This window comes from Corvus hawaiiensis, chromosome 4, assembly GCF_020740725.1.
Source record: "Corvus hawaiiensis isolate bCorHaw1 chromosome 4, bCorHaw1.pri.cur, whole genome shotgun sequence".
Classification (NCBI taxonomy): Eukaryota; Metazoa; Chordata; class Aves; order Passeriformes; family Corvidae; genus Corvus; species Corvus hawaiiensis.
Genome location: NC_063216.1, coordinates 46019051 through 46258641, shown reverse-complemented (window position 1 = coordinate 46258641; position 239591 = coordinate 46019051). Strand labels below are relative to the sequence as shown.

Genomic DNA, 239591 nt, shown 5'->3' with positions numbered 1-239591 from the left:
TGTGGACACTTACAGTCCTGCAAGTGGAAACAGGTCCATAGCTATTCAGAGATTATTTGAAATTGTCTATGCTTTGAGAGTAAAAATAGCAGATGGTAGAGATAAGTTTTTCAGAATTGCTGTAAGCAAAAATTGATTTCATTCGCATCTGCAACTATAGTGCAAATTCAATTTTGTGTACTTAACAAAATCCTACGTCCATTCAAAACAACCTAAGTGGTTGCTAGAAAGGCAACAAAATGTTATTTCATGCAAAAGTAAAATGCAGCCCTTTACTCTGGTATTTCCAATTCAGGTAAAAGCTCATTTTCAAAATTCAAGACTTAAAATCTGTATCAAGCTTTCACAACATCTATTTTAAACCATGTGAATTTTTTCATACAGAAATAAGGTGATTGGTTTCACTGTACTGTAGTTTTCCTTGACCTTCTTTGCAAGGAGTTACCTCATGCCTATCCATGGGCAGTAGTAGCATCTGGCTGAGTGGCAGGCAGCCACTATCATCTGACAGCAGCTCCACTGAAGTATGAAGAGATAGGAAACTCATCCAAATGCATCCCTATCCTAGTCAATGCTTTGCTCCAGTTTTACTTGCTTTTTATTGGTGAAAGTTTCATTCAAAGTTGTTGTAGAGGCCTGCCAGTGCTTTGAGATGTGCTGTCAGGCCAGAAAAACACCCTCAGCCCATGTGCCATTAGCCAGCAGGGACTGGAGAGGTGACTGGTTTCTCAGGCAGCCAGAAGCTGCTCAGGCACCTTTGAACACCTCTGTGTTAACAGCATCCTTGGGAAGGTGTGCTCCTTTGTGGGAGGGGTGAATCCAGTGTACTGCAGGAAAATGCACATGTGAAGGGGTCTCTTCTGCACACCCTTTTCCCGCTGAAGAGCCTTCAGGGTTTGCACCAGCTGACAGGCTGATACAAGATATTTGACATGATTTAGGACATAGAAGTGGTTTACAGTGTCAGACCATGCTCAGGCCCAGCCTCCCCCAGCCTGCAGAGTGCCATTTCAGCTCTGCTTCGTCCTGTCAGCAGCACACAGCTCTTACTGGCTCACCGCAGGTTTAAAAAGAACCACAAAGGTTTCCGCGTCTTTTTCTGATAAAACTCTATCAAACCACATTGGCTTACCACAAATATGCAGGCAGGCATGGTGGTGGCACTGGAGGTGATACATGTGGATGGAGAGGTTAGGAGGAGGGAAGGAGCAACTCATCCAGGTCAAAGGTACAAGAAGTTTTGAGGGAAAGCAAACTCCTTGGTGCCTGTGTGGCTTTTTAGGTTTTTTAGTTGTAAACAACAAATCCGTGACATGTTGCTTCCTGCCCATCCTTCCTGTGTTCAAAGCGCTCATGGACTTGCCTGATGCCAGCCAGGTGCCACATCCTGCGATGGTGTTGTCCACCCACTTGGTAGCCCAGTGGTTGCTCCTGCCCTGTCAGGAGCCAGCCTTGGCAGGAGGGAGATGCCTGTGGAGAGCCCTCTGATGAGGTTCACTGTGGCTCCCTTCACACTGAGCCATCTAAAAGGGTCTCCTCTTGTGGATGTGTATGGTTTTTTGTTCTCACTTGTTGATTTTCTGATGTTTTGTATTTGTTGGTGACATGGGGAAGTTTTTTGATCCTTTCCTCATTTTTTGAATACTGCATCAGAAAAGACAGGTGCTTCCTGCATCTCAGGACTCAATAGTTTTCCAGCTATTCCTCTCTGTTTGGCTCGTATTTTGCCTTTGTGATCTCACAACCCTTGCTTGTATTCGTTGCCTGGGTGTTTGATGAGAGTTTTCAGGAAGATAAGGACAGCCATGCTGGTTGGCTTAGCCATTGTCTTTTGTCTGACAACTAATGGTTGGAAATGACCAAGAATGGAGTCCTGTAGGAATGCAGCACATCCAGAGACAGCCTTCCCTTGGGGCAGTCATCCAATTTCGTCTGGTTTGAGCACATCACACGGAGGTGAGATGGATGCCTGGGCCAGCGGCTCATCCGCAGCAAACCATGCTGATCTGGGCGGCTGCATGCACAGCAGGGACCACAAACAGAGATTCATAAGCAAAATTTCCTCCTTCCCAGAGGAACAATAGTAACAGACACATGGCCAAGAGTGAAAAGAATAATAAACACCAGAAAATGTGAGCCTGATGCAGCAGCTGCCATGATGGTTCCTGCTGGGTTCTGGATTGCCTCTGTGGGCTTCACTTGAGCTTCCAGCCTTGTGGTGATTCCTCCCTTCCAGGCTGACTGGCCTCCCCTTGCAGGGGAGCTGCCATGGGACGTAGCTGGAGAGATGCTCCAAAGAGGCAGAAGGTGGGAATGGACTGGAAAGCCTCACAGACCCTCCGAGGGTCAGACATGGCTAAAAACCAAGATCCAGTGCATCACACCGTGTGCAGTGATGAAGGACTCATGGGCAGTAGTTCTCAGCCAGGTTTCAGCCCTTTTTGGGCACAGAGGTGTTGCTCTGCTCCTGCTGCTCACTGTCCATGATGGTTCCTCCACCTTGATTTCCCTTCCTAACAGCTCCAGTGGCTTCTCTAAGTGATACATGGGCACAAACCCAGAGAGAAGGGCAAGCACCAGTCTGTGCAGACCCACCACAAGGACAGTTGTGCAAGGAAGGCGTTTGGCCAGCAAGAAGGAAGTAACTCTGTTCTCAGGAAAAGTAGGAAAGGTCTCTAGCAACCACCCAGTATAAGCATAGGAGTCCAGTATTAAGACTTTGAGAGGCCAAAGATTTACAGCTCACCAGCAACCAGCACAGGTGCTCAGGAAGAGGAGAGCTGAGTGCAACCTTACGAGGTACAAACTTGTAGTTTCAGGCACCAAAAAGAGTGTCAGAAATTGTACAATTTTTTTCACAACTGTGACTTATAATTGCAGCTTCTCTTACTCTTCTAATGACATCTCTTAATGAAACTGGGGTTTTTTTCTTTTTTTTTAAATAAATGTATGTCTATTTCTCTATCTGCACCAAAGTACAGACCTGATCATCTTCTTGTTCCACACTACTAGTCACATTAGACAAACCTAGTGCCCTTTTGAACTCCAAATTACTGTGTATGACAATTTTTATACTGTTTCTGCTGCACTAGTAAACTTTTCACTCAGCTGCAACAGTACTGTTCAGTGTCTGGCCTCCAGTGCTCTTGGAGAAAAGGTCTTTCTCCAGAGGGAACAAAAGGACTATTGTCTGCTTGGCAGAGGGCCAGGTGACTTGGTGTTGCTGGACACGTTCTCCATCCCCACTAGCTAGTGCTGAGTCACTGATTTCCATCCAGACTGGAAAGTGTTTCTTGCTGAAGAGGCACTTCTTCTTCTATCGTGTGAGAGGCAAGTTGTGCTACACTGCTGCTGAACCTCCAGGCTGGTGTGACAGAGAGAGTTGGGGAGGATTTCACTATTGCAGTTGGCAAGACACGATAGCATCTTCTGTAAAAGTGGCACAGTGTCTGGCCACAGAGAAGCAATTCTGCTTCTAGAGATTGCACCAGGTTTGCAGCCATCATCCACCAGCAGGTCAGTGATGTGTGTGCCCTGGCTCAGTCTGCACGGTGGCTTTCTGTGCTCATACCCATTCGAGGTGCTCTTCTAGGTATGGTCACTAGATGCCACTGGTGCTCCACGCAAACACAACTGCTGCAATTCCTGTGAAACGAAATACAGCCACAGCTTAATGTTCCCTATTTTTATTCATTTTCAACCAGATGTGAAGCAGTTTCCTGTCTGTTCACCTTTGATTTCACATTGCAACCTCTCTGCTCTATTTGAGTCCTCATGGTAAGCTTGCTAACCTTGTGCAGTGATCCCACAGCATGGAGACATCCTAACAGTGTGTCTTTGCAAACAGTGCCCATAGCAGGACTCTAAAATGCTCTAAAAGCTCTTTCTCAGTCAGAGGTATAATAAATTTTCTCTTTGGTGAATGAGCTATCAAACAGAACCCCAGTTGCAGGCAGATGAAGAAAGCTTGCTGGATTCACCGAGTGCCTTGTTGAAACTCGTTTTATGAGTGCACCAGCAATGACAACCAGTTCCTGCCAGTCATGAATCAGCTGAGGTATTTTATCATAAATACTGGAGCTGAGCTGTTCCATGCTGAAGGCAGAAAGAAAAAACCCCACCTTTTTGTCAAACTTTAGTAAAAAATAACCTCAACAAAATATAGCTGAACTGATAAACTCCTCTCAGATACTTACCAGCTTGCTGCGCTGCCCTGGAGACCTGAGTACTCAACACATGAATGTCTTAAACTTCTGGAGCTTGACAAAACCACATTCAGGTCTCCAGATGTGAGTCTTGTGCCTTGAAGAATTGCTTGCCTTCGCTGAGAACTGAAATTTGAAGTCCACATGCCAGTCATCAGCAATCAGTACTGACTCCATATGGGCCTATGGGAATCTCATGAGGTTTAACAAGGCCAAGTGCAAGGTGCTGCACCTGGGTCAGGGCAACCCCTGGTATCAACACAGGCTGGGGATGAACAGATCAGAGCAGCCCTGCTGAGAAGGACTCGGGGGTGCTGGTGGAGGAGAGGCTGGACATGACCCAGCCATGGGCACTCACAGCCCACAGAGCCAAACGTGTCCTGGGCTGCATCCAAAGCAGCGTGGGCAGCAGGGCCAGGGAGGGGATTCCACCCCTCTGCTCTGCTGAGACCCCACCTGGAGAGCTGCACCCAGCTCTGGGCTCCCCAGGAAAGATGAGGACCTGTTGGAGCAAATCTAGAGCAGGGCCACAAAGATGGGCTGGAGCACCTCTCCTATGAAGACAGATGGAGAGATCTGGGGTTGCTCAGCCTGCAAAGGACGTGGGGAGGCCTTATAGAAGCCTCCTAGTACCTAAAGGGGTGTTATAAGAAAAATGGGAACAAAATTTTTAGCAGAGCCTGTCGTGATAGGACAAGGGGGATGGTTTTAAACTAAAAGAGGATAGTGAAACACTGGCAGAGGTTGCCCAGAGAGGTGTGGATGGCCAACCCTGGAAACATTCAAGGTTAGGCTGGACAGGGCCCTGAGCAACCTGATCCATTTGAAGTTTTTCCTGCTCGTTGCAGGGGGATGGCCTTCAAAATTCCCTTCCAAACCAAACCACTGTATGATTACATGGTGACTTCTCAGGTACAGGCATGATCCAGACACAGTCATTGCCAGCATCCCAGCAAAATGAGATGAGCCTTAGATTTGCAGTTCAATTTTTCAGCAGCTTGCTCTGCAAATTACTGTGACCAAACACATGCAGCAAACACACAGGCTAGAGACAGCCTCACTGAATGTGCTCCAGACAGTTTACTGCCAGGAAAAAGCACCAGCTGAATGCAGGTCACTTGAAAAACAAGCATCCTATATCCATTTGAGGACTTAGGCTCTTAAAGCAGGACCAAAATATTATTAAGATGCCTAAAAAGAAACACAACCCTTGCCTAGCTGCAGCACAGCAACAGTGGCCTTTGGTGCTCTGTAAAATTTCCCTGTTTGGCTTCAGCACTCCCAGAGCACCTAGAATTCTGCCTTTGCTTATGTCATCTCTGTGTCCCTTGGCTAATCCACATGTGAGCAAAAATCTAGTCAAATTAATCTTAAAATCAGACTCTGATTAACTCTGAGATTGGTCTGGCACACCTAGAGCTCCTACTTGCCTTTGGATAATGAAATTCAGCACAGGACAAATCTTGATGTGCCTGTGCAGAGCCAGAAACAGACTGATTTGGGGCATTAAATCAGGATGTGCCTAAAGAGAGTGTGGTTGTTTCTAGACCAGACCAAGTGTGATTAGTTCAGTAATGCCTGGAGAAATTCAGCAGTTAGTTGCTTTTAGTCTCCATTTCAAGATATACTTCAAAGAAAGGTATTACTTTTACCTCAGAATTTGTTTTTCACTTGTACAGCCAATGATGTTGATGACCAGAATCCTTAAGCCTGAACAGTTCCAACCAGTGGCTCTCCTCCTGATGAGCAAGTGTCTTTACTGTTGAGTATACCATGTTTTAGGGTACATGGGGGCAAGTCCTGTGGCTCCTGTTGAGGCGGCAGCACCACAGATGCAAAGTTGAGTTCCAGATGCAAGAACATGGCTCTGTGCCATCTACACAGGATGGATGGGTTTAATCCTGTGGGCTGTGGCTTGAAAAGGGTGAAAGGGAAGGCATTGACCTCTCTAATGTTGCAGACAATAGCCTTGTTTAAAAAATAGCTGTAGATGGGTCTGTGCATCCACTGAAAAGGCTGTAAATCATGAGATGTGTAAAAGCTCTGTCCTCGAGTTCTGACCTCTCATGTGGATGAAGGAGGTCTGGACCCCACCACCTGTGTGTGGTTAGATTTTTCATTATACAGTAATTATGTAAAAAGAGGATAGAGCCCTCTGCAGGCAATTGTCTCAACCTGAGGCTTATTTCTTTAGATTAATGAAAAAAGGATGAAAGATACCAGTGATGTAATTTAAATATAAATTCTATATTAAAGGTAACCCATAATAAATCTCTTTTGTCAATTCTCAACTTGCTTTTGTCCTTCTGTTTGCCAATGAGTACAGAAATGAGATCTGAGGACCCTTGGCTCAGATACCATCTGAGCTGAAGTGGATCTGGGTTTCGAACATACAAATTTTTGTATATCTTTTTCCTTCAAGGACACACAGTTCATCAGGCATTTAGCTGTTACATTTGTTAAGCTACAGGTATTACCAGTCTGCACAGTGAGCACTGACTGCAATTTAAATTGAAGTAATGATAAGTTTGCTCTAACCATTGCCCTCTCTGTTACGAAGTGACAACACCTGAGGCAGCAGCTTGTGGAGAAGGTGATGGTCTCTGGCCTCTGAAGCCATGTGCAGCCCTTGATGATGTGTTAGAGGGGCCAGAGCACTACAAACACCTGAAAGGTTGGTATTTGCGGGAGTTCAGTATCAGGAAAAAGTGAGCTGGAAGCATCCTCACTGTAATGAAGCTGCAGCAGCTCAGTTTGTGCAGGCAGGTGATTGAGTTTTACCATGTTCACCTGCCAGCAGGTTACCCTGCAGTGCCACTGGTGCTGGTACTGACTGTGGAGCCCAGAAGCTGTTGCTGGTCTCCAGGAAAAGACTTACATCCTAAACAAATGTTCTGGGTTTCGCTTGTGCCTTCCTGCAGTGTCTCCATGGCACCAGGTTGGTGCCACCACTGTTAAAGCTGGCAGACTGAAGGATTTTTATTCCTCTGTCCATCCGTCCATCCTTCCGTCCCTTCCTCATGTCTACCTGTCTGTCCCATCTAGTCTCCCTTCCTGCCTGCCTTTTTCCATCCTTCTTTCATCCCTGAAAAGATCAAAAGCATTTTCTAGAGATGATAAAAAAAAAAAAGAAAAAACCCACAGTGGTACCTGACCCGCATGTAATACTTCATTTATCCAGCTTTCTGTTTCATGTTTATTTCTTCTTATACAAGACCTGTGATGTGTCTCTACACTTCCAGGAAAAAAGAACGGGATGGTTTATCTCTGTTCCAGTACACTGCAAGGACCTAAGTGCAGTATCTGGTGATCAAGGCCATTTTTGACACATACACTTGTATTATGAACCAGCCACAAGTTTCATTTTTTTTCTTCATGTCTACTTTTCTCCTCAACAAGTTTTGTGGGGTGGGGGGCTTTTTTTTTGTTGTTTGTTGTTGTTGTTGTTTGTTTGGGGTTTTTTGTTTTTTGGGGTTTTTTTGTCTTTCCCCTCTATTACAAGCCCGGCCCATTAGATATTGAAACTGTGGGGTTTTTCTTAGTGGGTTTGGGTTTTTTTTGAGCCTTAGCTGCTAACATCAGACTGCACCAACAAAAACACCCCCCACTCCAAACTGCAAACCAGAAGAGGACATTGTTTCTGGCTCGCTTCGGTTCGAGAAGCTTTTTGCCGAAAATTTAAGCATCAGAAGGGAAAAAATTACATATCTGAGACTATATTTTGGCCTTGTTGGAATAGCTCCAGTAAAATACAAGTCATATGAGTTAATTACTACACAGCTGACGCTGCTACAGAACTACCTGCAGGTTAAAATTTCTCACTGCGTATCTCACTGCTGCTCAGAGAAGATGGAAGCACTGGCAATTTGCTGCAGTCAAAACTGACTGTGGATGGTGAGAGAAATACAGTAATTTTTTCTTCCAGAGGTGTGCTCCACTCTGAGCCATCACATGTGTGTAGAAGAAAAAAAGGAACTCCTTGTTTTATCTTGTCCTTTTCTCGCACAATGGACTGACTAATAGGAAAAAAGATTGATAAGTTGCATCTTGATTATTCACCAGCTTTTGAACTCTTTCCAGAACAGAGAATAAGTCCCGCTTGCGTTTCTGTCAGGCGGAACGTGCCCACACAATTTTCAAGCTCTGCCATTCACATATGCAGATCGTTACAGATGAAATGTATTCTTCATGGTGTTTCGCTCACTACTCCCGTGCAGAGAAGGACTGGGGTGGAGAATGCCTCATAGGCACTAATCCTGAAGTTATTGCTCTCAGAATAATTGTTGTAATATAACTCTGTTGTCTGGGAGGTATTGCCAGGCTCTCTTTTTGGCTCTTGAAATAGTTTGCAATGTTGCCGTGATGCAGATTTTTAGTTTCCTTGAACCACGGGGTCTTGCTTGAAGTTAAGGCACCTCAGGATGGGAGAAGGACATCAGTTTAGGTCCTTAGCTGCCTTCAAATGGTGGTCTCAGCTGAGTGAGGATGGACTCCATCTTCCCTTAGGTGTTTGTGAAGTCCTTGGGCCTATTGAAGAAGCCATATGTCAGTCAGGTGCTGCGTGCCTGTCCTCCCTGGGCATAGTGTCCCTCTAAATCCAGCTAAGTTTCTAGCCTGAGCTGCAGGTTTGGTGCAGCTCTTCACCTATGTCTACTGGTCTGTGGGATGCTTCCATCTACACTGTTGCTGTTTTCTTTGGAGGAAAAGGGGAACTGCTCTTGTGGCTGACAATGCTGCCCTAGCAGGCAAGCACCTCCTTTTCCTGCATTTTCTGTATATTGTCACAAGAGTATGATTTTAAGGCTGAACTTCAGGAAATCTGCCTCCCTGGCTTTAGCCTCACAACATCCTGCAGTGGTGTAGACCCATCACCAAGACAACACAGCAGTGGCTGCAAGAGGCTGGACAGGACAATGGGGAAAGCAAGAGGATTTGTCGGGAAGGAGCATTCTATTGGCATCTGTCCAGCCAGGAGCTGCCACCGTCAAGAATAAAGCCTGCGGAGAGTTGGTGTCCCAAACCAGCCCCCCAAGAAGCTACCCTGGGGCCAGTCTGATTTACTGTGTCAGGTTTTAGTCTGAGACCAAAGTCCGGCCTGCTGAACAGCAGAAGGTCTAGAAGAAGTTGGTCTGTGGTTTGTGGTCTGTATGGTTTGCTGTTGTTCAGAGCTAAATGGAACACCAGAACCAAGCTGATGAGCAAAATCCCTTTATCTGGAAGTCACAGAACTCCCTGCAGGGAAGCTTTACTTGGGGAAGGTCTCTGTAGGGCTGCACAGAGCTTTAACACTTGAAAAAAAGAAGGGCAGCTGGCGGTATGATTTTGAGCACTGCCTACTGCTATATTAATCAGTAACAGATTACATATGTATAAAAGTGTAACACTGAGTGAAACAAGGCTGATTTGGTCGCACAGAGTGGAGTATAGAGCTGAGAGGAAAAGTGGACTTATATTTTGTAAGAAAAGGGGTTGAAACATTCTGGGTAGATTTTCCTAGGTTTAGTTGAAGTAAAATAAAGCAAAAAGAAAAATCTCACAGTGTTGACAATACGTCATACTCACATTTTTAATGAAACATTGTAATTTCCAGTTTCTATTTTTGCAGTGTTTACATTATGTGATCTAACTCCAATCATATGTCCTATATCATTGAAAAAACCCTCCTCAACTGGCTTGGAACACCCCAATCATCTGGAATTTTACTTTTGAGAGAAGAGTGGGGGTGTTTTTTCTCACCCTAAACTTGACTGTTAGAGAAGGGAAGGGGAGTTTGTCCTTCCCTCCTTTCGGTGCACAGCATGTGTTTGAGCACTAAGCTGCCCAGAGAACAGGCAGGCTGTTCTGGAGGAAAAGGTCTCAATGCAACAAAAACTTGAGTTGCTTGCAGAATAGGTACTCAGATTCATCCGAAACCTAAGGCAGATGTTAGTCTTTTCAGAAAATACTAGTGCTTTTCTGGTGTTTGCTGGTTTTCTAACAAAGAATTGCAATGATCTCCCAGGTTATGATGCTCTGAGAAGTGTAAAATGAAACTACAGTCCACAGATTAAGTAGATAAGAAAGTCATTAAAGGATAGAGAAGGCCTGAAGAGATGGAGGAGAGGCTTTTTGTTTGAGAAGAATCAGGATATACCTCTCATTTTGCATTAGATTTTACCCTTCCTTTCTGCAATAATCCCTAGGTCAATTAACAGTTTGCTGTGACAAGCAAAAAACAATGTCTCCTTTTTCTTTTTTTTTGTCACTCACAGGCATCTTGGTTCAACAGAAGACTTTCTGACTTTGATCCAACTATTTTCTCAGTTCAGCAGAAGTTTCTGATGCTATTCAGTATTTCACAATGGCACCAACAGGGAATTCGTCAGCACAGAGCTTCTACTTAATTAACCGGCTGTTAGGAGCACCCCTGGGACAGGAGAGGAGAAAGGCCACCGGAAGGTTTGTCTGAGATGTGAGTAGGGGAGGTAAGGAAAGATTGCTGCAACATGGCAGTAGAAGAAATGGAGAGGAAAGAAAAGAAACCTGAATACTAATAGGAAAAAAGCAAGACCAAAATCAAATTATTCATTTTTTTTCACACACAGGCCTAAAAATGAAGGGTGTTTTGAGGGATTTATAGATTGTGTCCTATTTCCTAGGAAGGCATTATGGTTTTTGACATTCACATAAAACTGTGCCAAAACTATGAGCAGAAAGACTATAGGACAAAGCATCAAGGAAGTGGGTTTTTATTAATTGCATTTCCTTGGGACTTTTCTTATCAGTGAGGTATTTATAGTTGACTGTTTTGAGTATTACTAAGGACTTCTACGTCTCTCAGGAGAGAAGGATCAACACTTTAACCAACAGCATAACATTTGTAAATTTTTGGTTAGATGAATCTTCTACGGCACCAAAGGCTCTGTTAACTTTGCACCAAAGGGGCTCATGCTGCATACAGTGAAGAAGCTGATACAGAGCAGTCAATTTAGCAGCTATTTTTTCCTGATGCTCAGAAGAGGAGCTCCTGATGTGTTTTGCAGCATTCACATGCTGCACTGCTCACGGGAGTCACACCAGGTGGACAGCTGCAAGAGGCTTGTAAGCTCAAAGAGCATCATTTGAGGATCAGCCTTAAAGGCATTTCGTCTAGTTACAAGGATGGGAAAATACTGTTCTGTGTAGAAATTTTCCTACTGAATTTCAGTGTTGCACCTTCTGATTGTACCTTCTGAATTCAGGTCCTCTCTTTGCTATGCCTTTTTCAGAATGCTTGCCTCCATAATATTTGTCCCCAAAAGACACCTCTACCACTCACTCCCTCACAGTTATTAAGGCACAAATATTCATGTGGGAAAGTGGAGGAGTGGTTTTTTCTCTGTGGTTCTTTAAACAACAAGTGGGTGTGCTGGGCACTGGGGAAATGCCTTCCCACCCCCACATCTATAGATAGAATAGTCTTAGTGTTTACCACTCTCCAAAGTCACACTGGTGCCAGCCAGGATAAGAGGAGGATAAGACACAGAAATGCCAAGTACAAACAGCACAGACAGAGGAAAATAAAACAATGCATATCTGACTATTGCTTGGGTTGGATACAAAGGGGCTCTACTCTGCATGATGTAACTCATCGGTATTCACACCTGCTTGCCCGTAGAGTTGAGCACCCCTGTAGGTTTTCTCTGATGAAGGAGGCTGGGCTCACTTAATTTCAAATTTCAGATATCCTTGATTGCTTAATCCTCCCCTTTGCAGATATCTAGATCCTTACCTTAGACATGAAGGAGCTTGAACCTTCCTCCAGCCTGCCTTGCACATGCAGGCACAGAGCATGGCTGCCCTGCTGCTGGGTTGGTGGGATTGCCCGTCCACCCACAGAAGCAGAGTGCCAAGGGGCCGTGGGGTGAATGACTATGCTCCTCATGTATCCTGCTTCTAAGGATAAAGTGAGATTTTTTTCCCAAATCAGGCCCCACTAATATTCCAGAAGACTGTCTAGTTAATGGAAGCAATCATCTACTGAACCATTTCTACAGGTAATAAATACACTGTGCAGAGAATAGTTTTGCACTTTTAAAGTATAGGCGTGTATGAAAATGGATTTTTTTTTGGCAGAAAAATGGCACTATCTGAAGCATGGATATTGCTTGGCAGTATGTGTGTTCCCTCACCCTGTGCAGTCTGTCCCTTTGTTTTCTGAAAACTAATCCTTGAGGGTTTTCTTCAGTTTCTATGTTTTTATGTTTCTATGAATCTGTGGTTTGCTGGTTCAGTGCACTGTGCCATTCTCTGGTTTCCTCTCCAAATTTTTAAGCTGGACTTAACCTCCAAGAATGGCAACTGCAAATGGCTTTTTTTTTTTTTTGGGGGGGGGGGGGGGGAGGGATAGAGGGAGTGGCATGGTTCTTCATGATTCTTAGGTTTCCATTGTAATTCCCATCATGAAATTTGATTCAAAAGCTCAGATTCAGAGAAAAATTTCAGGTTTCTATCTCTTACAAAACACTCATCTTCTGAACGTTTTATTTTTTCTGGGAGTACAAAACTATTGAAATCTCTGTAGCAGAGCCTGTAGGTAGGCTCACATTCTCTAGCTAACTTATTCGGAAGGCATCATCTTTGTCTCCAGGGCTGCTGGTCACTTGGAGAATACATCAGGAAGATATCACTGCATTTACCCTATTCTTAAACTCCTTCCTTGGCATTGCTGGTCAGTGTCAAAGATAGGGCTGGGGAACCCCTGGGTTGATCAGTTAGGACTGTGCTAACTAATTTATACTCTGTCATTAAATTTGTTCCCCCCGACACAGAATTGTTTAAAAATTAGCTGTATTCCACTCTCTTCTCTTCTTGCTTCTCCTTGTGCCTCCTGGCAATGGTGGAGCTGCCATTTTTGGTTGAACAGCTAAAGGTATCCACTGCCTTTGCAGCAAACTCCCCTTTCTCTGGAACTCTCTCTTGCCTGTTTTCTATCCATGAGCTTTTCTCCCAGTTCTCTGTTTCTAGCTCTTGTCTTTTGTGTCCATCTTGACTCCTCTACCACTTTCTGTCATTCCTTGCACTATCATTAATGGTAGCTGTGGGTAGAAACCTATAATTAAATACCTAATCAAATGCTGCATAGTGTGAGTATAATAGAACAATAGATAGGACGAAAACACTGAAGAAAAGATGAAGGAATGAAGGAAGGTCACTCATACTGTTAACACCATTGCCTGATCAGCCATTTCATTAATCAGTGGCTGTAACTCTGCCTTACCAGAACGGTTTATGGCCTGTTCTATTTTAGCCCATGTCTCTTGTAGAGACAGATACTCCTGGAGAGCTGTCTGCTAGAGAGGTTGTTTCAGGGTCTTTTTAATCACTGCCAGTCATCACTGAGTGGGTTACTCACGGTTATTAGTATTACCTCAGCTACTCTAAAGGTAAACAACAACAACAACAGTACCAACAAAACTGACTGGTCATTTTTTCATTTGTTTTGTGAAAGAATGAATTGGACAGATGGAGAGTCTACGGACCTCTGTATACCATGATTGCTGTCCTTACTGTTATTGCTCTAGGTACAAGTTGTATGGCATCAAGAAGGATAAAAAATGGGGCGTTTCATAAAGGCCAGCCTGATACTGATAGTAAATTACAACCCAAGGATTTGCAGTACAGTCTGAAGTTTACACAGATAGAAGTTACTGATGATTATCATTTAAAAGACACTGGCAGAGTAAAGTTAAATTATTTGCTCAGTACAGCACAGTGAGCCAAAGCCAACAAAAAGTTGAATCCAATCACTGTCATCTCCAGGCTTAAATACAACCATAAAAATTGCTTCTTTTCTTCAAAAAACCAATTCAAAACAAAAAGAAAATTCCTCTTGGGTTACAAGCTGGTAACCTCTAGTGTCCATAAATGGCACTGTCTTTTAGAGACTTTTACAATTTTGTAATAACTGTGGGGTTTTTTGTAATAACTGTTCCTTCCAGTGTCTGATGAACTACACATTTGTTGCTTGGGTACTAAAGCTGAACCTATCGGTTTTATATACATTTATTTACTTTTGAAAAACACATAGTTGTTTAATGGTAATATGTGCCCTATCTCTGAGAGCTCTACATTCAGTCATGCTTCTGGCATGTTACTTATAATCTTCCCCTGTTTCACAGCATCTGGATGGTCCCATATCTTATGAAAATAAACTTCTCCAGAGCATATCCCAGTACAAATCTGCTGTTCAAACCTCTGCCCTTTGACATGTACATTTTGTACAATGGTCTAAAAATTGAATGTTTCAGGTTTATTTATTTTCTAGCTTTAAGTAATTTCCCTCAACTTAGTTTCTCATCTGCTAGTGCTTTTCTTTGTAATCTTTCCTGTTTTTCTTTAAAATTAATTTGAAAGTTTTTCATTGGAAGAAATGAAGATCCTTCCTTTTCATAAAACTGTTGTAGACGTAGAAAGCCAGGATATTTGAGGACTTAAGGGCAAAATTACCTCTGGTGAATTATTCACCAGAGGATATAGATTTTGGCTTGAGATTTCGACTATGCCTTTTATGAGGTAGGTATTCCCTGTTGATTTCAAGGGGAGTTGGAGGCACAGTAGAAAAGGAGGGTACTTGAGTAGGCATCATCATATGAAATTAATAAGAGAATTTTGCTTTGTACTTTCAGTGTCCTTGAGAGTATGGAAATTATGCCAATGGCATAAAGTATTCTTTACTCTTTGTTAAATGTTAATGAACATTGGGGCTGTCACGTAGTTGTGACATTTCCACATTAATAAGTCCGTCTCTGAAAAGGGGGAAGTCAGGCTTAGCTATGTGGCTTCTTGACCAACTTGTGTTACACAGCATCCCTGAGGTTTTAAAACACAGACAAATTTTTCATTTCAGAGGAGAGCAAACTTCGCTGGAGTGAACAATGGAGTGAACAAAAGAGTAGGATGCCATTAAAAATCATTCTCCCCCACCAAAATAACCCCCTAGTGACTGTCAGTCCAAGAAGACCCTTTTCAAAGAAGGGTCTTTCCCAGGCCCCTGCTACATGTCAGCAGAGTTTATATAGTCCATGTATTTCTGGGATGGTGCCTACCATTCTCTGAGGCTTTGCCACTCTGTTCACAGCACAGCTGATTTGGACTTCACCCATGGGTTGTGTTTTTGTGAGTTTAGAGCAATATTCCTTTTGGGTGTTTAATTCCGGTTAGCTGCTTTGAACACATTTGCTGTTGTGAAAGTGTAAAAAATTGGCTAGTTTTTATAGTTCTCTTTTCCTTCTTCCCTCCAAAATTTCAGAAATGCTTTCATTATCATGTAGTGATTTATAAATCCAACTTAGACAACTGAAAAGGAGACAGCCAGACACGTTATTTACCTTCCTTGGCACCCTGAGCCTCCAGCTAAGTAATCTGTTCAAATTGTCCAATATTTCTGGCAGGACTCTACTCAGTTTTCTCTTCGGTTTAGTCCAAACCCAAGGCAATTTTTTCTTTTATCTGCTCTTTCCAAATTTCAAAGCCTTAACAAAGAAATGCGTGAACAGCATTGTCCTTGGAAGAGCAAGTGAAGAGGCCAGACAGAGGAAGGAAGGGAGCTTGCCTGGGAAAGCTGAAAATAGCTGGGAATATTTCTGAGTGTAAACTAGGTAGGATCCTGCAAATCTAAAAATCTACAAAACGTTAAAAAAACTGCAGGGAGTTACTTGAGTGAAAGGCACCACTAGGTGAATTGCTTGTTATCCTCCACCATATGTGATAAGACTAGAATAGACCACTGTGATATTCTTGTTTCTGATTCTCTGTTTGACATCCTTATAAGGCCTCCCACCACAGCAGAACACAGTGGGAAATAAACCCACCCCTGTCCTTCTGCAAAGCCTGGTTTCCAGGCATGGTCAATCCCTTCAGATGATGTCTGTCATGTTTAATAGGATTGTGGGCCTTATTTTCTGGACTTCTTTAAATGGCAATTCCTAACATTATCTTGGAGGAGAAACACCTTCCAATAGCAGATGTGCCTAGGGAGGTGTGCACATGCAATTTCAGCTTTCTCTGCCTTAATCTAACTGCAAATTGCCTTTATTCTCATGGCTCATCTCTGAATCTCCACATTTTTAGTCCTGCCCAGAAAAGTACTTAATTAATTTAAGCAAATAGAACCTGTTTCAGCAGGAGAGCCTGAGAGAAGCCCACAATCTTATGAGGTGCAAGGATCTGAGCTCAAACCTCTGCTCTCTACCAAGGGAGCATGAGAAATCCTATGGCTGGGCTCTGTGTGAGGTCCAGCCCTGAACATGTGTCCTGGGGAGGTCCTGTCTCATCAGCCAAATAGGCTTTTTCCCCCTTATCTGTTCTGTGAATTGTGCTGTGCCACAGAAATAAGAAGCTTGGGGTTTAGGAGATTTGGAAGATTCCAGCAGGATTTTGTGGGAAGGAGCAGTACCCACAACACTGACTCACAGAGGAGATAACATCCAGCTACTGCCCATGGGACTCAGAGGTGCCCCTTGGTCAGTGCGGTTGCTGAGGCTCTCCATCTCCTATTTTCTTTCTTTTGGTTATCACTGAAAAAACTTTAACTAGAGCAGGGTTGCGTACAGGACCTTGCAGTACTGGACAGTCATTTGAAAGTGATGTTTCCACCTTCATTTCTACCTTATTTATCCAGTTTCCAGTTCACGTATGCACTTCCATGTTCTCTTGGCAGTGGTATGACACCTTAACCAATCATGAGTAATACAGAGCAGCATAGTGGTCTTGCAGCCTTGGGGTCTAAACAATCGTGTCTGTATCTGTTTTCTGCTGGCCTGTCTGGGTCAGTATTAATTCCAGTACCTTCTCCAAAGCAAGGTATACATCCCAGGGTGTACACCCTCAGGGAAATCACAAACGGATCTGTGGAGCTCTAGTGGCTCTCCTCGCATAACTTGAAGCTGGGCAAGAAATGGTGTTAGCAGACACTTGCTAAGGGCTTAGTTTTCTTTCAAAAGGATGCTGGCTGAACCCAGCTGAGCCTTCTAAAGGCAAGAAAGTTATATGAAGGCTGCATGAGTAGGGCATGGAGTTAGTCTTGTGTTTGGCTTTCCTGTCAGCAACCTATGACATGAGATTGAGGTAGAAAATGGAGAAGTACCAAGCATGACTGGTTAAATGTAGAAAGGGAAAGCAAAGACAAGAAAAGATAAAGGAAGATTAAAGTCTAGATATGGGAGGATTTCGGTCTACAAGCTCAAAAGTGTTTGTGAAAGGGTTGGGAAAAAATTGCTCTCCATGGGCGCTCTTCTCAAATACTCTCTTGTCAAATAAATCACTGTCCTCTGTGACAGCAGCACCACTATTTCCCTTCAGTAAAAGCAGCACCATTATCAGGCTTCTTTGTTTTGGTCTATTAAAGAAAGTCCTTTTATTGTTCTTACACATGCCACCCATAATATTCGAGCTGTATGTCGTTGTTTCTCTTATTAGCTTTTTATTCCTAAGCTTTATTAATTGTTATCAATTCATCCTTTCATTCATGTCTTCTTTCTTTCTCTTTTTTGTAATGCTTTTAGCTTATTTTGCACTCCTACTAAGTCATATTATTTTGTAACCATCACAGCCTTCTTTTCCAATTGTGGTATTGTGGCTTTCTTAGCATCTAGAGAAATATTCTTAAATATCTCCTAATTAACATTTTTCTTGTTAGAGTCATCTCCCAACTGACTTTAGTCTATCGTTTTCAGCTTGGCCAAAAGCTGGCCCTTTTCAAGCCCCAAGGAGGTGTATAGCTTGAACTCTGTTCTAGTTACACAGAACAAAGGTAGTGAAATCATGACTGCTGGCTCCTAAGCTATCACTACCTTCTACTTCTGTTAATGGTTTCTGTGTAAACAGGAGGGCTAAATTTAAACTCTCCCCATGTTGGATGTAATGCTTGAACTCAGATATTGTCTATGGTTCTCAGAAACAAAAGAAAAACTTGTATTTGCAGTTTGAGATCCTTGAAATTCTGATTTTCTCCTTCCTGAATATTGCTGCAGCCTGAAATACTTTTGTAGGTATCTGGATTGACTTGTATGAAGCAAAACATGCTCGATACAAAGAGACTGACTTTCAGAATCTCTAATTGGCAGAAATCCTCTAAAATTATTGAAAGAGGCAGAACCTTAGCACTATTGGGAGCTTAAACCCTCTGCAGATAAAGTGTTGACCCAAGAACTGTAAGTCTGCTGTCTTCATCCTTAAGAGAAACTTTGAATAAATTTTCGTTTTTATGCAGTCACCATCCCTTCATGTGAAGAAAGTATCTAGCGAGGTATCTGGGACAGTTTTTTAACATTTTATCTGAAAATTACGAGCCCTCCCACTATTCCTCTTGACCATACCTCTTGTTGGGCCACCTTGGGTTGCTGTCTTACAGACCCCAGGCACCAGTATGTGCTGGGGGCTGGCCAGATGGAAAAGAGCTTTACAGAGTAGGAGCTGGTGGCCACCAAGCTGAGCAGGAGGCAGCAATGTGCCCTGGTGGCCAGGAAGGCCAACAGCCTCCTGGGCTGCATCAGGCACAGCCCTGCCAGCCGGGCGAGGGGGGTGATCCTTCCCCTCTGCCCATCCTGGTGAGACACACCTGGAGGGCCGGATCCAGTCCCGGGCTCCCCAGTGCAAGGGAGCCGTGGACAGACTGGAGCAGGTCCAGGGAAGGGCCATGAAGATGTTTGGAGCATCTCTCCTATGAGAATAGGATGAGAGAGTTCAAACTGTTTAGCTGTACTGGATATAGCTTAGATGGAGTTAATTTTCTTCATAGCAGCCTGTATGGTGCTGTGTTTTGGATTTGTGACTAAATCAGTGTTGGTAACACAGCAGTGTTTTGGCTACTGCTGTGCCGAGCTTGGCAGTGTCAAGGCTTTTCTTTTTTTCTGGCTCTGCATCCACAGCCATTGGGCATGGGGATGGGCAAGACATGTGAGCAGGACTGGGATGGGACAGCAAGGACAGATTCCCAATGTCCCTGGCCACAGGGATATTTCCTACAGTATATTATCAAGCTCAGCAGTAAGAGGTCAAGAAAGGAGGAGGAAGTAGGGGTGGGCATGGTTATGGTGTTTGTCTTCCCAGGTAACCATCACACTGAAACCCAGTGTACTGGGAGAAGGCTGATGGAACATAATGAATAAAGTCTGTATTTTGCTCTGCTGGCACATGCATCCTGTGCTTCACTTACTGGACTGTCTTTTTCTCCATCTGTGAGTCTTCTTGTCTTCCTTTGATTTTCTCCCCATCCCCTGGGAGAGGGGAGTGAGCAAGTGGCTATGTGGCTACTGGCTGGAGTCAACCCTACACTGCCTAAAGAAGACAAGGCTCACAGCCATGTATATAAATACATGAAGGGAGAGCCCTTTACCTGGAGGTGAAATCTGAACTGCAACCAGTGGACCTCCTCATCTCATAGCAAAAAGTAGAGAACAAAGAATTTATAACCTTCTTAACATTAAACACTGAAGTTAAAAACATTAAATCCCAAAAAAGAAAGGACTGTTACATCTCAGTGAGCAAGAGAGCACTAAAGAATTGATGTGCGACTGATGCCAGTGTTCGCGTTTCACCTGCAGCATCTCGCCTCAACCATGCTCAAGTGCATTTTCCCTGTCACAGTTTCCATGCAGGTATGGCTGATTGCTCCTGCTGCAGGCACTCCACTGCTTCACAGGATCCTGGCTAATTAACCCAAACAATGTTTATTCCCCCTTTAATTTTGAATTTTTACTATCTTGTCTTTTACAGAACATCAAATAATGTGGTCCCTCTTTTTACTGTTACTTGTATATATCTGTGTTTTTAGCAGCAGTGGGAACTAGAGAACTTGCTGAAGGACTTGTTTTTCTGGAAATTTTTTGTTTTCAGCAAGACAATTTCTGAACAGTCAAATGAATGCCACTAGTGCATATAGATTTTCTATTTAAAACCAGAAAGAATCCTGCAGTATTGGAGGCACTTTAAAGCAACAAGAGGGGTTTTTAAAATTCAGTCTGCTGCTGAAGTATGTTTGGGATCTCTGTGAAAGTCTATGTGGATTTATAGTATGATTTCTGATGAGGAAGGTATCCGTTTTCTAGGAATGTGTGGGGTTGATACAGTCTTCTGGGTTTCTAAAATTATTTCTTCCTAGGCAATGAAACACTGCTCAGCACACACAGGTTATTGTGGGCTTCAGTTATGATAGGAATATATGTACTTTAGTTTCTCCCGGAGACATGAACGGATTTTTTTTACTTTGCTTTGCTTTATGAACTCTTTCAAAATGTGGTCTCCACTTCAAGACACTGTTACAATAAAGTATTTTTTAACATCCCATGCAAATATCAGCCTATATATACTGAGGCCAAAGTAAATACAGACTAAAGACTGCATTTTCACTCTCCTCAGGAACAGGCTGGAGGCCTGTATTTTGGGGCCTATTCTGCTGCCCACACTGTCATGATACTTCTGTGTTCTGCGGTTTTGGAGCACAATTTTGGATTCAGCATCAGCCATGTACCACCATCAGCAAGCACTGTGGTAAATCTCATAGGCACAGGCTGAACAGATACAGACCATGCTACAGCATTTCTGGCCATGATCCAGGCAAATGCCAGCCTGGGTTATCTCTAAAAGACACATGTGGTGGGTGGAGGGGGTGTGTCTCACATCCAGGCCGCAAGAAAGAGGGGTACATTTTAGGGCAAACGTAGACGCGTTCACATATAGTTATAGAAGTACCTAAGATCTCTCTTAGATTTGGGGTGTCTCAGTAGCTAGATGAAAAGACAAACACTCTTGAAAATCCCTTTGCCATCCTTCAGCAGTTCATCAGGAACAGCCAACTCCTCCCTTCTACCCAAGACTTCTGTGAACTGTCCTGCTCCTTCCCCAAAACTAAAAATGCCCCCTGGAATACATTCTGTTTCTAGGGGGAATACCCCTGTTTCCAAGGGGTGCATCTTTCTGAAAGCAGAGTTCAAGATGCAGTTTGAGATACTCAGCTCTCCTAAAGGATACAGCTGAAGCCACTTCAGAATTTTGTTACATGTACTACATTAAGCATCCCTTTGCCAACCCTGTTTTGAAAGCTGAGGTAGAGGAGGAGCACAGTGTTCCTTCGTGACATGTTGGATGTTTGTTTGAAGTACATGGCTCTCTGTAATTGCAGTTTTGACTTTAGGATTAAAGATGCATATTTATTTACTTTAAATTTCTAATCCTGTTCATTCTGTCATGGATTTGCACATATTATTCCAATCATGGCAGGGCAATCCATAGCTTTCTTACTTACTATGTAGCCAGACTAGTTTCTCTGAAATCAAAGTGCTGGGATTTATTTTGTTTCTTTTGCTTCTTTTAAATAAAGAGACTTTCCAAACAAAGAGCCAAACAAATTTTCCTGTGGGCTTCCTAGATTTGTTCTGCTTCAGTTAAAGAAAGATGTAGGACAAGTCAAAGTATATTATGGAACAATGGAAAAACAGAGATTAATATACTGCTTTTTCTTTTTTCTTTCTTTTTTTCTTGCTTTTTTTCTTTCTTTTTTTTTTTTTCCCCTGTGTTGAAGAGCTCCCTAAACAAAAGCAGCAACATTTCAGGGTCCAAATCTGGGTGTCCTTGAAGCATGTGTCTGATCTCACCTCTCTGAACAATGAGCCTCCTTACAAAGAAAGTGCCAACTGTTCTCCCAGAGTTCATTTGAACTTCCTCCAGCTTCAGAAGAAAGAGAAGCAAGAAATTCCACTTAGGATGCCAGCAGGTCTCGTTTGTGTAGCTGGCAGCTCTGAGGGATTCCAGATGGCTTCAGCCCTTCTTTTGAACATATCTTTTGATCTCATTTGAGTTTCCTCCTGATTTCACCTGCTCTGTGTTTACAGACTGAAGGATACGCAGGTGGACATATTAACTTCACCATAGGACACAAATGGATTAAATGGACTTTGTGTGCAGGAGGGAAGTTGTGTAGTACAGCTAATGCAGCTCCAGCTCCATTCCATGATTTATGATTCAGAAACCACAGAAAAATTTTAAGAGACAGAACAAACAAATGGAAAACCTTGTCTGTCCCCAGCGTGTGTTTTCTAAATGTTACAACATGTACTCTTCAATCTAGTGGTCATCTAAGAAGTCAAGCTAGAAATATTTTTAGAATTAACTTTTGTGATCACATATTTTATCCCATTCTTTGTTTACATATTTATGGATCTCTTTATTCACAAACAAGTTGTTTGTCAACCTTTTGAGCTATGTTTAGCTATTGGACATTTCCATAACAAGTAGCAACAAATGATTTGTTTTAACAAAGACAGCAGTCTAATTACATTTAACATTGCACTTGAACCTGCATGTTGTGGGAAGAGGGAGAGCAGTCGGAATCGCGCACTGGTAGAGTGCAACCACAAGAAGACATCAGAATGCAGCAGAAAAATAAGACTGATGAACTGGAGTCTCATGGAGGAGGACATGAAATGGGTTGGTCTGCAGAGACACAGGACTTTGCTGGTTGGATTAATATGTGCCTTCATCTGAAAAGGGATCTTCTTAGTCCATTTAAACTGCTGAGTGTAGTTCACTTCTTAGCTTCAGTTTAGGTAGATACCCCCTGTGCATGTTGGCTGTGTCAAGATGAGACTCAGGTGTAAAATTTTCTCCACAGTGTGGTTTCTGTGGGGTGCATGAGTTAGAAGAAATCTGTTTCACGTTTTACCAGGTGTGCTGCCGTGGACATCAGATGTCAATTTTTTTGACTATGTGTTTGCACATACTTAACAGAATTTCAGTCTCAGCCAGGGCACTACAGGTTTTTAATTGTCAACCTACAATGATCCCCTTGGGTGGGCCCAGACACTGGTTTGTCAAGACTGCACAAGATTTAGGCACAAGTATACTAATGTTAATGGCAGGGTCAGAGTGACATTTCAGTTTAATCACAACATCTGCTTAGCATTGTCTAGTCTCACTGACAGACACCGACTTTCACTGATACTAGTGGGAATTGTCACTAGATTAAGAATATCCAGTCAGTACTCAAGTTTGTATACATTTGGTTATCACTTAGTCTTTAAAAAATATGTGTGAGTGGGTAAGAGTTGGAGTTTTTCTACCAAGAATAAGAAAATTTCAAGGTTAATGCCACCAAAAAACATCAGAAAGCAAGACCACAGCTGACATTATCCAGAGAAAATATATCTGAAAAACCTGTGCAGATGAGGTCTGCATCTCCTGTGCCCCTGGTAGATTTCTCTGTTAGGCAATGTTAGAGCTAAGAGAAATTGAACCCCCTGAGAAACAGCTCTGGAAATGTCTTGGGTTTTCGTCCCGTGCAGCTTTAGTGAACACTGTCAATTTACATTCGTATTGCTCTGGGGGAGGTTCTCTCTAGAAAGCAGAAATGACTGAGATCAAGTGGAAGCCCCCTGCTCCAGGGTACTGTGCCTTCTCAGCCAGCACACACACCAGCAGCTCCCAGGCCTGGCTTCCCATTAGTCCCTTTGCCTGAATTTTGCACTTCTTCCACTGCTTGTGCCATTCCGTGTCTCCATGTATTGTGTCTGCATGGCAAGGTTTTGGAAGCCAGGGGGCTACAGGGGTGGCGTCTGTGAACAGCTGCCAGAAGCTTCCCCGGTGTCCAACAGGGCCAATGCCAGGTGGCTCCAGGACAGACCTGCCACTGGCCAAGGCTGAGGTCGTCCGTGATGGTGGAAGAATCTCTGGGATAACATATTTAGGAAGAGGGAAAGGTCTCTGCTCAGGAGTAACTGCGGACAGGGAAGCATAGAATGAGAATATGGGAGAGCAACAGATCTGCAGACACCAAGGTCAGTGAGGAGGCAGGGGGAGGAGGTGCTCCAGGTGCCAGAGCTGTGCTCCATCTGCAGCCCATGGTGATACAGGCTGTCCCACTGCAGCCCATGGAAGGCCACAGTGGGGCAGAGATCCACCTGCTGCCCATGGAAGACCCCAGGCCAGAGTAGGTGGATGCCTAAAGAAGGCTGTGACCCCAGGAGAAGCCCATGCTAGAGCAGAGCCCTAACAGTACCCGTGGAGACAGGAGTTCACACTGGAACAGGTTTGCTGGCAGGAATTGTGACCCTGCAGGGGACCTATGCTGGAATAGCCTGTTCCTGAAGGACTGCAGTCTGTGAAAGGGATACATGCTGTAGCAATTTGTGAAGAACTGCAGCCTACAGGAAGGACTCATGTTGGAGAAGCTCGTGGGGACTGTCTCATGTTGGAGGGACCCCACAGTGGAGCAGGGAAGAATGTGAGGAGTCTTGCCCCTGAAGAGGAAGGAGTGGCAGGGACAATGTGTGATGAGCAGACTGCAGTCCCCCATTCCCCATCCCCCTGTGCTGCCTGGGAGGAGGTAGACAATTGGGAAGTGAGGTTAAGGCCAGGAAGAAGAGAAGGATGGGGGGGAAGGTGTTTTTAAGCTTTGGTTTTATTTCTCATTATCCTACTCCAATCTGGTTGGTAATAAATTAATCTGATTTCCCCCAGTTGAGTCTGTGTTGCCTGTGATCGTAACAGGTGAGTGGTCTCTCCCTGTCCTTATCTTGACCCACCACTTTTCCTTATATTTTCTCTCCCTTACCCAGCTGAAGAAGGGGAGTTATAGAGCAGCTTTGGGGGGCACCTGGCATCCAGCTAGCATCAGTGTTGAAGAATGGTTAGAGGATCAGGGACATGGATCATTGATAAAGCCAAAAAGCCAGATCAATAACAGAGCTGTACAAGCAAAGGCCTGCATGAGCAAAGGCCTGCATGAGAAAATGCCTGCATGAGAATATGCCTGCGTGAGAAACAGGCCTGAGAACCAAAAGGGAGTTTTAAGGAGGTACAGTGCTCTGCTGATAAGATGTATTGACCATGAGAAGGGAGGGAGAACTTTGATTTTTCAAGTTAAAACATAAATAGTAGAAGCTTGCCAAATGTAGTCTTTTATCTAACCCAAATATGTAGAAACAAGAATGCGCTTTTGTAAGTTTAAACCAATTAAAGAACTGATAAGCATGTATACTCACACTATATAAGTGCCTCTGTATTGCTAATAAACGAAGCTTGCTTTATCAATCACATTGATTGTCTGCATGTCTTCTCCCGCCAAAGTCAGCAAGTCATCAGTCCACTGGACTCCAGTAGAAAATGGCATTGTCAGGGTGAATGACATAATACACACTACTGATGATGCAGACCAGAGAATAAACATTGCTTAGTGACTTTTGTGTTAAATAAAATCCAAACCATGTTGTTTCCCAGAAATGTTTAAGCCCTCCCCAGCCCCATGATTCATACCTGCTGGTAAGATCTGATTAGGTTCCTTGCCAAGTCACCCAAATACCCTGAGCTTGCCCATTTGCTTCAAAAGGATCTCATCTGACCAGTGCAGATGTCTGTAGCTCAGAGAATGTTCTAGACACTATCTCTAACTAAAGGAGAGAAACAGGCACTTCCACAGCATGATTCTCCCCATCCTAAACAAACAGAAAAACAACAACCAAACAGAGCAGTCGCTCCAACTGCAGGCTCCACTGATGAGAAAGGGAACATGTGGCAGCTCATTGCCTAACAAGTGAGTTGACACTTACTATGTCTTGATGGCAGCCACACTTGTTCCTTTCCTTTCCCTGGGGAAAAGTCAGTAGGGATGCAGCTATTTTCTTATTACGGTGGGGTGCCCAAACTGACCTGGCACAGGACACCGAGCTGCAGAGAGCCCTGCCTGCAGCCATTCCTGTGGCTGGGGGTTGGAAGGGCCTCCCCTGACTGTGGCATCTACTCATCCTTTCACATGGCTTTTGCATAACATGAGGCACCTCCTCCTCCCTTGAGGACTAAACACGTTGCTTTTCTTATGTTCCCAGCTGCCACTGCTGCTGACAACCTGTTGCAGGTTTCTCTTCTTCACAGCACAGTATCCCAGTTATTATATCCTAATTAGTGTATTAATCCTAATGCAGCCTGAATACATCCCACTGAAATCAGGAATGAAGGGATGGAGTAAAATTTGCAAAGGGTAATTTCCCTACAATTTGTATTTTGTTTGCTTGATTCATTTTAATTTAAAGGTACCACAGTTATACCCACCAGATGGGTAGCTCCAGGTTCTTGACCTAATTATGGGAAGGAAGAGCCCTACTCAGGCTTTGGTCTATTTTCCAGGTTTCAGTGGAGCTTGTCAGATTAATTATAGTTTGGAACCTACCATCAGCATCATAGAAGGTGACATGAGCATTTACTATTACGGACATTTAAACCTTTGGTCTTCAGATATGCAACTCAGTGACAATCCTTCCAGTACACGTGCTGGATAGTCACTTGCTGGCAATCAATGTTGATTCTCAGCCTAGAGAGACAGGTCTAGAAGCAAATGTTTCTCATAATTTTTCTAGACAATGTTCCAAAAGTTACAGACAACTTGGAAATTTTATAGAATAGCCTTTTGAAATACAGACATGAAAATGAAGCTCTGTTTACCTATGCTGTGTGGCAGACATCTCTCTCAGCTCTGGGGTAGATTGTTGGTCGTAAAACCACATGAATTTTCATGCAATGTCCCTGGAAAATGCTCGCACATTGACTTTGTGTGCGTGTAGATTGAACACGGCATGGAGACACTTTTGTTCCCCAGTATTCAAAGCATTTTGTTAGAAGAAAAGTGGGAAAATAAATGTCTGGGAGGAATAAGCAGATGTTTGCTGTTAAAGATCAGCATGTTATACAATTGAGTTTACAATAACTGCTTTTAAATATAAACTAACTTCTGACCAGTCTTTTTCAATGTACTGTGAAATCTGCATGTCATTCCTTTTGTCATTTGCAAGTAAACACCCACTGGAGTGTTTTATAGTTTGTAAAATATGAAAAGGGCTTTGTTCATAGAGACTCCTTTGATTTACTGTAAGATGAAAACCTATGTGCCAGAAGCTTTTCGTACTCTTAATCAGAACTGAGCAAACTTTTCTTCGTCTTGACCGCTCTGATCTCATTGCCTAAACACACTAGCAAACAGCTAACAATTGTGGTGGCTTTTTTTTCTCCTTTTAACATAGCTTTCTTTCCCTCTGGATAGGGCAGATGTTAGAGACTGGCTTCAGCAGCCAGGAAAGGCATCTTTGTCTCCTGACGAGCCTACAGAGCTTGAACCCACAAAAACAATGATAATGAGGAAGCTTTTAAAAATAAACAGACCAAATGGGTGCATCTTCCTTTTCCCAGAGCCTCTGTGCCAGATACGAACGCTTAGCTACTGTGTTGAGTCAGCAGTTGCAGCTATAAAAAGCTATGTTAGGTTTGCTAAGGTGGACAAAACCCCCCCCACAATTGCTGTCCAAAAGTTTAAACAAGTTTGAAGGACAGGTGTCCCTTCAAGGAAGAATTTGCATATTCCTGAAGCAAATGGACCAACATTGAGGGAAGTATCCAGTATCTGAGGGATTTAACAGTGTTGAAGTTGATTTATAATAACCTGCATGATGACCAGCATCCAGAGACCCAAACAAAATCTGGGGCACATGGTCCGCATGGTGGAAGTTGTACAAAATGCAGCAATGCCATCACGCACACTCTGGTGATAACGTCTGGACAGACACGGTGGCACTGACTACTAACTGGTCAGACAACTTTGAGAGTATGAAGATTATCTCACTTCCCATGTGGGCCTGCATCTCGGCCATGGACAGACTGACCAAAAAATTGTCTGAGCAAGCTGAGGAGGGTGGGTCATCCTCTCACACTCCTACCGAGGCCTCAGCTATGAAGAGTCAGCCTTGCTCTGTTCAAGAGAAAGAGTACCAGTGTTGTACACCAAGTATGATCCTGTGGTTCTTCCTGTGTGACCATGAGGAAGTAGCATGGTGAACCTACCTGGAGGCTAGAAACTTGGATACAGGAACTGAAAAGAAAACAGTCTAAAATACCCACTCAGGAAAATTACTGCTCCAGTGTCTGTCGAGTAGAGTAGAAGGGCTGATTTTAGTTTTGACCCTGACAAAGAGGCTTCTGTTTTGCAGTTACAAATATTATACAAATAATGAAGACTCCAACCAGGAATAGAGGGGCCCTGCCTTTGGCCAGTGGAGGAAAGGGACAACTGGATCTACTGGACTGTGGGGATCAGATGGACTGGCTCATCAGCCCCACAGGAGTATAAAGCTCTAGCAAACACCTGCACACAGTGTACCCTAGTGCCATCAGACCATAAAGGGGCAGAATCCATCTTCATTTCTTGAGTGACAGGAGGGTCCCAAAAACTGTCTGGTTTGTAGGCTGAGGTCAGTTTAACTGGGAATGAGCGGCAAAAGCATCCTACTCTGACTGGTCTAGAGTCTTTGTGCCTCATTGGCATAGACTGTTTCAGGAGAGAGTACTTCAAAGACCCAAGAGGGCACTGGTGGGTGCACAGTATGATGCCTTCAGTACAAAGAAGATTAAAGAGCTGCCTAGCTTGCTCGGTCTCTCAGGTGGTCTGTCTGTGGTTTGGTTGCTGTGTTTAAAGAAAAGCAGATTCCAACTGCTACCATGACAATGCACCGGCGACAATATGGCACCAGTTGAGACTCCCTAGTTTCCAGGGAGTTACATGTTGATCTGGTGACTGGACAGCCCAGAAGTGATCAGAAGGACCTGCTCACCATATGGCCAGTGAGAAAGTCTAACAGAGAATGGAGACTAACAGTGGACTGTGGTGGCCTGAATGAAGTCATGTTGTGGTGAGTGCTGCTGTACCAGGCATGCTGGAGCTCCAAAATGAGCTAGAGTCAAAGGCTGCCAAGTGGCACACAACCATTTATACAGCCAGTGAATTCTTCTTGATCCCCCTGGCTGCAGTCTGCAGTCTGCTTTCAGTTGTAGGGGTATCGAGTACACCTGGAATCGACCGCCCCAGGGCGGAAACACGGCCCTACCATTTGTAACTGGGTCTGTTGTAGGGCAAAGCAGCCACAAACAATTTTCATCAAGCTGCAGGAACTCCTTTGGTTGGTTATTAACTGTGCGTTAGCCACAGCTGGGCGAGGTGGCCCTTTGCAAGGCAATTGTCAGGAAACAGCTGACAGGGCCTGTATAAAGCAGGGGTCAGGGACAATCAAGTAAAAGTTTTAGTATTTTCTGGGGATGAATAACTGGTATAGATTGGAAGGGGTAGGGAAGATGCAGAATAAAAACACCATGTGCAAGTCTTTCTTCTTCACAGACTCTTTTCACCCAGTTTTTTAGCAAAGCTGCATTTTGGGTGATGTCCTACTGGATTTGAGTATAAAAAGGAGAGATAAAAATAATCTTCTTTGTGTTCTGTAACAAGATCACTGAAAAAGTGATTTAAGAGGATATGATAAACATATGTTTATCATATGTACATATGAGCAAAGGAGAATTCTCACCCTAGAGGAAGAAGTAAGTTACAGGAGAAATTCCCAGGGACCTGGAGGAAATTTGGAGCTTCTGTTCTTTTTTAAGTGTTATTCTCAGGAGTCCCAAGATAGACACAAAAAGGAGTGGTAAAAGATGAATTATGTGCTGGAACAATAGCTGGATTTTAAAAGGAGTTTATGTGTGGCTCAGCAGGACTTTGCATTAGATCATTCCCTGAGAAACTGCTGGGTGTTACAGCCTGGCACCAGGCAGTTCTGGGTATATGACTACAGCCATGAACAAAGCTAAGCTTTGATCTAAACATCTAAGAAGATGCCCAGGACCCTCAGAAGAAGAGCTACAGTAGTTAGGATGCTGGCTAGCAAACATAAGACTCCTCATTACTTAGGGTTTGGAGATGTAATTTCATTCTTATAGGGTAAAAAGCCTTTTCTTTCAGTTGAGATGCCAGATCTGCTTAACCCCATGGTTTCCTTATAAATGCTTGCTGCTGTCTTTCCTCATTATTATAAAATTTGATGGTTAGAAATCTGCAAAGAGAGGCAGTTTCAGTAATACCAGTAATTTAATGAAACAATGATATAGCAAAAATGTGTGTGGGCTGATGACCCAGGCCTTCACTGGGAGGAGACAATCCCAGGACTTGCTTACCTTTCCTAATCCAAGTCCTGTATTTTCTGTGAAACATTCATTGGATAGGAGTCCTTAGAAAACGCACTTGAAAAGGTATGCACAGGTGTCTGTGTTAAGCATTGAGCTGGAGACCAGCTGCCCCACAGAAAGCATGAACACCTGGGGCAGCCTGCTGAACTCTGCAGCTGGGGTGGCTGCAAGCCTCAGAGCTGGCTACATACAGGCGAAGTCCATAAAAACAACCCAAGTGCTTATAATTTACCTGGGGATCAGTAAAACATCTCCCGTCATCTTTCTGATGTCCTGAGATAATCACTTTTAGGCTCAGGAAGGAATACATAAAGTTCCATGAATCCTGCTCAGTTGGGAATAGGCCAAGCACCTTGGCACTCTTGAGTGCCAAGCTCTACATTCACATCACAGATCATGTTCTAATTCTGTGATCCATCTAGCTTTTAATGCCACATTTAGGTGCTTGGTTCACTCCCTCCTAAGCAGCTGAAATGGAGAGTCTTGTCCTGTAATCTCTGGTCCCACAACTGCTTTTATGGCACTGAGCAGCCACCAGCCCCTGCTCCATGTGCTGTGGCACCCCTGCACTGCCTGGGCACCCACCACCCTCCTCTGCCCCTTTCAGACTTTCTGTGCTTTGGCTGAATCTGAGTGTTCTGTGCAGCTGCGAAGCTGCAGCTGATGACAAGAACTTGACTGCTTTGCCAGTGCTGATGAGAGGAAATCTGAATGCTCCAGGAGATTTACAGGCATAGGAATAAAGTGGCACACCAATCTGAAGCTGACAATGACTGTGTTTGTGAAGCCACTTAAAAAGCCTACCCAAATAATTTGAGAGCTAAAAATGAATGTTTCTGAGCACTTTCATAGCCACAGAACAGTTTTAGAATCTTGTTAATTGCATATTTTGCAGAAACATTTGCTTTTGGCTCAGGGAAATGCAACCACAGAATGCAGTGCTCATTATTGACATTGCAGTCCTGCTGTCTTGAGTGCCTTATTTCAGGAGAGAGATGCCTCTCAAAACAGTTTTCCATCAAACCCTGACCTTCCAGCTACCTAGCGTCTTCATGACTGTCTGCACACAGGGTGTCACAGTCTTTGAAGATTTGCTCTTTCAAGAACTGAAAGGACAAATCTAGTCAATAGTTACCTTCATTTTACACGTGGAGGTCTATTAATTTCCTTACCCAAGCTCACTATCCCAGTTTTCATGACAGAAGAGAGCTCAATCCAGTGCTCTTCAGTTCAGTGCCATCACCACCATCATCCTGTTCTTATTAAAATTTCAGTGCGTGGCACAGTCAACATGTTTATGTCAACATTGCTTGATTTTGCACGAATGCATCCAGTTCAGTTCATTACCTCCTATGGTGAATCTTCCCTTATTTAGGGGGAAAAGTGAGCTTAAAGCCTATGCTGCTTCTTTTTAGCAAGGTTTTTAGAACAGCAAGGGAAGGGGAAGGAGTTATATAGGTTAGACCCATCTGGCGAAGTTAGATGTACACATGTCTGTCTGTGAAGGATGCCTTAAAACTAGTTAATACAAGCATAAACTGTGCTTATAAGGTGTCCTATAAGATTATAGCTTAAAGATATAAATTTCTTTGATCTTAGAAATTCTACCTAAGTTTATGTAAGGACACCTTTGACTTCAGGAATTCTGCTATTAAGGTATTATTTCCTGTTTGTTGTTTTGGATTGTTTGTAGGGTGGTTTTTTAAATTATTATAAGAAAAGGATGTTCTGAGTGAGGACTGGAATAGCTAGAAATCTTCCTTACTGCTCCTAAGCACTCAGAGGAGACAGATTATTGTGCAGTCAGACCTGCTCTGTGAGCTTGACTTGACTGATTTAACTTGAAAACAATAATGCACACAAACAAGAATCAGAACTCCTTCCCTTAGGGTTTCCTGCCCTGGTCTCTTGCTTGAAGAGACAATTCACATTTTTCTTCTCTCTTAAAACAAATTAGTCCCACATGCCAGCATGACTTAGTGATTATGTAGTAATTATCATGACTATTTATGCAGGTTTTCTATAGGTAAGCCTGGGATGAGTCATCAGAAGGATTTTATGCTTCTGTGAAGTTTTGTCCAACCTCCTGCTTAAAAATGTCATTTAGTTGCTACTGAAATGGTTTCTGCTCAGCTTGAATTTAACCAAGATTTTTGTGCTATCTGCATTATTTTTCTTACTGCAAATGAGAATTTTCTGTGCCTTTTAAATTAATGTTTGATGAACCTATCTATTTGCATGGGTTAAGACTGCATTTTGTTTGAAAGTCACAGACTTTATCTTTGTGTGTCTAAATGTGGGTGTTAAGTCATAGATATGAGATTTGAATTAAAAGAGAGAGTAAATCAGAGCTAAAGAGTAAGGTGCTGCCTCTGCAGCACTCTCCATGCTAAAACAAAAAGAATTTATCTGCCTATTTTGTTCACTTCAGTCTTTCTGACATAACCACTGCTTATTTTGCTGGTTTTGTTTATTTGTTTGTTTTTCTTTTTAAAAAAGCAAGACCACTCTTTCATCTTCTAAATCCGATTCTGATGTCTCTTCAAATGAGCAAACTTTTGTAAATGGCTCCAGATTACTTTGCTTTTTTTTGCAATTAAATATCAGTTTTTCTTATCCAGCTCAGCTCTATTTTGATATATCAACCAAAGGTCTGGGATGACTTGCTTTCTTCACTGACAATAAAAAGAAACCTTTTGTTTCAGCTTGTGATTCCTTTTTAACTCTGTAGTGTGTAGAAAACCTTATCTCTGGTTTCGTGCAGTGGAGAACTTCCTTTACTATTTTTTTTAACCCTTAACAGACTTTGTCTGCTACATACCTGTTAATCAAATGTGTATGCCTGTCTTGCTCTCTAGTGTTGTCACTGGGTATTGCTAAAGTACCGGCCCTGCCTTTCTTTTTTTCTTAAACAAAGTCTTTTTTCAGTCAGGTTTTTGTGGCAGAGCTTACACACAAAGCATCTAGGACTAGGTGCAGCGTGGCTAGCACTTTCTCTTTTAGCTGTGCTGAGGAGAGCCCTGCACTTGAACTCATGCCTGTAGCAATTTAATATGAGAAATGAAGATTTCACGTGCTTGATTGCAGCACAAGGAGCCTAAACCCACTCCTTCCAAAAGCTGAAAGCATGTGGTCCAGCTCTTGCCCTAGTGAACTACTCTGTGGCAAGTTTTAGAGAGAACTATCTTTGGCTAGTCCTTCTATTTTATTTTTTGACTTGTCTACTCTGCTTTCTTTCTCGATTTCCTTTATTTTCTCACATCTGCTTTTTACTTTCCCATGCTTGCTTTCTGTGTCCTCATATTCCTTCTACCTCCCTTATTTTCTCCTTTTCCCTTGTCCCATTCAATTATTTTCTCTCTCCCCTCTCTCATTCTTTCCTTCCTTGTTCCTTGCCATTCCCCCATATTATTTTGGTTTTCATATCCCCACACCAACTCTCTTCAGCCTGCTCTGCTGCTGTAGTTGGCAGCTGATCTTTGTCAGGCAGATCAGCCAAAATTGAAGCTAAAGATGGATTTTTTTCGTTGTGTTGTTTTTTCTTTTCCTTTTTTTCTTTTAAACCAACTGGACTAGTAATAATTGCAGTTTGTCGCACACTCTCAGTGGGAAATGTTTTGTGAGTAAATCTCGGTCAATCATAATCTGGCACTGTAATAAGGACCTTGTTTAGTCTAGAGGCACTAAATAAATTGGCCTTACATCTTTGCTTTCAAGCTGTATTTGAGCCGTGTTTTGTAATTGCCATTTGCATGCCAGAGGGATTGCGTAGGGGTGCTACTCAGATCAAAGTTGCATTCGTCTGGGCTTGGGTGTATTAGCTGCAATTAGTAATGTAATTTTAGGAGACAATGCCACATTTGTGGGATGAACTGAAACTACAGCAGCACTTTAGCAAAAAAAGCAATGTTGATGCAGTCTGTTTCTCTACCAGTAGCAGAGACTAATTGCAGTGGGAGGTGTTTGTATTATATACATGAAATCCCCTGATGTATTTCCAAACTAGCATGAAATACTAACTGAAACTTTAGGTACTTCAGAGCTGTGCCTCTCACCAGGTGGAAAGAAAGAACTGCAAGGAGAAGACATTTGCTTTGTGTGTTACATGGGGACATGAGAGATAAATGTCCATGAGTCAGAGAGAGAGGTAGGAGGGTTTGGGTTTTATTTCAGGTTCCTATCTGTTTTCTCATTAATTGGTTGCTGCTTTTCCTCTTCCAAGGAGAGTCCTGCTTGGACATTGGTTTTGATTCTGAGGAGAAAAAAAGCTAATCAGCAACCTTTCATTTCACCTGTCCCTTTAAAAAAAATTACGCATTTTGGTAAGTGACTGTTTTGGCTCTACTCTGTCATCTTGTCTTGTGCCTATCCACTGTAATTCGTTCTGGCTCTGACCCAGTGTACAGCAGGGAAGATGGTAACAGACCCTGAGGAAACTACAGATCCAATGGTTACAGCCTTTGCAAAGTATGGCTGTGTGTGAGGAAGGTCATTAATGAGGTTGCTAAAGGTAAGATTTTGAGTACTGCAGAGCGTGGCAAATTGCAGTCAAATTGTGCCTTAAACTTGCAATTCTCTTAATCAATGCAAAGGTATCCAACAGAACATGTCTTTTGGATGCGCACAGTCCAGGGGCTACATTGTTTCCAATTCTAGACATCCTCATAAAAAAGCATTTTGGGTTGAGCACTATAGGTCATGCTTGTCCATCCCAAGAATTGAGCTCAAGTGTAAAGTGTCTTTAAAAAACCAAAACAGGTCCAAGGGAATTGTTCCTGTTGGACTTGTCTGACATGGATGGTTTTTTCTGTTGTCTCAAACCCATCTCCACATAATATGTGGAACTAGCACATAGACAGTAGGCACCTGTCTGTGATCTTATTACAGATCCCAGACATACGTATCTGTATGTGGTCTCAATAAGTGCCATTACAGAATCTTAATTCAGGTTGGGAGTCACCTCAGATCACCTGGTCCAAACCCCTGCTCAGAGCAGGGCCAGCTGGGAATTGTACCAGGCAACAGATGTTGTGTCTGGGCAAACGTGAATGCCTGCAAGGATCAAGACTCCATACTTTCCTTCAACATTTGGTCCAGTGTTCCGCCATACCCATGATAAATCCCTTTTCCTCCCTTTTTACTGTATTGGAATATCTCCTGTTGTGCTTTATGTCTGCTGCTTCTTTTTTGTATTTCTGTGCACCTGCTGGAAGAGTATGGCCCCATCTTCTCTGAACCTTGCCTTTAGGTGCACCTGTTGTAATGGCAGCAAAGAAGGAAGAATAAAAGCAAGCAAGGGAAACATCTGGATGTTTCTTAAACCTGGTAATGGGTACACACTGCTAAAGCAGGGACAGTACTGATGACTGTGGAAAGCCCTATGGAGGGGCTCAGATCACCTCTAAAGTGATCTGAGTGGCTCCTCTCCTTCTAAAAGACCAGCATGAGAAGGCAATGCGAATGACCAGTTTAAAGAGATATAAGTGGGGTTTAGATAGGAAGAGGGAAGGGAAAGCTCCGCTGCAAACTAATTCTTAAATTGGGTAGATTTGGTTAGTGCAAATGTGCTTCTGGACTGGGCTTCTGCTCTCTTTGAATGCACTAAACATAACATAAATATGAAAATATATTGAACTGATGTTCTTCCCTACATCTGGAATAAAATACGGAAAGAAGAAGAGGAACTAAGGAAAATGATTGTTACTAATAATCAGCTTCCCTGGGCAGAAAAAGCTACAATTTATTATCTTTTGTACACAGATGCATTACTCTTACAGTGTTAATTACAGTACTGTTCTAGTCTACTTGCTGGTTTGGGATTTATATTTCTAGTTGCAGGTTTTCAATTCAAAAATCTGACACCACTTTCAAAAAATGTATTGTATCTCATGATTGTCAATTACTTCTCAATAATGAACATTTTCCTTCTGCAAAGGTCTACTGGTGGTAGAAGTATTTGTGTAAGCCAAGCAATTTGGAACTAGCTCAGGGTCTGCAGTAAAATGCTCAGCCAAATGATAGTAAACGGAATATTTCTTTTTTTTTTTTTTTAATATATTTTTAAATGAGTAGATCACAATGGTGGCTGAGAAATCTTTGTTGTTCCCTTCTCTCCCATCAGCAGCACTCATATCCAGGCTGAATAAATCCTTTAACAGCATTCTTTGCTCTGGGCTGTTTGATGTGGTTCTAACAGCTTCAAACACAGGAGGCATCCAAACTGCTGGAAGTTGAAAAGGCTGAAACTCCACCATCATGGGAGTCCAGAGTGGCAGTGGGGCAGCTTGGCAGTGCCTTGCAGGACCAAAGATGCACACACAGAGTGCTTCTGCCCTGCCACTCTCCAACACTCTTAGAGCGTCTTTCCTAGGAGTCATGGCTGCTGGAGAGGCCAGCAGGGTGGTGGCAGGGTGCAGTGAGCATTGGGAGTGCAAAGGGACAGAGTATCTGCTTGTTGGAGGGTGCAGCTGGAGGGAATGGCAGCGACACATGTACCCTGGCTCTGCTGAAATGAGTATTTGTGTGGATCCACAGTCCCTGCTCACTGCGCTGTACTAACGAGTCCATCTGCGAGAAGGTGGAGAAGGTGAAGGTGACACCTGAGACTCAGGGAGCAGGGCCGTGTTGTCACTGTTGTGTCCATGAGACTCTTTCCTCAGGTGGTGGCCTGGGGATGTATGGTTCCTGTGTGTTTTGTTATAATTTGGGAGTTGGTTCCTAATGTCACTAACCCCAGGGTTTGGTAGCCTGGTGGCTGTGAGTGGGCCGTGCCTATTCAGAAGCTGCAGCTGAGAAATGGACAGATGACTGGAGCGGGAAAAGCCAGAGGAAAGGCAGCCTGGTGACCATGAGCACCTTTCCTGGACAGAAAGTGATTCCTCTGCATAGCACAGGTCATTTGTGAGTGCGGCATCTCCCCCTGCAGCAGGAGGTCCTGGGGAATCCAGCTCGAGGGGCAAACAGATGGCTGGATTCTTCAGCCTCAATCCATCATCTCTTTCCAAGACCTAGGCTGGCTGCAGCAGACCAATATTCCCTCAAAACAAGACATTCTCTCTGATGGCTGTGCAAATGAAAAAGTTCATTTTAACAACAAAATTCCCAAGTAAGAAACCTCAAATAATTAGAGGAAACCACCACAGAGGTATACAATATCTGGTTAAAGACCTTGCTGAAAACTGAACAGATTATTCTTGTTATATGTGGTTAAACTGGGCCACTAATATTAAGACTGTTCAAAACACAAAATAAATTTTCTTCCATCAGAGCTTGTGGTTCAGTGTTCACACATTCTAGGCTCCAGTTAAATGATTTACTGTACTATTTAATGCCTTTCAGCTGTCACTTGCACAAAATGATCCCTTGAATGATCTGCCAGCAAATAAAGGCAACACTTGTCCAAGGTGGAGTTGGGCCAGGACTACAAAACCCGATGTGCCAAGATACACAGGAGCAATCATGTAATACCCTGTGACCCACACTTGGTACTCAGAAAAGTGAAGGCCACACAGCTGTGACTATATCTGTGAAAACACGTCATTTGAAATATACTGAGACATTCATTCTGCTGTTGGGCTTTTGTGAGTAGTTGCCTTTACAAAGGCTTGTATCACAAGCGTGCTGCAGTTCTGTGCCCTTATGAACTCTTCTCTGTTCCTGTTCTTTAAATGATGTGAATTTTTGAAGTGTTTCTCAAAACTCCTTCATAATAACTTTTTAAATTTCTAATTTTCACATAGCAACAGGCTGAGGAGAAACAGTTGCCGTGGGACAGTGAAAAATACATTCAGGAGCAAGGAAGGAAATAAAAAAGCCACTGCTCTTCTCAAATGCTACATTTTAGGGTTTGACAAGGCCTTGAGTTCCTTGCCTTGTCTTTGGCAAGCTGAAGGCATGGCATATGACCAAAAGCAGTGTATGAACAGCACCTCGCTGTCATTACTCAGCTTCCTCCAGCTCTGGAGTGAAATTGTAGATGCACGCAGAAATGAGATACCTGAATTAGGATTTGGCTTCAGTTTTGGGGTTATTCACCACTTTATATTTTTAAGACCAAACCAAGCTTTTAAACCAAATCTAAGGTGACCACAGTGTGGAAGGAACCAAAACCTTGCCTTGCCACTTCTGTACGAAGCCTCTAACTTATTTTTTAGCTAATACTGTATCTTTTAGAAGGTCCTGCTTCTAAGACCAGATGATGCAGTCCCAGGTAAAACCTAACACTTACTTAATCCACTGTTAATAACATACAGCCTTGTTCCAGTCTGAAAGTTCTCTAGATTCAATTTTTCAGCCCCAGCAGGCATTTTTGTGAAAGGGAGTTGGTTTTGAAAGTAGTGGGATACCTTTTGAAGATCACCTCCCTTCTGCTGATCTGTCAGAGAGCTGGACAAGCTCAGTTACTCAGCAGAAAACTACTTGTTTTTTCTGGTGAGGACAGTGTATGGGATGAAGAAAACATTTCTCTTCTAGCAGCAGGGAGTGTTTTGGGCAGCCCAAACAGTACTCCTGAAACATGTTTGAAGTCTCTCACTGTGTCACAAACTTTTCTACGATTCTGAATAGCTCTTGCAACTTTCTTCTGAATTCTCATGAATTTTCTGTGATCTCTTGAAATACGCATACTGGAAGCAGATTGGTTTTTTCCTGGAACTAGTGCTACACATCTTTAATAACAGGGTCTTTAATTCGGTCACAGAAAATTACATCAGCTTCACTGCGAGGTCCTCTCTTGCCCTTTCCTGTAAGCTATGATTGAATACTGTCTGAAAAGGAAGAGAGCCACTGTCAGCTTCTCATCATTGCTCCCCTCTGTACTTTGATGAGTAACTCAGCTGGGAGAGTTCTGCTAAACTGGGAAAAGCGGTCAGGATCAAACTGCTTGAGATGGCTCTGAATCTGGGACAGCCTCCAGGACTTGGCTAACTCTGCTGGCCCAGAACAGCCTGAAAATCAAATAAACCTCCACACATTGAGCAGAAGTTACTTCTAGGCTCCAAATACATCCTGTAAAAGAGCCAAGCTATGTTTGTGCCATGTATCTATGTTTTCAGATCCGAAGCAGGAGGGCAGCAGCTTTATAGCTGCACTCCAGTTTCACAGCAAAGTCATTTATCTCTAGTAACTTCACAGATATGAAACAGCAGAGCTGTATCAGAGTCTGTTTATAAGAGGACGAAACCTCCTGAGTGGAGTGTTACAAAACAGATAGGAAGGTGGCAGCAATCATGAAGTTATAATTGCTGTTAATTGCTTGCCAGGTTTTTAGAAGATTCTCCCCCTGCCCTGCCAATTTCAAAGGGACATTCACCGTCTTGTCTTTTTGAGACCTTGATTGTTCTGCTGAGGACAGACATGCTTTGCTACCTCCCAGTTAGTCACTTTTTTTCCATATAATTATTCCCCTTAAATTTTCTGGAATGCAGAGGGGGACACATACAAAAGGGATGCATTTTGCTAGGAGGGGAAGCAGAATTAGAAAGAAACACAGGATTTTGCACTTCTCTTTCAATCAAGAGTTGTTCAGCAGATTTTTCTTTTATCTTAAACTCTTCCAGAACAACCTTTGCCATGGATATTAGAGCACTGCAGCGCAGCCAGAGCTGTTGCATAATAATAATACGTTGAATAATGAACTTAAAAAATGATCAGGAATCTAAATACCTAACTACCCTCATGGCACTTATTGGGTACTTTCTGTACTTAACAGATCACTTTTTTTTTCCTAAGGGTTCATGCCACCCATTTTCTTCAGAGAAAACTGCTCTGTCTCAAGCAGAATACACTCATCCGAGTGATCAAAACCTATTTCAGTCAAAATACCAACCAACAAACTATTTTCTTATTGTCCTCTAAATCCCCAAGGAAATATTACATCCAAGGCATTTTGCTGGCCGCATCATTGCAGCTCCTCTTGCTTGTGGGTGGTCCACGAGGTGCTCAAAAACGTTGTAGTACTGTTGTACTTCCAGGGACAAGTGCAGAGTTAAACATGGTGTTACCACAGTATTTATTGAATTTCTCCTCTAAAAAGACCAGAAGTGGTGTATCCTAAACAAATGCAAAATGTGGGGATTTCAGTAACTTGGGGTCTATTTGATTATTTGTTTGTTCATTTGTTTATTTGACGTTACTATGTTTTAAGACAAACAAAAAAAAAGGAAGCGTAGTAGAGAGGAAAAACCTAAATCAAATATTTGATGAAAGGCTGGGAGCTTTGGGATTATTCAGCTTGGACAAGACTCTGAGAAGACCTTATTGCAGCCTTTCCATATATAAAGGGGGCTTATAAGAAAGACAGAAATACTTTTTACCAGGTCCTGTAGTGACAGGGGCAATGGTTTTAAAATTAAAGAGGGTAGGTTTAGATTGCACATAAAGTAGAAATTCTTGACTGTGAGGGTGGTGAGACACTGGAACAGGTTGCCCAGAGAAGCTGTAGATGCCCCATCCCTGGAAGTGCTCCAGGTCAGGTTGGATGCGGCTCTGAGCAATCTGGTCTAGTGAAAGGTGTCTCTACCCATGGCAGGGGGAGTTGGAACTAGATGATCTTTAAGGTCCTTTCCAACCCAACCATTCTATGGTTCTATATTACTAAATCATATATTGTAAAGATGTTCAGGAACGACTACAAAAACCCTCAGTGACCCCTGTTTCAGCTCCCCGGTGGCCACTATGCACAGTTCACCTGGTGTTGCTGCCCATTCTCAAACACCAACTAGTGGGGTCCTCTGGTGCTGGGGAAGTTCCTGCTCTCACTGATCACAAAGGCACATGGAAAGGAATAGAAACTCCAAATTCACCTCTGCCTAGAAATCCCTTACATCTCATTTTTAAGTGGATTGCTGTAAGTTGTGACATCTAAACCACTCAGGACCCCTCAAGTGTCAAACTAGGTTAGCATTTCAGCTGCATTTCAAACATGGTTGATTCCTTTTAGGAATAAGCCTTGGAGGTGGAACTATCTCTACTGAGTCAGTCTTACTCATGATAAATACAGTGAAGCAGTACAGTCAATTCCAAGTGTCTGCTTCAGAGAATACTCTCTTTATTGTGGCTGTAGCTGTAAAAGGGGAGAAATCTTTATGCCTTTACACAAAAAAGTGGTTTAAAAAACACGGAGTGAATTGTGCTGAACATTCATTTAACTTTTTTGAGAGTGACACCATCTGGGAGATGTACATATTTGGCAATCACTCTCCAGACAGACCAAGGGAGAGGTGGTACACACAGTGGCCACTGAAGGGTGGAGTTGTGCATGCTGAGAACAGCCATGACCTTAATTAAATGCTCAGGCTTTCAGCTGGATTACCCTAATTTGAAGCAAGCCAGAGCCCGGCACACAAGCAGCTCCCCTAGCAGCTAAGTTTGTCCAAAAAAGTCAGGCAACTTGTAGTAGGAGGACTGGGGAAAATGCCAGCCCAGGATCATGGCAGGCTCCATTTGGGCAAGGCTCCTGCAAGTTGGGATGATGGATAGCACAGAAACTTGATGCACAAGGTACAAACACTGTGGGGTAGCCTTTCCAAATACTGCCTGCTGGAGAATTTGTGGAGTCCCATTGGTCATTGCCTAGGAGTGAGGCTCACTGGGATGTCTGGGCAGGTAGGATGCAGTACAAGTGGAGCATGCTGATTAAGGAATATATATAATTAAGGGTGGTAAAGTCAAACACTCAGAGCAGCCAGAGCCAGCTAGCTCTGTAAACCCTGCGCAGTGCCCCAGTGCCAGCTCCTCAGCTGTAAAATCCCCCAAGCATACTCCAGGAAACAAAGTGTTAGAAAGCACTTGTGAGGATGTCCCTCATAAGCATCTGAACTACTTTTGAGCTGTGGTTTGGCCAGACACGGTATGTGTGTTAAATCCTCTGAAAAAAATCACATTTCCATGGAAAGATTTCTTCAACAAGGCTGCTCCTGATGGGCTATGTGGAAAGGGATTAAAATGCAACTTTTGTAACTAATACGAATAATAGAATATGTTGTTCTAAGTCAAAAGTAGAGAGTGGGGCTTTTTTAAACTTAAAATTGTGAGGGTTCATTTTAATTGAACTTCAGAAAGCCACAGAGATAAGAAATAAATCTTCTCAGATCTGCAGGCATGCCTTTTCCAAACTTTGCTGTTCTCCCAACCCATTTGTTTTGTGCCCAGTTCAGCTTTGCACTGTTGCTGAGGGTGGGTGAACTTGCATGGCTGGACTGTGCTGCTGCCCCCAAGGAGTGTGCAGTCAACTGTGCTCCAGCAGAAGCTGGGTGCTGGGAGCCACTGGAGGGACAGGTTTGTGGCTCAGCCATCCTGTCAGAGATGCAAGAAAAAATTAACAGCAACTGGGACACATTTCCCTTGAGATTTTTTTTAACTAGATGCTTTTCTGTTCAAAGAGTCATGTGGGCAAATCTTGCTGGCACATTTTAGAGCTGGAGAGGGTGTCACTGGTTTAATCAGGGTCTTAAGGTTTGGCTATGTCCTGGCTAATCATAGCACCTTGTCACCTCGCTGAACACAAAGCTGTATTCACACTGCAAGATTTGTGGGATTCAGTAGGATTTAATCCCTGTAATGGATGAGAGAACTTTCAACCGATGCAGTTTCTCTAGGTTTGAGCTGATTTGACTGCAAGACCTAGAACTGCCATGAAGCCATGTCTCTGAGCGATGCCTCAACACCCACTCACACATTCCCCCTGCCACAATGCAGCGCTGTGGGCAGTGCAGGCACTGGGGAAATCCTGGCATAACTTCAGGCCATTTCAGGCAGCTCCCTCTCTGCTGCTGCCAGATCTCCTCTTAGTGTCTGCCAGTAGGATTTTTTCTCCACAGTAGGCAATCCCAGTAGAACAAGTGATGTACAGAAGTGAGAGGAAAGGAGAGGTAACAAATCTGTCCAGCAGAAACAAAGCTGACATTTTTGAATTAATAGCAGTAAGTCTGGCCAAAGCTTTGAGTCTGGCTTTTGGAGTTTGAATCTTATAGGCAGTGAGTCATCTGGAACAATTTTGAATTTTTCTCTTTATACTTTTTTTCCTTAATATTCCTTGAAATGCAGCTGAAGCTGGAAGAAGAACAACTGGACCCTTCAGTCACACCACATGGGGAAAGCGTGCTGAGTCCCAGCAGCCAGTGCTGCCTCCTGGTCAGAAAGATCCCGTGAGCAGCACCTGGTGTATGTGGTGGTGCTGGGCCCTGCTGCCCCCTGATACCTCTGCTTTGCACAGGCTGCCAATTCATGCATAGCATGAACAAGAAAATCCACAAGTCTCTCCAGCTCCCCAGTGAGGTGAAGGTGGGTGTGAAGAGGTACTGAAAGAGATACGTTTGAAATCCAGCAGCATAGACAGAGCCAACCTAAAACGAAAATACAAAAAAAAAACCCCAACCAAACCAAAAAAGCATGTGCATCAGCTCAGTAATGGCAGCAGCACAAAAAAGGCAGTTTGCCCTTAGGGTGTCTGTTTCTGCTTTCTTTGTGTGCTTTGTGTGTTTGTCCTTTGAACTGTTGTGCACACCTGGACATAGCAGGATGCCAATATTAGATACCCAAATTATCAAGTACCATTAGAAGCCCTTTGTAAAGCTATAATTTTGTCAGTTGCACAAATTGAGATTTCTTGGGTAGAGCTACAGTGATTTAACATTTTATGTTCTACTCGATTTGATCACCTTACAGCTGCTGCTCACAAGTGCAGTGTTTGGCATCTTGCTCTGGCTTACTACAGACTTTCCAAATATCATTGAAAAGACAGTTCCTGTCTGATGTATTGTAGTGGATTGGTATTTTGAGGAGTTGTTTCATTATTTTTAAATAATTTTCATCTCTTACACATTTTTTTTTCTTCATATGTATGTCCTCTGACAGAGTGATATATTCTGTAGTTTATTTTCAAATGGCAAAATTGCTTCCAACTTCCAACTGGACTTTTTCTGGAAAATTCATGTCTTCTTTTAGCATTCTCACTTGTCACAGACTTTTAACTTAGAACTCTGACATCAAGGACTGTCTCTACACAGGAAACTTTGTGCTCACACTGGCAAAGCCCTGGATATTTTGTGTATAGATGTTATTTAAGAAACAGGGTTGTGTTACAGTATGCACTTTGAGGATTATTTTTCCCTTTCGTAACCTTTCTAATGATACTCTTCTCATGATTAATGATATTTTCAAAAATCAGTGGCGAAACTGAAAACAAAACAGTAGCATTAAGTGTCTTTAGGGCAAGTAGCAAAAAATTTACTCCATAAGAAAGAATACACCTGCTATTTTTAAGGAAGCACTTTCTAAGAAATTGAGAGGAGTAGAAGAAGTTCAGCCAAAATATCTGAGGAATTTTGAGTAAGAAATTTCTGTGCTTTTTATTGTATCACGTGACAAACCACTTAATCTTTGCTACAGGAAGAACAAAAAGCATGCAAATGTGACATTCATGTTTTTACACAGCTCCTGAGGCATCCCCAGACATACAGAGCAGCTACATATTTCATCTCAACCTAATATTAATGTCCTCCTTTCATGACTTTTAAGAAAAATATAAAAAAATGTTTCCTTCATCAAGAGCTCACCCCAGGTTTTCATCACCCAAGTGTTTTCTCCTCTGCCTCAGGCTGCCTCTTTTCTATCTTTTTTTAATCTGAAGAGAGTGCTTTTGGGACAGCACTGACTGTGGGCAGAGGTTGAGCACCTTTCCTGCCCATATCTCCTCTTGCTGCCCTCAGTGAAGGGAAAAGCCCAGGTCTTATGCTTCCAACTACATGTTATTTATTTTTTTATTTGTCTCCCAGATAATAAGATTGCCAGAACTACAGTATAGCAAGGGTCAGTAATAATTCATTGGATATTTACTGTTCTTCAGTGCAGACAGACACCATGTTTCCTGCTTCCAAGCCACATCAAATTACAAATCATGTAGCCCTTGACTGTTGCAAGAGGCAGCACCCAAACCTTCTACAGTCTGATCACAACAAAACACAGGACCATCACCCTTGAACAGGAAACATGGCCAGGGCTGGACTGTTACCTGCTGGGACAGAAGCTCAGAGAAGAATACTCTGAGTACCTGGGGTGCCACAAACTGGGCACACCAACATGGGTGACTGGTGGTGCTGGGGGGAAGGGAGGACCTGGTAGAGGACAAGTACAGGGAGCGAAACATGTGGCCTTCCATGTTATCCCCTCCTTGGCAAAGCCACAAGAAGAAGTTGCTTTTCTGAAATATTTTTAGGAACTGTGGGGCTAAAAGCAGACACAGGGAAAACAACCCCACAGTGCCACTGTTTTATGAGGGTGCTCTAGAAAAGCCATTGTCCCAACCCAGCGCTGATGAGACCGCAGGAGGCCACACAGAGCAGTACTCAAAAAACTAAAGCAGGATCTTTATTTTATACATAACCGTCAGTATAAAAAGTTTATTACATAAGAGCTGTTCTGTTTACAATATATTATACTGCTTCAAGCTGATGCAGAAACTTCATACCTTATAGCTCTACTTTGTTTACAATATATTATGTCGGTTAAATGGCGTCACTGAAGTTTCTTTTTCATACACAAAACTGTAAAGCCAAAAATAACATTGAATTGAGTTATTCAGTTTTTAAATTAGGCAACTTATTTATTTAGTTTTCTTAGGGAAAAGTCCAAGTACACAATTTGTAAAAATTTGTAAAATGCACCTTTCTTTTGTCTTAGGCAAATTACATCTGTAGTTACTGAAATAATTCAGGGTTAGCATCTACAAGGTTTTTTGATTGAATATTATTGCTTAATTTTTGGAAAATATTTGCAGCTATATAACCAAAAAAGGAAGTTTAAATGTAAATGAAATACAGTACAAAACACCATCCAAAGCACTGAAAGAAGAAGCCTATATAATCATGCTACAGAAGTATTTATAAAACTTAAAAGGGATAGTAAGTGTCAGCTCAGTGGTTTATAATGAAGCTAATAAAATTCCAGACGGTAATTTCAACTGTAATGAACAGCATTTTAACATTCAATCCATGAGAGGTTAATGAAGGCTGTGAACTTAGTGTAACACGAACCATTTCAGATGTTGGAGTTCACCAGATATAATTAGATTCGGGTGGAACGTGCCTCTCCTCGGCCCTTTTCGGTGAAGGTGTGTGCTGCCTGTGCTTGCTGCCTGCCGGCCTCAGGGCGCTCAGACCGCTGGCTCTGTACCCTGGAAAATTATCCATTTCAAGAAAAAGAATCTGCAGAAGTGGGCTCGTGATCCACAGCTAATATTTCAAGTGGAAACCGTCTCACCCATTTGAAAAATGATTTTACTTTGCCTTACAAAAGTGCTCATGCCTCTCTGTTACCCCTCAGGAAGAACGAAATCTTGCCAGACAGAAAGATCTTGACCTGGCCAGGAAGCCCAGGGACCTCAGCACACCCAGGCTGTCACTCAGCCCTGGGTTCACGTGTGTATCCCCCACACCAGGTAGGTGACAGTCATGATGATCTGCCAGCAAAAGGCTCTAGAATGGCGTGTAAGCAACCCCCTGGGGAGAATCTGCACCAGCTACCTGAGCTGGGCTTTGGTTTATGGCTGAATGCAAAGAAAAAGAACAGCAGTGATCGTAAACACCTGGGGAGGGGGAAAAAGCAGCCTGAAACAGGCTTAGTAGAGTTGCTTTGTTGTAGAAAATGAAAGTGAACAATAAAAATGGAATTCAAAGCATTATGTTGTAATTCTTTATAGGTTAATTTGCCCATCTCATTACTTAAAGCTCATGGAAATTACTTTCAAAAACAGAGTCCCCTGTTCAATTTTTTACCACTTCTTTTTAAGAAAACAGCTTTACCAAGGAGCCATTCATTTGATTGAATATGAAACAAATCTCTCAAGCCAACTATAAATCTCCTCTCAAGATCTAGTAATGTTTGGTTTCAGTTGAAAAGAGTGAATTGCAGTGCATGCACATGTATGGACACTTAAAATGGGGGTGAATTTTGCCCAAATGTCCATTTCATGGTTTTTTTGCTGAATACAAAGAGAGTTTTGCTGTACTAAACACAGCAGGACTGTACCCAAACTCCAAGTAATGAAGGATGAAAAACCTTGGAGTTGACAATAATGTGAGACTATTGACTTCTCATCACAAGGCAGGTATGAGCTTTGGTTTTGTTGTACAGGTAATTACTTCTTTGGTGATGGTCACCTAAAGTATGCATTTGTTTTCATTTGCTATCTGAGTTCTTTCTAAGAAGAGTATGACAGGACGAAAAAGTTCATACTGAACTTACGAACTGTAGTTCATATTGGTTCGTTTTCATACATCTTTTTTCTAACCATAGCTTATATTAATTGTATTTCTCCTTCAGAGAATAGCATGAATACTTAAATACAAATCCACTAGGTAACAGCCGAAAAGCGGACTCCCAATTTTCACAGCAAGCCTAATTTTCACAGCAAAATCCATCTTAGTTGTATAATACTCACTTTTTAATGAAAATACTATATTTATTCCAATACATTTTGGTGTGACAAAAATCATATGCATCAACAGGTTTTAATAAAAGTGAACGTTCAGTTGATGCTGCAACGTGAGTTTCACATTTCTTATGGCTGATTAGTTTTGTAGCTGCAAAATTTTTCAACATTTTTATTATTGGCACATAAAACACAGCATATGAGTTGGCAGCCAATAGTGATAAAGGTAGGTATCTTATGGGAATATATAAAAGTTGTATATTGAAGATCTGATGTTACAGTACTGTTGCACATGAAACATAAAATTAAATCTGAAGTTCTTACTGGATATATCCAGTTGTATTTCAAATAATTATACAGTACCATTTTAAGCCCAGTGAAATGACCAATTGCTACAAAAGATGGCAAATGCACCAATAAGCACAACAGAAATTGTTTTGAGAACTTTAACTTTGCTTTGGGGCAATGCATTTTGTATGCTGTGGAATATGGGTGGGAAAGAGGAGGAGAAAACTGTGAAGTTGCTAAGCACTTGTTTCATATTCAATCAAATGAATGGCTCCTTGGTAAAGCTGTTTTCTTAAAAAGAAGTGGTAAAAAATTGAACAGGGGACTCTGTTTTTGAAAGTAATTTCCATGAGCTTTAAGTAATGAGATGGGTAAATGAACCTATAAAGAATTACAACTTCTTGCATAATTCTTCAAGTTTTCCCCTAAATTTCTAAAGGACATTCTATTTTTTTCTGAGTTTTAATCAGTTTTAAAACACATCAGAGTTTTACTTTTCAAAATGCCTATGCAACACTTCAAAGCTATCTGATTTACTGAGGAGTATTGAAGGGCTTGGATCCCTCCCATACTATGGGTGGAAGACATGCAAGGTCCTCCTCTGATGGATACCAGATTCTGGAATTTCTAATACAAAAATGATCTTGGTAAAATACTTTCAAATTATAATGAGTTTTTTTAAGGTAGGTAAAATTATGGAGTATTGAAAACCTTTTTGTTTTTTTGATTAGATTAAAGAAAAAAAGGAGTGCATTATCATAAATGATGCTGGAAAGGCTCTTGAAGCAGTCATTTCTGTATAGCATCGGGTGTGTAACACCTCAGATACAACGACCCTCAGGGTTTGTTTCTCACTTACTTTTATTGCAGTGTCTCCCATGCCAGCCTTCTTTGCACTGGCATTTGTTGGGCTCCACGCAGGTGCCGTACAGGCCACAGCTGGGTTCACAGACAGCTGTAAAAAAGTGAGCACATACACCTGACCTCTTGACATTTCATCCAAAGACAGTCACACATTTGCTTTCCCTGCTGTTTCACTCAATAGGTTGGTCCTGGCACAGGCTAGGTCTCTCAAGTTAAATCTATGCCTTTGCACAGAGTGCAGTCAGAGCCCTGACACAGTCCACACCCATCTCTTTACCTGCAAGGTCTGGCTCAGCCTCTGACAGAGAGAATCAGGTTGTATAGCAGAGCTGGGCGTCCTCCAGAACCAGTGGGAGAAGGAGAGTAGTCCCCAGGATCCCTCTCACAAAGTGTTCTCATTGTATTTAAACATGGCGAAGTAGTGACATTTTATTAAGCATTTCTCTATTACTAAACTGCTATTGCTGAGCTGACACACTGCTGTTTTATAGAAACTCAAGAGGACAGAAGAGACTGTGAGGAGACTTCTATAAAAAAGTATTTCTGGTTTCATAATTTCCTTAAGTCTGGTGTAAGCTGTATGTCCAGAAAGTTAAATAACTTGAATTACTTTGACAACAAACAATTAGTACTGACATGAGCTTGATGTTCCCACAAGGACTGATGGAGTGGCTTTGGTACTTACGCTTTGAACACAGGTCTCCCTGGTAGCCTTTGGAGCACTTGCATTTATTCTTACCGGTACATTTGCCTCCATTTCGACAGGGTTGATGGCATTTACCTAGAAATCGAAAACATAGACATAAACAACAGTCTTAGTCCCCTGTGTCTACTGGAGACAAGTGTCTGACGAGCTTGCCTTGCACCAGATGTTAGAGTGTGCACTATGGATCCACCAGGAAGACTCTGCTACAAGTCTGTGCTTCCAATTTATAAGCCTTCTTCTCTGAAACTATGGTAATAATCTGGCATGGCCAAAGCCTGTGTGACCTTGCAGCTTTTGCCCAGATTTGTGCCACTCTGACTCTGCACAATCCCCCATGTGTCCGGTCAGTACTGAGTCCTGCTCTCCTCCCCCTTTATGGGGCAGGCAGCACTGCCCAGACTATGCGGTTCCAAAGAGAGGGATCCAAACCTGAGGGGCCCTAGCACAAAAAAAATCTAGTGACATCTGAGAACAATAAGATACTCAGGAACTGCCAGGTATGGCTGCTACTTGCAGACAATAAGTAGATTGGCTGGGCCTGTCAGCTTGTAGCACAGGCTGGGGAGCACCGCGGTGCTGTGGACGGTGCAATGAGGGATGTTCCACACGGCAGCTCAGAAACTAAAGGCACATTAAATATACATGCCCTTCTTTCCTGTTTACAAAGAACAGAGCAACTTTGCTAACAGTAATTGGAACTGGCAGACATTTTTCCAGGCTCTTGGTCTGGAAATTACTTTCCCTCACAAACAGGCTTTGCCAAAGGCGTAGGCTGGGTCTGGTGTTGTTGTTGTAGGAAGTCTTGTTTGGCCCTGATAGCCTGGGACTGAGGAGGTCCCCGCTGGTGGGGGAGATCCACACTCAATTTCTTGCTGGGCATGACACACCAAGGACCTTCTTCAAACCTAACGTCAAATGTCCCATCATCAGACTGCCTATACCTTGTTAGAATTTGTCTGCAATACTGAACTAATTAAATCTTCACTCATCTCTAGGAGGGGAAGCACAGCACCCATGAGCTCAGTCACTCCCAGGCTGAGGGAGGCTCACTTGTCACCTCCCTGGGCACTCTCAGGCTACCAGGAACTGCACCCTCACTTCCCTGCCACCTTGGTGTCAGTATATACCAATGCAGCTTTTCTCATTATTGTCCAAAACCATTTTTATCTTTTCTAATGCCACTACACTTTCTAGATTCTTCAGAAAAGAGAAAAAAAGGCACCCTTCCTAGATTCAGCACTTATATTTACCTGAATCTGTGAGCAAAAAAACTCTGGAACCTGGGGCAGCAAACTGCTTCCTTTCCCCTTTTTCCCTTTCCTTTTCCTTTTCCCTTTCCTTTTCCCTTTCCTTTTCCTTTCCCCTTTCCTTTTCCCTTTTCTTTTTTTTTTTTAAGAAAGGTATTAACTGAGACCTGCACATGATAATTTAAGCGTCAACACTGGCTGGCTGTGCTGAAAGCCTCATTTCATGATCACAGACTGCCCTCTTGGGAGCTCAACATCACAGGCAGCACCTGCTCAGGCCTCAGCCCCTGCAGACCTCTGTGATGCACATGTGTATTGTCAATATAAAGGAAACACTCGTTCCTATTGTACATAATTATTTTAATAGCCCTGAAACAAGTTTCATAAGCAGGTGATGGAACAAACTGTGCTAAGGAGAATTTCTGTAAAAGCTCAATTTCTCTGCAGGAGCCTCTGGGGAGGGAAAATTTAGGCATTCTAATTTGCAAACATTTGCATTCCAAGTAATTAACAACTGGAAAGAGCAAAAAAAATCCATGAATTTTCGTAATTCTTTAAGTAAATTGGGACGATATGGGTCAAGAGATGTGACACCAACTTCCACCAAGTTGCAACAGGCAAGCATTTGGCTCAGCATAGCTCAATTAACTTTGGACTAAGATATTGTCACAGAATGAAGGAAAGAGTAATAACTCTCTCTGTTATTGACTGAGAAATGGAAAAAGCAGCAAAACAGCTGGTGACAAATAGGGGAGGAATCCAAAGCCAAATAAAACTCTCTGGATTCAAAGTGAAACACTAATTAGAGACAATGCAAACCTATAACTAGAAAAAAATCTGGAAGAATGCTTGTTAGTGTTGTAGACTGGGTTCAGCAGACTTCCCAGGAGTCTTACAGAGGGATTCAATTATTATGCAAGCACTGAAAACCTACACACAATGTTAAAAAAAAAAACCAACAAAAGCTTGCAATTTTCAGAAGATGGCTTTCTGCCTGTTGAAAGGTTTTCTCCCCTCATTATTTTAAGAATCCCATGACTGAATGTAGCTGGCCGTGGATCTAAGAAAATGGACTGAGTTGTGTTTCTGCTCTGGTGTTTCTAAGCCTCTTCTAGATTTTTTTGCAGTCTTCCACTGCTGTGCTGGTGCTGGTGCAGTGCCCAGAGGTGATGACAGCTGTCAATCACAGTCTAACAATTGCAGTCCTGGCTTTACTAGAGCCAAAGTAAGTGCATAGCTTTCCTTGCTCTCACTGACATGGTCCCAGTTTAGGTCTTAGCATACCATCATCCTGAATTTGTTTTTCTTTCTTTTGTACAGGAACTAGCCTACCGCCTGTATTTTAGTTAATTTAATTTGAGTTTCACAGGTAAGCCTTTCCTGGAAGTCAAAGCAGTTGCACTTATCCCAAGCAGCAGTAAGCAAATATGAGCTTTAGCTCCTCAGACAGATCAATTAAATGGCCTGCCCTTAATTATACATGCTGTAATAACAGTTCTAAGAATTCTCCTCAAAAAACCACCACCAACATAAAATACATGCTTTTCTCTTTAAATCAAACTTTAATCTTCATCTAAAAAATGTCAACAAAGTTGACTGTTTGGGGACTGAAGAAATAAAAGGGGTTCTGCCAAATAGTCAAATTTGAACTTGATGTAAGCAAAAGTAAATCCAGTGAAAACCCACACTGCTGATCTCGTGGCATATGATCTGAATCATATGGGCAATATTTAATATCATTGGGCAATCTTTTTAAACTTAAAAACAATAAAGCTTTGCTGCTTCTTTTTCCCTAAATTTTTAATGATGTAAAAAGGAGTTGCAAAATACCTTAGTAATGCATAGAGATAAGGTGAAACATTTACATACACCTATTGTTAACCTACACGTGAATACTGAGCAAAATGTAGGTCTTACAGTATCTGTGTACTTCCTTTGCATAGTAATTCACTTATTATTGTGTATTGGCTGACAGCAAGTTAAGAGTTTATTTCCACGTGTTTCCAAAGTGATAAACTGTTCCTAATTGCGAGAAGAGCTTGTTTCTATTCATGCATATTAAAAAATCAGCATTTACATATCCTAGGCCAAATACTGCTCTTCATGCTCCTGTGAAGGTGCTGGGGAATATCAGTGGGATTATTTACAGCAGGGAAAGCTTTCTTGCACAGTGTCCTGTTAGAAGTTCTAAGTCCAGGAAGAGTGAGATCTGGTTAGGCACTCTCAAGTTACCTTATGAATGTAACTTTGTATGTTACATGAAAGCTCTCAGCTCTTAGAGTTCAGTCCTCCTTTTGCCCCAAACCTTTTCATTCCCAAATTTCAGTAGCCCATTCAGAGGTGTTGGCTCAAACCTAATCTGCTGTGCCGAAGTGTGATTTGCCATAATGTTTGAAAATAGATGCCCCCCACGGGCTTGGCATGGCAGCACATCTGTCTGCCACAGGGTATGGCTTGCATACTTACGGCTTGAGGATTGTTACCAAGCCTGGTTACTATGAAAACAGAACAGGGCAGGGGGTGAGATGGTGCAGCAATGAATCAAACTTCTAAGTAGGAAACCTGTCTGGAGGCATGTGGCGTCTGACTCGGAGGGTCCCAAACTGCTGTGTGAGACCCTCGCTCTGAGCCCAGCAGAGGCAGGTCACATGTCATCACTCAGGCACTGACACTAGAAAAAGCTGATGTAAATGAAAGCAAGCACACAGAGATGCTACTCACTAATTTCACATTGGTCTCCTTCATAGCCTGAAGGACAAATGCATTTTCCCAGATAGAAACACGTGCCTCCATTGAAACAGGTTGTTGTACAGTTTGCTGAAACAAATAAAAGAGGAACAAACTAAGTCATTAATATGAACTAGGTCTAACTTGGACAATGTTCTCTGCTGCTCATCATAAATAAACATTGAGTAGCTTGTAAAAGCAGGATTAACCTCTTTTCATCTGGTTTACAAAGTAAGACTGAAATGCAGTTGTTCCCACATAATGCTTTACACGGGCACACACACAAGGCAGTATAGAATGAGACAAGCGAACAATACCGCAGTGAGTTCTCTGAGGACAGACTGTGCTACATCTTTATCAACCCCCCCACATCAAGCTCTTTGAAGGATTAAGGCACTATTGCTATTGAAACTGTCAGCGTCTGATAAAAGGAGCACAACCTAGGACTGGAAGCTACTTCTACAAGAGGATACTTCACTACAGTTCTTAAGTAACGCTTTGACTAAAAAGAAACCTTTATGAGTTTTTCTGTGTGGTGACATAGATGCAAATGCTCTGTCTTTCAGCTGCCAAATCACATTGTGTTGGATGTGACTTTTCACCAAACAGCTGGGATTCACATTAATCCTTCAAGACATTGGGAGCATTTAATTTAATTGTGCATTTGAAGCGCTCTCTAAATGTGGTAAAAGTCTGTTCAAATACTAGATACAAGACATGAGGGCATTGACACCAACAGTTTGTGCAAAATAATAGGAAGGTTCCCATTATTTTGTTAAAAAGTCCTCTAGGACCTTTTGCATTCAGTCTTTACTTCATACAGACCTGCAACAACAAATGCAGCACAATGTTCTGCTCTGCCATGAGCAGGTCAGTTATATTTCTGCAGGAAACTACTTGGTTTTTGTCTACATGGTAGCTTAGACTGATCCAAATTACTGTTCTGAACAACTGATTGTTTATTTTTACCCATCATGAGCCCCAATGCAGCAATAAAAAATGAATAGCCGGCGTATTTTTTCATGAGTCTAGATGCAGCACATTAACATACTAAATAATTAGTAAAATTAATTTTACTACAGGAAACTAGAGCTCAAATAGAGATTTTTTTTTTTGTAATTCTATCCCCCCCCCCACCCCCTGCTAGAAATATAAGTGATTTTTGTGGTAAGATCCACAGTGAATCATCTGAAGGGATTATGCAAACTACCCCTCACAGTGTATGGATGCCTGCAAATTCCTGTATTCTTCCAGGAGCTGCCAGGCTGTGCTACAGCATCTATTTTAAGAATCACAATATTTTTAAAACTTATTTACTTATTGCTTGCCTGACTTTCCCAAATGCACTCCTAGAGGGAAGCTGCCACAAGAGAATAAAGAGAGGCTGCTGGGTGCAGAGCCCGGGGCGGGGTTTAGCTGGCGTTTACCTTTGTCACAGTTGATGCCGTAGAACCCCGGGGGGCAGATGCAGAGACCGGGTGTAATGCACAGCCCGCCGTTCATGCAGCGAGGAACACACAGTGCTGAGGAAGGGGAAGAGCAGAAAAAGCATCGCTGGTGGGACAGCAACTGGTATTTAAATACACAGCACATTGACTCGTTAAGCTGCTTTTCCTTCTGCTTATTGTTCTACATCACCTTTGCAAAGTGCCTCTGATAGGGGGTAAAATCTATTGCATCTTTGGTTTGTAACTGGCAATTTCTGTGTAGTGCTACTAAAAAGCGAAGGCTAATTTAAGTTCAAATCTGATTCCATATGTAAGCAGAAATTGCCTCTTGTAGAGTTTAATACCAGACAGGGGAGAGGAAAGTACACATATACACCTACACACTCTGGATATTTAAAATCCCGTCAGACAAGTCCTCTCTATAACTGTATTCTGGTCCCTCAGCTGTACAGGCAGCACTGTCTCAGAGGGGCCAGTAACTCAGTGGGGTTACCAGGCAGGCTTTACAATGAACCTTCCCTACTCCTGCATACCTGAGCATAAGCATGGTTACCTAATTTTGGCTAGGAAAGCCTGCTGCACAGCCAAACTGTCCTGCATGCTCCCAGTGAATCTTCTTTGGAGCCCCTGTGCTCTTCCAAGACATCTCTGCCTTGTGGCCATCCCCAAAAAGCTCTTCAGGGAGGCATGTTAGGGGGCAATGCTTCACTTTGTGGTTGCCCAAAATTGGTACATGCAGCGAGGTTGGGTCCATGCTAGTGTGTTAAACAGTACCCAGCGTGAGGCCAAACGGCCTCGTGAAATCATCTTGTGAAATTGTTGGTGGCTCAGCTTTGTCTCCCCTGACCAGCAAACCCTCCTGGCCGTGGTCCTGGGATGAGTAGTGACCACAGGTTCCTCCCAGGAGTGAGTTTGTAATGGTTTGTTGGAAGGTAAGAGTTTGTTAAACATATGAATGTAAGCGCTGCCAGTTGCCCTCCAGGCTAGAGAACAGTCCTTGATCCTTTGTACTTAATATTTTTGATGTAGCCAGAGCATCAGGGAGTGAATTATTGTATTGGAGTCATGCTGCGGAGGGACTGCCACTGGGAAGAGGAAGGGAGGGATAGGAAGAAGATCTAGTTTCCTTGCCAAGTCACACCAATTTTCTGGTCCTTCACTCCTGGAAGTGTTGGTTTGAGATATTATTCACTAATGGAAAAGAAAGAGAATCTTCCCTTCATCTTCCCATCTTTGTTTTCAGCCTGCTTACAAATCTGATCTTATCTCCAAATAAACAAACGCAGAGCAACTAAAGCACTGTGCTTTGTTTCCCAGCTAGTCCTCATTAGCAGAAGAATTTTATTTAATCTTCTTGCCAGACGGATTCCCTGTGATTAAGGATCACTTAACTATTGCATCAGTTTTTGTTAAATGCAATCTGTGAGAGAGAAAATATTTTTCATGTAAGCAACTCGTATTTCCATTAGAACATGGATGATAATAACAATTCACTTACATGTTTGAACTCAAAATATACGAAGTCTTCAGAACAGTCCATTCTTAATTTTAGGAGAGTCTACAGTGCAGGAGATACAGTTTTCTTGTGATTGATGTAAAGAAGAGAGTTGAGATTTTTTATTAAATTACCTTTCTCACAGTGAGGCCCATAAAACCCATCAGGACATTCACAGACGTGTCTTTCGTTGCAAACCCCTCCATTTCTGCATCCTCCTGGACATTCCGCTTCATAAAATATAACAACAATCTAAATTAAAACGTTATATAATTCAGCTGCCAGCCAGCTCTCAGTAGGTTCAATATATGTCTTCGACACAACAGTTAAAACATTTGCTGGCAGACAAACACTGAAGAAATGGAAATTCAGCTAAGATTTCTTTAAGATAAATTAGTTTCTCTCTTAGCAGTCTACAAATAGAGGTTCCATCATGTGTTCACGTGTGTGATGTACTTGTTGACGGACTGTGCGTTTTGATTGCTCTGCTGCTCTACAAGCACATGAGCAATGTGGACGCTCTGCTTGATCCAGTACGTTCTTTTCTGCGTGGAAATGAGCAGGCAGCTTAGTGCAGAACTGAGCAGACAACCCAGTGCAGAACTTGCATGGCTGGTTAGACCTGCCCTTAGTGTGCAGGACCAGTTTCAATTTCTGCAGCCTGAAGTAGACGTCACTGCAACTTGCATTGCATTAATTACCGCATCTGTTAGTACTGAGGTGACAGTGATGAAATCTCTGTTCATATGAAAGCGTGAGCATCAAGACTAAATGAAAGAAGGCCAAAAAGAAAGATGAAAGCACTCCTGCACAATAGTCCTGTATCACCATCAACACTCATTCATATCTCAATTATTGATCAAATACGTAAAAGCATTTGGCAACACTCGCAGGATTATACAAGGATGAGAAATACCTCTGGGTGCCACCACCATCCTCAAAACATGAGAGTCCATCAAACAAGAAGACAAACTAAATCAAACCCAAAAAGGACTTCTAGGTAGAAAAACAATTACTCAAAAATACCTTCCCAGATCCCTCACAGAGAATAAGGCAGGCAGGAGAGGCTGCCTCCTCCCATTAGAAGAACTTAACATCACTAGGGATCAGTTGTAGGCACAACCTCCTCATCCTGATGCTCTGTCGTGTGACATTCCAAGTGAGAAGGTTCAAAACCTCTGAGGTAAAATGATATGCCTTAAAAGTAAAGCTGTTTGCAGCTGTAGTTATAGTAGTAAAGAGTTTTTTGATCCTCCTGTGTTCTAACACTGTACTCTAGGACTCTTTCTGGAAGTGCTTCTCTCTTTGTACCCAAATGCAGAGCTGCTATTCATTACCAAAAAAATGCATGCCTAAATGCATACCATTTCAAGCAGAAAAATAGGAAAACATAATTTTTTTCTTTGTGACCACCTCTTAGCCACAACAAATCCTCTCTTATCCACAAAATTGCTCCCTTGCTCCCCTCACTTCCTCTGCCAAGGCCTTTCTGTATGGCCAAGAATAACTGGAAACAGTGACTAGGGCCCTGACAGGAGAAACTGGAGCTCTTCACCATGTATGATGTCTTTCAGAGGAAGGAAACTCACCCCTACTCTAACACCAACCAAAAGAAGAAATAAGAAAGACATTTTTATCCTTCTCATCATCTGTCCCAAAACACTGCAGTGTCCACCTTACCAGACACTGGGCAGAAATGGGAATTATTCCAGTATGGGCTGGAAAAGATGATGTGAGAAACTCCTCCTCTGCACGTCTGTAGAGTTTGGAAAATCTTCCTTGTGTGTCTCAGCTGGCTCCAGAAACAAAGGACTGGGACAATAACCAACCCCAGGTTTATTGAGAGGTCATATGATGTAATTCTGCTAAATTGTTAGAGATTACAACTCATATAAAAATGGTAACAACAAACAATAACACAGAAACGATAACTTGGATGAATGCTACTACTAAACTGAGCCCTTCCTCTTTAACACACTGTTTTCCACAATACAGACCTGTAACTCTTCTGTCCCTGTTAGAATACCCCAATGCTATTTCCAAAGTTTATTAAGTTCAATATCTTTGAGCTGAACTGAAAATAAGAAGATAGGAAAAATTTTGTGTTGTATTTACACCAGGCACACAACTTCATACATGAGATCTGGCTGATTTTGCATCCTTTAAGCCTCCATTTTTCTTCCTGTTTCTCTGCCCACTTCTTCTCCCCCTCCTCCACTTTCCCTGGGCTAATTGGCAGCCTCAAGGCTTCAAAGGAGACAAGCAGCTTTTCTATTTAGGCGTAGTGAGGTTTCAAAGAATAAACAGCTCTTGCTCCTGCTGTTCGCCCTTCAAAGCCACACTACAGCCAATTATCTCAGAGAAAATAGTGCAGAGAAGAAAATGAGAGACTGTGAAAGAAGATTTAATAGGAGAAGAATAAAAATCTTTTTCTTTGTACATCAGCCCTGTCATGGGTTAATCCGATACAATTGCACATGATATGGGATAACTATCTTATTTTTCTGATTTTTTCTGATACTGATTTTTCGATTTCCATAGCCTCAGCTTAAAGTGATAATTATAGTTGTTTGTGGTTTATCAAATTCAAATTAATCCAAAAAGTCTTATTACATAGTGTTTATGGTTCATAAATTGGTTGATTAAACAAGTGCTCTCCTCTCCAAGCCAACTCTGCAGTAACTTCATGCTGCTCTTCTTCTGTGTGCTTGCTGCTTGATGACTGGAAGTATTGAACACCAACTTCCACCATTTTACTGGTATCGAAAGCCAAGAGGTTGCACCTGAGCTACAGAGAAGGTAAAGCCAAGTTTTGCAGAAATTTTCTAATTTAAAATTTTTGTATTCAGTTTGGATGCACAAGTTTGAGATGTAAGTAACTAAAGGCACCAAGTTGGAACTAAGGCACTGATAGCATTAATTGATAGCAATGTCCCCACTACAGCCCCCAGAAGATCAGTTCCCCAGATGACGTGCCATTTCTGGAAATATTAACCTCAGCCTGCTTTCACAGAACTAACTCTCCTCCAAGCACCTCAAATCATTTGCTAACAGGGGGTTTTCATATGATACATCTCTATCAATGTCCTTAATGTGATGAGCAGTGAACAGGAGGAGGGAGAAATGTCTCCAAACCAGTCTGTTAAGGGAACTCAGTAAGAAAAGGGTCACTAAACACATAGTAAATGACCAGCAAATGCACACAGAGCCAGAAAGCCTGGAAATCACCAAGATTGCTACACATTGTGTGGCTGCTTTATTTCCAACCTCTCTAGCTCTTATCCTAAATGAGACATAGGACAGTTAGGTGACCTGGTCTAACAGTATTCCAGCATGTTGTCTTCAGTGTTACCTTGCTGACAGGTTTTAAAGAAGATGGCATTCTGAGGTGTCTGGAGAATAATATTGCCTTCTGAATTCATTATGATCACGTTCACTTCAAATGCTGCAACCCCATCTTGTTTTCCAAGGCAAGGAAATCCAACCTGAACAACTAAAAGGATAATAATAACAGTAGTATTTATACTTACATGCACATATATATATACATATAAAAGCATACACTGAAATACTAAAAAAAATAGATCATAAATGTATTTAAGCTTTGGAGGAATGCCATTGGTGAAAACTTGTAACACAGAGACACAGATCACTTTATTTAGAGATGGCTCCAGGGTTAGAAGTACAGCAGCACAGAAGAGCTTGTGCTCATTTGCTGATATAACCCCAACAGTCTACAGCACAGACAGCGGTCTTAACACAACCATACTTTTCTTGCAGATGAGGAAATTACTCATGTGGAAGTATCTAAGGATACATCAAAACAAGCTGGAAGCCTACTTCTAATTTTCTGAGTTGAACTGCTCATTTCTGAGTCTAAATTTTCCATGCTGTCATATGACTTCTGTATAAACATATATTTTGGGAAAAAAAAGTTACTTTAGATAAGTTTTATGGCTTGGATATCACAACTAATACCTAAATAAGATGCTTATCTAACCAAAACTTACTCCATGAAGTGTTGGCAAAATGGTACACTGGATAAGTATGATCATAGGTGCAGTTTTTAAAAAGAAAGCATAGACACCTCACTCTGACAGAACTAGTTAAGTATAGTGATATTTGGACATTGCCTTTCCAGGAAAAGTATACAAACACTTTTGAAATACAAAGAGTTTAAGCAAATAATTAAGGCCAGTAAATCTGGAGTATTTTAATGATGAAGTAAGCCAAATACCTCAGAGCTATGGAATTCTCCGCTGTTATTGTCACAAATGATCTTAAATAATCTTCAGATGAAATGATTTTATCTCTTTTCTTCAAAATTGGCTCTTCTTAGCTGCTTTATAAGTCAAATCCAACTAAGAGAAATTGTTTATTCCTTTCTTTTGAAGCTGGCCTGAGATTTCAGAACTAAATACTGAGCTAACAGCCTTACATTTGGGTTTAGATTGCTTGTTATAAAAGACTTTGCAAGCCATAATTTGGCCATTTTTTGATTTGCTGCCTTGGTAAAATACCAAATAATTTATTGCTGAAACACATTCTGCTTCTGGTAAGTCCTACAAACTGAAAGGTCCCTTGAAGTTCTCATTCTAAAGAAATTACATAGCTGAAGGGTTTTACACCAACCTTTTCAAAGACCAAAACCATGCAACCACGTGGCAAGAAGGAAACTCTTACAGTGGATTAAATACATTTTAAATGCAGTGAACTTCTTAAGCTGTAGTAACCTTCTTACAGGATAAGTGCAGAAAATCAGTGCTTGGATTGGGATGTGTTTTAGTTGAGTAAATTGCAACGGGGAGGAAGACGTGGCAGACTTTTAATGACAGCGCTATAGCTGTATCTAGATTTCACTGATTGGTAGCAACCCCTCTGAGATCTGGCTGTGGTTTAAATGCCTAGGGAAAAATCCAGCAATGCATCTCTAGAGACCAAGGCCACAGGTTATAAACCTTTTATTCCAGCACTGCCCACCTTGGAAGGGCCAAAATTTTTTGACTTACAATATGTCTGAACAGTTAGGCACACAAAAATGCAGTACAGGACCCACCTGTGAGCAAAAACCACCTGGATCCTGGCCAAACTCTGTGGTGGTTCAGAGCTGAAATAAAGCCCCTAAACTCTGCCTCAATCCTTGCATTTTTATGCCTGTTTGAATAATGCTAAGTACACACCAATAGCACTACAGTCAAACCAAAGCACAGAGAGAAGTCCCTTGCATCAAAAAACACAGCCACAAGCTCCCGTGGCCTAATACAGTGCTGACCAGGGCTGGGGTAGGGCAAACCTCACCTCTGGTCCCTGCTTCCCAAATTCAGGGTGCAGTTTACATTTGTCCATCACTGGCTAAAAACAAGGAGAGGGAATCACAGATCTGTACTTCTTTCTGTTAACCATCTTCCTACCACCAGGCCAGAGAACAGCCTTTCCTGCACATATAAATTTCTGCATCCTCTGGAGCACTTGTATCCAGGGCTGCAGAGCAGATGGCTCTAGCAGGAACAAGGAAAGTTTAACTAATTTGAAAAGGAACCTCAGGAAACCTAGTGACTTAAACCTAGCTTAATTTTAGGTAGTAATTACAATGCTCTCCTAGGATGCAGATGATGCAGGTTTAATATATTTTGTCTGGGAGGTCATGGCTTTTCCCATTGTTCAGGAAACCAAGGTTCCCTAAATTGTCTTCAGCAGAAGCAGTCTGAGAGTAACTCCTGTGTGTCTGCACAGCCCTTCAAGTTTGCAAGAAATTGCTTTACCCACTAGACAAATATGCCAAGGCCACCATCAAAAACAGCCTTTAGTCCTGGGTGGGACTTCCTAAGGGACATCTCTGAATGACCAATTTCAACAGAAGCAGGCATGAAAGTTCTGGAGAATATACATACACAGCCCACTGTCACTCTCTACCAGCATGGTGGAGAGAGCAGAGATGGTGCTGCACTCAGAGAAGACACTGATTTCTGCCACTGAGCTTGGAGAGATTTTCGGCATCTTTGGATGCTCAGTGCTTATATTTTACTATCTCAAAACCAGCAGTGGGCAGGGAAAGAAGGTCTCCTGAGCCTGGCTGGTGGGCTGGTGGGGCTGCATGAAATGCACGAAGTAGCACTGTGCCAGCAGCCTGGCCATGCCAGCCTGCACCAGCACTGCACTGCCTGGGTCAGACAGGGACAGGAGGGGCTGACTCGGGCCACTTAGGTGGCCAGCTCTTTCTCAGTCACACACCACTACATTGCTTCTGGGCACAGACCTAGAGCTGCGTTTACCTCTCTGAGTGTGGTGTTCAAGATGTTAATCATTGCCGCAAAAATGACTCACTTTGTTTTGGACTTGCTAAACCTCAGACTGAACCACTAGACCTTATAGACTTTCCCCTGCAGCCAGAAATGAGCAGCCAGCTGCTTCTCATTGGGCAGATATCCACACTCCTCTCAAACATCTTCATTTAGACAAGCTGAGTAGTCTTAGCTCTTTAAGCTTCCAGTGGAAAGCATCTTCTACAGCCTTCTTAACGTCTTACCATGTGTTTAGGTGCAACAATATCCACGTTGTGAGCACTGAATCAGGTACCAATCCTGGGATTTGGAATGGGATTTCCAATAAGTCTAAGGAATCTAGGTGGTTTAAATCTCACTTAAATCCAAGGAGAATTTGGTACCTCATCTCAGGATATACTGAATTAGGGAAAGGTAAGAGAAGGACAAGGTTGCATCCAATGAGGAACAATTGGGTAGGTTGTGACTCTTCAGTCTGGCAAAGAGAAAAAAAAATTCAGGGGGTACATAATTGATGAGTACAAAATCATGGATCGGACCAACAGTATGGATTGGCTACTGTCTCTACCAGTGCATGGACTAGTGCCCATCAGATGAAGCTGCTGCAGCCAGACTTGAAGCAACAGGAGGGGGATCTTCGTGCAATGGGTGGCAGTGAACTCCTTGCCAAGGTGATTGGAGATAACAGAAGATGATATGGACTCAAGGAGAGCCTGAAGAAGTACTAGAAAGAGAGATCTGTAACCCATGTGGGTTTATAAAGTAGACAAATCATTTAAGACACAGGAAATCCTCCAAGCTGAAGGTAGTAAAAGCTGAGAGTGTAAACAGAAGTATCATGTATGCTTGTCCTCCTTTTGCCCTTCCACAGGTCTTCTTACGGCCACCATTGGCCATAAGGCAAAATAGAGGCTAGAGAGGCCCTACAGCACTAAAGCCGTTCATATGCCTCATTTGGAGGTAGACAAATATCCTCAAAGAAGTTACAAAAGTCCACTGATTTTTATAAAACCATTGGTTTCAATTACCTCTGAATAAGGTGTCTGTCAATCCTCATACTTGTTTCCCACAATCATGTTTACTATAGCTACCTTTCCTCTTTTATTTCTCCTTAATTGTCTTTAAGGGCAATTAATTGTCTTTGGGCTAAAACACTTTTTCAAAAAGCACCAACTGTTGATTTGTTACTAAACACAAGCTTGTGGTTGAATTTCTTCTGACATCTGTATGTGTAGAAAAATGCTTTGGTAATGCAGTAGATCCAGGCAAACTAGACTAGATTTGCCAACTCTGTTTTGCCAACACATTAATTACAGCAATAACTACAAAGTAGCAAACAACCACTACCTTTATAGCATGTATTTACTTAGGACTACTAAGTTAGTTTTGGCCAGCTAACAGGCAGTGTAAAAAACCCACCATCATAGTAGTGTCTCACCATTAACAGTGTACATGCTCCAAGTACTGTACAGGTACTGATTATCAATTGCTACTAAACACTGGAGCACTGGAACGCCAAACAGGACTTAAATACTGCTTATATGTACATTCAGTGCAGAGATGCCCTGCACATGATCCATGGAAGGGAACACCATGGACATGCCCCTGTTAGTCCTGGAACTGAGGTGCTGATGCTGCCAACAGGTAAGTCCTTTCGGCTTTAATAAGGCCTCCCATCATGATGGTTAACAGACCTTCTGCTGCAACTGTGAGATCTCATCTCTGGCCTCCCTGCACTTGTAGATTAAGTTTTCCTAAACACGGTCAGAAGGGGTAATTTTGGTCTAGCCTTTCTAGATAGTTAAAAATTAAAGGAGTAGCTAGCTTATATCAGAGTGCTGAGTGCAGCAGAGAGTGCTTCTCACATATCTCACCTGCTTTATATCGAGATGGAAATAATGCTTAAAAAGAATTTGGCCTTTATGACTTTTAAGTTGCTTTTAAGTGTCTTTATTTGACATTTATTGGGCTTGCAACCAATTCAATTGCAGCAGTTGTGGTGCAAATATCATAGCATCTTTCACCCAAATCTATTTTCAATACTACTCCTTCAATCCACACTGAATGTAGAGACCAATCACTCATGCTAAATTCCAGGTGTCACAGCAAAAAGCTGTATTGAAACATTACTTCAATGACAATCTAATGGCAAGGTGAAAATGGAGAATATTATAAAAAAACTTCCAGAATTTATCCACTGAAAAAGAGAGAAGGAAGAAAGACTCATCTAAGATGAAAACCTGTGTGACAGTGCTTCCTTCATAGTCCAATCCTCCTGTTTCATTACTCATTTCTTTCCCACATTTATCCCACAGACAGGCTAAGGCAATTTAGGAAACCATGAACACTAAGGCACTACTGTCATCAAGAGATGTATTTCTGCCTCCCTACCAGAGGCTACCACCTATGAATCCTGAAACAGTTCACATAAACTGTTATTCATCCACTTCAGAGCTAACCAGATTCAATAATCTTTCATGGAAAGCTTTTTTACTCCGATCAGCTCACTACGCAGCATGGTGCTTCTGAAAGACTTGCATTGGCTTGGGCTCAGCCTCTGCTGTGGAGCTGTAAATTCCAGTGAAGGACTAAGAATGCACAACTAAGGGATAAATGATAATATCCTAAACTAGAACTTGTGTCTTTGAGCTGAATGCCTGGTGACCCCAAATGAAAGCAAAACATTTTCGAACTGCAACCCCTGAGAAACAGAATAATTTGATAACTTTTCCCATAGTGATCAAAGAATTTGTTTTCCAAAAGTTGCACAACTTAAGTAATAGCATTCATGAATTTTATGCAACACTTCTGCACAAGTTTCTGCTGATTTATCTACACATAAAAGCTTCATGTGACTTGGCTCAGACAAAATATGCTGCTGTACTCAGGCAAGGCATTTACAAACTCTTCAGTGCCAAGTACTGTGGCAAGCATTTCTTTAGGCAATAAACTTCAGAACTACAATTCATAATAAGATATTTAGACTTTACTGGCTGTAGAATATTTTTCACAGGAACAAAATTTATAATATCAACAGTACAAACCTGATGCTTTATGAGGAACTGTTCCAAGCAGGGGGATATTTATAGTTGGATCAGCCATTATGCCTTTATCCAAAGACTGCAAAGACAGGAACTCATAGTAGTACTCAGCCTATGACAAAATAAATGAAAAACCTATATTTATTTTAGTTGTATTCACAGAAGGAAACTATTGAGCACACAAACTACAGCAGAGAAAAATACTACATTTTTCATTATGCAATTCACTGGATTAATTTCTATAATTTCCCTGAGTGCTTCTTGACCTAAACATAATTTCCAGATCATTTCCTCTTATTTCAGAGATTGCAAGTGACCATACATTAATCAGGATGCAGTATATCAGTAAGGAAAATGGCATGCCTATAGAAAACAAATGTTATAGAGGGAAAATGTTTTTTACAACCCACACTGCTCATCAGGCAGACAACAAAAATACATGGACACTAAGCTAATCCTTAAAGCTGTTTTTGGGGCAGAATCCTCCTGGAACTGACTGGTGAGCCTGGATGACCTGCCTGTACCACGAGTGCAGTTTAAAGGGCATAGGCACATACAGCTGTGGCATGAGATTATCCAGGCTTGCTCTTGGTTGATCTGCACAGCACAGCGCACTGCCTTGGGCACACAGGGCTGGGCAGTGAGTAGCCACATTGCTGGAGTGCCACGCCAGGACACGTACCTTGTTTACAGCTCTGACCCTGCCTTGTTCTTCCCCACTTTGTTACAGTCCCAAGGGTGGAGCTGAGAGCTCTCCTACCAAGCTGGCTTCGTGTCACTCATTAACTGCAACATAAATGATTTCAAGGAGCCCTAGAAAGTGTTGGCATGATTTAAAAACTACTTTCCACTACCTTAATCCTACCCCCAATAAGCACCTGCGTTGTGGCACAGATTGTAGGCTTTGGTACTTTTGTCCATGGGAGTCTCGCCTCTCTGTTGAGGCATCTGTTCAAGATTTCTTCACGTTTGACGCAAAGTGCCATCATGTGTTTGCAGTGTGGCTGTACACACCATGTACACACACCTGAGATGTATGCATCTCAGCCAGGCACTAGAGGCTTCCACGGCTGTCAACAGCACAACTGCTGGTGTGCAGAGTGAGTGGGAATGAAACTTTTATGCTAAATTGTGCCATCGCATTTACCATGAAGCATATAAGGGATTACAGGTAATTCTATCTGCTGCTCTCAGATAAGGGCTTGAGACCTTAGCATGGGCATTCACAAAAATGTGTTTCCATCTACTCACTGACAGTAGATAGTACTGTTCTGTCTATATTTTAGGTAAAACAGTGCAGCAAAGAGAGATTAAAACCAAAATTTGGGCTGATAAATGGTAGCTAGTTTATGTCAACACGAGGTCTGCCCATGTCCTTAGCCAGAACACTGTCCTTTTTCTCCTATAATATCCTGGCTCCCTAGTAAAAGAAGGACATGGACTTAAGTGGAGTGAGGCCAGTGAAGGGCCACAAAGATGATCAAGGACTGGAGTGTCCGCTGTACAGGGAGAGACTGAGAGAGCTGGGAGTATTCAGCCTGAAGAAGGCTGATGGGGGATCTAATCAGTGTGTATAAATAGCTGATAGGGGGGTGTAAAGAAGATGGACCCAGGCTCTGCTCAGTGGTGACCAGTGACAGGACAGGAGGTAATAGGCACAATACAGAAAACTCTGTTGGAAACTGAGAACACACCTTTTTACTGTGTGTGTGACTGCACACTGGCACAGGTTGTCCAAAGAGGTAGGTAGAGCCTCCCTCTGTGAAGATGTTCAAAATCCAACTCAACACAGCCCTGGGCAAGTGGCTCTAGGTGACCCTGCTTGAACAGAGGGGTGGACTAGCTCATCTTGAGGTCAGACTGTCCAGTCTCTGATCAGCCTCAGCCCTTCTGTGATTCTGTGCTCTGCTATGTTGAGCAGAAGCCCTGCAGGGTGTGAGAGACCATCTCCCTTTAGCTCCTGGTAACACCAGAAGAACACTCATGGTCTGGGTAGAGAGCTTGTTATGAAATTCCTGATCAGCCCTGGCAGCACATCCACTTGCTCTGTAGGGACAGTAAGGAGACCCCATAACAGAGAGGAGACAGCATGAGGTGCTACACTCTACATGGACAATCTTCAGAGGGTGTTGTGTAGGCACAGAGACCTCAGAGGAGGACTTACAAAACAATAGGGCAGGAAACAATGAAAGGTTTTAAGTGGGGGTTAAACACATGGAGTAAATATGTGAGGGAGAGAGGACATGGAGAGAAGCAGTAAAACCAGAGATGAAAAGTGAAATCTGGAGTAATGTTCAAAATGCTGCTTTTAATTAAAGACTTTTTTTTCCAATACAATATACCATGCCAAAATATGAAAACAAGCCATAAAGTCAGATTGTGAACACTTTTGTTTTCAAATAAAACTTTGGTTCAGAAAAATAATTATATGTCTCCACACATCTATAGAATAGTGCAGTGAGTGAGTCAATCCTCCACTGTCTGTTTCTCATTGGTTAGCTTTGATCTTTGGTTGTATCTAAACCAGGTCATAATGAGTTATGACCTGGGATATTAAAAATTATGTTCTTACTATTCTAGTAAACAACAACTGGTAACTAGACCAAACAGCTCCACTCCCATTATTTCCATTCCAGACACACTGTTGTAGAAGGTCAGCTTATGAGCCAGACTCCCAGTTTGTAGGAAAAGGACTGGAATTTCATTTTCTAGAGCCAATTTTCTAGAGCCTAAGGATAAAGACAAAAAGCAAGTTCCCTGTGGGAAAAGGGACCCATTGCTGCATGAGCCACAATACTCACTGCTGTTCAAGGAAGTAATTCCTCTAAGTAGGGTAGAGGTGTAGCAGTGGTTAGTGCCTGAGGCACGAGTATGTTCTGATAGCATGTCAGAAAGATGGAAAGAGACATTGCACAAGCAACAGGCTGCTCAGAAGGAAAGCCATATATTGCACTGGGGAAAGAGAACTGCTCTCACCATTTCTCTGCAAAGGTTTGTACATCTGCTGAGTTGACGAAAACTGAACTCCTTGAAATGATAGTATCTAAGAGCTGAAACACCTCAGGTAGATCCAGCTAGCATGACTTGAAAGTCATGAGCTGCAGAGTATGTTTGCAAATAGTGTGTGTTGGATTGAGTTAGTTAAATTTTGACATAAAATATATACAAAAATCCCAGTCTAGAGAGGCTGCACAGTGAAGCAGGGTAGTTTAACTCCTCAAATCTGTGAATCAGAAACATGATTTGACTGCCATAAATCCTATCTATTTGGAAAAAATCTGTCTTGACACAAACCCTACATCGAGTTTCCAGTATTGTCCTGCTGTAATTGGAGTTGATTGCCAATTAACTTGCATTAATCATCATGACTGAAAAGCAAACAACATGCTCTCAGCAAATATTTACCATGCTCCAGCCTACCATGAAATTTAGTGATGATGGTTAACTGTAGATACAGGTCTGTGCAATTAAAATATTGTCTAGCGACTACCGTAATTTATGCTGTAAGTGGTCATTGTGAGTGACCTGGTAGCAAGAACAAAATTTGCTTGGATATGGTTGGGAGATAAAGGGAAAAAATCCATAATCTGTAATTCCTTTTCCATTATAAAGGCACTCTCATGTTTTTTGTGGTTTGTTTTTTTTTTTTAAAGTCAGCCTATGAACTCTCTGGTATGTGAAGGACTAAATTTGGCAGTGAAGTTAAATCTTAGAGGAACAGTGTTGTTAAAGGTTGTGAAGAAAACGGGGTTTGCATTAAATTGCTGATCATTGACAATTGCACACTTTGAATGGACAAAGGATTTTTGGCTTGACTTCAGGAAGCACCCAAGGAAGGGTATGTTTTACTTCTGTGGAAAATCTTTGTTTGAGATCCTCAGAAACAGAGGCAAGGACCCCTGCAGACCTTGTGTGAACAGTCTGGGGAGTTGGTTCTTGCAGGGAGCAGGTAGCCCCAAGCAGCTGCCCTTTAACTGTTCCCCACGTGGGTAAAGCCCTCAGAAGAGGGAGGAAATTTCACTTTAGGCAAATAATTCCTTGGTCAGGATTAACTTTTATGGACTTTGAAAGGCTGCTTTCTATAAATCAGAGGAATTTAAAAGGTTATAAAAATAATGAAGCCCTCTAACAAGTATTGTAGCAAACATCTGTTGGCAGTTTGGTTTTAAAAGATATACATTTAAAATTCCTACAGGTCTCCATTCCTTGGTTCAAGATCTACTGCATTGAAGTACTCTTATCATTCAGATGCCATGTTGTTTCTGCCTGTTTTTTCTTTCATATTTAATCAAAGAATTCACAACAATATGCTTTATGTTTTCTTCATTTTATGTGATAGACATAGGATGAGAAGCAATCGTAGTACCTAAAGCGAAGCAGAGTAGCTTGAACTGTTATATGTCACAGTTCAATAACCTAATGAAATCTGTACCCTTTCTAATTAAGAAGCAAATGTATGTTAGCTTTGGAAGTAGATATAAGAAAATAACTATATTTTCTTCTCATTATTTTAAAGAGATCTGTGCTGAATGTTTTGTTATCAATTATATGACAAACATACCTTAACGCCAACTTTCTATATTTAAAGAAACACACCAAAGAAGTTCCTTTTTATCTCAGATCCATGGATATTTCTACCATGCATTATCCATAGCAGATGCTCACAGCTGCATATGCCATAAAAAAAGTCACAAAGTGAGACAATGTATGTGTTTGTTAGGTGTTGGCAGCATGGACCATTGCTTCTCCAAGATACTCACTGCGTTAGGTCAGAGAAGTTGGTCTGTGTTCCAAGATGAAGCATGAAGCAAAGTGAGATGAATTCCAACAAAGAATATCTGTACTGTGCATACCAGGCTATTGAAGGAGTCTGGCCAGAGTAGGAATATGTACATATATGTGAATATGTTTTTACTGCAGTGCAGTCTAGACACTGCTGTAATGAACAACATAACGGAGCTTCCTTAGACAAGCAGATAATAAAGTGTCTGCCTACAGACTGCCTGTTTTTCTGCTTGGGACAGAACCCGTTAATTGGTCCTGTCACAGAGAGGGTAAACATTTTTCACACCTCAGTGTGACACTCAGAAACTTGCTGTTAGCCTCAAGAGGTAGACCTAAAATGGGAGGCATGCTTAACAATATGAAGTGATACTGAAACATGCTCTGAGAAAATCAGTTTACACAGAAGACAGATAACCCGACTGTCTTCCAGTATCAGCTGCTAAGGGTATGGGAATGGACTGAAGCGGCAGGGTTAAAAAACAGAGATGCACACAAAAGGAGGAGTAGAGATAGTTGGTGTTTCAAAGAAATAAAAAAAGGACACAAATCAGAACTCAGAGATATGGGCAATCTCAAAGAAAAATACATTATGTGACAGTAGTAATTAGGCAATACTGGGGTGAAATGCTCACAAATCTGTAGAGCCTGTTCTGTGCCTGCTTTCTTCACATTAAGGAAACCATGGCAGACTGCAGAAAATCCATACACAATAGTTTTTAAAGAATAGAGTGCATCCCTGCATGAAACTTTCAACAATAACTACTTGCGGTTTTAATGGTTTTAGAAGAATGGTATAAAACTCTCTGGTTTTGCCAATGGAAGATTACTAACTGGTGCTTAATGTGGCCTTCAGCTGTGGATGGCAGATCAGGTCCTCCAACAGAATTATTTATGAAATTGGGAAAGTGAAATTTCTTGTTTGTTTTTAAAAGGAGCCTCAGATTTTGAAAGGTCACATTACAGACTTCCAAGAATGCTTTGCACTGGGGAGATGGACAGAAAATTTTGCAGAATACATCAGCTTTTCCCTCAAATAATGAGAAAAGAATTTCTATAAAGATAAGGAATACGAAAAAATCACTGTCAAGAAGCTTGGTGAGGTCACAATGTAAAAGATTTATATTATATTTATCATTGTTTCTGACAGTTGTCTGCTCTTTGGGAGACATGGGAAACAGGGCAGCTGCTCAGTCATTTTGAGCAAGTATTTTCTCTCACCGGACCCTGAGCTCTGGAAGCAGTCTAGCATTTGAAGTGGTCATTTGAAACCAATCTCAGACTGGAAGCTGAAGGGCTTGCTAGAAAGACTGGGGTTGAGAGGGACAGAGTTGAAAAAGGAGAATCCAAGTATACCAGCAGAGCGTTAGCTCTGAAAGTCATCATGGTGCTGAAAAAGCAGGCTCCCGAGACAGAGGGACAAATAAAAGCCTATTACACATTCCTGTCCATCATTAGCCTGCTAATGAAAATACGGTTTTGGTTTAGATCAGAGGCAACCCCTTGATGCAGCAGGTATCTGCGGTGGGGACAGTAGGGCCATTCCACCAGGCTAGAGCCTTGGACAGCAGCATATGTGCAAACAGATGCACAGCAACCTCCTGGTTAAGTACAATCACGCTGAGACAAAGGCATGTGGCATGCACCATTTCTTTAAAATGTTTGTCACAACAAATTTACAGCTCCTCAGTGAGGAAAGTCTGGGGGTTTCTCACTCCTCTACCTTGCTTTATTTGGAAACAAAGAAAGCAAAAGAGCCCAACTTCCCATATTTAGACCTTTTTTGTTTAACACATTTTCTGTAATGCATATTATTATAGCTTCACTAGAGTTACTTTTGAAAAAAAAAAATAAGCTGAAAGAAGACAAAATCATTAGGGTTTTTGATAAATATGCACAGTTAATTACATCTTGAAAATTTCTAGCATGGAATGATATTTCTCTGAATGAACCAGGCCTGGTGCATGAACTTCCTTTAAATTGTTTACTCTTACGTCTTACAGATGAAAATTGTATAATTCTACTTTGGGGAGGGGGGAAAAGCAAACAGTACACCAAAAAGAGAAATATCATTAAGAGTTCAGATTTTAAATAAGTAAAAGACACACGAGCCTTTGCTATCTTCAAATATTTAACAAAACATATTGCTCTGGTATCCTGACAACTGGTAAAGGCTCTGAAAATTCTCCTGAGAAAATAATTCTTGTTCCAGCACAGCAAGGCCCAATTCATTCTTTTGTCACCCAGCAAAAGATTAGTGCTCTCTGGTGGACATTTCGTGATCATGGACATTCAAAATAGAGTCTCCCAAAGCTAATAAAAAAGGAGAAAATTATTACTGCTCTTAGAAAAAAACCCACAAAATACTGTCTCATCAGGTTACTTCCTAAAAAAACAAGTCTTTGCAGGTCTACCACCACCTGCAACACATCTATGTGGCTCTATCTACACTGAGAAAAACCCACAGGGTTATTTTCTCCCCCTCACAGCTTGAAAAGTAAGTTAATAGCTTGGTTGGCTGATCCTAGGAGTGTATCTTTAGGTTATAATCTGTTTGCAGTTTCAGGCTTTGGATGGATTTACTGATAATTAATAATTATTCTGAAAATTCTTCACAGAGAATGTGAAGAATAAAACCTTTAAAATTAGGCAAGTGATTTCACTAACAGGTATTTAGGTTAGTTATGATGGGGATCTGAACAGACACTATATTTAGTTAAGCAGAATAGTTTCAAAAGCACAAATGTAAACCTTAGAGATGGTGGCTCATCAAGGGAAAGCTCACAGATGAAGAATAAGCTAATCCACCTCTTGAATGGTGATAAACATGGATAACGCATACAGATTCATTTTGGCTGTGCTTCAAACTTCCAACCCTTTGTTCTTAAGCCTCACAGGATAGCTTTGAAGTTGAGGATAAAGCTCCTCTAGCACACCATTACCAAAGAACAACCTTCTGATTATGATCTCATGAAAGTGTAATCAATTACTTACACAAGTTAAAAGCGTGGCAAACAGCAAAGGTCACGTAATTGGGCCTTTATTGAGTCCATGTGTTTCAATTTGGGCTTTAGCTGGCACTCCTGTATAATAAATATAAATATCTCTCCTCAAAATGTATGTAGTGAACTTTCTCAAAAGTTATGAGATCTCACAGCAGCTTCTGTCAGACTGGAGTCCTTCAAGGGTTTCAAAGAGGAATGCCTCCACTTTTGTGTATCCATGTGACAGAAAATTTGCAGCACCTCTGATTGGAAGTTTCTTTATTTACGGCTCAGCAGATACTGGTCTTTAGCCCTATTTTACAGGACAATGAGTGTTTAAAATTTGAAAAGTTGAAAAAATTCAATTCCATCCTGACTAGTCATTAGGAAAGACTTCCTTAACACTGCTCTCTTTTAACACTTACTGCATGGATTTTCAAATTCCGGTTTTTGTGAAAATTCAGAGTAACTTTGTTCTTGTTTCACAGGCTGTCATTGATCAAAGCGAATTCTAGATACTACCGTGAACGAAGAATTAAATTCACTACTAAGAGTTTGATAAGTGTATCTGAAAAGGAACTTGTGTGTTTGCTGTTGTACCTGAAATGACACTTGAGTGAAGACTCTGCTAGGTGGACCTATACTGTCATATTTCCATGTACTATACAGGCCTCCATGTAGTGCTATCCTCCACAACTACACCCTGAATCATTCAAAGCAAGATGGACTTCTCTTCAGAGTAAGCAAGGAAGTATAATCCTATCTCCAGTTTCTGAAGAGAAACTGAAGAGGTTCTACAAACAGCTTTTCTGTCTTTTGGACTGTTTCCACAGGCAGGGTCAGCAGAGCTTCATCCCTGGGTTACAGTACCAGCCTCACAGGCCCAGTCTTTAGAGCTAAGGTCCAGTGTATTTCCCAGCGTTTTAACTAAGTATCTTGTTTAAAGCCAGCTCATCCTTGACTTCCTGTACACTCAAAGGACACAGACCAGCACTTGCAGAAGGAAGTTCAGCCCAGCTAGAATCTGATTTACCTGCTGTCTTCAACCACCTTTCTTTCCCTCCCTGGGTGCAGGTGGAGTCTATCTGCAGCATAGGCATCTTCTCCTGACCTGGACTCTGCTGACTTGACTCAGGGTCAAGTTGAACTTCCAGATAAAACTTTTGAACAGGAATAAGTCCTATTAAGAAAGGCAGGGAGTTTATTTTGGGAAAGCTGAATCCTTCTGTTGTGTTTTTTTAAATTCTGGATAATGTGACCTATTCTGTGTCAGTCTAATTCCTGACAGGGATGACCAGAAAGTTTCCCAGAAGAATCTTTTGCAGAGACCCTAACTCATTTTTATTAACGAAAATGCAAGAGGGACAGTTTGGCCTCAGACATTAATGTGTGGGCCTCCCCAAGCCTGAATTTACCTGGGGTAAAAAACAAGCAGGAGTCTAATGACAGCAAAAGTCTGCACTCTGCTATAAGATACCTGTCCCATTTGGGATTCAAGAGTTTTGCTAAGATCAGAAAGGTAATTTATTCCTTGATGAACATCTGTGGTAAATCTGGTCTGCTCTTGCAGACTGGGACCAAATTGTCCTTTTTGCCACTCAGTACATTCCAGATACATTGACAATCCCTAATGTCTGCTGGAGTCATAGGCGGCTGAAGATTCCTCAAATACCCCAAACCAGCCTTTACTGACAAATGAAGTCAGTAGTACCGGGCTGAGTGTGGACCACAGGACTTTCAGGAAGAAAAAAACGCTGGAGGAGAACAATGTCCCACACCACAAACCTTGTTGAGCAGTCAGGTCTGCTCTCTACAGGGCACAGAAATGGCTAAAGAACCTAAGTATGATCCATCACGTACTCTAAATCAGGATGGGGGAAAGACCTCACTGCACTTACCTCAGTCTTTCCAGTCAGGGACAAGAATACAGACATAAACATAGAGAGAGAAGTTTCTTTTGGAGTTGTTGGGGTCTAAAAGCAAGAGATTCTACAAGAATTTGCAGAGATTGTGAGCTTTATACCCCCAGGTCATCCTTTCTCCTGCCCGGAAACTCTCAGATTCCTTGTCCTTTAAAGTATTTCCTAATCAATTAAATTTAATTATTTTTTCTGCTTGATTGTATTTTACAGGATGAGAAAGCCCTTACTTTTGGATGAATAAATATATAAATATGATATGCATGTAGAAATGTTTTACATCTTGTAATTCTAGTGTCAGGTTTCAATGCCTAGAATCACAGAACGAAAGTAACAGTGGCATCATGATACTATAAAAATTATGAAGTTTACTTTACTGTGAATGTTTGGCAAGACAACTAAAAAGGGACCACTAACTAAGCAGGATATTCACACTGATACAATTCAAATGTGAATGCTGTCTGTGGGCAGGATAAGGTGCAGACTTTGTCCCATTGAAAGAAAGCTACTAAAAGAAAAAATGTGGAACCCATGGTTCTTGATGTGATGAAGGATTCTAATTTTTGGCTTTAAGGATCAGTATAAGCTGCTCCACCTTGTATCCAATACCAACATGCAACAGCTCTGATCAGAGAGAATCAACATGTTTTCATAGCTTTCAGCTACCCTCCTTTGCCAATACAGAAATTAGATCATGCCTATGCAATATAAATAGATGTTCCTGAGCACAACTGGAAGGAAGGAGGTAGAAAGAAAAGCCCACACAAACCAAAAAAAGAAACAAAAAAATTTAATCAAGGTAACTCCCAACATGCCCTGCTGACAAATTAATTCCTAATTAATAAATTAATAAAGCTATGCATGTCATCTGTTGCTTGTGATTACAGACCCAGATAACTGTATTTTGCCTCTTCTTCCTCTCTGACAGGGTGCTCTGCTGTGCAACCTGCCTGTTCTCCCTGGCAGTCTCTGCGAGGAATATTGCAGCCACATAGCTGCTTGGAGCAACTTTATGTATCTGTGGCTTCACAAGGGGAAAATAAATTAGTTTCAATCTGGTTACTCAAATAGACTCTGTTTCAATAGCTCGATTTATTTCCCAGAACCTCTGCAAGAAAGAGAACTGGCTAAGGCTCAAACTTGGCAAAATGAGAGCAGTGTTTACTGCAGTTTAAAAGCAACAGGTTGAAGTTGGTACTTGTACTCCTTACTGAAGGTGTTCGGTGGACTTGATTATTTGCCTATGAGGTTTTAAGTATTGGATTCCCATTGGCTGTATCAATATTCACACACTTGCAAGTTGAGGGCAAGTAAAAAATGCTGCAGGGAGAGCTTAACTTCTGCTCATCAACAAATTGTGATTTCTCCATGTCTTCCATGTGTTCTGAGAAAAATTATGTTCATGATCACAGTACTGAAAGCTCTATTTGCTGATGGTCAGGATGGTCCAAGAGCCTGCCCTCTCCTCCTCTGGACAGCTGTCATTGCAAAGGCTGGCTCTGTGGCTCTTACTACTGTTTTCTGTGCTTCAGCGCTCAAAGCCGGTGACAGATCCTCTCATTAGTGGGCTGCTGTTTGGGGAGTTTATTTTGCCTGGTGATGGGCCAAAACCTGAGGCTGGGAGATTGCCAGGTTTGATGTCAGGCATATTTATTTCCTTTAGGATCAGCTGGGTTTAGCTAGCTGTTTATCCAGGCAAAGGGGCAACTTCAGAGGATTTGTGGGACTAGCTCTGAAAGCAGTATTTGTTCTTCAAGTTATTTATTGAAGTATTTGGCAGTGATGACAGCAAGTGCTGAAGCAGCTCAAAGGTAATTGCCCATTTTTCCTTGTATGGCCAAACAAGATGGACTCCATCAGTTGGTTGGAAAACAAAGCAAACATTCATTACAGATGCAAAAAACCCCAGGGGTTTTCTTGTTGTGTGGCTGGGGAAAAAATCCACCCCAAATCTTTGCAAGCCATTGCTAAGGTGTTCTATGAACAGACTAAGATTCCACATACTATGGTGGATTTCAGGTATCATAGCTGGATAAAGCCTCCAAGTGCCTCTGTACAACAGGATCAGTGTCTTTGCTTTATTTATATTACTTTTTTTGAGGCAGATTTTGAGTTGCTGCTTCACTGTATGAGACCTAGTATTGACCTCTGAGGTACACCACTAGGAACTGCTCTCCAGCTGGAGCAATCCACTTTGCTTGTGTAAATGCCACTTCCTCACTTCTTCAGTTGGAATGTGGTGGGAGATAGTGCTGAAGGCCTGGGCTGCATAAGGCACAGCCCTGCCAGCCAGTCAAGGTGGGTATTACATTTCCACCATGTCGGGGCTACAGTTTGATGCAGTGAAGAGTTTGGCCACAAATATGCAGTTAAAAAACAAATGAGCAAACAAAAACCTCCCAGCAAAACAACAAAACCCAACATGGTAAAAGAGACTAATACAAGTAAAGTAGAATCTTTCAGATGGTGGAATTTGTTCAGAAAAAGGAAAAGAAAATAAGAACAAACCCTAACAAGTCAAGTGTAAACCCACAGGAAGGCAAAACTAAAGAGGTTTTGAGATGCGTTTTCTTGAAATCTTTAAAAATAATAATCAGGAACTCATTGTTCTGAGCTAAGGTATTCAGCTCTTGAAATTCGGTTCAACATGATGCAAATATCTACTACATGCCAGTTTTGAAAACTCTGGGGCACACCATATTCCTCACATATCTGCATGCCCTAGGAAGAATGTGGTTTCTTACATTTGTTTTGTAGGTACATAATTGACTTGGCTAGAATCAAGTCAATAACAGTTGTAGCTACCCCAAAAAACCTCTTTGGAGAGCATGAAAGCAAGAGAAGATATTAAATACATGAAAAATTCTTCCAGTTAGTTCAGTTAGTTTTCATTTTGATCAGTGCTTAGTTTTTACTCTATGCCATTACTTGTTAATGGCATTAACTTTACACCACTAAGAAAATATCTGGGAAAGTGTCTGTAAAAAGAGGTGATGTTGCCAGAAAACATTTTCGCTTCCACAAACAGGAAAGCAACACAGAGGAAAGCAACACAAGAGGAAAGCCTGGATTTTCTTTTTCAGAAAAGCTGTTAGTAACACAGGGAGTACATTTTCACAAAATGTAGAATTGAAGCTTGGGGTGTCCTTGCTAGTTCCAGTGCTTTTCAACAGTTATGTTGTACCTTGCAGCCACTACTGTAAAAGTAGTGAAAATATTTTATAACTTTAGCTTTTTTTTTTTGTTAAAAATGGATTCTTTATAGAAATGATAAACAATTAAAATCTTGAAGAACTGTTTACTTAACACAGGTTTACACAGCTGTGTAAAAAGAATAGTTGTGTAGTTTACGCAGATGCCATATAAATAGGCCATGTAAGTTACTATGGAAACCAGATGCAGATTACACTAGAAGGTGCCTTGTAACTCATCTCTGCTGAGCAATAAATCCCCCCTTTTCTTGGCAAAACTTTGAGAAACTTTACTGCTGTTTTCTATCAGCAGAGAGAACAGATGGCTGGCACATGCCTGCTTTACTAAGAAAGTGGGATCTCTACAGTACTACTTTGATCCCTGGTGGCATGTCTACAACACTGAAATGCAAAATACCACAGCTGAGCTAAATTTAGATTTAGCAGAATCTAAATATTAAAGGTCTGGAGCTGTGCTCTTGATATGAGAACCCCCTGTCTAAAAGTCATGCTTGCAGTATGTAAACATCTTCACATTCCACGTGGAAATTTTGGTACAGTGGTCAGAAAACGAAGTATTTCCCCTGTTTGGTGACATGAAAGTGCAGTGAAGGTACCACTGAAAGTCCCAAGAGCGTGAGTTTACGTAATTACCTTGAACAAACTTCAAGAAGAGCCATACTTTTACTGGAAAAAATCTCCTAAATTTTGCACATGGGACATTTTTTAAGCTGAGAAGCATCACTGTAATGACTGGTTATGAATAAGATACTTACAAAAAATTCAGCAGTTTCTTTGAAGAAAAGTTTCCTTTGAAGAATTAGTTTTTGAAATTCAACACTTTTTGGTTTCTTTCAGTTTATCTGGGAAATACCCATATTTGACTGGAGCACCCTATTGCACCACTAATGCCTTAAAATTGGTGGTCTGTTAGCTTTCCTCTGGGCAAAGAAACAAATCTTCTCCTAGCATAGCTGGATATTCCTTTTTATCCTTGTGGTCAGGCTACATCTCAGCAACATGAGACAATTTCAGAGAACTCAGCTGAGCTGTTCAGGGCTGATGGTCACATTGCTGAGGTCAGAACTAGCATCCAGGAGCTGTTAACTATACAGCATTCCTGACCTTCACTTTACAATATAGAAATGATGCTAGAAAATGCACTGGACACATACATTGTCTCTTTCTCAGAGGTGGGCATCTTCTGGATTTACTCAAGGTTATCAATAACTCTTTGAGACTTATTTCAGATGTCACTTCATGGGCGTGCATTCAACCACGCACCAGGAGAGGAGCTGTTCATAGCAGTAGGGAGGGGGAAGTGAGCTGCTACAGTACTTCATCTGACCACAAATTCCTCTCCCATATCAGAAAGGAAGAAAACAGCCTGGGCAGGTTGTGGCCCAGATTGACTCTTTCTGTGGATCAGACCAGAGAATGCTGCACAACAAAAATTCCAACTTGCTTTTTGGTTTCTTTTTTTCACCTCCTGTCTATTAAATCATCTAGGCTGTTGCTCTGTCACTGAGCACTTGCTGCCTGTTCACTAACCAACTTTGGTTTTTAACATGGTTCTCTCCCACCAATATCGCCCCAGAAGTGAACTTAATTTTACTGCTGTCAGAATTCCCACTGAAAGTTAAGCATACATGCTGGGTTTTGTGGATTTGGAGATTAAATACTTGTCATAAATTCCTAAATGCTGTAGAGATGATGTTATCACTGAAACCTTTGGTAACTTTCACTGGTGGACACAGTAAAAAATGTTGCAGCATTAATCAGCATGTTAGGGTCTCACTGGGAAGTTTCTTAGCTTAATCTTCCGCAGAGGACAAGACTCCCAAAGCCATTGTATTTTCTTTTGCAAAAACCATCTGGAATAAGAGCAAGAAGCACACCAGTGAGCTCTAGTGGTTACACAAATGCATACTATATACTATATATTATCACTGATTTCAGCTTTTTTAAATCTTTCCATTTAGAGAGCAATCTTCATAATCTTTTGGGTCAATCTACCCAGATTACATTTTTTTTCTAAAGAGAACATAGTGTCTGTAAACTTATGCTTTAATACATAGGTAGAAGCATAAAGTGCATAAAAACATGACAATCCCATTTTGCAGTATTTTAACACTCTTGTCACCCCTGGCTCATCCTGATTTCACTAGCAAAAAAACCTATATATTCAGCACACTCAGACCCTCACGTTTTGGGTTTCTCCTTATATTTCCTAATAACTAATTAGAACTGATGGACTAGGAATTAAAAGCAACTAATGCTTTTCTTTGGTTAATGTTTTCTAGTGAAAATTATTTTGTTTTCTTATCATACAAAATCTTTTTCACATAAAATGTATTCAGGACACAAAGGCCACTGTATCAGAAGCATAACACCTAAATGTAGTGGGTTTCAAGCACTTCAGTTTACACAGAATACAAATGTAATCTAGTCCTTAAAATGTGCCTTTCAACAAGACATTTTTGACTTGTAGTGTATTAGTGTAGAGCAGCCAGCCACAATAAAATTGCAAAATACACTTTGCTTTGCCCTGCACACTGTCTCAGTGACAATGACAATGAATACAGAGTGAAAACTAAACTCAGAGCTACAAGAAAATCTCCTTCAACTTCAGAAGATAGTATTTGAGCAAGAAGCAAACACAGATAAAGGCTCTTGTGTCAAGAGGAAAGTAGCATGAGGCAGAGAGCAGCAATTACTACAAAACAGGAAAATGTTAATGAAGCATTGAACACAACTTCAAGTTCCATAAAAACAAAGCCAAAATACAGAAAAAAATACGCTTAGTAGTATTTTGGTAAAAACATCTCCAGCATCTTGTTTCATGCTGTAAAGCCTTTTTGTCAACCTAGGCTCCAGGCATGGCAATGTAAGCAGCCACAAGGACAGCAGCACAGCCTTGACCTGCCTTGCCCAAGCCCATATCCTGGAGGCTGACCACCAGCTGCATAGGGGCAGAGGCAGGCAGCAGAACATGCTGGACTTCCCCCAACAGTACCCCAGTGATACCCATGTTTGGGGGATCTCAAGTACCAAGCTCTGGGCCAGCACCTCCAGTTTACACATCTTCAAATTTCAAGTGGGATACAGGGTTAAGAGGTCTATAAGGCACAAGACTCACAGAGAGTTATTTCAGTTTTACCAAGTGGGAGGTAACAGTTTGCTAATTAACAGCTATTTTGCAAAAAGCAGTCTAGTACTTCAGTTCCCAAATGCCTTTCTTCTTTCAGAAAGTACCAATTTCCTTTTTTTTTCCTTCTTCCTTTCTTGCTTCTCTTGCCCCTTTCTCTTCTCTCCTTTTCCTCTCCTCTCCTCCTCTTCTCCTCCCTTCCACTTCTCATTTTGCCTTGCCTGACTTAGGAAATTCCCAGAAAAGTACAGAATAAACGTAGCAAGTTTTTAGCACTTCCCTGGATGTATTAATGGAAACTGCTAAGGACCTGTATACTTAAAACCAAACTAGAACACTTGAAAAAAGTAAAAATGTACTAATTCCTTACCCTCATAAAATATTGGAAATTCTGGAGAAACACAGAATTTTTTTAACCTTTTAGGTATTTCGCTTACTAATTATGCTTTGTCTAAGAGGAATGCAGTAATTCAGAAAATAGGAGGACTAATGGGTTTAACAGCTTTGCAGCTGCTCAGAAAGGATTTCATCCTGCAAGTTGCATCAAGTAGAATATTTTCCTATACTGTCTTTAAGCCTGTGATGCTTCTCCCTGAAATCAGTGTTGGGACCACCTTTTCCTAATTACCTACCTGTAGACAGCAAAGGAGCGAGAGGAGAGCACAAGAAAGAAATACAAGAGAAGGACAGTGTTCATCTAACATCTTGATCACCCATTCAAAAAAGAGCTAGTTTTATCATGAACAGCAGCTGAAGCTGGCAAAGAAATGGAGCAGGAAATACAGTCCCAAAAGACACTAATTATTTCTAGGTATTTAAATGCCAGCCCTTGGCATACAAAGTTGTTTCCTCTGTAAAGCTTGATGGGAACGCCAAAGACCTAGAGCAAGTCACTCAGCCTTTGTAAGTTTTGTCTCTCCACATTCGCCTTCATCACTGGAGGAGTAGGTGAAGCATCTAAACCCAAAGGCTTTGTGAGGACAGCAAAAACTTCAAGGGCATCAGACAACACCTTGAAGCCAGATAAGTCCTGTAGATAGGAAGAGTACTTTCAAACAACCAAAACCACAACCAAATTTGTGAACCTGCAATTAGCTGAATTATATTCTATTATTATTATATTATTATGAAAAATAGTGTTCACTATTTAAATGTAAATACTGTTTCATCTCTGCCAAGTTATATATTGTATAAAGTCAATGTTCAGTACAATTCATTGTAAAAATGAATTAATTTTATGCAGGATTTTATGCCACCATGTTTTTTCTGTATCCATGATAATCTGTGCTAACAAGTTTCAGCTTTATGCAAATTCAACATATGTTGTGTGTCAAATCATACATATGTTTCTTCACAGAAATATGTCACAGATTCTTACATTTTCAACAAAAGAATCCAAAAGGATCCTATAAACTGCAGATTTATGTGGTTTTGCAAGTTAACTTGGTAAAATTAAGCCTACAGAAGAGAATTGTTGTTTACTAGAACTACAAATTAAGCCTGCACATCTAGTAAATAGAGATCAATGAAGAGCTTGTAGTGTATGTCCATAAGCTAAAGAAAGTCGAAAGAAAACTGCATCCACGCAACTACTGTCCGGTATAAAATTTTATGGCAAGTACAGGCGACTGGGGTCTTCCTGGTGAGTTCTGTCTCACGCCTCACCAGCCTGCGGGTTCTCCGCCGCCCGAGCCGCCCGGCGCTCCCACGCGCCTCAGAACCCATTCCCAACGCGCTTTCCCAGCCATCCTGCGCGCTTCTCGCTGCTCCCCGAACCGCCCCCGCCCGCGCCTCGGATTCCCGCATCCAGGGCTGCCCCAGCACGCCTCGGAGAGGGTTTCCTCAACTATTCCAAGGCCGAACCACCTGCCCGGGTTTACAGAGCCTCCCCCGCCCCTGGCCGCGGCCCCATCTCCGCACCTACCCGCCCCGTTGCCTGCCAGGTGAAGTTCATGGCGTGGATGCCGACGGGGATGGCGGGCATCCTCTGCTGGGCTTTCCTGAAGTCGTGGGTGAACGGGGCCATCTTCCCCTCGGACACGATCAGAATATCCTCCTCGAAGCCTGTGGAAGGCAAAGGGGCGCGATGTGCGGCAGCTCCGGCGGGCCGGGCTCGGCTCCGGGCTCCCGCCCGCCGCTCGGGCGCAGCGGCCGCACTTACCGATGAGCATCCGCGCTTGCTGGGCGTCGATCCACAAGTAGAGGGTGTCGGGCTGGCGCGGCGCGGCCCGCAGGCTGCAGAGGCTGAGGGCGCCGCAGAGCAGCGCGGCACAGCACAGCCGCCCCGCCGGGGCCATGCTCCCGCACCGCCCGCCCGGGGCTCGCCGGCTCCGCTGCCGCTCCGGCCGCGCCCGCGCTCCCTTTGCCGCGGGGCGGCCCCAGCGGGGCGGCGGCGGGGCGGGCGCGGGGAGGGCGGCGGGCGGCGCCGCGGGCGGCCGGGAGCGCGGGGCTCGCACGGTCCTTCCCCCGCCGCGGAGGGTGGTCAGTGCCCCGCGCCCGGGGCTGCAGGTGGCCGCCCACTCCCCCAAGGGCAGAGCCGAGAGCCGGGACAGGGTCCGTGACCCACGCCCGCTCTGTCACAGGGGACCTCGTGACACGACAGGTGGCCGCTCTGCTGCGCTTCCCGCCCCCCTCTCCGTGTTCACCCTCCCTGCAGGGGCACCCCGGCACTCCGGCCGTCAAGGTGGCACCACCACGGTCACAAATGAGTCGCTGGAGATACTCGTGTCTGCGTGAAGAAAGGAAGTTTGTGCATAGCCGTCAGCTGGCACTGGTGGGGTTTGAGTCAGGGGTGGGGGGAGCATCATCCAAACCGCAGGTGGGTGCAGTGCGGCCGTGGCTCCAGCGGGGACCCGCGAAGCTGGGCAGGTCAGGCCCTAGAGCGAGACGTCAGCCGGACAGTAGCACAAGGGACAGGCTTCCCAGCTCCAAGGAACGACATAGAAAATGAGGCAATATGCTAAAGGAAGAAAAGGCTTTCACCTGGCTTTTGTCCGAAAGTCTTGAGAACAGTGGAGACTGAAAAACACTGAAATGTTGCCACTTACACGGAAACTGGAACTGGCTCGCTATAGAAACTTAGTAAAGCTTGAAAGAATTTTCTTTTCAAAAAACTATTTAAACGGAATCATGCCTTCTAAAGGAATAAAAAAAATATTGTTTCTAAATTTTCTGGATTCCTCCGTAAGAAAAAGAAAAGCCTTTTTTTTTTTTTTTTTTTTTAAAAAAAAAAAAAAAAAAAAAAAGAACCCCAAAAGCCAAAACTCAGCAGCATAGGTAAGTTTGAGTAAAACCCCCAGGTTTCTCTCTGTAATGTTCTGGAAGGAGTTGGAGGGTATTTTCTGACTGTGATTACTGCTTTAGGTGCTGCTGGTGCTCCATCTCATCCTGTAAGTGTGACTGCTAAAGTTACCTCTGTACTATGTGCCAGGACTGGAATTCTTCATGTTATGGACAGCAACGTGAGGTCGGTCTTGCTTTCCCAGACAGATGTAATTGAGTGATGTTCATCATAGCGGCTTGCACACAGGGAAGATGTGTCATTATTTTTCTTTTTCATGTTTAAGGGACAAAGGCAAACTGGTAATGGTGATTTTTTTAGGCAAAAGTTTTGTGGTTCAACGTATGAGATAATCTCACTCTCCCACTGACGTGCTCTTCTGCAAGATTCCCTACATCTCTTTTTGAGGAATCTTCTGCTGCTGTCAGTGGATCACTTCACTAATCTCTTATCGCTTTTCCTGACCCAGAAGAGCACATATGCACACCAGAAAAAATACGGTGACTTGGGGGGGAGGGGGGTGGTAGTGTATGTGTATTTTGGCATACATTCATAAATGCCAGGTGATCATGGAGCACAACATTAAAACATCATCTCCACATGTTCTACATGCAACTACCTGTAAGACACTTGTGCACCTTCCAATGCTTTCAAACACTTTTCCTCCCACTCTCACTGCATTTTATGGGTGGGAAGCTGGGACAGTGGTAGTGACTTGTGTAAGTTTACCTGAGGAACATATTCGTGGGCAAAAAGGTAGGCTGGAACAGAGTTCTCCTAAAGCCCCTGGCAGACCCCTAGTAACTTGCCCAGAGGAAAAATCTTAGGCTCCAAAAACTGGAACCAGTGTATGTACTCTAGAGAAGTTGTGGATACCCCATTCCTGGAAGTGCTCGAGACCAGGCTGGATGGGGCTTTACGCAACCTGCTCCTGTCTCAGGTGAGTCTGGCCGCGGCTTTCCCCGCGCCGCCCCGCGGGGCACCGGGACTGTCGGGGCGGGGCCGCCCTCTGCCGGCCGCCGCCGCCACTGCAGGCCCGGGGCGCGGCCGCGGCTCCCCTCCCGTGCCGCGCTCCAGCAGCGCCACGGGGCCTTACCCCGCAGCATGGGCTCCTCCCGGGCAATCGGACAAATATCTGACCCGAGAGATTCGATTTCAACAGATGTTCAAAAAAACTCCCATGCCAGACAAAGTTATACCACGTGGAAGTTTGAGATACGTCAGAGAACAGCTATTAATTTTTTTAAAAATTTACTACTAATGGATTTGATTTTAAAAAGCAGAAAAGTATTTTGATTTTAAGACTTAAATATGATTGAATCTTCTTAGCTTGAAAATAACAAGCAATTTTAATTTTACTGCAAAAGAGAAATACAGCAGGAAAAAATAGTATCTGAAACAAAACTTTTAGGAAGAGGTTAAAATGGGACCTCAAGATAGGTAAAAATATTTAATATTCAAATACACTGATTTACATTGTTATTTCTCACATAAAGAGGCTTTCTTAAGATACAACAAAGGAAGATAATTTAATTGCCAAGTAATAACCCTGGGACATAATTTCCAAAACTGTGATGGTACAATTTAAACACCCCTGAGTAAAAAATGCCATCGCAATCAGCTTACTTTCTGCAGAAATTATCTGGTACTTAGTGACTGAAGTACAGTTTGGTGGGTATGTGTTTGTACCAAGAGACTATCCAAGCCCAGAGACACCTCTGTAGGTGTTTTAACCGTGTGTCTCTCCTCCAGCATCTGCCAAGACTCAGGTGAGTCCTGTGTTAGTGCTGACACTGGCTGGTTGCACTGCAGTGTCTGTTCTCCCCAGTTTCTCCCTGCTGTAGTATTGTAGCACAATGAGATTCATTGAGGATAAGGTTTGCCAAACTTGTGCTCATACTGCCTGCTTGCATTCAACATGGAGATTTAGGTAAAAGCTCAGTGTAGTTCTTCTTGATCGTTTTTTTCTCCTAAATTACATGGCATACTTCAGGAAAGAATAGTCTCTTTTTAGGTGAGTTGAGAGCATTATGGAGAGGGGATTGGAATATACTCGGGAAAGCAAATATTTTGTGGTTCTTTGTTTAATGAAATGCAAAACATACATGAAAACAGAACTGTGTTGTGAATATGGCTTCAAGTTCCACTAACTTTCATAGGAATGCATATCTAGTGCATTTGTGGCCTGCTCTGACATTCATTGCAACTGACAGCATACCCCTGATGACAGCCTTGGAATGAATTAATGAATGGATGGTTTGAACGATGACATATCCAGGGAAGGATATGGAAGTCAGAGCCTGATGCCCTTTGATCATCAGCTATGAATAATATAACAAGAGAGAGAAAAAGATGTGAATAATAACAGTACTGGGCATAAATATGGCCTGAGGCAATAATTTTCATTCCAAAGGTTATAGATGCTGCTTCACCTCAGGTGTACAGAAATAGCAAATGCATATTTTATTGGTTTGTTTCTATGTGGTGAACACTGGTAGATAATAACTAACACCTGCACGATTTAAATAAACAAGAAGATGCCATATTGCAGCAGGATTTTCAGAAATGCTCAGTGTTCACTGGGTTTATTCACTGAAGTGAATCATAAAATTCCTGCCAGTCTCCGCAGAAACAAAGCTTATGCATTGGGAATTACATCCCTTTAAATTCTTCCTGCTTAAGCCAAAACAACTGTCATTTAGAGCTGTCAGGAAAAAACCTCATAGAAGTAGTTTTATTAGAAAAATCAGTGTTGTTGAAATTGGAATTAATTGAAGTCTCTGAAATTTCAAATGGGAAATTAAAGACTACGCCCTCAATTATTCTGAATATAACATTCCAATTATTTATTTTAGAACATACTCTTTACTGCAGTTTTAAAAACTATGCCAAAGCAATACTGAGGGTTGTAACATCACACACGCTAGAGGCAGAAGTCTTCTATTTTATATCACTTATGATATGGTTCATTATCTGTTCCATTTCTTTTCCTACAATAGTCCTGGGTCATCCATTGGAGAACACGGAGTTAGTCTGGCTTTGAACCCAGCTAGGTACTGAAGAAGATAATTATTTTTACAGCCATTGACCAAATTTTTACTGGAGTTGAAAAGTGTAGCAAATGAAAGCTTGCAGAAGTAAAAATTATCAAATTGCTAGAGAAGTTAGAGAGAGATGTCCTTGTCCTTGCTTCTGTCATATTCTTGAGTGGCAATAGGCAAGTTATTTCATTCATTTTCCCAGCTGGTCACCAATTTTGTTCTTCATTTCAGCTTGCCCAACATCAGATCTTTGGTCTTGTCTGTAGAGTCCCAGAACCTGGGTATGTTATCCCACAGGTTTTTTAAGTTTTCAAACAATTGAATTTTCAATGGTTTGGGGTTTTTTTATATATATAAAACCTGTGTGACATTTGCCTGCTTCTAAAAATGCAGATCTAACCTTTTAAACTTCAGTAGTAAATTGCACTGCTTTAATTTAACTAATTTTATTGTAATTTCCATTACTTTAATAGACTGTAGTAAATTCAGTACCCTCTGAGATTACTAGTAATATTCATTATCCCATTTCTGCATAAACTCTCCTTTAGCTTTTTTCATTTTGACAGTCTCAATTACTTATGTTTATTTGGGACAAATCTTCCTAGGTCTTACAAAGAGGTACTGGGTTTTATTTCTGCTCTAGTGGATGTTGTTTTATACTAAGCTACATTGATTTTAGAGGGATTTTAGAGAGAAAGAAGATTTTAGCAAAGCGAAAAATAAAATGGAAGGAGAGAAAAGTGGATGCAATTAAGTTTCTGCCTTAGAAATTACAGAGAACATGAGTTACAGATCTAAGCAATTAATCCTTTACAAAATTTTTCTTATATTGTACCAAACCAAGCAATCTCTTTTATCAGAGTTACTTACCTGCAGCATCAGCTTCAGTGGGTTTAATGTCTACATCTATTGGAGGAGATAATGGGCAGATTGTATAAATATTACTCAATGAAAAGGAATGAAATGTATGACAGCAGTATGATTTGTTGCTGAATGTGGCTGCCCACAAAGCCGTTGGTGCTTTTGTCATACACTGGAGATTAAAGGCTCAGATTCTGCCACTATGGGATCATAAAAGCTTTTTTGATAACTGATCAAGTGGTCTGTGACGTGCCTAGCAAGAAAACCTCAGGCACTTTCAGAATCAAAGTTAAAACTAAAGATATCATTACAATTTATCACATAAATAACAACAAAAAAGCACCTCAAAATCTTTTAAGAACATTCTTGGAAAATTATAGTCGATGTCCAAAAAGACTATCGGGGTGACAGCGTCTCAGGAGCAGAAAGACAAACTGTATATTGTCCATCCTGTCATAGGGAAGAGTAGACATGGGAGAGATTATACATGCCATAGCATGAAATAATGCCTCACATATGGTAAAGAATATGTGAACTGTAAAGTGGAAAACAATCTCTTTGAGCCATATGTTCCCCTCTGGCATTAAACTGCATAGGAGAACAAAATAATCTAAAAATTATGTAATTTTTGAAGCACAGCCATTCAAACATGTTCTCCCCCTGCCTTTGTACACTACTCAGAGCAGGTATGAGAAGTTATAAAATACTTTGAACTGTGCTAAAGAAAGGGGAGAATGGCCTCATTTGTCTCCTGGTTCAAACATGCCCCATGTTGGAACGGGCAAGGAAACAAAAGAGCAAGGCTGGGCAGGGCACAGACCCTGATACTCAGTTCAGTTTTGGTGGAACATGAGTCAGGCAAGCAGGAAGCCATCCTAGCCTAAATAAAGGCAGGGACAAAACGGCCATTGACCTAACAGGGCCAGAATTCCTGTCTCATTATGCATCCTAAAGTCTCCTGTCTTCCTGGAACAACTGTGCAGCTGCTGCTGAAGTGTCACCCTGGGCTGATGGTGCCACTGTACCCCACAGCTCTTCTGACAGCATCTGGGGATATGAAACGACATCGAGTGGATCGAATTTGGAGCTGGACTACCCGTACCCTACATTTTGTGTGTGTGTATTTTAGGTGGTGTCAGAAATATGGCAAGTATGGCACTGTGGGGATCCAATAATTTGTCAGCCTTTTTGTTTGTTTGTTTTGGGTTTTTTGTTGTTTTGTTCGCTTTTTTGTTTTGGTTTTTTTTTGTTTTTGTTTTTTGTGGGTTTTTTTTGTTGGTTGGTTTTTTTGTTGTTGTTGGGGGTTTTTTTGGGTTTTTTTGTTTGTTTTGTTTTTTGGGGTTTGTTTGTTTGTTTTTTGTTTTCAAATACACAGCCTATTGGCCATTTTTTTTACAGCAAAGGTAAGAAGTTACTTTTGCCCTTGGAGCAAACCCCCTTGAACTCCTTAGTTTTGTTGCTTTCTTTAAAATGCAGCCAGAGAGATGGGATCATACATGTGGGAAACCTGGAAGAAGTGCTTCATAGGAGCTTCATTCAGAATCCATGTGCTGGCAGAAGACAGGACATGTGGCAGTTCTGCTTACACAGGAAGCAGGCAAACGAATAGTGATGCATCCCAGTATAAGGAAAGCTGTGTAACATAACATCCTTTAGAAATAAGTGCAGTATATTGAGTGATAAAGCTAAAAAAAGGAAAAGCTTAACACACTGAGGTGATCTGAAACACCAGAAGACTACACCATAAAAACAAAGAACTTCTAATTAGGGCCTTTTACATTCTCTGATTGTGAAATTCTCCTTCTCCAGCAAATTATTTTCTACCACATAAGTTTTGATTTCTCTGCTTCCTTGTCATTCAAGTGGCACTTTTTGTTTTCTGTTAATGTTTATTACACTTTCTAAGCCTAATTTATCACATATTAGGGAACAAAATCTTCTGCTGACTTTCAACTGTCTTGGCATGGGGCAGACTTAGGGAGGTTTCATGTGGGACTGGATACAGAGAATCAAAACATCTGGACTGAGGGCAGTCCCTTTGCTAATGACAGGTAAAGGAGTTGAGGAACTGAATGCCAAGGGATGTAATCCCTAGCACTCCGGGAAGAAAGCTGAGAGAAGAAATGCAGTAACAGATGCAGAAGGATGGGGTGCTGGCAAAGTCAAAAACTATGAAAAGATCCAATCAGCAAGAGCATATGACATGTCTGGCATTAAACACAATAATTACAAGCCTTTTTAATTGCAATAAACATCTTTCATATTTATGTAATTACATGTTTGGAAATCATCTAATTAAAATAGATATTCTGACAAAATAAAAGACTTGTACATCTCTGCAGAAGGTTGCTGCTGCTTTTTTACTGAAAGCAGTAGGCATTCCAGAAAACTTCTGGGACTGCATCTATGGCAAATAGTGACATACATAGGACTACAGTGCTTGGAGAGCTCACCACTGGGATTTCTCTTTGTCATATTAATTGCTGGAGATTAGGTTTTTCTCAACAGCCAGGACCAGAAATATTTTCACACAAATGGTAGATTGGAGAGAACAAGGAAGAGCCTTTTTAGTTCCAAACTGAACAGGCAGCACCTGAAACAGAGTGAGAACAGCATCTCGTAGCATATTTATTAATAGGTTAAAGTACTCCTTTAAACACAGCATGTTCTTGAATTGTATAGTTCATTTAGTACTCCACAATGAATACCAAACAGGCAAAGAGTAGTGGGTATGCTAATACAAACAAATTCAATACAGAAATGCATAGAAGGAAGAGATTCAGTGGAGGGAGTGATGGAGTAGATGAATTTGTATGTATCCTCAGCAATCCATTCATTACATAAGTTACAGCAATAAAGCATTACCAGTTGTCAAAAAGAGAAGAAATAATGTGAGATTATGGAAAAGCTGAAAGTAAAACATGAAATCTGAGAGCAACAGATGGATAATGAGAGCACTAAAATGTATATATTATCTAGAAGATGTATTTAGAAACTTTTGTCTAGCATGAGTTCTTCAAAAAATCCTAATGACAACTGCAGATAGATTTAAAAGGGCCCTGACTTCCACAGTTCACGGAATGAATGAGGGAACTTGTACAGCCAACACAATGTCAAGATGAATGATGTAAAATGATATAAAAATTGCTGAACTGTGCATAGTAAAATGTTTCCTCAGGGAAGGAACGAGGAGTAATAGGTTCTAAAGCATGGCTTCAGTAAACGATAATTTAAGTAGGAAATGGTCCAGAGAGTTAGTAAAAAAGCCATGGAAAGCAAATAAATGTTATAAAAGAAAGCTAAAATGAAATTACAAGGCAGTGATATAAAATAAATGTCATAGCATCATGCAAAATATACGGAAACAACTGAAGCAGTTAGTGTTTTCATAGAACAATTCAGCTTCATACATATCTTCATGTTCTTTTATATGATAAAAATAGATCCAGATGTATCTAGGAATGGACATGGTGTTGTCCTTGAGCTGAGGATAAAGGAGCATGAAAAGCTTGCCTGGGTAAGAACATAAACAAAATTATGTTTTAAGACCTATTGGATATTTGTTTTACTGAGATGGAACAATATTCTTGATTTCAAAGCATTTAAATATTTTATAAATAAAATCGTAATTTCTATATTTTGTACATTCAGTTGACTATGTAAAATGTAGATTTAAGCATTAATTTGAAGGTTCCATTTTTGTCAATATAAGATACTGCTGGCTTCTTCATTGGTTTATAACAAATGGCAGATGTACTCTAGGTTGCAAATGTGCAAATGTATGATATTGAAAACTCTCATTCAAGTAAATAATAATAGCTATGAAAGATCTTAGCTGGCAAAGTTTCCCTCCTCTACTTTCCTAGATGGTTTTCCAATTAATTTCTAATCCTAATTTTCCAGTTTAGGTTTGTGAATAATTCATATTTATAAAAGCTGGTCTTATGTACAACTCAACTGGGACACTTGGATAATAAGGAATGCATTACAAAAGCCTCATTTGAAAACTTTGGTTTACCTATCTTCCCCATTTTACTTCTTGAAGTTTGTAGCAGGGTTAATTCAATTTCCCTGGGTGCCAACCACAAGGTAAAGCCTGTACTCCTCTTGTAGTGCCTTAACTGCTGTTTTCTTGTTTCTGCTGTAAATAAGGTTGTTAACTTTAAAATTATAACCTTCCTTTTATGATCTAACATACTTTCATTTGTTTTTTATATCTGTGCCTGTTTCAGGACACCTTTAAGGGTCTAATAATACATGCCCACCTTATTTCTCTTACAGTATGACAAATTTTAAAATTCCTTAGTCACATACTGCTTTTTCCTGCAGACTGAGTACTGAATTGGCATTTCATTTTTTGCTTGGCTGATTCTGCAAGACAGATAACTTCCTTTTAGCACATCTTCTGCTTGTTTATAGGACATAATAGAAATCATATAGCATTTAATTCTGCTTTTGCTATATAATTTTGCAGCTTTATTATCTCTAACAAAATACCATTCACAGTAACAAAGACATCATTCTTGAAAAAATCCAGCAAGAAGAGGACAAAAGATAGGCTGGGGACAGCACTGGAGTGGAATTCCTACTTTGCTCTTCTGTAACATTTTCCATTGTCATTCTTGAAGTACTTCTACAAGGATGAATCATTATTTCAATTTGCCTATGGGAGAAACTGAGTCACCTAAAGAGGAAGTGATTTGCCATGCAGCAAGTTGGTGGCAGAGCCAAGGGCAAAGAACAAGGCTCTTCATTTCCTGCCTGGTGCCCTCATGACATTAACTCAGTTTACAGCTCTGCCACAGTCTTCTTTATGACCTTAGGTAAGATCTTTGGGGTCCTTTATTCTCCTAACACTGAAGTGCCTGCTTAATTTAAGCTTATTTTTTAATGATCACATTTGGATGAAAACTCTACACCAGTACATCAGCCATATTACAGGGATGGTTCATCCTTTCAGGTACTTTGAAAGGGAGAATTTTTTGTTCAGCATACTGTTACATTAGGTAATATTTTATTTTTCATATTGTGTTTGTTTTTGCCCAGAAAGTTTTCACAAAGAAAAATTGTAGCCAGGGGAAACCTGTGTCTGTAGATGATAGAAAATGGTGAGTCAGAGGAGCCTCGGTTCTGTTGCACAATACCTGTGTGTTATGGGCCCCTGGTTTTTCAGCTTTGCAAACACTATTTTCCTTTTTCAGAGACATCTGGAGAACAACTGTTCGCACTCCAGACAAACTCAGGGTGCGGATGAGAGGAGAACTCATGCCTCCACCTACTGCTCCCTACACAGTGTGCATGAATGAAAAAAAGCACTTCTTCCCCTGCCCTACCCATTTGCACATAGAGCCCTTCCAAACATTTCCTCTGGGTTTCCTCGTAAGAACACCTCTTCACTGTCCTACAAAGTCCCATGGGGTACAAAGCAGGCATTTCAGTATTTGGATTTTAATTTGCTGTGTATTATTACTTTCACTATTCCCTCTTCTTTCTTCTGTTCCCTTTACCTTTCTTACTTGTTTTTGATACTCTTTCTGCTGTTTTTACTAAGTCTGTTTCATTTCAATTTGTTGTCTTCCCCTTTTTATGCTTCTTTTCCATGAGAAAAGGGAAGCGTTCCACTCTAGGCCAACTCATCATAGAGGCATGGAGAGGACTGGCAGAAATCATTGCTCATGTCTGGCTATGCAGGGAGAGGACTAGGGTTTTGCTGCTGTGAGGATTTCCCAGAAGTGATATTGGAGCTGTTCCAACAGTTTACAGTAAAAGGGCTGCAGTTCTAATGCAAGTTCAGCAAGGTGAAGGCCATCTTTTATCAGGTCAGGTACAATAACCAATTGTGTCAGATGTGTCTCTGGTCTGAGAAATTAAACCTTTGTACAGGATGCTACATGGTACACCATGGAGGTGAAGGATCCAGCCTTCATATGAAGTCTGACATCGAAGAGGAGAGACAGATGTCTGGCCTGTAAGAACCATAAAGAATTAAGCACAAAAGGCCCTGTAACTGGAAGGCATTATTGTGAGGCCCAGGCCATTAGTGTCTAGGTATCCCTGCCTCCATTGTCTCACCAAGGTGCTCAGCAGTGTCGACAAAGCAGCCCAGCTCTGAAGAACACAGTACTTTGTTACATTTGGCTAAACCTAAAAGTATTGGTAGGGGGAGAATGGGTACCATAGCCACTTTTTCCTGGGCAGAAGGCAGATAACTTACATACCTTTCAAAATGGTGAAATCTGGTCCTCTCTCTCCCATGTCCCCTGCTGAGTGCCCAGGCATGATTTCAGCACCCTTGAAGGATGAACACAGCACCCTGTTTGTCTTGCTGCCGTGTCATACGTCACAGAGTAGAGGAGGAAGCAATGGGGCAGAAGCCATTAGCAGCATCACCTGGGATGACAGTCTGGAAAACAGCGTGAAGCAAAACTTCCAGTGCCTCATTCTCACAGAAGAAAACTGAATGCAATGATAACATCCACATGTGTTAAGACAACCAGAGAGTGTAGTATGGAGTGTGCTAGAGACTCCCATAATGTGTGACACAGAAGATTCAGTTCAGGCAAGACTGAACTTTTAGATGGAGATGTTTGTGTAGGCCAAAAATTGGTTGTTGTTAACGTTCCCTAAATGTACTTGATTTTTACAGGAGAAAGCAAAGTTCTAGAAATGCAGCATGTACTTTGAGAAGGAAATGGTAGTCTTAGGGCCAGTGGTACTTTTTTTCCATTGTCTGTGAGTACTTTTTATGGAAGTCCTTCCTTCCTCTTTGTGGGATATTTTCTATGTGAGTGGAGTTACCAACAGTGAAAATCACATAGCCTAAGGAAATCTTTAAAATGTGCCAGGACCACATCACTGCTCGCTAACAACAAAAGGATTGATTCAATACTCAATAAGAAGGTGAGAGTAGGAGAGACTGAGAGACTTGTGGTAGTCTGCACTGCTGAGGTGTACAAGTGCTTTCTATAGAAACAGAGAATTTTCTAAGCGCTGCTGGCTTCCTGCTTATGTACCTTGCCTGCACTTCAGTTCAGAGGTAAAGGAGGCAAGTGTGTATTCAAGGGGAAGGGAGTATCTTCTCTTGTGTTTGCACAGAGCCAGGTACAAAAGAGCGATGAAAATGGGTCAGATCTCCAAGTGCTAAAGAAGTGTAGACAGTAATACAAATAATTGTTTGGAACACACTGAATTTAGTGCTTTGCAGCAGTCTGATGTCATGGACAGAAAACAGAATGGTGGCCTTATTCTGACTTCTTGTATTTGGTTGTTTTTGTCAACTGTATGAATTTATACTCTGCTTAGTTATTGAACAAACCGAAACTAGAGTTTTGTGGCACAAGAAAATGCATTACACAATTACCCTTGTATGAAAATGTAAAATGTAAACTTCATTTTTTCTTTCAGCGAATAATGGCTCTTCTTTTAAACATTATTAAATGAATGAAATAATCCTAAGTTTTTAAGACATTAGCCTTGGATCAAAGTCAAGGATGTAATTATAAACAGTGAGCTCTTTATGGCTCCATCTACACTGCTCATCACATTGCTGCCAAACACTATCAAGGTCTCAGGCTACAGTGCCATGGTTACAGCCATATTAACGGCTGTTTAGGTCATTGCAAAAAAAAATCTCATCAGGTGTAGTTAACATTTCTGCAACCTGTGTAGTGTTAACAGGTATTTCCTTACGTGAGAAAGGTACAAGAATGTAGGTAATCAGGCATCTCCAGGTTTTCAGGGTTCTGTTGATTTCAGAAAGGCAGGATCCCCTGCCAGTATTCTCCTGTGGTTAAGCACACAACTCTAGTTCTTATCTTTCCTCAGATCTTGGAAATACTTGCAAGGGATACCTAATCATAGGAAAGTAGATGCTCAAAAGCCAGAATAGTGTATTGCCACAACTTTTGGCCACAACTGTGCTGGGAGCGCATTATATATGTAGAAGTACTTCTGCCAATTCCGTGTGGCAAATATGTGCTTTACCCAGCCAGAGTTTCTGCATGTTAAGAGTAGTGAACCAATAAAAAAGTAATCTGCCTGACTACCAAGCTCAACTTCACTTTTTCCTTTCAAATTTAAACAAAAAGCTCTGGATGTAAGCGTACAATGCTTTACAGAATGAAACAGACCTGATTCGCCACCTTCTTAGAAATGTTGACTACAACATGCAGTAGTCTTTAGCAACAATTACCCTGAGACATAAAATAGCAGGGCATGGGGGTTCTAGGGACCAACATGGGGGTGAGCATTTTGATACTGTCCTACTAATGAGATTTTTCCATTCTCTCCAAATAGCTTCAGGATGGGCCCCTCAACCATTCATCGGCATTCATGATTTCACCCATCTGCCCCTCTGTAAGTACATTTCTGCTTCCTGAAAAGAAGAGGCTGGAAAGTAAAAACTGACTATCATAATAAACATCAGCTTTTAGCCACTATTATTTCTTTGTTTTATTCCTAAAGCCCTTGTCTCTATTGTTGGCGTTTTCTTAAATTCTATTATTTCTTTGTCACACTTTGTCATGAAATCTCTTGTTTTCTGATAGCTGGCATTCTTCTTTAAGCTCAGTTCCGGGGGAATTGAACAGCTCAGGTTCAGGTTTTAAAACAAATATACCTAGCCATTCCGGTTCCTGAGAACTGAACACAGAAAGCAAATTTAAGTGAAAAGCTCATATGTAAATAAACTATCCTTTTAAAAATAAGTACAGTTTTTCAAGCCAGTCTTTAGGATTTGGAATTCTGCTGTGTGGATTTTTTTTTTTCAACTTACAGAGTCAGCAGTAATGCCTCCAACAGTTTCATCAAAACGGCCAATACCCAGGAATACAGACATCATAAAGTGAGCAGGAATTATATGACCTGATCAGAGATGACCACCCAATTGAGAATATGCCATGGACCAGTATAAGTTAAATAAACATGGATGTATTAACTGCAGGAAGGGATTCTGTTGCCTTTATGAAGTCTCAGAGCTATGAACTAGGATGGTTCACTTCTAGCAACAAGAAATGCACAGTCACAGCAGGCCATCACACACTTTGTGGGAGTGGAATTAGTGTGGGACATTTAGGCAGGAACTGTAATCTGGCAGCACATGGCCTCTTTGCAGGAGGCAGGGAAGCCAGCATACCGTGCTCATGCTGCTGCAATATGTGAGTGGTCCAGCACCATGTGGGAAGTGTGGGCAAGAGATACTGTGCATGTGCCCACATCTTAGCCACAAAAAAGCAGCACTGCAAAGGCAAGTGACAGCATAAGCCTTTTGAACATTAATAGGATGCCCACAGGAAAGAAAAGCATATCAGCAAAAGATGCATCAGCAAAATACACAGGCTCACATGCTGAATGGCATGGTCAATACACAAACACATAGTATGTATTAGTATCATAACACCACTGTAACTTTAACTAAGATGGATTTGCTCTCATTAAAAAACCTCACACTGAAGTTGTAAGGAGGAGAAATAAGAAGTTAAAAGAAGGACATCAAGTGAGTCTGTTCACACAGAACTAACATGGTGGCAGCAATAGTAATACTTAAAATTAGTTTTCTTGGTAAAAAGCCCATTCAATTTTATTAGTAAAAAGTTATTTAATATTCATCATGTGGTATTTGAAACAACTGGATAAACAAGAGTAAATAGGTTTAAAAATAGGTTAGTACAGTTTGTTTTCAGAGTGAAGAGTGATTTCTTCCAAGGCATACTACCATAAGAATAACTGCACTAGTTCCTGGAGATCTGTGATTGTGTGACTATCTCGACTTTTTTATTAAAAAAAAAAGGAAAGGCACATTCCTACTTTTCACTAACATTCACATTCATTAACATCACATTCTTAAGAGAATGTGATTTCACCATACTTTAAGGCTCAAAAATCAAAAGGTAAATAGAAATACACCAGCATTTACAATATAGGGAGTTTTACAAGAGGATAATATTTCATTTACATGTGACTCATGATTTCTACATGCTTCAGGTATGCAACAGTGATTTGTATAGGGAGTGGGTTGCAGTGAGAGGCTTGCTAACATTTGAAAGACAGCTGTCATTTACAGATTCTAAGAACTTACAAAAAAGCATAAATATCACACAAATCTGGAATCAGGAAAAAAAGGTAAAAGGTGTTATGATACAACTTCAAGTACCAGTCTAATGAGGTCAACCTAAGTAGAGTTGCTAACTTCCAGAACTCCTTTTCACCCCATGGAAGAACTGGCAATTTCCTGAGAACACCAGCCCTTTAAGGATGAGAGGGAAAATATAACCCAAAACATGATATTCAAAAAACAACCACCTTTTTATTTTCCTGATGAATAACAGCCTCCACACTCCCTACAGTCAAAATTTACCTTTAGAAAAGTAACCACTTTCAGCATTGACTTAAACTTTGACTATGTGGAGATATTGATAAAAATAAGGGATTGATACTAATGTATACTATGGAAGAAATTTGGTGATTTTGGATTGGTAATAGAAGTATCCTTACTTCAGTGCAACAAGAAGACATATTTTTTAAACATTTCAAAATATTTTGGCACACAGATTTTATCATAACTTGGGATATGCAGACTTTTCAGTCAGCTGTTCCATGTATCGACAAGGTATAGTTTTGCAGATCATTCAATTGTTAACAATCTATAGTATTTACTGCACTCCTGCTGCTAAGTAAACAGTTTTATAAACTAACTCATGCCCTTGCTGTAATAAACAGAGAGAAGATATGAATTGTATTGGTTGGACGACAGGATCGTCACTTTCTTGCAGGACAGCATACCTTCTGCTAATAGAAGGAAGGTGTCCAAGCAGGTGCTTGCTGGAATGGGACCTGGGCTGGGACTGACTGCTGTTAGTTTGGCAGCTGGAAGCAGGCACTGAATGTGGCGGGGCATGTTCAAACATGTATCCCAACTAGCTGGTGGAAAGTGTGGGTTGCTTCTCCCTGATGAGGAGGAATGGAATGTCGGAAGCATTTCTCATAGCATTTTGATTATCAGTTAGCTAGTATAGATTGGGAAATGGGACAGAACAGGTACATTTACGTTACTGGTTTAATGTGCAGTGAAGGTCATATTGAGTGTAATCATCCTTACAGCTGGAGTTTCGTGCATTCCTCCAATGCACTATACTGCTCTATGTGAAACGGCTCCTGTCAAGGAAAGAAGGAAGAGGCTATGCATAGTGTGCCACATAAAGCACAGCAGTAATACAGACCTTGGCCACTCCTCTAGCTCAGTAGACTTGGCTTGATCTTCACACATAGCTGCCTCACAGCTACCTCAACTCCTGCTCTGCAAATGTTCCTCAATAACAAAATTAGCAACTTCAGTTTTGACATTAGCAGGGCACATCCACAATATCCTCACTGCAGCAGATTGTGAGGGGGAACACATAGTTGTTCCTGCAGTTGGATCTTGTTCCTGGACCACTTTTGCACGTGGTGGTGCAAGGCTAGTCAGAGCCAGGTCAAAACTGGAATTCAGCCTCCTGTGTTTATGATGTGGTATGCAGAAGCTGAGCCCAGGTTTTTGTCATACAGGGTGGATAAGGAGAGACAGGCAGGCCAGGAGATTTTGAAGCCTCCATATGAGGTTCTGTGGCCAAAGGGCTCATCCAGAAGTGTCAGCACACACCACATGCTCTGAGAAATGCCAGGATGACATCTCATTAGATTGGCACAACCCTTTTGACAAGTACAACTTTCTGTAAACAGTTTGACAGTTTCAAATGCAATACATATCAACAACTGTCTTTTCCAAAAGAAAAAAGCAAAATACATCCAGGTAATTCCAAAATTAATGACATACAAAATCACAGAGAACTTATTAGGTTGCAAAAGACCTCTGACCATCAAGTCCAACCTATGACTGAACAACACCATGTCAACCAGAACACAGCACTAAGACTGGATGTGGTACTTCGTTTAAACACCTCCAGGTGTGTCTCCACCACATCCATGGGCAGTCCATTACAATATCTAATCACCCTTTCTGTGAAGAAATTCTTTCTAATGTCCCACCTAAACTCCCCTGGCCCAGCTTAAGACTATATCCTCTCATACGTATGAGAGGTTCCATATCTCCTCACAGCCGAGATGTCCTGATGCTGGAGTTGCAACAGGGAAAGGTTTGCTTCCACCAAGCACTTTGGTGGAAGGGAGCCACAGCCTGCCTGCCACCTCGTGAAGGGCCCGCCAAAAGGTGCACGCGGCCTCTTCCCATTTCTTCAGCCACCTTTAGGCTAAATTTGACACCCGGGAACGGCGTTAATGGAGGTTCAGTGTTCGGTCTGACGCTGCTCACTGCAGTGGATTCCCGAGCCCTCCGACAATCCGCAGCAGCCGCGGTTTTGTCTGTTCACAAGCGTGCCTGATACAGCGCGTTTCCGACCAGCGCGTCCCTTCCCGCTCCGAAAGCCGCCGCTGCCTCCCCCCCGCCGGGCTCGGCGCCCCCCGCCCCGCCACTTCCCCGCCGCCGCCGAGAGCGCCTCCCACAGGCCACCCGCGCGGCGCCGGGGGCCGCCCGTTCGGGGGTGCCCTCCCTGCTCCCATCCGCCGCCCGCCACCCCCTCGGCGAGCCCGGGGGCGGACAGGGCGATCCTCGGCCCCATCTCTCGCCGGGGCGGCGGGAGGGGCGCCAGCCCCGCGCGACAGCCGTGACCGAGCGGGGGCGGCCTGGAAGGGCCGCCGGCGCCTGGCAGCCCCGCCCCGCTCATCCCGCCGCTCCCCCGCCCGCCCGGCCGCGTTCCCGGCGGGCGGCGCCGCGGGGTGACGGGCGGGTCTCGGCCACAGCCGAGTGCGGCGCGTCAGTTCCGGCGGGGAGCGCGGCGCGGCGCGTGGGTCGGAAGCGCCGCGGCGGCGGCGGCGGGGGAGCGGAAAATGGCGATGGCCGCGCAGCTCACGGACGAGGAGCTCTTCTCGGAGCTGAGGCGCTTCGGCTTCTCCCCGGGGCCGGTCACCGAGAGCACCCGGCCCGTCTACCTGAAGAAGCTGAAGAAGCTGCGCGAGGATGAGCGGGCCGGGGCCCGCGGCGGCGGCGGCGCCAACAAGACCCGGAACAGCAACAACAATAACACGGGAGCCGGAGCGGCGCCGGGCGGAGGCGGCGGCCCCGGGCGGGCGGCCCCAGGAGCGCGGCTGGCCGGCGCCGAGCACCCCTTCGTTCCCGGGGCTGCCGCCGGAGGCGGCCGGGGCCGCGCCGCACCCCCCGCCGGGGGCGGCAAAGTGCTGCTGGGCTTCAGCTCGGACGAGTCGGACGTGGAGAGCAGCCCCCGGAGCCAGGCCGGCGGCAGGAGGGAACGCGCTGCGCCCCTTTTCCGCGGCCTCAGGCCCTCCGCCCCCCACGGCGCCTGCGGCGTGAGCAGCAGCTCCCCCCCGGAGGAGGCGGCCCGGCGGAAGCCTAACGCCTGGTGGGGGGCGGCGGCCAGGAGACCGGCGGCAACTCAGGGTGTGAGGGAGCTCGGGGACGGCGAGGAGGATGACGAAGAGGAGAAGGAGAGCGAGCAGCAGCGGTGGAAGAACCGGACCGTGAACGGGAACCGGCTCCTCGCCTACGGAGGCAGCAGGGACAAGTACTCGGACTCGGACTCGGAGGAGGCGGGGGCGAGGGCCAAACAGCAGGGACCGAAGGAGGAGTCTGCAATCCGCCGGCCCAGACGGAGCCTCAGCAAGTCTCCTGCTCCATTCATAACAAGCAAATGCGCTGCAGCCGGCGCTGGCGTGATGGAGACGGGCCAAGAAAGGGCTGGCGGAGGCTGCGATGCTGGTGTGCTCGTAACGAATGACAGGGCGGCGGGGGCGGCTGCTGCCGGCAGTCTAGACAGGGGCAGAAATCAGGAGGAGGAGGAGGAGGCGGCGGCGGTGGTGGGGGGAAGAGGAGGAGGAGGATGTGAAAATCTGGACTCTAGTCCTCCCAGCCCCAGATACCGCATTGGCCTGTCCAAGAAATCCCCATCAGTATTGTTGCTGCCACCACCGCTCACGGACGTGGACAGCGGCAAAGTCACTGACCCTCCAGGCACCATTAGGAAAGCGACCAATAATCATGTTCTCAGCGGTGCTCCTGGTAGCTGTAATGTTGAATCCAGGATCTATTCATCTACTAATAGCCTTCCCCCGGGTGGAACCACCTCCTCCCTTAGACTCAACCACTCCAATCATACGGGTTCAAATCATACCTACCTGAAAAACACCTACAAGAAGAATCTCTCTGAGCCCGAGGAGGAGCTTCTCCAACAGTTCAAAAGAGAGGAGGTATCCACCACTGGAGGCTTCAGTGCACATTACCTGTCCATGTTCCTCTTAACTGCTGCATGCTTGTTCTTTCTGATACTGGGATTCACATACCTGAGAATGAGAGGTTCTGGAGTAGCTGAGGATGTGGGAGCCAACAGTAAGTATTAGGTGAAGGGTAAGAGCAGTTTCTGCAACTGGATGTAACAACTGTTAATACGCCTTTGCATTCCCAGACATCGCTTACTGAGCAGTTCTGGGTTCCACCTTAGAATAATCTCTCTTTAGACGATGGTGCACAGAGAATTTGTCTTTCCTTATGTATGTGCTTTGCAAGCTGGTGTAATAAGCTTGCAAGACATTTGAGGATAAACTTAAATCCCAGCATTCCCTGCTATCTGCTGATACCTTGTTTTCTAGCACGTTTTCTTCCCAAAGCAGTTCTATGGATTTTGTTCAGTATAGGAGGAGTATGGTTAATAGAGATTGACGAGATAAGGCTTTATGTTAACCTCACAGGAGTAAGCATGCACGTTTAGATACCTGGGATTCATGCAGGACTAAGATTTGACCGTAGTTGTTTGGTAATAAAGCAAGTTGTTTTCATTCATATGTGTTGAGGGCTGAAAAGGATCCTAGGCTGAGATGATGTTACACACTATGACAGACTTTGGGCAGTGAATGCTTGACCTATTGTGTATTGTCTTCTAATAAATACTTTCTTCTAAATTTAGTTGAGAATAACGTTTATACATGAAACACTGCTGTGCTTTAGTCTGAATTTCAGAGCATTCATTTTTTTTAAATCTTGAATTATTTGGGAACTTCTTTTATATGTGAAAGTAACTTCTTGGAATGGATTTAAAAACTACCATTTTCTATTCATGAAGCGTACAAAAATGGAAATGTACCACCTAAGGGTGGTGATTCATGCTAATTCAATGCTTGGCTGTTCTGAAATGGACAGTGGAGACTCTAACATCAGAAAGAAAAACCATGCCATTGCTGTCTTGATTTTTCATTGCTCCTGGTGAGAAATTATGCAAAAAACTGGTTTTGGGATGTAAGAGCATTAGAAGGTTCTTGGCAACTTGCATTTTTTCTTGAAATGATTGATGAAGGAGTGTGGGGTGTGTACATTTCTTTGTATAGAGAGTAGAGGATTTATATACTCATTTGTGGGCATGTATACAGTGCCATGTAAGGAGCGATCCGACTGTTATCTTGGGATCTGCTAGATGTCATAGGGCAGAAGTAGCAGTGTGGGCTGGCTTTTTTTCTATTCCCTTTTGAACGTTGTTCATTACATCAGGGTAGCAGAATAGTTCTTAATTCTGTTTTGCACTCTTTGGCGGGGGGGGGGGTGAGTAAAACATTTGGTGTTTAGGAAGGACAGCAGCAGCAAGGACTTGGGGATTTGCGATCGTTTCGTTGCAATGGTCCACGTGGCTCTTAAGTACTGTTCAGTCTCGTTTTTTGGGAATGCTGTGAACATGCACAGGTGGGCTATAATTAGATACAGTATAGTGTGACTGTTGGGACTGCTCATACTCTGGTTAGCTTCTGTCCATAACTGCTAGAGACATGCCTACATTTTCTTATGTATGGATAAGCTGTATTATTATACTGACATGTACTATATACTTATTTTAGTCTTGAAATATGATGATTTTAATGGGAGAAGATCTGTTGGCATACTGGGGTAAACTGCTGAATTCAGTGGTTGAGTTAAAACTGGCTTGTCATCCTGTTTGATAAAAGATGACTGTTTCAGCAATGCAGATAGCAATAGTTCTTAAAGTTCAGAGTGGATTTTTTTTTTATATTGAAAGAAAATTGGTTTTGAATGTGTGAACTTTCCTGTATAGAGCGTGTGGGTTGATTGTGTTGGGTATATTGCTCTTAAAAAGTTAACCCAGCTGGAACTGTTAGGAAAAATTGTTCTCTTCTTAGAGGACCTTGCTTAGGTTAGGCTGCCCAGTCAGTGCTCTGGTAGCCCAGTGTTGCTTGGTAGTTCCAGTAAACCAGTTCTTGGCGTGTTCTTGCTTTCTTTTCAGTGGAACTCTTGAAAGTGGGTTTCCTGAAGAATTGTTCTGGCAATGGCACTCATATTTCATCTGTCCTACTTCCTCACGGCCCCAGGCTTTGCTGCAACATAACAAATGGGAACAGGGGGAATGGTGTCCTTTGGAAGAAGCAAACAGCAGGTTTTTGTGGCTACCTCCTTTGATAGGGAGATGAGCAGGCCGCTTCTTTTCAGTAATGTGGGAATGAGCAGGGAATTACCTTGTCCATATGTTTAGCATGTGCTTACTAAATTCTTCTCAAATCAGCATATGGGACAAAAATATGGTGAGTCTGTAGAACAGGCGAGAACAGACAAGACAGGCTAATAAAGATTTTTACTGAAAAGGGAGAGAACCCTGTCTTCTATTACATGCTTCCTAAGCTTAAACATCATCCAAGTGTGTCCTTTGATTCTTATGCTTATATGGGTGTACTGTCTGTTTTCTTTATAGAAGCAGAACTGATTCATACTTTATTAAAAATAATAACGTATCTCAAAACCAACCATTTCATTTAGGTGGATATTGAGATTATTCTGTCTTTTAGATGGTTGTAGGTAAGATTCTGTTGAGTGAGAGTGATTGTGGAAAAAAATCAGTTATTTTAAACTTGAATCCTTGTCGTAAAGAGTTTAGGGTTCAGAGGAGTTGCAATATATGCATCTCTGTAATTATCATGCTTACTGTGATAAAGCAATAAAGGCAGTTATTTGTATATTTGGTGACTTCTTATTTTAAATTTGCAGGGATTTATGCACAGTGAGCTTAAATGCTGGTTTTCTTAATAGTTAATTGCCTAAAATTAAATGCAATCAAAATAAAGTGATAGTATGTTTGTGACATTGAAAAATATTAATCACGAAGTACACTCAGTATCAACACTTAAGTATTTGTCAGTCTGTAATCTAAGAACAGAGGAGGTGTGTGTAATGAGAGGGAAGCTTAAAACCAGGTGTTGGAGTTGAATTTAGGCCAGGTGTAGTAATATAAATGAGAAGGGGTGAGCAGAGAATTTCAGAAGAGACTTGTCACTTAACACTGTGCCTAGTGTTCAAATGATTTCTTATTCAGAGCTCTGAAATAGCTATGAAGTGCTTTAGTTTTTCCACATGTAGTATAAAATGTTCAAAGACAAATCAGAACTGGGCTATTTCTTCTGTAGCTAAGCTATAAAGGTCACTTGAAGTAAGGTTTTTATGCATTTTGCTGTCTAAAATATAGATAAATGTCTGTGGGGTTTTTCTTAAACCCGTTGAAATAAACTGCTCTTGAAGCTTGCATAAAAGACCAACTAATGCATAAGCGCATGCTGTGCTTGCTAGCTCTGACAGTGCTGTATGTGGAAAAGATCAGTTTGGGCTTGTTGCTGGTAACCTCATTCATTTTGCTCTGGCTGTAAAGCATGTTTTATTTGCACCTGCCTTCAAAATACCATGGAATTGAATCAACTTCTTGCCAAACCAGCACAGTATTTTGTCAGGAAAATGGTATACTTTAGTCTACTTTCCTAGGGTTCTTCAACCCCTGAAGAGTTGGGTATCTCTTCCAACTTCTGTGGTTTTGTGATGTTACTCTGAGCATCTCAAGTGGGTGTTCCTGAAAGTTAATTCTGAAGTTACTTTTAATGAAAAGTTGATAACTGTACCAGATCAGTTGATGTTGTTTCAGGTCTGGTTTACTTTTCTGAAAAATGTGGGCACTAGTACAGATGCTGTTGAAGTCAGTAATCCGAAACAGGTTGTGTGTAAGTTACTTTTACCATTTCTGCTCCAGTACTTTGTTTGGGAAGCAGCTGGTGTGACAAAAGAAAAAAACAGAACAAAACCACCACAACAACAAACTAATTTTGAAACTTTCAGGTAGGTCTTGTTTAAAATCTTATTTTCTTGCTAGGAGAGGCTTTTAAAAGTGACATCTGTTGCTAGTAATTTTGGTCTTTCTATGAAGTTTGTTACAAAACAATTGCTAGGAGGATAATCCTTGCTATGTTTGCTACAACTTGTGTTTTTGAAATGTTAGTTCAGGGAGACTTAGCAGTTATGTATATTGCAAGTGTAAGCTTATGCAAATCACAATTCTAAGAGTTTCATTCAGTTCTATTGTTGTTCCTTGACTTCTAAATCTCTCAGGTGTTAAAACTTCTGTGGAATTTTATGCAGGGAATTTAATTGCTAAGAAGTTAGATTTGCTGTATAAAAGACAAGATGATGACTGTTATGCTCACAGGCCTGCAAATTACTATTGAAGTGCTGTGGTATTTCACAGATAACTTACAAATTTACTTGCCTTCTAAGATCAGCTTCTCAGATGAGTCTATATTCTTGACAGTGTTGCCTTTAATGGAAGAAAATTAGTTGTGGGTAAGAAGTATTTATAGAAGAGGAGATAAAGGGAGGGAGAAAAAGTAAAAGATTTGAAGAGTTCCTGTGTTGTGTGCCTATTAACGTTGCTTGTGCTTTCAAGGGATTCCCTGACTTGTATTTGACACTGTAACATCTTCTATTGAAATACTAGCATATAGCTGTTTCACTTTCTGTATATTGCTTTAAATCCTAGTTAGCAAGTTTCTCAACTAGGTGATATAAAAGAAAGTCCTCCTATCTCTGGGAAACAGTTGTATTTCTAAATCATTTTGACATCTGTGTTTCATCTGAAAGTAGTAGGTTGCAAACTTTAGCTTGACTGCTTACCCAGCTAAGCTGGCAGGAGTTGTAGAGTTGTAGTGAACTCTGATCCCTGTCATGCTTCTAGACTTGTGCTCAGAAATAGTAAGAACATTTGAACAGGCCAGAACTGCTGTTTGAGAAAGTTGTTTGGTCACTTCACAAAAAAGCTTAGGCAAGTAAATTAAGCAAGTACAGTGGGGTTTTTTTCTTGATGAAAGTGCTATTCCAATGCTGTGGAGAATCACGGAGTGTTGTAATCCTGCGACATATATTCCTTTCACCTTTATCGTTCTTGTGAGTATTTGTATTTTCTGCTAAAATTAGTTGCCTGGTGTGATTTGTGTTAGGTTGAGGGGAATAAGTTTACTGGTTAATGGAGTGTGAAATCAAGGTATATTAAAAAGATAAGACTTTTTGGGAGACTCCAGTGTTTGCTGAGAACTTCATTAGTTCTATCCTTGTCTTGACTGTTCTTGGCTCCTTCTGTTTCTCCTGGTAGGTCTAGATGTGTGGAAGAAGGTGGCAGTGCCTTTGCTGTGATTATGATAAATCAGGACATGGTGTAGCTCAGGTCTTGCTCAAAGTAACCTTGGTAGCTTCTGTCCTTTCTGATAGAGAAAAGCTTGTCAAAAGGGGCAGTGGTACTGATGGAAAGAAGCATACTGATGGGTGCAGGGGTAAATTGAAGAACCACTGCACATCTAAAAGCTGATCTCATGTAGGTTCCTTCTGTGTTAGAAGGCTTGCTTGAGCTTATGGTGTCCAGTGTTGAGTCCTGCTGTGCTGTACTTCCCACAATGTTATTTAGTGCTGTTTCTCTGTTCTGCTTGTGTTTACATTCTGCTGTGGAGTGTGAGAGTAGGTGTATGTTAACTGTGAAACAGGCAAATGTGGTGCCTGTTGGGCATAGCTTGCTGCAGGAGATGTGCTGTTATGGTTGGCTTTTTGCAGAGGTGAATTCTTTTTGCAGAGGAAAGGATCAAATTTTCTGTTTACTGAGGGTCATATTGTAACATCAAGGTATCTTGAGTAACGCTGCCTAATTAGAGTCTCTAATTCCTTCAGCAGCTTTAAATGACCTCTGAGTGACAGACTGAATTGATACAAAAGGCTGTTTAATGTGGGGAGAAGAGTAGGGGCTTAAAAAGAGTGATCTGACATTGAATTAAGAGACGCTACAACTTAGTAAGTAGTCTCTAAGGTCCATTGAATTTTAGTGATGCTCTGTCAGATAAGTAAGAAATGGGTCTTCATAAATGAGGGATTGTAGAACAACTTGGCTACTTTGTCTCAGAGAAGGCCGTTTACTTAAACGTAAGTTTAAAGATGGCTTGTTACAGAATAATTATTTCATATAATACTAAGACTTCCTTCATACTGCCTTTATTTACTTTGTTTGCTTAATACATGGTCACATCCCCTTAACCTTCTATTTTTTGAAAAACTACAAGAAACATTTGTACTTGGACTCCCAGTGTCTTGGGTAAATGCAGCATCAACCTGTCCTTTCTGGTTGTTGACTGAACAAAACTTTATCACAAGAGGACTGCTGGGCACGAGGTGGATAAGTGTAATGTTTTTCCTAACACTAGATTTTAAGGCCACATCTAGACCTTAATTTTACTTTTGTCCACAGAAAAGTGTTTCTTTGGTCAGGTAAATCTCTGCGTTGGAGAAACCTCAGACTGTTCGTTAATTTTGTAACTGTTTTTGTTAGCTTTAGGATATTTTCAATAGGCTGCATATCAAAGCCCCTTACGTTAACTATCTGTCCCCACAATACTCACCATCTCGATATGTAATTGTGCAATAAAACGTCCCACAGCACTTCATTCAATAGTACTTATTCCAGGGTTTGTTCAGGATCATCAGCCTGCACAGTGCAAGCCCCTCATATCCCACATACCCCATATCTCACAACTTCATCAAACACATTTTTATCAGAATATGTGGATGTTGCTGGTCATAGAGAACAGAAGTCTAGCTATAGAACTAATCTATATATAGAACTAACTAATCTAGCTATTGAACTATCTACTGAAACCTGTCAGTAGATATTGAGCAATGGAACATTTACTGTCAAGGATGGGTTTCGTATCTCAGAAGGTAGATATGTGATTACTTTTTTGTTCCGGGTTTTTTGTTTTGTTTGTCTTGTTACTGTTGCCTGAAATAATGCTTGGGTTTGTTGTGAGGCGGGTTGGTGTTTGTTGGTTTTTTTAATTCCCAGTATATTTTCTGGGAAATGGTATAACATTATCTGTTAATGAATTTCTATTCATCTCTGGCTGTATCTAAAGTTGAGTGGCTTTTGTTCTTTTGCAGGTGTCATGCCTTAGACTGCCAAAGAGGATTTTGTTGAGTGACAGACTGGGTGGTGCATGTGTGACAAACGCTTGAGAGGCATTTTCACAGGCTGTGGAAATCCACAGTTCAAACCTAATTATGCGGAAACGCCAGTCTGGCAGTGTTGCTTGTACTGTTTTTCCTTGCAAATACCTTGGAAATAGTTTACTGTTGTTTTGTAAATAAGAGAAAATGATTTATGAAATTCCTTGGTGGTATCTTGCGAAGGAGAGTATCATATTAGGTTCAACCTAGTCTGTTTCTGTATTGGTGTGCCCCCAATGTATGACCCAAGAAGGTTTGGGGAGAAGAAAGGCATAGTGTATTTCAAGAAAAAGCTGAAAAGGTGTTTTTTATTTGGTTGGTTCTGGGGTTTTTTGGGGGTATGTATGTGAAAGGAATTTTATACTGTCCTAGGGAGACTTTTCCTAGCTGAGAAAATCAGAGCAGAGATGCAGATTTCCTTCTGGAGAAGGAACTAGTCTCATTATTTATTTTTGGGTTTTGTTTCTCTTATCTGTAAGCATGAGAAGTACTTACGCTTTTACATCTGCTTATGTAAAAGCAGGTGTGGATAAAAGTGTTTGTAAGTCACTATGGGAAATAGGGAATCTGAGCTGTCTGTAAAGGATATGTTCGTGCTTAGGTACTTTGTATTTTGCATATAATAATAAATGCATGTTCATTTTGATCTAAACTCAGAAAAAAACTAAGAAGGGAGTGTTGAGAACATCTAAGCGAGCTATACGGCTGTACTGTCTCTACAGTGTCCTTTGAACTAGGAGTGGAAATACCCATCTTTGGAGTACTCCTGTGAGCTGACTTACTCGCTGACTCGCTAATCCTAACCCATTCAGAATGGGCAGGTATATATGCACAGTTTGATTTGGTGATTCTAGGTATATTATGATCAATGCCTGATAAGTTTTATTTCCATCAGAGGTGGTATTCCCTTCAGAAACACTGTAGACTGTATTTATGTTGTTTACATTGAGCATGGATGTGTTGGCATACTTTATAATTGTACAATGTACAATATTTTTTAAATTATAACTTTAAACACTTTTTTTCTTTTGACCTTCAGCTAAAGGTTCTGCTTATTGAACTAGTAACAAAAATGTGCAGGTTGAGTACAAATGCACATGAAGTAGAGGGGGGAGGAAAACCATGAGATGTTAAATCCAGACTTGTTTTATTCTACTATATAGGATGCGTGGTATTAAAGCCATTCCTTTGGAGGGAGAGCAAACTGGAGGGAACTGACATGAAAGTAGCAGCCCTGAGAAGGAGCTGTCCTGGTGATTGAGGACCTGAGGCCAAATAGGGTCTGCCTATCCTTTCTGTAAGGGAATGAGTTAGTATGTGATATCCTTTGCCATTCAGAAGAGGGGAATGTACCAAGCTGCTTCCACAAGCCTTGGTGTCAGACTGACTATATGGCCGGCTCCCTTAAGCATAAGGTACGTGGTTTGAGGAAAGAGAGTTAGGATCTTGTTCTGTAAACTTTCTTTTCATAGTTGAAGCACTGAGCTTTGTGATACCATATAGTGACCTACATAGTACGGAGTTCTCATGTACCAAAGGTGTGGTATGGTTCTGTTGTTCCTAGTGTTTGATATCTTGGTAAGAGTCACTTGTACTTCCTTTCTGTCTTCTTTTTTTCCTGTTTCTGCATGGCAGGTGAGTTTCTTGCCAAGAAAGGTTTTGGTTTTTCTTGGGTTTTTTCTCTAGATCCACCAGGGTCAGAAGTGCACACAGTACTGCTAGAAGATTCATCACCTTAATCCACAAACTGATAGTGTAACCTTTTAACTAATAGGTGTAGCCTATTTAATTAATAAACAATTATGATAACATTAGTTCAAGTTCAGTCTTAGTTCAAGCAGACTCTTCAGCTGAGTAAAGGATAATGGTGTGTTAGTCCAGTTGTTCTCTTCAGATAGTTTTTGTTTGAACCAGGTAGATGAATCAAACAAATCATCAAACAAATGCATTTGCTATGGTAGACAGCCTGGAAGGTTAGCCAGTTCTTCAGAGTCTTAGTCCAGTGAGGTAAAAATGGAAGTAACTCAATATTGCCTGCTGTTATGCATGTCCAGTCAAGTGGTGGTATGTTGTGTATTACTGCTGAGCTTATCCTGATTTTGAGCTCTGCAAACTTTTGCAGTACGTTGTGAGCAGTTTTCCTTCTTCTCTTTAACTAATATGGATACTTGTGGTAAACTGACTGCTGCTTCCTCAGTGGAAGCTCATCTTTGTCATGCCAAGAGACCTGCTAGCAACTACCTCTGTATGTCCTGCACAGAGCACCTATTTTCAGAGTTCTACTGTTGTTTTTAGGCTTTGTAAATATCATGTTGTTCAGCAGTGCTGCTGCTCTTAGTGCAGCAAGCACTGATAGACTAATGTGTGCTGAATGGTTAAGATGACAGAGGCACAGCAGAACCCCAGTTTTTAAAATGAAAATTTCCTATTTCGTATCTTGACTTTGGGCTTATGATCGATAGCCTTTCAAGAGTTTTCTTGTCAGTGTTCTCCCTTCAAATGTTACCTTTGGATATTGTAAACTGTTCATACTATTACTAATACTTTGTAACTGAAGTCTGTCTGGAAGAAGAGGTTATGACTGGGTGTTTTTATGTTGGAGACTCTTCAAGACAGAAATCCTTACTGCTTGTACGAGATCACAGGATCTTTTTATCAAGACTGGGCCCCTTGGCAGAGTGACGATTCAGTATTTAATTGCAGCTTCCTATTGATTTTTAAACCTGTATTTCAATAACACTTGCTTTATTAGCTTGCTTTCCATCTTGAACTTTGGAGTTTGAGGAAAGCAGAACACTTCCTAGTTAAACATAAAACATGTTGTGTTGCCATGCTTTCAAGGTGGAGTTTCCCCTTTTTTAAAATTTGTGTTCATTTGTTGAAGTGGTGGGTATTTTTTGACCTTTTAAAATGTAAGGAGCTAAAATACTTGGGAGGGGTGCAGAAGAAGGCAGAAGAGCTATTTCGGAAGCCTATTCTGATACTCTACCCATTGTAAAATGCTGGTATGTGTCTGAAGTCTAATGTTTCTCCTGGTAATGTTTTGCAACTGCTTGTAAGAGCAGTTTTAGTGTGGTGGGTTTTTTATTTCCTTTGTATACACACTAGCCTGTAATGAATACTGTGTGTATGTGTGTGCAAGGAATGTGATTTTAATCTAATTTTTACAATGCATGGCAAGTGCACTTTTGATCCATTCTCCCTAATTGAACAGAGACAGCTGTTTCTTCTGTATTTTGCAATATAGTGCAAAAGAGCACATGTGCAAGTTATGTTACTATAAAATATTTCCTTGAATAATCTTAAGAACTGACAGCTTTTATAATTTCTAGGTTTTTGATCAGTAATACAAGTACCAGAATGAAAATAATGTTATTATTCAAATGAAATTGAATAATCTGATGAGAAGCTTTCCCAATACATTTGTCTCTTCTTAAATATGGATGAAATTGGCATGACTCACGGGAGCATCTTTCAACATTCAGATCTATTCTAACCAGTGTTTAAATAGGCAGGAGTAGATTGGAACCTTTGATACAGCTAAACAAAGGAGGGGGTTATTTTGTTGTGATTTGTTGGGCTTTTTTTTTTTTTTAAAGAAGCAGTGAAAAACTCCAAAGAGAAATTCTGGTATATCATACCCTTTTACCTAAAATAATGAAGACTTTTATTTTCAGGGCTGATAGAAAATGCGTTTGAAGTGTATATCACAAATATGATTATTTTACTTCTTTTGGAGGAGGGCTTTGTCAAAAAAAGTAACCAACGTGAAGTTGTTGGTTATGTTGTCAATCGTTATATCACTTACAGAATGAATTAAAATTACATTGGGGAAAAAATTATCAATAAAAGTGCTTTAAACTGAACCAGTTGAAAAAGTGACTAGATATTAAGGAAAGATTCAGTGGTTTGTAGAATTCACTAATCCTTGTGTCACATTATGCTGCTCTTCAAAATGTACAGGGCCAAGGACTATTCCAACTATAATGGGGTACTCATTTCAAAAGACAAAAACCATTTCCAAAGCACACAAAGGTGATCTGTAATGAAGGAATTGCTGTATGATTTGGTGTCTTAGTATAAAAGCAGAGAGATTTAACCTACTGGTTGGAAGTGGTTTCTACCTGAATTGGAGCAATATGGAGATGGAAGATCATGCAAAACTGCTTGTCTGTTTTGAGCATTAAATAATTGCAGAGAGGAAAATAAAGGCAGGATTATTTTATTTAAGAAGTTTGAAATATGGAGCTCTGGAATAACATTTCCTGCAATAACTTGTTCGCTGGTTTTCTGGCATTTTAAGTTTTAGGAGTTCTGAGAGGCAATGTTTTGGAATTACTCTTGACAGATACATGGTGTGTCACTGGGTGAAGTCAGACCTTGATCCCAGACTTAGAAAAAGTTACAGATCTGTTAGCTGACATTGAAAATACTTGGGTTGTAAAATTATTGAAAATTTGTTTCTGAGGTCATGCAGAAAAGGGCTGGGCTAAAGGCCCATTTCTGATAGCAGTGCTTCTAATATTGTGTGGTAGCAGCACATTATCCAGCTAATGTATTTGTTTTAAGAAGAAAAAGAATCTAATAGAAAGCATTAGGTTATCTGCTTACTGAACACACCTTTGCAAGGCAGATTTGGAAATATTACTACTTCTGTTTTGGGGTTAGTCTGCTTGTGGCATGGTGGATGAGGAAGAGAAAAGTACTTTGCAGGGAGGAACATTCTTGCTTCTGCAGAAGCTGCTAACTTGGAAGTGTATGTTGTAGTGCGAAGTCTCTGAATGCTTTGGGTGAATGGTACTTCATGCTTTGTGTCATCACAAACAAGGTGCTGATGGGTTAATTGGGGTCATTCTCATTTCTGCAGCTGCAGCTTTACAGCTCCTTAAAGTTGCGTTGGAATTTTGCTTTTTCATCTATAACATCAAATTATCTGTACATTCAGAAATAGATTATGGCATTACAATGGTTCTGTTAAAAATGTTTCCTTAAAAATGTTAGGAGGAACATAGAGCTGCCGGAAGGTTCAGAGGTGGCTTTTATAGCACGGAGAAAGAGGACTCAAATTTGGAAGACTAAGGAATGAAGTGAAGGCATGAATATTATGGAAGGGCTGAATAGTCTTTTTACTCCCTCTCTACTCTGATACAAGGATACATGTTTTACCTTTGTAGTATAAGTAGATGATAATTTGTTCTTTGAACCCCATTAGAATGTGAGCTTGATAGAAGGACTGTTTTCAAAGCTGGCAATTGTTGCATCATAGAGGTCTCAAACCCTTTTTGAGGAGGAGCCTTGGAAGTATATGTTCAGATAAAAATCTTATATTAGTAATTAGTTCTTAATTTAATGTTTAGTTTGGTAGAATGCGAATTTACCACTCTTTCAAATATAGTTACATATTCTAAGAACTGTCAAGAAAGCTTTTGAACCAAGAATGCTGATGTAATATTTTGAAATAGCTTAGACATGTTGGAGTAGGTGAAAACTTTACATCTGTGACTGGAGCACATGGGAGGATTTGGTAAGAGCTTAGGTTCTGGACAAAAGAAAAAAAGGGTAGATTCAGAAGAGGAATTACTGAAGAAGTTAAGGAGTGGCCTTATTAACTCAAGTGAATTGAGGTTATGTGGTAAATAAGTGCAGATTGATTAACAGTTGTAATTGCATATGCAGCTGATAAATTGCAGCAGTTGCATTTAGCATACTTGCCTCTTAAGGCATCAGTCATCCTAAACTAAATAGTATCATACATAAAATGTACTTCAGTTATTGGTTAACTTGCCCTAAAATCACTAACTTCAGAGGGATTTAATGGAAATCCTATAGTGTGAGTTAGAATAAGGAATTACAAAGATTGTTAAATTTTTGTGATAAGTAATTTTGAAGAGGTGGTCAGTATTCTTGGTCACGGTAACCAGTATGTATTTGTGAAGGAGAGGCAAACATTGACACATCATCTGGCTTGCTTCATAAATTCAAGGTGTTAATATTTATGTAAATATGAAGTTGCCCAAATGCGAGATTGATTTTACACTGGGATTGTGATGCTGGAAAAGTCTAACCACCACCATGGCCTCCACTTAATTGCTGGACTGCCCTAGCATATCTAGAGTTTCAGGTGACAGTTCGCAGTTTGCATCTTTGCAGGCACGGAAATGTTGCATATGTGTTTGTTTCATGACTTTCATCAGTGCTAAAATATGTTAGTCATGACATAAAATATGAAATCTATGCACTCTTCTGTCTCGTGTTTGCACCCCCTTTCCAATCAAAGACCACTACTGAATCAAGATTTCATGTATGCTTAATGAGATTGACCTTGGAGTCCATAATTATCCTTGTCTGGATAACTTAACGATCAACCTGCTGTTTCTCATCCTATTTTAGGCTATTGAGATTGAAAGTTTAGTGTACTGGGCATGTTTTATTGAGTTAATGAATGAAATACATAAGACTTTTTAAAGTTGGTAGCTTGATAATCCAGTAGGCAATGTCTGCAAATTTGGACCTATAGAATGAAATCATGAAGTGCTGTAGGGCTTGGTTTGCAAGAGTCTTCAACATCTGCTTCTATGAACTTTAGTTAATCTTACATCTGAATCAAGTATTTGGATGTATGTGAAAACCAGTCCTTGGGTGGTTTTGGTTTGGTTAGGGTTTTTTTTTCCATATACTGTATCAGAAGAAGCTGAAGGGCTTATTGGGTAGGTAACATGCTTAATTCTTTTCTGAGCTCAGGCACATGGATAAACTTGTTTGCAAAGTTACAGAGATTCAAGCTGTCTTCATTCCGAAAGCATTTTCACTGTCCTGCTGCTTTATACATCATTTGTTGGTTGTAACCATAGGAATGTGAACCTTACCATTGCTACATGTAGGAGCAAAAAAATGGTAATCTTCCTACTTCAAACTTCCTTTCAAAACTAAGGTGAAGCAGATCAACATTTGCTGACAAGAATGCTACTGAAGTTCATGCGGTTAAAAAAAATCACATTCTTTTACAAATAATTAATTTTTTTCTTACAAAATAATTTTTGTTGCTGTTTCTTATCCCTATTCACTTACACTTGACTAAGGTTGGAGACCCTGTTTTATAAGTTGGTCCTTAGTTTCTTTTGTATCCTCCATTTCTCCTAAATGAGAAATCTTGCCATGAATTTGATCTAATATGTCAACCTTTATATTTCTCTTATATTTTCCATTTATAACTAAATTAACTGATCCGTTTAAGCATGGTTGTGTTTCAGAAATCAAGATATTGTCCATCAGTCTACTCTTGGATGGGCAGCTCTTGATGTGTTGTGGATACCTATATGCATGGGAGTGCATGAGCCCTCAGTGTGTCGTCTCACTCTTGTTAAAAGAAAATGCTGAGTTGTAGAGCTTTGTTGTATGTATTAGTGGTTAGTAAAAAAGTGATTTTCCTTTTTTAAGCTGTCCACTAAAATGTAAAACCTTCAAATTATTTCAATGCAATTGAGTTATTAAGAGTTCGGCAAATAGCTGTGAAATTTGTTGACATATAAAATTCTGCTTTAACCTAAATGCTACTATACTGCATTAATAAATGCAGAGTTAGGGCAAAGGTTAATAGATGTCTCTTTGTTATTTGTCTTATTATGGACCTTGTTTTTATCTAACTATTACAGTGTTGTCATAAAGCTGCAATGTTGGTATACTTTTTTAGTATTTGCAGAACCTGGAGTGAATTAAATTTTTTTTTTTTTTTTTTTTTTTTTTGACAGTCAAGGATCCCTTTAGTGAAGAACTCCAAAAAATACAAGTAAGTAAAAGCACTTAACATTGAGATTTTAATCTGTCACATGATTGTATAAAAACAATCTAGATGTGTTCAGAAGGATGTAGTTTTAGTATAATTGGCAGGAAGTAAATGCACTTCTTGTAACTGATGTTTTAATTTTTTTTTTCATCTTGGGCAATATAAATAGGATTACAAGATTTGGCTGAGGCATGTTGGTTTCTTCATACACAATGAAAATAGTATATCATTTGTGTTGTAAAAAGAAAAAAAGTGTTGTAAATTTTGAGACTAAGTTTAGCAGTTTTTTACTTACTGTTACCATTTGACTTCTCAACCTTGAAAGCACAGCTGGTAAGAGATGATTGACGTGAAACCCCAGGATCTTATTTAGTGCTATAAAAGAGCAAGGGTTAAAGTCCTTCAAAATGGATTTAAAAATATGTCTTTTTTGCTTTGATTCCATTTTGTTACTTATTCCTATATTCACTTTTTGGTCTGAAATATCAGGCTAACCATTTTTGAGATGTCACCATTGAAGCTGTCTGTGTTATTCTTAGTTGTGCAGCATGCATTCAGGTTGTTCTCTCTTCTGACTTGAATTGTAAACATAGTGATCTGCTTTTGCTAGGCATATATAAGCAAGTATTGCAAGATAATTGTGGAGGATTTGGGGGGGCATTTTTTTGGTTTGCTGTTTGGGATTTGGTTTTTTTGTTTGGTGGATTGGTGGTTTTTTGTGTCTAGGATTGAACTCTCGAAAAGTGAATAATTGCGTATTAAGCAGATGGCCTTGGCTAGAAAATGTTTCTGAATGTCTTGAACAAATTAAATTTCTTGAGGTAAATTCTGGGGATTCTTTCAAAATGACTTCACTAGTGCAGAGGGAATGCAATTTGTGCACTCTCAGCCTGAGAACCTATTCTGTGTGTTACTTTCTCCTCTTTCTACTACACTGTTCCATAGTAATACTGTTGCATGCTTGATTGTTTGTTAGCTACAAAGATTATACTGTTCAGTTCCTTTTTTAATGTGATCCAACTGTTAACTAGAAAAAAAAAATGGTCACAGTAATATTTCACATGTTCATCTAAGTGTAGCTATTAGTGTAGTCTAATACGCAGTGAAGTCTACTGGCAAATAAGAGGAACTTGAAGTGCTGCTGGTGGTGTGTGTGTGTGCTGGAGGACTGATTTTTCTCTTCTGCCATTCACAGTATTTTCGAGCCAGGAAATGAGTTAATAAGATTGTTTAGCTTTCTGAGGAGTATCAGCTACATCAACTTAATCTCAGCAATGGTTTTGTAGTACCAAAATAGGGAGAGGTGATGCTGGTGATTATTGGTATTGCTGATGGGAAAAAATTTGTCCATTGTTTGATCAATGAAATTGGTAGCAATTTTACAGAAAAGACTTGGACTATTCACATTTTAAAATTATGTCAATAGTCCTGGTGCATCAAGGAATTACGCTTAATATAGTTAGTTGTTTTTCAAAATGCCCATAATCAGCATGTGCACGAACTGGAAAATTTTTTTTTTGGCGTATTTTTTTGAATGAAGGCTCTAGTCTTAGCCATTTGATAAAACTTTAACATTTCAGAATATCCTTTAGTGTATGGAATTGTATGTGTATGGAATTGCATGTTGTCTTTATATTTTGAGTAATTCCTTCTACTATAAAATGGTCCTGGATATATTTAAAGAAAATTGCTCGATATCTTGATAAGTTTAACTCCTCTGTAAGTGGCAATTATATTCATGCTTGTTTTGGGAATTAGGCCTTTTTGTATTATGGCGGATGTAGGAAGTATCAACAAGATAGTCCACAGCTTTCTGGTATGCTTTGTTTTGGCTTTTTGTTTGGTGGGAGTGGTTTGTTTGTTTGTTTCTTAAATTAAATTACTGTAGTTTGAAGGTAGACAACAAAAACCTTCCTTTCCTCTGAATTTTATGCTGGAATGTGACCAAATGGCACTTTAGCATGGCTTGTATGAAATGTCACTGCACATTTATAAAAAATAAAACTTATTTTTACCTAGTAGCTATCAAAAACCACCGCAAACAAAAGACTCTTCTTCTGAGTCATTTCACTAATCTCTCTGTAGTATCAAAATACTACTGAGAGTCATACTACTGAGAGTCTGTTGGTTTTTACTGGCAGATCTGTCAGAGTCCAAGTTGCAATCTAGTTTAGCTTCAATCAAGATATGAAAACTCAATGGAGTGAATACTTGGATTCAAAATCTATTGCCTGCATCATTATTGATGTGTGAGACATTACAGCTTTCTACCTGTATATGTAAACCCTGTTTTTTTCCTCATGGTATATGAAGATTTTGAGGATAAATGGAAAAAATACATCTGTACTAGTGCTTGTTTTAATATAAATATGTTTTTCTCATTCTAGGAAGGTGAAATAAGTCTCATGATGAAGAGCTTGTATGCACTTCATGATAAATTGGCACAAGTAGCAGGTAACACTTAAAAAATATTTTGATGTAGTGTTATGGCAACAGCTACAAAAAAAGTCCATGCTCAGATAGTGATTTGCAACAACTGGGTCCCTGATAGCCATTTACAGTTCCATTTTGGGAAACTCAAAATCCTGTTTCTGGTTCACTTACACTGTCTTTTTCCACCAGTGTAGCACCTTTTGTTGCAATATTTATTAATGGGATAGGCTCTTGAATATTGTGATCCTGTGTGTTTTTTGATCCAGTGTCTTAATGCTTTATTAATCTGATTTTGTTAAAAGGCTTAAATTAAATTTGCTATATATGAAGAGGACTATGTGTATTTTTTAAAGGTCATTAATTCACTATGGTGAAAACCAAAATATTTTGCAACAGTGATAAGATGGTTACTAATAAAGTAAACAGTAGTGGTTGAACAAGATTGCCTTGTTAGACAAAATGGTCCAGCTTAAGCATATGAGTTATATAGTAATGAAAAGTGCTGCTTATAGTAATGTGTCAGAGTTGGTGTTTAGGGCTAGTATTATTGAATATTCAAAGTAAAAAATAGGGTGGTTTTATCTAGAGTCGTAATGAATGCAGCTTTAAACTGCGCACGTACTTACGCATCACAGGAAATGGTGAAGTTAAGACTGTGATTGTGTCTTTGGCATCTGGTGAATGAGAGTTACAGCTGAGTCTGTGTCATGGCTATTAAGCTGTTTTTATCATCCTTGCGTATTTCACCCATAATGTGTTTAGGAGGTCTTACTGGTCTTTGTGCCAACTATTTGTTTTGCATCAGCAAGTTTTACGAAGAAGGCTATTCCATTATTATGTCAAACATGAAAAAATGTGGAAACAACTCTGTGTCAGATACGAAGCTGACAAGGTAACATGTCAAGTCTGTATAGGAAATGTGTGAGAAATTTGAGTAGCTCTGTAACACTCTTTAAATTGCAACAGTAACCTATCTTCCTGCAGAAACATTTTGTTTCCACTGTATTTACAGTGTCTGCAGTGAATAAAATAGGTGTTTGGACAAACCCCACACATTTTGGTTTGTTTGCATTGGCGAATCACAGAATGGGCAAGGTTGGAAGGGGCCGCAGTGGGTCATCTGGCCCAACCTCCATGCTCAAACAGGGTAATCCCACAGCATATTGCACAGGATTGCATTCAGACAGTTCTTGAGTATCTCCAGTGAGGGAGATTCCACAAGCTCTCTGGACAATCTGTTCCAGTGCATGGTCACCCACACAGTAAAGAAGTTCTTCCTCGTGTTCAGGTGGAACTTCTATGCGTCAGTCTCTGACCATTGCCTCTTGTCCTGTTGCTGGGTACCACCAAGAAGAGCCCAGCTCCATCATCTTGACATCCTCCCTTCAGATAATTACAGACATTGATGAGGTCCCTTCTCAGTTGTCTCTTCTTGTGGCCAAACAGGTCCAGCTCCCTCAGTCTTTCCTCATAAGAGAGATGCTCCAGTTTCTTAATCGTCTTTGTCTTCTGACATAGACCATGCTATAGCTGAGCACTCAAGGTGATTGTTGCTTTTCATTGCTTAGATCATTGTCACGCTGCTTCCCTCTGTCTTTTGAAGACTGTAACAGTTTGCTGTTTGTTCAGTGTGTCATCTGGCCCTCCAGGGGCCATACAGTAAACAATGTATTTGCATGGATGAAAAGGTTTGCACCTAATTTCTACATCCGTGAAAGAAAGGGAGTTTTCTTTATTAGCTGGGGCTTACTTCAGTTCGCATAGATGTATACAAATATTTACCTGTCTGCCTTATGAGAAAGAATTTATATGCTCCAAGATAGCTGCTTGCTTCACCAGGTCTCAAAGATGTATTAGTCTATTAGTCTATTTCTGGCCAGGAGGATCTTCAAAAGCTTCCTTTCAAAAAATATAACTATCCCTTCTGGAGAGGTGTTACTCCAGACTGGAGCTGTATTGTGAGATTACCTGGTTGCTCAGCAAAGTAGCTTTCATACAGTCTGAAGAAGGACCTAATCTTTATTTAGACAGAAATTTTCCGCAATGCCAAGTTTTTTAAGGTATGAGAGGAAGACGTCTGCCATCCATTTTTGAATACCAAATGGATGTAGGCCTGGAGCAGTATCTGGAAGCAGTTTAAAAGGCATAAAACAGAGAACGCTGCAAGGGAGATGCAGGATTTAAGAGTGTTGATCTTGTGCACAGTGCACCACTTCACAAGAGAAGTTAAGGAATATAGTTTTACTCAGAGTGGTGCTTTTCAGGTCTCTCTGTCACATACTTGGAAAAGTTTCTCTCATTTCATACTTGGCTATGAATCATTTGTTCATGTTATAACTATTAATATTAAAAAGGCAGGCTGGAAACTTGAAGTAGTCTGTTCTGTTAAGCTTTATTCAACATCTTGACTGCCATAAAGATGGTCCCCTCAAAATTTGGTTTCTAGCTCTGTTTAATAAAACAGACATTATTTTTTCTGATACAGTTTCTTGCCTTATCAACTTCAAATGGAGAGCAAGTGATGGGGCTTTTATTTTAGAAGGTAGAACATGAGGTTTTTCGAAGGAAGAAAATGTCAGAGTAACAGTTTATTAATTTTGACTTAATATACCATGTTCCAACTGTAGATACCTATTCTGGACTGTGGTGCTGTGATACGATGTCAAATTATTTAAATATCCTGTATAAAATCAGGTTGCTTTTAATGCATCACTGTTCTCAGAATTATTAGTCTGCCAAACCTACAGTGAGTAATGTCTGCCTTACAGGAAACGCAGAACTGGATGAGCAGATAATGCTTCTCCCTTGAGTTGAAGCTTGTGTGTCTGTGTTCTTGTCTTGAATGGTTTAGCCATTCTTCAAAACAGCAACTTTTTCTAGACAGTATATATTTCAGAACACTTTCTGCTAAACCAAAATATCTGCTTTTTAAAATTAGAGTTATTTCAGTGTATGTTAATTACTGGATATCTTGGTCTTTCATGGAGAGACTTCAATAGATCACATCCATTTTCAGCCAGACTTGCAAAGTGAATAAATCTAACCACTGTATTCACAAGAAGCAACCAGCTACCCATGGACATGACCCTTTCTTATAGATAAAGGGTTTTTTTAGTTAACAGTTTCTTTTGCTTGGCATTTTTCAGTGTGACGGTCTATCAGATTTAGACAGTTTCCTTCTTTTCACAGGTCCTTGAGATGCAGGGGTGAATTAGGCTTTTATATGTAATAAGGCTTACTGATAAATCCATGGCTGGAAGAAAATCCTGGCAAAATACCTAATGTTACTTAATATGAATTTCAAGTGGCAGCTACTGTATCTGATGGCTGTCACAGGCTCTCTGTTCTGTCACTCTCCTTAATCTTTGGTTTTTCAGGTAATTGATACTGTGCTGTTTCCAACCGGTTATTGAACAACTATTTAGCAAGTTCTGGTGTTCTGCAGTGTTTCTCAGCTGTTGAATTTGCCTTTGGGAGATTGGGCATTCTTACTTGCTCTTGCTCTTGGTCTGCTTCTGCTTTTTTTGAGCTCCCCACTTCAGTGTTCTGCTGCAAGTAACTTGAAAACACGAGACCTACTAAACAAATGTCTTGTGTACTGCTTGCAGTTTGTATTGGTGTCTAATATCACATCAAGCTATAAGATAGAGATCTGTGCTAAATCCACATCTTCCTTGAAATTCTAGATTTCTGCTGTATTTTGCTACCAAATGGGAAAATTATTTACAGTGTAAAGCAAATACTTCAAAGTTTTGAATATTTCTGTTGCCTGTATATGCTGCAGCTCCCAAGTTAAATGCATAAATGAAAGTCAGTTTTAAGTATTCTAGCCTGCATGGAAAAGGAGATCTGACTTGGTTTCTGTATTAGAAGCAGTTGAGACATAATAAATATTTCTTTAGAACTGAAGCTTTAGTTGCCTTTTGGTAGTACTTCTAGAATAACTTGACTTCTTAAATGGCTTGCCAAGGACACTAACATAAGTTAAAGGGTAGTTTTATGATGCTTGCTGGGATGTGCTACTTTTTGCCTCCCTACAAAAGCATATAGAAAGGTTCTTTGATTGCACTTGCAATCAGTGATCAGTGCCCAAGGACAGGTTAAGCACGAAGATCTGTGCTTTCTGTAAGCTCGCAGCAGACATTATAACAGGGGGCAGTTTTTACAAAGAGCTCAGATGTATCTTGCAGCAGACTTGTGTAAAGTTTTTTTTGCCTGTGCTTCAGTTTTATTCCTGAATATAGGGCCTCAAATGGAACAGTTGGGAAACATTTTTGGCTCAGTCTATGGAAAGTGGGTTTCCAGGCCAAGTGGTTAATGATTGCACCAAAGTTATTCAAAGTAAGCCTTCATTTGCACTATTAGCTAACGCGGTGACTGAAATGGCATATAGGAATATCCTGCTGTTGCAGTAAAACAGAAGGTTGTCTGACTTGTGAAATGCCTAACTTTCTGCAAGCTTTCAAATTCATGAGTTTCTCAGAAGAAAGCTGTTAAATGGTTCTCAGCAATAGATGTGTTGGAATGAGAAACTGCATCTCCAATAGCTTTTTGTACAAGACTGAAACTCCGTAACTCTGATTAGCTTACTTTTTTTGAGAGTGGGAGACAAGATGAAAGTGGTTTTTATTCCTCTCCCCCCTGCCCCAGTATTGCTTGAGGGAAATTTGAACTAATGGGCCTTAGACATTGTCGGATCCCAGGCAGCAAAGGTATTTTTAACAGTTAAACTTGTTCAGAGGGAATAGAGTTTGAAAAAAATTACAGCAGCAGGACTGAGAGGAAGCTGGTTTCTGAAGATGAGACCAGAAGCTGTGAAGTCAGTGTGCTGGCTGCATGCTGTGTAAACGTAATTCTTGGAAGAAGGCAAATAAGATTAGCATTAAAACTACTAAAGTAATTGAGTAGTCCCCTATCTAAGGGAGCTTCTGTCATGTTGTAAAAGGTAAATGCTGTGTCTCAAAAGGTAGAAAATCCAACATGAATCCTGCAACCTGTTTTTAAAAATTCATGTTTTTCACAATCTGTCTCCTGCTTGTGTTTGGTTTGTTTTCTTATCTGTGTATTAACCTCACCCTTTTTATTCTTTCTCCTTTATTTAAAAAATGGGCTTTTCTGCTTATCTAAATAATTAAAAGAACAACCAGAGAAAAGCTTATTAGCAGAAGGGTCTCATCCCCCTTTTCTCACAAGCTGTTTTGTTCAAAGTATGACTGACATACTTTCTCTGTATTGAAAAAAGACCCTAGAAAGACTTCAAGTCTTACCAAACAAAGGAAGAAGCTTAAACGCAGGAATACCTGTCAGACTTGCTTATATCGTACAACTTAATAGCTGATGGAAATTGTACATATGGCTTTTACAGAGATATGTTTTGGGTTTGTTGTATTTATTCCATCAGTTCTAGATTTAAAACAATATGTTTACACCAGAGACTATGAGTATGAGATACAGTTATTCCAAGTCTGCTAATCTTGAAACATGAAATCACTGATGATTACACATGTAAATTTACAGGCTGTACAGTTTATGCTGTACAAAAGGAAAGTCTGCCTAAATTATATACAAGAAAAGCCCATAACTCCAATTCAGGTGCTGAGTTCTAAAATTAGAGTGGGTTTTTGTGAAAGTGGTGTCCATTTTCAGCAGTGATCTGTCTAGTTTTGCTTTTACAGTAGAGTCAGGCACTTTGAAAGTCTTAGACGTTGCATGTTAATTTTCAAGTGAGACATCTTTAAGTTTTCTGCTCAGCACTTGATTGAAAATACATGCATGCACACGGGCTTAGTTCCAGCAGCACTTCTAGGCCAGTTAGCATATGAACACTCTTAAAAATGCTGTTTCTGTTTCTCTATGTCCCAACAGTAACAGCATCCCTTTATGCTAATATGCTTGCAAGGCCAAATTCTCTTAAATCTCTTGAAGTGTACTGAACAAAACTTCAGCAATCTGAAGACTTTGGCTTCATAGGAACATATTTCTTTGGAACTCCAAATGAATGATGCATGAAGGTGCTTCTCCATAACCTGCTAGTGTTTCCTAACTTTTGCTCACATTGCCTTGAATGTTTTGTGTAGGGAATTAATACTTGATGGTGCTCTTCTTAAATTATATTCCAACGTAAGTGAAGGTTGACATTTTATATAAGCACAAGTATCTTAAGTTTTCTTAGCCTTGCTATAGCTTTAGAAATAGTACAGCTTGGCATAGATTCAAGAAGGTAAGGCAGGCATAACCCTGAGCCAGTGAAAGACTGGGTCTGTTGTTTCCTATTTTATTGTTTTGGCACAGTAAAAGCATAGCTACAGATGCCAAGATTTAGGGGTTTTTTTAAGAAATACCAGGAAAAAAAGTGACTTGCCACTACTGACAGTTCTTCAGAAATGATGGCCTAGTGATAGATGAAAAACTGGTGTTAGACCTTTCCCTTTTCTGTATGGCTTTCTGTTGATATGAGTGTCACTACTTCGACTACTTTTTTTTGTTGCATGAATCATGTACATTTAGTTTAGCAAAGAAAACCAGGGAGATGATGGCACATTGCTCTGAGGACTGACTGTGCATATAAGTCTTACTTCCTGGCTACCTCTGCACACATTCCAAAACCACTAGGAGATGGTAAAAGCACCCGTTTCAAGCCATAGTGGGATTTTGTGCATGTGCAGGGAAGCAATGAGTTACCAGAATAACTTCGGCCAATCTAAAATGTAGTGACTTCATAGTGCCTGAAATCCTGTGGATGTATTGCAGCTGGAACTTGGTCTCTATAAAAGATAATGCAGGTTTCAGAGTTAAAGGAAATTATCTGGAAGCTGAGTCAGGGTACAGCAACTTTTATGGTAATATCCTTCTGATAGTTCTTAATGCTACCTATTGTTCTGCTTTTGGTGTAAATACCGAAATACACTTTCTGAGCAGTACATGAAGTTGTATTGATGTGATCTGTACATATGATTAGCTCTGAAAATCATCGGGATTTCTTAACTTCTTTTGAAGGAGAAATTCATGCAGAGATTTTCCCATATATTCAGTGGAACCTCTGAGAATTACTGTCCTGCTATTGCTGCTTGTGTAAATTTTGTTAACCATAAGCTTGTGTTTAGGTGATTTTATTTTATATAATGGAGTAATAAATAGATCAAAATAAAAGTTTTCATTTTACCAGGGGAACATGAATGTGGCAGCTCTGTTCAGAGAAACCTTACCGTCCAGGAGGCAGCTGCATATTTAAAAGTAAGCAAATGAGGTATTTTTCATTGGTTGTATAGAAGATTTGTATAAGTTACAAATTTTAAGGCCTGGTTTCATGTCCAATGTATTGACTAAAATTTGACTTAGTATTGAATATTATTTGGAAATGTTTGGAATTGATGACTTTAACACATGCTACATGTGATTTTTTTTTGGGGATGTAGTGAGCATTTGAGGAGAGGGAGGGTGAAAGAAACTGGCTTAATGAAATGAAGCAATGAAAGTGTAGCTAGTAGTGCTTCAATGACATGCAGGGCTTTTTTCTCTTTCATTAAAACACCAGGACATGATTTGGATTGATGGAAATAGTTGACCAATATGAAAATAATAAATGTATAAAACTCAAATATCTAGAAGCTTCTCCAGAAATACTGGTTTTTGAGACTTAGTGGAAAAGGATACTGTTTTCCTTTCTTTGTGCAGAAAGGTTGATGTGTAGATCTGTGCAAGGAGCCTGACAGGCAGCAGCTGTTTGGAGAGGCCATTCATTGATGCTTTAAATAGAAATGGTCAAAAAAAGGCCTTTTTGTTAATTTGATCACTGTGCAGTACTATGAAATCCCACTCTCTGTCATTCCCCTGCCTCACTCCCCAAATAAAAGATGACTCTTTCCTTGTCTTGACAGCTGTAGGGTTTATTTTAGCCCATGCTGGTGTACCCTTCAGTGAAAAACTACTTGAAGCTTTTAAGAGGCAGAGAGCCTAAGATTTCTTTGACTGGATGGGGAGGAGCTAAGCTGATGTATTTAATATACAAATGCATAGAAAATTTACATTTTGGCAAACCTTTACATAGTAGACAAAAAGGGGCAATTCTTTAGAGCATCCCGAAGAAGCTGCTAACACTGGTTTATGGTTTGGCAATAATAATCTACATCTGTTAAAACCAATGCATTGTGGAAAAAATTAAGGTGATGCCCTAGAACTGATTGTCTTGCCTATCCGTTAAGCTGAAAGAATGACAGCTGTTACCATAACTGTTTTAGCTCTGCTAGGAAGCTCAAATTTAATAGGAAAATTTGTTGCTTTGTAGGAAGTCTTATTTAACCCTACAGTTGCTATGCAGAATTTCTGTGTTCAGTGATAAAATTTTCAGTACTTCAATCTCAAAGGTAAAATAAAACCGTCACTGTCTTTTCTTAAGTACTTATGCTTGAATTCTAGGCCAGTTACATTATGTGAGGTTCAAAGGAAGTATGAAAATAAAACTTTTTGGGGACTATAATTTCAAATACAGCAATAACTTCCGTTTTCACTTTTCTCTTTCTGCAAAAGAACATGCAAGGTGAGCTATGGAGAAAGCCTTAGCTCAGATAGCAGCGAATGTTATCCTGTTAAGAGTTGATATCAAATAATTTTAGAAAAAAGTCAATGTCTTTATAATGTCAGTTCTTGATCTACAAACACTGGATTTTTTTCAAAATATCAGTTAAAACTATATTTACTCAAGCTTCTTAAAAAAGAATGGAACATGGAACTGCTTTTATAGGAGGCATTTCCAGTGGAGTTTGGATCTAGTTGGAGTTCTACTCTCAGAGTCGATTTCCAGTGATCGCCGCCTAGTGGCTGAATAATTTTTTTTTTGCTCTAGGTTAGAGTTGTAAATAGAACAGTGAATGTGGCTTGGCTTTTCAAACAGTCCTTAGTTTGAGGGATGCTGGTGAGTCTGAGAACTGCTCCTAGCATAAATAGATTTACTTTATGCAGGGAGCACCTACTCAAAATCTGAAAAATCAGGAATGAAGTAGCATAGTTTTGACTACTAATCTGTGCAGTTACCTGAGTTTTATTTTGGCATTATAACTTCCTGGTTATTTATGAAATTACTCATTAATATTGTATTTTGACAGAATTTAGATCCAGAATATGAAAGTGTACTTAACACATCATTACAATGGATCTTGAATAGTGGGGAAGATGTTGGCATAAAGTAAGTGGTGTTTATTTCTTAACTTAATTTCTTTTAAGAGAATGTATCCTTTTTCATAACTACTGTGCGTTTTTTGAATAGGTGTCTCAGCAATGACCCTAATGAGATGGATGTCACTAACGTGACAGATGTGAAGTATCTGGAATCCACTAGTCCAAAGATGTCTTTCAGGTGTCGTTTTCGCCGTGCATTTGTTAATGTAACTCACAGATTATCAATATTGCTTTGGGGTAAGTTAATAAAGCAGTCAGCCTTTTTTTGTTGTAACTCGTATTTATCTAAGTGCACAGGGAAAAGCATGTTTAGAGAAAGTTTTTATTCAACCATAAAACTTAGCATTTCTGTTGGTATCTTGATTCAGTTGGGGTTTGATTTGCATTTCTGTTGCACCACTGTATTTCCACACTTGTTGTTATCATCTGCTTCTTTAGTCGGCTGAACATACTCATTCCTTGGGAAATATGTCTTTTTCCCTGCCAGAGCAATATCTTGTGGCTTTCAAAAGTTCCATGTTGAACTGATGAGAAAAAGCAAAATGTTCAGTAAAAAGATGATAGCCTTAATTTTTAGGATATTTCTCTGTTGTTCCAGGAATTTTAAAAAGTAACTGCAGAAAAGATGATCTTCCTAGTTAGGAAAAGTTGGATATCCAACATGGTTATTACCAAAAATTTTTATCTCTAAGAATGTGTTGTAAAAAAATGTATCTAATCCTTCAGTAAGACTAATTAATTTAGTCCGTAATAGTTCTCTAATTAAGTTTCAAATTCCTCCCAAGTTTATTTAATTCTGAACCATACTGAAAACTATGCAGCATAAAAATAGGGTACAGCTGAGTACAGATACTTCACTCCTTTCCATGTGGCTGGATAGAAATATTGAAAATGGAGAGTTCATCTCATACTTATTGAACATTTAAGAAATTGTTTATCCCAGTTTCTTAACAATCTCATGTTTATGAGTGAACACTCGAGACTGCCTTCACTACTCTTTTGATGAACCAAAAGAATCAAATGCAGTCTGTCCCAGATTGCTGTCTTTCTGGTAACAGTCAATATGAGGACTGAGTTGGGATGTGGAGATGAAAATCAGTATCTAAGTCAACCACTGGTCTCAGTCATGCTGAGCAAATTGCCTCATGTCTCACGCGTAATTAACGTCACTATGGGGCACCTTGTAAAAAGTAAAGTACTGCATAAATGTTAGATGTGTTGCCATTAACTAACACTCATTTTGGCCTAAAATGATGTCCATCAGTCTCTTTGATATATCTGCTAACATTGCCTTGGAGTCAATGATACATGAAACAAACCATGTAACTATAATTTGTGTATATGTGGGTTTGAGTTACATTTTCTTATATTGTTAATTGATCACAGGTGTAGCATTGCTTTCAGCCCCACAGAAGAAGGACCAAGATCTTTATTTTCACCTATGCTGCTGACCTTCCTAACCAGATTGTCATTTTTGGGAATAATATTAAAAATAATAGAAAAAGGGTATAAAGTACTTCGTTGCAATAAGTACAAATCTGTAGCTGAACTGAAGCAGCCCAAGTTAATTTGTTTTGACGGGGATATCTAATGCATGTGACTTGCCTATGATTAGAAAATATTGTGCATTTTAAAATCATAATATGTTCTGAATTGTCAGTTTATGTGACTTTTAATTTGACTTCTAATTTTCCCAATATAATTGTTCAACTATTTCTGTTCAAAAATGGGTAAAATTTCAAATCATAGTTCTGGGATACTAAGCTGTTCCTAGAAAAATGAAATTTTTTCTAGAAGTAACTGCTTTTCAAAGTGGAAGAGTTTGTGTTTCTGTGTTAGAGTATAAAATATGGACTGCAAGCACAGTGTATTTCACTAGCTTTGGAATGTACAGTGCTTGTTAGGTAGTTCAGTATAGTTCTGAAGTATGCCCTGTAAACTTTGTTAAATATCCAATGCTTTAATGCTGTTTAAAGAGTATTATGCATGTTAATGCAGGTATAGCAATGGTTTGGGCAGTCTTACACTACATGAAATACCGTTGGGCAAAAGAGGAAGAAGAAACAAAGCAGATGTATGATATGGTGGTGAAAATCATAGGTATGGCTTCTTGAGTTGTGTCTGATGTATCTGTATCAGCTTTGTATAAGCTTTCAAAGTACTGGCCTTAATTCAGTTATGTGTCTTCCCGTTTACTAGTCACTTGTCAAGCTGTCAGAGTTCTTGGTCCAATGTGTGATTCATGTGGGTTTTTTTTCTTTTTTTTTTTTTTAATACCCCATCCTTTAAACCTAGTCAAAGCTTTTGATGTAAAGCTTGTGATTTGTGGATTACATCAATATGGCTACAAAGTTGCCAATGATGTGGTTGTATTTTGTCCTACTATTGAATAAAGATATAAATGTGATGTTTGTTTACTGAAGTATGGTGACATGTTGCTTTCTGTATCTGATTTTTCAGCTAACTTTAGTTAAAATATCCACTTTAAAAATGTGTGGTAGCTCTCAATACCATCCTTAATAGTTTTTCATAGGAAAAGCAGCTTTTTAGTCAGTTACTTTGAGCAGAAATAATATTACTAAAATAGTGTGCATAACTGAGCTCTGAAATCCCCTCTTTCTGCTTGAAGCCACAGTGTTTGCAGTAAGTTGTGTTTGTAATTTTTAAGCTCTTACTTAAGTTGTTCTATTACTTTAATTTATGGTAGTCACCATAAATACAGAGATGGTAGAGAAATCAGAACTGTTCTATTTTAACCGTGTTCCTGCCTTTTTTGTTGGCAAATCAAGTTTTGTTGAGGTGGAAGGAAAGCACTTTATTTTCAAAGATGGCCATCTTTGGTAACATTTAAAAGTACCAATCAACAGTAACTGTAAGAACTCTCTTCCTTTACTTCAAAGTTATTTGGGATACATAGTTGCACAGTGTGTTAATTTGCTTAAAAATGGTTTGGAGAAAACAATGTTTCAAAATGCCAAAAAACCTAACTACTGAAATTGGGAAGGGTGTTCAGAGTAGCTGTTAGTTGCCAGAATTGATACTTTCTTAATGTTTGCATGAACTACATAGTTACCAGTTTGGTTTCTTTTTATGGTGTCCTCAGATGTTCTAAGAAGTCACAGCGAGGCATGTTCAGAAAATAAAGAGTTGCAGCCTTACATGCCAATTTTACATGTGCGTGATTCTCTAATCCCACCTCAGGACAGGTACGTTCTCACTAGAAGTACTGAAAGGAGGGAAAACCAGTAAAAATAAATTGGTCAATTAACTTCATTTCAGTAGATTGCACAGTGTCATATTTTGGAGATTCCTATTGACATAGGTGGGAGGAAGAGCACTGGATTTCTCTTACATGCTGGATGTCAACTATGCAGGTTGTTGTAATGCTAACTTTGTAATTCTTGCTTCAATTTTTAAGGAGGAAGATGAATAAAGTCTGGAACAGAGCAGTTGACTTTCTTGCAGCAAATGAATCTAGAGTTCGTACAGAGACACGAAGAGTAGGTGGTGCAGAGTTCTTGGTTTGGAAATGGATGCAACCTTCTGCAGCGTGTGACAAGATTTTGGTAATACCATCAAAAGTGTGGCAAGGCCAAGGTACTGAAGTTATATTTTGCAACTATAATTGTCCTAATTTCTGCATCTAACTTACTAATGGTACTCTGCTGCTTGAACATGAAAGGCTTGTTTTCTCTCATGCATTTAAGGATTGTTATGAACTGTCAGTGCTATTTCTCTATTATCTTATTATATAGACTTTACTTTTTTGTGCATTGTGTCTGCCTTTTTTTCAAGGGAAATGAGCTTTTCTCCTACAGATACTGCAGAAATATGCAGTGGGCATTTAGCCAAATTGAGTTACTTCTTCCTTTTTATGAATTAAAAAAAAAATACTCCTTAGTTTGTCAAATTCTGATGTGCCTTACACTTACTGGAAGTAATGTAACTGGTTGCATCTGACAGCAGGTAAATTGGATCTTGCAGACTTGAGTTTCCTATTGTTAAGTTATCAATTGGGTGCCTAAAGACAAAGTTAGGAGGAAGAGATGTTTATTTTGAAAGGGAAACTGCTGGGACAAAAGACTCCTCAACTAGGAAAACTGCATTTGGAGCATCTAGTAGTGTCAGATATTCTAGCTCTGTCATAAATGTTTTTCTACACTGCATTTGTTTTTCAAACTCTGTGGTGTAAAGCATTTGCATTAATAGAGAAGGCAGTTGTCATACATGGATTTTGCAGTGGTCTGTCACTTTTCAGCTGTATTGTGAAACCAAGTAGCAAGAATCTAGTGGGTTTGCAGTTGCATGTCTGCAGTGGTCATATTTTATTAGTTTGTTTTCTTTTTACCTTTCTTCATGTTAAGCTTCAGGTTTTGGTTCGCTCTTTTTTTTGGTCAATGAAGAATTGAAACCGTAAGACTTGACTTCTGGTTTGCGATTGAAAAAGAAGGGTTATTTCTATCTCTGCCTGACTGTGAAAGTAAATAATATCATTATATACTTCTCAGACTTAGACTACTGGTTTTAGCATTATGTTTCTCCTTTTAGATAATTCATTAAAAATGAGGGCTGCTTTTTAAAAAATATTGTGTGAATGCTACTGCAGGTTTGCGGTTCTGTGGTCATTGTTTTGCAGTAGCAGTAATGTGACATTCTGCTGTGACAACTGTATTGCTTGATTTCTCAATTTCTCAGATTTTTCATTAGTAAGATCTGTATATGAGCTTTATTACAAGAGTTGCGGAACCTTTTCTTTCCAGGACATTGTACATTAGGGATGTGCAAGTGGTTTAGTTGAAATGCAGAAGTGGTGGGTTTTGTCAACACTATTTCTGTTCCATCTCTGTAGTAGTCATGACTGAATTTCAAGCACTAAAACTGAACACAGCTTCTGCAAGCTATATATGTATATTATAAATCGGAATCTTCTACACAGTGTATTGTTCAATACAGGCTGTGAAACATCATGCTCTAGTTCCAATTTACTACTCATTTGCTCTCAGTTTTTCTTGTTCTGTTTGATTGCAGTATAAATCACTCCATGACATTCTGTCCTGTATTAGAAATCAGATTGGATTCTCCTCACCTGGTAGACTCCTCAGTGTGATAGCTCAGGAGGTGCTTTGCTACTTGGAATATACATTCCAGACTGTAAACAGAACAGAAATCTCCAAAACTTCCTAGAAAGAACAGCTGCTGTAGTAGCTAGTGTTACATACCATCCCAGTTTGAGCATCTGATACCTACTTAAGCAAATACTGCAAATGTGGACAGAATAACTTAGTGTCTCAGCAGTAGCTTTTTATCTGTATGTTGCTTAGCGTATGCACTTAAGACTCTCTCTTTTCTGTTGAATAGGATGTATCAAAATCCATTCTGTTTCAGTCCTTTTAATTGCAGTTTTCCTAGTTTTTTTATTATGTTTGAAGTTTAGCAGAGATCTTCGAAGAACTGAAATTGCATACTTTAGCTCTAACAGAAGGGCGTGGAAATGGGGTGGCTGAAATGATTATTTGGGCTCTTGACAGTCAGCAGGCAAAGGCAGTTTTCACATGCAAAAGTGTTTTCTATTTTGCCCTCCTTGGGTTCAAATGACTGTTGGAAATAGTTCCATTGCATAAGTCTCATGCTTTTTGCACAGCTAATTCTTTCCTGATGTTAGAAATTCTACACGTATGTATCGCTTTCTTTCTTGAAAGTATACGTTAACTGGAATGAAGTTCATACTCTAGTTCTGACACTTGAATGTAGAAGTTCAAGCATAAATCTAAATACTCTTCAAGACTGCTATGCCCTGAACAGACTCAGCATACAGAAAATCATAATGAATTCTTGGGTCTGAATCTTGTGAATAAATTTCAAGGTTACAATTTTTTAACCATCTGAGATTTGGTAGTGCTCTGCAGCAGAGCACAGCACCTGAGCATGTGCAATTGAAGAAGAAACCCTTTTCAGAAATACCTGTCGGCGTATACAAGGATATCCATAAACGGTAGTGTGCATTTTAACTGTGGAACCTGTGGCTTGCAATGTCTGCTGTCTCTTAGCAGCATGTTTAAGCATCACTGTGACATTTTGTCCAGTCCTTCAGGATGCAGCCTGTGTTTTGACAGTTTGGTTTGGTATTTTTTACTGGATTAGAATAAATTCTGGTGCCAATCCTTAGAAATGTTATCTACTGGATACAGTAGATTTATTAAAAAGAAAATGGTAGGTAAGCTCATTGTAGGATGGACAAATGTGATGTTTTGAAAACAATGTTCAAGAGAATAGTCAACTGAGAAGCAATCTTGATCATATCAAGCGATTTAATTAAATCAGTGGAGAGAGCCCTACATTTCTAGTGTATTCAGTTTGCTTTTGAAAGAGCAGATACAATTTCCTATCATGCCTTTGATAACTGGAACTCTGAAGAAAACTAGGTAGGCAGGGCTGCAGTGTAGCTAAGCTAACAGCAGAAGCTAAAGTTCCTTGACAGCTCTGGAGATGAGATAAAGAGGTTCTCTGAAGTACCACATCTAGGGTGATATTTCATCCTGCAGCATGGAAGATAACCTGTTACCTTTTGTGAATGACACCCCTCCTCCCTGTCTTGTGAGAACATAATCCTTTCTCGAAACAAAAACAATCAAACAAAAAAACCCCCAAACTACAATTCTAGTCTTAACTATTGCAAGAAAACTGGATTTCATACTGCTTGTAAAATTCTGTATCCATCCTGTATTTGTCTTCTATAGCTGAATTAGCTACATAAACCTCGATTCAACCATACTTTTCTCTTTGGTAAGATTTTCATTTCAGTATCTTCCATGTGTATTAAAGAACCTTATGTTACGTGAAAGGGCATAATTTCAATATTTTCAGGTAATTTTTTCCTCCTTTTGTTCTTGTCTTTGATAAGAAGGGTTAGTACTTAATAAATGACAGTGATTCATGGCTTAACTTTGAAAAAGCCTGTTCTTAAGAAACATGGTTACCTATATTTGATGCAAGTCTTCAGCCTTAACAGGTTCATCAGATTCGCATCTAGAGATCCATTGGGCTGTCTTGTAACCCATGGTGATTGTACTTGGGAATTCCATTAGCAATAATATATTAGTAATTCAAGGGGCATAGAAAGCAGTATTACAATCTCTTCTATGTTCAGTTTGAAGCCAGTGGAAGAGACATTTCTTCTGTAATAGACACAGTCCAGTCACAGTGAAAAAGGGTTGACAAAAGCACACGTTTTTAGCTGCTGCTGCTCTTTGAATCTGGAATGATACAGTGATATTCAGTTTAAGGTAGTAAAACAAAGTACATTATGAATGAAATAAAAAGTAGCTTCCTTTTCTTGAAAGTGCTCAGTAATGCCCAAGGGGAATTTATGAGAGTCGTGAATTTTTTTTCTGCCAGTGACTTACTGCACAAAGTTGTGCCTCTGCTTTCCTATTTCATCTCTACCTTTTTAATTTCATCTTGTATTACTCTTGAGACCTGTGTAGAAAAAGGCGTGAGATGCTTATTTAATCAGCATGTAGCTTAGACTGTTGTCCTGTAAGAATGTCTGCTTATGCCCTTAATGAGAGTATTTTGTATGCTCCACACCAAAGTAACTTTTCAAATAATTAGTATTGTATTCTGAACAGCTTTGTCACTGAAACTTTCTCTTTTGGGGGAGGGGGAGAATCAGTTGTTACAGATATGTAATGAAGAGACATCAGTTAACTATGCTATATGGAGTTTTGCTGTGTAGGTACAGCATTAACTTGGCTGTGTCTTCTCTAAGCTCCCCTTCTGGTGCCATTTCTGGTATACATGTTAAGGCTTATTACTGTTCTAGCGTTAATTTCATACCTCACTGATTTCCACAGTAGTTTTTTTCCCTTACACATGAAAAGTTGCAAAAATTACTTCTAATTTACCATGATTTTGAAAAGTTTTTTTGAGAAAAAAACAGAGCTCATCTTTATTTTCATATGCTTCACTGCCCTGGGCACACTTGCTGTACCAGTAGGATGTTGCATTAAGTTGGTAGCAGTTTAGTCTTGTGCTGGTGGTATGCTCTGGCTGAAGTTACCTCAGTAAGCACCTGAGATCTTCTAGTCAAAAGGACATCAAAATTATTAGAAACTGGAACAGGCAAAGCTTGGTTTATGTAGGTAACTACACTAAAGGGTGAATTCCCCATTCAGTTACTTTCGGATAGCTCAGTGATGTAGCCGCTGCTGTAAGTATCAGTATGGATTTTTTTTTTAGTTATAAACAGCTTGCAGAAACATTGATCCTCTGGGTCTAGGGTCTCTGCAAATAACCTCATTATTCTTTATCCTTGGATTGAAACCATGTGCTGAATAAACCTAGTTATAGACAATCAGCACATAATTTCCTCAACCCCACACCTTTTCAGGTCCAGGTCCTTGACTAGGCTACCCGAGATCACCTTCTCCAGTATAGTGTGGTGCCCCAGTGTACAATGCGCTGGTGACATTTCATCCCCCCCTTGATCTACTGGAGCTAACCTACATGGGCAAGGTAGGTCCATATATTTTTCAATGTTGCTTAGTTCTGTAAAGTTTTTATTGTATACCCTATATATAATTTCTAATAAGGGGCAAAAAACTTTACAAAACCAAGTGCTATTGAAAAAGGACTTGTCCTTAAACTATAGGCAGCTCAGAGATAGATACAGTGTCACCAGCATATTTAGAAATCCATTCCCAAGAAAAAAAAGACAGTTGTTACAGGTGTTGGTGGCTTGCACTCTGTGTGCATGTGTGTTCTAATAAGAACATTTTTAGTTATTTGTGGAACTTGCAGTAGGTTTGATATTAGAAATGGAGGCTAAGTTTTATTATTTCTAGTTGGTAATTGTATTTTATTTTTTTGTCTTGGGAATTTACATAAGAAGCAAGTTTTCTATGCCATATTTCCAGGCAGTGAATTTTCTCTTGGTTAGTGCTTGTCTTTCACAAGCAGTGTCTTCCACATGACTGAATTTTATCTGTGTGACACGGTTTTTGTTTGGGTGACATACAGAAGAGCAGTAGTGTTCACATATTTTGGATGTACTTGCAAGGTTTTAAAAGATCAGCAGTAAGAAGTGCAGACATCTGCCCAAAACAGAGACTTCTAACCCTTGGAATGTAACATCTTGAATATGTCAAATTTTTCTAAAGTAGGGGTTGCAAAGGAGAAGCGTTAGCAGCAGTTTGGAACATCATTTTATCTTGCTGAGATTTTGAATCTTAATGTTTTAACTCTTGAATATACTTATCTTGATCTTCAAAGTAAAACTTCCTTCATGCCTTGAAAGCTGTTTTCCTAGGCTATCCCCTTTCATTTCTGTTGCTGCTTTGTTAGCCCTTCTCAAGGCATGGAGCTGCCTTATCTGAATCTGAAGTGCTCCTTGATTCTTTTTCTCATGGTACAGTCTTCTGTTGTGACTCCCACAAGTAGAACTTGTGACCTTTAGAGAATTTAATATTTATTTTAGAATTTCAGAATGTATTTCATGGCAGCATTCAGCTTTGATTTACTGTTATTTTTGATTTTCATTTTTCTTCTTACATCTGTTTTATCCTCTGATATGTTTCATTTCAGATTTTTAGAAGCTTCTGATCATGTGTGGTCATTTAGGGCTACAAAAGCCCTGTCCTTGTAGAGGTTCTTGACATGTTACTGCACTACAGACGCAATGCAACATCCATCTTAAGGTCTCCCTATTTGCTAGCCAGATGGGTAGCAAATTGCCGCAAAAGTGGAAGAAATGAAAGTTCATCAGGCAGTTAGAACTGAATGGTTAACTTGCAGTTCCAAAAACCTACTCCAGGTTTTACATATATGTGTCTTTTCATGGAGATAGAAAGCAAATCCTTTCTTTTCAAGGATATGGTATTTTTTAAAATATCCTGAATTCCTTCCATGTGGCCTGGATATAAGAGAGTGCCTTAAATGTAAAAGTTTTAAATACAGAAAATTCAACTAAATATGGTATGTATTCTTCAGTGTAGTAGAAGACTGTGCAAAACTTGATCTGCTTGAATTCTTTCATATATGAAGGAAACTTTCTTCTGAGTAAAACTAGAAAGGTATTAATGTATAAAGTTGACACTTCTTAACTCAATGGTATTATGCCTGTCAATAATTCGTATTGAATTTATTTTTCTTTTTAGCATTTCATCTAGATAGAAGAAATTCACCACCGAACAGCTTGACACCGTGTCTAAAGATTCGCAATATGTTTGATCCAGTTATGTAAGTAAAACCAGTCATCTATCTGTATTTCTGTATTCTTTTGGAGGAGTCCGTTTCTTTCCTCTGAAAGGGGTTTGGAAGAAGTGAAGAAACATGAACATGTTAAAACAAACATACGGGTTATAAAAAAAATTTTTTTTCTCTTAACATCTATGAGAAGACAAAAAAAAAAATCTTAACTGTCTGTCTTCTGTCCCTCGTTGGATTGCTCTGTATCTTTGGCTCACTCCTTCAAGGATGTGGCATATAGGCAAACTATTTGGAGCAATGACTGATCTTTCTCTATTAATTAAATTTGTAAATGTTCAATTGTATCAGCTGACAGAGGAGACTCATGTGGCCCGACAACAGATTATAAGTTTTTAAAGTATTGTTAAGTATTCTGGAGTATTTGGACTGTTACAGAGCTTGCACAGTTTGCATTTAAAAGGCTGAATTTAAATCACTTATTACTTTACGGCACTGTGACTGCCTAATTTTGAAGCAAATGGATTTTTGTAGTGGGAACAAATTAGTCTTGAGTACTGGTTTCTAATGCTCATGTAATTCTCATAATTCTAAAGTATGTAGTGTGTATGAATGAATAACAAGCCTTGTTTCTCATACCAAGAGTTAAGGAAAAATAATTAATTTTTTTGGTAGTCTTTGAAATCTTCATCCGCTCCACTATTCTGTTATATCCTCTTTGGCTCTGGATCATGGTAGGAGTTGGGAACTAACACACAGGTTATGCCAGATAATCCTGTCCAATCTTTGAAGTCTCTTTGTCCACTGTAAAGAGATACAGGGAATCCAGTAACTTCTCTGGAGTAAATTATTCCTCAGTGTGATTATACAAGGGAAAAATGAAGATTCTGTGTCTTAGAGGGTAAATAGTTGGGACTGAAGAATATAAGAAATTGAATGGAAAATAAACCTATTGATTAGGACAGGGAGGAACAGGAAATAGGGGTGGACATCACAGTATGGACACAAGTGATTGCAAGGTTTGGATGTATTTCTTCAGCCTTTTTTCTAACCACACCTAATTACTTCAGTTCCTTGCTTTGTTAACTGAAAAGCTGTTAGCTAATTTGGCTGGGGACAGTGTTACCCCTAGACCAGAGAAGTACTCTAAAAACCTTTTCTCAAGGGCTTTGAGACTTAATGACTGGTCGAAGACACCAGGTTCTGTGGCTTCTGTAGTAATTTTCGGGTTGCAGTAGGGCAAGCAAGACTGAAATTTTAGGTGTTGTTCTTGAAGCAAATTGATCCTCCTGTAGGATGATTAAATAAAACATGAGATTTACAGAGAGTTTTAAGTGAGATCAACATCCTTATTGTCCTTGCTTCAAAAAAGACTTTGTGAGCTATACTGGTTAGTCTGAGTGGTACTAAAATAAGTCCGTTCCTGAAGCTTCACTGTAATATTTATTGGTATGTTGTATTGGCTACTTTCCTGTTTCAGAATGTTAGCAGTTCAAAATGCCTTCTGTTAACGGAACTAATTACTGAGATGTTATTTTTGTCAGAACAATCTCCCTTTTTAACCTATATCTTTGCTGTAAGCCTCAGTGTTTTTCAGTACTGACCCAGTCCATGCCCAACAGGTGCATTAAAAAGCCCCCACATTAATAGACTGGGAGTTGTTGTGTTTTGACACTTGTCTTTAATGTCTATGTCCAGTCAGCTGTTTTGAACATTGCGACTTCTAATACATTGACTTTTTGTAGACCTTTTCTTTTGGAATTTGACCTAGCTCCATTACTGGACTGCTGGGTTATAGTTCATAGTGGGATACTTCCTCCAATTCCATCTTGTACTCCCTAGCCCATTCCTCTTCTGTGAGCTGTCTTTCAGAGAACTGTTGCTCAGGGAAATAACTGCTAGAGTATGATAAGAACTATCTTAAAGAAAACACAGACACAAACAAAAATCCAAAACCCTCAGTGCAAGACAGACTGTATTATTAATCTGCTTGTGTCATTAGAGGAAGGAGGCTTATGTTCTTGTCCCAGATCTGAAAGGGATGAATACTTTCACTGACCACCTAAAACACAGAATGTTTTTGTGATTAGATTGTCAAGTATTGTTTTGATGTTTGCTGTGGGTACAAGGTATGTTTAACAAAACTAGTTTTAGCTGCTCTTTAAGTGACTGTATATTAACAATAATGACTGAATTCTTTTCAGTGGTATACCAGTAGCTGTTAGAAGCAGCCCCATGAAAGAGGTCTTTTTTCTTGACTGGAGAATCATCTAGGGAATATACCAGTTAATTTGTTTTTATTAATGTTAGCACAGCAAATAATCATCTTTCTACTGCCAAAAGTCAGGACACATATCAAGAGAACAACTTGTCCAGCTTGTTCATTTGTACATTGTGAACCTTCACATCACAGCAGCAGACTTTGTTGTGTGTTCTAGACATTTACTATGCAAGGCAGAAACATGTTTTTTAAAATATCAGTCTAAGCATCACTTTGATAAGCCCATTTTAGGACAACACCCCACCCTCCCAAATAGAGGTTATTCCTTTTGATTTCTGGGGTTGAATTTTCTTAAGTGGACTATAGGAGCCAATTTGCTTTGTGTTTAGTAGGAAAAGTACTAAATCTCTCCCAGAGGCATTTACCAGAAAATTGTCAAGTTACAGAGAAACCAGACAAAGTGGGGGAAGTATGAGAATGTTGTGAATGTTTTAAAAATTATGTAATCCATTAAATCTTTCGTTGTTTGCCTAGGGAAATAGGTGATCACTGGCATCTAGCAATTCAAGAAGCAATCTTGGAGAAATGTAGTGATAATGATGGAATTGTTCATATTGCCGTAGACAAAAATTCACGTGAGGTGAGTGTCTTCCCAGTAACATCTTAATAGTTTGTTCATTCTTTTCAACTGGACTTGCAAAAAACCCAAACCCCTCTCTCTCTTGCTTAGGGCTGTGTATATGTCAAGTGTCTCTCCCCGGAGTATGCTGGAAAGGCTTTCAAGGCATTACATGGCTCTTGGTTTGATGGTAAGGAATGGAAGTTTATAACAAAACATGTAGAAATTACAGAAGATGGGTGCAGTTGCAGTTCTTTTAAATGGTGAAATGTCTTGTGTCTAAAGTATTGAGCAGTAACAAAAAAACTGGTAAACTAATTTTGATGTAATGACATATATGTGTTTTTACGTCTTGAAGCAAAATGCAGTAATACTGAACTAGAAGGTTTCTCTTTTCCTATTTCTTTGCCTCATAGGAAAGCTGGTAACAGTAAAATACCTGCGACTAGATCGGTATCATCATCGTTTTCCCCAGGCTCTTACTTGTAACACTCCACTGAAGCCATCAAACAAACACATGAACTCTATGTCACATCTGCGTCTTCGGACAGGCACAACTAATTCTCAGGGAAGTTCCTGAGAAAACTTTCTACAACTGCTAGGACTGTTACTTGCAACAGGAATGTTCCTGTTCAGCTGCCGTCTTCCTTTTTTAGTGCTTTTTGTATGTAATACTTTAATGAATTAAATAAAAGTTTGAACGTTCCAGAAATCTTGTTTCCAAAGGGACTTAGCAGTGAGGCAGTAATACTGAGCTGACAATAAAGAAAAAGAAAAAAAGTTGTTTCACGAAGTTTTCCAGGGCTATAGTAAACCAATGCATTTAAGTTTTGCATGAGGAATACCGATTTCATTATACATTTGCAGATGTGGTGACTGTATTTTTGCACCAAGAAGTGTTTTTGATAATACAAAAGCATGGAGAAAAGAAGACTTCCTGTATTTCCATAGTTTCCTGTGAAATAATCTTGTGGGTATTTTGTAACAAGCAACCTACAGTTCCTGATGGTGACTAAGTTAAAAGAAAATTTGAGTCAATACTAGTTTTTTGTTGCTGTATAAGAATCTTTTTCTGCAGCTGGGGTATGGGGAAGGTGAATTTGGCATTAGTGGTTGCGTATCAGTGTGAGGGAAGATGAACTGAATGCCGATGTACTGGGTTTTGTATATAGATGTAAATGCTGGTGGTGGCAAAAAGGGTTGTGTTCTGTGAGGATGTCTGCATCGAAGCAGCAAATAAGCTTCCTATTTTATTCAAAACCTATTGTTTTATATGGTTTTGGCTGTACCATGACAAGATGCCAAATACCTAAAAGTGTTGGATACAGGTTAAATATCTTTTATAGGTTTTATATAAAATACCTGACTGATTTTGTGTGAAAGGTCTGATACCAATTGTAATGAATTCAAATTTGTGAGCAATAAAGAAGCAATTGGCAGATACTGGAAAAATATTTTGTGAAAAGCTGTATTTATTGTTACAAGTGTCAGGGCTGTGACAAAATACCATTGGATTAAGTGACATTCCCAGTACATTATAACATGTTTTAATTAACCATTTATCTGTTAAAATTTTAAAAGGTACATACTTCCTTGCAACAATTTTGGCTCATGCAAACTAGTGCAGCTGACAGTAAATCTTGTGATTCCAGGCTTGTAAATTTACTTACGTTTACCTAGAAGTACAAAATTGTTGCTGAGAAGCTTAGTTGCAAATCTAAGATTATTGGCTTTACTAATCCCCAGTCCTACAACAATTTTACCTATTTATCCAGCTGAACATCCTGTAGGAGGTGAGACTGGAAGCACACCAGTCCCACAAATTTTACTGAAACTCACTTTACTTTGTAGATATGATGGATCTGCAGCATGAACTTGCACAAATAATGCACGTTTTTCTTACGGTTAAGTAAACATGATGCACACTATTCTGCAACAGGAAATCCTATTGTGCCTTACCTTTGTGCTTTTGTGGGCACCATGTTTATTATTGGAGAGTTTGTTAACCGAAAAATTTTAAATCCTCGGTTTTATGTCTCAGATGCTAATGAATGAGTATATATAATATATAATCAGCCACGCAGAATTCTACTTACCAAGGACAAGTACATATTTTTATGGGTAAGTGGATTGTGCCAGGTCTGGTAGATTTTTGATGAGTTTTACTATATACATATATGTATATGTATAATATACATGTATATGTATTATATATGTATATAAACTAATTTTGTTGTATTTGATGTGCATCATAGTGATTTGTTAACCTGACCTTAGTGACCCCATCTTGTGACCTGTTGCAAGAGTGAATGTAAAAATAGCTGTGGCATTTTAAAAGGTCGCCTTGATGCAAATGCATCTATCTTGCTTCTAAAATATATTTCTTGTAAACACTGTACATTTTAATTGTAATATGTACTATTATGCAGCTTATTTTACCTTAAACTGTTAAGTTGACCAATGTCCCTTCCTGCAAGACAGAGGGGAATATGTATGATATCTGAACATTTGAGAAAAATCAGATGTTTGTTGTAACTTGTCACCCTATCCTGTAAAAACAAACAAAAAACCAAAACAGACTCGAATTAAAGGTTTATTAGGGGTTTTTATATGTGTCTCACCTTCTAGATATTTGGGTGTCTCTGACTCAACTACTTTTCTCATCTGGGGGCAGAGGGGGAGATTAATTTGTTACAGCCACCTAACTAATTTTTAGTATCTGTTGAGATGTGAACAGGTGCTACCATGAGCTGACAGATAGAGCTGAGCTTCACTTAACTGTCTGTCAGCTTGACTTTAGTCCTGATTTTGTACGCAGGGAGTGCAGAGGCATTACCTTGATTCCTAAGTTGCAGACATGCCGTGTTGTCTGACCTGTTAAAAGACAGGGGTGAAGAGCCTTAACCTTGTGCTTTCAGCCTCTTTCTTGTATTTTGAGATACAAAAAGCCATCAAAGGGATGTTGATAGACTAACAAACAGAAAAGATTGGCTTTTTTTCCTGTCATTATCTTAACGCTGTTTTAAAAATATTCTAGTGACAAATTGAAGGTTTGGGGGATAGGAGGAGCAAAGAAGGGTGTGTAAGTCCATTATTTACATTCACTTGCCCCGCGTACGTGTATACCTGTCCCGCGGGAAGGGGAGCAGGAGGAGGGAGCAGTTCGATGTCGTTCAGTTCCCTCCTTTTTGGAAGCTAGGCGCGGTGGGCATTGAGCGCTGTCGTAGTGTCGCGGCCGGTGCTGAAGTCAGGAGCTAGCTCCGGGTGGGAGCCGTGGGCCGGAGCCGCTGCGGCGCTGACAGCGCTGCCCCCGCTCCCGGCCGGCGCCGCGCAGGCAGCTGACGGTCACGGCGGGGCTGTCTCCACTCTGCCAGAGCGCTCCGGCCGGAGCCCTGCTTGGAGCTGCAGGAACGTCACTTTAAAAGGGCGAGGAGCCTCTTCGTCGGCCTGCCCGAAGCGCACCCTTTAACCCTTTAGGACAGGGCACTCCGGCCCTGCCGCGGCGGCGGGACGGGACAGGACGGGGTCCCGGCCGCCTCCCCGCGCTGCCGGGTCGTGCCGGGAGTGCGGCAGGAGTCTCCCGGCTCCATGTTCATATTTGGCGTTGGCCGCCGGTGCCCAGGAATTTCCCGTCATGCTCCCCGGGCGGCGGGCCCGTCACTGCGCTCCCGCGGGGCGGGGGGGCCGGGGCCGCTCGCTCGCTCCCTCGGGCCGCTCCCATGCGCGCTGCGCCGCCGCCGCTGCTCCCCGCGCTCTGCCTGGCGCTGGCGGCCGCCGCAGGAGCCGCAGGTAGGAACCGCAGGTAGGAGCTGCGCCCGGCCCCCCGCCTCCACACGGGCCCCCGCTGCCGTGCCGCGGAGAGGGCGGGCCGGGGGCTGCGGCGGGGGCGAGGGGAGGAGCGGCCCCGGCGGCGCGGGGGGCCGGGCCGGGCCGGGCCGGGCCGCACCTGCCGGGGCTGCGGCGGGAGCGGAGGGGAGCGGGTCGGCGCTGAGGGGGACCCCGCGGGCCCTGCTGGCGGCCGAGAGCGGGGCTGGGGTCGGGGGTCGGTCGAGTCGGTCCCCGTGTCGCGGAGCGAGCCCCTGACAGCGCTCGTCATCCCCGCATCCCGGCCGCATCCCGGCCGCATCCTGGCTGTGCCGTTCCTGTGGCCGCCGCGGCGCCTGGACTCTGGCGCGGCGCAGCCCCTGGCTCCGGCTGTCCTGCGCTGGAGCTGGGAGCTCCTGACTCTGAAACGGGGTGCACAGCGGAATAGCTGGCTCGAGGAAGCAGCGCTTGACCGAGTGCGTAATGAGTTCAGTTCAGCCGCGGTTGCCAGCTCGGTGAATTGTGCAGCGCTGGGTCAAGAAAGGAGCTTAAACTTCACAAATGAGCTCAGAATTTGGTTGTGTTTTTCTAAGGAAGCCCCGTGTGTTTGCTGACTAGGTTTGTTTGGTGTTACTCTTCTGACAGATACAATTGATGCACAGGATAAAGTATAATTTATTTCTTACTGTCCCCTGCCCAAGTTGATGTAGCTGTACTTGGTGCATCTTAATATTCCTGGAAACAGAAATGAGACTTAATTAAGCTTCCTGTAGTATTTGACAAATTAGCTATAAATGCTGTCTCTCCTGCTTGAGCTGAATTTTCAGACATCGCCCTCTTAAGAACAAAGACTGTCTTTAAGCACAGTGGTTTTAAACAAGCACAACTGTGTATTAAAAATGCTAAATCTAACACTAGTTATCTACAGATAAGGCCAGATGTCAACTGTTATCTAGTGACAAATGCTGTAAGGTAATCTCTGTAAGTGTTCTGACCCTAAACACAGCATTTAGGAAAGTGTAGATATATGTAGATATATATGTCATACTCTTAGCTCTTTCTCTGTTGCTACAATTAAAACAGTTCTGAAAGTGCACTCTCTGGACACACAGATGTCAGAATGAGAAATCTGCAATAGGCAGATACTTTGCCTTACTAATACGGCTTGTTTATGGCAATGGAAGAGCCATCTCCACTCCCATTATGGCACAGTGCCACTCATCTGAATCCAGAATTTAATGCTTAGAATATGTCCTGCTTATGTTCTTGCCCTTGCTGAGTAAACACAAGTGCTTTCTGTCTTATTTGCTGATGATTCCCAACTTCTTGTTACGTTGCTGCGTGCCTTTGCAGTTTGTCATGATTCCTTGTCTGCCAAATTTGGTTGGTAACAGTGCCCTTTAAGTCTGATTCTGGGAGTAGTTTCCATGTGGCTTGTCATCTTAATCAGACGTTTGCTCATAGTTTCTAAAAGAATCGCCTGCCTTGCTTTAGACATGGCTTATTTTAGAACACTATTTCTCTACTGTCTTTTAAAATTTATGTAGGGAATTAAATATGGTCAGCACCTTGACCAGAGTTACTAAATAATCCTGGAATTCTGAGATTAAAAAAGGAATTAAAAAAAAATAAAGTTCTGCATTGCTTTGTTAAAACCACTGAAATTAGTGAAGTTAAATAATATATAGTTCAGTCCAGAATGTGGTTGGTTGGTCCTTTTCCTGTTTGATATTCCTTGGATCTTTTTATAATACACATTTGGAAAGATTTTTTAGGAGGAAAAAACAATTCTGTTTTTCTTCCAAAAGTACAATCTTTAAAAACAATGCCTTTGTAGATGGAGTAATGTTTCTATATTTGGTAGCAAAGCCATATAAAGCAGTTGATCCTAGACAAAAATAAAGTCTTTTGACTGAGTGACCTTGCTCATTTTTCCAAGTGGTAGCAGTTACATGCTCTCACAGGGGTTAGTTAATTCAGATGTTTATGTTTGTACATACTGTAAGAATTTCTTATTTTTTGTTTGTACATACCATAAGAATTCCTTACAGCTGTTCAATAGGGCAACTTGCACGTGAGGGAGATATTTGGTCCTTTGCCCTGTTATTTATGAAGGTATGGGAGGATCTTGTTTACCTACTTGTGTTTTGCCAGCTTTGTAAGCTGATACTCGTTTCTGTATCATTGGAGACCCAGCCTATTTATTACACTAGAAATGCTAGAAAACAGAATTTCTCTATTAGGTGGATGGTTAACGGTTCTTTTGTTATTTATTTTAAAAGATGGGGGAATAAAAGTCAGTAGGGGAGAGAAGAGAACACTCTGTTAAGGATTTAATCTTCTCAGACAGAAGGTTAAGAAGTCTGCCTGTCTGCATCTGACTGGCATTGCTACAAGCCAGCAATGCAGTAAAGCCATCCAATTTGGAGATTGCTTTGTTGAGCTGCATAATTCAAGTGAGTGTGTCCTCATTACAGAGCAACTCTTAAGCTACATGCAGCATTATATTAGTCAGAGGTAGGGAATATGACCTTCTTTTCCCCTATTATTTTTCTTTTTCATTAAAAGCTGCAATTTGAGCAGCACGCAGGCTATATATGAACTCAAGCTGTGGAGGCTTTAGCTGATGGGAAAGTGGGATAAACATCAGCCTAATTATAACTTGGTTTAGCTCTAGTTTAAGGGTTCCTTAGCCGAAAGACCCCCCCAAAAATGGACCCTCAAATTCCTGGTGTGTTTATGATGTTGTAATTAGGAATTACTGTTGAATAAAGTTAGGTGTGGATTTATCTTCCCCTCAGTAACTCTGAAGTTGGTATGCTTATTTTGGAACAAACTACAAGGCTAGACAGAAATAGGGTGTTTCTTGCTCTGGAATAATTGTGTCCATACATGGAGTTATTTAGAGGTTACTTTCCCTACACAAGACAGAGGCCTTTTAAACAGAACAACAAAATCCTGGGAGATTTTGGGGCATTTTTTCTTAGTGTCTTATAGAGAAAGAAGTGGCTACAGGTTAACTTTCCCTTCCCTTTCTCACCTTGCTTTGGTAGGATTTATTGTTATCTTTTCAGATGCTTCATTTCCCTCAGAAGGATCTTTGGTTCTCAGTGAGCTATTAATATGTACTAGCTTAAAAAAAAAGCATGAAACTTAAGATCTAAGTCCTTCTCTGTGGCAATTTGTGAATGTGTAACCAACTAGTGGTGTTTTTAAAGTAATTTTCAACCAACCACTTAAGAAAAGGAAGGGAACACATATTGCATTATTAACTTCTACCAGAAGATGAAGAATGTCATTGTGTGCTTTAACAGGGATTTTTGTGTCTTTAGTCTGTGAAGATGCTGATCTGTATTTTTTGTCTGAAAATAGGGTAGAAGAATTCTTTGAGAACCCCATTTATGGTGAGGTAATTGGAAATTGTATCTGCTTAGCTCCAACCTTCTGGTTCTCATTTAGCAACCTCAATTCTGCATTATCTGAAAACCACACAATCTAGCAACTGGAGCTGGGAATAAAGAGGCTTTTTGCAATAAGGATTTAAGATCTGAGGAATTGAACGATACTAGCCCAAAACAGGCAAGAACAATACTTACACTTATAAGGTGCTAATACAGTTTTGCTGTCCTCACAGACTTAAATTATAGTTTAGCATTGTTTTGTAAAATAATTAATAGTGTGAGTACTTCTTTATTTCCAGAAAGTTTTGGATTTAAACACAATTCAGCTTTTGAGTGTTGCACAGACAAAGTCTAAGGACAGGACTTCTGTAGAGTTCCCCAGTTTACTCTTTCCTTTCAGTAGCTTCTGAACATCAGGACTGATGATTTCTTTGAACTGTGGGCAGCAGCCTAGCAAAATGCACACAGCATGCTAACACGTTGTTTTGTTGGGAAGCTATGCTACCTCATCCAAGAAATTTTAAGAGTAATGTTGTGCATGGCATTTGGAAGTATTTCCCCATGGGTCTCTTTAACTCCATGTTCTTCCAAAAGGGGACAACGCCTTTGTGTTTCACCTGATGGAAAACAAATCCCTACTACCAGGGAATAACAATAGCGCTGATGGAATGTAGCTGCCAAATGCCACTACTTTCACTCTCACCACACAATGAAAGTGGAAAAAAATTCAACACATGGAACCTTAGCAGCTTCCTGGGGAAGTGATCTGTGCCAGTTGCTGCCAAAAGAAAGCAGCCCACAAAGTGTTCCTTCTGGCTGAAGGATTGCACTGTTCTTGTTCCTCTCCATTACCCAGTGCATGGTTCTCAGGGAAATCCGCAGGTGAGGCTGTTCCAGCTGCCTGCACAGAGAGTGTAGGTGATTTTAACAACTTCGAGGACCTTCGAGGTGGGTTGGTGGGTGAGAGCTGCATGCATGTCTCTTTCAGTTCATGTAGCACAGTGAGTCTGTCCTTGGCTTTCCTGCAGCTGGTTCAAGAGCAAGCTTTGACTTGATATAAAGTTGCTCAGTTGACTAAGAAAAATGGTTAAATATACAAGCAGGCTTTGCCACCTGGGTCAGATTGTCACCATTCTGCTGCTGGGAGGAAGCCTGATATTAAATATAAAACCAATGCAGATCCATCCTAATGTGTCCTGATGATGAACAGTCAGAGCTTACACTCAGTTCAAGTTGGATTTGTACTAATGAGTGATTCAGTAGTGCACTGATCCAGTCTGCACAACGCTGAAACCAAGGCTTGCAGGTCAGATTGGTTAGGCTTCCACTCCTGCACGCCAACACCGCTGTCAGTAGCCATAGCACAAGTGTGTGAGAGAGATGGGAATAAGACAGGAGCAGATGCTTTGGCTGCCAGCTCAGGGATAGGTGGAAAAATAGAGGTGGATCAGTCAACTGTGAAATAACAGCCTTGAGATGCAAATTCAGAAACTCTACAATAAAATGATTTGGGTTTTCTATAGCATTATCATCTCTGCTTTTGAATGGCTACAGAAAAGGAAAATCAGCCTGTTGGTCAAAGCTTTAATATTTAACTGCTTGCAGTGTACTTTTAGACTGTATCTTCATTTTTTCCTTTTTTTTTTTTCAGAATTAAAATCAGTGTTTCATCAGATCTTTTGTGTACATGGTGGAAAAGTACACTGTGCTGACGGCACACGTCTTAACATCGCTTTTCATGCAAGAAACCAAATTGTCTGTGTACGTGTTTGTTCTGTGTACTCCTGCTTTTACTTAAAGGCAAGTTCATGAAAGGGACAAGATCTTGCAGCAAATTAGTGGCTCACTGGGGAAGGGACCCACCAGATGCTCCCGGTATCTAAACTGCTACCTGGCATCCCTCATCCAAAAACAAGGCAGCTTTGCTACTTGCCTCTGAACTTGAGAGGTGCTGGTTTGTACCAATTTATTCTAGCAGTTGTTGAACCATGTTGGGAAGGATTATAATAGATATTTTGCAAGACTCTAGGCTCTTCCCATGAAGTCTTAAAATGTGAAATACAGTAGCTGTCTGGGGAAAAACAAGCCCTTTTTGTTGCTCAGTTACATATGAATTACAGACCAGTACATTTTGCTCTGATGACAGTCAAGTAATAACTGTGGCAGTAATAAAGACAGTGTAATAGCTGAGTGATGTAATGCTATTTGAGAGGAAGATTTTCAGAGCATTATCCCATTTCCACAATCACTCTTGTAGACTAAACAAGCCAAAGGCTTAAAATTTTTTGCAGGGATTTGTCTTTCTGAACCACTCTTTTTGTTTTTACTTCTCCTCTGGGCTTTCCTCAATTGTCTCTGTCCTACACCCCAAACCAGGAGCATATTCCAACTGACACCTCACTGTTACTGAGCAGACCAGACTTCCTCCCCAGTCCCTCCTGTTATGTATTATGTTTCTCTTTTTAATAAACTCCAGATTGTTATCTGCCTTTTTAAATTATTTTTAATACTTTCACACTGCTGGCTCAATTTATTGTCACTGTAACCTTGACATCCTTTTCTGCTGTACTGCTGCTAATCTGGAATTCTTACTTTTGATTGTTTTGTGCATTTGAAGATTTCTTTTAAAGTTCAAATGTGATTCTTTGTACTTGGCTGTATTGAATTTTATCTTGCTGGGTTTTGACCATTTCCCCAATTTATTAAGACCATCTTGAGTTCTGCTCAGCTCTTCAGGGTGTTTCACACCCCTTGGAGGTTGGTGTCTCTGCAGTTTTAGTAGGATTACTTGCTGGGTTTTGGCCCTGATCAGTAGGAGAAACACTGAACGAGTGTGTTTATTCTAGCAGCTCTGCACCTGTGATATAGGACCTTGATCCAAAAGAGAGGTGCTTTTCCAGTTTGCTTTATCTAGAAGTATTTTATATTTGAGGTCTCTTTGATTTGCTGCTTTCCTTCTGCCTGTAGAGTACAAGGAAAGAAGGGAAGTATGTTAGTTCTGGGGTTAGATTTTGGCAAGCCCATCATGGTGGCTTACTGCTTTCTAATTTTCATTGCTTATTTATGGATTGTTTAGTATTTTGTTTCAAAACCTTTCTGTGTGTTGAAGATAGATTTATGGCCATGTAATTCACCAGTCAGTCTTTTCTTCCTTTTTAAACATGGATATTACCCTCTTCCTCTTGAGATTTTGTAAAGGCAAAAACCTTTCAAAAATCTTCCAAGGTACATGCTCTTTTACTGACAATTTCCCCTCCTTGTTTCCCTAGTGCTTAGGTGTCATAGGTTAGCAAGCATAGTCCCAGAAGGGATGTCCTTGCTAAGGGGTGCTTACAGTTTCCTCTGGGACCTGATAGAACCTATCAGCTGGCCAGTTTGAATATGGACAATTCTCTAAGCCACTTAAAGTTGTGACCACCTCTGTGATCCACATTTAAGAATAGGCAAACTCCCCCTCCAAGCTCTCTCTCGTTTCCGGCGCTGGCACAGGCGGCTGCAGGGCCCGATTGGGGGCCAGTGGGCCCGGCCAGGCCCTGCTTGGGCCAGGCCGGGCCAGGCCACGGCCATCCTGGAGCCGATGGACCTGTTCCAGCCGTGGAACCCCCCCCACTGCCTTGCCGTGGGCAGCCGGACCAGCTCGGCTCTCCCCCCTCTCCACTGCGATAAGAAAAATTCAACATTCCAGCTGCAAAGCTGCAAGGCCGAGGTGAGATTAACCCTTTTACTGCTGTGAAGAGCTGAAAACCTGAGGGAAGAGAGAGAGGAGATGCTTAAAGCTGAAATTCTGTTGTGAAGCTATGATATATCAGAGTATCCTGTTGTAATTCCATGAAGATATGGGGGGTGGAGTGTTCAACTCATAAGCAAAAGCACCTGCGCTGAGATAGGCAGATGCTGACGCAGCTGTAATTTCATGAGAAGTTTGGACAGGGAGAGATAAACCAGATGAGGACTTTTGCTCCAAACGGGAAAGGAGAAAACCTCAGTCCGTAGAGATGAACCAGATGAGGACTTTTGCTCCAAATGGGAAAGGAGAAAACCTCAGTTCTTAGAGATGCTCCCAGAGATAGTCCTAAAGATGAAGATGATGAAGACCCTTTGCTCCCAGGGAAGGAGAAGGGCCTCTGTTTTTGTTTCTGAACGGCTCAACCTTAAAATTGTACCCCAGAAAACTTCAAGAGTGGACCCTCGAAAGCAGTTGCGGGAAAAGCTGCAAGTCAGGGGAAGGGACTCACATGCAGGCAGAGAGACTCCTCTTCCTAAATGGACTGAACAATATTTGGAAGTGGGCGGCTGTCTCGTTGTGATAATGTTTTCATAGCATGAGCAAGAAGAGACTTCTCTTTCTAAATGGACTGAACAAGGTTATTATGGAAGTGGTAAACAGACTGAACATCTGAAGGGTTGTCTTTTTACATTGTCAGTGGGAGAAGGGAGGAAGGTGGGGGGAGGAGGAGAGTTCTGAAGGTGGTATAATTTTTTTTTCCTTCTTTTAGGTCTGTTAATAAACTTCTTTATATTCTTTCAAGTTTGGTGCCTGTTTTGCATTTCTCCTAATTCTTATCTCACAGCAGATAAACAGTAATGAGTATTTTGGACCAAACCACTACATTAGGATAAATTTCCTAATCTGTCAGAAGAGGAAGAGCAGCCTTAGGGAAAGATTTCAGGTGCACAGGATAGCTCCATCATCTTGGAATATAGTGATCAACATTGGTGTGCCTAATTTCTTACAGTCTGATATTTATGTGGCTAAAAGTTCCTGAAGTGCCGTTCATAAGAATGAAATGGAAAGCTTGATAGACTTTGATAAAGATTTCTCTTTAAAAAAAAAATTAGCTTTGGCAGCTCCATTGACACGTTTTGTGCAGAGCAAGGTCTGCACAACAGATTTCAAGTTTGAAAGTAGTCACTGCAACTACTTCAGGCAATTGCTTCTGCTGTTTCTTAAACAGTCCTATTTCCAACCTGATAATCTGATGTGCGTGTTTTATTTTCTTTGTATTGGGTTACAAAGAGTGAAATCTGCAGATGGGCTTAACTGATTCTAGGTTATGGTTTATTAATTTTCTTATTTGTTTTGCAAAGCAACTACATGGAATTTCCAAACGTAGATAACTCTAAGAGAATGTGAATCTTTCTGTATGCACATACTGAGGGTATAAAAATGACATATTGAGCAAATATATCAGAATTCTAATCAGTAATTATTACTTCAAAAATACTTAAGGTGGACATAGAGCTGGCATGTCCTTCATTGTTTTATCCTGACCAGGAATGCTGAAAGCTCTCACTGAGACGTGCTGAAGTGAACTACAGGAGAATGGCCCTGTGCTGGGGTCAGAGGATGCTCTGGGGGCATGTCTGAGTGGCTGGGGAATTTCTGATGTCTCAGAGTGGTGTGAAATACCAGAACCAAGACAGGAAGGAGGGGTCCTGATGGTGTAAGTGTAGGATTTTCTTTTTTTGGAGCACGAGTCCAAGTAGGACAGAAACAAACTGCATTTTGGGGCAATGCTTAATGAAGTTCCTGACAGCAGGCTGTGGCGGGCGGGCTGCCTGCGTGTGCCTGCTGCTGCCTCTGCTGAAGGAAGCGGAACAGATGTCACTTTTAGGGACAGATTATGCAAAGAAAACGTCAACATTTATCTTAGAATATTGATCCAGAGGAAAGCTAAATTACAAAGCCTTGAAAGTAGCTGAAGGTTTAGGAAAGAGGAGAACGAAGTTGGTGGCTGCATTGTTGCCCTATGACCAGTGCCACCCCAGCTGCACCACGGTTTGAGGGGGCTCCACGCATGCCTGTGTGGCTGCTGCCAGGCCTGGCACTGCTGTAAGTCTGCTTTAACAGAGCGGGAGAAAGTATTTATGGGGGTTTTGTCCAAAGGTAGGTGCTTTTTGCAGAAAAGGTTTTGCATGGTTACTGCAAGTCCAGCCAGAGGGGTATAGGATGAGTATTTTTGCCTTTTGAATGCATTTAAGACTGGGAAATGTGGATTGACAAAAATGTGAAGTTTAACAAATATTTTCAATCTATTAAAAGAGTTAGAAGAGACACCTTCGTGTTTTGGACACTTCAAAGAGAATTGAAGAGAAGGGAAATAATTTAAACAGCTTTTGCTAGAATTAATACTTGTTTTATTCAAGATTTGAAAAATAGCTTTAGGATGCCTAAAGGTGCAGATCCTTATGCTGCACAGACAATATAAATATATTTAGCTAATTAAAAAAATAAAATGCTATGTTTGTGCATTTTTAAACTGCACTGGAATCAAAATCACAATTCAACTCACAGAGATTCCTCATAACATTTTTCACTGAAAATGTTTGTCTTTGGAAGGTATTCAGAGGCTGGTGCACCTCTTCTATGAAGACAGGCTGAGAGAGCTGGGTTTGTTCAGCCTGGAGAAGGTTCTGGAGAGACCTTAGAGCCCCTTCCAGTACTTGATGGGGGCTACGAGAGAGCTGGAGAGGGATTTTCACAAGGACCTGGAGTGACAGGACAAGGGGGAATGGCTTTAAACTGAGAAAGAGTCGGTTTAGATTAGATTACAGAGAAATTCTTGACTGTGAGGGTTGTGAGGCACAGGAACAGGTTGCCCAGAAAAGTTGTAGATCCTCCATCCCTGGAAGTGTTCGAGGCCAGACTGGATGGGCCTTTGAGCAACCTGGTCTAGTGGAAGGTGTCCCTGCCCATGGCAGAGTAGTTGGAAGCAGATGATGTTTAAAGTCCCTTCCAACCCAACCCATTCTGTGATTTTATGACTCTGACATTTTCTTTTGTAAGAAGGAGAGTCTTGAACAAATATTTTCATCCCTGTAATTACCTAAATAGATGTACATATAATCCTGGTTATTAAATGTCAGAAAATTTGGGTAGTGGGTTAAAATCAAGTGGACCTTATATTTGAATCAAATTTATTGCTGTTAGGACAGAAATAGTTTTCCTTGCTCTCTCTTTTCAGTCATTAACATTTGGTATTCACTCAAAGCTTAAGTTATACTCTTTCCTTACTTGCTGTAATGTCTTCTCACTGCTATTCATCAAAATAAAAGTACACCCTTGACAAGAGAAGACTCAGGAGTTCCTATTGCAGCGTGCAAGGCATTCTTTTATGGGGTTTTTTTGTGGTTTTTTTTTTTTATTTGTGCAATAAATAAGTCAGAGCTTCTATACGCTATAATTTTTCCAAAATATTTTTGGAGAAAAGGCTGAGGTTTCCTTGTATATTCATAAGGCTGCTCTGCATACCATCGTGACACAATCTGTGCGATCAAAGGTACATTTTTAAAGGATGCTTTTGTTCTGTTGATATATGCGTAGACCGGTGTGTGCTGAGGATGTTTGAAGGACAACTCACGGGGCCGTGCAGCGTGTGATTGTATCAAAGGCAGCTGGCACCGCTCGGTGGTGAGGAGCGGTATCGGTTTGTAGAGAAAGCCACGTGGAAAATTTCCGTCAAAGGGAGACTGCTGGGGAGAGATTGGCAGCTATGATGTCTTTAACTCGAAGTGCTTTTCTAGCAGCTGGGATGATAAAAAAAGAAACCACCACCTGAATTGCTCTGAAATGAAGTTATCCTACCTGACAGAGAGATCAGAACTAAATTTTATAAACCCTTTACTTAGAAACATTTTTACAAAGTACAAGATACTCAGGTCTGATTCAGAGTCTGATCTAAAAATTGTATTTTTCTCAAGTAGGAAATGATACAAATACAGGGAGATAATTCAGCTTTCAAATGCTGAAGAATGCAGGATGAATTAAACGATACAAACAAGACAAATGTGTCTTTTGCACTGGAAGTTTATTTTTCTAGTAGGGTGCATGGCATCTATGGGCACATTATGTGCATATACATATAGGCAGATATTAGCACCAACCATGTTTTCAATTAAAAGAGTTTTAAATATCTTTAAAATCTCTGGCCATAGACCTACTGATTGTTGATTAATTTCCTATATACACTGTAATAACTCCATGGCACCCATTGAGAATGCCTTAGTTTCCTGCTGTGGCAGGGAGTGTTGGGAGTTTTTATTCACTGATACAGATTTTATTCTGAGAACTCATTAAACTGGAGGGCAAAACCGCGTTTGGAATCACAACTGTTTTGGCTGTGATGTGTTCAGGGACCTTGCCTCCTTCCGTGAACTAGTAAGTGTCATTTCTACATTTCCTTACAGTGCCTCATAAAAGAGGGTCATCAAATTTAACTGGTCTGTTTGAGAATTCAGCTTCTCTGTGCAGCAGAAGTGGCAGCTTCCTTCATCCCTCCTGCAGCCTGGCTGTGCCGTGTGGGTCAGGAGTGCATGCTCAGCAAACCACTGCAGGGCTGGTTTGCACTCATCTCATTGTGGAACGAGTGAGACGATGCTCTTTTGAAAAGGGTGTACTTTTTTGTTGTGTTGGTTGGAAGTCCTGTTAAGTCATACTAGTTAGCTGGAGGCTTTATCTTTGCTTCATTTATGAGATATTCTACCTAAGAGAAACTGCTCATGTCACGTATCTATTGTGTATCATTACCCAGGCAAATAATCTTTGTAAGGTGAGGAAAAAGTCTGCTGAGTTACAGAGTATTGTGTAACACAATTTAAAAGAACACCAATTCCAAATTACGTATTTGTTTAATCTTCAAAATTAGTCTTTTTTTTTTTTTTTTCCCAGAGAAGTAAAAGCTAGTACAAAGGTGTTCCAGAAAAGCAGAATAGAAATTTCTGTTGAAGGGCTTCTGTTCATTGCTATAAAAGGAAGTCGTATTTAACTTTCTGCTGAATGATGCATGGGATTTTTCCCAAATTAAAAATAGAATAGAAAGCTTGTTATCACTGCTGTGTTAGTAAGCCTGACAATGCAAATAATGGTGGGGAGGGAGACATACCTACTCAAACCAATCTGATAGCAAAAATGGGTTTCATGTCTTGAAGTGCTAGGGTACCCCTTGGATATTTCTATTTACAGTAGTAACCCAGAAGTTTTTAATATTTTTTTTTCTTTTAGTATTGAGAATGAATTCTTTATTGGTGTGCAACACAAAAAGCTTTTGGGCTTGCCAGTAGGAATTGTTAAATTAAAAGGTTATTTCCAGAACACTTGTATCTCATCATCTGAGCACCAGAAGCAATTAAATCTTTACTACTGTGCTGGAGAGGACTGCCTGGAACGGAAAAGATGAGAAATTTTTCAAGATGTTGAAAGGATCGTGATTCTCGGAAAAGACCCATTTAAGAATAGTTTATGACCGTTGTAGTTATAAACTCACTGCCGTAAAAGGAACATGCTGTATGTTGGCAGGCTACCAAGTCAGGGAAAATGAAAGTGCAGCTCAGCACTATTTTAGCGCATGAGATCTTGGAGGAGCAGGAGTGGGGGGGAATCCCAATTGACTTATATTTACTTTCCTTTGAGAGGTATTGCCAGTCATAACTATTGGGAAACAATCTGCAAATGACAGATGTATGAGCACTTGCAAGGCTGAGAGACTCACTGGTTTCTGCCCTTAGCCAAGAATCATTTCTTCCCAGGCTTGGGGACTCCTTACTTGTCTAGTTTCTCCCCTTCCTTGCAGTCTCTGCTTTTTTGTGTCTCTTTGCAGTTTCACTTTTCCCATTTCATCTGTTGTTCACAAGGCTCACACCATCTTCTCTCTATGTTAATGAAATCTCTTTCCATTTTACAATGCTCCCTAAGGACCAAGTGAGAGTCCCTTGAGCAAGGACCCTCTTCTGCATTACTTAAAGGAGAAATAATTGCCTCCCTCCTCCCCTTGTACTCAGTGTAGCACAGATGTCCTCTACATCCCCACAGGCCATTTATTCGGTTATTTAGAGGGGATCAGTACCACTGCCCTGCTGTGTGTAAATGTTAGTGGTAAAATAAGGAGAAACCAAGCCCACAGTTTTCTTGTCCATGGGAGCCAGCTGCCGAACAGGGAGGCATTAATATGCCTTTCCCCTTGTTGCTTTTGGGGAGGGTACAGCCTTCAAAAACTAATTTGTTTTGATTATCTTCTCACTTCTCAGACTTTTAAAATATGGCCCCTGGACACACCCTCGGACTTTAGTCACACCAGCAGACCAGCCTTGTTGTTGCTAAGCTGTTTTTTCTCTAGTGGGAGAGGGGAACAATGCAGTGGCCAGTTCAGCATCCAGAAAGGGTTATTCCTGTGAAAGACTGTGAGCTTTCCATTTTAGGCAGCTGATGCTAGAGAGAATGTTAGCACAGTTTGGTAATTAGATGAAAATTAAATACATGTCTTTGTTTTCTGCTCAGATGTAGTGTTTTTCTAAGTATAAATCATATTTCTATTCTGGATAACCATTTTAATATAAATGGAAACACAGATATATGGTGCCTCCTCACATAACATATCTTTTTGTCAACAGCTAAAATCAGTGAAATTATGCTGAACTGTGTGCAAAGGTTTCAGAATCTCATTTGTTTTCCAAGATTTTTAATGATTATTTTATTGGAAAGATAATAATTTTAGGCTGTATGATAATCTAAAATCTGTTGTGGGAATCTCATCTGTCTTAGATGGAGGACCAAAGCCTGGGTAATAAAGCTCAGACTAAAGGCTGAACTCCTAAAAATATCTCTGATTCACCTCAGTGGGAACCTTTATGCAGCCTAAGGATAAAATATGGAGGGTATTAGTGCATAAGGAAATGCTTGTCAATTTTGTATCACAGAATGGGACTCAGTGTGAGCAAGTGAGCATTTCTGCTCATTCTCTTTTCCTGCTTTCCTCTGTTTTTTTGCCTGATCTCAACCTTTATACTTTTCTTCTTCTTTCCCTACTCCTGCTGTTAACAGGAGGAATATAGAAGGCATTGCTGCTGAAGCTTCCCAGCTAGAATATGAAAAGGATACCTAAGTACCATCAATAGATTGGACTGTATAACCCCATTTCACAGGAGAAGGAGGACTGGCCTGTGGGCACCGTGAGGAAGCTGAGGAAGCCGTGGGACTGGGGAGGGCCTTGTGCACCCCTCGAGCTTGAGCAGCTGTGGTGTGTGTCATGCTTATTGTGCCCAGGCAGGCTCTGCCACCTCCAGCCCTGCTGGCTCTGCAGGTGTGGGGACAACCGCTACAGTTCATGTTATGAAACGCTGAATAGACTTCCCAGTTAGTGGCTTCTCTGCTTGCTTTGCAAATGATCATTCCTGTAAGTAAGGGCCATTAAAACACCCGGATCTGACAGTATTCTAAAGCCAAACTGATACTTGAAAGTGTCTTATGTGCGTCTTGCAGGAAGGTTTTTTAGGCTGGAGTTTCAGTTGCTCTGGGAAGGGTTTAAGAACAAAATCCAGTATAAGAGAATATGTAAAATTCAAGAAAACAAATAGGTTTTGAACTTCACTGTTTAGGCTTCTTTCTAATGGGAGTACTAACTTCAAGTTTAAAGTGTGACGTTTCCTGGTGTTCCACTCAAATATTACGAGGTATGTCAGTAATTACCTCTTTTATTAGGGCACAATGTAAACTTCCTAAAAGTAGACAGGATTGCCATTTGGTTTGCACATTCCAGCACAAACAGCTAAGGGGAACATGCTTTAATTGAGAGTCTTAAAAGTGAAGTGGGAATTCAGGTCTAATACTTCAGGTTTCTGTGGCTGTAATTGAGAAGATAATATTGTATAGGGAGGAATATATGCAGACAAGTGTGCAAGTTATATGCTACAGTACTTCTGTAGACCTGTAAGGTTAATGCAATTAATTTCATTTAGAATGCTTAATTCCTCTTCAATAAGTCTTTGAGAAGCTTAAATTTATAATTTTCTTTATCATTATGCTAGCTGTTAATGATTAAAGTATTTTATTCTCATCAGACAGTGAGCTTTGCAAGGTATTTTAATAGCAAATAGCAAGTCACAAACTTTTGAAGACACCTAGTTTGCATTATCAATAGATGTACAAGCACACGAAAATCCAGAGCCCAAAAAGGTAAATTTCATAAAATCATGGAATGATTTGGGTTGGAAGGGACCTTAAAGATCATATAGTTCCAACCCCCCCTGCTGTGGGCAGGGACACCTTCCACTAGACCAGGCTGTTCATAGCCCCGTCCAACCTGGCCTTGAACACTTCCAGGGGTGGGACATTCACCACTTCTCTGGGCAACCTGCTCCAGTGTCTCACTACTCTCACAGTGAAGAATTTCTTCCTCATATCTAATCTAAATGATCCTTTCCCAAGCTTTTGTCAGTTACCTTTACTACTTTGTGCCAAATATTTCAAATACAGTACAGTGCATTGAAGCATGCAGTTGTCCAGAAATATAAAGCACAAATGCCTTTTCACAGGCTGTGTGTTTTTTTGAGGTCTGAAGGCTGCCTCCTCATGGTTCTCTCAGGCTGTTGGGAGGCTAGGACAGCCCAGGTAATGAGGTGTATAAGTGTGACAATAGTTGGTACACTGCAAATTTCAGGATTAGAGATCTTGGATTGAAGTAGGAACTGGAACTCTTCCCTCCTTCTTTCACTGATAAATAACCAGCAGTAATCAGACCTCTGCTGAAAATTTCCTGTACTCCAGTCTCTTGTCACAGCTGGCAGCTTCATGATGGTTTATGAAACATCTCTTACAAGCTATTCAACATTGCCTTTGCCCCCACCGTAGCATACAGAATGACAAATCCGAGACATTACCTGCAAACAATAAAGTCCCTTGAAGCCAAGTGCAATGCAGAGAGCAGGAAAGACCAAGGCCTTTGGTGTTAGCACAGAATGTGTTATGGGAAAATACTAGGGAGTAAAGAATTGTTTAGACACAGAAAGATGTGATCTACTGAAACACTTGCTCATGTGGTTCTTTCTTTAGGCCGCACCTTTTGTTCCTGCAGTTCCCAAGGGTTGCTTTCTCCTGTCTGCTGACTCTGACTGGCAGCAGCTTTAGGTAAGCGAAAGCCAAATAAAAAAATAACCAAATGTTAAAACTGAAATAAATATATATACAAAATACTCCACTAAGTTTTGTCTGGGAAATATTTGTTTATAGTTTGCTTTTTCTCAAAATAAGTAAGTTAACACTTTGCAAAACAACTGTTCAAACATTGCTGGGCTGAAAAAAACTTTACAGAAGAAATACTGATAAAAATGAAACTGTTAATTTAACACTTGAGTACAGTAGACTTCCAAGCCTTTACTGCTTTCAAACTTCTAGTTGTTTGGCTTTCTTCAGTGCGGCAATTTTTTTGCTCTTTGCTTTCTCCAGTGACATAGGAATTCTTGACAAGAACCTGGGAGCCTGGCTCTCTGACTAGTGTGTGCCTATCTCTTAATTGTTTCCTGCCCTCCAAATGAGGCCAGAGACTTGGGGCTGGGGGAAGGGAAATTGGAAAAAAAGTAGAAGCCCCACACTACTAAGGTCTCAGTATTGGGGCAAGAAAAAACCCTGATTCTTCTCTTAAGAATTTGTGGATGTTTTTTAAATTTACTTGTAAAGAGCTAAAACTTCACATTTTTTCTTGTGAGAGCTGGGATTCTCATGTAATTTTAGGAATTCTGGACCTGAGTTGTCAGGAATAACACTGAATATGGAAAAATTTAAACCAGTAGTGTTACAAGCTCCTGAGACCCTTGATGTTTCCCTTACTGCTCTTAAAAACAAGATGTGGTAATATCAGAATTTAATCTCTCAAGTTGTCCTTCGCCCAAATAAATTTTTCTAGTTGCAGACAGAGGTTGAAAAAACATTAGCTGAGTACATACAAAGTTCTTTATTTCTGAAGGACAAATTTGACAGACCACCTATGTCACTTTATAGCTAATCATTTTGGGGCTGAACTTATGTTTTCTGAATGTCCACAAGGGACAATACAGAAGCTCTTGAAAGCTGGTAGTTCTCTAATATATGCCAACATTAGGATCCTAAAGGGAAGGCTTCCCTGGAGTTACAACGTATATCCTAGAAAACTGCTTCTGAAACCCAACTAATGACATAGTTACTGCTGTATTTGTATTATATATACTTACAAGATTTACAAGTTATTGCTGAGCATGGTGTCCATCTTATGAGAGCCAGGCAGATGGAAGATCCATGTTGTGCTCTGTTAAAGAGTGAAGTGCACTGAAGGGGCTCCAAGGGGTCTGATGACACCTGGGGACAGCTTTGGAGGAGCCAATAGCGTCCTGGGTGTTGCAGGCAGCACAGCAAGCAGCATATGCTAAAAGAAGCCGGGACAATCCACCAAAACCAAACCCCAAAAGTGATGTGTAAAAGCATGATCCCCTTCCCTGAGCTGTGAGTTCTGCTCTGACCTCTACGTGTAGCATCTGTCCTTAGAGGAAGTGGCATATTGCAGTGCTGCAATAAAGACATGGGGGGTGGTAAGTGTTCCAGTTTGGGCAAATTTAGAAATATATATATCCTCTGAGAGAAGGCACAACCACCCCTCCCCCACCAGGTTCGGGAAAAAATAAATTTTCCTCGAAGGAAAGTGAAGAAGATAAAACTATTTATTTAACAAACACATGGGAAGGAAAATAATGTTAGATGGTAAAATCTTTCGCGGTAGAGGAAAAAAAACCTGGGAAAGTGTTCGAGTCCTCCCTTTGGTCTCCTCGGAGCTGGGGCTTGGGCCGGGGCCAGGCCCTCTGTGTCCGGTGGAAAGTCCTCCCGATGTGCTCTGATGTTACAGCAATCAAGCAGTCCAGTAGAAAAGGGGAAAAATCCGGAATTCCAGAGAAGGAAATCCAAAGTCCAACTCTCAGTCTCTCTCCGGAGAGCAAGAAGAAGCAAAAACTGGCCAAAAACTGACTGGGAAAAAACAAGCCGGGTGCTTCCTCCCTCCCCTGCCCCAGCTAGGGAAAAAAAAAAACCTGCTATCTTTTTGTAACCTTGAACGAGCTGCAAACTGCTTTGAGAAAGTTTTGCTCAGTTTTTTCCTTCCCCCTTTCAGGCTCAGTTTAGAGGCATAGAAAGGCACAAAAATTAATTTCTGGGCATAGGCAGCGATATGGGATACACATCATAAGGTCACCCCAAGACTTACTCTGTGTGGTGGAGGTGCAGTGCTGCAGTACTCACTGTGGCTCAGGCATGTGACAGTCATGTTAGCATTGCTGTCCCCAGGTCACCTGGCCCTAGCACTGGCAAGGTGGGGTGCTGTGCTGTCGCTGTTTTATCGAGAACTGGCAAGAAACGACACAATCCAAATCCAAGGAGAAAAGGAATTATTTTATTATTTATAAGCTAGGTTATATATCTTTGTATGTGAGAGAGCATGATATGATTGGTCGCTTGACCAGCCACCGCCTAGAAGGATTGGCTGAGGTTCTCTAACACCCATTCAAAATATTTTTTCCAGAGTACCAAAACAAGGTTGGAAAACAAACCCAGGTACAGAGATAGAGAATTAGGTTACAAAACCATCTTTCACTGTTTCTCAGCTAAAGCATGAGAAAGAAAAACTTCACAAAATGCTTCAGCAGCTGGAAAATTCCTCTGCTCCTGCCTTTTAGCATCCACACTGTGCCAGTATGGCTGGGCTCCCTTGGGGCTCAGGCCCATGCCTACAGCACTGGCATGGGGGCTTTGCTTAACCTGTAGAGGGCTAGGCATGTATAGCGTGGGAGTTTAAACCACCAGCAGTGCTATTCCCAGAATGGTGTTTTCGTAGAATCACAGAATCATTTAGGTTGGAAAAGACCTCTGACATCATCAAGTCCAACCTTTGACTGAACAGCACCGTGCCAACTAGACCATGGCACCTCCCTTGGCAGTCCATTCCAATGTCTAATGACCTTTGTAATCACCTTTAAGAAGAAATTCTTATTAATGCCCAACCTAAACTTCCCCTGGTGTAACTTAAGGCTGTGTCCTCTCATCCTACTGTTAGTTGCATGGGAGAAGAGGCTGACCCCCACCTGGCTACAACCTTCTTTCAGGTAGTTGAAGAGAGTGATAAGATCACTCCTGAGGCTCCGCTTCTCTAGGCTAACCAACCCCAGCTTCCTCAGCCACTCCTCATCAGACTTGTGCTCCAGACACTTCAGCAGCGTCATTGCCCTTCTCTGGACTTCTTCCCATGCTTCTTGTCATGCTCTGGCTATTCCTCTTAAGTAAGTGAGAGACATAAACGTGGCACCTGAGCTTGCTGAAGGCTATGGCCAAGCTTGCACCACAGAAAGAGCAGAAGGAAGCTATGAACCTGTTGTAATGTTACTGTCATTCTCCCTCAGTCTGTTCTTTGTACCCATAGAATTGGCAGGCAGGAGTGAAGCACCTCCAAACCAAATGTGTTAATTGCAATGAATTTGACTTCGCACTTCTCTTTACTGATTCTTCACAAGCCGTTCTTACCAGGGTCTGTAAGCTTCCTGCAGCAGGGTTTGTGTCCGTGCAGTACCTGGCACCCGGAGGTCCCCTCCCACTGGAACTACTGGGCAATCGCTGTAATGTACAGAGTAAATAGAAATAGCTATCAAAGCATCAGTAACAAAAGAATAAAATAGATTAACTGCAATAAAGTACTTTCATGGATGCTCAGTGGTATTTTATTGGGCTTTCAGGACTTATATATCCTCTGAGTCTATGAATAAATGAGAGTAAATAATAACACTATGGTGAACACTGAAATACTTGACATTTTCAAGAGGCCAGGATCTATTTTCTAATCCCCGGGAATTTCAAATAATTTCCTTTAAGCTGTTTACACTCGAAGGAGGGAGGAGAAGGAGGGCGGAGAGGTGGCGGTGGTCGGGGCTGTCAGTGCAGCGCCTCGCAGGAGTGCGCTGGGCAATGGCCGCCAGGCGGCGCCACTCGCGCGGGCCGCCTCGCGCTTCCCGCCAGCAGGGGGCGCTCGATGCCGCCGCTGCCGGAGCCCGGCACCGGCCTCAGCCCGGGGCGGCCCGGCGCGGGGGACAGTGCCGGCTGCGGGGCAGTGCCGGCTGCGGGGCAGTGCCGGCTGCGGGGGGCAGTGCCGGCTGCGGGGGGCAGTGCCGGCTGCGGGGCAGTGCCGGCTGCGGGGGGCAGTGCCGGCTGCGGGGGGCAGTGCCGGCTGCGGGGCAGTGCCGGCTGGGGCAGTGCCGGCTGCGGGGCAGTGCCGGCTGCGGGGCAGTGCCGGCTGCGGGGCAGTGCCGGCTGGGGCAGTGCCGGCTGCGGGGCAGTGCCGGCTGCGGGGCAGTGCCGGCTGCGGGGCAGTGCCGGCTGGGGCAGTGCCGGCTGCGGGGCAGTGCCGGCTGCGGGGCAGTGCCGGCTGGGGCAGTGCCGGCTGCGGGGCAGTGCCGGCTGCGGGGGGCAGTGCCGGCTGCGGGGCAGTGCCGGCTGCGGGGCAGTGCCGGCTGGGGCAGTGCCGGCTGCGGGGCAGTGCCGGCTGCGGGGCAGTGCCGGCTGCGGGGGGCAGTGCCGGCTGCGGGGGGCAGTGCCGGCTGGGGCAGTGCCGGCTGCGGGGCAGTGCCGGCTGGGGCAGTGCCGGCGGCGGGGGCTGCGGGGCAGTGCCGGCTGGGGCAGTGCCGGCTGGGGCAGTGTCGGCGGCGGGGGCTGCGGGGCGGCAGTGGGGCCAGCGCGGAGTCTCGGCGGGGCTGAGCGCAGCCCTCTGGTCTCCCGGCGGCCTGCTCCGGAGGGGTTCGCGTTGGTTTTCACGCGACTCCGCTGCCGCTATGACAGGGACGTGTCTGTGTGCGTGTGATGCCGCTCACGGGCTGCCCGCCCTGCAATGCCCGCCCGGCCCCCTGCCCCGCCGCCGTCGGGCAGCACGGCTCGCCGCGAGTTTGGTTTGGGTATGACCGAGTTGAGGCGTGCGGATGCGGGCAGGTTTGATGCCAGACCGGTTTGGTAATGGGTACGGCTGGGTCCTTGTTGTAGTCATGGAATCCTCATAGAACGGTTTGGCTCGGAGGAGACCTTTAAAGGCCACCTAATCCGACCCCCAGCAATGGGCAGGGACAACTTCAACTACATCTGGTTGCTCAGAGTCCCGTCCGGCCTGACATGGAATGCTGTCAGGGATGGGGCGTCTACACCTGCTTGGGGTGTTCTACAAGTGTCCTTCCTCTCAGAATCTTGTTCTTCGGGACGAGACCGTAGTCAGTTTGCCCCGCGTTGGCATAGCCCCTGCTGCGGGCCATGGCAGGACGCTGCCTCCCGCGGCTGCTGGGCTGCCACAGACGACGGAGTGGGCCTGAGAGGAGGCTCGGAGACCTGCCCTGCTGCTGCACAGCCACTTGGGGCCTGATCTGCTTCCACGAGAGTCCCAGAGAGTTTCTGTACCAGCTTCGGTTGGGGATTGGCTCTAGTCCCACATCACATAATCTGAAGTGAGCTGTGACTGTGCATGGCTGGGCTATAATGCAGCTGCCATTTCCTCTTTCCCAATGTGGGGTGAATGGAACAATTAGTATTTGTGCATTAAACCCTTCTGGAATAAAATCTCATGACTGCCATCTCTCTGTTTTGATATATTTGAACTGGCTGGAAGATTGTTTAAATATATCTCATGGACAGTTTACAACATGAATTATTTCCTGCCCTTGAAAAGCCATGGTTTTAAGATATCTGGCAAGTTTATTACAATGAAATGTCACATTCCTCAGACAAGTCATCAAAAGAACAATTTTTAGCAATGACTGGTTTCCAGCATTCACCATTCAGAAATGTTTTGGACTTTGATTTTGGTTTAAATAAAATAAATAGAAAAAGCCTGCATGTTTGATCTGCCCAGCATTCCTGGTTGTTCCAAGCAGGATTCCTACTATCTAGCTGAGGTTCTAAGGTTTTTTTTCCTTAGTACCTCTGCACTTGTGACTAGGCTGCTACCCCAAGCTGCTCTCAGTTTTGTATCTAAATCAGCTGTTGTGAATGCCCCCTATAAAAATGTCCAGTTCCTCTCACTTTGTAGCATATAAAATGGTTTCACTGAATACTGTGTAATACATATCAAAATGTTGGGGGGTAGGGTAGCAGAAATAGGTTAACCACACTAAGAAAAGTGCATTTAGAATTGTGCTCCCATGTGGCAATCTTATAAAATTTTAAGTATTGTTTTTTTCTGTGAATGTATCTTAACATTTTTGATGTTTTAATTTGTTCTCATCTTTTTTTTTTTCTTTTTTTTTTTTCTTCCCTACTCAGCCCCTGTTCTTTGCCTCTGGTTTTGTTGGTGAGGATATCACAGTGATGTCTGCATTCAACCTGCTGCATTTGGTGACAAAGAGCCAGCCAGTGGCCCTGCGAGCCTGTGGGCTTCCCTCAGGTTGAATGGGTGCTGCTTGTTGTGTCATGCATAACGAAGGCCCTTGTAGGAACGGGTGTCTCTGCTGCAGGAAACAATGTGCTATGGGTTGCTCTGTTTAACTTTTCCTTTGGAGCAGAAGTTTATTTGGACTTTTTTTTTTTTTGGTAAAAGTCACTGGCTTGAGTGAGCGATTTCATATCTGAGATTTAAGAAGCTTGGAAATGCTGTCTGACTTCCTCGTCCAAAATATCATCTCTTAAATTTTATATTATTTTCCTCATTCTTGGCAAAAACTGTGTAATTAAACTGAAAATATTTTATAAAGCACCATTCCTAATTTTGAAAGAGGATATCTAAAAATTTCACTTTGCTATTAAATCATAGGACTTCAAAATATTTTCCAAAATCTTTAGCAATATACTATAGTTATACTCCATGTGTTTCTTTCCACATTTTTATTATAAATCAAATACGTTATACTGAAAATTATGTACAGAAAGTGTGCAGAATTTAAATCTTAATTCTTTCATTGCTCTGACAGCATATTCTTTAGTTACATGACACTTCTCTACATAACTAAATGGAAACATGCAATTTAATGCCCACATGCAGCTGCACTTTTCGTGTAAGGTCCAGATTTGTCCATTAGGTCTGGGAAGGGTGCCATAAGGCCCCACCTCCACAAACTGATTATATTGTGAAAACCTTGAACCTAAGTATTTTGTGTTTCACTTAAACGTCAACAGTCTGTAATATCAGCATAATAATGTCAGTCTACAGGGTTATGTGGGAGAAAATATAAGCTGTACTGAGTTAATTTTGAACATTACTAGGAATTGTCTTGACACCCAAATAAAAAAGATACAGTCCTGGCTGATCTGTGTTTGAAGCCTCAAAAACGAGCCAGCTTGGCTGTTTGTGCTACACTCACAACTAGTTCATAAGAGTGCAGAATGTTACAAGCTGTTTCTCCCAGACCTGGACTTTGCAAGCATATGGAGGTGATGTTTTAATGACTTTTTTTCAGTGATAAGATATCAGTTTTCAAGCTGATGGATTTTCCTAAGGCTTATTAGACTTTATTTGAACTAAATCTGAGTCCAATTTTTGCAGCATTTACGTTCCATTTCCCCCACATGTGCACAGAACTCCCATTAACCTTCATAGGAGTTGCAAACACATATTGAGGAAGAGAGAGAATAACCCACATTGTGTCAGCTTGACCTCAGTTTCCTGTTATATTTGCTGCTGAGCCAGATTTAAAATCCTAAAAATATAGGGTAAGCAAATTTCCTTAGCCCTCATTATGCACCTTTTGATGTGTGCTCATATTGCTAGTGTCTACCTTAAAATGGGGACAGTCAGTCTTCTCGCCATTTCGTTCCCACTCTGAAAAGAAGATCTCCAAGCTGATCAGCTAGAAACACACACAGCCCATGAGAGGTTTTGCTGTTCTGTACCTGTTGGCAAAGCACTGCATTAGCTATTTTGTCAAGTTGTTTTTCTGTCATAATCCAGTAGTCACATTTTGGAATAAAAAGTTAACACTACTATTTATTCCCATCCATTAGTTCCCTAGCTGTGGGACCATTAATAGATTGAGTTCCACTGACTGACTACTTTATAGAGATACATATAGAGAGAGAGATTTATATATAATAAGCCCAAATTCATCTGCTAACAGTGGAATAATATACAATCACATATCTCATTTTTTTAAGAGTAATCTAAATTCCCCAGATGCTTAAAAATTAACATAGGCTTGCTTTGCCTTTGGTTTGTTTTTTTGTGTGTGGTGTATTTAGGAGGTTGCAAGTAAATGGCATAGCATGTATCAAATAAAACATGGGAAGGAGATGTAAAGCCAACATCTGCTCAAATGCCACAATGCCCTGTGACTTTGGCTTCTGAATATACAGAAAACACCCCAAGTTCTCATGAGTTTTTTATAACATTACACTTTGAGCTAGTACTTTTCCCACCATCCAGTTCTGTGTGAATTGCAGTCCTGTAACCATACCAGCATGCCGTGTGTACACCGAGTCTGGGACAGTGTGGAGCTTGGCCACCTTCTAATTCAGTGGCAAATTCCATATGGAATGAGACTTTTTAACCTTCAGAAAACTGTGCTCAGAGTAACAGAGCAAAGTGCCATCAGAGCAGTAAATGGGGCTTTCTAACAATGTTTTAAATGCTATGCAGTTAAATATTTGCAGGACAAGAACTTGAATGAAAGTATTGTTTCAATTTCTATGCTTGGAATGGTACCTCTGTCCTTCCTGTAAGGAACCAAGTAACACAATGAAATATATAATATATATTTAATAGATAGTTGTAGATCAGAAATGTGATGTTTTTCTCTCCTCACCTCCCCGCTCCCCCAATGAAATTATCAAATACTATTGGGAGGTGTCTTAGAATAGAGGCGACCTGTCCCTTCTTTGAACCACTATTTTGTAAGCACTTGTGATTTTCACTTGTGCTGGTGAAGTGTTTTTACTTGTTCTTTTTCTGTTTGTATATTATCACCTGGAGTGCGGATCTGTTCTTCCAAATTGTATTTTTAAAATATTTTTTTGTCTGAAGTTAGGACTAAATGTTTCAATGTGTGCAAACCCAGTGCACTGTTTGCCCATAACATTTTTTATAGACATGACGGCAAGTCTGAGAAGGAGCAGGCGCTCCCAGTAGATGGCACTAGGCATTTGCTGTTCTGCACACCAGGACTATATGAAAAGCTTCCCGTCTAGGAGGCACTCATACAGAAAGTACACCCTGAGACCTTAGGAACAAGTATTTTAAGAAAAGCAAGAGCACTGGGTAAAAAGCACAATTTTCGCCCGTATGCAAACTACCATCACATTGGTTCAAGGTTTCTTCACTGCCAGTAATGACTACAACCGTGTTGTGTCTGTTGTGTGACAAAGACGTGGTGCTCCTTGAGCCTGGTTTATTTGAGCTAAATGCTCTGAATTTCTTTGGAAATGTAGGATGCGCTCAGCACCTGCCAGGATTTAATTCACAGAAATGAAGTATTTAAAAAAAACCACTTTAAAATCACAACAATCCCTACCAAACTTGTAGTATAAAAACTACTTCAGCTGCTTTGTGCATACCAAGAAGCAACTGATACAAGTAATGAATATACAGATTCCATGTACATATGTTTTCTGAAGCAGACCACCAAGCTGTAAAGTAAAAAGATAGCTTATAATGCTTTGCTGTGTCTTTTAATTATTATGGGTCTCATTTCTTAAAAAAGACCCTTTATTTCTTTAACACTTTGAATGTTGTGCTGCTTACATCACATTTTTTGCATGTGATAATTTGGCTTTTCCTCTCCTGTAGATCAAAGAAAATTATGGTACTTGTAAAAGAAATGAAGAAATTACAGGGGTAGACTTAGGGTTGGGGTTTTTCTGCTGTATAATAAAGTCCTAGGTAATATTAAATTGTTGTGTACTGTTTAATTACTAAAATAACTACTAGTAGGAAACCATACTTTTCTAGCACTAGATTAAACTACAATGCATCTGTATGAAGATGGTGCTGGGCATATGGTGTAAGTCTTTATTAAGTAAATATCTATAGTATAGTTTCTCATTGTTTTGTTAAATCTTTGTTAATTCTAAGTTTCAATAGAATGTCTTTTCATAAAATTGAAATTAATAGTGAACAGAAAATTACTGGGTCTCAAAATTGGATGTTTAGCAGTAATCTGTTAACATAAAGGATTACTTTTAGGAGCAGATATTGAAAACATTTGCATACATGAATTATTTGTATGTATTTGTTCCTCTGAACTCTCAAACTGCTCATCTCAATGAAATATCTGTGTGCATACTGTTTGCCAAATATGGTTTTAACAACAGAAAGTCTAGAAAAGACCTTAGTCTTGTGAGTTCAAAGTATGGTAGTTGCTGTCAAACTTTGTGTGACTTGACAGTTCATATTGTCTGTTACTATGTTCAGAGATAGAATTTCTATAATACATGTTATAACTTCCCCATAGTTTTCCGTAATGTGTATCGCCAGAGATGTACTACTACAGATGTCTGTTCGCATGGTCCAAAAGAAAATAAAAGTAAGACTGATACTGTATAGCATAAACCATCCATACAGCTATGGTTAAATGCCTATCAATGTTTTCATTATAAATCCATATTTTCTAGGGTTTATATCTTGAACATAAAAATTTGCTCTGTGTTTAAGTATGCCATACAAGGTCTCAGATGAATGTACTTGTTCCTCAGAACTGGCTGGGGGGCAAAATTTAAAACTCATTTGTATTCAGCTAAATTTAAAAAAAATGCAAATATCAATTTGGATCAAAAATAGATTTTTAAATTTAAAACACAGTCTTACAAATACCTAGTTTACTGCCTCCCAGCAGTTTTGAGGAAGACTCTTGAAAAGAGTCTGGGAAACAGGCACTGTGTGATCACAACAGTAAATAGCCTATGAAACCATTACTGTGCTATTATTATATAAATGTCGGGGTATATGTTTGCCTTTTAGTCATATGACAGTAGAACACTGTATTATCATAATAGTGCATAACATTATATATTTTTGGAATGGCTTTAAAATGAGTTTTAAAAATTATATATAGCTGTCTTAATGGGAGTATATTTGACGTAGTACTGTATTTACAAATGTTTCTTTTGTACAATAGTATTCAGTCTAGAATGCCTTACTTACTGCAGTTTAAGATGAAATTTATTAGTAGATATCTCTTTGGGAGTAATACTCTTATGAGTGCCTGGTATTTGACAAACTTGGGATCATAAAGAAGACTAGAATCCTTCTGTTACATTCCCTAGAGTTTGTACTCTGTTTTTTCGCTCTTTTTAAGTCTTTGTTCTGGTGGACTTTAGTACTGTCCCTCATCTGCCCAGGAGACAGATGATGCTCATCCCTGCCTCCCCTGGGTGGAGGCTCCTCAGTGATTCACTGAGAAGCACTGGGATGATGAGATCAAGCACAAAGACAGTCCCTTAGTGTGTTCCCTGATGGACCTTTTAAGGCTGTTTTCATTCCCTTCCTGCTCCCATAAAAGATCCACCACAAACCATTTCCACCATTGCAGGAATGTTTTTATTCTGGGAGTTCATAAATTTCCTGTGTTCCATTTCCGAGCCTTCTGCAGCTCAGGCTTAGTGTGTTTTCTGCTTAGTTGGGTATGGAAAAGATGAAGTTTCAGCAGGGTGTTTCTAGGTTTTAAAGTTTTTCATGAAAAGTTACTTTTTTTAGTTGGAGTGTCCAATACTTTTTATTGGAGTGTCTAACAGAAGGACTGTGAAGTCCTTTAAGGACTGCCTTCACTTTTTTCCTTTCAATTAAAAGCAATTCCTGGCTTTGTCTTTTCTCTGAGGAGTATGTGATGAAGGTTTCAGAGAAGAATGTGATGTAAAGGAGAGATGACAGCACATAGAAAGGAAGGAGATTTTCTATATTGCTAAGCTGAGGGAAGACAAGCAACAAAATGTGCAAGAAGCGAATGTGAACCCTCAAGTCAATAAGAGTATGTTGGGAAACAATGGAGGAGATGATCACTGAGGGAATGTATGAGCTTGGAATTGGATGGAATATTGAATGGGTATAGAGTGTGGACTGGGAGTCAGGCACTAGAGGCTCAAACATTACCATATCTTAGCTGCTACGTTAACCATAGGTTGCTACAGCACGCATCATGATCTGGTGGTAACTGAGTAGAGAGGAGTTGTGTCCCAGAGAATGCTAAGAAGCAGAAATGGTTCTTAGTTACAAGATAAGCATGTATCTCAGTTTGTGATTTCCTTCAGAAGAAGCTGTGTCGGAAAGGGGTGCATGACTAGGGTATGAAGGTGCCCTCTGCTCTGTCTGGAGAAGAGGTTCTTGTGGGACAGTAGGTGCTGGCAGCCCAGGTCTGGCACTGGCAACTTTGTGCACTGTGGGTAAGAACACCCTCATCAATGCTCTGGCCCAGGTCAGGGAGTTCTGAGGAGAGCAGAGCAGGGAAAGGCTTGACCAGCTCCTCTTAAAGCCGTTCTACAGGGCTTTACCCTGTCTTCTTGACGCCTAAGGCATGGCTGGATTTTAAGGAAACATAAGGAATTCCAGAAGGCCCGTTAGAAAATGAAGTTGGCAGTTACAAACCTTTTCGACTGTTCCTCTACCTTTAGTTCTGAAGCAGATTGAGAGGGCAGGGGGCTACAGTGTTTTCTGTGGTGGTCATAGCAGAGCATGAACTGGAGCACAGTGTCCCAGCAGTTCCTGCCTTCATGCTGGGTATGTCCCTCAGTGCTTGGAGAAGTGGGATGAAAGGCCACAGAGCAGGCAGTGCCTGCTTGTGTTTGCAAAATGATTCCTTACCCTCCACAGTTGGAGACAGATGAAGTTTTGCAGGGGGTTAGATCTGTGCTGTTGTGGAGAGTTGGAGGGAAGGAAAGACCTTCCCCCAGCCCTCTCCTTTCCTCCACCCCCATCCCGAGTACAGATTGCAGAACCTGAGTCTTGAAATCCAGTGCTCATTTCACAGGCCACACATCACTATTGTGGAAGGAAGCAGCAGGAGGATTTAGCAACAGCCTGAATGCCAAAATAAGCTACACACCACTGCTGGCAAATGCTGACTTTTTAATTGTTTCTGCTGCAGGGTTAAACCTTTATTAAAGCTGTGTGAATAAACTTATTTTGAAGGCTTACTGAAATATTTTAAATGCAAAACGTAGCATAAAGCACCCTTACTAAATTCATCTTAATTCCACTATTAATAAAATGCCTTTCCTTATGTTGTGCATGCTTTTATTGATTCTGACAGAAACCTACTGACCAGATAAAGAGTGCTCAGTGTCTCTGTCTTTCTATTTTTAATTTAAACAAATGTAGTGCCTGTGAAAGGTGCTAGGATAATATCAGCAAAACAAAAGTCTCTTTATCTGTTGGGGGGAGAGGAAGAGAAATACATCGTTCTAAATATTCCCCCCTCCACTGCTGTACCAATAGATCTTGATCTTGTCTTGCCTGGTTTGCATTCAAGAGTAAGGCAAATAGGTCAGCTGCCCTGTGCACTCCGTCTTTGGCCATCTCAGCAGAAAGGATAACAACTGTGGCAGTTTATAACATAATGAGCTTTTGCTCTGCTTAATTGAAGATTCTTCTATTCACCAACCTCTGCTGAGCCACATGCTGTTGTCGCTGCAGTACTAGTGAAGATGACAGCTCAAAAAGCTCCAGAGGAAGTTGCCTTCGTCTCCACCAGCTAGTGCAGTGGTGGTGGTGGACTCCTCAGTCGTTACAATTTGGAAAGATTGTGAGACCAAGATTGCGTCTGGTAGTGACATTTATTTCATTAATGTCAGATAAGGAAGTAAAGTAGACATGCCTGGAGAGGACAAAAGGAGCTCCAGGCTCTTTCCTCTTTCCCACTGCCCTAAACACTTCAGTCGTTCGTTAAATGTTTTTTACATTCACAGGGAGGGGAGGCAGTCTCAGATTTCTTTTCCAGGGAATGTCTCTTTGGCTTGCATGGCTGCCTTAGCCATTGCTGCAAGCATGTCTTCAGACCTGTGGAAACAAGAGATGCTGCCTATATGGGCCTGCTGGGATCCCAGTACCCCTTTCTGTGGAGAGAAAACAAGTGCATAGAGGAGATGCATTAGCTGGCAGTTTGGGGATTTTTTTAAAAAATTTTTTTTGGTTCTTGAGAAATTTGCTGTCTTACACGGGAGATTTCTGATGGTGATTCAAAATATATGTATTTGTATTAAACAAGAGCTGTGATGATTACCAGGTGGAAAAAATAAATGTGACAGCTCTGTTACTTGATTGTATGGGAAGTTTGCAAATTTGCAAAGCAGGGGCTTGCCCTTCCCTTGTGGCCAGCTGACCCTCCTGGGTGTTAAGTAAATAATTTTTTTTAAAGACAGTTAGATTTTGGGTGGTGTTCTTTTAAGATAGAGCCTGGCATTTGACCCAAAATTCGAACTGCTGTCCTGTACCTGGCTTTTGGATTTTCAACGCACAATATAGTGGAAATGGTCTTCGCTCCATTACTTCTAATGCTTGCATGAAACTGCAAATGGTATTTCAACAGCAGGTGGGAGTTAGCTACCTACAGCAAGAAAGCAAAGGAGCCACAGATCTGTTTTTCAATGTATAAAACATTTACAGGGGTTTTTTAATGATGAAGTTTGAATTTTACTCAAACCTGACCTCCCAACATTTCAGAGTTTCTTTTGCAACATCTATCCTAGTCACCAGCAGTCTAAGGTAATTTGAAATGGCTCATGAGGGGATAATAAAAGAACTATCATGTCAAATACAGGTTTTATAAAACTGTGTTTTCCAGATACAAGCCAATAGAACTGTTTGCAATGTAACCAATCTGAAGAGTTGTTCTTTTTTAAACTAGATAGCAGTTCCTGGCTTGTTTGCAGTGAGAGAACACTGCAGCATTCTCCCAAGGCTGAAGACCAGAGGCTGCAGAGAACAAATTGAACAGAAATTAAAATATGTGAGAGAGAGTTGTGAGTTTGCCTTTTCTTAATCAGACAGCAAGGCAAAACTGTCAACAAGAGGCATAAACTGTGTAAATGAAATTTGAAGTAATAAGAAATGAGAGATTCCACTTTTAGTAACACTAAGTGTTAGCAATAGCATATGTAAGGATATTTATTTAAAGAAATGTATGAAAATATTTTTTAACTTTGTGGAATTCCTCTTAATATCAATTTGAGGTAATTTACCATTGATCTACCAAGGTCTGATCCACTCATGAGGGGACAGACTTTGGGAGGTAGAGATGTGTACTTAGAGCCTGATCCTGTAATCTGATGTACATTCATAGACCCTTAAGTAGCTATGCATATTCCCAAGGGTCTGCCTACACAGGTCACATTGCAGGATTGGGGCTGGGGTGGTATATGAAAAATAAAATGTACTGGAAGGCCCCTAAAAAACTGCTTGGGTATATTAAAAGAAGTAGTACTGCAAACTAGAAGCCAGATTTATTATATGGCTGTGCTCTGCTGGAACATTTGATCTTGCTGTATTTAGTTCAGGAAGTCTAAGTGGTATGTGCTCAGTGCATGACTGTAATGTCCATTAATGCTAGTGGAATATAAGCATACGTAGAAGAGGAAAAATGTATGTTGTGTCTTCCATGCAGTTGAAATATTGAGTTAATTTCAGTGATAGGAAGCAACAAAATATAAGAGAAAATTGTTAGAATGGTTCAAAAGACTCTTTGATATAGGAAAGCCATCAAGCAAAATGCCACCATATTTCAGGGCATGTCAGACACTAATCACCGCCCTCTGGTGTGTTGGAACAGGTGAGGGGCTGAGTGGTGAGGAGTAATGGTCTGCTAACTTGTGTCCGTCTGTCTGAACATATCTTGTTGCTGGTTTTCTTGTGATTGCTAATAGGGAAGGAAGGTTATGAACCACAGGTTTGAAAAGGTCAGTTGGAACTTATATGTGAGGTGAGATGCTTAATGTCTTCATTATTAGGTCAACACCCAGAGAATACTTTCTGTTCACTTAATTTGTACAGCGAACTTCAGAGCTGAACTCTGAAATGCCCACAGTCTGCAGGTGAATAGTAAATGGCAGCATGCACTGCCTTGCTTTTCAAAAAAACCCACATTCCTAAACATGAGAATACCATGAAGGCTCTAAGAAGGGTTTCTGTTCATGTTTGTTTTACCCTCCTGAGCTTTTTTTTTTTATGTTATGCATTAAGATTTGTGAGCCTGGTCTTTTCCTCACAAAGTCTTCCATCCTGCTCCAGGATCTTAAGTGCTTTTTGCACTGCTGGAACTTTTGGCAGATGGCTGAAGGCGAGTACCTGTTGGTGACAGCTGCCTGCACACTGCTCTTCTTAGGAGTGCCATCCCCAAAGAAGGCACCATGGGGTGTTGATTAGAGAGATTTAATCTGGCCTTCAATCCTGGAATGGAATGTAAAGGCAATTTTGTCTGCCTTTGCAGGCCAGTGTTCACCTCTTTTAACAGCTGCATCTAACTGGAGTTCAGAACATACCTGTTCTGGGCTTTTCTAAAAGTCATTGCTGAGAACACCACCACCAAAGAACAAAAGTGCTAATATAGATCCTATGAATCCAGGCTCTCTTATTCTCATACTGTATTTAATTTAGTCTCACCTTTAATCAGTAACCACACTGATATGCTGTTTGTAGAACTGATGACCTTTTTTCTCGTTTGCCTCAAACTGTATGATTTGTCAATGAACTGTGAGCCTGCCTTTATGGCTGAGTTGCTGAAGCATTTTGTTGTCTGTATGGAACCCTTTCCACAGCCCAAACCTCATGCCGTCTATGGAGAACCAGACTGAGGAAGGTGGTCAGCCTGCCTGTTTATTCTCTGGTTTAATAATGAGTTTGATAACAGCTCCATTACTAGTGGCAATTTTTCTCATATTGGGCATATCTTGGTGTAGCTTTATGTTGTCCCTTCCCAAGATACAAGAGTTGGCTTGAATGTGACAGTCATCTCATGTCATAAAGGAACAGTTGCAAAATCAGAAGCAGCCACTCTCTTACTGGAAACTGTGCACTTTTGTCCCTCTTGCATGTAATTTTTTTCCTAACTGAAGGAGTGTATTCCTAGAATCTCATCCCGTAGTTTCTAGGATTCATTGCATTTTTATAGAAGCTGGTAGGCTATCCCTGCTTCAGATAACATACCCTTACATCTTCTGCAGTCAGAAATGAGTCTTGCTTTACCTCCTTGCCTCTATGGCAATAGAGAAATAGTGTGATCCATTTACTGAGCTGTTTGTTTTTAAATAAGAAATGCAATTAATTGAATAGGGCCACTCTTGAATGCTAAGGGCTGGACCAAGAGATTTCCTTTATAATTGTAGTGCAACTTTTTGTTGATCGATACTGAAATTACAAACTTGAAGAATCCTTTATTGGGGTCAGTTGCATTTTACCCCAATGCAGTTTGGCAAAATTCCCCTGTAGACATAAATAATTGTTTGTATTATAAAACATGCGGTTACTTATTAAAACTAGGGGTGCAGAAGATCTTTTTTTAACATGCTTCCTACTTCTGATCTATGTAATGGATCATACGGCATCTAGAAATTTTCTTATGCATATAGTGAACTCATAGAGTAGAGAACATGAAATTTGTAAAAGAGATGAAAAATTATTTAAGGAGAGTAAAGGGGGCATACTGACCATTTTTTTAAAACACTCAGTATTTTCTATTTTCTCAAGGTGAAGTTATGCTTAGTTTGCTTTTTTTTTTGCAGCAGTTAAGTAGCAAATAATTTTTTTTTTAAATTATGCGTAGATATTTTAAAAAGTAAAGAAATGTTGGTTTGTAAGATTCTTTGTTGCTCTCTAGTCTACTTTTTAAAACTGAAATTATAGATAAAAGACTGTATCTCAAACAGTTTCTTTCTGAGCTCTGTAATGCAAGATAACAATAGCTATTTATATAATGCATATGCTTCCTTTCCCTGTTAGCTATACTTTGAAAGACTTATTAGTCCTAGAGTCCTGCACGTTTGGAGCATAAAAACCTCCAAAGTTTGACATCTTTAAATAAGCAACCAAATGTTATAAAGAACAAACCTCACTTACAGTTAGGAAACAATATTTACATTTAAGGTTGAAAAGCCAGGATGTAGGAAAATTTTGCTAATTTGGAAGGTGACCTTTAAGTGCACCAAAACCAAATAATTTGTAAGCTATGGCACAGGGCACATTCCTGCAAAATTTGTGTGAATACTGCTTTAGTGGTTCTTGAAAGACAAACAAAGAGACCTGGAATGAAATCTTTATCCCTCTCCCAAATAAGATTGAAGCTAACCCAGGCATACAGCAGCGCTCTTTCAAAGCTTGCCATTAAAATGAAGGCTCTGCAGCACAGCTAATGAGATGGGTCAGAGTGGAAAACAATCTGTTTTTAAGAATGTTTAGATCAAAAGTAATTTCTAATCTATGAAATAAAGTCGCTTTTCAATACTTTTCTTTCACTAGTAAAGCTTTTTATGTTTGCACTATTTACTTCAATCAGATGTTTTCAATTTTACTTTTTTCTTCCTGAAAATACTTCCTAGGGTTACTCAGTAGTGACCAACAGCATTATTCTTTTTCTCTCTCCCCTATTCACCAACCCCCACACATTAAAAAATTGAGAAAAGAAGAGGGGGAGGAAGAAAGAAACATCTTTTCTTAAATGATTTGCAAGCATCTGTGCTTTAAGCTACTTTTTATGAACGCTCCTTAGTAATGACTCAAGGTAAAAAAGCAGAAAAGCATCCAACGCTAGGAAATTGCAATCCAATACCATGTAATTTAAACCTGCCATTGCCTCTCCTGTACTAAATGACATACAGATGGGTAGCTCTGTTGCCTCTACTTTGGGAACACAATTGGTCTTTTTATGAGTGTATATACATTACTAGCAAAAAATATTTTTTGTTGGGACTGTTTATTTCACATTGTTCCATATTTTAATTAGTGTCATAATTAGAGTGCTTTTTCCCTCCTGTATTTTGCCAGCTAAATTTTGCCAATGATTATCAAAGTTACCTGAATGTTTTGCAATTTATGTTACTAGTTCGGGAGTTTTCATTCCCAAAAGCAACCTTATTGTTGTTTTTTGCTTTTCTGATGTGAATTTTTGCACTATACAAATATGTATTTTTTACAGTAATCCTTATGTACTCCTTGGATTCTCCGTGTGAACTAAGCGAAGTGTTAAGATTAGATTTTCAAAGGAGGGTAATTTCAATAGCAACCCTAAATTTTACAATACGTTTAATGTTGAACCTTGTACAGCTGTGTGCATAAAGAAATTACTCCTTAGGACTCCTATTCTAGTGCTTCAACAGGGAAAAAAGGAAATGGCTACTGTTATAAAGAATGAGGATGCAACTAGAAGTTAAATCAACCTTACTGTAATTCTGAAGGTTAGAATTGTTTTTCAACTGCTTTAAAGGGTACTGAAATTGATAGATGTTGTGGCTAAACATCATATGCCCATTACCGTAAGTCTCCAATATAGATGTCTTGTAAAGAATGTTTCAGCTGTAGTAGGGATTTTTGCAGATTTTTTTTTAATGGTTGGAAAAATGGTACTTTCTTGTGAATGATTGCGTGTGCAACAGTTTAGTGTATAACACACCAAAGGGCTTTGGCTGTAGCACATTGTCACTGCTCCAGTGGAATCATCTGGCTCTCTATAAAAATTCTTTTCTAAACTTGGATTAGAAGAAATAATCAGCTGCAGTTCAGCTGAGCCATTCTTTGTGCATTAGGGACCAGTCTGGTCATTGACAAGTAAATGCAGAAGCTATGCTGTGGCTGTCTGCCAAAGCAATTATTCAGGATTTAAGCTAAAAAGGCTCCTTCTCCCATATCCTCTCCTTTTGCAGGGTCATGTAGGGATAAAAAGGACTGTAAGGTGGTCTTTTCCCAGGAGGAGCTGAGGAAGCGGCTGACACCCTTGCAGTACCATGTCACTCAGGAGAAGGGGACTGAAAGGTAAGGCAGGATGAAGGAAACTCAGATCTCAAAACACAGGCATCTTTCTTTTCCACCCCTCCTCTTACTGCTATTTCCTCACCTTCCCTACCAAGTTTTGTTGGTTGTTTTTTTTCTCCCAGGATTTCTGCACTTGTTTACTAACCCCTACAAATTAACACTACTGCAAAGACAAGCATCTGCAACAAGGGGGCCAGGGCCAAGGGTCTTGTATGACTTTTTCTTTTAATGAACACTGCATGTCTTATAAAGTTACGAGGCTCATGTTTAGAGTCTGTTTTTAGTTTACTACAAAACGTGTGGAAGTAATAGTGGTTTAGGTACACTTTTTTTGGAAGACATTGCAGTAAGCAGAACCACGAGGGAAATGGCCCTGTGCCAGGAGGCTGGAGTTTTGAAGGTGGCCATTGTAAGTATAGACGTTTTGGCTGCAGAAAGAAGGTAGCATAATTTAGTTCTTTTCCACCCCACTCCAATTTCTTTTTGAAGCACATGTGGAGAAGGTATTTATTGGCTCATTTGTGGTTGGAATGTGAAAAATTTTCAATAACTGCCCTCACATGGCTTTAGTTGCTGGAAGCCAGCCTCAAGTCTGGGAGGGGAAAAAAAAAGGACTGGCTTCCAAGATTGTTTTTAGTGAATAAAGTCTCTCTCTCAGCTGATTCCAGCCAAAGGTAACTTGCCAAGGCCCAGCCATTTTTTGTTGTCTAATTTATACCACTGAGCTTGGCGTAAGGCCCTGGCTTTACCTCTGCTCTAAACGTACTAATGATGTAACTGCTTGTTTTCATTCATGAGCTGAAAGGGCTCCCCGCTGCACGTGGGGTCCTGGTTAATAGGCAAACCTCTTCCTGACAGTGCTGAATTTGGTGGCTGAATGCGCCAGAGAGGCTGGTGGGGACGGTCCCCTCTCTGCCCCAGCCCTCTCCATCCTGCCGCAGCCCTGGCGGGGCATGGGGACAGTGGTCTTTGCTGGGAGGCCTGTCTTGCCTTCCCCCTGGCCTTCCACGCTCTTGTGTATGGGACCAACAATGTGATTTAATGCACACAAACAGTCCGAGATTAGGTCATTCTTAAAAATCCTGTTTATAAAAAAAATTGGACCTCATAAAAAGGGTGAAAGGATAATAAAAACAAGCTGCTGAGCACATAAGCTTTTTGTTGGGCGAGCGCAGCTGATTCGTATTAGGTGAATGACCTCCTAGCCTTTTAGACTGTTAACTTAGAAAAATATTCTCTTAAAGCTGGAATATTGCTTTTCAACTGAAAATGTAAGGTGCTCACAGCTTGAAATCGTGGACCAATTATTTCATTTTCAGCTACAATGTCTCTGCCGGCCAGGCAGCCTGTGCTGGACTGACCCAGCGCCACGGCTCCTCAGGGCCCGGGCGGCATCACACCTTGCTCCACTGCAGCCGCCGAGCCCCGCACACAGCCCAGACATGGACACAGTGAGGTGCGGCAGGTTGAGCTACGTGCCAAACAATCCGTGTTTACAAAAACTTGACATTTCTCTTGCCAGATAGGGGAAGACTCCAGTTTTACCCCTTTTTGTTTTTGTTGTTGTTCTGGCCTTTGAACTGTGGGACAATTTGCTTCCTTTTGCATGATGCATAACATCTGAGGCACACTAACGAGGACATTCCCCTTTTCCTGTGCCTGCTTTATTTGCTACCTTTAATAAAAAACAACTGCCAACTTTGAAATCATGGGGCTTTTCTATAACATTTTTCTAAACACTCAGCTACTTTAATAATTAAAAAATCTACAAATTCCTTTATTTAATTTTAAAATGTAGTGTTGTTGTTTTCCCAGTGCCTTTGAGGGGGAGTACACACACCATAAAGCTAAAGGAATATACAAATGTGTTGTTTGTGGAACTCCTTTATTCAAGTGAGTATGCTAAATATAGTTTTGCGATTTCTGTCTCTTAGGTTATGTGTAATCTTGTATATATTTCATACATAATTGTATAAGGTCATTTCATAGAAACACAGAATGGTGAAGTCATTCAACCTTTTAAGGGATACAAGAGAGGAAATGTAAATAATAATGCTGTAGTAAAATTAGTCTTGTGGTAAATTAGTCTCATAGTAAATATAAAAAAATTGGATAAATAAATAAGATAGAAAATATTCAGATAAAAGAGGAAATAAGACAGGAAAAAAATTAGTAATTAATTTTTTTTTCTGTATGCGGCTATGTCACGTAATTGTAACAGTCTCTCACTGTGTCAACAGATACTGAGGTGTGACTGTTAGAATTACTTACAGGTAGCTTTAAGAGATACTGGATGGCGATGCTGAATTTTACATACAGCATTTTAGCTCATGATGGAGAAAAAAGTAGATGCTTTTTTTTTTTAGAATTCAAGCCGTTAAGAACACAAAACTGTGGAAAATTGTATTACTTACTGAATTTCTATCTATCCCAATTAGCACACATGGAGAGCTGGCTTAAAAATACTCTTTAGAAGTACTGTGGGAATTATGGCCCTGAATTTGGTACCAGAAGCAGTGCTGATCGAATTCCCTTGATTGCTGCATTGTTCTGCACAGATTCAGTTGTTGTTCATGTGCTTTTTCTTATTTATGGCTGCTTGTGTTCATTCTGATGAAGAATTTAATTTTTTCTTGCTTTTTTTCCCCCCTCAGTTCACCCTAACTCAGCCCCTACTTGAAGAGGTAGCTTTACAAGAGCATGAAGCAGGATGGTCAGGATAGCGCTAATAGTATAGAATATTGTGCCAGTAATAGGTTGAAAGAAAATACAATTGATGTAGCTCTACAATCACCAGATGTGGTAGTGATCGTTGTCCTCAAGAGACTGTCTCTAAAGTGAAAGAAGCATCTCATCTCTGTAATGTTTAATTCCTCTGTTAGAAGGACTACCTGCAGAAACTGGGTAATAATGTGAATATTTTGGGTTGAAAATCTGAGGGTTACAGACACAGACAGACAATAGTCTCATGTCATGTGTTACTATGATCCTTGGCTTGAGGGTGCAAAGTGGGGATCCAAAGTTTCCATAACCTAGTTTTCTACTCTTCCACTTAGACATTCCACTGCTTACTATAGCTAAATCTTTTGGGGGGAAATCCTGGCTCTGTTGAAGTAAATTCATATTTAGCAAATGAATGCAATGGAGTCAGGATTTCACTTTCTACCTTCAAGACTGGCTTCCTTTCTATCATCTGAAGGAGAAAGAGTAGGGGTTTTTTTGTGGGGTGAGTTTTGGACAGCAGTTGTACACATAAATGAATGTGAACTAGTTTCCAGTTGCCTTCACAATAGTTTTAAGATGGGAAAAAACTGCAGTATGATACTTATCTGTGATTATCTCAAGTACACAGTATGCTTTGGCATAGTTTTGAGTTAATGAGTTGCATTTCTCTTTGTGAATGTGCTATATGGAAATGTCTCTGTTTTTAGATTCTCTTTGAGACCCCTGTGGATTTTATTGGAGGAGAGAGGGAAAGAGGGAAGTTATTTTTTAATTTTAATAATTCTAAAGCCAGTGGGCACCTGAAGAAAACACCTGACTGACTGTGTCCTGAGACTAGACTGGCCTTTACTCAATCTCCCCAAAGTCTTTGTGTTGCCTTGTGAGCTCTTGCCACCTCTGGCATACGTCAAATTCAGCCAGTTCTGAACTGGCTGGCAACAGTGGGAAAAAATGCAGAAACCAGTAGGAGTCCGTGTTCTTTTGTTTACTGACCTCAAAATATCAGTACATAATGTCCTCCTCAACCGGGGAAGACAGATTTCTGAATCTTGGTCACTGATTCAGCCCAGACAGCTAAAAAAAGTGAGAAGGAAACACAGATAAGAGAATGCAAAATGTATGCTATTTACTACGTTTTCTCCACAGAGTGTAAATCACTGAAGTATTTCTTTAGGAGTAAGATGGGAGTACAATACAAAGAAAGTCCATTGCTCCGTTTAAAATGCAAGTAGTTTTTGTGGTGGCATGGGATTTTTTTGGTGCTTTTTGTTTTGTAATTTCCCGATAGTCATCTGAAACTTGCATTTACATTTGTTTCTCACTGATGTCCATTAATTTTTTTGTCTTTATGTCGTTGTAATCTGTAAATATATATATTTGGACTATGGACCTGTCAGTTTAACTAGGAAAGAGACTGGAGCTTCAGCAGTAATATTAACAAACTTCAACTTTTAACATTTCTGATTTACGTTGTTTCATTACCATGTGACACACGAGGTCAGGGAACACATGAATTTTACACTCCAGATGAAAGACCTGTTTTTTGGTAAGTCTTTAAAACAGAACTTTGTCTCTATCACAGGAAAGATAAAAGAAACAATTAGGAATTTCACATCTCTTCATCTACCTACTTGTGCTAGTGTTATGAGAAACCTCCCAAGCTTTATGGAGGACATGCTTTAACGTTTTCCACAATCAAAGGTGCCTAACACATAAAATCCATAATCATGCTATTGAATCTTATTATTCTATCTCTGAACTTTCATGGCAGGCAGTCTCCTACATCCCAGTACAGCTGTCTAAAGAAAGCAATAAATGAGAGAGACAATAAACTAATCTCAAGGACCTCCTTTTCTGCAAGCCAGTCCTTAAGCAGTTTTGTGTTACTCCAATTTAGCTGTAGGCTTATGATAAAAGAAGGAGCCCTGCTGTCCTCCATCTTTCTCTAGGGTGTTTTTTCATGGCTTTCTCTTCACTGGGCCTCACCTGGTGTGCCTGAAACATGTCTCAATGCAGAACATGGATCTGATAGAAAACTAATAAGGAAAGAAAAAGTCCTTATACTTATCAAACACACCTGCTTGTGTTTATATTTTATCAGCCATGTTTATTGTGGCTGGATGGCCTCCACAGCAAGGTTGTGTTTTTCTGTATCAGTTCACAAAGACCCACCTATGCCACACAAATCCTCAGTGTTTTCTAAGGGACAAATGTATTTGCAATGTTGTGCCTACTTTAATTTTTCAAGGCATATTCTTATACATTATGCAAAAATACATTCTGTCCACAGCCATGGAAAGAGGGCGTTAAAATGGACCTGAGTGAAATCCACGACTCATGCTACTGCCATAGGAGAGAATCTATTCCATATTTAATAAGCCATGGTCATGTCCTTTACCATATGCAGGACTGTGAGAAAGATGTGGTATAGATGGGAACTGGGAAGCCTGGGAGAATGATTTCCTTTTAAAAAAGAAATATTATTGTTTTGTCAGTTTCCAATTTTTAGGGCCAAAGACTAAATTACCAAGTCTTCATAAATCACCCACTGCTGCCTTTATTGCTTCCTGGAAAGAATTCTTGGTAATGGTGTTGGCTCTTCTGAACATGTACTAGCAGGCATAGCAACAGCCTTACCCATGTTATGTTTTCATTTGATTTTTGTTGAGCTGTGTCAGGTCTTCTCAACATCTCTCAGACATCCAATCAAGAGAAAATGAAAGAGTGGCTGGGCAATAAAATTGTACCATTAGCATTGTACCACTCTTGCCTTCACAAGACAAGGGAGGACTTCAGTCACCAGGCTAGATCTTTATAAGGAATTTCCTTGCACCAGTGCTGCATGCTTAATTAATGGTTTTTAAGCTTTTTCACTGATCTTTACATTCTTTGAGCATGCCAAATGAAAAATCACCCCTGCTTATCTGTCTAGGAGAGCCCATATGACCTCATTGATGTGGTTTCTCTAGTACGATCTAATAGAACTACTTGAGCAACTTCATCTGTCTTCACTGACTCTTAGTTTCCTTAAAAGACCGTCAAACCCAGCAGCTTCTACTTAACAACATTTGTCTGAAGTAAGTTGGTTCTCACCAGTGTAGGAATCAATAAATTGTCTAGGTTGGAAAAGACTTTCAAGATCATTGGGTCCAACTGTTAACCCAGCATTGCCAAGCCCACCACTAAACCATGTTTATAAGTGCCACATCTACATGTCTTTAAAATACCTTCAGGCATGGTGACCCAACCTCTTCCCCAGGTAGTCTGTTCCAGTGTTGACAATGCTTTCCATGAAGAAATTTTACTAGTGCCCAATCTAAACCTCCTCTGGTACAACTTGAAGTCATTTCCTCTCATTCTGTTGCTTGTCACTTGGGAGAAGAGCTCAACACCCACCTGGCTACACCCTGCTTTCAAGTAGTTGTAGAGAGTGATAGGGCCTTCCCTGAGCCTCCTTTTTGTGCTCAAGATCCTTCACCAGCATCCTTACCCTTCTCTGGACACACTCCAGATCAGTGACTGCTTTCCAGGTAATGGCTTGCATTTTCAGAAGGGTTATGTCCATACTTACAAATAAAATGGACAAAAGCCTCTTCTCTGGCCCTAAAGGCAAGTGACAAGACATGGCTTGTGTTTTTAGCCTAAGTTCCTCTACTCTGAAACAGAATGGCCTGGTTCATTCTGCTTTTGGGGAATGGTCCCTGGCCTGAGCCTCCCCTGCAGTTTGCCTAGGTCCTATCTAGGGTTTTCATCAGCATGATAAGGGCCAACACAGCCTCCAGGGATATGTTCACAACTGAACATTACTGTCCTGGCCTTCTTCAGGTTGCTAGCAATGCTGTACCAGGAACACTGATACTCCAACTAGGTATTTTCTGTACCACTAGGGGGCAAACACAAAAGAGAGAGGGTTGATTGTATTCTGCTCAGTCACCTGGACCAGGACATGGGTTGGCTTGGATTGCATCAGGAGCCTGGTAGACCATCATCTCTTCAGTAAATTGCCCATGCCAATATGGAGTAAAATTCTTGGAAAATGAAGATATACCGAAGATGCATCAATCCTCTTTATGACTGTAACAGATCTTTATTCTATCAATGTCCTTTTCAGAGAGTAGTATTTTGAATGTCTGCCCCCACCAATGTTGTGTTTAGCATCCTTGAAGCAAAACCTTGCAAAGGAACAGCCTGGTATAAACTGCTAATGCAAAGGCCTATGAAAGCTAAGAGGATAAATGACTCCTTCCATGTTAAAATGCAAGGATCAGAACTGCAGAATACTGTCTGAGAGAGTTATAGGGCTTCCAAAGGCTGTTCCCCATGTTCCCTCAACAAAACCTATATAAACCTGTTAAATACTTCATCATGAAAAGTAAAAGGAAAGGCAGTTGTAACATAACAGGAGGAGTTCTGCAGTAAATCCTCTTTCCTCTCTGACAAAGGCCTGCTTCCCTGGCAAGTAGCAGATTTGCATTAACTTCAGCTGTAGTGTGTCTCTTGACACTAATATGTGGCACTGAACAACTGCAGTTCAGACATACTTAGGAAGGCAGTAGTTTAAAATTCAGTCTATAGGAACACATGATGATTATCATCACTCCATTTCTGTCTCTTTCTTAGTACTTGGCAGTCTGAAGATCTGGTATATGATGTCTTTTAAAAGAAACAGGTTAAAACCCTGCACCTCTTTGCAGTACAGATAAAATTACCATCATCTATTCTATTGTGTGTGTCTGACTTAATTATTCCTGGGATCTTTAAAAGTGTTGCAGCACCTTGTGCTTAGCTAAATCTTTTCAGTAGCTCACCATGTCCTTGCACATGGTGTGTTGGTAGCTAAGCCTACTTGACATTTGTACTGATATGTGTTGTGTGTATTTGAGCCATATTGAAGTTGGAAATGAAAAGCACTTTATAAATACTTTTTCCCTTTATGCATATAGACTAATTTCCAAAGATATTTATGAATGCTTACCTGACTTTCAGAATACTCCTATGAGACAGAAGCAGAGAAAATATGAAGAAAGCTATTATCCATTCATGGGGGGGGTGGGGGTGGAAGGCTGGGGGTGGTGTTGGGGTGTTCCCCTCTTGTGATAAATTATAAAAGACAATTAGTGCAGTCAGGACCTAGCACTGTAAGGTGCATCTTGTCTGGTAGGATGCTTAGGTTGGATATCAGAATACGTACTATGATAACAAACAATGTACTGAGGAGGCTTTTTCCTTCTACGTGATGTAGTTTTAAAAGTATAAAGGAGTCAGAGTGAATATTTTTGTGTGTAGAAAACATCCCTTTGGAATGTACTTTCAGTATTTAATTTTATCCTTTTTAATGGCTATATTTTAGTTGCACATTTTAAACACCTATGTGCAATTAGTTTCTGATACTTTTGTCTAACGTACTGTTGAGAAGCAGATATAAATACTCAAAGAGAGGAAAAGTGCTGCTTCCATTAAAATAGCTGTAAGCTTTGTCATTCCTTCAAGTAGTCAAGGTGATTTTGTGTTCTTGCAGAGTGCTTCTCTCACATCTGCCACTTGTTTATTTACAATGCCAAAGATGCTTTGTTATTCTCCTCCACTTTTTCTGTGCCTTCCTAAGATCTCTAACAGTTTCTGTAATACTGTGTCCTAAATTTTACATCGTTTTCCCAAGGGGAAATGGTGACCATAACATAGGTGACCATCCTGCTCTCGATGGCTCCTAGTACTACCTCCCATGCTGTGTTTTCTTTCATAGCTCTTCTGCTGTTGCCAGACAAAGTTCGATTCATTTATCACCCCCATATCAGTTTTCTGATGTGTTGTCCAGTAATTTATGACTGTTTGGAGCTTTGGTACTCATTACAGTGCCCATTGACCCTTGTGACCCTCCTCCCTATGCACTCTCTGCCACCTTGGCCCCTGGGCCAGTTTGTTGATGCCAGAAGTTACAGTGCATATGTCCATAACAAGCCATTCAGGCTGAGAAGCAAGAACTCTGTTTGACCAGCTAATAGTGAGTATCTAGAATTTAGGCAACGAGAAGTTGATCGTGCAGCTAAACAGATGCTGAGGGTAACATTCGTACATTCTGTCTGACTATGTAGGTAGTGAGGTGTTGCTGATACCGTGATGAACAAGAGAGAATAGTGTAGGCAGATATACAGCAGCTTGAGGAGAATATTTTAAATAAAACACTAAGTGGCTTTACTTGTAACTCAGTGGATTTCCCCCAGGTTACCACTTTTCACAGGGTGGGGACTTCATCCTGCTGGTGTAAATTCCAATTGAATCATACTGCCAAACTGAGCATGGGCTGGTGCCCTGGGCAGTTACCAGTGCTGATATTTGTGAAGGCATGTCAGCAACATGCTTTCTTTGTTCAGTGCTCTTGGTGGTACTTTAAAAATACTAATTATGAAGATATGTATTTTTCATCTTTTCATCTCCTGGAAGTATATTTAAGTGTATATTTAAGAGTATATTTTCATGTCCTGAGATTATATCTATTGTGAGCACTGGAGGAAGGCGCAGAATTAGTGGAATGGGAGAAGAAAGTTGTTTCCTTTCTGATGTCTTTAATAGCATGAACCTGTTAATTTTTTTAATTATGACTGATTTTATATTTATTTGCTGTAGCACAGTTATTTGGTATAGAATTACAGTGCAAGTTATATAAAAATATAGAATGCATGTAAAAGACATCTACATGTAACAGCATGTACAAGCTTATAAAAGTTGAAAATAAATCTGCAATTAGTTTTTGAGCTTCAGTCATTTGCTTCTGAAAAAAGAAGGACTGTAACTACCCAAAATACATCCCTTCCTTGATGCAATGTAAAAGGATCCAACATTGTACTTCCTCCTTAGAATTTCTGGGGAAATGCATTTTGCTGCCGACGTAACATGCTTTAACAGGTCTCCTGCTGGTCAGACCTTGTGTCCTGCTGTGACAGCCATGACCATGTGTACAACTGATTGTTAGTGGGTGATATAAATCTGATTGGAACATGCCTGTTAATTGGTTTGAGAGCTCAGTATAGACAATGCTGTCTTGTAGCAGATTGTGTAGATAGCCCTAGTCATAGGGTTAATTCTGCTTGACAGCACATCAGCAGCATCTTGAGTAATTACCCAACTTAAGTTTTCCCACAGTTAAATTGAGATCTTCAAAGGCTTCTACATTTACAAGTATTATTAACCGATATCTGAAACATGATGTTCCCACAAGGGCTAATTTTTTCTTCCTTTTATTAAATATACAGGTTATAGGGTTCATTTGCTAAGTGCTAAGCCCTTAGAAGAAAACACTACTTGTTAGAGAGAGAAAAATCCGCAGTGCACGACCAAAGCTAATGGTGCATAATGCAAACAACATTGTCTTTTTGCAAAGACTTTAAAAACAAGTTAAAATTTAGGTCTGGCTCCCTTCCTCTTTCCCACCCCCCACTTTCCACTTTTAAGAAAATCAAACCACTCACTCCTATGTGCAGAATGAGTAAATTGAAGACATGCACAAACAAAAACCTCCTAGGATGTTGCACAATTAAGTACAGATCATTGGATACAATGCATATGACATTAATGAAATGGTATCTGCTTCAAAAATAGATTGGAAACATTAGTGAATAAATTAAATCCTCTTAATGACTTTATAAAATGAAAATGAATGAAAACTTTATTTCATACAAACAACTGTATGATATGATTCACAGTATACAATGTAATCCTGGTTTAAATTTATATTTTATTTTCTTCATTCATTTTGTGATCTGCCTTTTAAAATATCTTCTTTGTAACTCTACAAAGAGTGTTTTTCTACAGTGTAGAAAACGGTAAAATGTTAAAGATAATTATTATTACTTGGGTTCAAATGCCTTTGAATGCATTAAATGTTAATGTACAGAGTTAGACAGTCTTGTTAAAGATGGCTTTTGCTGGGGGATCAGTCTGACAAATGGCTTTTATGGCATAAAGCAGTTCTTGTAACTTACGATCTTTTTATTTTCTTTTTCAGGTCAGAAACAAAGTTTGACTCCAATTCAGGTATGTTTAGATTTACAGTGTTTTGCTGAATGTACACTATTCAGGTTAATCTCAAAAAAGTAGTTTATCAGTTCAAGTTCAGTTTAGTTTTAAACAAACTGGGGTAGGTCAGTCTTAAAAAGGATCTTCGTTTCTCACCCTCTGAAAACAGCATTGTTACTGTGAAACATTTGCTTTCATTCCTTTCATTAGTTCCAGTCTCTTTACATTTTCCCAAAAGATGATCAGGAAGATGTATCTTGCAACAGGCTTTAATTGATCCAGAACAATTATAATACAAATAAATGATAATACAGACTAAAGCAAATGGAGGATTGAAGATTGAGAATGATCACTGCTATAGAGGAGAATGTTTTTCTTCCTGGTGGACAAAAACATTTCATGGGAATTTGAAGTCAGTGCAGCCTATCTGTCAGGAAACAGATGATCTGTCATCAAATTTTCGTGACAGATGCATGTACACAATGCATGCCAGAGCAGTCTGTAGAGCTCAGTTGAGGAGGATTACCAAAAGGCAGTCTCTCTCAAGATGTCTTTTTAAAGAATTGTAATGTGTTGTAGGGATTGGGAGGGAAGTGAAGGTCAGTCTTAACAGGTTAATGTGTGTCTAACAAGACAAAAAACACAGGACAGCAAACAGGGGAGCAGTTGGAAGAAAAAACCAGATATCCTAATACCATACTATTACTTATTCAGTTAACTATTCCTGGGTGTTCCTTAAAGTTAAACAATATTAAATTAAGAATAGGCTGTTGTCCTGAAGCTAGGTGAAATGTCCATTGCCTGAAAAGGTAATTCAAAATACATTTTTTGTTAAGATGAAAAAGTCTGTTTTAAATGGGAAACCTGATATTATTATGTCAATTTTGGGTTTAGGCCAATGTTATCTTCTATATAATTTGCTTAATGCACTGATTATAATTGCTTATGATGTTACGAATTTTATAATATATATTAATCAGGGTGTTTATGGAATAGCACGTTGCCTTTTATCCCAGTTACAGCATGATTTGGGTTTGAAATGTGAGGCATTACATTGCTTTTTCTTTCCACATTAGATTTTATCTTTGTAACTATATGAGAGTGAAATCTACAGCAGGAAGCATTTAAATAGCCAATGCCTACATCTCGTATACTTGCGTCATCTTGCTTCTATTAAGATTTTAGTCTGTGAGTTTGAGGTTACTTGCTTTAAATATTGCTTGAATAAACTCTATGCTAAGATTGATTCTTGGATCTTGACAAAACACAGAGGGATTCCATGGGGCATAGCTTCACACATTATCTGCCATTACCCCCTTTATTTTAGTGCAGTCACCAAAACTAGGGTGTGGAGCAGAATGTCACATTTCTGCTTTTCTGTTGAAGGGAAAGTGCTCTCTGCAGAGCTTCAACTTGCTTCGTGGATTAAGCTACAATTAGTTTACTGACTCTCTCTTTTGAAGCAGTTCTCCTGTTAGGTGCACTATGCTGCCTGCTGCCCCCCTTGGCATTGAAGGCAGGGGCATGGCTTTTCCAGTAAAAGTTTGGCACTATTGCAGCTGTGGTGCATGCCTGCTCACTACATGTCACCAGGCCTTTCTGCCCTGGGCTCTTGGTCCCACTTCAATTTTTCCCCAAACTCTGTACCTGGAACTGAGACTTCCTGAGGTTTAACGCCTCGGTCTCATCAGTGCTGTGTCTTTCAGCACAGATTTCAGCTAACAACCCAGGGTAGATGTTAAAACCAAGCAACATCAAGGCTGAAAACCCCCTTATTTTTGTGAGAAGTACAGCAGCCTTTCCTTTATAGGGATAGCACTCAGTTCTTCCACCAAGAAGCTGTTCAATGACAGTCAGATGGCACAAGGACTCAGAGTTTCTCTTTTGTTCCCAATATGTAAGAGCAGAGGAGAAGTGAATATACTGGCAACATCACCTCAACATCTACCACCCAAATAGAATATCACTGGTTTTGTTTCCCCACCAAAGAACTCACTATCACTTTCCCAAACCAGACAATAATCCCAGACCTCCTGCTGCCTCTGAGTGAACAGGATGCATTCACTCAAGATGTGTTGGCAATGGCATCCTTGTAAAAAAACCCTTTCTTTTTTATGGGGGGGGGTGCAGTGCCCTATGTAGCACCATGTTCTGCATTACACAGGCCTTTGAAGAGTGCCAATGTAGTGTTGGTTTTAAAAGGGCTGCTGGCATCTGAGTCTATATTTATGCAACCTCAAGTTTCTTGGAGACACCTTAAGGTATTTTCACATCCCTTATTTCATTTTGAATTCCCTAGACTGTCATTCCTAAGTAAAGTAATGATCCCGCAAACTGGAACAAACATGCTTTGTTCTCATTTATCTTATGTTACTCAAAACGGTTCAAGTGTTGAACGTGAGAATGAGGTAATTTTATTATAGAATACATATTTTTTTCCTGGGGAGCTGTTCCATGACTACTGCTTGCTCCAAATTAACCCCACTGTTAATTCCAGTTAACTTGCAAGTCTAGATGTGCCCTTAATAAATATTTATCAATGTTTATTATACTTCTCTTACCTAGAAATATCTGTGAAGCATTGAAGAATTAAAAGAAGTCTTTCTGAAGCAAGTACAAAGTCAGAAATACAGTTTTTAAAGTACCTAGTAGGCTCACTGCAAATGTAACCCTGGAAATGTTCAACACTGAAATATTAGACAAACATTGTCAAAAGAAGATTAATTGGAACTTGAGCATTAACTTAAAAGAAGGCTGCAAAATTCCTACAGTGATGATCAGGATTTATCATACAAATAGCTATAACATCTGTAGGGGACACACATTCTTCATCTCATGACTAATAGTTCCATCTGAGAAACTTCTTTTTCTCTGCTTATTCTTTTTAAGTCTATAGCTGGCAGAATTTCTGTCTCAGAGACCATGGGGTTAGCTTCATGCTGTTGGAAGATCTTATAAATGAAACAATTTTGGTTTCCTGTCATAATATGATGAATTTTACTGGCACTTAAAATAGACTTTTTTCTAACAAAGTACTTGAAAGCAAAAAAGGTTGTAGGAAAAATATTTTTTTCCTCATAGTTTGTTAGAGAACAAAGTAAACCACAAAAAAACTCACAGGTGAAACAATTTTTTTCTAATTATCAGTACTTTGTTAGTGTCTAAAATGCTTATTGTGCTATGCACTTGGTTAGAAAATTTTGGAATTTAAGAATATAAGAATTATATTGGAATAATTAATGGAATTCATTTGATGAATGATAAATAGACTTATGCTTTTTTAAATTTAGAGTAATATAGGTCTTCAGAATGCTGTTCCATAACAGGAAGAAATTGTAGGTCTCAAAAGCTGTTGAACACTTAAGCTGAACACTTAAATCCCACCTTAGTAATAGCAAAAGTAAGCACAGAAAATGCAGACAATTGTCTCAGCATGACCCCCAGTCACCAGAGAATGGTAATGGTGAATTTCCTACTGCCTACTGGGGGGGCTGGAGTTTTCTTGGGGCATCTCCTGTAATATTTGCTGCATCCTGCATGTCACTGTGGAGGTGAGACGTGATATTCAAGTTAGAGTATCTGCATTGAAATCACGAAGGGCAAAAATCTCAGTTTTGTTTTATGTTAAAAACAAAGGACAAATTCATGGATAATATACACGGACTCCAGTGGAGTCTTTTTTGTATATCTGTGACTCAGACCATGGAAAGTCAGAGAGCACAGGGTGCAAACGGGACAGTCGGGGTCCCATGCTGTAGAAACATATCTGTGCACTGAAGAAAGAGGAGTGCCCAAGGACACACAGTGCCTTCAGCTGTGCCATCTGCTGTGCCAGCTTCACACTTCTCTCAAAAAAAGAGACGTATCTCCAAAGCTTGTTCTTCTGTCTCCCTGCTTCTACATATCAAATGAAATGTAGAGATAATGTATGTGATTTTATGTCACTCTTTGTGTCGATACTTCGGAAACATTCCAATTAGTATCAGGAATTAAGCCATAATAGCTGCCCATGCAGCTAGAGGCTCTCCTGAGGGACAGCTACACACGAGCTTTTGTTGGATTCCTGCTGCCCCAGCAGTCAAATACAAAGCAAGTTAAGAAACCTCCAGCAGTTCCTGAAATTTCCTTCGCCTGCCTTGTCTGGACTCACAGTGTCAGCCAGTGACTCTGAAGGTCATTTCTCCTCTCTGCATGTTGCATTTTCCACCAGAATGAGTGTATCCCCATGTCTTCAGCACTGCACAATGCTGCCACCCCTATATCCCCATCAAGGTTCCCATCCTTTCCTTTCTCACCTCTTGTGTTTACTGGTATCTTTCCTTTAACGTGGCCCCTATACTAACTTGCAAGGCTACACGATTCAGCACAGGTGCTAGAGAACAGATGAAGAAAATTATAAGGTTGGGGGTGATCAGATGTTTTCCTCTCACAAATTCCTCTTGGCTACATTTCCAGATGTTTTGCAATAGGCTTTCCAAACTCTCTGCATCAGCCCTGATTTACCTAGCCTGCCATCAGTCCCATTGTATGAAAGTTATCAGCACAACTCTTAAGAGCATAAGGAACTCTCTGCTCAAGTAAGAGAGAAATGAATACCAAAAGGCATTTTGAAAGTGAGTAACTTTTACTGACCTTTGCTACCAGGGAAGCACAAAAGAAATGTAACTTACCTGAAACCTTAGGTAGATAAAGCAGTAAGGTACTTAGTCATAGCATCCATTGATCTAACTCATCAAAGATCTAAATACAGATTAAGAAGTAAGTTCCTAAATGTCATTGATGTCAGCTTCTCCATCCAGGTTGTGTTAGAGCAGTTCTTAATTTCTTCTTAGGAAGGCTAAGTAGCTTCAGAAACAGGGAGGAGAAGTGATATTTGGTGTTCATAACAAAATCATGTTGACAAGTTCAACAGTCACTCTATAATCAGAGTATTTGATTAAAAAGTATTAAAAGAAAAGATCACTTGCAGAATCTCTGACAGGGAAAAGTGGCAAAATACACTGAGATACTGAGGAAAAGGGATGCTCCAGAGCTTTTTGGATGAGGTAAATGACCTCTTCAGGTTCTCTTTCAACTATGAGGAATTACTTCCTTCTATCTGGTCACCACCAGCTTCGATGCTTAAAAACAGGCATGAGCTGGAACAGAGAGATTGTGGGAGACAGTCACTGCAAAAACAGAACATCTCAGATTATCTTGTTGTTACTTGTCAGTGCTATTTTGTTCTTGGCATTAAAAACTCTTCACGCAGATTGTTGGGGATGCAATGGCTGGCGAGCATGGCCTGTTATATTTGTTCAGCAGCAAGATGAGCTTTTAGAGTCAGATGCAAGCTGAACCATCTGATGAATGTTCCAGGGCCATGCTGCGATGTGACTTGGAGTATTAGATAGCTGGGATATCTCACTGGTACATCCCAGGGAACTATGTGCTGGTGTGTGGTAACTGATTATTGCTTGTTCTTGTATCACTTAAAAAGCTTGGAAAAAGTCACATTATTTCAACATATAGAACAATATTTTACTTCGTGAAGGACTGATTAAAAATGTTGTAAGTATGCAGGCAATCTTGCTTTTCTAGGATTTTTAAAGAAGGCAGTCACATTCCAGAGGACTCCAAATGTACAGCTTCGCAAATTCTAATACTGGCTTTGGAGTTGCAGATGTCTTTTCTTCCCACTTTCTCTGTTCATCTTTTTTGTATCTAAGCTGTGCTATTCCTTGCTATCACTGGCATGATTCTCAGTTCTCAAAGTATTTTAACAGGAAGTCTGATCACCTCTATAAGCTAGATCTGTGAATCTAATAGTGGAGAGCAACAGCCTTAAATCTTCCTGTGTGAATAATTTGCATTTTTTCTATTTTTCCTGAGTTTTTTTGGCAATATGTTCCTCCCTCCTTGTGCACTTATTAATAGGGCAGCTACATAAAGAGGCTCTGCCCTTGTGCACTAGCACACAGGCTCACGGTGCCACTCTGGCATGAAGCACTGCTTGTCAGGATGTGGTAGAAACTCTGTGTTAAAGGGCCTTGTTCATGGAGCCAGGAATGTAATATCAACAAAGGCAAATACAATTTTCTATTTTTTTGTCATATGTATACTTTATTAGTCATTGCTACTTCTTTCTTGCTTTGCTGTGAGGACCTTGCTGAGAAGGATTTTGCAATGTGTTTAAATTGGTCCTGTAACAAAAATACTTAATCTTAGGTTTTCCATTTTATTATTATTAACATAAGGAAATTCATCAGACTTATTTAGAACTTTTTACCCTTCTTTCTAACTGCTGAAGACAATATTTTCTTTTTTTTATTATTATTATAAATAGCTAAAAAAGGCTGTCTTTAAGAAACAATTCGGCAAAGTAGTCTGAGAAGACATGAATAATGTATAAATCATGGGTTTATTACATGGAATTGGAAACTGTGGTACTGAGTCACATTATAAACTTTAAAGTAGATTGGCTGAGGATTTTTTACTCATGTTAATATAGCTGCTTCAGATAGGTTTGGTCTATTAGGGAGTTAGTCTATTGTTAGTCAGCAAATTGCTCTTTCCAGTTAGCAACACTGAGCACTATAACATCTTTACTGTTCTGGATGGCTGAATTTTATAAATACAAATGTCTTGCTAAGGCCTCTTAACAACTGTGCATTTTTTTACTGAACAAGGCTACCTAATTACTTTTCAAGAGCAGCTTGCATTGCAGTCTTGTTCAATGAACAAACTAGAAGATCTATGGTGACACTGTTGAATCATCCTACACTTATAAACTTCATAAAGAGTTTTCCTGGTCCTTTTAAATGATAATTCATTTAGTCAAATTAACCCTATTTCAGACTGTGACATTTAACTTTGCCGTAGTCCCATTGAATTAGCCAAAAATGGAGTATGTGCAAGAGAAGCCACAAGAATGGACAAGCAGAGACATTTCTGGTCCCATCTGTGGCTCATACCACTTTTTTATTCTGCCTTCTTGACAACAGACAAGGTGAAAGGAGGACAGAGAAGAGTGCAAGATGGCAAGGTTAGTAGGCTCTGTGAGATACTAAAATCCAGAGATACTACAAATTCTTACTTGTCTTCTTGTGGAGGAGGGAAGTTCTTCTGTTCATGCGATGTCCTATGAAATCACAGGAAGGTGATGAAAAATGTGGCTTCTCAGCTGAGGAGTGATCCCACTTTTTCATGCCCAGAGTGTAGCAGCTGCTTCATGTCAGCTTTCCAGTTACATAGCTATAATGCAACTTAACTACACCACGTACAGCACAAGCCAGGTGTATTGCTACCTTGCTTTATTAGTACTCTATTCATTTAAAACACAAAACTGGGGATAAAACTGCCTGCCTGCTTTTTAATTTGAAAGCTGAACTATAATTCATTTGTAAGTGGAGTGTTAAGGCATTGTGCATTATGTACATACTTCTGCAGAAGTTTTGAAGAACAGCAACACAGGCTATTCTTTAGCTCACTGCATGGTGCCAGGAAACAAGAATTTGGTAGGAAACAAGAACACTTCAAATCTTAACTATCTTATGACACAGAAACTACTGTCATAATATCTACTTGGCTGTATATAGGTAGCTGGGATGTGCGGGTTTGGCCATAATTTGGATGGGTTCCTATTTTTAGTGTTGTATGGGCATCTGCTGATCCTGTATCATTTTCCAACATATCTGACAGCTCTGTGCCCTGGGCAAAGTACTTTTTCCCTATGCCTTTTTGCTCCTGCACATTGTCTATCTAGTTTGTTTACTTTTTAAGGATTTTCAGGGGAAGAGCTGTCCCCTGCTATTGAGCATGTCCAAGACCTAGAGCAGTGGAAACACTTTCTCAGTTAAGATCGCCTCATAGATCCACCATAAATTGCATCATGGGCAGCCTTTAGAAAGTGTCTCCTATTAGGCTGAAGCTCTGTTGTTAGAAAGAATCTCTGGAAAGCAATAGAAAAGGCAGCATGGTATCTGTGTACAACTGAATTAAGACTATTTCACTCAGCCTGCACAGTCACTGACGCCACAAAATTTGTGTCAAGATCTCAGTTCTCTGCAAAAGAAATACAGTGGTCTAAAAATGGTCTTCCCAGGTCCAGAATTTCTCACCTAATTGAACTTGTTCACCTAATTGAACATTTCTGCAGCAGAACGCATGACTGTGGCTATAGATAAAGACCTGAATTTGTTCGTTAAAATCCAGTATGTAACAATAGTAGAGTTTAAATGACACATAAATATTATCTCAGGACTCAGGCATATAGGACAGAAAATACTTATGAAATGTAAAATTTCCAAAAGCTCTTGAAGACTAATATTCCCATCAGTGAGATGGGAAGCAGTTTTAACCTGTTTATCATAGGATCATTCCTGCATGCATCAGTCTCTGAAAAAAACCCCACTTACATTTGCAAATGTGAATGATGCTTGACATAGTGGGGGCTGGAGGTTGTTAAATGTCCTGAATGTATGTCAGTTCATTAAATCACTTTGAATCTTGGAAGATTCTGAGCAGGTCTAGTTGCTTCTGCAGACCCTGAGAGGTGAAGATGCTCTAGACTTGTCTCGGATCAGTTCTATGGTGCTTTCCATTATGGTGTAAATATTACTGATTGTGAAGGGAAAAGGAGATGAAATCAGAAATACTGAAGAGATCCTAGTAACATGTTTGTTAATATAGACTGTATTTGGTATAATCCAAGGCATTATCAACACAAATTGTTTCTTCCTCCTTAAAAAGTACTCTTTTTAAGCTGTATCTCCCTCTGAATATGCTTGTAAATTCCTTGCTTATTCTTGAAGTACACGTTGAGTCTCCACTGCACCCTTTAGCAAAGTTCACAAGAAATTCTTAAGTACTTTCACTCCCTTTTCATTCATTCATTCCCACACACCTGAAAATTTTTCTTGTTCTCTTTTCTGATGACTAATAAAATTTTTCATCTTTTATTTGGCTAGCAAAAAACAAGCTGAGGAGGTTGGGTTGGGGCCCTTTCTTCATTTGGGTAGTAACTAAGGCTGTGCTGGGAAATCAAATGCTGACTCAGTAGTTCCTAAACTCATCTTTGGGTAGACCACTACATCAGTTATCCTATGAAAAGGCATCCCTTGTTCCTCATACCACTTTTTTATTCTGCCTTCTTGACAACAGACAAGGTGAAAGGAGGACAGAGCAGAGTGCAAGATGGCAAGGTTAGTAGGCTCTGTGAGATACTAAAATCCAGAGATACTACAAATTCTTACTTGTCTTCTTGTGGAGGAGGGAAGTTCTTCTGTTCATGCAATGTCCTATGAAATCACAGGAAGGTGATGAAAAATGTGGCTTCTCAGCTGAGGGGTGATCCCACTTTTTCATGCCCAGAGTGTAGCAGCTGCTTCATGTCAGCTTTCCAGTTTCATAGTAAAACGAAATCAAACCAAACCAAAGGTAGCCTAACCCAACACAACTCCCTGGGTTTGGCTGAGGGAGAAGAATAACTTAAGATGCTTTCCTTCACACACCCTGGCTTCCCTTCCCACTCTGGGAGGAGTCTGCAGCTTCAATAAGGACAGCAACAATTTACAAACAGCAATAGCGTAATTTCAGTTGTGACAATCCTGGCACTGCTGTGACCACAACTGAGCTCAAAGGAAATCTAGAGCTGTGTAAAACCATTGGGACAAGCACCACACTGCCAGCCTCATCAGCCTCTGGAATAAAGGAGGGGGCGAGACCACAGCATTCAGTGGATGCCCCAATGGAGCCCCCATACACTGTGTGTCAGATGCTCTTTGGACTTCAACAGCTTATCTATGGGATAGGCCGCAGCCACACATCAGGCAGAGCACTACTTTTGCCTTTGCTTTGATGAATTTAACAGGACAGGATGGTTACGGTCAAAATGTCCGCTCTTGTTCTCATTATTTTCTCACTACCATAAAGTGCATTTTCATGCTTTGGTTTTAGGCAATGTTTCATTAAGCACAGTATCTTTTGTGGCTGCATGCATGTTGTCCAAAATAGCACATCTTCTGTTTTGATTAGCATGGTTTATGGGGTTATGAATTTGAATAAGAAAGAGATGCAAGGTATTTTTATTTCTTACTTCTGGATTTGTTTGAGAAAAAAAAACTTAACATCTTGTTTGTACAAGATGATGATAATATCATACAGTACTACTTGAAACTGAAATAAATCTGTTATTTGAAAAAGAATTGGACTGTACAAATTATGTGATAATTATTAACAACAGAATATTCAATAAAGATTAAAATATTTAATGTTTTTCTTTCATTGATGTAGTGCTGTAAATTTATGACCATTAAGAAACCATACAAGAGATCTGTCAGCTTTTGCTATTTCACATTTTAGTCTCTTATCAAAACCGATTTCAGGTTTTGTAGTACTAAAGGTAAAGGGAAAAATGCAAGCTGCTTTTAATCAAACTGGAATGTTCAGTGATCACCATCACAATCTTTACAGTGTTGATCTGAGTATGAAGCAAAGAAGATTAACTTGTCTTTTGTTAACTTAATTTAGTGGCAACCACAGCCTTTAAGATGTAATGGTAGACAAGTTTGTGTCATACCAATGCAACTGCCACTGTACATGTGAGCAGCTGTCTGCCTAGAATTAAGTCCTAAGTCAAAACACCAATGAGGTCTAATGCTGACAGTTTAAGTTAGACACAATTTGCAATGAGTTTTATGTAAGGGCATCACAATCAGGTCAAATACCACACAACAGTGAATTTAGTTACATGGGCTGAAGGCCTTTCTGAAAGGAATTGTATCCCTATGTGGTTGGATCAGGAGTCTTAGCAACCTTGCTAATTTGAATTACTATTTATTGTTTTGTATACAGTTGTCTTGCCCTCTTATTGTTCTTTACAAAGTGGTCCCAACCTTTTCATCAGCCATGGTCCAGGTGTCTGACCAGTCTTAGACTGTATGCTCCAAACCAAACACTGTGCCTACAGAGATCACAGAATCAATATTCACAGTGTTTGATTGTTGTGAATAAAACTGAAGCACCTAATTTAGCACTAAATCTTTTCTCTTCTTTACTAGCTGTAGCAATGGAGGTGCTTTCATTATTTGCATAATGCCCCTTTCAGGTTATGTCTATTTCTGGCTTTCACACAGTTCCTGGGTGTCTGTGGAGAAATGGTAGCATTTCATTTGGAGGGATATTTTATGCAAGCTATTACCCTATTGGGGGAGTGGGATCATCTTAACTGACTGTGACTATCTACCTTAACATAGCCCTCTGAGCTTCATCTTGAGTCAGTTGGAAGAGATTAACATCCTCACATGAGTTCATCCCTTGTGCTGGAGAAGTCTGTCTCAGGGTACATGGAATCACTTTCTTGAGTGCCCATCAATTTTAAAGTTAGGCACGTAACTTTGATGGTTCAACTCGTAATAGATTATCACTGGAATGGATGCACCAAGAGTTGGGGGTGAGTGGATGTGATCCCCAAGTTGTTTTCTATGGCTGATGCTGGGGAGACATAGTAGGATAAAAATCATAAATTTAAGAGAAGAATTACACAACTGCTCCCAAGTTCTTCTGCTGGGTGTCAGTAAACGTCTTGTACACAGAGCTTGTGTGGAGTGTATTTATGGGAAAGATGAGTTTAGCTGTGATTATTTTAGTTCTGTTTCTCTTTGTATGCATTTTCACTTCCCTTTTCTTATCTTACCTTTCCTAAACAAACCCAAATCTGCTTATGTGTCTTCAGTAACAGTTACCCCAGGGAACTACTGCATTTTTATCACTTTTTCTTGAATTCTGAGTAAGAATTGTCAGATTTGAAAAAGCTGATAAAATATATTTTGAAAATTGATCATTCACCACTGTTCATCTGTTCACAGGCAGGAAGAGAAATATGTAACTCAAAGAGATATGGCCTAAGGATAATAAGAGTGAATCAAAAATATTGTATTGTATTGAATTTAGCTTCAGTCAGGGCCCAAATATTAAACTGGTCTTTGGCATGTTTCAGAAAGCATGTGAAATTTTTGAAAAGCTTAGTACGAAGAAATTTTGCTGATCTTAAGTCACTATTGAGAAAATTTTAGAAAGTCAAAGTCTTTTATTCTGTTGACTGCTCTAACCAAGTCAAGGAAGGCTGACACAATAAATGCGGATATGAAAATTGAAGGGTGTATTCTTGAAGCATTAACATTTAAAAGCAGAAGCATTCTGTTTCTGCCTCTTACTTTTCAAGGAGGTGGTCATCAGAACAGAATTCCCTTGTTTATATTCTCATTTAAAAAGTGTTTACCTTAAGATTTATGGATTTTGAAAGTAGTCATATACTCACTTCCATACTATTATCTCCCCTTCAGTCAGTGATTTTTTTCCCCATCACACACACTAGGAGGGATTTAAGTGGAGTCCCAGGAATATTGAATCAAAGAGGAGTGGGATTTGCAATGTCAACTCTCAGAACCAACAGTATATCTGGAAACCAATTAAGACATATTTAGGTTGAAGAGTGACAAAAAAATGTACTTGTGAGTAAAAAAATCTGCTGCATAAAGCACTGTGCTGAGAGCATTAGGGTTCTTGAAACAACTCTAAAACACAAGAGAGGAAGATAGAGTGTTTCACTGGAATGAAAGCACTCCCTGCTTTCAAGTATAGTAAGAAAACCCTGATTGAAAGACTGTCAGAACTGTACCTTAGGTCATGACAGTATTAGACTGTGGCAAACTGACTTTATGTTGGTCATCACTTACCCTGTTAACTGGCTTTGCTGGAGAGGAGAATTACAGGAGCACTCTTTTTAAATCATTCTATTTTCCTTACTATCTGCATGTGTGACTCTTCCCTGGCCCCACAATGACAACATATCTCAGGCGTACCTGCATCTGTACCATTGTGGCAATACAATTAAACAAGGCAGCATTTTGCTGTTGAAGATTAGCACAATGCTGAAATCTATGCCAGCAGCTGCTTTCACTCCTTTGATTCTAGGCATCACAGTATAGACAATACAAAAAGTAAGCCTCTCTCCTAAAAAAAGCAAGGAAATATACACAGCAGGACTGTAATCTTAACTCCCTTGCTCTAGTCTCTGTAAAAGTAATTTATTTAATGATACATTAACGTAAGTTTCCGCGTTCCCCTTGCTTTCTTGCACCAGGAAGGTCTCTTCCCAAAGGACGTACTCATGGCCAGGATGTGTAACACACCAGTTAAGAGTGCCTGGTGGGACATGCCCCTTCCCAGGCTCCTATTTGTGGGAGGAGGGAGAGGGTACCTGACCACCTCCCCACCTCCTGTGAAGACTATACACAAGTCCAAGTTTGGGACCCATGTCATCATTTACTTGGGTGCCTGTTAGTGTGGCACCCAGAGTGGCAAGGCAACTTGACTATTTGGGTGGGAGTGAGGACACAGACCTTCATCTGAATGCCCATGGCCTTTAGATGATCAACACAGGGATGGACCATACAGAGACTCTGTTCATCCCTGCACCCTCTACCCTCCTTCCCACTGCAAAAAGGGTTGTTGGGAAACTTCAGAAGCTGAAACTCATGAGATTTCTCCTGGCACTTTGCCTCTGAGAATGTTTCTACTTATCCACAAAATGATTGAGCTTTAATGAGTTTCTCATAATTTGTACAAGGACTAACAGTATATCTCTTTCACTCCTCTGCCGATAGTTCCTGCAAGTTTTTTTTTGTTTTCATAAACTGTCTTGCCCAGTGCCAGGGTTAAACCCCTGGAGATGGACAGTAATATTAAAATGCCTAAGTAATCAAATGTATTACAGCCCGCAGTACTACTTTAACATTTGGATGGGACTATGTTACTTCAAATTTAATAACGCAAAGGTGCTCCGTTAAAGAAGCTGGAAGAATAAGGCAGAGTTTTCATTGAATCCATGAAGATTAATAGATGAAGGGCATGCAGTGTCATCTTCACTGCAATGTAAAGAATAAGATTATCTAAGTTATGCAGACATTCTACCTTTAATTCAGGCTGTATTTACAGAAACTTACCACCCATATCTCATTAGTTCAATGATATGGTTTATTTGTGCAGGTCTGTTTTAAAATTAATGAATGATAGGGAATTAGAGTTACAGCAGTGATAGGAGGTATTTAAAAAACATTCAAAGCAAGAGTGAAGAATGTTACCCTCTCAGGAAACAATCTGATACTTAATGAAGCCTATGCAAATATTTAAATGATCTATTAAAGATCAGTAAAGAAAAAAATAAGAAAAATAGCCACATGGAATGAGCACAGGAAAGTAGATTGTTAAACACAGGGAGAGTGGAAAAATATGCTAGTACAAAGCTACATATAAAATTATTGCTCATCCTGCTCATGCAGTTTACATATTTGGATGGATGCAAAGTCTTTGCTATATGTTCTTCCTGTAGAAAGAGGTAAAATGTTCAAACAGAGAATGCAAAGGTTAGTCCCAGAGGGTGGGGCAGCCAGAGCTAGAACTGTGAGATTTTTTATTTGGGGACTAAACTTGTATATGCAAACAAGGTTGGGGACTTGTGTATCCAGGCAAGTTTGTTTTAAGTTGGCAAGCTGAAGGAAAAAATTTTGGTTTTTTTCTATGTATTGAACTGGGGCAGGGTATGTACCCCTCAGATTTTTTAACATATGTTGATATTGGAAAGGAAACAATTCAAACAAAGACTTGCACTATATGCTTGCAAAATGAAGAGTGGAAAACAGTTGAGCTGTTTGATTTTATCTAAGTTCTCCAATTTTTCCAGTCAAAATTTTTTACAAAATTTAAGAATTTTTCATAAAGTTTTCTAGACACCTAGAGACTCTGGTTTAAGGCACTATTATTATGTAGAAAGAAACTAAAACCAAATTCCCAAACTTGCCATCAACTTAAAACTCAGGCCCCATTTAATTGGATGCCTAATAACTTGCGCCCACTGGTTGGTTTCCTAGATTGCACAATCATCCGGCTGTGACAGCCTTTCTTTTGGGTTCTGCCCTGGTACAATGCAGCTAAACCCCTCTGTGACCCCTGGGAATGCTAACAATAGAGATGATCAGTCATTGCACAAACAGCTCTCCAAAGGGTGATCACTTTGTTACAGGCCTTTCTTGAAAACAATTCAGTTTCGCAAGTATTTTAGACGTAACACTTCTTAGGGTGTAGATTAAAAAACGTGTTAGAATAGCAGTGTGAAACAAATATTATACCTAGTGATAGTAGTGCTGAACACTGAAAAATAAAGGTTGAACATTGGAAGTTTTGCTACTGTGGCTTCTGCCTCCTCCCCACTCCACCTCCTCCCTCAAAAATACACCAGTGGGATGGTGCCTTGTGCAAATGAAGCACCATCATGTTTCATGCCAGAAAGTTTTAATCAGGGTGAAGGTGAGGCTCTGAAGCTGATGTCAGATACGGCCTGTACAGGTCATTAAGCTGCCTGCAAGGGAGGAAAGCACATGTGTAAGGTCCGTTTTGGAATGTGGGTCAGAGGTCCTCAGGTCTTCTAGTTCTTGCTCTAATGCCGTGCGGTGGGTTGATGCTAAAACCACCACACGCTGGAAGCTGCAAGGCTTGTTTGGGTTTTCAGTGAGCTGCTTTATGGGCTGTTGCCTGTGGCATGGGAACCAAGTCATTTGTCAGCCACTTGACAGTACTGTTGGCTCCGTTCTCTTCCTGCAGAGATTTGGACAGTATTTTACCTCTTTAGTTGCTTTACAGGAAAGAATCCCATTGAGAACACCTGAAGTGATACATTTACAGCATGAGCATTTAAAACCATGGGTACGCCTCAGTTTCCTGGGGAGCTGGGAAGAAGTTACAGAGCGCATAAAAAAGTTTTGGTGCGACTGCAAACCAATCAGGCTACTAGACACCCTTTACATTTCAGTGGAGGTTTGGGCTTAGAACAGTCCCTTTTGTGCAACTGAAAGCAGATACTTTTTTCTAAGGCTAAGAGTGCTCTGCAGCCAAAATGTGTTATTTTGGTTGCAATCTCATGAACATTTGAAAGGTACAGAGGGAAGACCCAGCAACCTCTGGCATTCCAGTCCTTCCCTGTCCCTGCAACTTCCATTGTTGCGATGCTGCTAAATCCGCTTTGACTACTCAGAACTTAAGTAAACAGAGGTTGTACTTGTGGGGTGTTATGCAGTATTTAAAAAAAAGTCTGAGTTTGTTGAATAGGGTTGGATCAGTACTGGAGTAGCTTGGTGTCAAAGGTTAGACTTTGTTATACCTAAAATAGGGTTGGGAACTGACATACTGTAGCTTTTGAGTTTCTCTTACCTGTTTTTTTAAGTGCTCACAGCATGCTCGGGAAATGAAAAGTACAGTGTATTTCAGTCCCTTTCCAGAAAAGTCCATCCTTTGCTACCTGCTTGCTGTGAAAAGACATAGCCCAGGTAATTTAAATTCTTAATTCACATACTTTGCCTTTTGTAATGCTGAGACAGGGGAGATCTTTGGAACTGAAGGATTGCAGGCTTATTTGAATTATAAAGGCACTGACCTCAAGCAGCCTTTTAGTCAAATCTGTTGTTTACGTGGGCAGCTTATCATCATGTTTCTGTGATACTAGTGCACAGATGTAGTGCCAAAGCTGAGTTCAGAGGTTTAGTTTATTCTAACAGTAGAGTTTTTATCAGTCAGGGATATCACAGTAAGTCATCCTTGCACTCCTTGCGCTGTATTCTCACCTTCCACCTTGTGTTGCCTCCAGTACTTGTTTAACCTCTTAGTTAACTGACTGAGCTTGTTAGCTCAGAAAAAAAGTTGAATAATTTTCTTCTGGTTCAGTGAATTAAACTTTCTCTCCACAAATGGATAAACACCTGAGCTGGTAAACAGTGAGGAAGCAGCAGGACTAAGACAACTGAGGGCAGGGGAAAGAGAAGGGCAGGAAGCTGATGGATTGTTTCAGCCATCTTATGATGCCTTCTCCTAAGTCTGCCCTGTAAAGCTTCTGCACTTTGGATAGAGAATATTTGAAGTTGTTTAGAACACAAGCCTCCCATGTATCTCCATGGGACCTCCCGAGTAGCAGGTTACTGACTGTTCTGCGTTGAGTGTGTCTTTGGTGAAAGACATCCCTATGATAAAGTTTGCTTCCAGCAAGTAAGCGTTTCATGTTCCTTTTGTTTAAAAATCAGGATTTTTTAATGGAAGATTTCCTACTGAGCCCTTGTCAAGATTTTGTATTTTGCCTTCTCTGGTGGGAGTGTTTGTACAACTTTCCTTTAAGAAGGAACCACAAACTCATCTCTCAAACCTAAACAAAGTCTCTGTACAGCTCCTTCGAAGGGCAAATCAAGGCTACAGTTCCTTGACTTCACATTCCCGAGCACACACTGCCTGAAAGGAAGCTCAAACACCCAGTTTGCTGCCTTTTAAAGTGAAAAAGGAAAGTAGTGTAAGAAAAAGCTAATGAATAGAAGAAACAAAGTGGAAGGGCTGACAATGAGAAGTGCTACACACAGGGTGTAAAAAGCATTAAATCAAATTAAAATATCATTAAAATCTCTACCTCCAGCTACTTTTTCAGCTTAGCTATTCTTGCTTACTGCCTTGGTGTGGATGATGTTTCTGCTGTCTAACTGCTGTTTTGTTCCAGTCAAGCCTGCCCTACATGTATCTCCTCTCTTGCTTCATGCCAGCGTTCTCTTGGCAGAAGTTTTGGTAGTAGGGAACCAAATAAACAATTGTGTGTATGAGGTGTTAATCGACTTCGCTTTGGTAAGTTTAGAATACCTTGCAAACTCATTTGGCTCTATTTATGCAAGGTTTCAGCAGAGTTTACTTTTGGAGTAAATATTAAACTGAAATGAGCTACAGCGCTGGTTTTGAATGTAGAGCATTATTTTACACCTCGTTAGGTCTATTTTTCCTACTAATACAGCCGTGGCAATTGGACAAGCGAAAGAGTGATAGGATGAACAAAAGCAGTGCTCCTTTCCCGAGCGTGCCAAATCCATTCTGTAAATGTGACATTAAAACAAACAAAAAAAAAGACCCCAAACCACATGCAAGAAGTCAGGCCTGAAAAACCAGGAAAACCTGCACTACAGCAGCTTGCACAAGCTCCTGCATCTCTTTATCTAAATGTTTTCAGACACTAGAAGGATCATTTTTCCATGTGCAGCTAATTTGCTGTTTTACTTAGAAGGTTTCCTCAAGGAAATACACAAAACAGTATAAATGTGGTTGGATGCTTTTCTGCTTTTGAAAATTTGAAGTTTTTATAAATGTTGAAAACAACTTGATCCTGATACTTAGCAAGGCCTTTATTACTCTCTCTTAAGTAACAACTCCTATGCTTGTTTTGGGCTCCACTGGTCCCAGCACAAGCTTATGCTGCAACAGTTATGGTGGGGGAACTGTCCCAGGCATGTGTCTGAGATGCCCTGTGAGAATAAACTGTGCAGGGGCAGAAACTTATTCTTACTCACAGCGTCACACAAGCTGCTGACCCCATGTCCAGAAGATTTAAGAGTATTTTTTTAGAGTATCACATAGCAAATAGTTCAAGTGGTATCTCCCATCACTACCTGAATCACGTCTCTGGCATCAGCTAAGTGTGAGTAAACCAGCAAAAGAAACAAGCCATGATATGTGAACTGTTCAACACAAAAATGTGCACAGCTTTGACAGATGCATCAATACTGTTGTAGATTTAGTCATACTCTATTTTGATGTAATAATGGCAATGTTATGGCTTTTGAATGCCCCTTTGGTTTTCTCCCCCGTAGAATAAGCTTTGCAGTGCTACCAACCTCTTCATACCCTGTTTTCTTTGCCTGCAAGACTAAGATATAGCTGCTGATACAGGATTCTAAAAGGCTTGGGGGTAACAGAGTGAATTAAACATTCCTCTTCCAGCTGTTGCTGTTCACAACACTTTTGACAGTTAAAATACATCACACATTCTCTTGTCTGTTTAATGTAAACAACTAGTATTTTAAGTGGAGTCCAGAATCAACCCCAAATAGGAGGATCCACACAGGCAGCTCAGACAGAAAACTAAGAAGTGTTCTAAATTTATATAAAGCAGTTTGCAGTCAGTTCAACCTATGCCTAATATACTGTCTACTGCAGAGCATCAGACTGTGGAAGCTGAGAGACCGGTGGCTTGTCTTTTGAGGAAGAAGGTTTCATTTTTCATCTCAAAATTATTTCAGCACAACTTCTAATCTCCAATTTTTAGTATGAAATATAAAATGAAGGGGAAAAATCAGAATTAAAATATAGTCTTTTTGTTCTCATATAATGAACTCTGTGTATAATGAAATATTTTAGTCAACCCAAGACCCATTGTGGAGGAAATCTTGTTTAGAGAGAATTTTCCTTTTTGTCTCTTCTGGAATGAAGACATTTGAAACCAGACCTCACTGAATCAAGCAAAAAATTCTGGCTTCTCTGTAGGTTTACTTCCTTGAAGCTGAGGCAAACCTGAGATAACAAAAGGGTTTTAATGCAAACTCAATTTTAGTATAGAAGCAACATCATGGGAATAGTATCAATCTTTGTAATTTTAGCAATTCTAACATGATTGTTGCAAAGTGCAATTTGCTAAAATTCATTTCATTTCCTAAATGAGAGAATTTTTAATGAAAATGTCATAAACTGAAAAAGCTCCTCACTCCTGACAAAAGGCATTTGGGATGCAATACTATTCAATTGTAAACCCCTTCTTTTTTGAGTCTAGACAATGTATAGCTCCATAGCACAGAGGAGGTAACATTCCGTACAATATTGTTTCACACAGATGGTCTTAAAATTCCATTTACCTAAAGTTTAGGCCTTTGTGGGCATGAAGATCTCTCTGGAAACCTGTCAGCTTTTCTATGTCAAAATCTAAGCATGTACCTCAATATGAAGTGGACCAGGTGTAGCTATCATTTAGGAATGAACCCTCTAGTTACTAGCATGGGTAAAATACATGATAGGAAGCATTTAGCTTCACTTCTGCTTGCCAGGTAAAAAGCTAAATCTTAGGTTATAAACTTTATATCAATGATTTTCCCTTCATTCCTTTGCAATGGTCAGTGGCCAACTGCATTTGGCCCTGGAGGGTCTACAATATTGCAAATAATAAATCACAAATAAACAAATTACCACCTTTTTGAAAGGAAGACAGGTAATTAATTTCTTTTAAATTGAGACGTCCTCTAAAATGAAAAAGTCTCCTCAGCTTCTGCAGCCATCAACATAGTTTGCACCTAAAAAAAAAAAAAATAAAAGAAGCAGGGCACAGGGAGTAAAAATGAAAACAACTTCAGGTTGTTCAATTTCCTGTTTGTTTAAATTTGTCCTTCCTGACATGCAGATTCATCACACTCCCTTCCTGGTGACTACTTCATTAGATTAGTTTAGTTAGGTATTCAGAGGGATTTTTATCTTCTGACTCATAAAATTCTTGAATTGCCCCAAGAATTGCCTGTGTCTGACTGGAATTTTATGTCTTTGTAGTTTCAGCTGGACTCCTTGAAGAAGCTGCTGTCTAAATTGCTCTGCTTTTGAGGTTTTCAAACAGCAGATCAGGAGCCAGCTCTGAGCCCGATCTCTGCTTTTCAGGAAAACTGATCCGTGCCAGCACTTCACCTCTTAAAATTGTAGTCAGAAATGTTTATTAATATTTTGAAACTTCCTTTCCTGACAGTATTTCCCCTTGCTGCCCACGCCCTTCCCAGGTGTCCACTTCAGAGTATTTGTCTAATTCCAAAAATGCACCCCGGTGGCTCAAAGTGCAGCCTGCATGTTGTCCCATCAGGTTTTCATCACTCTCCTGCTATAAAGCAAAAGCTGAGGTTACGGGTATATCGGGCCATTTAGCAGTTGATGAGAAATGCCTTTGTATATACCTTCCCTCTCTTTTTTTCAGTCCTTTCTGAGGAGGGTGAGAGCCAGGTTAGGCCGGAGCCCTAGTGTGTGCTTCTTTTGAAGGGTTCAGTGAATTGAAGGTGATGCTTTTTGACATGTGAGCTCCAGAAATGTACCGAGTGATTGTAGTGCCACGTCGGCTGCTTGCACAGGGGCTTGCCTGCCTTCGCTGCCCTCTCGGCGCGGAACGACGGCCCTTCTGCGCTCTGGGTCACCGGGGTTCGGCGGTACCTATGAATGGCTTTGACGAGGAGGAAACAGGCGGCGCAACGCCAACCTGCCTTTCTTCCAAAGTCTGAGGGGGAGAAGTGGAAAATAAGCTGGTCACCCCTTACGGTGTCAGTGTCTTGTCTCCTCGCCTGGGTCACGGTGTTTGACTGCGCAGGAACAGCCCTGAAACATGGCTGTATGACCACCGACCCGTGTCTATCCGTCTGTCTGTCAAGCTGTGAGGCTGCTTCCCCCGGGTACGTTCGCTTATGGAATCGGCAGGTGGAGACAAGAACAAGGCCATGCGCTGTGCCGGGCCTGCCGGGCTCCCCCCGCCCGGAGGTGGCAGCCGCCGCTGAGGAGCGGCCGGGCGGGCCGGGGGCGGCCGCCTCCCGCAGCCCCCGCCCGGGCCGGGCCTCCTCCGCCGCCGGAGCTTCTCCCCTCGCCGTGCCTGTCCCAACCCCGGTGCCCTTCCGGCGGCTGCGGGAAGGGGCAGCGCGCAGGGACACAGGCGGGGAGGGTGCGCGTCCCGGGCTCCGCTGGGGACTCGGACATCAGCGTGGCTCAGAGGAGGAAGCCCAGGGAAACACAAATACTGAGCAGCCATCAGCGTTAGACAAGAGTATCCAAAGAGGATCCATAGCTGATGTGGTGAATAGCAGCTACAGCAGTTAGCCTAGTGTTGTGGAAAGTACCATGTAATGGAGGCAAATCCGCATGAGTACAGAGTTTTCTTTGAATTAACTTGAATGCCTCAATGAGAGGCACTATGCTGCATGTCCACTCCTTAGCATCTTGCCTCTCCAGTTTTCCCCTGTATATGGGCCCATTTCCTTTTGCTTATACTCTCTATATCTTTTGTGTCTCCTCTCGTTTATTGCAACAGGTTTCTTTTCCAAATTGCTCCTTTGTACATATTTCTTTATCTAGAGTAGCATAAAAGAAAGCAAGACCCTGAAGTAAGTTGAATGTTTATAAACCAGTATTATTTGTCTGCAAAAATATGCAGTGAGTATAACTGATTTCCACTGTGAACATTTGCACTGTGTGTAATTACAAATGCTCATAGCTTACCTTGGAAATGGCTTTCATGTCTTGAACACTTCGTGTATGGCACTTTTGTTTTGTTTAAATTATTTATTTGAGTAAAAAATATAGTAGGAGGCTAATGCAGAAGAAAAAGGAGACATAAAAGATGCAGTCATGAAAGGAATAGCACAGGCGCAGAAGTGAATAAGAGACCTGTGCTGAGCTGACCTGTGCAGCAGCCATATTCATGTTAATGTTTGCTCAGTCTTTAGGATATTCAGGAGGCAAGCTGGGCTTCCCCCGGCAAAGCATTAAAGGAGAACATCTCCTCATGAGATTGACTTTAACTACTTTGCTGTTTCTTTCCATGGACTGTGTTACTAATGACATAGTATGGCTGTGAAGCAGTTTCCTTTGAAAACCTTGAAAGAAAACATGGTGTTTAGGAGAAAGGGCATGCTTTGCTTTAGAAACTGTAGCAGAAAACAAAAGGTGAACGTTACAATCAGAAATATTAACTTTTCCATTTCAATACTTACAGGTTTTTCAAGTTTTCAAAGTTTTCTACAGAAAACTTAAAAGAAGTGTGTGTGAGTGTGTGTGCACATGTATGCTGGTTTTGTCAGGGTTTTCTGTGAAGAAAGGTCTTTATTTTCTAGTAAGCATTATTACCTACATCTTTTTGTTTGCATAAGAGGTTGTTAAAAAGATTTAAACCTCCCCCCAAACCAACAGCAAAAAAAAACCTAAAAAAAAATCTAACCTTGCAAATCATTGATTTCTTTTCTTCTTTTAGGATTTTATGTAGTGCCTGTAGCTTTTGCATTCTTTTATGCATGCGGCATAGTGTTCAACTGTATGTTGCAGAGCCAAAGTCTTAGGCAGAGGGTAATGTAAAGTTGCCCTGAGGCCTAGGGTGGCAGAAGTACCTCAGACATCTGCATAAATCTGCAGAGAGTAGATCTTGCACTCCCCATGAGAAGCAGGGCTTCAAGGCTATGTTCCTTGCAGGGCTTGATGAGCATGTAGTTCATGGTGAGATACTCCTGCAGTGTGATAAAAATCCTGGTCTAGAAATGTGTCAGTCTTAAGGACTAGCTTTGTGAATAAGCTGTAATAGTAGGCAAAGAGGAGGGTTTTGCTCTCCACAGTGGCATGGGAAGGAGCCGTACTCCACCTCTCTCCATATTCTCCTCCTGCAGAGTCTTGTCCTGTGGCCAAATGGCCCTTACAGACCTGGTGATTTGAAGCTCTGTCTTCACCCTGCTTTCAGTGCTCTATTCTGTCAACCTTTGGCAGACATTGCCATCAGCTAACTGCCCCAGTTTTTGCCTGACAAAAGCTTTCCTTCATGGCCAAGAAAATAACGTCCATTTTCAGTTGTGACCAAGTTCCCTCACCTAGACATCTCCTTTAGTAAAGTAAACAGAAGAAAGGGAGTCTTTGTCTTTTCTTTTTTTGTTGTTGTTTTGGGGGGTTTTGTTTGTTTTAATCAGTGTAGTAACTCTTTCCCTTGTTTCAGAACTTTACAGCTGAGATGAGAACCTATTTGTCCAGCTGAAATGAGGAGAGTGCTTGTCTGCTACAGCACTCAGTACTGGAGGCACTATAGAAGGAGGTTCATAGAAGGAATATAGCTCCAAAAGGAAGACAGTACAGGCTTTGGGGTTTTTTTGGAATTAAAATTAATTCAGTCACCTCTGTAGTTTCAGTTTAAGTGTGCAGCTGAGTTCTGGCTGTACTTTACAAACTTTATTTTCCAGACATGCATAACAATACTAAAAGGAAAATATTTCAACAAACAATTTGAGGGTTACTCGAAAGACCCCATGAAAATTTTTTCGATTTCATATGTATTTCATCTGTGACTGCTGTTCATTTCAGTGCCAGATGTTGATTATTACAAGGTTGCATTTTCTGTGGTTTTTTTACTTTCTCTGTGAACATACTGCATTAGGATTCCAATTTTATTAAATCACTTCCATTGTAAGGCCAGCCAGCTCTATAGCTATCCTGATTTACTCATCCTATATGAAATCTTTAGCTATTTTAGTGAGTTGCACAGATAACTCATGGGCATACCAATTTCAAGATATTTTGCAATATATACATTTGTTTTACCAATTGTGCTTTTGGAGGGAAAACAAAAACAACTATTCAAAGTTGAATGCCTTGGACTGAGGTTATTAGGTCAACAGTAAATTTTAAAAACTATTTGAGAGATTTCTTGATGGCATTTTAAAATTATAGCTTAAGGTTACACTGCTTCACGCAGTTCTGTTTGGCTCCTTTGATGCTGAAGATCTGCAGCTGACTTATGTGTAAGATATATTTTTAAAAACATTAGCCATGATTTAAAGTAACAAGAGACACTGTTCACATGAGGGGAGAAACCTGTCCTTTGGGAGGAAGTGAGTTAGGTTCAGTAGTTTTGTTGAACCTGAACCAAGAAAGAAACCATTAGTAACTCAATCTTTGTAAGCAGACAGGAGGAAGATCCCAGCTCCTGCCTACCTGTAGATTTTAGCAGCAGCTTGTACATTCAAGATGCTGAATATTACAGAGGAAGGCTCTAAAAGAACCAGCTTGTATTTATCAGTATTTTAGATCACAGTGAAAGCACAAAGGAAGCAGTGAGGGCAAGAGCAGTATTGTGATACAGTTATTAATTGCTAAGGAGAGTAGGCCCCATGCTTTTATTGCTCAAGAGACATCAGGGGCACTCTTGTTCTGAAAAATTCAGATGTCAAATGAAATTGTAGATGCTAAGTTTCAGATGTCCCTTAACAATCATTTTAAACAAATATAACCTCCTCCCACTAACAAAGAAATAAATCTGGATTGCATATGCTGTTTTATGGTAGGTTGTTTGGATGCTCAGAGTGCTATAAAGGAAGAAAGCAAATACCACCTTTATTCATGGCTTTCACGTTTTTTTATTTCCCAAGTGAGAAACATAAAGGAAAAAACAGGTGACGATTGTCTCATAAAAGCTGCTATTATTTAGTTGTTTTGAAAAATTCCCTTCCCACACTGTTCTGTTAGTATGGTATTTGCCTGCTGCAATAGCCCAACTTTTCTGTTAAAGACAGGTAGTGTTAGAGAGAAGCTCTCTCTTTACTTTTTCTTCCAAAATTAAGCTTCATTTTGTCTTTGTGTTGTTCCCTTCAACCCCTGCCTAGCTACCACTCTGATGCTCTTTTGGCATAGTCTGCTGAAAAATAGTACCGTGTTTTCCTTCTTGTATCTGCATGGTGCTGGAAAGGAATGGCTTTTTTTTTTTTCCATTGGAATACATATCTAATGTCAATCTGTTTGCTGGTGAACAAGAATGCTTCAGTGCCTGATTCTGTTTCTAGCTACATTTGGGTAAATTACATGAACCTCCACAGAAAGAAGTGCTACCTGATGGTGAAATAATTTTAAGTAAGAATATGATATTATGAAAAATAATGCAGGATGTTCTGTGCTAGCCAAAAAAGCGCCCTGTATCTGTACAGGCATCCTACTTAATAGCAACATGTCACTTTGTAGTTCTACATTAAACTTTTATGTGAGAAGCTACAGCTGTGGATGCCTGTGTCTTTCAGATTCTGTTTCAATAAACCTTTGAGTAAGAAAAAAGTGAAGGCCCTTCAGCTTTACATCAGTTTCAAAGCACAAGCTTTATTACCTTTTTTTTAATCCTAATACGCTTTATGTTTTTACACAGACATGGCTTCTCAGTGAAGATAAATGATGAGACTCTACCTTAAAAAGCCTTTGGGTTTTCATTAATCCACATTAGGTTAAAAGGGAATCAGAATTCTAAAAATACAGCACATCAGAGAAACAAGGTATTTTTCAGGTCAAGGTCCTCCTTTCCATCTGGTGCCATTTGGTAGTTCTAACATCTTCCATCTCCCCCTACTTCTCCATCTGTAAATAACTCACTGAAGTAAATGCTTGGAATAATTACAGCAAAGAATGATAAAATGCAGGTTGAATTTAATCTCCTTGGGATCTAAAATCAAAAACAACTACAGACATCACAGGTACTGAAAAACTGGAGGTCTCCAGTCGGCAGGTGTATGAAACAGGAATAATGTCACAGCATTACATGCTTTGGGATTGCAGTTGTGCTGTTCAAAAAAATGTCAAAAGCCATGTTACTTCAGAATAGGGGAAAAAATAGCCTAGCAGGGCTGATTTTCAAAAGCAACCTGCCATTTCACTTCTGCAAATAATTACAGACGCACTTTCTAATGGTTAGATGTCTAAGTGCTTGCTTTCATCTACTAGGAAGTTTGAGATCTAACTACAATAAAATGTGTGCAAACTTGCAAAACTGGAGGGAGGTTTGAGATGCTTCTGAAATTGATCAATCAATCAGCAGCTGGACTGTTTTCCAAAAGCTTATGGGAACAAAATGTCTTTCTTTTTTTTGCATGAGGTCAGCATTGCCCCAAGAAAGAATCCTGGAGTAACCCACAAGATAAGGGGTTTTAGAGCTTCCTAGGTTAATGTGAAAGAAATAATCTATTTCTGCTGGGGTTTCATATCTGTATCAGGAAGGCAAAATGGGCTCTAGACTATGGGCACACTGTTTGCTGTTGCTGCCTTCCTCTGGCATTACAACTACTCTAGCATCTCAGTTTGACTGTTCAGTTTGTCAGCTCTCTGGGACTGCTGTGTGCTTGCAGCTCAGTTGTCCTGGTACCCCCCTTGTACCAGCTGCCCGTATAGGTGCCTGCCATGGGTAGCTTATTAGTAAGATAGACTCAATCAGGTACCTGGAATAGGAGGTCTGAAAGTAGAAAGAAGATGCTTCTTTGGAATGATTTGAAGCCCTCTGCCCAGAGTGGCAAAAGCAGCATCCAGCATTGGTTACCAAACTCAACATTTCTTTTCCTCCCTGTCCTTCTGTGTTGCTGCCCAGTGCCAGGAAAGAAAGCATTCTTTAATGAAGAGGCATAAACCACTGTCTCCTCTTTGCCAGAATAGGGACCATTATGGAAAACAAAAGATTCCGTTTTGGCGAAGGTGTGTGGAGTGAATTTTAGAAATGCTGCACAGCTTTTACAAAATATTTGGGGGATGTCCTAGAAGGAGAAAGAACAGGACATGACTCAGTATGTGTGACACACAGCAGTGTAAGATCCTCTCTGTTACTCATGCAGGATGGAGCAGAAAAGATCTGTTAGTAATATTCAGTTTACACACATTTTTTACTTAAATACTTGACAGAAGAAAGTTTCATTGCTTTATTTAGTGTATTTTAGATCCAAGAAATGATAATTACTGTTTATTTGAAAAGCTGTTCATCTCTGTGGCTTGCTTATTAACTTAGCAGAAACTGGCCCTTAGGACATAGTGGTCTGACTCCCATGCAAAGGGTTGGAGTGAACACAAACACAATGGCCTCCTATTTTAAAGCCTGTTTATATTGCCAGTGTGGTGCAAAGTGGCTGTGAATCTAAGAATGAACCCATTTTAGATGTCTCTAACGCAATAAAAATTGCCGGTCATTACTGTGTCGTACTGCCCCTCAAACTAAACTTTACATTCAAGGATAAATGTATTCACAAAACTCTAGCTGCTGTTCACACACACAAAAATGTGAATGTCATTTGAAGTTGTTCATTCATCTGGGAAACTCCTCCCATCCTCATCTTGTCTCTTGCAATTACCCTTTGCCCCTTTCCTCCAGAAGCTGTTTCTTCCTAGCTGGTATGTTTTACCTCCTTTGAAAGACAACAACCTGGCTCCTGCTGCCCATCAGATGTGGGCTAGACTTGTCAGAAGGCCATCACCCAAGGAGGGTTGAGTCTCAGAACCAAAGGGTCTCCACCAGTGCTCAGCCTCTGCAGTGCTAAGGGTTACTGTTTCTCTCAGCTTAGCAGAAGCACAAGAGATCCAAAATGGTCATCTTCACTCCTATCCCTACAGGAACATGCCTTTAACAAGTAGCCAGATAGCCTTCAAAGGTGGGCTGAAGATTTAATGCACAGCTAAGACCAGCCTAAAATGTAGAGGTAGCCAACCATTTTGCAGCTTTACAGCAGGAAGGAGGCAGGAGTGCAGGAGGGCAGGAGTGGAGGGGCTGCAGCCAGGGACACAGGTGAAGTGGCCTGGGGCCTGCAAAGTGGAGGCCACTGCTGGGTCATTTACCACTTACACAGCCAGAGAGTTTATGGCTGGCTTTCCACACCACTGGGAGTTGCCTGATATGCAGGCAAGCAGACTACTCCTGCTACAACTTTTTCCTGGCAGCTTTTGAAGTACCCAAATTGGTGTGAGAAGGCTTAGCAAATTATCAGATGGGTTTTCCACGCTAGCTCAGGAGAGGAAATAAGACCGCAAAAGAGGATTGATTTTCTGGTGAGTCTGGCTCATCAACTCAATGAGCAATTCACTCATCTTCCTCTCAAGGTCAACAGAGTGACGGTGTGTCTCACTGTGCCCTTCAGGACCTTTTCTGTTCCAAGGTTTTCTCAGTTTTCAGTTAACCGTCACAGAGTTAGTGGTTTGTCTTGGTAGTGCTGGTGCCTGGCCTGCCATGTTACTCACAAAGAGATGGCTTGGCAGGGAGTTAAAAGTACACACTGTGGAGGTCTGTTTCCTAGTCCTTCTCTTGGGGACCATATGTGACAGTGGTGGAACCTTTGGAACACATGTAGCATGAACTGACAGTCTAATCTGAAGCCACTCCAGTTGGGTACAAAGACTACTTTAGGAGAAGCTTGCCTGTTTATATAGCTTTCAGATTACTTCATTTTTCAAAAGTGCGTGGAGTGCATCCAAAGCAAATAATTTTTCTCTGGTGAATGGGAAGACCAAAAGGAGAAGTCCAGAGAAAGAGGGATGGATGGTCTTTCTTAATGTCAAAGCTGACATAAACACATCTCCTTCAAACTCTTCTCACAAGATAATTTTCTCAGCAAGACACAGATTGCTTCAATCTCTGTGTTGCAGTCTTTGAAGCTTCCCCCTTATTGCTATAATGAAGGAGGCATGGTTTTCTTTGAGAATTTCTGCAGCCCTGAAGTTTGCCTTCTCTAAAGGCTTTCACATGATCACATAGTTGGTTGTTCCAAAGAGCTCTCTCTTTGAAACTCCTCTGCCATCACACAAGGGCAAACTGGTATGTCTGCTTTGCAAAATTATTAAAAAAACAAAAAAAGGCTTCATTAAAAATATTCTGACTAGCTCTATGTAAGACCTCAATTTTCATTAGACAGAGGCTCAGCTAAGAAGATGACAAATGGTGTTGGAAAAGAGCCACCAATTAGAAGACATAAATTTTTCTGTCAACACGATAACCCTTTTTACAAAACTTGTCATATGCTTACTCCTTTTCTGTTTGTGAAGGTAGTTGTTTGACAGCAACATTTTGCATGAGGGGAAGAATTTATAAATTGGTTTTTTTACAGTTATCATTGCTGCATTGTTTTGAGTTCCTGCCTTGTGGGATGTTTTCCCTGTTCAGGGTTCTTGCTCCTCAGTCTGCCTGCTGTCTGTAACTCTTTCATTTGTAATAATTGGAGAGAGGGGGATGACTCTTCTTATTTCTGCAATGAGTTCTGGTGTGGAAACACTTGTGGTAGTAGTAGGCACCTTGGGAGCTTAGGACTTGTGGCTTGCAATGCCTTCAGGTAGCTTAGAAGTGCTACTGTATGTGTGTTCCGAAAAGGAGGAGAAACACATTTCTGAGCATTTCTTTGTTTAAAAGAGTATGTTGGTTATGCTTATATCCTAATAAATGTTCTTCCATATTTAATAATCTAAGATACAACTGAAGTTGTATGGATCTTTTTCCAGTTTACACATTTTCTCTACCCGCATTCAGAAATGTTGATAGCTTCCGCATCTCTTTTTACTGTACAGAAAATTTTACTCACTTTTCTTATGGAAAGCTATATGCATTCTTTATTCATCTGCATGCAGTGATTCACAGCTGCTGCTGTGTTTCTTAATAGCTTATTGCAAGTCATTTTATGAAATCATCAGTAGCAAAAGCTTAACAGATATTAGGAGAAGAAACTAGGAAATTTTCTGTTCTTGGGCATATGTGTAATACAGGGAGAGAGCAAGAGCTGCCCGCACGTGTTATATTTGGCAAGAGACTGAATGAGAAGGACAGATAGCTGGTGAGATTTCAGATGGGCACTGGTAGATGCTGACATGACCTTAAAGCCTGTCAGGTGCTTATGTGGGAACCCTGCTTCAGGAAATGGAGCATTATGACGGCTTTTGTGGAGTGGCTGAAAAGTTACTGTGTATTGGATATCTTCTGGGTCACCAAATAGACCTGCCTTGTTGTTTACCTGTGTTGTGGAGAGGGGGAGAGTTAGCATGGAATAGTTAAAGGGTGGAAGGTCATTATTTTGGTAAGTGGCCATTACTGGTAGGTCAGGTACACAGCTCATCATCATCTGGTGTCAGGTCATGCAGCTCAGTGCTCAGCTATCAGCTGCATTGAACATGTGCATTAGTGAGTGCAGTTGTTTTATCCTGCATGCAGACCACATGCAGATCATCCACTAGTGTCTAATATAGGCATAGTTATGATTCCACCTGTCCATGTCTGATCTGAAGCACTCGTTACTGTTTTGACATGAGACACAATAATAATCATCTCACTGCCTCTAACGTGTATCTGCACACATCCTTTTGGGGCTTGCCTTGCTGAAGGCAAAGGTTAAGGCATGTTTTGGGGCTCCAAATTGCAATTTCAGAACTCTTTTTTTTAAGTACCTTTATATTGCAAAAGCAGAAGCATTTGTGTTCCATAAAGCCTTGCTGTTTGTCTTCAGGGTAGAATCTGTGGGGTTTTTTTAACTGGTAGTTAAAGCTTTGTTAAAGTTAAAAGTTAAAGTTAAAGAATTGGCTTACCTGGGACCTTTGTCTCTGAGCTAAACTGCTATTGCTACTTGTGGTGGAGTGCAGGAATCCCTGTGGAGATGGAAGTTGGGCAGCTAGTGGCAACATTACTTCTTTTCTGTAAACAACTTTGTATTTGAGGGGGAAGTACCAAAGTACCTAAGTGATTTGGAATAAAAAATCTCCATTTCGTTATTTCCATGCTCTGGAGTGAGAGAAACATTTTTCAAAGTGTGATTCTGTCCTGCTTTCTGCAATGCTATCTGCCACAAAGACACCCTCTTTTTTTACCTATCTTGTTCCTCTTTTCCAGGTTGGCCTTCCTTTTATGATGTGATCAGTCCCGATGCAATTACTTTCAACGATGATTTCTCCTATGGGATGCATCGGATTGAAATATCCTGCAGTCAGGTTAGTTTGCAGCACACACAGACCATTCCAATGGCAAAGGCTGCAAAAACCATTACAGCGTGCTGTGCTTTCCTTGAGATTTGCAAACCTTTCAGTTCTATTAAATAGTAATCATTGTGAGAGAGCACAATGGGTTGTAGGTATAAAAGCTGGGTGGAACAAGCTGAAGGCACAAAGGGATCGTTGGAATGCACATTGTTGTCTCATGTGAGATTTAACAGAGCAGATGTAAATGGTTGGACTCGGTGCTGAGTTTACAAAAATAGTCTTCCTGGAGAGGGTCTCTTCAAAGGAGCTCCTGAGCCTGAGCCTGTCCGACTGACTCCACACGTGAGCAGTTGAGAGAAGTCGAAAGCAGTGGAGCGACTGTCGGTGTGCTGATTCCATCACTCTACATTACTGTGCATCCATGCTAACTCATTCCCAACACTCATTCCCAGCGCAGTCCTAATGGCTGCCTCAAACAATCCCATCTGCTGTAATAATGAAGTCAGTAGACATTCAAAACATGCCCAAAATTTCCGTTATCTGTCTTGTTCTACTTTCTCTCATGCTTTGTGCTCCCCTCCTTTCCGTGAAGGGAATGGCACAGTCATTACCTAGCAAAGGGAGAAGCTGCTGCATTGGTATTCAGCAGCTGTACCCAGCAGCTTGCAGTCTTCTAGCTCCAGATGCTCAAACTCCTCCTGAGAGAAGCAGCAGGTTCATTTGGGCAGTGATAATATGGTGTTCTTCCAGACGGTGTTGTTGGGGGGGGTAACTTTTATCCCTGACAATATGCATCCTTAGTAGTCAGTCAGTCCTCATATATAAGGCTCAGAATGAGTTAAGAAACTTCTCAAGAGTGTCCATTAACTTCAGTCAGCGTAGAGCATTTGGCCCAATATGTTAATGGCCAAATTAGCATGTCTGCTAGTTTGTCATGTGTACTACGTAATTCTGAAGTTTTAACATTGATGATATGCTTTAGAAGATCCATGGGAACCTCCATGTGGGAATATTCACTTCCCTAAATTTGCTAGCAAGGTATAAATGAGACTGCAGATTGGGAAGTTCGTGCTTCACCAGTGGTTACTGGCGTAATCAAAAATGCAGTTTAGTCTCTTCAGCTCTGCTTAGTAGGCCTGAATAGTGCTCAAATCTGCTTACTGCCAACCTGCTGAGCCTGTATCTGCTGCACACTTCAGGAGATGGCCAGAGCTCCTGAGAAGCCCAAGGAGGCCTGTGGTCAGGCCAAGGAATCTGGGAATGTCGTTTACCTGTTGCCAAACAAAATAGTGTTAGCAGACCTGAGACCAGCAATATTAGCAGCAGTCACATGCAGATGCCATATAATCAAAGCAAAACTAAAATCTGAAGGAAAAAATATGATCAAGGTTGCTGTGTAATCCAATAGCAACTTCCTACCAGCTATTCCAGCTTCCTGGGGCAGTAACCTCACAGATGATCAAGTCACACAGGAAAACAGCTTGAGGAGTGGTGAGCATCTTTGCAGCCAGTGCTCAGCACAGCTAATACTGCTGCATTGTGTAGCTGCCCTAGGAGCGTGAATCATACATGCAGCTGCAAAAGAATGCAGTTTTACTGCAACCTGCAAAGCAGTGGTATTGATATGACAGACCTTGATAGAACTGAAGGGAAATACCAACTCCCACACCCAAAACCTTATTAATCCTTTGCAGATGAAAAAGTAGTTGATTTTTCTTTAAAAGTCCTTCCCACTTGTCTGAGAGAATTAAAAAATATTTTTAAATGTTCTTCATTATAGAAAGCAAACACATGGGAAAAACCACTGTAATATTAATCAAATTCATCCATGGGATTATCCTAGAAATAACTTCCACAGTTTTTTGGAAACGCATCACCCTAGATGTATTTAAAAGGTCAGTGATTAGTGACAGGTAGAAGTTAATATAAATGCAGTTAAGGAATACTATAAAACTGGCTGCATCTCTTTTTTTCCTCTGTCCTGTTAAAGAGTCCCTTTCCCTGTGGTCTCTCTAGCTACTATCTGTACCTGTAGAAATGAATAAAATTCCGTAGTCACAGGAGTAGTGTTTGCACACCAATAACTTGGACTCTTGACTACAGCAACTGACTGCAAGCTGCTTTCCATGCCTCCCAGCAGCATATTAGAACCAGGAGGCTTGGGAGATCCAAGCATACTGACAGTTAGCAGTGACCACCCGTTTCCTGCTCCTGAGCACATACTTGGAATGCTTTAACCATTTCACTGTCCCAGTGTATTCTGCACAATATATTTATGTGCAAGGCCGCAACAGATAATTGTTTCTTTTTCAGAGTGTCTTCAGGCATGTATATATGTCTTAGAAAAATGGTCAGCACCTATTATGTGTGGGGAGGACAGTAAAGTCAATTCATCCTTTGTAATCTCAGACGAGTGTCAGGTTTCTTATACTGTGATACAAAGGACTGAATTGCATTTCTGTTTAGGGCAGGTGAGTTATAGAGTCCTCTGTACAGAGAATCGCCACATAAATTTTTGGTGAGGGGTAATCTCAAAAGGTAACAAATTTTCCAGTAATTCAATCCTGCTGTGATTCTGACATCACAAAAAGGTGTAATGAGACTACCTTGGACTCTCACACAGCTTCTCAGGTTTTGTGAGGAAAGCCTTTTTGATAGATTGTCTTTGTAGTCTGTATATGAATATATTACTTCTACAGACCATCTCTCTCTGCAGTTTCTCTTGTTCTGTTTCTGTCCAGTAGAGAGGGAATGATTTATCTTTTGTTAAATGTTAGTCTGGAAAAGATCTGTTTAACACTTCCAGCCAGGAGGTTTTGAAGCACTCTTAGTTGAGATGAGATGATTTAATTAGGATGCTGAGCATTTAGAAAAATACTCTCTCTGGGACACTTACTTTTAAACTTTTTTTCCCCCCAAAGGTATGGTTATAGCCAGGTGAAATGCTTCATTTTTAGAAACCCTACTTTCAGAAACAGCTCAGGTTTTCTGTGCATACTAACCTAAAAAAGACCTTCACTATAAAGGAAAATGATAAAAAGAATAACCAGTGGATAATGGAGGAAAGGGTGGCAAGACAGCAGTCTTTCAGGAAGAAGACTTGAAGCTTAGTTTTCTCTAGGTCCCATTCAACTTCCTTTTCCTTCTGCTTATTTCCCATATTTTATCTTCCTTACAAAGCTGAGCAGCTGCTGCTTAACCCAGTCATGGATGCCATTTTCCATTTCCTGTGGGAGCTCATCCTGCTGATACCATGGTCTAGAAGCCCTCAGTTGTTATTGGGATCCTTGGTGGACTGCCATGGCTGTCTCAGTGACACTTCTTCAGGAGCAGGGAGTCTGCCGTGGGATGCGTCTGCATGGGTGCAACTAACAGGTGGGAACACTGAAGTTTCTACCTGCCCTGCTCCTGGAGGCAGTGAAGATTATTGTTTCACCTGTCATTAAATGAGAAGTCTGTCCCACCTAGCTGGTGTGAGAGCCTCCCCCAGCCTTTCAGTCTGTTGAGGGAGTTTAACCTGGAGGCAAGACTTTGCCTGCTTCTACAGACACCTTTCCTGCTGCTTTGGTGAATTAAAGGCCATAACAGCAGGAGAACATTAGCAACACATTAACCACAGGGTAGAGATTTGCCATCACTAATTCATTCAGAGTTTGGAATAATCGCTGTTGCCTCTAAGTATTTGAAATACTATGAATTAATTAAATGTTAAGAATAATTTGCAGTCTTTAATTTTTGCTGTCTGACTGTGAGCCCACGAGCAGGTCTGTGATCTCAATTACATCATTCCAGCTCTCACTGAGATCAGCTATTGACTTGAAAGGCCGAGACTCTTTGGTAAAGCAGCATGACTTCCCTGTTCAAGATAAATATTTCTCCAGTGCAAGGTTTTATTTTTTTATTTCTCATGGCAGGCTGTAAAAAGTAACCTGTGGAATTTAAGTGACTAATTACAAGAAGTTCTTATTATCCAGATTAATTGTCATCTGTAATGGGCAATGATAGTAATCCTAATTTTTGAATAAGGATCAGCAGGGTTAGCTTCTTCAAAATATTGTACTTGTAAAGCAGCCCTTGTAAAGCAAAGGACTGTTACATTTCCTACGTACAGGATGAGTAGTGTTCATCCTGAGTAGCACTGCAAGTATTTGGGTATGATTCATACAGAGCAAAAGTGGCAGCAGACCATTTGTACTTTCATATTTCTTACAAAAAGCAAAATTCAGCATCATTTAGAATTACTCCCAGACAAAGATTATTAATTAAGAAATATTTTACATATCTACACTACAGGTCTTTTTCAGTCACCTGTCCCTATTGCATATATACTATAGAAATTATGAGTTGAGTAGGCTGAGCTCCATCCCCTCTAGGGGCAAGAAGTGCACCCAGAAGGACCTTGATGCTCAGAAGAGTGCCAGGCTATAGAAAGGGAAAGGAAAAAAAAGTGTGAGAGCACACTCCAAAGAATATCTTCAATGCTTTAGGTCCTTGCCAGGATCACCAAAAGGTTTAATGTTTTTTTACCAAGGGGTATAGCAGATGGCTGAAGGCTGAGCAGAGCCCAGAGCTGAGGCTGTCCCTTTCTTACACAGATATCCTTACAGCAGTACGTGAAACATGGGCAGTGCTGCCGTCACCACCCTGTTTTTAACTGAGCTCCTGCCGTGAGATCATTACAGAAACAGGCAGCTCCTCAGAGACGGTGATCCATCCAAGCATACGCAGTGGCATGACAAGAAACACCCAGGAAATTTGGGCTTGGAGTCTTAGGCACCTGTGGTATCTCAGAAGATCATCTTTCTGGATCACTCCTGCAAATAAATGTAGATTGTAAATCCCACTTGAAAGGGCCATGTAGGCACCAGTGCGCTTCCTTGGGAGCAGCTGCTAGTCATTGCTTAACACCACAGTGATGCCATCAAGCTGCACAGAGACACATTGATACTCTATTGTGTTTTGTTTCAGTGTGGTGCTCACCTGGGGCATATTTTTGATGATGGACCTCGCCCAACTGGCAAACGGTACTGCACAAACTCTGCTTCATTATCTTTCAAGCCAGCGGACAAGAGCAACGCTGGAGAAGGCAGCAGTAATGCCAGTCCTGCCCAAACAGGCAAAGCTGAGCTGTAGGATGAAGCAAAGTCTGCAGAAAACTGCATCAATCCCGCACAGCTTACAAGGAATGTTTTCAAGTTGCCTGCTCTCTTATATCCTAAGAATGTTCAAATGTATGAAAGCATTTTGCACCATCCTTCTTCTTCCTCACCTCTTCAGAACTGAGGCCTTGCCTGCCAGTGCATTTACTGTATAATTGGATTGAGAAATGTATTGACTGAGTCCACAGGTTTTCTTTTTTCTTATTTTCTTTGAGATTGCTTTGGGGAATCTTTAAATTGAGAGGCTTTAACATCATTAGTTATTAGTTTCTTCTTAATGCTGTGTTACTTTAGGTTTAAGCACTATTCCTATTTGTGTGGGAAATGGGACTTCTGTTTATCTCCAGTCTATAGGAAAGTTCTGGGCATAAGAAAATCCTGAATTCCTAGCACATCTCTGCTTTGTTCTGACTTGTGAGGCATGCAGCCTTTGGTCATATGTATTCAACCATCTCCCAGCATCAGCCGCACCTTGCAAAAACTTGTAGTTATGGCTGTTCCTTCCCAACTGAAAGAGATGGATGAGGTGTTAAAACCATCCTTTGGCTAATTTACTGCCAAAATTTCAAGGGTGTGGTTGAGAGGATGTAAACATTGTCTCAGCATCTGTGTTTCCCCTTTCTTTGGTATTTAAATCAAGGTTTTAACTAGTACGGCTCACTTTTGCAGGCTACTAATGAGGCTTTGTCTGTTTTTGAGGCCTGTTCAACAAGTGCAACGCAAATCTGAATTAAAGTTGAACTCTACAGGGGGTAATTATATGGGCAAGTGCAGAGATAAACTTGCAAAGTGAAGTAGATGAAGGATGACATTAGGCTCTTTATCTTGTCGGTTGCTTCAAGGATTCAGAAACATGCCAGCTTCTGCTAGAAGGAGTTTAGGAATGAATGCAGAAAAAAGAGGGAGACCCTCCTGACGTATCCAGTTTTAAAGATTAGCTGGTCTGGATGCATACGGCATACAAGATCCAGCCTTTAATTTGTGCAATTGCGGTGTAGGACATGAGTGACAGCGTTGGTGTAAGAAATGAATTTGAAAAACGCCTGTCACAGCCCCAGAAGTTTTCATGTAGCAAAATTCACTGTCCCATAAGATGTTTTTCACAGCTGCTTTTAGATTTTGTTGGCTAACACTTAGAATTGTGCATAATACTGTTCTTTAAGCTATCCTATACAGCATTTGCTAACACCACTTTGCCTTTAAACGCTGAGAGACTTAATGAATACGGTATTTACTTTTACTAGCAAACTTTGTGACTAACATGTTTGGATCCAATTTTATTTTTGGTAGGAACAAAGCAACTGTTTTTTATGGAAGCAGGAGTGAGGTTTTTATGTCAGTGATAATAAACATATTGTAGCGGTTTGAATCTAAAGTTCAAACACCCTTCAGTTAAAATATAGCTACTGTGAAAGCATAGGGAATGGTCAGAATTGCCTTTTTTTTAGCAACAGTAGAAAGACATGAAAAAAACATACTGCACCCTATCATTTAATAGATGCAAATAAGGATGATAAGTATTTACAGCTAAAACGCTTGGGCTGTGGTGAGCACCTACTCATATGAGTATTCCCCCAGTTGCCATGCAAGGAATTGCTCTTTAGCTGCAGGAAAGGTTGTGCAGATTGACCTTTGGTGTTTCAAGGCAATCGAGTTTCTCCTAGTGTTGTTAGGTTTTAGCAATTTCTTCTGGAAGGACTACTTTTATCCCTTGCTCTTATTTAAAGAATAGTAGGTTTTCTCTACCACATGTTCTGACACAAACATTAAAAAGACAGCATCTATAAAAATGTGGTACATAAATGTGGTTTAACTCCAGATTGCTGTTTGATTTAAGTATTATCAAATTTCAGTATATTCCTGCCTTATGCTAAAGAAATATATTACTTAAGCTTCAGAACACAGTAATGTATGCTGTCCTACAGGAGATTGATTTTTGCAGGATATGGAATGCAATGAAATGAGTCAATATGGTGAGGTGTATGTGATCTCTGGGAGTTAGATCATTTCATATAGGAAATGCGTTGTTCTCGTGCACAAGCTATACCGCAGCGCAGTGCAAGGTAAGATAGATTTCCTTTTATTGCTCTTAGAAGATGCTAGTAAGGGCTAGTATTGAACCCTCCAAATTTGATTCAGTCTGGTGATGATTGTGACAGAGGAAACTTGGGAGCTGAGCACAATGTATAGAATAATGGAATATATCTGTATGTTTAAATTTTGCACTGTCTAGATGCTTATAAAAACTGAATGCAAACTCTGTAGAAATAGCAAACTATATTTTCTAATATCTCTATTTTAGATGTTTAAATAAGATATCTTAAAAATCATGTAAGTCACACGTTATTTATATATACTATATATATATAAAATTGCACTTGTTTTTTATATATATATACGTACACACACATATATTATTTGAGTATAATTTTAGCCTTCTGTACCTTTTTAATAATGAAAACCTTTCCACAAGAGGGTTCAATACTTTTAAGAAATCAAATATACATTTTTCAAATCAAATTTGTTTTCGTATACTTGCTGTACACAAATATAAAATAAATTTCTTTATAAATAACTCTGTTCTGCTTTGTTATTTATCTGGTTTTATGTCAGGTTTTTGCATCCTTCACTGCAGCATGTCTTAGGGAACTGCTTTTACTTTGCTTTCCCCTAACTTACTGTGAGTATTACACATACACTGCCTTATGTCCAGTAGGTTTCTGGCAGGGCCACAGCGCTGCAGGGTACCAGGTGTCCTTGCACCTACCAGCTTTCAAAAGACTATTACAAACACCCAGGCCCCAATAGGGCAAGGAAATGTTTAGAGAAAGGCTCAACTTTACCTTAGCAGAAATTTTAGCCTCTTCCGAAAGATTCGGTGTGGGATGTGGTGGGTTGCAGGCAGTCAAGCATGTCATAGGAGCCGTGCAGTGCCCAGGCTCTGTCTGCAGCGGAGGAGTGTAGCTGGCAAGTAGGTTTCTGCCAGTTTGATCTCCAAGGATGAGGGTCTGGAATACTGCACAGGTAGCAGGTTAATGCCATGTGGTAAATCAACCCTGCAGGGGGTTTTAAAAGATAGGTGCAAGGGAGGGGTAGAAGTTGCAGGCTGTTTTTAAACCAGCTTCCATGTTCGTGTTTGTGGGAACCAGAGAGTTACATCAAAATTAAATCCCTTGCTAATTGTTCTCCGACATTGCCAAGTGTCCAGATGACACACTGCACACTTATTTTACAAGTTTAGTATGATCCCTATTAGTCCAAAAATTAATCCCTTGGGGCTCTCCCATCCACTGTACTTCCCTCTCGAAACTGTAATAGTTAGATATTTCTGAAATGAGATACTAACTTGTAGCCACTAAAGAAAGATGCAGAGCTGGATGCCCCATGGTGGCTTTGCCCTGTACTCCCAGCAAAACTTGGCCAGTCTGTCAGCACCCAGAGGCGGTGTGCTGATCTAAGGCAGATCTTCAGAAGCATTCAGTCCTTTTGCTGGTGCTACCCTGGCAGCAGACACAGGGGATGGCTCTGTGCTCCAATCTAGATCAAGGCAGGCTGTGTCTTGCAGTGCATGGCATGCAGTTTTTCTTAACACACATATGTGCCCCACCACTTCAAAACCAGAGAAACTTCTAGTAAGAGACACTCTCCCAGCTGCTCCTGGTGTTCCCCAGGGTGCCCCGGCCACAGGATGGGAGAAGCAGTGGTGGCAGGATCAGCCACACTATCTAAGGCCAACTAACCATCTGCTTTGAGATTCTCTTACTGTAGTAGGTTTATGGCTTCCATATTTAAAAGGCACTTGAATCGTAAGCCTTTTTCACAAGCTCTGTCAGGAATCATACACTAAAACAAAACCCCAGTGTGTATATATGAAGTACTTAAAACTGAGGCCTTACCACAGTGACTACAGCATGTAAATAAGACAGCATCATAAGTCAGGGTTTCTGTTGGGGTGGCAGCAAAGAATGCATTGTCACAAGCATGATGCCAAGTGTGGATGCAAATGTTGGTATTCAGTTGTACTGAATGGTCTTAGTCTTAATTCAGTTAAGCTTGTTTTGCAGTCCATTTACCCAACTGATTTTGTGTTAGACCTTCTCTAATAGAATTTGTGATATGTATTCATTTTCTCTTATTGTTCATTCTGTTACAAAATGTCACTGTATGGCCATCAGTCCTCTTGTCTTCATCCGTGGTCTGGGAGGGAATGTGAAATACATGACACAGGCTGCTTTTCTGGTCCTAACTCAGCATTTCAAAATCATTCCCTCTCTCTTCCTATCCCTGAAGGAATTTAAGGATGAAAACAAAACAGATGTTTGCGTTTTCTGCATTGCAATCAGTGTGCTCTATACCCACTTGTTTACAGAATGAATGGCAGGGTATTCAATGGCACCAGAAGCAAATTCGTCAGCTTCCAAGTTCGGTAGAGTAAAAAAAAAATGTTGCTTAGCACACTGGAAAACTGAACTAATACTCCTTGGTTTATTGACTATTTAAATGAGGCCACCTACAGGTCCCACAATAAACCTGCAAAAATGTCTAATTCTGCATAAGTGAAGACCTACATTCCAGTCTGGCTTGCTCCCACTTTATTGTAAAGGGAAGTCATACACCACAAGGCTGGGCTAGGCTTTTCAGAGCAAAGCCATGGCAGCACCCAACTATCTTCTTCTTACAGTCACTTAAAAAAAAAAGAAGGTGAGATAATACTTGCAAACACACCCCAGTGAAGTCACTGGAGTAGCCAGACGCCAAGCAGTGTAGGCAGGTGACACCCTGAAACCACTATACACAGGGCTACCAGTGTAGTATTAAGTGTACTAAGCAAAAAGGTCTCAGTTATGTCCACATGTTTTTGGGATCAGGACCCACTTGAGCAGCCAAATAAGGCAGGAAAAGTACACTCAGAAGCCTTCCCCGAAGACATCCTAGGACTTGTAGCCAGCCTTCTCAGACATTTTTCTTAGCCAATATAGCCATCAGAAAAGAGAAATGGTTCCAGACGAGAAAAGACAACAAGCTTCCATTTGCAAATTCCAGTCTTACTCTTGTTAGACAGCTTGCAAACAGTTGACATTTCACTCTGCAGATGTCTTAGCCAGTGCACTCTCAGTTGTTGCTCTTTGTAGTTTTCCAGACAATGACACATTATTATTTTCTTTTCACTGTGGAATAAAAACTATCTAAACTGTGGCTTCATCTTGTCTTAGACCTTGTACTTTTCACTTCTTGTATGCCCAGGTGAAAGGAGTATCTGTTCCCCAACATACAAGCAATTGCCTGTTGGCAATAGAAGAACCGTGACAAGTTGTGTGTGCCCACCTGCTGGGAAAAGTAGCAGTTCTTTAGAAAAGCAAATAAAATACATCTTTGTCAGCCTCTTAAAGAGGACAAGTTGATTTCGTGTGTGGGATAGTTAATGTTCATGTTTTTCCAGGCTGCCCTAGAGCCCTTGTTCTTATATTTCTAGTATTGTCTCGTCCAGTTTACAACTTTATTATTGTATGTTTCATAGAAACACGAACATCTGGAGAACATCCTCAGGTATAACTGCTGGGCAGTGCAGAAAATATCTGGTGTGATCTGAAACAGCTTTTTCTTCCCATGAAAGTACACCCCTGGGACTGGGAAATTTCAAAGGTCTGTAATGGTGTAGAGATCCTTTCACCTCCAGAACTCCACATTTGCCCTAGGTCTGTAACAGCCAGCATCCCTGGTGATTTCTTAGCTGTTCGCTGGGTTTTTTTGTGAAATTAGTTGGTGCTGGGACCAGTTCACAGAAATCACTGTGGTGATGATGCTGCAGCTGGTAAGAAGATTGAATTCCTTGCTGTAAGAACAGTTGGTTTCCATCTAGAGATCAGTCAGGAGATGGAAGGGTACCTGGATGGTGGGAAAGAGGAACTTGCATTTTGCTCCATGGTGTTTGCACCTCTGCTTCGCCTGAAACTGCATGGATTTCCATCATGGCACTGTTAAGATCACATTTAACTCAGGACAATTAAAATAACACAGACTTGTGAAACCCTGTAGAAATAGGTCCTAAATCTTAACCTCATTCTGGTATGTGTCTAACATCACTGACTTTAGTGAAACAAAGCTCCTATGAATCTGAAGTGATAAAAAGGACTGCTGGGAAAGGTTTCTCAACATACTTGAGATAAAATATTTTCAAGAATCCTTAAAATCTTTGACAGGAACAGGATGCCTTTGGAAAATCCTAGTCCTCAAAATAACTAGTGCAGAGAATATAAGTCCTAAAAGCCATGGACCAAATTCTCAAGAGAGGTCTGTACCACCAAAGCCCAGCACTGCTAACTCCTTAGTGAACCAGTGCCCCAGCTGCCTCTGTGCATGCACCCCCACTGCTCTGTTTGCATGCCTTCCTTTACATGCTGCAGAAGGTAGTTGCAATCACAGTATTTTCATACACTTTTGCTGCTTGAGCCCTGTCGTACTGGATTTTGAGAAAGGTGATCATTTTATCTTGTTCCTAGTTTGAACATTTTCTAGGGGAAAAAATTCAGACAGCTTTTTTTTCCCCCCCAAAACTGAGAAAAGTGTAAACAGTATCTGGAATTTGTTGTTTTTGTGTTGTCAACTTCAGCTTTGCAGGCTACCACCAGTCCCAGCAGTCACCAATGACCATGAATTCAGTATTCTCTGTTGATAAATTACAATTTTATCTTTGTTTGGCTAGGGCTTTTAGTAGCCTGCCAACTCAAAACCATTGCCTAATATATCATTAGAGGGCAAATACGTTCCTGTGTATGTCTGTGGTGTATAAGCGGCTCCTACCACAGCCTGGACATTCCAGCATCCTGCTGAGGAAGGAAAGCAGTGCCTCAAATAATTTAGGCTGCAGATTTTTCTTTTCAAATGAAACATGTTTTTGTTTTTCAAGGTCAGACACTTGGGGCTGTTCAGGTCACAAGACGCCAGAGACTGTTTACTTTGGAAAACAAGGACGTTGGTGGTGGGAGGTGCTTTTAGCAACACCCAAATCTGGTGTTTTAAACCAAACAGCACCCTGGGCAAAGGGCAGCTTTGCTCATCCTTACTGACACCATGACATTGAGCAAGAGCATCCAAGATCTGACAGATGGACATGCAACAGGGATAATATTTGGTTTTCTCACTTACGAACTCACGTACCTCAAAGCATGTGGAAGATCCTCAGATGAGAGGAATAAATATTTTGTGTTGACTGCAGTCAGTGTTTACAGTGGAAGGTGATTTCTTGAAAGGCTGAGACAGTGCCCAGTAGTGGGTTTTATCTAAAAGCATTTTGGTCATAGTGGAGCAGAATTTTTCCTACACCCAGACACCAAGTGAGATGGTAGGTTTTCCTGCTTTCCTTTGGGTATTTGATTTCATCTTTCAGATGATTCTACAATTGAGGCTATGGAGATTTCTCAAAGTCAGATTTTCTTCTCAGTCATCAGTGGAAAAAGAGAAGAAATTATTCTTTGAGAAGTTGATATTGGGTGGCAAGAAAGAAATGGTGTGATAGGTTCCTACTAGTAGTACAAATGGAGGCACGTTTAGATACAGTTTTGCTTCCCTTCTGAGTGGCATTGCAGGGCTGAAGCTGACTGAGCGGGATGCACAGCTTTGCTCCTCCTTGCTGACTGGCCAAGCCTGCTCTGTCTAAGAGTACAGGAATTGTCATATCTGTGGACAGCTCAGCTGAAAAGGCACGGTCTCCTAGACCCTATCGAATCCGCTCAGGAGAAAGCATCTGTCTCCAGCCATTTCCATCCCTCTGGGTGGCCATGCATGAGTTCATATATACTGTTTAAAAATGTCAGTCTTTCTGTATGTGAATTTTTTTTCATCCAAGCTTTTATACCACAAACCAAAATTGCCATAGATAACTACTTTACCTCTGTGAAGACATTTGTTTCCTGTTGATATTTAATTAGTAGATGCATTCCATGGGTCAAGTTAGAGGGCAAAAATAAAAGTCAGTTTTAGAGGATTCAGGCTATTCCTAACCAGCATGGTATTTAGAAATGTTAAACTGCAATAAAAATCCACATCTGTGTGGACTCACCTAGAGTTTCACAACAGCTGTGAGAATAGGGCGCCGGGCTTCCTATTTCAAATGTCTTCAAAACATCCCTTCAAAAAATCTCTATTAGGTGTTAGGAGTAGAACCTGGGACATCCAGTTTCACAGTTTTAACCATTTAAGTGAGATGAATAAAATAGGGTTGGTTTCAGAAATGCACTGTAAATGGATTACTGTTTTAGCCCTGAAAATAAACATTTCTTCCAGCAGTATAAAAGTGAGGGGAGTGTTCACCAGTGTAGGAAACACACATCTCTTTTCTCCAGTGACTAAAGCAGACTAATGAGAGCTATCAAACTTGCTAGAAGGAAAGCCTTTCATTGCCTCACACTGGTAAAATCTAAATGTTTTCTGTATTTTTGCTTCCGATTAACACCAGCGTCAAAGAGAGACAAATAGCAGGCAGTATCGGCGTCCCACAATAGTCCATGTGCTCTTCATGGCAGTGAGTAAATATGGAGAGGCAAGGGCTGCAACCCCAGGAGACAACTACATGAACCACCCAAGACATACCCAGTTACCTTGAGCCTAATCTACCTTGAGCCAAGTTAACTACATTTAAAGCCACTGCTGCTCCAGACAAAAGCAGGAGTATGAACTCTGCTGCTTTCTGTAAGGAAGGAAAAATGGGAAAAATGGCAGAGCTGAGCTAGTGGTCCAGGGGGCCAGAGCCATGAGGACAGGTAGAGAAATTGCTTGTACAGGCAGATCCCAATGAGTCACTGACTTCTGCTTTCCAAATGCTTCCTGGGCAATGCATAATTTCAATGTGTTTGTCATTATATAGAGAAAAATCCGAACTCCATTCCACTTGATCAGGCAGCTTGTCCTTATCAAGATCTGTGGGCTGGGCAGTCAACTGTTGGAGGCCTGTAAAAGAGTAAGCCTGGGATTGTTCACAGGTTGGTACTTAGAGATGACTTCGGATCACCTTGGGCAACCACTATTTTTAAAAGACAGACGTTACTTAAGAATATTTATATTTTGAGAGAAACCAGATAACCTGGGGCAAAATGCTCAGCTTCAGCTCACAAAGAGTTTTCATGCCTGAGATTGTATTACAGTTTCAAAAATTCACAGCAAAGGCTCCAGATTTGTTTGAAGACATGCATGAAGAATTATATGGTGAAATGTTTCATTCTGGCTGTGAAAAAAGTTAATTCAAAACAACTAAAACATCAGCCATAAAGATGTACAACATTTTTCAGGAAGCCCTGTCCACCTTGAACTAATGTTTTCTTAAAAAACAGCCTGCCTGTAATAATCACTGTTACTGAAAAGACATCCCAAGGTTGCTGTATGGAAATATGTTAAATACACTCTGAAATCCAATCTAATATAATTTCAACATTAGAGCTCATTCATAATCCTGTATTAAAAGCCTATGCAATTTTCATGAAATATGTCTGTCTCTGTAATCATGAATGCTGAATATTGTCATGACTTTCCAAGAATTTTCAGCTTCAATGCAGAGGAAAGAAAACTCTTCCAACTGGACTTCTACACCACTGAGAAGAAATAACAATAACAGCTCTAAACGTAAAATAAACATTTCTGGAAAAGTACTATCTTTTCAAAGAGGCTATAGTCTGAATTTCAAGCTACTAGTAATATGACACAGAGGCTTTGAATGTGCCTGTGGCTACAGCTCCTTGCTTTGTGTG

General features: G+C 40.8%; 3 protein-coding genes and 1 long non-coding RNA gene across 10 annotated transcripts; 3 read left to right on the top strand and 1 right to left on the bottom strand.

Annotated features, from left to right (window-relative positions):
• Positions 1 to 45553: 45553 nt before the first annotated feature.
• Positions 45554 to 84094, bottom strand: WIF1 (WNT inhibitory factor 1). Its single transcript, XM_048302234.1, has 10 exons — positions 83923 to 84094; positions 83686 to 83825; positions 65741 to 65849; positions 59768 to 59908; positions 56550 to 56645; positions 54900 to 54995; positions 53467 to 53562; positions 49478 to 49573; positions 48788 to 48883; positions 45554 to 46383 (listed from the first exon to the last, which is right to left on the bottom strand). Exons 1-10 carry the CDS (start codon positions 84056 to 84058, stop codon positions 46262 to 46264), a joined length of 1128 nt encoding a protein of 375 aa, XP_048158191.1. The 5' UTR covers positions 84059 to 84094; the 3' UTR covers positions 45554 to 46261.
• A 9292-nt stretch (positions 84095 to 93386) lies between these two features.
• On the top strand, positions 93387 to 97938 carry LOC125325582. Its single transcript, XR_007203412.1, has 4 exons — positions 93387 to 93766; positions 94145 to 94322; positions 97239 to 97298; positions 97719 to 97938. It is a non-coding gene; the product is annotated as an uncharacterized LOC125325582 (long non-coding RNA).
• Positions 97939 to 101762: 3824 nt separating this feature from the next.
• Positions 101763 to 145340, top strand: LEMD3 (LEM domain containing 3). The gene is made up of 13 exons (XM_048300033.1): positions 101763 to 103335; positions 118047 to 118084; positions 120469 to 120535; positions 127680 to 127747; positions 129616 to 129695; positions 129777 to 129925; positions 131687 to 131788; positions 132792 to 132894; positions 133107 to 133285; positions 139843 to 139924; positions 142647 to 142752; positions 142843 to 142921; positions 143148 to 145340. The coding sequence occupies exons 1-13, from the start codon at positions 101823 to 101825 to the stop codon at positions 143309 to 143311; spliced, it is 2730 nt and encodes a 909-aa protein (XP_048155990.1). The 5' UTR covers positions 101763 to 101822; the 3' UTR covers positions 143312 to 145340.
• A 964-nt stretch (positions 145341 to 146304) lies between these two features.
• MSRB3 (methionine sulfoxide reductase B3) lies at positions 146305 to 232426 on the top strand. 7 transcript variants are annotated; one of them, XM_048300037.1, is made up of 8 exons: positions 146443 to 146520; positions 162760 to 162834; positions 169012 to 169132; positions 182512 to 182620; positions 184436 to 184513; positions 193347 to 193375; positions 224607 to 224704; positions 229661 to 232426. In XM_048300037.1, the coding sequence occupies exons 3-8, from the start codon at positions 169057 to 169059 to the stop codon at positions 229823 to 229825; spliced, it is 555 nt and encodes a 184-aa protein (XP_048155994.1). In that variant the 5' UTR covers positions 146443 to 146520; positions 162760 to 162834; positions 169012 to 169056; the 3' UTR covers positions 229826 to 232426. The 7 variants fall into 7 exon arrangements, with proteins under 7 accessions (XP_048155992.1, XP_048155997.1, XP_048155994.1 ...); XM_048300036.1 differs by having other exon boundaries at positions 146446 to 146533; XM_048300038.1 differs by lacking the exon at positions 146443 to 146520 and adding an exon at positions 146835 to 147011.
• Positions 232427 to 239591: the final 7165 nt, after the last annotated feature.

Coding starts and splice junctions, on each gene's coding strand:
- WIF1 (XM_048302234.1), bottom strand. CDS start 84,058: ATGGCCCCGGCGGGGCGGCTGTGCTGTGCCGCGCTGCTCTGCGGCGCC. Junction 54,996..56,549: donor TGGGCCTCACTGTGAGAAAG/GTAATTTAATAA, acceptor CCCCTTCCTCAG/CACTGTGTGTTCCTCGCTGC. Junction 49,574..53,466: donor AGGAGACCAATGTGAAATTA/GTGAGTAGCATC, acceptor TTCGATTTCTAG/GTAAATGCCATCAACCCTGT.
- LEMD3 (XM_048300033.1), top strand. CDS start 101,823: ATGGCGATGGCCGCGCAGCTCACGGACGAGGAGCTCTTCTCGGAGCTG. Junction 139,925..142,646: donor AATATGTTTGATCCAGTTAT/GTAAGTAAAACC, acceptor TTGTTTGCCTAG/GGAAATAGGTGATCACTGGC. Junction 142,753..142,842: donor TAGACAAAAATTCACGTGAG/GTGAGTGTCTTC, acceptor TCTCTTGCTTAG/GGCTGTGTATATGTCAAGTG.
- MSRB3 (XM_048300035.1), top strand. CDS start 146,320: ATGTTCATATTTGGCGTTGGCCGCCGGTGCCCAGGAATTTCCCGTCAT. Junction 146,534..182,511: donor GCCGCAGGTAGGAACCGCAG/GTAGGAGCTGCG, acceptor CTCCTTTTGCAG/GGTCATGTAGGGATAAAAAG. Junction 184,514..193,346: donor TGTGGAACTCCTTTATTCAA/GTGAGTATGCTA, acceptor TTTCTTTTTCAG/GTCAGAAACAAAGTTTGACT.